General features: G+C 38.8%; 6 protein-coding genes and 2 long non-coding RNA genes across 11 annotated transcripts; 5 read left to right on the forward strand and 3 right to left on the reverse strand.

Annotated features, from left to right (window-relative positions):
* Positions 1 to 19,514: 19,514 nt before the first annotated feature.
* On the forward strand, positions 19,515 to 26,044 carry SAP18 (Sin3A associated protein 18). Its single transcript, XM_014060526.2, has 4 exons — positions 19,515 to 19,710; positions 22,445 to 22,554; positions 24,347 to 24,469; positions 25,499 to 26,044. Exons 1-4 carry the CDS (start codon positions 19,639 to 19,641, stop codon positions 25,653 to 25,655), a joined length of 462 nt encoding a protein of 153 aa, XP_013916001.1. The 5' UTR covers positions 19,515 to 19,638; the 3' UTR covers positions 25,656 to 26,044.
* A 1,384-nt stretch (positions 26,045 to 27,428) lies between these two features.
* Positions 27,429 to 37,867, reverse strand: SKA3 (spindle and kinetochore associated complex subunit 3). The gene is made up of 11 exons (XM_014060529.2): positions 37,730 to 37,867; positions 37,251 to 37,391; positions 36,766 to 36,891; positions 35,304 to 35,368; positions 34,665 to 34,830; positions 33,362 to 33,704; positions 31,759 to 31,823; positions 30,235 to 30,410; positions 29,680 to 29,823; positions 29,464 to 29,585; positions 27,429 to 27,588 (listed from the first exon to the last, which is right to left on the reverse strand). Exons 3-11 carry the CDS (start codon positions 36,863 to 36,865, stop codon positions 27,573 to 27,575), a joined length of 1,197 nt encoding a protein of 398 aa, XP_013916004.2. The 5' UTR covers positions 36,866 to 36,891; positions 37,251 to 37,391; positions 37,730 to 37,867; the 3' UTR covers positions 27,429 to 27,572.
* Positions 37,868 to 37,998: 131 nt separating this feature from the next.
* MRPL57 (mitochondrial ribosomal protein L57) lies at positions 37,999 to 40,661 on the forward strand. 3 transcript variants are annotated; one of them, XM_014060527.2, is made up of 2 exons: positions 37,999 to 38,109; positions 40,244 to 40,661. In XM_014060527.2, the coding sequence occupies exon 2, from the start codon at positions 40,248 to 40,250 to the stop codon at positions 40,560 to 40,562; it is 315 nt and encodes a 104-aa protein (XP_013916002.2). In that variant the 5' UTR covers positions 37,999 to 38,109; positions 40,244 to 40,247; the 3' UTR covers positions 40,563 to 40,661. The 3 variants fall into 3 exon arrangements, with proteins under 3 accessions (XP_013916002.2, XP_087577342.1, XP_087577343.1); XM_087721216.1 differs by lacking the exon at positions 37,999 to 38,109 and adding an exon at positions 38,153 to 38,183; XM_087721217.1 differs by lacking the exon at positions 37,999 to 38,109 and adding an exon at positions 38,237 to 38,295.
* A 1,212-nt stretch (positions 40,662 to 41,873) lies between these two features.
* Positions 41,874 to 99,387, reverse strand: ZDHHC20 (zDHHC palmitoyltransferase 20). Of its 2 annotated transcripts, XM_014060530.2 has the most exons (14): positions 99,176 to 99,387; positions 84,770 to 84,796; positions 72,918 to 73,012; positions 70,396 to 70,516; positions 68,865 to 68,934; positions 65,756 to 65,788; positions 64,354 to 64,474; positions 58,782 to 58,817; positions 55,541 to 55,673; positions 54,266 to 54,392; positions 52,506 to 52,595; positions 50,372 to 50,487; positions 47,246 to 47,323; positions 41,874 to 46,228 (listed from the first exon to the last, which is right to left on the reverse strand). In XM_014060530.2, the coding sequence occupies exons 1-13, from the start codon at positions 99,333 to 99,335 to the stop codon at positions 47,286 to 47,288; spliced, it is 1,167 nt and encodes a 388-aa protein (XP_013916005.1). In that variant the 5' UTR covers positions 99,336 to 99,387; the 3' UTR covers positions 41,874 to 46,228; positions 47,246 to 47,285. The 2 variants fall into 2 exon arrangements, with proteins under 2 accessions (XP_013916005.1, XP_013916006.1); XM_014060531.2 differs by lacking the exon at positions 58,782 to 58,817.
* A 3,813-nt stretch (positions 99,388 to 103,200) lies between these two features.
* LOC148044324 (uncharacterized) lies at positions 103,201 to 119,253 on the forward strand. The gene is made up of 3 exons (XR_015697459.1): positions 103,201 to 103,441; positions 105,684 to 105,732; positions 119,045 to 119,253. It is a non-coding gene; the product is annotated as an uncharacterized LOC148044324 (long non-coding RNA).
* Positions 107,073 to 179,430, reverse strand: MICU2 (mitochondrial calcium uptake 2). Its single transcript, XM_014060532.2, has 12 exons — positions 179,079 to 179,430; positions 150,550 to 150,697; positions 147,733 to 147,764; positions 147,546 to 147,621; positions 143,457 to 143,504; positions 140,670 to 140,752; positions 135,775 to 135,840; positions 129,409 to 129,506; positions 114,015 to 114,186; positions 113,715 to 113,823; positions 111,748 to 111,905; positions 107,073 to 110,139 (listed from the first exon to the last, which is right to left on the reverse strand). Exons 1-12 carry the CDS (start codon positions 179,289 to 179,291, stop codon positions 110,035 to 110,037), a joined length of 1,308 nt encoding a protein of 435 aa, XP_013916007.2. The 5' UTR covers positions 179,292 to 179,430; the 3' UTR covers positions 107,073 to 110,034.
* Positions 146,508 to 171,355, forward strand: LOC148044325 (uncharacterized). The gene is made up of 3 exons (XR_015697458.1): positions 146,508 to 146,761; positions 153,799 to 153,890; positions 170,706 to 171,355. It is a non-coding gene; the product is annotated as an uncharacterized LOC148044325 (long non-coding RNA).
* A 25,676-nt stretch (positions 179,431 to 205,106) lies between the features above and the next one.
* On the forward strand, positions 205,107 to 254,343 carry FGF9 (fibroblast growth factor 9). The gene is made up of 3 exons (XM_014060535.2): positions 205,107 to 206,535; positions 224,020 to 224,123; positions 249,449 to 254,343. Exons 1-3 carry the CDS (start codon positions 206,259 to 206,261, stop codon positions 249,692 to 249,694), a joined length of 627 nt encoding a protein of 208 aa, XP_013916010.1. The 5' UTR covers positions 205,107 to 206,258; the 3' UTR covers positions 249,695 to 254,343.
* Positions 254,344 to 288,358: the final 34,015 nt, after the last annotated feature.

Consider the following 288,358-nt stretch of genomic DNA (forward strand, 5'->3'; position numbering starts at 1 on the left):
CCCAATCGGTTTTGAGCGCATGCACTAAAATAAGGCCCTTCCCCGGAAATAAGCCTTCCCCGAAAGTATTTAAACTGGCAGCTGGTACTAGCCATTTCCTCTGATTGCTTGCCATGCAAACAACACAAGGTGAGGAGGTGAGGCCAGAGGGGGGGGGGAAGTGACGGGGGAACATGCCCTATGCACCCCACACGCCCTTACCTAATGGCTGCTCCTGCAACCTTAGCCACTGCGCCCCTTCTGTCACGCTAATAGCCGCCACAAAATGAGCGGCAGGCCCAGCGACATGCAACACAGCAACAGCCATGACGTGACCACGCTCACCGCCTCCTGCATCTCAAAAATAATAAGACCTCCCCCAAAATAAGGCCAAGCACTTATTTCAGAATTCAAAAGAAAATTTACCATGTTTTCCCAAAAAAAGGATCCTGTCTTATTTTTGGGGAAACCTGATAGACATGAGTCCATTTTTATGGGCATTCAGAGCAATTAAAAGAACACTTCCTTGGATTTAGTTTTTGTTGATCAGGTCTTTTCTCATGAGTCATTGTACTCATGGGCTGTGAAACTGAATCTGGACCACGGAGAATATACTGTGACATAAACAATGGCTTGACATTAACCTAAACTTGATTTGAAAGCAGTGGTGAAATCTAATTTTTTTCCCAACGGGTCTGTGGGTGTGGCTTGGTGGGGAGTAGTGTCATGTGACTGGGTGGGCGTGGACACCTTTTCACTTTTTAAAGCATTTGTTCCCTGCCGGTTTGGGTGAATAGCCAGGAAAAAAAAAAGCAGGGAAAAAAGCTTCCCACAATCGCACAGCTCACAGTTGAGCTGCGCTATCCTTGGAAGCTTTTTTTACTGCCGGTTCGCAGAACCAGTGACAATTGTCCCTACCGGGCCAAACTGGGAGGATTTTACTCCTGTTTATGCAACAAGCAACCCCATTTTTTATCTCTGAGTTGTGGGTAGGATTAGTGAAAAGGTGATTACATAACTTGTCACTAGAGATCCACCCTACTTGAATTCTCAGCATGCCGAATACCCACGCTTGCCAAAAATTTCTAGTCTAGAAGTCAGCATCTTTCCTAAGCCTATTGCTCTCTAAATGTGTCCCAACCCTTACAACTGGGGTTTGTGGGAGATGTAGTCCCACATTTAGACAGCATCAGACTGGGAAGTGTGTATTTCCTGCCACAATAAGGCACACATGGGCGAGATCATGATCATATACTGTAGGATTCTTGCTAAAATACAAGCTGTATCTCTTGATCTTGAGCAAATATCTTTCCTGAAAGTCGATTTCTCATTAATGGTAATGAGAAATCAACTTGCAGAAAAGATACTTGCTGAAGATCAAGCAACACAGGTAGTCCTCGACTTATGATCACACCTGAGCCTTAAAGTGAAACACTCGTTAAGTGAATTTTGCCTCATTTTGCTACTTTTCTCGCCACAGTTGTTAAGTGAATCATGACAGTTGCTAAGTTAGTCACACGCTTGTTAAGTGAATCTGACTTTCACATTGACTTTGCTTGTAGGACGTTCGCAAAAGGTGATCACAAGGCCTTGGGATACTGCAATCATCATAAATTTGAGTCAGTTGCTAAGCAGCTGAATTTTGATCATTTGACCATGGGGATGCTGCACCAGTTTAAGTGTGAAAAACGGTCATAAGTCACTTTTTTTTCCAGTACCATTGCAACTTCGAACGGTTACGAAATGAACTGTTGTTAAGTTGAGATCTACCTATACAGTTTATATTTTAGCAAGAACACCAGTCCTATATGTTCATAATGTCACCTATTTGCGCCTTCTCATACTCTTAGGATCTACAGCCTTCTACCTGAAAATTTATATTGTTGACCTTCAACCACACCCCAAAACATTCCCTGACTATCAAAAGCTTTGCAGCCTAATAATAAGAACGATAATACCGCCTGGGGAATTGAGGCCAACAATGTTAAAGTCAACAAAAGAAGTCAAAGGAACTTTTCTAGGCTGACAAGGAATCCTGGGAATGCTAACCATAAATCAGCCACAGGTATTTCATTATTGTCATCTAATCCCGAGTTCATGGAAAGAATGTGAGATTTCAAAATGACCCCTAAACTAGTTCAGAGATTGGCATCTTGTTTACTACTTGAGGCGACTTCAAAAATGTACTATGAGAAAAGCTTTTTTGAAGAAGAAAGGAGGAGGAGGAGGAGGAGGAGGAGGAGGAGGAGGAGGAGGAGGAGGAGGAGGAGGAGGAGGAGGAGGAGGAGGAGGAGGAGGAGGAAGCCTCATGCTCAGTATGTTGGTATGTAGACCCAGAGATTATGAGATAGAATATGACTAGGAGAATTGCTTCAATAAACTTGTTTGGAGACATAATACATACTATAAACCTTAGCAGAGAGTTAATTTATTTACTCTTTATTTTCTTTAGGATTCACATAGGAAAAAAAACATACTGTTGGTGACTGCAAAGATGGAGCTATGCAGTGATGGGTTTCAATTTTTTTTAGAACCTCTTCTGTAGGTGTGGCCTGCTTTGTGGGAGTGATTTGCCAGCCATGTGACTGGGTGGGCGTGGCCAACTTGTAAAATGTGGTGAAACTCACTTAACAATGCTCTTGCTTAGCAACCAAAATGTTGGCTCAGAAACTCTGGCATTTGAAGGACGCAAATCTTAAAGCTGTCAAGTTACAAGACCCTTGCACTCCTAGGGAAAAAAAACCCAGGGGTGTTCAAACTTGACAGCTTTAAGACTTGTGGACTTCAACTCCCAGAATTCCTCCTCTCACTCTTCATCTTGATGTGAAGACGGGCAGGGGGAGGGAATTGGAACCGGTTCTAAACGGCACTGTCGATTTATGGAACCTCTTCTATAGAAGAGGTTAGAACTGGCAGGAACCCACCCCTGGAGTTATGGCTATAGTTCGATTGTGTGTGAAGCTACTGTGGCTCAGTATATAAATTGTGTATGAGGGAGGGTACCAGCAGTAAATAAATACTGGGTGAACTGGCAGAATACCACCTCTGGTTGTAATGGGAAAATTCTACATGGTCACTAGGACAGTGGTGGGATTCAAAAAATTTTACTATTGGTTCTGAAGGCATGGCTTTGTGGGCGTGGCAAGGGAAGGATACTGCAAAATCCCCTTTCCCTCCCCACCCTTAAAGTTTCTGCTACCGGTTCTCCAGAACCTATCATAACTGGCTGAATACCATCTCTGCACCAGGAGTTGAAAACAATTTGAATGTACAGAATCCTAATCAGAGTTTACTATGAATAGATATGTGCAGCTGAAAAGTACTGAATATTCCCTGTAAAACTCTTACTCATTTACAGAGATTTGGTGGTGTTGTTGTGTTGGAAGAAATGTCCTTCTGGGTTCGGCTCCAAGTAGGGAAAAAGACACTGGAGACATGGAGGCTGCTTGGAAAGATGGTTTAATGGTGGGCAGGACCACATGGCTTGAGTCCTGAACAGAAAAGGTGCTTCAATGTTGGTCTTCTCCAGAGAAGGGAAGGGAGAGAAGCTGAGTCCCTGGTTTTATGCCCTCTCTGGCCTTTGATCTTGAGCTGGTATTCTGATTGGTTGTCAGACTCCCATGGGTCCATGCAGGGGCAACTCTCTAGGCTGCGTTTTGAATCCAGGTTTGGTTGAGTTCTCAGATGCCATGTGGCAAGTTGGGTAAAGGGCCAATATTATCATGCCTTAATCCTATGACTCTGGAGCTGAAGGGGAGAACTCTTTATTATGTAAAGTGGACTAACTCAGGCTTTAATGGCTCATTGACAAAGAGGGATGGACAAGAAGCTGTCTTTTAATACACGTTTCTTCCTTTTCACATCCAGAGAAATATTCTGCCTTTTCAATATTTCCTAGGATATTTCATTTTTTCTGGGAGAGGGCTGGGTGATAACTTCATACCATTGTTTTTAAATGGGGCACACATACAGTAGATACTGTCTTGCGTGTGTTGAAAAGAATTCCCATTGAAAACAAGCAGCACATTAATTAAGACATTTGGTCTTATTTGGTACTCTCATCTCTCTATTCCTTGCTTCCTAGGTTTTTGAAGGGCTTTTTCATTGATTTGCCATCTTCGTGCTGAACTTTCTGCCCACACCAGGTACCATTTTTAGCTTATTTTAAGGGTACTTCCTTTTTAATCTGAAAAGCTCATCAGTCGTCATGGCTTTATTTTCCATTTTTAGCCATTTTCTATTTCCGTTCCTGTGGTGTGTGCTATAATCTGATGTTGAGTGGGCTTTTATGACTCATGAGACTGGGTTAGACCTGGAATATCTGTTTTGCCACTTATCCTGTCCACTAAAGTGGGCAAAATAATAACTGGTTTCCAAAAACAAACACAGAATAAAAAAAATAAAACTTGGTCTACAAACCTGTAGACAATATTAGAAATATAGGAAATGATCTTATGGCTGGACTACCTTTCTGCTAGCCGAATTTTTCTTCCCAACAGGTGCTCTCCAGTTGTGTAATGATTACATCTCCCAGAATTACCCAACCACCATGGTCCACTAAGAATGGCAGGAGTTGGAGTTCCAACATATCTTTAAGGAAACAGATTGGGGAAGGGTGACCTATTGTTTATCTTATTTTGGATGGAGCTTTCTAGGTGTCACAGAAAGATTTTTCCCATCACTGCAACTTCAACATTTAGAAAACATGGCAGATTGTATCTGGAGTCATCTTTATACAAACAATGTGTTTTCTTCACACAATGAATAGCTTTAAAAAAAAATTGAGGACATACAGAAGCCCCAATCTGATTTTTTATGAGATAGAATAAATTCTTCTTGACTCTTTTTACTTTGTCTTATCCTCCAAGATTTCGGTCCACAGTTTGCAAAACAAGGAGATTAAGTTAGCTCTGTAACACTTAGATGACCTTGTAAAGTGGTATGTAGAATATACTTCTGTTGTTGAGAGCATAACATATAGTCTGTTTTAATTAGCATAGACTGAATTCATATATCAATATGGTTTCTCTGGTTTTGGCTTAGTATTTTACATGAACTCAGCCAATAATGCTTATTCAATAAAATGTGGTTACACAAAGCATGGATTAGCGTGAAGTGTAAGCTATGCCATAGAGTACAGTACTCCTATAACCAGTCTCCCCTTACCTAACCTTCTGTCAGTCAAATTTATGATCCATGGTTACCATACTGCTAGTAGTAGAGTATTGGGAAGTTACTAGAACAATGAAAACATGAAATTGGTTATATTGGCGACATAGTATGACAATTTGTCCTCTTCCACTTAATGTTTTGGGCTTTTAACTCCAGAACTTCTCAACCAGCATGGCCAATATGTTCAGAGTTTTGTAAATTGCAATTTTAGGTCTTGTAGAATATATTAGACTGGAGAAGGCTACGTTGTAAGGTGGGATAATTATTGAAAACTATATTTCTTCACCATCTTTTTTTCCCTACTGTATAGTTTCTATGCACAAACTATTATTTTCTGTTAGCGCAGTCCATTTTTCCCACTTCTCCAAATTCATATTTTAAAACAGCCTTCCCTCCTGTGTAGGGAAGTGGAATGCCATACTCACCAACTATTTTTCCTTATCATTTTATTTAGGTTGATCAGAATTGTAAACCAAGAAACCTTGAGCACACTTAATTAGTATTTAGTACTCTAAATTTCAAATTAGGAAATGCTAAAACTTTCAGAATTTCTTCCTCCTTTCAATGCCCTAGATTTTCTTTCTTTTATTCATTCATTTGGCTGTGACTATGTATTTGAGCCTATCTTTTTGTGAATGACCATGGGCGTACAAAATGCCTGAAGCTGAAGGGAAGAGAACAGCAGCTTTCCTTTAGACCTTCTGTTCTGTGCACATCCGAGCAGATAGGTTTTTACATGCGTCACGCAGCGGAAAGCAACCGGCTGTGCTTGCTCTCTAATTAAAACATCTCACTGACTTTTGCTTGTGCAGTGTTAAAAACAAGGAATACATCCCCAAACTCCTCCTTTGAACAGCCTAGAACAGGTCCATTTAGATTTTACAGACAATCTAATGCCCAAATGGGAAACATATATAGTATTTTTCGGAGTATAAGACGCACCAAGGTTTTGAAGAGGCACACTTAAAAAAAAAAGTTTTTACACTCTGCAAACCTCCCAAAAATGGCCCGTTTTTCGTGAAAATGGGCTGGATTTTTTTTTTTTAAAAAAAGGGCATGGATAGCCTTTAGGAGGCTTATACCGTGCTCCTGGGGAGTGGGGGGGGCAAAATTGAGCAACAAATGGCCCGTTTTTCACTCATTTCTGCCCCCAGGAGCACTCTGGAAGCTTCCTAAAGGCTATGCATGGCCATTTTGGTGAAGAGGCGGGGTTTTGGGAGGCAAGAAATGCTGTATTCAGTGTATAAGATGAACCCAGATTTTCAGCCTCTTTTTTGAGGGAAAAGGTGTGTCTTATACTCCAAAAAATACAGTAGTCAATATGTTGTTAATAATAATATCAAAAGACATCGCTTGCTCAGCAGAACTGGAGAAATACATGCTTATCTATCTCAGGCTGTTTGGGAAAAAATATGTAATTGCCATATCATTGCCGTTCCCCAATGCTTTAGAAAAAAGCCTTGAAAAGAAGAGGTTAATTGTCGGGTTTGCACACTACGCTAACCCAAAGTCATAGTTTGTTTGCTTTGTGGCTGTATGGAATTGTATATCTTCATCATTCTGGGTCCAATCTAAACCCCAGTCCTCTGCTTGGTACGTTGGTCTGGCTTTAGTCAGGAATGCAACTGATTTAGCCCTAGCTGTGAGTTAGATGCAGTTTCTGCTCCAAAGGCTTGTAATAGGCATTAGGATAAAGAAAGCAAAAACCAGATAGATACATCAGCAGTGGGATGGATGGGTACCAGTGGTGGAATACGACTGGTATGCCCCGGTACGGGCATACTCGGTGCCTGCTGAGAGCACCAGGTACCCTTCCGGTACGGTGCTCTGGAGGGCCCACCCACTTGCCCACCCTCCTTACCTGTATTTGAGCCGATTCAGGGCTTACGGGCATGTGCACGGAGCGTATGGCGCCTGCGCGATGCTCCGCCGAGCAGCTGGAGCATCACGGAGGTGGTAAGTATTCATGCGTGCACTGCATGCATGCTGCATGCGTGTATGTGGTAGACCCCTGGCCCAATGCACCATACCGGTTGCACCGGGATCCGGAACCCACCACTGATAGATACATATGTTCCATTAAATGGCAGCAGAGAAACAAAGAAACAATTGTTCCCATCCAATGGTTACCTGGATATTTGGAGCATATATTGTAGCCCTAATCTGCATAACAAGGTGTCTTCTCAAATCTTCTCAGATCTCTGAACAAGAAATTGGGAAGAGATACCAAAAGGTTGGCGGCAGAATTGGACAGGAGTAAAAGAAGTTCTGAGCTGCGACTCTATGCTTAGCTATCTGGGTTAAAAGGTCATTTCCTGAATAGATGTTAATTGCACTAGGTGTGTCCTGAAAGCTGCTGAAGCCTTTATTAAAGGTGACTGAGTAATTGCTTTTTGCTGAGAAAGTAGAGGCTGCTTAGAGGAGGAATATAGGATAAGCCACATAATAAAACAGGGATAGCTAACGAATATGGGCATGACGCTCAGAAGATGAATTCAGAAAGCAACTACTTTTCTTTCTGATAGTATGCAGTCAGCTAATCTAAGAAAGGAACAAATATGCACCTGAACAGCAATTAGGAAGAAAAAGAACAAAACTGGGCTTATGGGAGTTTTAACAAGGAATGTAATAGAGAAGCTGGCAAGATTCAAGAAAACTGCCATCTGATAATCCTTTCAGCTCATTCTTGTGTAGACGGAAAGGGTTATAAATTAGCAGGTTCCTAAGTCTATCCACATATTGGGTTCTGAAACTCAAGGAATGAAGAACCTGAGGACTTAGATGATGTTCTCCACCATCCTTCTTGTCCATGGAAGAGCATTGGAAACAGGAAAAATATACTATCATGGAAATAATGTCCACGGAAGATGGTTTCTCAGACCATACGGTATCTAAATGATTAACTATGAGATAGGTTGTTCCTCCAAAGATGAGTAAAGAAGTGTTTGGACAAAGCAATCAAACTTGATCAGGGACACTTTAAATGAAGTCTACAGTGTCTGGAGAAGGAAACCCTGGTGTGAGAACTTCAGACAAATACATTGCAGGTGTAAGGGAGGGATAAGCTTACTTAGACCTCCTAAGCCACTGTGAAAAAAACAGGAAGAATCCTCAAGTTCATTGCCTTCAGGGTCCATAGAGTCCTGCTCAGAGTAAAGGAAATAAGACGAGCTCGAACTCTTAGAAAAGGAAAGTGAATATGATTGAATAGTTATAGCTAAAACATAGTGGGATGACTTTCATTATTACAAAAGAGCTATTGAAGGAAATAACAAAAGGCTGCAAATCAGAGAAGGAACCTTGAGGTGAAAGTGGCCAAGAATGAGAACAAATACTCTATCCAGAGTAGGTCAAGGCAGTGCTGGGAAAGCTAAAAATCACAAGACGCAGGATTAGGCAAAGGCTGCTAAGAGGAATAAAAACTTTTTGGAATCTATTTCAAATAAAAGTGCAAGAGCTCCTCAGTGAAGAGAGCAAAATGCTAACAGGCACTAAAAAAAGGCAGAATGGTTTAATCTGTTTTGGTACTCTCTTCTTTGAAAAGAGATGATTGAGGTTGCAAGGGAGGGAGGGAGGGTCTGCATTTTAAAGGGCTTCAGTCACAGGTCTGTAACCTCTATTTTGACTTTTTTACCCCTTTTCTGTGGACGCCCCTCGAGGATTTGATGTTGATTGAATTTCCTCCTCATCAAAAAAAAACAAGCAAATATAGCAAGAGCTGGAGAGCAACTTCTGAACTGGGTGTGTGTCTGCACGCCTGGTGAGACAGGATGCTGGCTGCATGACCTCCATTCCTGAACAGCTTCATCCTGAAGGATTGTCAGCCTGCCCCTGACAAAGAAGCTTTCGTAACTTCAGATCTTAAGCATTAGCCCTTCACTCATGGAACAGGAGCATTTACTTAAATTATCTTGCTTATTATTGACGTCTGAACAGCATGGTCTCTCTTTGACTGTCAGGCAAGAGAAGGGTGTTTATAATAAATATTTTGCGGACAGTGTTGTGTGCTCAGACTCATTTAATTTATTTAGGGCATTGACATGGCCACCCTCCCAACTTCAGCAAATCATCCTGGGCGACGCACAATACAATATATCCCTGCATTTATTTCATTTGCTGATTGCAGCAGCTCATTGTTATTAGCCAATGTGGTCAACTACAGCCAGAACAATGCTGTCAGCACTGAGCACCATTCATAAAGACTTAAAAGTGATATCTTAGTTCAATTGTGTTGCAGGAAAAAAAAACACTATACTGCATTTATGAGCCAGCATTTTAATCTCACAGTCAATGACAAGTTTATGGAAACTTCACAACGAGGATATACAGTAAATGCAACAGTCTTTTCGGTTTCCAATTCCCAGTGGCAGCTATTGACAGACATGCTACCTCAGTACATACATGTAACATCTAAGTACCATGACTAATTGCTCTTCATTGCCTTCTACTGCCTTAAGTTGTTTATTAATCTTCTAATAAAACTATTCAAAGTACCAGGGCAACTGCTGAAGTAAGTGTGTGTTGTGGTATTTGTGTGTGTAAAAAATGGCAATTACAAGCACACAATCAAATCCTTCACCCCCATGGATGTCCTACAGAATTCTCTACAGTGAGCTAGAGATGAGCCACGGCCTTGTGTGTGTCTGCTTCAATATCTCAATTAGATAATTCTTAGCAGTGAAAGGATTTCCCTGTAAGTTTTCCACACTATGAATAATTCTACTTGTACAACATTACCAAATTCTTCTTACTTAGACATTGCTCTCACCAAAAGCCCCTAAATCATTTATCATCAGTGGGTTTGATGAATGTTAAGAAACGCCATTTGAGTTCTCTTCCAGGGTGTGTTCTCTGCCAAATTGTTCCTCATTTGGGTTGTTGTCTTTCTACTACACGGCAGTTCTCATCTTAGCCATGATGATTTTATGCCCTTACATAGTTCTTCTGTTTAATTTCCTTGTTTTTCTCCTAATCTACTGCATTGATTAGAGTATAGATCTGCAAAAGAGTCTAAAATGTGAAATTGATGGAAGCACAGACCCTGAATTGATTAAAAGGAGTTGCCCATCTGCACTATGCAAAGCTGAATTTTTAAACTACTGTCTTAACCATGAAATCATTTCATAGTTGCTTGAGCAAACTAGAATATGAATATTGTGTTGAAAATTAGGGCAGATAATTTCCATTTTAGACTGCATCCAGCACCCTCTCAGTTAATCCTTATATACAGATCAGAGCAAGCAGACATCAATCAGTTCGGTTAGCAAAAATATAGCTTAATGTTTATGTATTAAATTAACTATTAAATTATCTATTGATGTATCTATTGATGTATCTATTGATCTATCAATGTATCCATCTATGTATGTATGTATGTATGTATGTATCTATCTATCCATCCATCCATCCATCCATCCATCCATCCATCCATCCATCCATCCATCCATCCATCCATCTATGTTTCTATCTATGTATCCATTTATGTATCTACTATCTATGTATCTATGTTTTTATTATGTTTCTATATTTCTATCTATGTTTTTATCTATGTTTCTATCTATGTTTCTATCTATGTATCTATCTATCTATGTATCCATCTATGTACAGTAGTGGCCAAAATTGTGGAAACCTTTTGGGAAAATTATACAGTATTTTTGAGGTTTGATGGCTAATAACACCATTTTTTTAGTAGTACCATAAAATTATATATCAGTGGAAAGATAATTTAATCAAGAATATAATGCAATAACTTTTATGAAGGATTTGCTGTTAGAATAGCAGTTATAAAAAAGGAAAGTGAAACGTAGAAAAAATGAGATATACAAAAATTATCACCATAGAAAAAATGAGATATACAAAAATTATCACCATGTCAGTTAATACTTAGTTGGGTAACCTTTAGCATGAATTATAGCCTTACAACCTCTTCCTATGGAGTGAATCAAGTCTTTTAGTTCTGTAGCTGTTATAATGTGAAACCAAGATGGAATGATTGCTTCTATTAAACTGGGTGTTATTGGTGGCTATATTTGGCTATAGCTTTTCATAGAATAATACAATAATTGAACAAACTTTGTTGCATTACATTCTTGATTAAAATATCTTTGCATTGATATATAATTGTATGGTACTACTAAAAAAAGTGGTGTTATTAGCAGTGGTGGGTTTCTAATTATTTTACTACCGGTTTGCTTGTGCATGTGTGCACATTTGTGCATGTGCACAACACTTCTCCGCATGCACAGAAGCTTCTGTGCATGCGTAGAAGCATCTGGGCGGGTGGGCAGAGCCTCCTGCTGTCACTACTACTGGTTTGCCTGATCCGTGCTGATCCAGAAGCAACTCACCTCTGGTTATTAGCCATCAAACCTCAAAAACCCTGTACACTTTCCCCAAAAAGTTTCCACAATGTTGGCCACTACTGTATCTATCCATCTAGCCATCCATCCATCCACTTTCCAAACATTATTGTAGGTACAATAGTTAGTATGGGCAATATCAAAGGCTTTTATGGAATCAGTTTGGTGCAGTGGCTAAGGCATCTAGCTAGAAACCAGGAAACTGGTTTTTTTAGTCCTGTTTTAGGCATAAAGCCAGCTAGGCTTTGTCACTCTTAGTCCCAGGAAGAAGTAATGAAAATAACTTCTGAAAACCTTGCCAAAAAACTGCAGGGACCTGCCCAGGAGCTTGCCAAGAGTCAAAAATGTACTCAAAGGCAGAACAGAGATGGGATTAGAATACCAGGTTTTGTTCATGAATCAATTTGGCAGATGTGGATGATGTACAGTATCTGACACATCGGCTTATGTAGCCTATTTTATTATGCAAACTCAACCCGTGATCAGTATATTATGCAGTTCCAGAAAACTGAGTTAAATGACTATTATAAAAATAGGAAACAAGTTAAAACTTCTGAATTTAAAGGGATTTGCAGCCAGGAACAGACAAACATTTGGTGCCTGGAAGCATGTTTATCATGTTTTGAAAGTTGGACAATTTCTGATGGAAATTGTCCATTTTCCATTTAAAATTCCATTTTAAACTATGTTAAGTTTATTTTAAGGCATATGCTACAGTATTTTGTTATTACACCTTATAATGGTAGGCAACCATGCTATCAGTTTACAGCATTCTGTCAAAGTAAAAAAAAAAGCCCATTCATACCAAAAGCTTGGGGAATAAATTCCTTATCCCTGTTCTAGGGTAAGGCATATCTAACTTTTAATATTCCAAATCTCTACTCCTATTTTCGATTAAAGATTCAAAAGCCATCAGCACATTCAGCTGCAGAGGCCCATATGATTTAGTATATTTCCCCAATCTAATGATCTCCAAATGTCCTGGACAGGGAGTCCTTGACTTACGACCATTTGTTTAGCAATCATTCAGCATCACAACAGTGCCGAAGAAAATGACTTACGACTGGCCTTAGTACTTAAAACTATTGCAATGTCCCTGTGTTCAGATGATAAAAATGCAGAAGAATGGCAATCCGCCCAGTCAGCTTCTAACAAGGAAGGGTAATGGCTTAATGGATTTGCTAAATGACCACATGATTCACTTAAGAACCACAATAATTCACATAACTACTGTTACAAAAAAGATAGTAAAATAAGACACGACTTGCTTAATGACCACCTCATTTAATGATAGCAGTTCTGGTCCCAGTTGTGTTTGTGAATTGTTTCGCCCCCTGTAAAACCACACAAAATGTAAAAACAATATTTAAAACCATCAGTCAAAATGATGGGACGAGTTAGATGACTAAGTGAATAAAGCTAACCAAAACCAGAGAAAAGTCAAAGCTTCACTGTACTGTTTATCTAAATAAAAAGGTATTGGACTAGCATCATACACGAAGCAGTTCCAGAGAATGTGGCAGCAATCACAAAGACTCACTTCCATGTAAATACTAACTAGGTAGATGGACGAGAACTTGAAAGGAAAATAATCTCTGTCTTTTATAGTTTGGACTGACTACATTAAATTTGTCAGGTAGTCTTCAACTTGCAACTATTCAAACTTAAAATGGCACTGAAAAATGTGACTTATGACCAGTTCTCTCACACTTATGCTCACTGTAAAATTCCCACAGTCTCATGATCAAAATTTGGGCACTTGGCAGCCAGCATATATTTACAATGGTTGAAGGATTCCAGGGTCATGCGATCACCATATGCAACTTTCCCAGCTGGCTGCATGATTCACTTAACAATTGCAGTTATTCCCTCAACAATGGCAAAAAAAAAAGCTTGTAAAATCAGATGTGACTCATTTAACAACCACTTTGCTTAGTCATGGCATTTCTGGTCATAAGTTAATGATTCCCTGTAGTACAAATGCAAGAAACACGTTTTTTACAAATATACGTTGTACTGATTGCTCACTGGAAGTTTAGCTGTTGTTCCCATATTACAAATCTTGCTTGGTGGCCAATGCAGACAGAAGCAAAATATAACTTGTTACCTTACACAACTTCTGCTATGCAAAATTAGCCATAGCCAGACCCAAGTTCATATCTGAACTACAGGGGAAGTTGTGAGCTATTTGGGTAAATTGATATATTATATACGAATTACCTCCTTGATAATCATGTCCTGTTAAAAAAAGGTCCATCTATGTGTCCTTTTTTTGTATCTTTCCTGCCATCTTTGCACTCTGAGCTAAAACATTTGAAAGGAAGTTTATCAAGCCGAACATTCTTGTAAATCTGAACTTGACTGCCAAGAATGCAAATGATTCATTCCCTATGAGGAATTAATTTCCTGTCGACACTACTCCACCCCCTTTAAACATACATTTACTATTCAAAACAAGTGACCCCTCTGTTTCTTTATTCTGAGCATAGGGCATTCTTAACTATGATAAATAAAATTCTCCAAATATTTCTGACAATTTATTCTTAGACTAACTGGAATAAAATAATAACTTATTATGTGTCAGTATTAATGATATACATATATGATAGCAATATGACAGAACAAATTCAGAGGCTCTCAGTTCAAGTATGTTGGTAAGTTTTTAGCTGTCTGCTAAAAAAGAAAGAGAGAAAAGAATTAACCTATATTGTATTGTATTGTATTTTGTTATTTTATTATTTGTATGCCGCTCTTCTCCGGGAAGACTCAGGGCGGCGAACAATTCAAGGGGGAAAAAGGGGAACATAAAAAGACAAAATACAAATAATAAAAGTAAACAACAGTCGCACAACCATACATGTCGAGAAGGGAGGGAACTCATCACCCCCAGGCCTGCCGGCAAAGCCAGGTTTTGACGGCTTTTCGGAAGGCCTGGAGAGAGGTGAGGGTCTGAATCCCTGCGGGGAGTTCATTCCAGAGGGCCGGAGCTGCCACAGAGAAGGCCCTCCCCCGGGTAATAGCCAGGTGGCATTGGCTGGTAGATGGCACCCGGAGGAGGCCAACCCTGTGAGATCTAATGTGTCTGTGGGAGGTAATTGGCAGCAGGCGGTCTCTCAAGTACCCAGATCCAATACCATGACTTGTATATGACAGTCTATTCAAAATCTGCCAAACCCCAGCAACCTTATATTTGAAATGATACTAACTGCCATTCTGTTCCTTGAATGCATTGTACAAAGCTTCGTTTGAATAAATGTCCCATTCGTGTATATTCTGTTTGGTGCACAAAATGAGTTCTCAGTTATGCCAGCCTTGTAAGTCAGTGTTTTTCAAGCTTGGCAAATTGAAGATGTGCCGATCAACTTCTAGCATGCTGGCTGGGGGATTCTGAAAGTTGAAGCCCACACATCTTAACATTGCCAGATTTGAAAAGCACTGCTGTAGACAAAATAGTTGATTGACTCAATTGACCAGTCAATTGATCTTGATCTTGCCTGGCTCTTGGGATCCAATAAGCTTAGAAAGGCTACAGAAAGCTGAATCGGTGGTTCTGCCTATTTACAAAATGCCACAGCATATTCACTACTTTTGCCAATTTGGTGCAAAGGGCTTTATTGCTTTCTAAGATTTAGAATGGGGGTGGGTGTTTTTTTTTTTAAATAAATGGTTAAAACAGTACAATAAAAGCTTTTTAAAAATTTGATTCCGTTTTCAATTTCCTAGATTCTAAGCATGAAAACATACTTGAGTGCCATCTAGCTAATCTTCACAACATTTCAAAAGATCAACAATTGTACAGGTGAAACTCGAAAAATTAGAATATCGTGCAAAAGTTCATTTATTTCAGTGATGCAACTTAAAAGGTGAAACTAATATATGAGATAGACTTATTACATGCAAAGCAAGGTAGTTCAAACTGTGATTTGTCATAATTGTGATGATTATGGCTTACAGTTCATGAAAACCTCAAATCCACAATCTCAGAAAATTAGACTCACATGCAATCAATAAAACAAGGATTGTAGATAGAACAATATCGAACCTCTGACAAGTATAAGCATGCATATGTACTCAGTACTTGGTTTGGGCCCCTTTTGCAGCAATTACTGCCTCAATGCGGCGTGGCATGGAAGCTATCAGCCTGTGACACTGCTGAGGTGTTATGGAAGACAGGATGCTTCAATAGCGACCTTCGGCTCTTCTGCATTGTTCAGTCTCATGTCTCTCATCTTTCTCTTGGCAATGCCCCATAGATTCTCTATGGGGTTCAGGTCAGGCGAGTTTGCTGGCCAATCAAGCACAGTAATCCCACGGTCATTGAACCAGGTTTTGGTGCTTTTGGCAGTGTGGGCAGGTGCCAAGTCCTGCTGGAAAATGAAGTCAGCATCCCCATAAAGCTTGTCTGTGGAAGGAAGCATGAAGTGCTTCAAAATCTCCTGGTAGATGGCTGCGTTGACCCTGAACTTAATGAAGCACAGTGGACCAACACCAGCAGGTGACATGGCTTCCCAAATCAACACAGACTGTGGAAGCTTCACACTGGACTTCAAGCAGCTTGCAGTGTATGCCTCTCCATTCTTCCTCCATACTCTGGGTCCTTGGTTTCCAAATGAGATGCAAAAGTTGTTCTCATCAGAAAAGAGGACTTTGGACCACTGAGCAACAGACCAGGTCTGTTTTCTTTTGCCCAGGCAAGATGCTTCTGACGTTGTTTGTTGTTCAGGAGCGGCTTGACAAGAGGAATACGACATTTGAAGTGAGCCGAGGTGGCGCAGTGGGTAGAGTGCAGTACTGCAGGCCACTTCAGCTGACTGCTAGATCAGCAGTTCAGCGGTTCAAATCTCACCGGCTCAGGGTTGACTCAGCCTTCCATCCTTCCGAGGTGGGTAAAATGAGGACCCAGATTGTTGTTGGGGGCAATATGCTGACTCTGTAAACCGCTTAGAGAGGGCTGAAAGCCCTATGAAGCGGTATATAAAAATCTGCTATCTGCTATTTGAAGCCCATGGCCAGGATCCATCTGTGTGTGGTGGCTCTTGATGTACTGACTCCAGCCTCAGTCCACTCCTTGTGAAAGTCCCCAACACTTTTGAATGGCCTTTTCCTGACAATCCTCTTCAGGCTGCAGTCGTCCCTGCTGCTTGTGCACCTTTTTCTTCCACACTTTTCCCTGCCACATAACTTTCTATTAATGTGCTTTGATACAGCACTTTGGGAACATCCAACTTCTTTTGCAATTACCTTTTGAGGCTTTCCCTCCTTATGGAGGGTGTCAATGATGATTTTCTGCACAACTGTCAGGTCAGCAGTCTTTCCCATGATTGTGATTCCTACTAAACCAGACTGACAGACCATTTAAAAGCCCAGGAACCTTTTGCAGGTGTTGTGGCTTAATTAGCTGATTAGAGTGGGACACTTTGAGCCTAGAATATTGCACCTTTTCACAATATTCTAATTTTCTGAGATTGTGGATTTGGGGTTTTCATGAGCTCTAAGCCATAATAATCAATTATGACAAATCACGGCTTGAACTATCTTGCTTTGGTGGCGTAGTGGTTAGGGTGCAGTACTGCAGGCCACTTCAGCTGTCTGTTATCTGCAGTTCAGTGGTTCTAATCTCACCGGCTCAAGGTTGACTCAGCCTTCCATCCTTCCGAGGTGGGTGAAATGAGGACACGGATTGTTGGGGGCGATATGCTGACTCTGTAAACCGCTTAGAGAGGGCTGAAAGCCCTATGAAGCGGTATATAAGTCCAACTGCTATTGCTATTGCTAATGAGTCTATCTCATATATTAGTTTCACCTTTTAAGTTGTATTACTGAAATAAATGAACTTTTGCATGATATTCTATTTTTTTGAGTTTCACCTGTATTTTAGCAAAATGATCTATGTGGAGAGTTCATTAAGATTATCCTGCATCCACAAGTTGTTTTGTGAAATTTACAAGAGTCCTTGAAAAAACAATATAGTTGGAAAAGAAACTATAGCTCTCCAGATCTATCTATCTATCTGTCTGTCTGTCTGTCTGTCTGTCTATCACATTTTTGAATCGACCATCTCCCTCAAGAGAGAGATTGATTGATATACAATAAAATGTTAACAAATAAAAATAGCATATAAAAATTAATTTAAAAAAGTTAAAAAGAAGAAAAGGATAACTAAACCTTTTTAAAAATTAGTTGAAAAGACAAAGGCTCTCAGGGTGCTAACCAGTCCCACAGCTGCATGCTATTCTGGTCTCACCACACAAGACTGTAGAGTCATATTTTGACTCCTTTTCAGAAGGCCAGAAATGTAGGGCCCTACACTTCTGGGGGGACAATTGTCCAAGGGAGCAATGGCAGACAAGATTATCTTTGTAGACCCCCACCAGTCCGACTTCATCTGATGGAGTCTGCAACATACCTTTCCTTCCTTACCAGGTGGGATTGGCCCAATGTAATGGGATGAATACAGTTCCATAGGTAGCGGAAAGGATTGACAGATCGATAGCCATGCCATGTAGCACTTTATACATCACAACCAACACCTTGAGTTTGACCTGAAAGCAAACTGGTTTGTGGAGCAAAGGTGTTACATATGCCCATTTTTGGGTACCCAGAATTGCTTTGCACAGCTGCCTTTTGTAGCTTGTGAAGCTTCTGATTTCAAGGGTAATCCCATGTAGAGTGCATTGTAATAGTCCAGACGGAGATGAGTAGGGCATGAGTGATGGAACAGGTTATGGGATTGTCACTGCAATAACAGATCTGTTATCACTGGGCCACCATATTCAGAGGTGACTGTTGGTTAGTGTGTAATGACTAATGCTGAGTGTCACACCTATAAAACTGATTATAACAACAAATATATCTGCAGATAAATTACATCAATAATTTGCTGGAAGAAATAACTATATGAATCCATTTAATAAACTTTCCCTTGATTTCTGCTTACTATAATTAAAAAAAACTGTGTACAGATCATCGTACAGTATTTCTCTGTTTGGACTTGGCTATGACGTATGCACATCGCCTGCATTTATAGAAAAAAAAATCAACAGTTAAGAAATTCCAAACAGCATCCTCCAAATGAGTATTATTCAGGCTTCCAAATACATCATGGTTAATACACTATTTTCATAGCACAAATTTAACTAGCATACTTAGCCCTTATATACCAAATTAATCTAAGTTCACACAACGCCTAGCTACCACTTTTTTTCATGCAGAATACTGTATAAACCTGGCCAGAGTTTAAGGCAGGGATCTCCAAACTTGGCAAGTTTAAGACTTGTGGACTTCAATTCCCAGAATTCCTCAACAAGCAAAGCTGGCTGAGGAATTCTGGGAGTTGAAGTCCACAAGTCTTAAACGTGCCAAGATTGGAGACCCCTAGTTTAAGCCATGACCCATGAATCTGCAAACATAGATGGATATTAAGCCTCTTTGTGTGAGAGAAAGGCTACCATAGACAATATTCAAAAGCTGAAAGGCTAAGACCCAAGTTAGACCATCAGGAGTTCCCAATGCCGGAAGGCAAGATAGAGAAGTGAAGCAAAAAAAACCAAATAATGCAATGGCAAACTACTTCTGTATATTGCCGAGAAAACTGCACGACCACCTATTCTCGACTCTAATATCTTTTTTTTTTAATGTGCAGCAGAACTCATTAAACAATTTCAATGCCTATCACCTCCTATTGCAATGTTTCTTAACCTGGGCAACTAAAAGATGTATGGACTTCAACTCCCAGAATTCCCTAGCCGGCATGCAGGGAATCATAGCGCACACAACGTCAAGTGGCGTGTACAGCCTGGAATGGCTGTACAATCCCTTCCCTCATTCCTCGCCTTAACATTCGTCTCTAGCAGCCGACCCCTATTAGCCGTTTAGAAGGACCCGCCTTTCCAGAACGGGCGTACCCAAGTATCGCGAGAGATGTGGGGTTTTTTTCCCCACCCTCCTCGCGCCGGGAAGTCCAGTCAAACCTCCCTACTTTGGTGGGCGCCGCCATCTTGTTTCGGTAGCGCTTGAGAAAGTGTTTCCGGGTGAGATTGTCGGTTGGAAAGCAGCATTTGGTGCTGAAAGCGTCCTCGCGCCTTAATTTCGTCGAGGGAGGGGGGAGTTCGGACGAAGGGCCGTCGCGATGGCGGTGGAGTCTCGCGTTACTCAAGAGGAGATTAAGAAAGAGCCCGAAAAGCCAATCGACCGCGAGAAGGTACAAAGGAGGAGACGTTGAAGGTGGCGGTTGAGAAGCGGGGGCCTCTCGGCTCGCCTTGGTCCTGCTTGTATATACATGATGCAATGCCGGGCTGCACGACGAGCAAACCTCACGTCCCTCATCCTATTTAAAAATCACTTGGAGGTGAAGGATAAGCTGAACGTAGGGAAGGACTCTGCGAAGGGCAACGGGCGCTTTATGGAGTTTCATCTCTCGCGCCACTTTTGATTTATAAATACAAATACAATAGCAGAGTTGGAAGGGACCTTGGAGGTCTTCTAGTCCAACCCTCTGCCTAGGCCGGAAACCTTATACCGTTTCAGACAGATGGCTATCCAATATCTTCTTAAAGTCTTACAGGGTTGGGGCATTCACAACTTCTGGAGGCAAGCAGTTCCACTGATTAATTGTTCTAACTTCATTTATATAAATTTCATTTATTTATCTGATTTGTCAATGGTTTGCAAGATACTAGGTATAAGAATAAAAATGAGTGTGAATGCAATGGGTACGAATAAATGGGGACAGTAGGACAGGGACGGTAGGCAGGATGCTGCGCTTATGCATGCATGCCCCTTACAGATTTCTTAGCAATAGCAATAGCAGTTAGACTTATATACCGCTTCATAGGGCTTTCAGCCCTCTCTAAGCGGTTTACAGAGTCAGCATATCGCCCCCAATAACAGTCTGGGTCCTCATTTCACCCACCTCGGAAGGATGGAAGGCTGAGTCAACCTTGAGCCGGTGAGATTAGAACCACTGAACTGCAGATAACAGTCAGCTGAAGTGGCCTTCAGTACTGCACCCTAACCACTGCGCCACCTCGGCTCTTAGGAATGGGGTTGAGTCAATAGTAGACAGTTTAAGGTTAAAGTTTTGGGGATTTGAAGATGTAACAACAGAGTCAGGTAGTGCATTCCAGGCATTGACCACTCTGTTGCTGAAGTCATATTTTCTGCATGTGAAAGCCTTCGGGGTGTTTTCTACCAGATGCTTTCCTGCCGTTGAGGGTCTACTAAGAACATTTGTGCCCACAAAGCATCAGTTAACTAACACGGCCTGGGTTTTGTATCTTGGAACAGGTTTGAGATGTGGCTGGCTGATTTGTGGCTCTTCGGGTTGTGTGAACATGGCAATTAAATAGCACTAGCGCTTAGACTTATATACCGCTTCACATATAAGTCTAAGTGCTTATATACCACTTATATAAGGGACTCATATACTGCTTCAAAAGGTGGCTAAGACGTTGAGCTTGTCGATCAGAAAGTTCAGCGGTTCATATCCCTAGCACCGTGTAACAGTGTGAGCTCCCGTTATTTGCCCCAGCTTCTGCCAACCTAGCAGTTCAAAAGCACGTAAAAAACGCAAGTAGAAAAATAGGAACTACCTCTGGTGGGAAGGTAACAGCGTCCCCTGTACCTTCAGCATTTTGTCACACCAGCCACATGACCACGGAGACATCTTCAGACAGTGCTGGCTCTTCAGCTTTGAAACGGAGATGAGCACCCGCCCCCTAGAGTGAGGAACGACTAGCACATATGTGCGAAGGGAACCTTTACCTTTACTGCTTCACAGTTCTTTACAGCCTTCTCTAAGCGGTTTACAGAGTCAGCATATTGTCCCCAAAAATCCAGGTCCTCTGGGTCATAAATCAGGAGTTGCCAAGTTTTCAGACCTCAGGGACCACTAAATTCCTAATTTCAATTCCCGCGGATCACTAATATGAATTTTTTAAAAAGATACATAGTATTTAGTACAATATAAAAAATGCAAATAATTTTTCTACGGACCACCTAATTTTTCTCATAGACCACCAGTGGTCCACAGACCGCTGATTGGTGATCGCTGTCCTAAATGATGCTTGCTTACTTATCAACCTAAGTAGTTTCACTCTGCTGCCATGAGTGACCTTGCGGTTTCTAAATACAGGTAGGTCTCGACTTACGACAGTTCCTTTTGGTTACAATGGCACTGAAAAAAGTGAGTTATGACCATTTTTCGTGCTTAGATAACCATTGCAGCATCCCCATAGTCACATGATTTACCTTTGGATGCTTGACAACTGGTTCATATTTATGTCAGTTGCAATACCCTGGGGTCATGTGACCATCTTCTGCGATCTTTTGACAAGCAGTCGATGGGGAAGCCAGATTCACTTAACCGTGTTACTAATTTAACAACTGCTGTAATTCATTTAACAAATGTGGCAAGAAAGGTTGTAAAATGGGACAAAACTCACTCAACAAATTTCTCACTTAGCAACATAAATTCAGTTCACAAGTCATAGGGTGATGACTACCTGTATGTGTTTGTCATACTTTGCCTTAAAAGACTCATTAAAGACAAGCTTTACTTCTAATTAATTTTTGGGAATGGGCAAGAAATTTTATTGGCAAAAATTTAAAAATGGTTTTGCATACCCATTCTTTCATTACTGAATCTAACCTACATACCTGCGCTATCCTGTTGGTTTCCCATTTAAGCATTAATCATATATGATCTTGCTTAATTATATACTTAAATGCCAATGCCTAAATATCATTGGGTCTAGTAAATGGAAATTTTTAAAATCGAGTAAATGTTAGAAAACCAGCTAAAGATTTATTTAGCTTAGCTACTTTTTTGTATTTTTGTAAACCAACCTTAAGAGAGATTCAAGTAACAGTTGATACAAAACAAAATCAATGATACACAGTATAAATACATTTAAGACTGACTGTTTTCTTTGCAGACCTGTCCCCTGTTGTTGAGGGTCTTCACCACAAACAATGGGCGTCATCACCGAATGGATGAGTTTGCACGTGGAAATGTACCTTCCAGTGAACTTCAGATCTACACATGGTGAGTTCTTGCCTTTACAGGTAATCATTTGCCTATATCTCAATATTGCATTATAAAAAACACATGAAAAATGTATTTTATGGTGTGATAGTAGAAAGGGGTTGCTGCTTTTTTGTAATGAACAGAAGTTCTACTTCTGATAGATGAAAGGCAGAAAAATTGGGAATTCTGTTTTATAGTTTTCCTATTAATGGACAGTTTGTAGCAGTGGAAATTGCAGTCTACCAAGTAAAATGAAGAAATGTATTTTGAAAAAATGTGAATGTTACCATGTTCACTAAAGAAAGAAGTCTGCCTAATTTGTTTGTAGAATTGTCTCTTGCTGATTTTTTAAATAAATATAATTGTGGATAGATATGTTGGTTAGGCTTCAAAAGAAAACAATATATATATATATTGTTTATATATATAATGTTTTCGTAGATTTTCACGGGTGTAGGTATGCTGGTCTTGTATTTGGGTCTTTTCCCATGTAAGATTGAGATTGTCTTGGCAATGTTTCGGCAAGGTCTCACTCGCCATCTTCAGGCTGGTGTTTTCGGCTTTGTGTTTGTGTGAGTAAAGCGTGGTCGGAGCTGCCGTCTTTCTATAAATCTTGGTGGGGGTGGGGGGGTGGAGCGCTGGCTTTGTTTCAGTAAGTGGCTTGATTGGCTGTGTGGTTGTATCATGATTGGTAGATTGGTGCTAGCTGTGTGTCCGTTGTTTTGTGTTGTAACGGCCTGGGTGGTGGGTGGGGCTTGTTTGTTGACTAGGGCTGGTTCCCAGATGTCTGGTAGGCGGGAGGTATCATTACGTTTATTCATGGTGTGGGGGTGTTTCTCTATTTAGATAGCTTCCATAATTATTCTCTTGTTGAAGAGTTCAGTTTTGGAGATTAACTTGGTTCCTTCAAAATTAATTTCATATCCTGTAGCTTTAAGGTACTGTAAAAGGGAGGAAGTTTTTTCTTTTTTTCTTACTGCGTTCTTGTGTTCTGCGATGCGTGCATTTATTCTCCTGTTAGTTCAAAATGTTCCATGTCCTGACCAACCACTGCCTAACCAACACACACTTCATCCATAATGGACAAAGATACAAACAGATAGAAGGAGCACCCATGGGATCACCCCTCTCACCCGTCATTGCATACTTATACATGGAACATTTTGAAACTAACGCCTTAGATAAATCTGAACACAAACCCAAACGCCGGCTTAGATATGTTGATGACACTTTCATGATTTGGCCACACGGGAAAGAAAAACTGGACAACTTCCTCACACATCTCAACAGCCTACACCCCAAAATACAATTCACTATGGAAATAGAAGCAAACAACCAACTTCCCTTTCTGGACGTCCTAATCCCAATGGCTCCCTAGGACACATCATCTTCTGGTATTTGAATGGTTACATGCATGGAAAAATTAAGTCATGCAAATATTGATGGAAAGGCAGTGGTTAATATTTGGTACATTTAATGTTTGTCAAAAGAAGCAAAAATAAATGTTTCTGAATATTTGAAGTGACTTAGTTAGGATAGGAGAAACATAAGAAATTGAATATAATGGGAATAGGGTGCTTAAGAAGTGTGTGTAATGAAATAAAGTCAGGATGCTCACATAATTTGGGAAATCAGAGGAAGCCAATTTTTAAAAAGATGTTTACCACCAAAAGAAATATTTGTGAAGTATTTAGTGAGAAATATATTTCTTGATGCAATACTTTTCAGTTCTGTGGATCCTTCTTAGAATTAATACCATAAAGTGAAAATTTACACTTACTAAATTGACCTTGATTTTGTTTTCCTCCAGGATGGATGCAACTTTAAAAGAGCTGACCAGTTTAGTAAAGGAAGTCTATCCAGAAGCAAGGAAGAAGGGGACACATTTCAACTTTGCAATAGTTTATACAGATCTTAAAAGGCCTGGGTACAGGTAATACAACTAATGGTAACAGAGAGTCTACACAATGTTGTTATTTGCAAGGTTTGAAAAGTGTAGCATGCAATAGGGAACAAAAATTAATACGATGATGTAAACTGAACTTAGCGTTTGTAAATTAAAGTCTTCTTACAATAGTTAATTATATATTTTCCCCTATCCTATAAAATATATTTGTAAAGTCAGGCAGGTGCTAAATGAGTATATATCTCTGAACTGTAGCTGCCAATTATTTCAGGAGAAAGCAGCTGATTTCTTTCAGATGGAGAAAGTTATTTGATCCTAGGAAAAATAATTATTCTCTAAAGAAAATTAGAGCTTAAATTTGGTAGCCAGTATTTTAAGTTGCAAATATCAGATGGCTAATTATGTGTAGAATTTTTGTGCACTTAGAGAGCATCTGTTCTTCCAATACAATTGCTTAGTTGTAGGGCAGCTACATTAAATTAAATAATTGTTTATATTATGCTTTTCTCAAGACCACATTCAATCTGTCTTTCTTTCTGAGTTGCATAGTAGACATTTTCTATAAATTTAAAGCATTAACTTTAAGAGATACATTTATTTTCCAGCTTTCCAGTCTTTGCATTTGCAGTGGGCCATAAGCTGAAGGCTGTACTGAAACATTAAAATTGGCTTAACTAATACTAAAAGGTTTAGATGAAGATAATTAACACATGAATCAAAGTCTAGGATTGTGGTTGAAAAGCTGCTGAGATCAATAAGGCACACATCTAAATGGAGGGAAACCGTTAACACTAATTGTTATATATAACATACAGAAAAATAATCTGAACATACACAACGGGATATATGCTTGACTCCAGTTTTCTGGCATATTTTCTTCATCCCCAGGGTCTTGATTTAAAGCTTTGGAGATCTCATATCAATCAGAGCAAATAGTACTAGGGCAGAGAAGGTTGAACATTTCAGCTTGAGCTACATAATTATGTTCACATGTTTTTCCTATTTGGTTTTGAATAACTTGGAGGAAAATAAGGTTCCCTTTGCTTCTTTCTACAGGGTGAAGGAAATTGGCAGTACAATGTCGGGAAGAAAGGGCACAGATGATTCCATGACTTTGCAGTCTCAGAAGTTCCAGATAGGGGATTACCTTGACATAGCAATTACACCACCCAATCGAGCACCACCTCCTTCTGGTCGTATGAGACCTTACTAATACTTTGCCTTACATTAGACTGCCATCTGTAGACCTGTACCAATTTATTTTTGCATTATTGTACTGATTACTTTTTAAATGTAAAGTGAGAATACTAGAACATTTAGTGATCTTAAGAAGGATTGATGTTTGAATTATGTTATTGTACAAGCTATTAGTTCCCCTGTCAGGTTTTTTATAAAGTTGACCCAAGCAACACAGCTGTTTTCTGTATTTTTTAAAAACTTGTTATGAAATAAATATGCCACTAAGTCTAACTTGTTTGTCATTAGAGGAATATGTATTTCATAAAAATAATTTTATTGTAAAATGAACTAGAATATACATGGTGCTTATTTTTGCATCAACAATGCTGTAATAAGTAAATATACATAGAAAAATATGGATTACTCCAAGGGTGTATTCTTTCATTTCAGGTGCCACATTCCAAAAAAGTTATGACATTGCTTTACTTTTCTGTATGTAATTGTTTGCTTTCTCCCACCATGAATGCACTGGGTCCCACCACTGTGCATTATTGTGCCAAAGAAAAAACCTGGTAACTATAGTTAGTTTACCTATAAATAGTGTGACATTCAGTGCCAAATTTTAAATATTGGCAGACTAATTTCAATGTTAACTTTGAAAAACAGGAAGTTCAAGTTAATCTACCTCTTTTCCTCTTTTGAAACAAGGAAGAGAAAGAATTTTCTGTAGCAAGAAAGCACACTTTCTTTTGTCAGCAGTGGAAGCAAGCAATGTAGTTTCCTTAGTAAAAACCATTGCTGCTTATTCTGGAAGAGAAAAGCTACTTCCTATTTAATACGTGAATGAACAGGCAATAGTGAAAATTCTGCCACTCTAAAGGAACAAAGAGATTACATAAAGTAGAAAAGTTGGGAGGACTGGAAGAAAAGAAAACACAGAAAGAGCGAACTAGTGGAAGCACATGCAGTCAGGAGATAGATTAAGACTAAAGGATGGGGGCAGAGAAAAATATAACTACTGGTTTCAAATCAGTGTGGGATTGCCCATCTTCAGCAGTCCAAGGCTGCCTAATTCTTTCCTTTATACTTTCCCCTTGTTCCCCAATTGTTCCTGTGTCAACTTTTTATCTCAGTTTAACACTCCCCCCCTCAAATGTGTGAAAAACTCTATTCTAAATTTCTCCTAGTATGTTATTTTGACTGTAATCCTACTTTACTAATAATTCAAACATATAATCACAAAATAGCTTCACAAAAGTGTTAATTTAATCCCTAATATATTTTCTGGGGTTGATAAATGCTGGTGAAGCTATTTTCTGTTAACTTCTAATCATTTGCTTCTAACAGATGATGAGAAGCAATTAATGTTCACTTACATAACATTTTCCTTAATAAGAATTAAGTGTAGTTCTGTTCTTTATTGGAGCATTAAAGTGCTAATATGTTTTAGTCAGGTATTAACTGGTTCTATATCAAAGCTGCTATAATGTTTGCCTTCTGAGAAAAGGCAGAATTTATTTATTCAGGGCAGATAAAATAATGAACTCAGGAATAAAACACAAATACAGGTAGTTCTCAACTTACAACCATTTGTTTTGTGATAGTTCAAAGTTAACAGCACTGAAAAAGTTACTTATGACTGGTTTTCACATGACTATTGCAGAATTCGTCTGATCATGATTCAAATTCGGGCAAATGGCATATATTTGACAAGTAAAGTCAATGGAAGAAGCCAGATTTGCTTAACAACTGCAGTGATTCAAGATAACATGCTCACACATAATTTAATCAACTGACAGCATATACATGATATTTAGTTCTTTATTTTACTTTGATAATTTTTACAGGAGAGTAAAAATGACTGAATAGTTTAAAATGAAACAGTTATACTTCACAAAGTAAAGAACCCTTAAACAGGGTAGTCGAAAAAAACTCAGATTTAATCTTCATTTCATCCAGAGAATTTTCTGCAAATGTAATAATGAAGTACATTTATATTACAATCTTGTTTTATTATTTCAGCTATCAATATAGTTGTTTCAATACATACAAACATTTATTACACAAGATTCTCAATTAGGAAAATAGCATTTTATTTGTGTTTCCATTTCCAGGGTTAGTTTTAATGGGAAACTGTTATAGTTGTTTCTCACAACTTTTCATTCATTTCTTCCTAAAAAATTGAGAACTAGATTTCAATTTGTTTAAGAGCTGTGGTGGCACAGTGGTTAGAATGCAATATTGTAGGCTAATTGTGCTGTCAGCGTCCACCAGTTAGGCTGTTGCATTCTCACCGGCTCATGGTTGACTCAGCCTTTCATCCTTCCGAGGTCAGTAAAATGAGGACCCAGATTGTTGGGGGCAATATGCTGACTTTGTAAACTACTTAAGAGAGGGCTGAAAAGCACTGTAAAGTGGTATATACTGTATTTTTCGGAGTACAAGAAGCTCCGAAGTATAAGACGCACCTAGCTTGTGGGGAGGAAAACAAGAAAAAAAGGGCCAAAAATGGGGCGCGGATAGGTGGTGATAGGCAACGGCAATCCCTGTAGCCCGAAACATTTGATGGTCGGGAGGCCGAGCAAACCAATAATCAGCTGCTTGTGCTAATCAGGCTGTGCTGAAGCTGAAACTGGCTGTTTGCTGCAAGGAAGCAACTTGCTGGGAGGCAGAGGCCAAAGGGTGAGGCTAACAGTGGGCAGGGCTACATTCGGAGTATAAGATACACTCAAATGTTCACCCTCTTTTAGGTTGAGAAAAAGTGTGTCATACTCTGAAAAATATGGTAAGTCTAAACGCTATTGCTATTCATTCCTCCATCTTACCCACTTTCTGCTTTCTTCAGTGCATGTTGTATATTTATAACTAAAGTCAATCATATCAAAGTCCTTTTATTTTAATCATCTCATCCTAATTTGCCATTATACCTGACTCCCTTACTCTTTACTTAGAGCATGGGTATCAAACTCGCCATGTCACATTGCCGTCACGTGATGTTTCACATTTTCCCCTTTCATGGAGCTGGGTGGCCTCCATGTGACATATACAGCCCATGGGCTGCTATCTTGACATCCCTGATTTAGAGCATACTAATTTATACACAGATTAATATTCAGCTCTTTAAAGGACTCAAGGGTTTAAATTTCATTTGAACTGCCCATTGTATTCCTATCTCCTACCTTTCTCCTTTCATAATCCTACCCACTGGCTAAAGTGGCAGAGCTTTATATCCAAAGCATCTAGGAAGGATGAGTATTTTGATTCCTTCATAGCAGGTCTCTCTCCCCAGGAAATAATTGTATCATTTTTATTTGATTGATAAATAATATTGGGAGAACATAAGCCACAAATTGATTTCCTGACCATAATGACTAATGTCAGGAAAGTGTGAAAATGGCTTGTTTAGAGAAATGATACTAAGTGGATCATTATAGGTAGTTAAAAGACAAAATATTCACTAAGGTAACTCATAAAATACATTATCCTTGGCTGTCATGCAAAAACAAAAACAAAAAACACGGGTTAACTTATTTACAAGAAACAATGTTTCTTAGGATTTTTTGTGAAGCAGGTCAAACTAAATATTGTATATAAGGATATAGAGTACTACTTACACTATCAATGCCCATCTTTTTTCCCCTACTAAGATGGGATAAAATTATTTGGGGAAAGGAAATGGTGGCAGAAAAATATCAGGCTAGCAAAGATTTTGGTTGGCCACTGTTTAAGGCAAAGATAAAATGTCTCAATTGCATGAAAGTGCAAAAAACTCAAGTTTCAAAAACACACAGTTTTTACAGTCACAAAATATAAGGGAAATGTACTTTTTTCTCAAATCTTACCTGTTTTCTTTGTTATCAGTACAAAGAAATTGCTTTTCTTCAAATTGTGAAGCATTTTTTTCTTTAGTTCCTTTCACTGCTGAACTGGGTACTTCTATATTTGGATTGTACCGGGATAAAATCTAAGTTAAACAACAAGAGAGTTTGAAAAAATGAGGTTTCCAATTTTGCTGATAAAATGCTAACTTTAATGCAAATTAATTTTGCACATCAAACCTGCATAAGGTTCTTTGGAATTACAGTTATTTCAGGTGGTGGTAATGGTGAACTGAAGAGGTCCTCATATACTGACGTTGCTGGAAGAGAAGGTTCTTCAGAACATTCCAGATATTTTTCTGAATCCAGGATAGGTTCAACATGCTAGGAAAAAAAATAGTGCTGAAATTTTGAAAGTTATATTTTTCAGAAACAATCAAACAGCTAATTCAAACAACCATTGAGATATTATACTTGAGGCATACAATAGCAATAGCAATAGCAGTGGACTTATATACCGCTTCATAGGCCTTTCAGGCCTCTCTAAGCGGTTTACAGAGAGTCAGCATATTGCCCCCAACAATCTGGGTCCTCATTTTACCCACCTCGGAAGGATGGAAGGCTGAGTCAACCCTGAGCCGGTGAGATTTGAACCGCTGACCTGCTGATCTAGCAGTAGCCTGCAGTGCTGCATTTAACCACTGCGCCACCTTGGCTCTTACTATGGACTCAGTATGAGACAGACATTTTATTAAGAGATTCCTAAAATTTGCCAGTATGGTGCTCAATATTTACCATAGGTTGTATTTGTTTAGATCTTGTATCAAGTGGAGGTATTTCTGTTGTGTGTTTAGGAACATCCAAACGATTACTTTCTTGAGACTCTGATAAAACAGTGGTCTTTCTGTGGGGAATTTTCACTCCAGGTGTGCGGAACTCAGGTATAACAGGTGAAGCGAAAGACTCATTATCTGAAAACATTTGATTGATTTGCATTGAAAACATGTTAGATTATGCAGAAAATGGATCAAAGGATTGGTTAGAGAAATATACCGTATTTTTCGGACTATAAGACGCACCAAGGTTTTGAAGAGGCAAACAAAAAAAAGGTAGGTAAGTAGAGGGATAGAGAGAGAAATAAAGAGAGAAATACAGTAGATAGGTAGGGAGAGAGGGAGAAATACAGTAGGTAGGTAGGTAGGTAGGTAGGTAGGTAGGTAGTGAGAGAGAGAGAGAGAGAGGGAGGGAGGGAGGGAGGGAGAGAGAGAGAGAGAGAGAGAGAGAGAGAGAGAGAGAGAGAGAGAGAGAGAGAGAGAGAGAGAGAGAGAGAAGGTAGGTAGGTAGGTAGGTAGGTAGATGTTTCCAGGTGTATTTATCCATGTTCTGGAGAAGGAAATCACTTACAATCTGCAGCACCTAAGACTTTGTTTCTGCTGGCACAGCACTTGATCAATCTAATTCTCATCAATCACTCTAACTAAAGAGCTTTCCGAAAGGGAAAAAAAGTTTTTGCACTCTGCAAGCCTCCCAAAAACGGCCTGTTTTTCACGAAAACTGGCCTGTTTTTTAAAAAAAGGCATGAATAGTCTTGAGGGGGGGGGGCTTGCAGAGTGCTATTGGGAGGGGGACAAAAACAAGGCAAAAAATGGGCCCGATTTTTGTCAAAAAAATTACATACATAGTCCTATGGAAGCTTATAGAGTGCTGCTGGGGGCAAAAACGGCCCATCGTTTCTCATTTCTGCCCTCCCCAGCCTCCAGGAGCTCTCTGAAAACGTTCATTAGGATATGCACAACCATTTTGGTGAAGAGGCGGGGCTTTGGGAGGCAAAAAAATGCTGCATTTGATGTATGAGATGCACCCAGATTTTCAGCCTCTTTTTTGAGGAAAAAAGGTGCATCTTATACTCCGAAAAATACGGTTCTTGCATGAAAAGGGAAGGCTTATTCAGCAGGATCAGAAGAGAGCAGGGGACAGTTATCTTCAACCATTTTATGCAAATTTGTGATTCCTGATTGTTCCCTTTTCCCTCTTTCACCCAGAATCTATTTGGAGATATCTAGGAGGGGGGAATAACATACTAAATACTAGTGGCCATGCTGCAGGAAGAGATCTTGAGTTTTGAGGGCTTAGCAGAAGCAAGTCCAGAAACTCTGCAGGATTTTCCTTCACAACAGGGTTTTTTTCATCAAATCCCAAATGTTGGATGAAATACATTAAGGCACTGTTTCTCAATCTTGACATCCTCAAGATAATTCCCAAGACTTCACTTAGGAATACAAGATGTCTTGGAAGTTATTTGACATACACAAGACTTACCACATGCTTCACTTGATTGCCTGAGAGCTGACAGATTCTGATTTAATACCATCGCCCCTGCTGATCTGGTCGAGTTATTAGCAAAAGAAAAAAATGTTATTATTTAAATGAAAGTACAACCAATATATATCAAACCTTTCCCAATTGGAAAGGTGCTTTTTTTAAAGAGGAAACTGGTTTTTCTTTTTGCTTCGTTTCTCATCCAAGAAGCTTCTTTTGCTCTGACTAAATGGTAGGGAACGGAAGGATTTATACAAACCCTTCAGGACTAGATTCAACAGTCCTTCTGCATTAAAAAGACAAAGGTCATTCTTTTGAAGACAGCAAAGTCCACATTTGGGACAGAGAGGAACACTGGTTTGAAAGCGGGGTCAAGGAGGCCATCTATGTCAAAACTGAACAGCCCTCTCAACAGAGGGGGAGGGATACGACATGATCTATCTTCTGTCCATAATGCAGTTCCAAGAAAGTTCCACACCCATTTGCACCACTCAGGTGACCTTGATGGCACAGATAAACCTCCAGGCGACCTTAACCCCGCTAAAAAATGCAAATGTCCAGCTGTCTGCATTGAGTATAAATCCTTCTATTCCTCACCATCCAGTCAGAGCTGAAGAAACTTCTTGGATGAGAAGCAAAACGTCTTCAAAGAAAAACCAGAAAGTCCAGTTACCTCTTGGAAAAAAAAAGCATCTTTGGGACAACCATGACCTAGATGACTGAGAATTTCCATAGACACTTTCCCAACTATATACAAAGTTAGCTCAGTTTTCATTTCCAGTGGATCTGTGCTTCTCTAAAAGGCCATGGCTTGCAAGCTAGGGATTTTTTCAGGCTTACAGCTCTTCTATGAACAGCAGGAAAGGAGCTGGAGGCTTTGGCCAAGAGGCCCTTTGCAATATAACGGTCAATTTTAGTACAGAAAGCTTTGCTCACATCACAACAGCTTTGTTGTTACCTCTGGTTTACTGCAACTGATCAACCTAGGGCTGCCATAGAAGACATTTTGGAAGTGGCAAGAGGATTGAGCATATGCAGGGCCCAAATTGTTCTGGTCCACTCATGCAATACTGTTTTGAGAATTGCACCGGCTGCCTGTTAGCTTCCAAGTACATTTCAGTATGCTAGTTGCTACCTTTAAAGACCAATATGGCTTAGCGCTCGTACATATACAAGATTGCCTTCTCTGGATTGAATTTGCCCTTTGTGCGAGATATAGGAAGTTCTGCTTAAAGGGATCCTGTGCTTGCATTTTTCAGGGATGTTCTCCCTCAGAGACCATCCCCTTCCTATTAGTCTTGAAGATCCATGAAAATATGACTCTTCAGAAAAGTATTTGGATATGTTTGAACATTTCACAAGCATGATTTCTGCACTGAGATACATCATGGCCTTCTTGTTTATGCTCCTGTCTCTTTATATTTCAATATTACGTTATTACTTAAAAGCTGCTTGGAATCTTCAGAGATGGGGCAGCAGAAATGATACATGTAAGAAGATAATACAGAAATAATAGTCTTATTACTCCAGTCATAAAAGATACAAGACAACAGAAAACGATAATCATTATATTTTTGTAATGATTTCAAGGTATACCACTTACCTATTTTTTCTTGCTTTATTAAGCAAAAAGATTGTTTGGTCGTCCATTAAATTTGTGGTTTCATCATTTACAGACAGATCACGTTCGTGGATATTGTAATATTCTATTTTGGGTAACAAGTATTCAGATTTATCTGCTTTCACCTCTTCGTTCTGGCTATGTGGAATGTGTACTGTATCTGAAGAACTTGGAAAGGCATATTTTGAAAGCCCAAAATCTGAAAGTTGAGGAGTTTCCAGGACATTTTGAGCTCCAGATAATTTTTGAGGAAAATCAAGAGGTTTGGGCTCTATTTGATCAGATAAAGCTGATCCAGCGTTGATTTCATCCTCAACCTTTATGGCTTTAAAAAGAGAATTGTCTCATTGAATCTGGCGATAAGGCATACCAAAAGTCAAGAAATGCATCACAAATTTGGATACTTTTTTCTGTATAAATATTGCCCTTCTATCACTATCATTGCTTGCTCTGTAACCAAGGTTTGCTAACCCTACAAGAAGATTTCACCAATAAATCAAGCATTTTAACCAGGGCTTTTTGAATAAATAATAGTGATCTGATTTATATATATATAAAAAAATGACTAATTCTGAAGTCAAAGCATATTATGTCTTGGCATTCAGAGTATAGGAGGATCATTTTTTAAATCATCAAAATTTTAAAAACTGACAAAGAACTATGAAATCACTTTTAACAAATACTTATTTTGAATGCAACCTTTTAATCAAGAGGTTCCTTGTTTAATATTATGAGGCATCAGACTGCTTATATCATTATACCAATAGTTTTTATTCCATGATATGTCCTGTACTTAGTTATAAGAGAATAAAAAATTCTGAAGTATTACTGTGATTGCAAATTCTCCATCACATCCCCACCGTATAAACACAATGGGGAGATGGAAAATCTTGCTAATCTGATTTAGTTTAAAGAATTATGTGTTATACCAGAATGCCATGGAAATGGGAATAATAAGAAGCTACAAAAAGATGACCTTTTTTTTTTACAGAACTCAGGCCAGTAAACTTTGCATTTGCAGGAAAGTTGGCAAAGAATTAAAATAAATTGAGCATATAGTTTTTTAGTACATAAGTATATTATAGACATTTTAAAACTTTTGACTTAAGCAGTGCTAAGCCTAGAAGCAATGTCAAGATCAGATATTCAAGGCTATGGAAGAAAAGTGATATTTAGGCTTTGCCAAGATGAAGTGTCTATCCTTTTTAATATTAGTAATGCATACAGAAATAAATTGTAGAGTGTATTAAAACACCAAATATTCTAGATTGAGGGGAAAAATTACCTTCATTCTTGCCAATAAGTGGCTTGTAACCATATTTCTGAAAGAGATCTCGTATTTTTTCAAGATTGGTTGCATTTCTCTTCATCAGAACTTTACTGGCCTTTATGAAGTCGTATGTGGCATCTCTTTCTGAAGAACTTGTATGTAGGATATTATCAGCATCAGCCTATGATTTGTTTTTAATTTGAGTTAGAACTGATGATTATAAAGTAATAAACATCAATAGTCAATGCATATATGTGTGTTACATGTCAGGTTTAGCATAAAAGCTGTTTATTACACAGAAGCAGCAACAAAATTTCTTACGTTTTTCATTTTAATAAAAACAGTTTATTTAAAAAATGTCTAGTTATGACTTCATGCTATCCAAACCTACCTGTGTTTTTAAAGAATAAGGCTATCATCTCCTAATAGAAGAGCTTAGGATTGGTGAGTTCTCTGGAAATATTACACATTTACCATGGAAGGTTTCAGGAGGCATGTTTCTGTCTTGGGGAATATGAAATACTATCTAATACACAGAAGGCAACTTTCACACATATTAATTTTCCACTTTAAACACATTTAATATAAAAGCGAGGAAGTTCTAGAAAAGCAATTTGAAGGTGAAGAGAATGAAGAGAAGCAGGTCATATCTACCTTTAGTGTTCTCGCTTCAGAGTACAGTTCATGTAGATATCTCATTGGAGAATCATCTTCAAATTCTTCAAAACATTTGAAAATAAATAATCACAAGCAAAATATTTAGAAAATGATATACAGCCCTGTACATTAATGTTTGTTATTTAAAAGATGAAATGTTCTAGCCATATCAGAAATTAGCATTGGTTGGGAGTCCTAGCAACATCAGTATAGCTTCAGAACGAATGTAAATTATATATTTACATTGAGAGCTAAATAGCTTGAAATAGATCTATACTAGTCTCCCTTTATTTATTTATCAGCATAAATATAACAAATGTAACAAAAAGGCAACAGTAAAAAATATTGGGTTTCTGTCTGGATGGTCTCTTGTGATGAGCCGAAGACAGAGAGTGGAAGTGTGACCTTCCTCCCATATTTGGGCATACCAGGGGTTGTGACTTTAAATATATACCTCTCACCCTGGCTGGCTGATAAGGAGTCGAGCTCTGTAGCTCAATGGTTAACACATCTGCCTAAGAGGCAATAGAGCACAGGTTCGATTCCCAACAAGGGTGTGGCTAACTAAATAGCTTGAAATAGATCTATACTAGTCTCCCTTTATTTATTTATCAGCATAAATATAACATATATATATATATATATAAATGTGTGTGTGTATATATGTGTGTGTGTGTGTGTGTGTACATATATATATATATATATATATATATGTGTGTGTGTGTGTGTGTGTGTGTAGGTCTCTAGTTGTTCGGGTTTTCTCCCGCGTAGAATTGGAGATGTCTTGGCGACGTTTCGACGAAGTCACATTCGTCATCTTCAGGCTGCTGCTGACTACTTCAGGTTTGGTGTTTCCAGGAGTAGTTTCCAGGAATAACACCAAACCTGAAGTAGTCAGCAGCAGCCTGAAGATGACGAATGTGACTTCGTCGAAACGTCGCCAAGACATCTCCAATTCTACGCAGGAGAAAACCCGAACAACTAGAGACCTACATACTAACACCCGCGAAAACCTCAGAAAACATATATATATATATATATATATATATATATATATATATATATATATATATATATATATATATATATATATATATATATATATATATATATATATATATATATATATATATATATATATATATATATATATATTATGCTGATAAATTTGGGCATACCAGGGGTTGTGACTTTAAATATATATATATATATATATATATATATATATATATATATATATATATATATATATATATATATATATATATATATATATATAATCTTCTGAATTGAACTAAATTGAATGAGAAACACAATAATGTTCTAGTTAATATCTCAAATGCAGAATGACACTGTGTCCAAATTTACATACTGTGTTGTTTAACACGAAATGCAAGTTGTTTGGTTTTGTCTTAGCCTAAGCTTTCTGAAGCAAAGCAATTATTTACTACATTCTCACCTTCATCTTCCAGTAAAATTTGCTTAAATTGCTCAGCCTGCTTCTCCAAAGTGACTGCCAAAGTTCGCAGTTTGTTGAAGAATGTTCCTGTTACATCCATACTGAAGGAAAGCTAACAGGTTGTTTCTAAGAGGAATTTCAGAAAGAATATGAAAGTTTTAAACTTTTCAACATGTTAAACACATTTAAAAGATTTTGAAAAAATACTGTAGCTTAGAAAAAGTTGAAACAGCCTTTCCATACATGCAGATTTATTTAAAAGGGCACAGTTGATACAGTAGCACATATATTTGTTAATTCCAGATGTTCTCCCTCTATGTTGCATTTCTATTGTGGAGATGCTGCTTTCCTCCCAAGCCCTAAACAAATCACCATGTATTCAGAAAAGATTAAAGGGCTCTCCCACAAAGCATCAGTATTAGGTTTGACTGCTGTGATGTGCTCTCCATAGGGCTGCCCTTGAAAAACCTGTCCAAAAACTTTACCTGGTCTAGAATAGATCAGTGCAGGCAGAAAGATTTAGTGTGGCCAGTTGGCTCTGGGTGCAATTCAGGATGAAGGTTATTACAAAGTCTTATCTTGCATCAAGTTAGGATATTTGAGGGATGGCCAATTTTCCAAGGGACCTGAAGGACAGACAAGGAATAATGGATGGAAACTGAACAAGGACAGATTCAACCTAGAAATAAGGAGGAACTTTCGGACAGTCGGTTGAACAATCAACCGATAGAACAGAAGTTGCCTTCGGAAGTTGTGGGAGCCTCATCATTGGAGGTTTTCAAGAAGAGATTGGACTGGCATTTGTCAGAAATGGTGTAGGGTCTCCTGCTTGAGTAGGGGGTTGGACTAGATGACCTATAAGGTCCCTTCCAACTCTCTTAATCTGTTAAAATCAGTTTTCGGGAGCCCGAGCAGCCTCGCCTCCTCCCTCAAGACAGAGGCACTCTAAGCCTTTCCTGAATACCTCCGGCCATTCGCAGGAGCCGCCGAAATGCGGGAGGAACACGACTCCGCAGCTCGCCAAGACCGCAGCCACAACGGGCGCCGCTCTTTCGCCTCAGGACGGCCGCGGCCAACTTCTTTCCTTTCGCGGCCTTTTGAATTCCCCGGGACGGCGGGCGCCGATTGGCCCACTCCGGCTCTGCCCCGCCTCCTTAATGCCACAGCGTGACGTACGCAAGCGTCATTTAGCCAATTCGCATTTGCCTCCCCCCCCCCGGCTTTTGATTCGGCCTTTGATTCAGCACTCTCACGAGAGACGAGACTTGAGGTGCGTTGAGCGCAGCGGCGTTCGGTTTGGCTCGACCCGGATCGCTCGTGGTGAGGATTTAACGACGAGGCCCGGTGAGTTGGGAAAGGCCGGATTAGGGGCCATGAGGCGGCGAGGGAACGTTGCCTCATAAACGAGGGCGACGCTTGTAGGTCATAAGAATCATTGTGGGTGGAGGCCGCAGCCGGCCGTTGCGCTGCGAGAGGAGCGGCTGTTTTCTGCAGAAGCTGCTTCAACACCAGCGCAGTGCAATTGGGGAGGTGACTAGAGCAGTTCTTCTCAACCTTGGCTACTTAAAGATAGGTGGACTTCAACTCCCAGAATTCCCGAGCTGGAATTTGCCAAGGTCGGGGGGAAAAGGAGAAACTGGGGTCTCCAATCTTGGCCACTTTAAGCCTGGAGGACTTCAACTCCCAGAATTCCCCAGCCATTTGCTGGCTGGAGAATTCTGGGAGTTGAAGTGGCCAGGTTTGGAGACCCCTGGGTTAGAGAATAAAAAAGGAAATTGGAAATAAAAGGAGGGGGGGGGGTTAAAAGAAGAACAGAAAATATATCAAGATAGAAATTAGAATAAAATGATAATTGTTAGCATGAGGAGAATATATTTAATGTGACTATGGTATTTTTGTTGGAAAATATGTTGATTTGGGAAAGGAAGAATTGTTCAATGTATTAATAATTCGTGGAAGGATGTTGCACAGAAATATTGGTACTCAGATCACACACTGCTTAAAGAAAGAGGGAGTGTTTGTATTTAAAATTTGGAAAAATAAATAAAAAACTTGAAAATGGAAAAAAATTGAGTACAACATGAATTATATTTATATCCTGGTTTTATGTGAATTTCCCCACTGCAGATTCTGTAACAGAATAACAGAGTTGGAAGGGACCTTGAAGGTCTTCTAGTCCAACCCCTGCTCCAGCAGAAGACCCCATGCCTTATATATCAAGTGGCTGCCAGTCTTTTCTTAAAAACCTCCAGTGATGGAGCACCCAAAACTTCTGAAGGCACACACTGGTTAATTCTTCCCACTGTCAGGAAATTTCTCCCTATTTCTAGGATGATTTTCTTCTTGCTTCATCATTGCTTTTTGTTCTGCCTTCAGGTGCTTTGCAAAATAGATTGACCCTCTCCTTTGTGGCAGCCCCCCAAATATTGGAACACTGCGATCATGTCTCCCCTAGTCCTTCTTTTCTCTAGACTGGCTATACCCCAGTTCTTTGTATGTTTCGCCTCCAGGCCCCTAATCATCTTTGTTGCTCTTCTCTGGACTCTTTCCAAAGTCTCAACTTTTTAATAATGTGACCAAAACTGGATGCAGTATTCTAGGTGTGATCTTATGAAGTTTTTATTAGCCAATACTAATATTTCACATGATCATTGATTCTATCCCTCTGTTAATGCAGCCTAGGATTGTATTCGCTTTTTTAGCTTGGACTCCCAAGATCCCTCTCACAGTTACTGCTATTGAGCCAGGTTTCACCTAATCTGTATAGCAGGGCTGTCAAACCTGTGGCCCACTCACCAGATGTGTCATGCGCTGGCCAGGCTCATGCCTGGTTTAGCGAAGGAAAAAAGTCCCAATGTATCATGTCACACCACTGTGAGTTTGACATCCATGCTGTATACTGTTCCAGTGGTAACTTTTATTGCAATGCAAATTGCAAAATATTATTCCAAATAATTAAAATACCTGTTTCTTTCATAGCAGTACACCAATTGGCATCAGTATGCTAATTTCTTTAAGGTGCCATTCCTGTTTATTTCATGAAAGCACTTGATCTAATTTTTCTTTCAAGGAGCCCTTTAGTTTGGATATTGCTAGAGATATAATGGTTCATTAAAAAAATCTTGAAAAAATGAGCTTTTCCCCCTTGCCTTTTTTACTCTCTTGAAAAAAATGAAAATATTTCATTTGTTTTTATGTTGTTCCAGAATCTGGCAAAAACCTTGATTTTCCAAAAGACCGTTGGAGATTAGCTGTCGAGCCACAAATGCCTATATTATTCTAATACATTATTAAGGATTTGTATTATGATATTCTTAATTTCTATAAATGACCTGGAACATCTCCAAATTGAGGGCACAAATTATTTAAATGAAACATAAAAATTAATTCTGTTCTTTGCTAACGTAAATAATACATTGACTTAGAATGTTTATACACTTAATATTTCAAATAGTTAACATTTCTTATTTCTTTTTAGAGGCATGTTTCTGACTCGAGTACTGTTTGGAAAGAGAATTCCTGGAAAACAATGGATTGGTAAAAACAGACGGCCAAGATTCGTTACTCATTTAATGAAGGCAAATATGATTAAGAGACTTGAAATTGAAGCTGAAAATATATATTGGCTAAGTTGTCCATATATGACAAAAGAGCAGGAGTATCGCCACGATGAAGAAAATGTACTTATGTTAAAGCGGCAAAGAATAGCTGAAGAGAGAGCAAAGTTTCTTGAACACAAGTATGTTGCAGAAAGTCTGAAACACCTTAATGTGACCAAGAGATGGGCAGGTTCCTGATCTGTGTCCTTTGCCTTTCTAATGGGTTTTATGGATTCAGTGGACTTGCTTTTAGTGGCAATGAAAGTCATAAAATAAATATATTCTTGTTTTCAACCAGCTATTGGCTTCATAAATACATAAGGTTTTCTATTAAGTTATGTATGTTTTTTTCCCTTTCAGAGTTTAATGCTATTATTATAAAAAGGATTTGAGGTCTTTGTCCCCTTTTTAATTTCTAAATGCTGGCTTTGCCTCCTTGTATTTCCATTCCACTATCCCCTGGAAAATAAAATCTCCTAAACCACGTATCTACCTATGCATTCAGAGGCAGAAACCACAAAGAACATTCTCATTTTATCCATTTTGCAGTATATGGCAGTGGTTCTCAACCTGTGATTTGCAGTGTTATCACAGGGGGTCCGTGAAGGCTTCAAGAAATGTTATGAGTAGGAAAGAAGATGGGTAGAGAGGGATGGGAGAGAGGGTGGGCGGGAAGGCGAGAAGGAAGGAGGGGAGCGGATTTGGAGAGAGGAGTGGTAGAGGGGGAGGGGAAATAGGGTAGAGGAGGATGATGGAGGGAAGATAGAAAGTTGGAGGGTGGTGGAAGAAAGGTGTATGGAGAATGGAAGAGGTATTTTGGGCTTTCATTTTCTGGGGCATTATTGACAAGAGGAATTGTTACAATTATTGTTTAATACTGTATGGTGTATACATGTGAGTGTATGAAAATGAAAAAAATAAAAACATAGGAAGAAAAAAAAAGAAAATAAAAAGAAGAGCCAAACTGGAAAAAAAAGAAGAGAAAAACGATTAAAAAAAAAAAGAAATGTTATGATTTAAATCTTCAGGGTTTGTGGCCACAAAACATATTTAAAGAGGACGTGGGGTAAAGAAAAGGTTAGGAACCACCGCTATAAAATCAATCTTCCAGATTGGAAATGCATTTTGATTTAGGAGTCACCCGATTGAAAGAGTTATTAATGAATGGCTAAAGCAAGGCTAGATAGTCGCCAGCGGTATAGGCTCAGTAAACCTTTTATTTGGAAGACACTAATTTAGGGTATGTTAAAGCTGCCCTTGAAATGTTAGTAACAGAAAAGACACCAAATAATTTAAGATTTTAATCATCAGTTAATGAGTGTTGTCTTAACTGAATTAAGAAGTGGAAGAGATTTGCTTTTAAAACTCCCCAGGCAGTGCATAAAAATGCCTGAGGCATTTTGTATTTCAATAGAGGCTAAATGCATTTTAATGCCTTTCCTCTTTTTTATGTCCCTACTCATTTATGACAATGCAAAATAAATAACTGAAATCAAAATATAGCAGAAAGCCTGTTCCCAAGTTATTTATTTTCTTATGCATTCATTATGTCATAACACATTAATGTATCATCAATTTGGCAAAGAAGGGCTTAAAGATTATGCTTTTTGAAAACAGTTATAATTAAGACACGATCTGTACTTTGATATACAAAAGTCAAACATGATTGAAAATTAATTACACTGGTGGAAAATATACATGAAGATATTACAAGGTGCAGTTAAAAATAGGAAAATTTCAGGCAAAGTGATCTCTCTTACATAGTTCATTTATAAAAGCCCATTTAAAAACTCTTTATTAAATTATTAGTGGCAATATGCTTTTTCTGTGCATAGGAATACTATCTGCAACATAAAGAACAGATGCATCATTCACATGTATCCTCTTAAGTATCCTCATACCATTTTAGATTTGAATACTTGCAAGCCTACTACTATAACAGAGAGATCTATATTTAAGTAAAATATCTGCATACATCTTTGTCATAACAACAGTGCAATGTGTCTGATGTACCCACTGGTATATAACACAGGTTGTGGCAATTTTGGCCAAACTATGCCATTCTATTAATTTATACTAGGGAAAAACAAGACATAGTGGAAAGTACTTCCGTAATACCCTATAATGTGTAGTCTTGAGCCATATAGTTGTCATGTTCACAAAATAAGTAGAGCTTCCAGGTAAATATATTTAGGATTAAGGTAAAAGACCACAATCCATAAAATGCTTTCTGAAGCTTTCCTAGTGTAATTTTAAGAATCCTGGGAGATACTAGGATTGCAATAGAATATAAGCTGTTTGATAGTTTATCAGTTCTTTGGTACCAGGAAACAAAAACGTTATCTCAAAATATGATCAAACTATGAGCCATTTAATTGCTGTTCACTCTTCCAAAAGATCTTTAGTAATTTATTTTGTAAACATGGAGTCTCATTCTATTAAAATTTTCAAGTATAATCTGGAAAATACACTGGATTTTTAAGACTAACTGAAAACCTGCTTTTATAATACAGGTGTATAAGATACATTTTTGGTAGCTATGTTCTAAATGAAATTGTACACAGTATTGTAAATAGTGTCATTTAATTGCTTGGACCTTGTCACTACATTAATAGAAAATTACAAAAATAACAATTGCTAGACATTTCTCCAACCCAGGATGCCAGAGATCTGTTTAATCAAGTGTTGTTTTAAGCCTTTTCTATTAATTACAATTCCTCGGAATAAGAAATCATAATTACTAGAAAATACTTGCCTTATTTAAAACTGCAGCATAAAATCTAATTTATAATAGCAGCCAGTAAATCAAGTCTTAAGTTTGTAGAACTAAACATAAATAATACCTGGGAAGGGACTTCCTAAGGCAACCAAGAATCTATGCTTACAATATGCAAGCTATAATTCCCCAAAATGAATGTACATAAAATGTTTCTAATTATACCATTACACGTTCATTAGCAAAATGCTTTGATAAAGCACTTAAATAAAATCTACACATTTTCCAATACAATCAGCATGATATATCATACTCTTTGGTATAATTTCTTGAAATTAATAAGATTTCCTATCTGTTAGTTACAGTTCAGTACTATAAACACTTTTCTTTCTGACCCAACACATAGATCAGGGCTGTCAAACTCTTGGCCCGCAGGCTGAATGCATCATGCGCTGGCCACAGCCATGCCCGGTTTAATGAAGGTCGTATCAGGGAAAAAAGTCCCAATAAGTCACATTATGCTGCGGTGATGACATGAGTTTGACACCCCTAATATAGATGGTTTCACTAGTCACTGTTGGAATTTTTTCAATGGCTTTATGATTGCAAAATAATTTAAAATACTAAATATTGCCAGCAGTGTTTTAAATTTACCCTAATTATTACTAGAGATACTGTGTAGATGCCAAACAAATAAGTGCAAAGAGTTATTATTTCTATATATACTTAACTCCGAGAACCCTGTTATCCATTTTACTGATGCATTTGAATTTTTGTCTTTTAAGACAATTTTTGCTATAGTCAAGTTTTTGGTGTAATGGCACATGGGAATGACTTTGGGAGTTGGGAAGAGCCAGAGCCAGGGAAATGGTTGGACAACAGGCAACTTAGCCTAAGGAAAGTATGTGGGTATGGCAATCATCTCTGAAGGAACTTTCCTAGTTTCCTGGACCAAAAAGGCAACAGCAGAGACATATAATTTCAGAGCTGCAAGACAGCCTTACAAGATGGTCCAGAAAGGAAACACACTCAAGATGAGCTAAATATAAACCTCACAAGGATGACATCAGTATTGCAAAACATTTCTCCCTTGTCATCTTTAAGGTCCAAGAAACCATAGAAGGTCCCTTCTGAGACATCCACCTCCAGATGGCTTCCAGGGCCTAAGTTGCTGTTACCCAACTCTTCCCCTGGCTATGGCTCTTCCCTGTCTTCCAAGATCCTTCTCAGATATCATTACAATTAGCTTGCAGTAACTGATCTTTCCTATGTACCAAATAATTTAAGGGATAGTATATTTGCTGTAACTTCTAGTTGTGGATTTGCGGAATTTGTCCTGTGTTCTAGCAGTCTGACTTCCTTTTATCTTATCTAGAGAGCACTAATTCATAGCACTGAACCACATTATCTGACCAAGAGGGTAATGAGACCTTGGGCCTAACTTGCACTGTAAAGATAGGATGCAGCATTGGCTCACAAGAACTGCACTATGTCTTTTATTTCTTCTCATTTTAAAAATTAATTTGGAAAAGCCACATTGATACGTATAATTTGCATTTATTCTACCCCCTGTTGTTTATAATACTCAATATCAGGTTTTTTTTAAAAAAAGAATATCACTTGTACAAGTTTTGTTTTATGGATTGAATTGAGGAATGTAGAACTGTTGAGATACAACCAATTGCAATAGATTTAAAAATATATTTCTAAATCTGCCAACATTGTTAAGAGTCATAATAATGAGAACATTGGTGAATTGTGGGAAAGGAAATGCATGCATACAGTTCTTGTCAGAGTCCAGCATCCAGTGTCTTCCTACCCTCTAACACAGGGCTGTCAAACTCCCGGTCCGTGGGCTGGATGCATCATGTGCTGGCCACGCCCACACCTGGTTTCGCGAGGGGGGAAAAGTCCTGATATGTCACGTGATGCCACTGTGATAACCTGAGTTTGACACCGCTGCTCTAACAGATTAATGTAATCATTTACCGTTGTACTGAAAGTATACACCAGTATTTATTGATAAGGGATAGGATTAGATCCAAGATCCAAGAGAGATAGAAAAGACGGGGAATCTTGAACAATGAAAGCAGATGGCTGTGAACAAGGTCCCCTTTCTCCAGTTCCTTCCCTAGTTCACTCAATGTTCCTAGTACAGAGGGTTATGAAATCCAATCCCTCAATAACACTTTCATGCCAGATTATTTTCTATTTTAAAAAAGCAAGAACAGGAAGAAAAAGAAAGGAATGATTTCTGTTCATGGCTGAATAACCTGCAGACTTCAGAAAGAATATATTTATTGGGGATATCAGGCAAAAATGCTAACAAATAAAACCCGCAATTATTAAACATTCTAAAATGGGAAGGGTGAACATCACTTACCCATGTTTCCTAGAGATTAAAAATAATGTCCAAAATTGCTCAGTAAAATGATTTTCTCAATCAGCGCTTCAAATGGCTAATGAGCTGAGTAAGAAACCTTGCTTCTCTAATACTGTACAGTGTTGTAACAACACTGTATTGCAACAAATCAAGTCTGAAAGAAAAGGACTTTGATTATCAGAGAAAGTTAGAAAGTCATAGTTTTCGACTGGCTGCTTTACAACACCTGTACCATTACTACTGGTTAACTCATGATGGTTATAGGAAGGGGCGGGGGAAGGAAGTACCAAATATCAGTAGTCCACCAGATGATGATTGAGCCACATATAACTGTATTTTGGAATGTTAATGGTGAAATGCTATAGTAAACTATATGATTACCCTTTCCTACCGCACTTTTCTTCCACAGAACTGTTACGAAAGTAATGATACCAGCATGGCATTGCTTCACACATGAAGTTTGCAGAATCAAGTCACTGCCACAGTGCAGTTGGAATGCATAGTTTCTGCACTTTGGAGTCTTGCAGACTCTCGCAGGGCGTTTGAGAATTTGGCCCTTGTAATAGCTTATGTCCATGTTGCAAAAATGCACGTCACGAATCTTAAGGCATCAGACTTTCTGCACCGGAAGTGCTTATAAGCATCCACTGGATACCATCAACAATGTCATTTTCCGTGTCTTGTTAACATGCTGGAACTGTTCCATTGATTTATTGGTGTCTTCCTTAAAAAAATAATATCCAAGCACAAATGTATTGTAGAAATCTATTTGGAAAACAAACTGTAATAAGTATTGCATTGAATAAAGATAAGTAAAGGCAAGTAAAAGACACTAATTCTGCACCGAAAATAGATTTCTCTGCTATGAATTGCTGTATGTAAGAAAAGCTTTCCAGAAAAGATACTAAAACACATATGAAACCTGATTTATGCTTTGCTAAGGCAGCTTTCTCTTGGTAAACTAACTGTTAATTTACAAATTATTCAGTGGTGGGATTCATTTTTTTTTTACTACTAGTTCGGTGAGCGTGGCTTCGTGGTCGTGGTGTGGCATTGTGGTCATGGCAGACGAAGGCTCTTGCAAAATCCCCCTTCCCTCCCCACCCCAGTAACCTGCTTTCCAGCTCCATCCTTCTGTTCAGGGCAACAAAAAAAATGGTCAGCTGGGAGACTGGGAGGCAGTGGGGCCGGAGCCAGCGTATTTGCCTGTTCTCCGAACTACTCAAAATTTCTGCTACCGGTTCTCTAGAACCTGTCAGAACTGGCTGAATACCACCTCAGAAATTATTATTTTTATACAGAAGAGATTTCTACTCTGTCAATGTTTTGCAAACCATCTTCTCTGGAGTTCTTTTATCTGGTTGTTTTGGATTTAGCCTGCAACTTCATGAAATCTATCTACTGTTTTTGGAAAAAATCCAAAATGATGTTTAGTATCAATACTGGAAATCCCTTTTCTGTATTTCAGACAAAATTTGGATTTAAAGCAGCATTTGCCCTTATTTCATACACTTACATTCATTTCTTTTGCAGAACAGAATTAAAAACTGCTAAATTTGGAAGCAGCTCAAATTAAATGAATGCTTAATATGGTAACCTTGTGGAATGAAGTGGTGAAAATAAACTAATATAAAAAAATATGCAAAGTAAGACAGAAAATATTTTATTATTAAGTGCTACTCAAGATCAGCCTATAGTGTGGCCCATGTTTTCTTTCCTGTTTACATAAAAAGATTTTGAAAGCAAAGTCATGTTGACTTTTCTGAATATACATTTTCTTACCATTTTTCCTTCTCTGAAAGAAATGGATACTGAGATAAGATCAGCTCTCCAATGAAACTATAATATGTTTTTTTACACCTGAAAAAGAAGAAGAACCTGGTTTAGATGTTTTACACATCAGAAACAAAGGAGGGCACAATTATTTCTTAGTTTAGAATAGAACGAGTTGGAAGGGACCTTGGAGGTCTTCTAGTCCAGCCTCCTGCTCAATCAGGAGAACCTATAACATTTTAGATAAGTGACTGCCTAGACTCTTGTTAAAAACATCCAGTGATGGAGCGCCCATAATTTCTGGAGGCAAGGTGTTCCACTGGTTAATTGTCCTCACTGTTAGGAAGTTTCTCCTTAATTCCAAGTTGCTTTTCTCTTTGATTAGTTTCCAGCTATTGTTTCTTGTCCTGCCCTCTGGTGCTTTGGAGAATAATTTCACCCCCTCTTCTTTATGGCAGCCTCTCAAAGGCTAAAATACTGCTATCATGTCGCTCCTAATTCTTCCTTTCTTTAGACTTCTTCATGTTTTAGTCTCCAGCCCTTTGATCATCTTAGTTGCTCTTCTCTGAACTTTTTCCAAAGTCTCTACAACCTTTGTATAGTATGATGACCAAAATTGGTTGCAGTATTCCAGGTGTGGTCTTACTAGAGTTTTATAAAGTGGTACTAGTACTTCACACGAACTAGTTGTCTTTTGTTTGCTGATATTCACTGTCTCCTATGCCAGGTGTTTTAATTATTTTAATAGTGACTGTTTATATTTTAAATAATGATTATTTTAATGTATTTATTGTTTTAATTGTAGCATTTTGCTGAGAATCTTTTTATGAAATGGGCGGCCATATAAATTTGATAAATCCTCTCCAGATATTTATTTTCCATAGGAATTGTGAAATCCTTCCCCAAGATGGCTGCTGCCCGATAGGAAGAGTTTTCTCACTTGCCGATGATCTGCTGTTTTTTGTTGCCAAAGTTGGTTCTTTGGCAGTGTTGGTCCCCAGATTTAAATGGAGGCACTTAGGAATGACCCAAGATGACTTTTGGATGGCTATGGACCCACACCTGGAAGTTAGGATCTTGAAAACTGCAGTTTCCTGTGGGGGCAGCCAGAAAGTCATTAGTATTTTATTGAACTTTTCCTATCAACAAACCATTCTGGAAAGCAAGCGTGGGTTTAAACTTCATTTTGCTTTGTTTTTTTTCATCTTTAAAAGGTAATTGATTAGCCGAATGCTGATTTATTTCAAGCCCTCGCTGGATTTTATCTGTTCTTTTTTCCTTTGATCTATTTGGCTGTTTTTATTAACTTCAGCTTTTCCACATGGAAACATGGCCTTACTTTGGATAGTGAAAGTGGTTTTACATTTTTATTGGACACTAGCTGATAACTTGGCATTGCCCGGGTATTTATTTATAGGGGGAAAATGTCCAGACCAAACGTAATTTCTAATGTTGGATTTTCCCCTTTACCAGAGGGAGGCCCCTTATGGAGTACTGTGAAGCATAGCAACTCCACTGCGTTGTACAGTAGAATCCATTTTACAGAAGTACAGTAGAAGCCATTTTAAGGCACAACAGGCTGTATCTTAATAGAACACACAAACTGAGGTGTGTTAGGAGTGTCTTACCCCTACGGTATTTTTTTACAGAGAGTAAACCATCTGTGTACCCAATTTGGTTGAAATTGCTTGAGGCATTCCAGAGTTATGTTGGAACATACACACACACACACACACACAGAGCCATTTTTATATATATAGAAGAAAGATTCACCACAGGGATTTTTAATTTTATCAATTTGCAAAAAGTTTGGAGTTTATTTTTCTTAATCCTTTTTAATTTTGGATCAAAATATCCAGAAAATATTGTTCTTTTGTCTTTTTCCTGTTCTTCTCCAAAGAACTCTTATCTACCACATTGAACAATACTGTATCGGACCACATACAAGGGAAGGAGGGTGATACTTGAGAAAAGACTGCTTGGCAGCATGCAGTTCTTAGCTGAAAACTTTTTTAAAAAGTTTGATGAACTCATAACAACTGTGGAAAACATTCAGAGGCAAGTGACTGTAAATAAATTAAACCCACAAAAGGAATGTGATTTCAAAGCAGTAGATTTGCTGGGAAGAAGTATGAACTCAGACTTAGAAACAACAGAGTTGACTCCATATGCCTCCCTGAAGTTCAAGCCTGCACTTTTATATAACAGTAGAAAATGGTCTGGGTCAGCGGTGGGATTCACTTACCTTCCCTACCAGTTCGTAAATGTGAGCGCATGTGCCCCGTCTGCATATTCACACTGCCTTCTGCGCATGCACAATGCTCAAGCATTATGTCAGGGCAGGTGGGTGGAGCCTCCCACAGCAGCCGCTACCGGTTCACCTGAACTGGAGAGAAGCAGCTGAATGCCACCTCTGGTCTGGATGGATAGTTGTAAAGTGGTCTTTTTAAAGTGGAATGAAGGAAGTTGGGGAATATATCACAGAATATATTCTGCCCTATATCACTAGGGAACAATTTCATCTGAACTTTTTTGGGAGGACAAACTGACCTTGGAGATTGGATGTATTATATTTAATCAGTCAACAATTGATAGGAGATGGTATTAGGAAACAAACATGGATATTTGATCCAGGACCAATCAGGGTTAATATTTGGAATAATTTGGGATAGTTATGAAGCCATAAATTTTCTACGAGTTTATTACCATATCAGTTCATTAAGAAATGGTTTTTGGAATTTTAATCTTGTCTTTTATTATTACTGTTATTCCTATTAAGTATTTTTTTAATTAATACTGCCTACAGATGATAGGTTAACAACTTGTAAATAAAATGAATATTAAATTCTTTGGGCCTATTTCACAAGGGGTGGAAAACAAATAATGTTGTATTAATCAACATTCAACTAAGGAGGACAATATGTGTAAATGTGTTAGTCTTTTTTAATGCACTTTTTTCTTTTTAAAGTCTTGTTTGTTCTCTTTTCTTTTTTTTCTTTTTAATTTTTTGGGGTGTTTGGTATGCTAACTTTTATTGAATAAAATAAAAATAGATTTAGGGGGAAAAATGAATTGTAAAATTCTGCCCTGTAACAAGCTAATAATTAATAATAATTATGTAATAATTATAGATACCTGATTTAACAGTTTCATCTTCTGAACTGACCTCTACCCACTGGTTATCACTGGCGAGCAGTCGATTTTGAGATTCGCTGAGTGGCCTAGTAGGAAATGGCTGACTAGTAGAAGAGCTGAAAAATAAAATTTCTGTTAGAGAGAACAGTTTCTCACAAAGATTCACTCTTGCAATTCTTCATAAAATATGTTTAGAACTACACCTCTGTTGCTTCTAATTATGTACTCCTATAGTCCAACAGATGTAAGCTGCAAGCCTTGAATGATTTTAGATTTTTCTAAATCTAATCTAATGGTCGTTCAGATTTTCAAATCTTAGATTTGTAGCCCTAACTACTGTGTAATATTCATGTTTAGCCTAAAGAAAAACAACTCTAAATTTATAAGAAAGTCCCAAACAAGATTAGATTTTTTTTTAAAAAAATCATAAATATAATACTCAGACACCTTGAACACTGTTGCTTTATTTTTCTAAGCAGAATATTTAAAGTAATCTTGGAAACTGTTCCTCCAACAAATAGCTAAAGTTGTCCAGAGGCTGCCTATCAGGGATATTTTAATTTGGGTATTAATTGGACTCAATGACTTATTTGCTACTTTCAAACTTTGAAAGACACAGCTAGAAACCTTTTGTTTCTAATTTCTCCATTTGTACATCAAAAACAGATGGCAAGAATCCAATCTAGGGCTCAGCAAACTTCACAGAACAGAAATACAAAGTCACGGAAAAGTAGTCCAAAAGTTTTTCTGCACATTTTCAGTTAAAACAATTTAACTGAATAAGAGTTTCCAATACACATCCCCTATTTATTTGATCTGCCAGAATCAGCAAGAAATTAATGTACAATTATAATAAAAATAAAGTTTAAAAAACAAAAACAAAAAGAATGCAAACCAAAGAACCAAATTGATGTATCCCAGATAGTGCTAACCTAGTGTGTAACACAGAAATGTGACTGGCTAGATTAATTCTATTTTCTATTCTAGCTTACCATAATAGGACTTTGCAAGTTTGAAAGTACAACTTTCATTTGCATTTACAACCCAAGAAACAAGGAGTGTCCCTTCTAAGACATTTACCACACCCACATTCCTTTTGTGGACTTAGCTACCTCTTATCTGACCTTTCCTCTTGGTGTGGCTCTTCACTCGGCCTCCCAAAGCCATTAAACCAGGGGTGGGAGTCAGACGGTTCAGACCTGTTTAGGCGAACCGGATGCTAATTTTACATCTGGTTCGCTGAACTGGTAGTTGAAAGGACTGGCTGGCCCCGCCCACCCCACCCCACCCCTCCTAGGAGTCTCAATGCGGCTCATTTTGGATTCCAGGCAAGTTCTAGGCCTATGCAGAGGCTCTGGGAGGGCAAAAACCGAGTCTCCTGGAAGTTCTGGAAGTCTGGAAATAGGCCTGTTTCCAGCCTCCGGAGCCTGGGGGAGGAAGTTTTTGCCTTCCTGGAGGCTCGAGGAAAGCCTCTGGAGTCTGGGGAGGGCAAAAAACAGGTCTCCCTGAAGGCCGGAAATGAGCCCATTTCCAGCCTCTGGAGGGCTTCTGGAGCTTGGGGGAAGCTGTTTATACTCTCCTGGAGGCTTGAGGAAAGCCTCCGGAGCATAGGGAGGGTGAAAATACCCCCTCTGGTGGTGCAGGAGACCAAGTAGGCCATGCCCACCATAGTCACGCCCATGGCCTATCCAGTATTCTTATCAACTCTAGTTTTGTTTCTATGACCAATCTTACCGGTTTGTTATTAAAAAAACCCTGGAAGAGTGGTTTCCTTCCACAGAAACCCACACCAAAATCTTTATTAGCTCTGTGTCTGAAGAGAGTGGGATTCCCACATCAGAATTTTTCTCTCTGCTCTAGAATAAGAAACTTCACAATCAGTCCAATATACCGTTTCAGACACAGGGATGCTGATGGGCAAGCAAATTGAAAGTTCCATGCCAGGCTTCTTCTTCATATGTGTTACATTATCCATTCATTCTCTCATCCATGCTCATTGCAATTAGGCTTAAAACTACCTGGGAAATGAATTCTTGTCTCTGATTATCTGCTGATGAGATGAAAGTGGCCCCCTGTGTGTGAGAATGTGCAGTAGCAGACTTCTGTGTACCTATGTAGAAAGCATTGTATGCACCTTTTAACAGTTTCATGTTGGCTTGAGACAGCGAGCTGCTCGGGATCCATAATCACCAGACGTGTTGGAAAGCTGCAACCATCTCCTAAGCTGCACAGTACAATAAACAAGGCAGAAAAAGTATTTCATTAGTTTGCTGAATACACACAACAGAAACATCTATACAATTTATGCTTTTCAACATCACATTACGTGGAAAAGGGGTACATAGGCCATGAACATAACATATTCAGCACCAAGTATCGTACCTGTGGTAAGAAAGAGCTTATTGTAGCTTCAAGTAGCTTTCAGAGAACATTAACAGTTATTTGACATTAATAATTTGTCTGCAAACGTCAAAAGATGTCATCTAAAAAAATGAAGCGTTCATAAGCTGCTTTTCAGATCAGGAATGTCTGAACAGTATGTCCTTGCAATCTTTATCAGTATATTCCTGGTGCAGTCTATGTAATTCCAGAGTAAACTGTACTCTTGCTTAACTTTTTGGACCAAACAATTCTGAACCATTTACAATTTTTAATAAAGGCCTTTCGATATTGCTAAATAAATCATTCATGGAGGCAATATGGACATTAGGAGTTGAAAATTACTTGATGGCGCATTGTCAATAAAAAAAAATGTAACTGGCTAATTGGACTGCTGACTTCATCAAGTATTATAGGATTATTTGTAATGGCAATTACAAAAAGGCAGTATATTTAATAAACACCTTTTGAATTCACTGGTCCACATGCATTAGCAGCAACTAAAGTGCCTACATTATTGTCGGTTCATTGTATGATTAAAAGATGAGACTAATTCAGCAAAAAAAATGTGTTTAATGCACAACTCAGAATATTTAAGAAGTGGATGTTGACTTCACTAAGCACTAAGTATAATACAGGCAGTCCTCAGGTTATGACTACAATTGGGACAAGAATGTTTGTTGTTTTAGTGATACAGTTGTAAAGTGTGATGCCATATGATCACACTGCCTATCAACAGCAATCTGTGTGGGTTGAAAGAGATGATATATAGGGGACTGTGGGTGGGCGCTTTGAGGTGCAGGGAGGTGTGTGATGATGAGCAAAAGGTACCCCAGAATGTGGTTGTGCAGCTGCAGAGGGGGTGGGGCCCCCCAAAGGCAGGTGCTACTGAATGCAGGAGGGTAGATGAGTCAACATTATAGTGCAGGGCTGTGAAACCCGCAGCCCGCGGGACGGATGTGTCACATGCTGGCCACGCCCACGCCCAGTTTAGCATAAGGGAAAAAAGTCCTGATAAGTCATGTGACACCGCCGTGATGACGCAAGTTTGACACCCCTGCTATAGGGTATATTAGAAGCAGGAGGATCTTCCAACTTCCTGCCTATTTCTCCAGTGACTATTTTTGTGAGAAGCTGACAGTAAATGTAGGAAATTGAAATCACCTGACACATTGTAATCAGAAGCCAGGTATTGAATATCTGGATTGTGATCATGTGACCACAGGGATGCTACTCCGGCTGCATGGTTGCAGTAAATCCCCTTCATTCAGTGCTGTCATAATTTTGAATGGTCACTGAACAAGTGGTCATAATTCAAGGATTACCTGTATGGCTAAGAGTAATCAAAGTACCATTTTGGTTCAATATTAGTGTGTTAATTTAGAATGCTATATCAATTTTTAATTATAGTCACAGACCAGAATATAGTATATAGTCGTATTAGATGAATATCATTTAAAGATTTATATACTTCTGAACTCTATACCCAAAATTTAGAATTTATAATGACAGTACCTTGTAAAAATAGGGAGCAACCAGTATTTCTTTTCATCTCCAAAAACCTCTTTTAGGTTTTTTTGACAGCCAAGAGAGAAGCCATTTTTGTCAGGCCCATTTCGAAACATTGGTGCCCGAAAAGCTTCTATATCACACATAAAGAAAGGAAAACAAATTAATCAATTTAGGACAGTGAGAAAGTCTTCCATGGCGGAATATTAAGAATAACAGAATAAAGCATCTCTTAGATTGAGTCATCTCTCATGAAAATATTGTCACCTGCAAGGCTATAAAACATGTTACAGCTGTTAAACTACATTTGAGAATACAAATCTACAGCATCAGTTTTATTTCGTTTGATCAGACCATTATAAAAATTTAAAAAAAGAGAAAAAAAACCAATACTTTAGAACACTATCATTTGTCTAGCTAAACAGGATTGTGCAATATTTATTTTGGTCAGCAATTAAAAAACACAATTTTCCTTCCAAGCCCTTTGAAATTATTAATATTAATTTCTGGATACAGAATAAGCTACTTTTCTGTAATTTCCATTTTGTGTAAACTAGAAGCATGCAGATATACAGAAATACTTATTCACTCCCCTTTAAACAGGCAATGGGTGTATAGTCCATAACAAAGTGATTGTGGCCTGGCATCAATAGGGAGATTTTTTTTTTCAATCTCCCCAAAAGTTTCTGTAGCCAGAAATAACTCCTGTCATCATCATTGCCATTTCATTTATTCATTTTCTTAGCTATATTAAGTTTAGTTTGATAAGAAAAGAAACAGAAATCTGATCTTTGCTGATACAAGATTGTAAGTCTAAAGACACTTTAGAGGTGTTTACAAAAGGACGCAAGGAGTGAAGCAACCTAGAACTAAGGAAAGATTTCCTGAGATTTAGAACAATTAAACAGTGGAACAACTTGCCTCCAGAAGTTGTAAATGCTCCAACACTGGAAGGTTTTTAAGAAGAGATTGGATAACCATTTGTCTGAAATGGTAAAGGGTTTCCTGCCTAAGCATGGGGTTAGACTAGAAGATCTACAAGGTCTCTTCCAACTCTATTATTCTATTCTGTTCTGTTCTCTTGGGCCTAATTATATGCAAATATGATCAGATATTAAATTTACAGGGTAATCTAGGGTCAGATACAACTTTGAGCAGACACAGTTTACAGAATTATGGTGAGAATGAGTTGGAGAACCTGGAGCTGCTAGGTCAACGGATGGGGTAGGAACTAAAGAATAACAGAAATAATAAGAATAATAATCCCTGTAATTTACTAACCAATTGTTGATCTGTTTTTACCAACTAGCCAGCAGTGGTAACTAAACAATGACAGTATGCTGATGAAGAACATGGCAGCCACAAAGAATAGAAAAAGTACATGGAATTTTGCACGGGTGTCTGGAAGTTCATTCTGAGAAGAAAAAGAAAAGAACTGTATTAATGCATTTTCATCCATTTTTTGTTCAAATGAAATTTTCTTACAACTATTTTATTCCGAATTAAAATAAATAACATGAATTCATGTACAGCAACTAACATTTATATGTGACCTTGACCACACACAGTGTATTTCTTTATGGTCATAATTTCACAACTAACAGACAAAAGTCACTGAACTGGAAAGGTTAACCACAGTCAGTCAAGTCAGGAGGAAAAGAAATATTGTTCAAATTCATCTTGTTAAATTGGACATTAAGGAAAGATAGAAGAGCTGGAATAACTAATGATTTGCAAGGGAATAGTTGTTGCACTGGTTGAAGTAAGAAAGATTTAAGCAATGTTTTCGTTAGAGAAGAAAAGAATAGTAATATAAATGATGCATTAAAAGAATTTAAGGAAACTTCTTGAAAATACAAGATTTTAAGGGAGGAATTCATCAGAAGACTTTTCAGGATTTTCTCCACTAAGGGAAAAAGCAATTCTATCTATAGAAGAGAAGGCTGACTTTCAAATTGTATTTCCACCAATAGATATGGAAACCTCTGTAGTTGATATTTAGCAGGGGCAGTGATCTGAGAAAAAAATAATCTTGGAATCTGCAGAACTCATGGTATTTCCAATCCCAACACACTCCAAACCATGTCTATTTCAGCTGATGTTGATTAATGCCTTCTCTTGAAATCAATTTAAAGATTACTTTGGTGTTAAGAAAATGGCTGTGTATTAGGTGCAGACAAGCAACACTGCAGCCTTCTCCCCATATAATCTTGAGAGAGAATCAGAGAAGGATTAATCCATAGGCTAATTAAATTAACTCAAAGAAGGAAGTACTCCACTTTGTTTTTCTTTTAACTGGAACATATGTGTGTCAGTGGTGGGATTTACTTACCTTCCCTACCGGTTCGCAAATGTGAGTGCATGCTGCGCATGTGCAGTGCTTGCGCATTACGTCAGGGTGGGCGGGCGGAGCCTCCCGCAGCTGCCGCTACTGATTCGTATGAACTGGAGAGAACCGGCTGAATACTACCTCTGATGTGTGTGTGTGAGATAATAGCAATAGCACTTATATTCTGCTTCACAGTGCTTTTACAGCCCTCTGCATGGGGTTTACAGAGTCAGCCTATTGCCCCCAACAATCTGGGTCCTCATTTTACCCACCTCGGAAGGATGGAAGGCTGAGTCAATTTTGAGCCTGGTAAGATTTGAACTGCCAAATTGCAGTCTGCCACTGGTCAGCAGAAGTAGCCTGCAGTATTGCACTCTAACCACTGTACCATGATGTTGATAATTTCGTGACCCGTCAAAAGCGCGGACGGCAAAAGCGCGATCGACAAAATCGCGCCTTTGACGTCATCACAGCGCGACGAAAAAGATCGAAAAATTCAAATAAAAATTAATAAAAATTAAATTAAAGCAAGCCGATTCACATAAAGGTAAGGGTTAGGGTTAGGGTTAGGGTTAGGGTTAGGTTAAGGGTTAGGGTTAGCTTTAGAGCGTTAGCGTTAGGGTTAGGATAAGGGTTAGCGTTACGTTTTTCGTTACTTTAACGGTTAGGTTTAGGGTTAGGTTTAGGGTTAGGTTAAGAGTTAGGGTTAGGGTTAGGTTTAGGGTTAGGTTTGGGGGGGTTAGGGGAAGGTTTTAGCTTTATTTTTACATTTTTTCGATCTTTTTCGTCGCGCTGTGATGACGTCACAGCGCGCTTTTGTCGAGCGCGATTTTGTCCTACGCGCTTTTGTGGTGGAACCGATAATTTTTATTTACTGTCTTACTATTATTTTTTAAAAAAAATATGTTAACCATATATTCTTGGGTGATATGGATAAGACATTTTAAGGGATACACAAATGTTTAAAATCGACAATTGTATATTTCTGACTATCAATGAGGGAATTAAGCCAACTTTTTCCACTTTCAGCCTACACAAGAACAGTTACTAAAAGAAGGAGCCCACAAAGCACTGTCCACAAAGAAAGGGAACAAAAGGCTACTGATTTTTGGAGGGGCTGCTGCCCTTCTTCCCCAAAATAAAGTGACTTCAGAAAGCATAAGTTTATTTCTGTTCAGTGAAGACTCTTTTGGTAGTGAACAAAGAGCTCAAGGAATCTGATATTAATGGTTCAGGAAGGGCATAATCTAGGCTGGACGAACAAGACCAAATTTCTAACAGGTTTTCCTCACCACGTAGGCACTTTAAAGTTCAAGGGAGGAAGACCTTCCTTTTTTCTCTTTGTAATGATTATTTTTCTGTGTGTGCAGGGAGAAATGGGAAGAGAATTAAACTGCAGGTGTGAAGAAAACACCCTGAGATTCTGAAATGGTATGGCTCTGGATCACATCCTCTGAAGACATAGCAGTGGCCTAACCAGAATCATCTCGCTTATTTGCAGAGACTTGTTGCAAAACTTTTGAGGGTTTAAACCAGGACTGTCAAACTGGCGGGCCGTGGGCTGGATGTGCCATGCGCAGACCACGCCTGCCCTGGCTCTGCAAAGGCAAAAAACATTGCGATATGTCACGATACATCCCATGATACGATTGAGCATGACAGCCGTGGTTTAAACTATTTAAACAAGATTATACCTTATACATTTCCAAACAGCTTTGTATTGTAACAGAGTACACAGTAAGCAGGAGAAAGAAAAAGAGAATTCTATATACATATATTTAAATATATATAATATATTTTCCATAAACTGAAGATTCGTGTGTAGAGAAAAAAGTTTAGTGTTTTATTAATATAGCACAATTTTTATGTGCGGAAATGGCTAAATACCTTATTAAACAATTAATAGCTTCATATTAAGAATTCAGAAGCATATTCCTTTTAAACAATGACAATACAGCGGGGAACTGAAATTGCTTCTATTAATAAAATATAGATAACATTAACATCCATTTAATTGTCTGTCAGTATATGTTATGCTTCAGAGCACCAATTTCTCCCTCAGGCATTAAATAAAACGCATATTGCTAATTGTAAAAAACTAGAAATATTGAATAATAATATTGTAACCTACTATGAGAAATAAATGTACAAAATAACATACTAGCAGAGACTACTGCTTAAATTGCATTTTACCTTTGGACAATTCTCAGCAGATTTCCTGCGGCAAAGCTTTGTGCAAATAAAGACAATATTAAAAGGCTATAACCCCTTAAGACTAGTGTTCAGAACAAGTAAAAATGATGTTAGAAATTTGATGGTCTTTGCGTGCACAAGGTGTAAAGCGTGCAGTATTCAATGTCAAGAGGCCAATAGTTTACATTCACTGAATGAATATGTGAAGATGAACTTGTGTTTGCGTAATGAGATAAAAGGAGTCACTGATTTTAATGGTGTACATTCAAGGCACACCATTAAAATTAAGAGATCTATTCATTGCTCTCTCTAATTTTCATTATCGGAAGCCCAACTTGGAACCATCTCTACAATAGAAATCAACTAAGAAACTTACTGGTAATTTCTGTCTGCATTCATCATAATTTGAACTAAAATTTGTTACCCAATTATGAATCAAAGCATTTTGACAGTATGATTTATTATTTGATTTCTCTGACCCCTTAATCCAAATGGTCCCTGTACTTATTCATCTCCTGGAAGAATGTTTAGGAGAAGTTTTAACACAAAAAAAAGACACATGTTCTGTCCAGCTTCTCCACCTGGTAATCTTAGTTGCCAACTCCAGTTGAAAACAGGTTTGCAAATTCCTTCCTGCTTATATGATCAACATGTACAATAAAATACATATACATATGGCAACCTTTTTAAACATGTGCATATTAGCTGGAAATAATATTCCAACAAAAAGCCATGTTAAAAAAGATTAATAATGTGAACAGGCATGAACATGCAGAAGACTAACAGGGTGCATCCATAAACATCAACTAGGAATCATAAGACATGATGAAAACAACTTATTCTCACAATATGGATAGATTCAACCATAGTTTCAACTGCGGAAAATGTGAGAATCCTAGACAATAATGCTAGGGAATGTCTCAAAGCATGACATTCAGACAAATTAACCATAAATAGACATACTATATTGCCAAAAGTATTTGCTCACCCATCCAAATAATCAAAATCAGGTGTTCTTCCATGGCCACAGGTGTATAAAATCAAGTACCTAGGCATGCAAACTGTTTTTACAAACATTTGTGAAAGAATGGGTTGCTTTCAGGAGCTCAGTGAATTCCAAGTGGAACTGTGATAGGATGCCACCTGTGCAACAAATCCAGTCGTGAAATTTCCTTGCTCCTAAATATTCCACAGTCAACTGTCAGCTGTATTATAAGAATGTGGAAGTGTTTGGGAACGACAGCAACTCAGCCACAAAGTGGTAGGCCACGTAAACTGACAGAGTGGGGTCAGCGGATGCTGAGGCGCATAGTGCGAAGAGGTCGCCAACTTTCTGCAGAGTCAATCGCTACAGACCTCCAAACATCATGTGGCCTTCCGATTAGTTCCAGAACAGTGCGCAGAGAGATTCATGGAATGGGTTTCCATGGCCGAGCAGCTGCATCCAAGCCATACATCACTAAGTGCAATGTAAAGTGTTGGATGCAGTGCTGTAAAGCATGCCGCCACTGGACTCTAGAACAGTGGAGACGCGTTCTCTGGAGTGACGAATCATGCTTCTCCATCTGGCAATCTGATAGAAGAGTCTGGGTTTGGCGGGTGCCAGGAGAACGGTACTTGTCTGACTGCATTGTGCCAAGTGTAAAGTTTGGTGGAGGGGGGATTATGGTGTGGGGTTGTTTTTCAGGAGCTGGGCTTGGCCCCTTAGTTCCAGTGAAAGGAACTCTGAATGCTTCAACATACCAAGACATTTTGGACAATTCCATGCTCCCAGCTTTGTGGGAATAGTTTGGAGCTGGCCCCTTCCTCTTCCAACATGACTGTGCACCAGTGCACAAAGCAAGGTCCATAAAGGCATGGATGACAGAATCTGGTGTGGATGAACTTGACTGGCCAGTACAGAATCCTGACCTCAACCCTTTGGGATGAATTAGAACGGAGACTGAGAGCCAGGCCTTCTCATCCAACATCAGTTGTGTGACCTCAAAAATGCACTTCTGGAAGAATGGTCACAAATTCACATAAACACACCCCTAAACCTTGTGGATAGCCTTTCCAGAAGAGTTGAAGCTGTTATAGCTGCAAAGGGTGGACCGACATCATATTGAACCCTATGGATTAGGAATGGGATGTCACGTACAGTAAATTCATATGTGAGTAAAAGCAGGTGAGTGAATACTTTTGGCAATATAGTGTACATAGAGATTACACATCGTTCAGAAAAGTCAATAAACCATTAAGGAAACAACAACAACAAAAACAAGAGTACATTCTCTCCAGCAGCCAATACCCAGAATAAGCAAAGATCAGACAAAAAAAAAAATCAAAACAAAAACAATATCCAAATCAAGGAACCACCCAAGAGAAAACCATATCCCTACCATCACTGATAGAGCAAGCTACTATATATATAAACAGAGAGCAAACCCAACTCCCTGTTAATGATGTTATCTATTCAGGTAACTAAATAACTGCAAGCAAACAACCAAACTCAGAGACTACTAGGACTTCACACATGAATTAATATTTGAGTAAGTTATATTGAAATGCTGAAATGTACTATTTGACAAACAGAGCAAATTAGGAATATTTTTTGGAAGACGAACAAATCATGGAAACAAGTCTCAGACACATACATACATACACACTCATCCTCCTAGGGATTATTCAAAAACTCACTTTAGAAAATGAACTGAGCTCTAAGAGGAAGATGGAGGGTCTCTAAATATGGTAAATTAGCTGATAACCCGGAGTTGTTCAGGTATTTATTTATAGGGGGGAAATATCCGGACCAAATGTAATTTCTAATGTTGGATTTTCTCCCTTACCAGAGGGAGCTGCCTTGTGGAGTACTGTCGTTACCATGGCAACTCCACTGCGCTGTACAGTAGAAGCCATTTGAAGGCACAACAGGCTGTATCGTAACAGAACACACATCCCAAGGGGTGTCTTACCCCCACAGTATTTGTTTCCAGAGAGTCAGTCATTTATGTACCAAGTTTGGTTGAAATTGTTCGAGGCGTTCCATTTTTATATATATAGATAAATTAATTGGATTTGCGTTCTCTCTCTCATTCCCCATCTCAATCTTTTCTCCTTCTGAAGAAAAAAAGAATTCTAATGATATAATTACATTGGAAGGGAACAAAAAAGCAAAAAAGCAGCAAAATTGGGTGAAGATGAGGCAAAGAGATGAACTCTTGTTTAGGTGTCACAAAAGGCTTAAAATTCACAAGGTAACAGACCTTCAGATGGTTCAGGATAATCTTCAAAGGCATAGGTGCTTTGCCACAATCTCTGCAGCCATTTTCACTTCTTGATTATGTCTTTATTTTCAACTGTTTTAATATATTTTTCAATGAATAGCCAGAAACGTCTCCAGGGACATCAGCTAATTAATAAATTGGAAACTTCCTGAGCTTTATTGCTGAGGTTCTGCATACTTGTTGAGGCTAAGCCTGTGCATGATGCTCCAGGTGGCTCAAATGCTGTCTTCTACAGCTTTCCCTTTATGGTTAAGTGTGCAATAGGGGGCGGGGGGGACGGACGGACAGGTGGGGGGGACAGGTACTATCAGAAAAAGTTGTCCCCTAAAACAGATAATACCCATTCCCCTATTTACTGGTAATTAATCTTAAAAAAAAATCATCTCAAGTTAATATAATACAAATTAAATTAAAATAATTGATACTTAATGTGAAATGTTAAGGAAATATGATGACCAATTTTGCTCAAAATTAATGCTACATAAAAAAACCCCTGCAGTCTGTGAATCTAGAAAAGCCACAGATCTAGTGAATCCATAGCTCTATTCCAGATTCTGCTCAAATCATTGGGTCAGTTCACTAATGGAAGCAGGCAGTCCAAGTGCATCAGGATATCTATAGATATTTTTTTATCTACTTTCAACAATAATTCATATTTTAGCCATAGTTTTGGCAAAATTAAATCATTTTGCCATCACCCCCCCCCCAAGGGATTATCTCTCTCTCTCTCTCTCTCTCTCACACACACACACACACACAATATCCTACAGAATAACAAGTATCAAAGCTGACAAAAATATTGACATGGCTTACCTATAAATTTCATAAACAAACAAATAAACAAACAAACAATGCTAAACTATGTTTTCTCACTAAGACACAAAATAATAACATATCATGGTAAACAATATGTCGTTATGAATCACGATGCTGGTTGCATGCAACCCAGTAAAAACAAACCATGAGAAAGAAAGGAAGGAAGGAAGGAAAGAAGGAAAGTGAGAGAAAGAAAGATAGATGAAAGATAGATTCTTGTTCTTAGATATTTAGTAATAACAGAATAAATGCAGTGCCAGTGACAGAATGCTCAAGTGGAAAAGGTAGCCTCCAGGATATTGGCTGGTTGAATCAGTAATCTCAGCTTCAACTAACTTTCCTCTCAATAGGAACATACATATTATGCTTTAATAAGACCAAGTATTGATATGCGAAGATTATTTTAGCACATATCACCTTTTATTTCAGTGGGCCATGCTGCAATATCCAGGAAGGTTTGGTTAACTACAGTTTTCCGTTACATTTCAAAGTTTGGAATGCATCAAGATCTTAAAACAAACTCAAATCAAATTTGAAAATCAAACATTTCAAATTTCATTAAGAATCCTTTTATCTTGCAATTCCTCAGCTGTGACTCAGTACAAAGTCTTCATTACTTAATGTGCATGTACCACAACATGCCAAGAAAAGAAAAGGAACTGCATGAATTGTACCAGGCAAATATCTGTATTTGCCTGAATCATGAAGAGATATCACAGATGTGTACAGGTTAACAATAAATAACCCCTCAAGTTTAGGTTTACCCTGAGTGTGTGTGTGTGTGTGTGTGTGTATGCTTCTCCTGGAAGCACGAAGCCTGAAGATGACGAATGAGACTTCGTCGAAACGTCGCCAAGACACCTCCAATTTTACGTGGGAGAAAACACGAATAACCAAAGACATATATGTATGTATGTATGTATGTATGTATGTATGTATGTATGTATATAAAATGCAAAAATGCATCTACAAATTATTTTTACTATAAACATGTTTCATTTTGTGCTTACTTAATGTATAAATTATTCACATTCAAGTAACGTCTTTCACAGTCTATGAATGATAGCCAATTCTTTTCCAAAACCACAATGTTGCTATTCCAAAGGTTTAAAGCAATATTAAAAATGATCTGACTTATGGAACCAGGTCATGCTATTCAATCAGAATGAAGATTAAAAATCAGGTTTATTTTGAAATTAGAAGAGGGCAATGTTGATATGAATGTCATACAGTACATATAGAATGTGCTTTCTTAAAACATGCATGAAAAGCCGACATAAAAGGTACAATCCACAAGACAGCAAATTCGGCTGCAGCGAAGCAAAAACCATGTATTATATATAAACTTTAATTATTTAGTATTTTACTACTTCACCTCAAACTGATGACAGTTAGGTATAGTATGAAGCATAGTATATTTCATGAAGCATGAAAACACAATGCTTCTGTATTTTTTTTAAGATTAAAACTTTTAATTTTAAAGAACTTACTGTCCAAAACTTTATGAAATACTGAAGAACCGTAGCAGCAACAAACAGACAATACAGGAGGGAATAAAATAAAAAGAGGAGAAAAAACTTGTAGTTGGAAAATCCCACGCAGTTATTCACCCTGAAAAAGGACAAAGAAATAGCCATTTTTTCCCTTCTACAGAAGAGTTAAACAAATTTCTGCAGCCATGTTATAGATGGGTTCAAAAGCAGTTGCTAATGGGATTGCCTGTAACCTCAGAACAAGACTCTAAGTATCACAGTCAGTTGCTTTTTCCTAGAAAGCAAACCTAAAGGCGTTGCTGTTTGTTACCCTTCCAAAATATTTTCTAGTTCTTTGGCTTGTTTTTAACCTTTCGTGGGGGTGGGGTGAGGAAAAGAAGAAGGCATTAGATTCATTTCTGAACAAAGAACTAGGGACACCTATAAACCTATCTGGGATTTAAGACTATTGCTGAAGATGGTAGTAAAGACTGATATTAATGTTTATTTTATTTAAAAAAATCTTAAAATAAAAATCAGATTGGACTCTTAGGCTCTTTGACTCTACTAAAAGCATAAAAGTTTGCATTGCAGCACATTTTATTTATTTATTTTAATATATATAGCTTCCCACCTCATGGTAATGACTCAGGGCAGCTAACCATAAAAAACACAACAGTAACAACAAGGTAACAAAAAATACATAACTGACAGCTGACATAAAACCACAAACCACCATCAGAGTAGCCATGTCACAGGGTCTGACATACAACACTAAAATAAAAGTGTCTTTGTGTATATACAAAATTTACTATAATTCAATATATAAAGTACATTATATACATATAAACATTCTTGAGGGGATACTTGTTTAATGTCCATCACAATAAAGTGGTTAAAGGCCAAAAATGCCCCTGGGACTTGGGGATCCTCATCTTTCTTCTAGTCAGTGTATAACAATTAAAAACAGAACATTAATATGTATTTATCAAATATCGCTAGCAATGTTACCATTTAACCTTGCTCTTAATAAAGCTTCCATTAATTTAATGAGTCACGATTGTCTAAGACCATTTACAGACCATTTACAAACTAGAGATTTAAAGCATCTTCAGAGAATTACTCAACTATTCAGCTGTCTCTGAAGCATTATAAAGCCTCTCTTGTTACTATTATTTTGACAAAGTTGTAGTTGATGATTCTAGAATGTGCTATTTACTGCTGGTGAGAAAATAACCTAAGGTTCTTATTGTAAGAAAATAAAAATAAACCTAACTTAAATTTAGACTCTGTTCGTAGTTCACTCTTTAAATTTCCACCTAATTATTCTTACTCTTTACTTATTTTGTGCATACCCAATAATAAAAGAGCTTACTTATTGGTTTTGGTACAAAAGCAAGAAGGAATAAAAAAAACATACCAAGGACAATGATGATCCATTTTCAGTACACATCTAAAATAAAAGAAGCCATCCGAATCAATGCAAAGGTGATAAATGGATATTATTATGCTTTTTTCAATAAATATATCTAATATCAAACTTTCAAACATTTTTTCCAGCACTGTAACATCTTGGAAACCATTGATCACTCCACCTCTGTACCCAGATTGTTTAAAGCAGTTAAGAAGAAGCAAAATATTACAAGGTAGGTTCATGCAGTTTTCCTATCTAGTTTCATTCACAATAAAATACAATCAAGAAAATCAGAACACAGTTGTAACTTGAGAAAAAAAAAGGAGAGGCATGCTTAGAACCCCCTTTTCACTCAATCCATTTTACAATAGGGAGAAGAAATGAACAGAGGAGTGCATAATGTGTACATATTCTCTTGCATCAGAGGTGGGTTCCTACCAGTTCATACCTATTCGGTAGAACCGGTTTGTCAAATCTACCGAACCAGTTAGAAGAGGTTCTACCAGTGGACCCGGAAAGCAGGCCACACCTACAGAAGAGGTTCCCAAAAATTTTGAAACCCACCACTGTCTTGCATGTAGAAGAACAATAAAGAGACACTTGGCACAAAAGTGGCAAAACTTTGCTATTCTTCCACATAGTTACAATTTTTCTACCACTATCTTTCATTTTCAAGTTCCTGGAAGGATTTTTTTCCACATGCATCAGGTGTTTACTACCTTTAGCATTAATTCAAATTAAAACACTAATTGTCTGGGGAAAATGCTGTTACTACCAAGCATCACACTCAGCTTCTCGAGACTGCATCCTTTCAAAGCAGATTAATGGAGCACAACAGCACTAATGATATACTGAATGCATTCATTTTCAGCTTTGGGCTGTAATACTGACACAGGAATTTCAAAGGTTGTGAGAAGGAGTACTATGGGCTGTACACTGCCAAGAAAGCAGGATAGTGGAGTCAATGCCGTAGAGTCCTATCTTACTTCTGTCACAGATTTGGTTCAGAACCTCTTATAGTTACAAACAAAACTTTCCACTCTTGACACGACCAAATGAACCCATTGTTTTCTGCAAAAGCCCACTCCCCATTAGCTCCTCGTTTGTTTCCTATGGGAGGGGCCAATCACCTCCAAGGTGTGGCTTTACTCTTAAGTCGACCCTGCTTTCTTAATTGTTTTTGTCTTCTGGCAGCTCTGCCCATGCGCAGAGTGCCTCACTGCTGTCTAGCTCCCTCTCTGCCTCTGACGCAGAGCCCTCGTCTGAGCTTTCCTCAGCCCTCAGGACTGGCCCATGTTCCTCCCCAACCTCCTCACTGTCCAGCTCTGCTGCCAGCTCTGCTTTTATATATATATATATAATATATTTAAAGTCACAACCCCTGGTATGCCCAAATATGGGAGGAAGTTCACTGCTTCCATTCTCTGTCCATCGGCTCGTCATAAGAGACCATCCAGACAGAAACCCAATATTTTTACTGTTGCCTTTGTTACAGCACAAATACAACACACACACACACACACACACACACACACACACACACACACACACACAGAAGATATAGGAAAACTGCAATAGCAATTAGACATATACCACTTCACAGTGCTTTTACAGCCCTCTCTAAGCGGTTTACAAAGTCAACATATTGCCTCCAACAATCTGCGTCCTCATTTTACCAGCCTCGGAAGAATGGCAGGTTGAGTCAACCTTGAGCTGGTGGGACTTGAACTGCCAAACTGCTGGCAATCAGTTTATCATAAAATAAAACCACAATAAAATTACAATAATATGGGGCCATAGAATTGCAATGGGCTAGACTTTATAATTCGATATCTAAGGAAACTAAGGAAACTGCTTCTGGTGTATCTGAGATGAAAGCACCATCAGGAAAATTCATGAGTATCTGAGCAATCAATGTTTCTTTGCCATGGCAACCCTGACATATACCAGACTGTGATTTTTATTGCAGTCACAGCATAATATAACCAATGTAAACATAATTTGACTGCAATTCTGGGTAACCATGGCTCCCAATGCTTGCTTGGGAATGATAAGCAAGGCATCTTGGCATGGAAAGCATGATAAACAAATATTCAGATTCTTCAGTGAGTTAATCTGTTCTGCTCACAGAAAGATCCAAATGAATGTCAGTGAGCAGTGCACCAGGATTGCTGTTGCCAAGAAATGCGGTTGTAAAATGCTACATCATGTGTGACTGCATTGCTTAAAGACAGAAACCAAGGAACTCCCAGTTGTCCTCATAACCCCAAAGACCTGTGGGGCATAAAGCAGGAAGCAGGAGGAGTCCCAGGTAGGGAGTAGCAATAGCAATAGCAGTTAGACTTATATACTGCTTCATAGGGCTTTCAGCCCTCTCTAAGCGGTTTACAGAGTCAGCATATTGCCCCCAACAACAATCCGGGTCCTCATTTTACGCACCTCGGAAGGATGGAAGGCTGAGTCAACCCTGAGCCTGTGAGATTAGAACCGCTGAACTGCAGATAACAATAACAGTCAGCTGAAGTGGCCTGCAGTACTGCACCCTAACCACTGCGCCACCTCGGCTCTTCCAGCCGTGTAGGAATGAGCCTTGAGAGGCCTGGTGCAGGCCACACGTAAGTTGGGAGAGGGAGTGTTGCAGAGGCCAGGGAAGGAGGATGTGAGATGCATACAAGTGCAGAGGGGTCAGGGCAGAAGGAAGCAAGATGGTATGCAAGAAGTAGGGGACTTATCAGAGCAACTGTGCAACCTTCCCTGCTGGCAATCCTCATTGATTTTGCTTGGGATAAGCTGGCAGGGAAGGCCTCAAATGGTCACACCATGACTGGGATATTACTACAAAAAGCATCCTTAAAGCATCCTTAAACATAAAGTGCTGGTTATCAATCACTCAGATTGCAATTGCCATGTTTGTGAGGGTGCTACAATGCCGGAGTTTTGAGGATTAATTGTAAATACTACTCATTCAGCATTGTTGCAACTCTGAAGACATGCTGAAGAAGTGGTCAGTAAGCGAGGACTACCTGTATGTGGAAAAGGAACTCTGTGATTTCAGGTCTGAAGATATGTTTGAAAACAAACTCATCAATCCAAACTAGAATCAGTATATACTTACAGGTCACACGCAGAACAATGATGACATCGATCAGGTTTTATTAGCTGGCATCTATCGCAGTATCTAATAGCTAAATGGAAGATTTCAAAGTCAAGATATGAAATGCGAAGCTTTAGAATCAGGACTTTAAAACTTACCTACTTCTCAGAACAGAATCTGGAAGAATTCAAAATGTAAATAGGGCAGTCATATTTCAAAGATAAATGGGTAGGGAGTAATGTGAGAACTCTCCAATAAAATCTATATGGTTCTATTGGCCACCCATCACCAGTACAGAGATGCAAAAATAAAAGGAAAGAAAACTATCTGTATAACTATTTACGGAAAGGTGAAACATGAACACAATCTAAACCAATGGTCCCCAACTTTTTTGGCTCCATGGACTGGCAGTGGCAACGGCAGCAGGGGAGGGAGGGGGGGAAATGGTCTTGTGCATGCAACCAAATCCCGCTCATATGCAAATAAAGCTTTGCATGCTTGTCTGCCGCTTGCCCAGTACTGGACTGTAGCCCAGGAGTGGAGGATTCCTGATCTAAATAATATCTGGAACAGTTCTTAATTTTGATCCCCCCCCTTTTATTGCCATATACCTTCCAGAGTGACAAAGAAATGACTCTGAGAGGGGCACCCGATAGATTTTATAAACAAACAAATACCCGGAACTTTGAGTTAACCACATGGAGTCTCTATGTGCGAATTGAGTGGCCATATAAATTAAACAAACAAACAAATACCATGCAAAACTTTCAAAATGAAAGTATCATTTCTCTCACATCTTAAACAGGGAGATACTACCATCCTTTTTCACAAAGTACCAAAAACATATTTGCAAATAATGGATCCCCGGTACATTGTGAACCTGGATGAATGCTATAAATGCAGCTAGCAGAGGGGTTGTGCAACTCAGCCTGGCTAAGGAACATTTTAGCAACATTCACGTGATACAGATATTATTATTATTATTATACAATTGTATCACAGCGGCCAGTTGTTTCACCGGATTATGATTATGATTATTAATTAGTTTTGTATGCCGCTCACTCTCGGAAGACTCAGGGCAGCTTACAATAAAAAGGGAAGGGGGATATAAAAATAAAAACAACAGTTTAAAATTGCGACAACATTCATAACTTAGAATGGGGCTGTATAATTCAACAGCCCCAGGCCTGCCCGAACAGCCAGGTCTTAGTCGCTTTGCGGAAGGCCGGAAGGGTAGTAAGGGTTCGGATCTCAACGGGGAGATCGTTCCAGAGGGCCGGAGCAGCTACAGAGAAGGCCCTTCCCCGGGGGGGTCGCCAGCCGACATTGACCGGCCGATGGAATCCAGAGGATGCCTAACCTGTGCGATCTAATAGGTCTGTGGGAAGTAATTGGCAGGAGACCGTCTCTCAGGTAGCCAGGTCCGATGCCATGTAGGGCTTTAAGATATCAGGAAGAATGATTGTTTTATTTTGGAAAATCTGTCTGTGGAGGTAGAAATAAAGATAACACATCTGGTGCAAGTCCAGGGAAGGCAACGCCAATGGCTTACCTCTTGAGGTTGTTGTCGTATAGACGGGCAGATCTTTAGCAGCTCTTCTTAGAATTTCCTGCTGAGATTCTGGTCTCTCTTCTTTTTCATATTGTTCCTTATCAGTTTTTGATAAGCCAAACTGCATAAAAGGAGAAAAGCAGGTTTGTTGCCTGCTAATTATATTTAGCATCTGCTAACTTATATTTAGATGATAGGTACAGAATTTTTATACATTATTAATTCCAAGAAATATCAATCCAAAATCAAAGAGCTGGCTAGTTTGTGTCACCAAACAGATAATGTATATTATCCTAACCAAAAATCTATTTTCCTTTTCATCTCTTTAGTACTGTACAAACGTATCACCTACCACTCTACATTATTACTAGGTATATGACATCTGGTAATTATAAATGCATGTTAATTACATTATCTGTACTTCTGGAGGATTCAGCAATCGTGACTGTCACATAAAATGTGCAGTCCTAGACAGATGGAAATTGCACTGTTCAAATTTATATAATGAACATTTGCGCTGGTTGGCTGGAAACAGGATTCCACTCATTAAACCCTCACTTGCCCACAGGGATCAAGAATTGGACGATGAAGGCAATTCAGGAATGATGCAGTAATGAACCCCCTAAATAAAAGCATGAGACTGAAGCCCTGGAAAATCTCAATACTTTGCCAAGCCACACTGACAAGCTGAGCACTGCGCTTATATTTTAAGACAAGATGCCATAATGTGTAAAGCATTTCAATTCAACAGGATGATAACATGGTCTATGCATTCCATAAAAAGTGACTGTACAAAATTGTAGCTCCAATCTAAGTAGATGGCTAGCTTCAAAACAACTTTTGTATGTACCGTATTTTTCGGAGTATAAGATGCACCCTTTTCTCTCTCTCAAAAAAAAGGGTGAAAATCTGGGTGCGTCTTATACATTGAATACAGTATTTTTTGCCTCCCCAAATCCCGTCACTTTGCAAAAATGGACGTGCAGAGGCTTTGGGAGACTTGCAAAGTGCTCCTGAGGGCTAGGTAGGGCAGGGCGTTTTTGCTCGTTTTTGCCTCCCCCCAGCCCCCAGGAGCACTCTACAAGCTTCCCAAAGCTGTGCATGCCCCCCCCCTTTTTTTTTTTGCAAAAAAAATGAGGCATGCAGAGGGTTTGGGAAATCTGCAGAGTGCAAAACTTTTTAAAAAAAATTTACCTCTTCAAAATCATGGTGCGTCTTATAGTCCGAAAAATATGGTACCTTTTAAAACCTTATCACCTCCATGAATATCTCTTTAGTATTACCTATTTGTAAACAGGCTGAAACTGGATTTAGGATTTTCTTAAGTGCTACGGCAGATTCTTAGCTTTTAAAAATATGTAGTCACAAATTAAAAACAGGTGAAGCCTAATGAGATGCTGAATCCAATTCAAGGGCTGGTTTTGATTAATAAAAACTTATCTGCCTGATTCCTTGATATCTATGGCATTGTTGCCTCTGTGAATCTGCCTGCCCAGTGCAATCAATCCCAGAAATGATGGTTTGGACCTCTCCCCACTAAGGTGATAGAAGGGCAGTCTAGCTATTCACAAAAAAATTGTCTATTTTTTAAATTTAAAATACTATCTAATACTTTACCATTGCTTTTCTACTTTCAAAAATGTACTGTGAAAACACACTTCAGGCTAACTTTTGAGAGTAAAAGAAAATAAACATATCCAGGTCTACAATTATAAAAGATCCAGATGATGTTTGACTCTAAATCAGGGTTGTCAAACTCATGTCATCACGGTGTTGTCACGTGACATATCAGGACTCCCCCCCTTTTGCTAAACCAGGCGTGGCCAGTATGTGACACATCTGGCCCATGAGCCAGGAGTTTGACAGCCCTACTCTAAATAGAAGAGCTATTTAGCAAAACAATTCAAACTAGAACTGCTGAATTATAATTGTCTAAGGCTGCATTTTGATTTACCATAGGGCATTGATAAAATAAATTATTTTTAGGAAGGGTCATGTTTAGTTTAAATTAGCAAAAGGAGTTCCTTAATGCATCTCTCTTTCTCTCTATGGATGTAATATGGATTAGAACATTGATAATGACTTCATATTGACATTGTACATTTCTATAGAATTTGGACATTATTTGTGTGTCTTAAAATTAATAGCACTCCTAAATGAGAATGAAATTTGTTTTGAGCATAATTGTTAAAGTGTACAGATTGTGAATTGGTTTATACCTATATTAAGACTATGAAACAGAACACAAAGGCCACCTATCTGAACGTTGTCTTACTAAGCTAGCTCATTCAAAAATAGGAAATTGTTCAAATTAAAGATATCTAAATTAAGATGTGGCATTGCGGTAATTTCAGAAAATAATTGTATGTTTTTCATTCACAACACTGCAATATAATTTATTAAATTGGAACAGAAAAACTAAACAGAAAGAAAACTTAACAAATCTTATTTTAAAGCAAGCATTAGTATAACAAATAATTCAATAGTAAAAACTGCATAATTTTGCCAATGATAACATTTACCTCATTGGAGGGGGAGGCAGGAGATGTAAAAATAGTCTGCCAATAGGACCACGCAAACATAACAAATGACAGATGAAAAATCACAAGGTAGACAACTGCAATAAAAATAAAATACAAATAAAATTTCAGTGAAAACTGTTAAAAAGAGCAAAAACAATAACATGAAAAAGGGGATTAATGCAACATTTCCTTTGATCTATTTGCAAAATAAGTTTGAAGACATAATTGTAGACTATGAGATTGCACAGAACCCTGAGTAATAGTCAACAATAAATCAATAATAATAGGGTCATAAATAAAATAGATCAGTTCCAATGAAATCAAATAACAATTGTAGGTAGCTGGCCAACAAAAATTCGAAGTGGATTCAAAATCTGGCTGGTAAACCAAAGTGTGAAATTATAGATATGGATGTTGTTCTATCCTAAAAACCATTTCAATCACAAAAGGATGCTCCAAGCATATGGATTATTGCAATTTAATTGCTCTTACTTAATATCTGGAAGCAATAACTGGTTCACAATGCAGGGGCAAGTCAAGTTTTGAGCGTCTAGCAATTTCTCCAAATAATCGCACTTTCTAGATCCAATTCAAGATACTGATTATCATCTTTCAAGCTCCACAAGGCACAGACCAAGGTTAGTTGTGGGACTGTGTCTCGCTAATGGCATCTACCTTCCTACCTGTGTTTCCCTGAAAATAAGACCGAGTCTTATTTTCGGGGAAACACAGGTAGGAGCGTAAAGACCATTATCTACCTCCTCCTACCGAGTCTTATTTTCTTTTGGGCCCCAAAATAAGCACTAGGGCTTATTTTTGGGGTGTCTTATTTCCCCTTCCCTATTTATGCGAGGCCCATTTCTTCTGCTTGCTCACAGTGGGACAGGAGGCCCCGCACTGTGCCAGTCCCGCTGCCACAAGGCGGGGGTGGAGCTGCCCCACATGCCATGCAGTGGCTTACCTCAGGGCCCCCATAGACAGGCTATCCACGCCTCGGCACCTGCCTCGCCTCACAGCTCTGGCACCAGCACACTGCCAGGCGTCCTGCTCTGTTGCGGCTGCAAGTGGAAGTGGGCTAGAGGTCACATGGGCTCCTGCTGCACACGTGCTGGTGCTGCCATAAGGCAACTGATGGGGCGTGGATGGCCTGGCTGTCCGGGGCTCTGAGGTAAGCTGGTGTGGGGCGCACCTCCATCTCCCTGCCTCACCTCATGGCTGCAGCACTGTAACCAGACAGAATGGGCGCTGGCTGGCTGTGCAGGCTCACAAGTAAGGCTTATTTTGGGGGTAGGACTTAACATGATAGGGTTTATTATCCGTGGCACGACAAAACCGCGGTCCACTAAAGCGTGCCCGATTAAACCGCGTCGCTGACGTCATCAGCAGCGCGACAACAGCGACCGCGGAGAAAAAAGGGCGCTTTAAAAAGCTCTTTGAAAGCAAGCTGATTCAAGTTAAGGTAAGGGTTAGGTTTAGGTTTAGGTTTAGGTTAAGGGTTAGGTTTAGGTTAAGGGTTAGGGTTAGGTTAAGGGTTAGGTTTAGGGTTAGGTTTAGGGTTAGGTTAAGGGTTAAGTTTAGGGTTAGGTTTAGGGGGGTTAGGTTTAGGGGTTAATTTTAGCGTTAGCCCTCACAGCGTGCTTTTTTCGTGGCACTGTGATGACGTCAGGTACGCGGTTTCGTCGAGCGCGCTTTAGTCGAACGCGGTTTTGTGGTGGAACCTTATTATCAGGATATATCTTATTTTTGAAGAAACAGGGTACTAGGTTAGGTAGGTGAGCATGCTCCAGGGCTCCTTTCTTAAATGCTGCTACCTGATGGCTGCCCCAGCTCTTTGGAGTAGCCACCCTCCTGAGATACAAGAAATCTCTTCTCTTTGAGTCTTTCACCTTGTTTACCCCCCTAACATTGGACTAGAGCCGTGATGGCGAACCTATGGCACACATGCTACAGGTGGCACATGGAGCCATATTTGCCGGCACAACAGCCCTCAGTTCCGGCGCACATGTGCGCCCGGCCAGCTGATTTCCGGCTTTCCGGAGGGCTGGGGAAGTCTGTTTTTGCCCTCCCCAGGTTTCAGGAAAGCCTCTGGAGCCTAGAGGGGGTGAAAAACAGGCCCAATGGGCCAACCAGAAGCTCGTTCTGGCTGTTTTTTGCCCTCCCCAGGCTCCGGGGGCTTTCCTGAAGCCTGGGGAGGGTGAAAACCAGCTCAACGGGCCAATCAGAAGTTCGTTCAAACTTCCAGTTGGCCCGTTGGGCCTGTTTTTCAACTTCCTTGGGCTCTGAAGGCTTTCCTGGGGGAGGTGGTTTTCACCCTCCCCAGGCTTCAGGAAAGCTTCTGGAGCCTGGAGGGTGAAATTTCCCTCTGTTGGAGGGGGGTTCACACATGCATGCGTGGGGTGTGTGTGTCATGCATGCATGCACAGGTGGGTGGGCACACATCCGCAACAGTGCGTGTACACACACAATTTTTTAGAAAAAGGTTAGAAAAAGGTGTGGGTTGAACTGGAAGGCTGCTCAGTCTGGGGCCTGGAGGGAAAGACTACTTCTGATTTTAGCTGTGTTTTTATGGATCTTTGTGAGCTGCCTAGAGTCATTACACAAGATAAGCAGCCAGATACGCCAGCCTGATGGGGTTTGTTGTTTTCTAGCCAATTTATTTTAATCAGCCAATATTAATTCAATTATTTGGAGACCCTGATCTTTCCATGTTTTAAGAATGACTTGTAGGAATAGCATACATAGGAATACATATGCACACACAAAGAAACCTGAGATACATAGATACATGTATGAGGAGTAGAAATTGCCAGAATTGTTTTCAGCTAATGATGGCAACCATAGTAACTAGTAATTGCACTGGAATTTTGTCTTTGCTTTTTATTTTTCTGGGTTTTAAAAATCAGGGCTGTCTTTTTTTTAGATAACCACAGTATTGATAACACAAGCCAGTTTTGCCTGAGATTTCTCAACAGTCCAGAGGTATGTTTTCCTGCATAGAGAATATATGATAGCAATAATATATGCAATTTGAGTTAAGCACTATAAATATTAAAAATTGTATTTATTATTACAAAATATGGAATTGGAAACCATACATTGAAATCCTTGCACTTATGAAATCCTTTTTAAAAATTTATTTTTTTACTTTCAATTAGTTTTTTTCATTTGGTTTTAAGAGTTATTGCGTTTTTGCTTTTTGATTGTGTTATGTGGTTGTTTTTAATATGTGAGCTGCTCAGAGTTGCAAATATGAGATGTGTGGCTATACAAATTGAATACATTTGAATTAATAAAATCCAGCTTCAGCTTCAAAAGGTCATCCTCTATTTCACCTGAATAAGATCAGTCTGCCAAAATAATCTGGTACTCATAATTTATATCTTTCTTAGTTCTTAAATTATGCATATTTATAATAAGCAAATGTATAGTCCATGAGAAACTCTTGTATCTTGATGTATTCATTCTTCTTATTTAACATCTGCATGGAGTCATGTGTTGTAAATATAATACTCAGCTTTATATCTCAGCTATGGCCTAAACAGAAGATGCCGTTGAGAACTTGTCCCTATGTCCTGGAGGCTGTTACAGCCTAGAGACAAAACTGGCTTAAATTCAATCCCAGCAAGACAGAGCAGTTTTGAGTGAGGAAGCTTTCCAGTTATAGAAAAATCCTATCTAAGGGACCCATTTTTAGATATATCAAGGACAATTGCAAATTTCCAACTGTGGCTTTATTGCATGCATGTTAATTGCTGTGTATGTTCCAATGACTATTGGACTGGTTTAATTCCATAAAATCATGAAATCAAAAAGCTGAAGGGACCTAGGTCTTCTCATCCAGGGCTCTCCAACCTTGGCAACTTTAAGACTCCCAGAATTCAGCAAAGCTGGCTGAGAAACTCTGGAGGTTGAAGTCGACAAGTCTTAAAGTTGCCAAGGTTGGTGACCCTTGTTCAGTGGTGGGTTGTAGGCGGTATGCCCAGGTACAGGCGTACGGGAGCATGCCCGGAGCACCGGAAACCATTTCAGTACAGTACTCCGGAGGGCCCTGTCTTTTAAGGCTTCCACGCATGGTATGTACAGTGCCTGCGCAACACTCTGCAGAGCAGCTGGAGCGTTGCAGAGGCTCACGGAGGTGCTAAGATGCATGCGCATGTGTACCGGTTGGAACAGGATCCGGAACCCACCACTGCCCCTGTTCTAGTCCAACCCCCTGCTCAAGGCAGGAGTTCTTATACCATCCCAGACAAATGGTTGTCCAATCTTTAAAAAAAACAAAAACCTTCAGTGATGCAGCATCAACAACTCTGGGAGGCAAACTGTTCCATCGTTCTCCCTTGTCAGGAAATTCTTCCTTATTTTCACGTTGAATCTCCCATTGACATCTTCACCTGTTGCTTCTTATCCTGCCCTCAGGTGCTATTGGAGAATAAATCAATCCTCCCTTCTCTGTAACAGCCCTTCAAGTATTGGAAGACTGTCATCATGTCTCTCCAAGCCTTTTCTTCTTTAGGCTAAATATACTTAGTTCCCTTTGCTGTTCATCTTAGGATTTAGTCTTAAGATCCTTATCGTCTTTTGTTGCCCTTCTCTGCACTCTTTCTAGGGCCTCAACATCTTTTTTGTACTGGATGCAGTATTCCAGATGTGGCCTCACTAGAGCAGCATACAACGGTACTATCACTTCCCGTGATCTTGGTGCTATCCTTCTGTTGATGCAGCCTAGAACTGCATTGGCTTTTTTTGGCAGTTGTAGCACATTGCTTACTCATATTTAACAGTGATCCATAAGGATAACTAGATCTCTCTCTCTCTCTCTGTTACTACTATTGAGCCAGGTACCGCCTACTCTATACCTATGTATTTGTTTATTCCTGTCTAGGTGCAGGACCTTAACTTTTCTCACCACTGAACTGCATCTTGTTGGATAGGGCCCATCCTAAAGTCTGTCACGATCCTTCTGAATCTTTATCTTCCAAAATGTTGGCAATAAAGTAAATAAAGCAATAAAATAAGTAAACCAACCAGTAATATATGTCTTTTAGTAACAAGGGTTTATTAAAGATATTCTTTACCTTAGAGCTCATATGCATTACAGAACCTTGACTCTGAACTAATCATGTCCAGTAATTGAAAAGCAAATGGCTTAGCTAGAGCAGATCACATATGATTTTATAAATAGAGGGTTCATAAGCTTGCTTGCTCATAATACTTGCATATATATGTGTGTGTGTGTGTGTGTGTGTTTATTTGTGCTGATAAATTAAAAAAAACAAACATAACAAAGGCAACAGTAAAAATATTGGGTTTCTGTCGTGATGGACTCTTGTGACGAGCCGATTGACAGAGAATGGAAGCAGTTAGCTTCCTCCCATAATTGGGGCATACCAGGGGTTGTGACTTTAAATATAGGAAAATACAAACAAATTCATTATTCTGAAAAAATATCCATGCTATCAGTGTTTTTGTTCCTTGTCCCAAATGCTTTTATAAGCTAACCATAATTTACATAACATAAGTAATATATCAGTAAACATTACAAAGTTAAAAAAATGTTCTTATAAAAGCAAAAAGATATTATTTATTCCATGGAAGAAACTGTATTTAAGAATTTAAGAATGTCAGAACATAACTGTATAAATAGCTGTGCTGATCAGCCAAGGTCCATCTTAGGCCAGTGTTTTTTCAATGCCAAACAGGTGCTTCTCACAGGTAGGATGGAGGCATGCTTTTGTTCACCTGCAGCTAGTATTAGAAGGCATGCTACTTCCAATCCAGAAGCAACCGTGAGTCGAGAAGGTTTGATAGATGCGTCCTCTTGTCAACTTATCTAAACTAAATCTGAGAAGCTAAAGCAAAATCTTTATGTCAATAGCTTCCAGTTTATTTGCCATGTGCAGATTGCTAGTTTTTATTCTTTTGTACAGCTGCATTTTCTGAATAGGTTTATCAAGTTACACTGAAAAACCTAATGAAATGCCAATGAGTACAATTGGCTTTATCTCTTAAATCCAGAAGTTGCTGTTTCAGTGATGGTTTGTAAACAACTGCAAATAGCCTTCAGGAATTGTGAAAGAAACGAAAAGAAAGAAAAGACCTTTTGTAACTAATTGATGAAGAGAGGGGAACTGTCGCAGAATACTGAATATTTTATGTTTCTGTCACAATCTCATACCAAATGAGTAATTGTTGACCTACTTTCCAAGCTCATAGAGAACAAAAGTTTAAGAAGAAATACCATTAAGCCTCAGTGCCTTTCAGAGGCATTAGGGGGATCTGTCTGCTCCAATGACATTATAGACACTGGATTTATTTTTTTTAGGGCATCCTTGAATACACACAATTTTATAAAACTATAAATATTACTTGAATAGAAACAATTGGCTGAAACAACTGGTTTTGAGGGTACAGATGATATTTTTAACAATATTTTTTTAAAAGCTGTTACCCGCCCAGAGCCATGAATCTGACATGGGCAGCCATATATTGTTTTGAAAAATGAACCAAGAGAATGAATGAATGAAAGAATATATACATGGAATCCGTCACATTTAATCGTTACCTTAAAGTATTTGTGAGAAAGAACAAAGTACTTGAACTGAAATGCAGGAAAATAAAACCAAGCAATTATTGTTAAACTTAACCATTTCAAATACCCGAGTTCACTTGAAATATAATTTAATAGGGTGTGTGCAGGGGTGGATTCAGTCGGTTCGGGCGAACTGGTAGTTATGGCCAGCAGTTGGACCATCCACCGGCCCCAGTGCTATCCTGTCTTATACAATCACCCTGTTTTTGACGCAGTGCGCATGTGTGCAAGGTGCACATGTGTGCAAGGTGCACACACACATTTTCGATTCTGGGCGAACTGGTTGTTAAATTATGTGAAGCCCACCTCTGGTGTGTGGCAGGTTGGAGGAGGCTAATGGAATAGTAATTATAAATTAGCCAGGACCTGCATTGTATAGTCATCTAAAATCCAAAGGACCGGGAGTTCAATTCCTAGTACAGGATTTGAACTGCACAGAGTAACATCTTGCTACCTGCTTCTGAGGTGTTCTAAGAAAGGGTCAAATTGGTTATGCGGTGACTCCTAATGGTCACTGTAACTGAAACTACCAGGTAGGATAAACTGTGTAAAGATAATGAAATTCCCTCCTGGGGAAGAGCTGAAAATTATGTGATGTACATGGAAGCATGACATAACAGCTGTATCTTTCTGCTTTGGGAGCTTAAGGAACGGTGGCCTGATTATACCATTCTAATTCAAGACAGCTTCTAAGTAATTCTCCCAAACCTCCTATTTTGGAATAGGTCAAGATGCTTTTTTAAATGGGCTTTACCAATATGTTAATCCTTTGGGATTCATTTAAGGCATTTATTTAGAGATCTTTTATTGGTATTGCCTTAGCAAAAAAGAGATTTTGAGATTTTAATCTTATACAGTTGGAAAAGATGATTAAAGATTCACATTTGCCTTATGCTAGAAATAAAGCCCCCCCCATTCTATCGTATTTATAGCAGCTAAAATTAAATTGGGGCTACCATTTTCAGAAAAATCTGAATATTTGATGCAATACTGTATTTTAATCAGATTTATGGGGAATCAAGGGAGAAAGCTGGAAAAGTATGTATTGAATCTGAATCAATTATCTGTTTCATTATTTTTACACTTGGATATATATGTATGTATGTATGTATGTATGTATGTATGTATGTATGTATGTATTATATTATATTTGTGCTGATAAATAAATAAATAAATAAAGGGAGACTAGTATAGATCTATTTCAAGCTATTTAGCTCTCATCAGCTAGCCATACCCTTACTGGGAATCGAGCCTGTGCTGTATTGCCTCTAAGGCAGATGTGTTAACCACTGAGCCACAGAGCTCGACTCCTTATCAGCCAGCCAGGGTGAAAGGTATCTATTTAGATTTTACAACCCCCGGTATGCCCAAATATGGGAGGAAGATCACTACTTCCATTCTCTGTCCTTCGGCTCGTCACAAGACACCATCCAGACAGAACCCAATTTTTTTTTTTACTGTTGCCTTTTTGTTACATTTGTTATATTTGTGCTGATAAATAAAGGGAGACTAGTATAGATCTATTTCAAGCTATTTAGCTCTCATCAGCTAACATACCCTTACTGGGAATCGAGCCTGTGCTGTATTGCCTCTAAAGCAGTGTTTTTCAACCTTTTTTGTGCAAAGGCACACTTTTTTCATGAAAAAAATCACGAGGCACACCACCATTAGAAAATGTTAAAAAAATTTAACTCTGTGCCTATATTGACTATATATAAAGTAATTTTCCCACGGCACACCTTATACTATGTCACGGCACACTAGTGTGCCGCGGCACAGTGATTGAAAAACACTGCTCTAAGGCAATGGTTAACACACAGACACACAGACACACACACACACACACATATATTTAGTGTCACAATCCCTATTTATCAGCACAAATACAACATATATATATATAATTGATTTTGTAAGAAGTTATAAGGACAATTCAATCAATGAAATTGAGGAAATCCCTGGATCTGATGGATTTTTAATTGAATGGTTTAGAATTTTTCTAGATGTATCAGAAAACCTATATTGGTAGAGATTCACAATATTCCTTCTACTTTTATAAATTTCATTTTAGGTCTACATTATAGAAATATTTAAAAGCCTGAAAAAGAAATGTATAGGCATCTATCTTAACATGGATGCTAAAATATTAATTATAGCACTAGCTATGAGGCTATAGAAAATGAAATTGTGGATAATTCACCCATGTCAGTTGGTATTTATAAAAAGTAGACACACATTTGATAATACCTATTTGACAACTTATGTTCTGAAAATAAAACATGGAATAACACAATTGAAAGAGACCTTGGAGGTCTTCTAGTCCAATATCCTGCTCAAGCATAAATCCTATCAGACCATAAATTATCATGGCAGATAATTTAGAATAGGATTTTCTAACCGTTTGGGACACTGAAAACACATTTAATACAGTTCAGATAAGATTTGTAATAAGGAGATATGGATTTCTGTAATCTTTTGTTCACTGGATTACAATTTCATATCTCCACCTGTTGCTAGATAGAGATACCAAATTTAATTTTCTTAGCCACCAATTTTGTGGTATCCCAAGGAAGCCCCTAGTGTTCTTTAATCCTTAATTTTTTAAAAAATAAATTTTATTCATAAAGACTTTTTTGAAAAACAGTGCATTGTCAGGGTATACCATTTACAAATAAAAAAGATCAAAAAAGAAGAGTGGTGTTAAACATTGAATACAAGCTAATAACAATAATAAAGATATAGTAACAATAGTAATAATATAACCAAAAAGCTTTTAGCTAAGTTTCTTCTTACATTAATCCTTAATTTGTTGAAACTTTAGACAGTCTCAAGACATCAAGCATGTAAGGCATATGATAGTGCCGGGATGGCAAACCTATGGCACACGTGTCACAGGTGGCACGCGGAGCCATTTGTCAAGGCATGCGAGGCGTTGCCCTGTCAACTGAAGTGACTTCCGAGCAAACTGGAAGTCACTTATGGTTTGATCGCAGAGTCCTTTTTAGTCCTCTGGAGGTTTCAGGGAAGCCTCCTGAAGCCTCCAGAGGGATTAAACCGACCTGCCGAGCAAACCGGAAGTGACTTCCGTTTTGCTCTTGGGTCGTTTTTTGCCCTCCGGTGGCTTCAGGAAAGCCTCCAGAAGCTCCCTGAAGCCTCCGGAGGGCCACGGAGGCGGGGGGGAGGGCAGGGGAGGCTGTTTTCGCCCTCCCCAGGATCCTATAAAGCCTCTGGAGCCTGGGGAGGGCAAAAAAAAGCATGGAAAAATGAGGGGGAGTGCTTCTCATGCGCGCATGCGCACTGGGGGTGTTGCACGTTACATTATGGGTGCGGTACACCCTTGCACGACCCCCCTGCGCTCTCCCCTCTATGGCATGCGAGCCAGAAAAGGTTCTCCATCGCTGTTATAGTGAATCTAAATTACTTTTCCTGACAATGATATAAAGGCCAGAGTAAAATTAGGGTAATTTTGAAATATTATTATTGAAGTTATATAGGAATATATACTGTCAGACTACTAATTGGAAACAATTTAATGTGCTGCAATTTTTATGATATAAGTAGACAAGGAATTAGAATTTTTTTTTCTTTCTGATTTTCTCATGACAAACTATTGGAAAAAAGAGATTCATTTTTCTAACTTTTATTCCAGATTCTGTAATTGCCAATTCAGACTATTTATCATAACAATTGCCTAGTCTATGCCTATCCCTATTAGGAATGATTAAATAAGGATTCCTTTTCTAGATACCCTTTGAGAAATTTACTTCACAAGAAGCCAAGGACTTAATTTCTTTAATAAGAACAAGGTTGCATTGTAGCGCTCAAATCTGTGACCAGAAAAATTTGAAGTATATTTTGGAGGAAGTCTCTTTTCTAGTGCTGAATGATATCAGCAAAGGTTTGATCATTCTTCCTTCCTTGGGTAGTAGAAAACTGATTGGCAGGCTAAGATGGGAACTGACTCATTATTTTGCTGCGACTTGTTATTTTTAAATCTCTCTCTCAAAGTTTAACACCGCTGCTTTCATGCATCTTTTTTTTTTACTTTTTTCTCCCATTACTATCTTTCCAGATCTTATTAGCTAAAGAACATGAGTAGTTGCTTTCATCTTTGATCTTGAGAAGACATTCCTTCTAGAATCCTCCAGCCAACAAGTTCCTGACACTTAATTACAACTGAAGATCGTTTTTTATAAGAACAAATTACTTTATCTTTTAAACAGATGATCTTACAAGATTACACATGTCAAAAGGAAATTTCTAATTTCCTATTCTTCTCTAATTAAGCATCTGTTTCCTTCACCCTGCAGCCTTTCTCTATTTCCTAACATCATCTGTAACCGGCTTTCCCCTACCATTTTCCATAGAAAAAGCAAAGAACAAAGAATCCAGTCCCATTATTTTGCATTTTAAAGGCTGTTAAGAAAGGAGAGGCATTGCTGGGGAAAGCAGAACATTCTGGGGTGGAATTTGGAGGGAAAGAGTAAGAATATCTTTGAAATCTGTAGTTTAATATATATAATTGCTGATTTGAACCTCACAGGTGAAGTTGCAGCAATATTCAGTTTATAGAAAAAGACATGCAACTAATTCAAACATTTGGAAAATTGTAATTTGTGCTGTTAGTTGTTTTTAATTATTTGTATCCCACCTTTATTATTTTGCCACTCAAGGTGGCAAAAATATATAACACACTTTCCAACTCCTGTTTTCCACACAACAACTCTGTGAGACGGGTTAATCTAAGACAGAGTGATTAGCCCAAAGTCACCTAATTTGCTTTCATGGCTAAGGCTGAACTTGAATTCATGGTCTCCTGCTTTCTAATCTGGTGCCTTAACCACTAGACCAAACTATTCTGGTGAATGTAGGTTAGAGGGCACACCAGTATTTATTGGATGGAAAATGGAAAGTACTCCGCATATTTTTTGAGATACTTTCTGGCTAGAATAAATTATTTTTGCTTATTTAGCTCAGCAATTCTTGTGGATCCTTAATTTGATGAACGGTAAGCTTATGCTGCTTCAGAAAACTGAGTAATTTTAGATTTTAGGCAAGAGTCAGCAATATTTTTGTTGCCAAGATCCCATTTTTTCAAAAGCTGAAGGCGTCAATCACATGACAGAAAGGCCTGATGCTGGAATTACATTTTTTTTCCTTTCCAAAACTCAAGCAATTAGTAATTTTGCAAGGTAAACCTCAAATACTCTATAACTTGATATATGCACAGAAATAAAATGTTTTTACAAAGAAAGAATCATACCTTTTTCTCCAATTGAGGTAATTGTAACTGGAGGAAAAACAAAATGAATGAGTGTCAATTTTAGAAATCAATAAATATTGATAAAACACATTAATAAAACACAACGTATTTAAATATATTAAGTTAATAGAAGAGAACGTGCATGTTGTCGTGCTCTACTCCAAAAAAACCCTATTTATTTACATAGGTAATAACAAAACAATTGAAGGGTGGTGCCCATTTTTCCCTGGGGAAATGAAGGAATTATATTGTTTGCCTGCCACTGGCAAACAATTCCTCATTTGTCTGTCCATAGCATGTATGCTTCTGACAAACAAACATGTTGAATCAGTAGTTCCTTCAATTGTATTTATTTCATGCTTCCTTCAAGAGATGAAGATTAGGAAACTGAAATGATGAGAATTATATAATGGCAGCAGACAAAAATTCAGGCGCAAAAATTCAGCCCCCATTTTAAATGATCACATCACAACTACATCAACTGAAATGATAACAAATCTAAGACTTCCCCCACCTCCATCTTTCTTGGTGTGCAATAATCACTTATAATTTCCTCTTTAAAAAGGTTCAATTTTTATTCCACTGATCAGCAAGTGTTCAAGGTGGCATAAACTACATTGCCTGCTCCAATTTTTCCACACAACCACCTTGGGGCTGAGAAAGAATAGTCTAAAGTCACCCACCAAGTTTTCCTGCCTGAGAATGGACTTGAAGCTGCATCTCACTGGTACCCAGCATAGACCTTTAATCCTTGCACCAGACTATGGTTTTCAGATTCAGAATAACCTAATGTTTTAAGTGGATTTGAGATGTCGTGCTGTCTTTCTCTAAAAAAGTTTGAAGAGTTGAATTAAGCACGCAAGGTATATTAGGGCAAAATTATGAAAAAATGACATTCATATCTTTCATTTTTTTTAAATCTGTGGGGAATCCCTCAGTGAATCATTATAAGATATTTTGAAAAATAATTACAACAATGGGTTTGTAATCTGGTATTTACCAGTAATTGTATATATTCCTGTATAAGCCGATAAACCAACTCTCGAAGCAAAATACCCCCCAAAATAAGATGACTCTCACATTTTTCATATGCCTTAATTTTTACAATTGTCCTATCTGTGGGTGGTGTATTTTTCATGGTATTGTGGCTAAAAAATTTGAGCGCTCGTTTAATTATAGGTGGTCTTATCTGCGAGTGTACTGTATGTGGATAATTTTAAAAAGTACTACTCATAATGCTTTTTATTATCAGAATTGGTGGTGCAGTGATTAGAATGCAGTATTGCAGGCTGATCCTGATTGCCTCAAGGTTTATCAGCCTTCCATCTTCTTGAGGTTGGTAAAATGAGGTCTCAGATTGTTGGTGGCAATATGCTGACTCTGTAAACTGCTTAGAAAGTGGTGTAAAGCACTATGAAGCAGTATGTAAGTTTAAGTGCTATTGCTATAATCATTAATTTTCTTTCCTTTAAATTTATCTGAATGGAAATAGGTAGAATGGCACTGAATAGAATCAACTTTACATTTGGGTACATAATGAAAATAACTGAAACATTAATTGATATGTTTAATATTTAGCCTTGAAATTAACACATATATTCAATAAGATGTTTAAATACAGCTAATTCCATTCTTGTATTATTTGCTTGATAGCTTAATCCCATCTATGGCTATTCAAAACTTAATATCTGCAAGCTCAGTGTAGCTTAGCTCCATTGGATATAGGAGCTCTTAAATAACATTTCCTTCTCAGATAATGATACCATCTTAGTTCAGCCTCAAAGAATACAATGGCATTTAAAAAGTACAATAGAAAAGTCTACATTAGAGCCAGTGTACTGTGAATAATAAAATATAATAATAGTAACACAAAATTTAATAAAGATTTTTATCCTGCCTTTATTACTTCATAAGTAACTCATAACAGATCTATAACCTCTTCTTCTCCTATTTTTTGCCACTGCAATAACCTTGTGAGCTGGATTAGACTAAAAGAGAAAGGTCACCCAACTATAACTTTGTGATTTGTGTGTGTTTGGGCCTGAAGCCACTTAAGTTTTTCAATATTTTGTGTCTGTATTATTATTTGTGTTTGTGTATGTGGGGTATTTCCTGGCTATAAGCCACTAAAACTCTGTTAGTTTGCAGCAGGATATCCATTTCACCTCACAAACACATTTTTAAGCCAAAGACAATATTAGCCAGAAGTTGTCATCTACTGGAACAGGGATCCTAAATGCAGTAAGTCACAATTTCACAGTTCCCTGATTTGCCAGTTTGGATAGCAATTGGCAGTATTTGTGGTCACATCTCTTTCCAAAATAACAGACCGTGGAATTTGAAGTAACAGTTCATGTTCATATCAAAGGACGCAAATTATATATTTACATTCAACTGACAGCAAATGACAGATATGAATGGCAGCAACTTGTCCTTAATAAACATTCAGGAAAAACAATTCACCATGGTCTTTCCTTTTAATCCACCATTCTCCAACCGACCCCCATGATTGTGAAGAATCATATCTGGGGTCTTAACTTGCTCTCATCAATAGCAGAGTTACCTTGTGGTAAGATGGATGGCCAATAAATTCCATAAACAGATAAATAAATAAAAAAGGTGACATTTATCTTTGCAGTAGCATCAGATCCGAAAGGTGACTAAGTCATTATAACACAAAATACTATGTACACTATTTGAGAGGCGAAGCAGCCAAGTGACACCGTACAATGAAGAAAATGTCATCCCCATCTGGCATCTACCTGTACAAAGATAGGAATAAATCTCTCCTAGTGACAAAAAAATGCCTCCCCGGATATGATTGAAGTGTTCTTCACCACTAGCTCCAACCCACCTGATCAATAGGGAAGGATGCTGGCAATTGTATTTTAGCTGTTTCTGGAAAACTAAATGTTGATTAACACCTTGTCTAGAGCATTATGTTTGGCTCTTCCCTCTTGAAATGAGGGATAAAAATACAAATTGCTTAATAGATTTCAGTGAGGTTTACAAAGGAGGCTATCTTGAGGATTCTTTTATGATCCTTCAAATCCAACATGGACTGAAGCCAGCAATGCTATTGTGAAAACCTTGGCATCTTTTTTACCCACCCTGAATCATCTCTACTCCATGTGTTGGTATTAATAAGTTCTGACTTATTTTATAATAACAACTTATTTTGGAAATTCAAGCTATTGGCTGGCTCGCTGATTATTTCTAGGAATAATTAAAAGCATTCCAAGTTGGTCAGAAATCTATCATTTTTACATCTCTTTCATTATGATAGTTTTCTCCCCCTTTATAATATACATGTGTCCGTACATGTGTGTGTGTGTACTCAAATATATATGCCATTTATAGAAGGAAAGTATTTCTTTTGTCAGAATCTGACTTTATCTTATCTTACAATTTCAAGTTGAATGAGCTTGTTTGAGCAAACGATTGCTACTTGGAACTTGTTTTCAAATTAAGGTAAAGGTAAATGTTCCCCTCACACATATGTGCTAGTCGTTCTCAACTCTAGGGGGCGGTGCTCATTTCCGTTTCAAAGCTGAAGAGCCAGCACTGTCCAAAGACGTCTCTGTGGACATGTGGCCGGCATGACCTAACACCGTAGGTAACACTGTTACCTTCCCACCAAATGTGGTCCCTATTTTTCTACTTGCATTTTTATATGGTTTTGAACAGCTAGGTTGGCAGAAGCTGGGACAAATAACTGGAGCTCACTCTGTTATGCGGTGCTAGGAATTTGAACCGCTGAACTGTCAACCTTTCTGATCGACACGGTCAGTGCCTTAGCCACTGCATTCCTGATATTTTAAAATTATGTAGGAATAATTTCTAGTATGATGCTGAGACAAGGAGGATCACACAACTTCCCATAACATTCCGCACATGCAATCTGAGCAGCATGCCACACAATACTTTAGGAACATTTGGAGAAACAAGTTTTCTATTTCAAAACACTTTTGGTCAGGATACATAGCAAACTGGACTCTTTAGTTCTAAATATGGATGAAGGCTCAGGGATTCCAAGCAGAAGAGTTTTGAGTAAGATTGTAAGAGTGTTTTATGATAAAGAGAATGACCGTTGGCTTACCTGAATGGTCGTTCTCTGAGCGTTGCGGGAGAGTCATGGGTTAAATTCAGTCTATTTGCCCAAGGACTGAGTTGATTTTCTTAGCCACACCTCCTCTCCTCATTGAGGACCAACTCAAAAATGAAGGTGTTGGTCTGTGATGGACGTGTGCATGGTGTATACTCCGGATTTGTCAACAATGTCTTTGTTCCACGCAGCCTGATACAATCTAGCAGAGAGGGAATAAACCCCAGGGCGGGTTGGACTCTCCTGCAGTGGCCAGAAACGACCGTTCATGTAATCCAATGATTCTCCTGTGCACTGCTCGGAGAATCCAAGCATGGGACATACCCAAGCTATGAGGTCCCAGGGAAGACAGCAGGAATTCAAGGGTAGGGAGAAGGCACTAGGATAGGGGTGTCAAACTGGCGGCCCGCGGGCCAGATGCATCACACACAAGCCACGCCCACCTCAACTCCATAAAGAGAGAAAAACATCACAAAACAGCAATGTGACGCAGTAGGTTTCGCACCAGTGCACTAGGGAGATGGTAAATTGGGAGAACCATATGATATGATAACTGGTAGCACTGGAAAGAAAGAAGAAAGATGGATTAATATGCCCCAATTGTGTCCTATGTAACCTGTGAAATCCTCCCAAAGCTCCTGTAAGTTTCCCAGCTCAGAGCCAAAAACAAATATTCCACGTTTTGCTTTTGCTGAATCACAGCTGATCTGGAATGACTCGCCAAAACTTCCAAAAGAAAAGCAGTCTGTTTGGGATTCAAAACCAAACGAAGGTTCTCTTTTGTGCACATCTCTACCACTATGTTGTATGAAAATACACATCTTACAAATTATTGCTAACGAAAAAAAATGGGAAAATAATTATTTAAAAAAATGCAATTGTGTAAAGCACTACAAAGTGAACTTTACATACTGTAAAGTGAATATTGGGCTTATCCAGATAACCTGTGACCTGCCAGATTATTGTTTCCATAACTAAAGATAGAAATAGAATGATCACAGTTGGACAAAAAAGGGGGTGGCAGTGGGAACAACTTCCAGCTGGCTTCCCTATTGAGGTCCCTTGGAAAAGCTGCCAGGGAGCATTGGAAATTTCCCTTCCCTTTCCCCCTCCTCTAATTCCTGCTAGCTCCCCTATTTACATTGCTTGTGGGAAGCTTGCATGGACAAAGTCAGTGGGAAAGCCAACAGGAAGCTGCAAGGCCAAGGGAAGGTGTGAGGTGCTCAAGAGATGCTGTTAAAAGTCAGGGAGGGAACATGGATGGGTGGGTTGGGTTGGAAAGGGTGCACACGAGGGAGCACGGCAAATGCTACACAGCAAATGCTACACAGGTTGGGGAGGGTGCATGTGGGCAGCATAGGTCAGAAAGAGTGCATGGGGATCTCAGGGATATGTGAGAGGTGTTTTCAATGTAAAGCATTGTACTGAGCATAATCCTCTCTTGGCTGGGAAATACAATGTGGCTTCTAAGCAATCTGCACCTGGTTTTCAAGGTTCCTAATATATTGATCACTAGCTGCCTTCCTCAAGAAACCATTAACTTTCATAAACTGTATTTCGTGTCTGCTAAACATGGAATTTCACCGAGCCTGAACAGGGAAACAATGATCAATGTTTAATCTTCTTACCAGGCAGGCTCAGAACAATTAGGATTGCATGAGCCCAAACTAAAGTCATTAGAAGAACATGAGCCTCTTCAGCTGATAAGGCGCTTTTTTCAAGTGGCTACCATAATATACTGCGCAAGGTACTGAATCATCTCCTCTTGACATAGCCAAATGAACCAGCACAGTATATTTGGAAAGCTGCCATGCCTAGAGTAAGCATTGCTGATTCAAGAATCTATCCACACTGATGCTTCCCCTTTCTCTGGCACTGCAAACATTACTGATTCACTTCCCAGAGAAAACCAACCAGTTAGTTACCTCCAGAGGTGGGTTCCTACCAATTTGGTCCGGTTAGGCCAAACAGGTAGATCGTTTAAATGCAAATGTGCATGTACGCAGATCACACTTTTTTTTTACTACCGAACTGGTAGTAATGGTGGCTGGAACCCAGCCCTACCTCCCTTTCTACTCTTTTGGATGCTCTATAATGGACCTTCTTCTGCACTAACCTTTGCTACCATTTCCTAAGATGTGCAACACCCTCCTTCATTTGCTATCTTGACTTTAATTTTGTCCAGAATAATCAGAACAGGTATGTTCTTTTTCCCATCTTGAAAATGCTCCACTAATAGTGCACTTTTGCAATAATAAATATTTGGGATGGGAGAACGTCTATGGAGAATCTCAATCATCCAGATCATGATTGTCCTAAAGGTGCTTTTCAAAAGACAATTGGACTTTGGGTTTTTTCCTTGAAAATGTTTTGCTTCTCATCCAAGAAGCTTTCTCAGATTCTGAAGAACTGAAGAAGCTTCTTGAATGAGAAGTGAAACATTTTCAAGGGAAAAAACTCCACGATAATACAATTGCCTTTTGAAAAGCTCCTTTAATGCATTTGGGATGGGACTTAATAAAAAGCACAAGGATATTTTACCCTGATCCTAATTAGCTAAGTTAAAGAAGAAGCCTAAATTGGCCTAATTGCTAATTTCTTGTCCTAATTGCTGATCTCTAATCTATGTTATGCTGCCATCAAATGGAGCTATCTATGGTAAAATGCAGCCACCTCCCTCCTGGGAATCCAGCCTACATTCCACCACACTTCCTCTATTTTATTTGCAGGATATGTTAGGGAAAGGGATTGGTCAATTTGTTTGGCTTCTATCAAACATTGCCACCTGGCAGGAAATTACCACTCTCCTTAATATGTGCTGGGAATGGGCAACACGCATATTTTTACAGAGGATTCTTTGGTTGCCCAAAGAAGAATGGCTTTGGGAACAGGGACTGGAAATCTAATGTAGCCAACAGACGCTGGTATTATCCCAACCAACATATGACTGGGGTACTGGCCGAATGGCTCCTGTTGGCTTGAGGTGAATTCACTAACTTTACACCAGAACAGGTAGGAGTTGAGGACAAGGCAATAGAGACAATTTAGTTTGTTTTAGTTTTATTTTATCTAAACATTTTACTGTTAGTATACGGGATGCATTCTGAATCACTTACGGTCTCTCTCTGATTATGGTGGGGATAACTCCAGCAAACAAACAAATAAATAAAATCAGCACAACAGAAAAAAAGGGCTCCAGTGCATGCAAAGTACTATGCTTCTGGCAAACTGGGGAAAGACTAAAAGATTTAAATCTCTCATGGTTGTAGTGGTTCTCACTTAATGATCGCAACTGAATCCAAAATTTTGGTCTCAAGTCACTGTAGTTAAGTGACAGAAACAGAGGTGAGCTTGTTCTGAATGTGGTTGACCGGAGACTTGTAAAAAACAGGAACTAGGAGAAAACAGATTTCACACTACAGGGCCAGAGAATTCAACCCCAAGGTCTAATTAGGCAATCATGTGAGACACTGGAGGTTATTTAATGTGCTGTTTTGCTCAGTTTTATATTTCTCAGCCTATTTGCTCAGATTGATTACAAAATATTAAGCACTAATATTAAAATGAAGATCACATTGCCATGTGATTTGTTGTAATTAAACTCTTTCTAATCTGGGGGTCTCCAACCTTGGCAACTATAGGAATTGTGGACTTCAACCCCCAGAATTCCCAGGTTAGCTGGGAAATTCTGGGAAGTGAAGTCCACAAGTCTTAAAATTGCCAGGTTGGAGACCCCTGTAATCCTTAGTTTGATGTTTGTATTTTTAAAAACTGTCTTTTTTATTACTTAAAAGTTTGGTTTGAAACCTCACCCCAAAAACTGCTGAGATCTAGTAATCTTGGGGGGGGGGGGGGAGAAAACTGGAGCCAATTATACATAATTTTTTTCCTAAGCAAGCAACATTTCCTGCACTGCCCACTTCAAATTCCAGAGAACACATCTCCCTATTCAAGGAAGAGTGTTGGTGTTGTGTGACAATTGTATATAAGAAAGAGGGGACTAAATGAAATTCTTTTGTGTAAGAGACAAATAGCTCACTTGCTTTAAAATTCAGAGACAGGGGATGTGAAAGGGATTTCCTATGAAAGGGATTGGCAGGTTGATGTAGATGTTGGTATAGACAATCCTGTTATGTCCCATATGCTAAAACCATTTCATTGGCAAAATGCTAAGCTATACTTAATCTATTATATACCATTCATGATAGTGTTCAAAATAAAGTACAGCAGTAATCACAAAACGTACTGTAGATCTTTAGTTATCTAGAGAAGAGGTGGAGAACTATGGCCTTTTTATGATGTGGACTTCAATTCCCAGAATTCCTCAGCCAGCATGGTTGGTTCAGGAATTCTGGGAACTGAAGTCCACAAGTCATAAAAGCGTCACAGTTCCCCACCCTTGATCTAGAGCAGGGGTTTGACCCTGGTGTGTGTGTGGCCAGGGGGCACGGCCAACTCAACGTCACTCGTATTGGGGTGCCTGTGATGGATCGAGCACTCTGCCAGCAAAATGGAGCTCTGGAGGGCTGCGCGCCACCCTCTTGAGCTCCGTTTTCACTAGCAGAGGGTCGCAGGACTCCGTCGCAGCTTAAAACAGAGCTCAGGAGGGCTGCGTGTTTTCGCTGGCAGAGGCACCGCTGACCGGTCCTTCGCTGTTTCCAGGGTGGCCCCGCGGGCCTTGAGTTTGATACTCCTGATCCAGAGGAATTCAGTTTAAATAAGACTTTTATTAAATTTCAACAAAATAAGAACCTATCTTGGGTCCCTGTTTTGGAAAGAATTCACATTAATCAATCTTTGTCTTGGATTAACAATCATAACAAAATGTCAAATACATATCATACATTGGAGATCATGGTTCATGTCACATAAAAGGATTTCTGGCTGCCAGGAAATGAAAATAAAAAACCAAAAATAAGTTTCTCTTTTTATTAAAGGTCAGAATTTTTCTTCACAGTAACATTGCTTAATCTCATGCATAAGTTTCAGAAGATGTAAAAATAAGTTTTTATCATTTTAAAGATCTCCAACAGAGCATCTGCATGGGGAAGGAAGAATCATGACTCCTTAATGAGAGGCTTGAAGACACAATGATACTAACGAATCTTATAATAGTGAAAAAGTATTTTTGCACAGCATGTTTACTGTCCCTATCTGTTCGTTCAATTCATTCAATTCGGGTCAATAACATGGATGAGAGGAGACGACAAATACACGTATTTTAATCTCCTGAGATATGACTGCTAGGTAATATAACTGTTTTAATTCTATTAATTTTAAATCAACCATAAATTTCTGCATATAGAAGCTTGTCAACATCTATTCTTGACACGTGATGTGCTTAATGCAAGTTAATTAGCTGAACATGTTTTCATGTTGAGGATTCAGCTTCAAAATAAAGGACTGGACTAAGTAACTTTCACTCTCCTTCCAAAATTAGCTTATCCTAAACTAAAACTATTGTAGAAAACAAGTGTTAATGTACACTGTGTAAAGCTTTTGTACATGTAGTGAAACATTAATTTCCACTCATATAGTTCATTCTACTGTACTTCCTTAATTGCAACAAAATTTAATATTTGCAATATTGGTTACTCACATTTATCCGGGGCTATTCATATCTGTTCTTATATCTCTTTCTGTTGTCTTCCTTAGCACAAAATGTAATCCAGAAAACTCCATGAGGGCAAGGATAAGGATTGTTTTGTTTAAGAAGTTTTCTCTAGTACCATAAGCATACAGTTCCTCCTAATAAGAAGATTCACATCTTATGCAACTAATGTAGTGGATAAATAAAAATAGTATCTACTCTGTACTCCTTATCAAATCCAGGCCAGTTTGAAGTTTTTTCAGTAAAAATCAAGCCAATCAATCTTGACCAACCATATGCTAGTTTCCTGAGGTTAATGGAATATAATTTATACAGGCAAGAATGGAACCACATCTTACCGAAATACCCATTACAAACTAATTGGAATCAGGTATGCAAAATGTTTTGCACAAGTAATATATTACAAGTTGGATTTAATCATATTGATCTCAAACCTAGGATCAGATCCTACTTTAATACTTTGGTTTCTATATGGACTTTAATTTACATTTTCCTATTTTAGATGACATCAGGAAACTGTTTTGAAAAACCATAAAATGTTTGCAGAAACTGAGAAACATGTTAGATCACATATGGTCTGAGACCGTTGTGTCTGAACATGGCTTACATAGCAATTGTTCAGCTTCTCTGCATACAGAATCTATGTATGAAGAAAGAAAGAAAGAAAGAAAGAAAGATGATAGATCTGTGCATTTTTGTTCATTTCTGTGAAGAATCAGATTATTCTTTAAAATGTGCCTAAATCAATACTTCAGAAACTCTAAGAGATTCCTGAAAGTGTTTTAAATATTAGTGCATAATTAGCAGACATCTGCATACTTGTCAAAATCCTTTACTGTATATTCTTCTAGGAGGCTACCTGGTATATGTAAATTACTACAACTGTAAATTAATTCTCATGCAAGGGAAAGTCACTTTCATAAAAGTCCTGGTTACTTCAGGGATACATTCATGCTTTAAATACCAGAGCATATTAGCTCAGTTCAGTTGTTAAAATCACAGAATGTTTAAAGCACAAAGAAGACACTGCAAAAAAGAGCACCAATGCGTCAAGATTGAACATAGGGAGAATCCTCCTCTGCTTCCAGCTTCAACATTTTCATCTGGCTACATACAATATATTGAAAGCTGTATGCACAAGCTCTGTCTGCAATGTATAACTTTGTGGTACCAAAACATTAATTATCTATTTGTAATGTTTTCAGCAAAAGGATATAAATTATAGACATAGAACATATACAGCTTAGATTAAAACAGGGAAGAATATGTCAAAAAGGCATTATTTCTCTATGGTTAGAATAATGTCCCTTTTGGATAACTATATAATTACATTTGAACCATTTTGCAGAGCTCAAGAATTGATGGTAAGAGATGGTACTTAGAAACAAACCATTAATGGTGTTCAAAATGAAATAAGCCTTTAAACAATACTATTTCAAGATTTATACTGAAACAGCAAGAGCTCCAGCATTGCTCAGGAACAGTGAGTTTTAGTATCTACTAGACAACTTGTAACCTGTTGGGTCATTGTTGTAGAGATATCTCTTTACCTAAATCAGTGGTAGTCAACCTGGTCCCTACTGCTCACTAGTGGGCGTTCCAGCTTTCATGGTGGGCGGTAGGGGTTTGCTGTAACTCTGCCTTATAAATTTTATAAAGTAAAGTTACTTCCCTACTTTATAAATCACCATTACTGTGGAACTGGTGGGCGGTTAGAAAATTTTACTACTAACAGAGATACAAAAAGTGGGCGATAGGTATAAAAAGGTTGACTACCCCTGACCTAAATAAACAAATAGAATGACCACAGCGGGCAAAAAAATCAATGGGAGCAGGAGTGGCTTCCAGGAATGACTTCCAGGTTCCAATCTACTCCCTACTGACCTTCCTTCCTTCCTTTCACCCATCCACCCATCCATCCAGTTTAAGCTTTGTACCAGCTTCCTCACCGACTTAATAAAAAATAATACATGCCACATGGATTGAGAAGTGTGCATGAGGGTGTGTGAAAGGTTCAGCCTGGGATGGGAAGAGCACATAAAGTGTGGTGAAGGTCAGGAAGGGTGTGCAAGGATGCATAACAGATATAGCGTGAGTTTTGAAGGCCCATAGGAGTACAACATGGGTCTGGAAGGGTGGACTGGGATGAGTGAAAGGTGCCACACAGATTGAGGAGAAAGTGCAAGGCTGTAGCATGGGTGGAAAAGAGTGCAAGAACTGTGCAAGAGCTGCAATGTGAATCAAGAAGGGCAAGTGGAAATGTGTAAGACATGCAAAAAGGGTGCACAGAAGTGCAGAACGTGTCTGGAAGGGTGCTCTGGTATGAACAAATGAATGGGGAGGCCCAAGTACAGAGGAGCTGGGGCGGTTGCAGGCATGAGGGAGCCCTGTGGCTTCCCCATTGACATCACTCTGAGGAAACTTTGTACAAGTAAAGATTTTGTTCCAAGGGAGGATGGCATGGAACATAGGCAATTGCAATTAAGTTCACGCTTCCAGCAGGATTCACTATTGAAATGTGGGAAGCTGTCAGGAAATGTTTAAAATGTCTATCAAGTAACTGCAGCTGAAGCAGCCACCTCTCCAGACTTCATTCCTAAGGAAATACTGGGTCTCGCGCATTCTGAAACGTAGTCTATTTGAGGTAACCACCATTTGGTAATAAAATGCACCGTCTAATGCACCGTTTTGCCCAATTGAACATTATAATCAGACAGTTTTAGTAAAATATGGAAAGATCAATTTTTTTAAAATCCACCTTTGATTTTCTTAAAACAAGTGCTATAGTCATATGTCACCTTTAGTTAAGAATGGAGTTACATTGTGCTGTTGGTTAGTTATGATTACTTGAAATATGATTAAGGGCTCTGAGACTAGTTACTACTATCCTTTCATCTTTTTGAATTGCTCTGATTAAGTGAATAAAATAGGAAACTACATCTGCAACCCGTATCTACTTTCTTAGAAATAAGATTTATTGAACCCAGTGGGATTTGCATGCTATGCATGCCTTAGTTTTCACTGTTATTATCTTCAGCAGCCACTTTTAATTACTTCATAAAAAGTAGAAATTAGGAATTCCACCTATATTTGCCTTGCCATACAAATCAAACCCACCCTATATTCAATCCAGCATTTTTAATTTTATTTGGAATGGGCCCTAAACCTTTTAACAAATGAAGGATTTAATTAAAAATAACCCTTCTAGATCAACATGATAGGAACCAGTTCTGTGTTACAATTTAATGAGCAATATCCAAAGAAACAGGGAAACATTACTATACAGCAGTGGTTCTCAACCTGTGGGTCAGGACCCCTTTGGGGGTCGAACGATCCTTTCACAGGGGTTGCCTAAGACCATCAGAAAACACATATTTCGATGGGCTTTAGGAACCGAGAGACCAATTTTATGGTTGGGGGTCACCACAACATGAGGAACTGTATTAAAGGGTTGCGGCATTGGGAAGGTTGAGAACCACTGCTATACAGAATACACTAAAGCAGAGTTTCTCAGCCTTGGCTGGGGAATTCTGGGAGTTGTAGTCCATCTGTTTCAAAGTTGCCAAGGTTGAGAAATGCTGCACTAAATTATTTCTCTTCCCAATCACCCTTTGGGACTCATATTTTGTCTAGTTAAAGGTAAGTACATTTTTTCCATTAGTCAAAGCATTTATATTGTCTTCTCTGTGTGGCAGGGTCACAATTTAACAACACAATAAAGTAATCTACTACAGAGTGGACTTTCACAGTATATTCTCATTTCTGAATGTAGACTTAAACTTGCAGTAGGAATTCAAGAAATTAAACATGAAGTACATCTTTTTTTTTTAAATAGTGACTGCTCAAGGATTTTAGCAGAGTCTGAAAATGAACTGCAACACTTGAACAGCACACCCCAATTATCAATCCCAACCTCGGGATGAAAGAAAGGCTCTTAAAAGGATTTAATGCCCATGATTCAGGGAAAACAAACACTTAGCAACGCTACCAGTATTGTTCTTGGTATACACCCCACTAGTAAAGACAGATGTACTTCTAGATAAGGCTACACAAGCCTTTGGTTCTTTCTTTACAAACACCCTGTTTGTACTGAAATCAAAGGGTGACTTTGCCTCATTTCAATTCCTCTCCTTAAACCGCAAGCCTCGATCCACAGGAAGGATTCAAAAGAGCCTCTTGCTCCGGGCTTGACAACACGAGGATGGATTGCTAATTCTCCCAGATTAAGGCAAATGCCCAGGAGTAGTTTTAAACACGAGGTTGCCCGACACCCGCCTCCCCTTCCTTCCATCTTAATCGTGTTCAAATCTCGGAGACCGCCTGTGAACGAAGTCTGCAGTGTTTGGGGCAAGGTTTTTCTTTCTTTTTCTTTTCCAAAAGTGGTTTGCCATTGCCTCCTTCCTGGGGCTGAGAGAAAGTCAGGTGGCAGGCAACAGGTTTCCTCGCCCAAAACCTTTGGAGAATGAATCACCCCCTGGACTTTTGCGCAAGAAGGAGGAAGCCGAAGAAGCCGGAAAGTAATTTTTTTTGGGGGGGAAAGGAGAGAGCACCGCTCCCTTCCCGCGGATCCCGCCTTTGAAAGCAACGCAGCGAAAGCGCGCCCTCCCCGGTTATGGGGCAGTTTCCTCCTCCTCCTCCTCCTCCGGGCAGTCGGAATCTCCCCGGCGGCAGCGAAACCTCGCTTACTCACACACACAGAGCTCCACCACGTAGGCGTAGTAGGACCAGGCCACGACCAGGGCGATGAAGACCACGGGCACCCACGCCAGCACCCTCTGGCAGCATTTGAGGACGTGCGACGGCGCCATCTTCCCCGCCGCTGAGCTGCCGCTGCCGCCCGCAGGAGCCATCGGTGCCGCAGCCGCTCCCGCCGCCGCTTCTCCGCTCGCCGCTGCGGCGATGCCTCCCTCCGGCCCCCGCCCTTGCCTTGCCTTACGCTAAGGGGGCAGGGCCTGGACGCGCCTGCCTTGCGCAGCGACTTCCCGAGGACGGAGGAGGAAGCGCGGCGAACCAGCGGCTAAGGCTGCGGGACTTGGGGCTGGGGGTGTGTGTGTGTGTGTGCGGGGCTTCTAGCCGCCTCGCCCCGCCGGGCTTGACCGGAGCTCCGCTTTTTCCCCCTGCCGCCCGGCCGTTCTTGTCACGTCCAGCCAAATCACCGCAAGCAGCCCTGCCCTCGCGGCTGAAGGAAAGAGGCGGCTCCTCTCTGCGTGGTGCCTGGCCGGTCGCGGCGGGTAGTTCACACGTTCTCGGACGCCATTCCCTTGGGGGATTGGCCGAAGGATGGGATCCCTAAGAGCTGGGATCGCTTTCTTCTTCTTCTCCTCTCTTACTCGACCAGTGGATCAATTCCCGCCCGGGAGAAAACCGCCCTGAGGGATTTGTTAGCGCCTTCCTCGAAAGGGTGTTTGTGTTCCTAGACAGCCGAGCTTGAGTAGTTCGGGGTAAAAGTCACAGGCAGGCAGAGTGGAAGGTCGAACTTGGCTGATCCCTGGAGCTAAACTGACTTTAGGTGACCAAATAGATCACATTCGAATAATGAAGTCTTGTCAATCCCGGGTGGGTACATTGGGAATTGTAGGGCTTTAGGCTAGACTGGGCTGTCAAAGGAAGAACAACAATAATAACAACAACAACAAATCAAAGGCAAGGTGTTCGGGGACGTTGCGAGATGGCCATTTTGCTGTCTACCTTGATTTGTGAACGTGGGAAAAGGGCGAGGTCTCAGCGGGTGGCGACGCCTAGTTGGGCATGGCTTATCTTGACAGTTCAGTAGGATCAGATCTGTTTGGGTGATACTCAAATAGGAGAACCTAGGGTTGCAAGCTCCTTGTAGGAAATGGTGGGGTGTGAGGGAATCTGCTTTTCATCCATGAACCCCACAGAGCCGCATAAATAGTGTTACCTCCCCTCCCAATTTTTTGTGTGAAGTTGCCAAGAAAACTTATTTGGCTACTTCATGAAGTTTCCAGGAGTTAGGTTTAGGGTGGTGCCAGTTTGCCTTTATGAAGGCAGAGTGGGTGTGACAGAAACATGTCAATGAATCATTTTCTCAAACCTGGACTTCTCAAAAGTGCTGGTAGCCAGTCCTACTCTTAGGGTAGAGTGAAACATTTGGAGGACAGTGCTGGTTTGGAAACCAACCTAGTTCTGTGAGTGTTTTGTCTTGTGCTTCTGCAGTCACACTTGGTCAGAAGGTACAGAGGAAGTTATGCCATCCAAACATAACAATAGTCCAGCCATCTCATCCGCTGCCTTTCAACTGGTACATCAGTCAGCTACTGTATGTGAAAGCAAAGGCATTTTGGTTTCGCAACACATGAAACATTTAACTCATCTGTATGAACTACAAAGATGTAATTAAGCTTCATCTTCATAATTAACCCAAGAATAAGATGTAGAAGATCATTCCACATAGACATCTACTGATTAAAGTCTATAACATTTGTGAATGATGGATCATGCAACTCTGTATTATATATAGTGTGTTAGGCCTGATATCAAAATAAATGTTGCTTCTCACTGCAACTGATAACTGCATCCTATAAAATTTAAATACAAAACAACCCATTTTGTAGGGCTTAGAACCTGAGACAAAGTGGTGATCCAAGCAACTATGGCCACTGCTGTTTAAACTACTAAATCAATGACTCACATTACTTAAGCAGGTATCACATTCAAATAATAAAGTTTGTACTGTTTGGTAGTGTGTCAATTCTCCTCCCCACCCCTTTTCTTTCAGTAAAGGCATCAAGATAAATACTTCCAATTTAACCTTTTGAATTACATTAGTAAAAGTCTTATTATTGCTATGGTAAATGTTATATTGGTTGCAAGTAGTTATGCTAATGTTTTAAATTATTTTCATATTTATTTAGAACTGGAAGCCTTGTATAGTTTATTTGGAAGGTAACACAGTATTGTTCATAATCAGAAAACTTAAAAAAACAACTTCATCCCATTATACAGTGTCAAGGATATTCTTGTGCAGTTTTTCAACCTTATTAACTTTTAAGATACGTGGACTTCCACTGCCAGGATTTGTCAAGTCAATTCTGTGCATTCCTCTAATCAAAACTTTTTTTTTACCAGCACTTGGGGTGCACTGAGGCTAACTGCTATAGATCATCATCCCACTCCATCTCTCACTTCTTGTTGTGTTTATTTAGCCAGGCTAAATTTGGTCTATTAAATTCTCAATACATTTGTTCAATTCAAGTAAAGGATGTGAGTATAGTCACTCTTTACTGAGCTTACATCTCACCCATCTTTCCAGAAATATTCATTTATTGTTATTTTCTTTTGGCATACTCACCTGCAATGCTATTATTGAAGAATGAGACAAGCTCCTCTTATAAAATATGATTGAGCAAAATCAGTTGGGTGATGTCTTAGCAGATTGAATTAGTGGGAATTTACAACCTGGTGAAATACCATAGTATTTTTAGGAGCAGTATAAAGAGCTGTTGAAAGAAATGTCCTTCTGGGTTCAGCTCCAAGTGGGGAAGAAGACACTGGAGACATGGAGGCTGCTTGGAAAGATGGTTTATTGTTGGACAGGGCCACATGGCTTGAGCCCTGACCAGAAAAGGTGATCACATGTTTCAATTTAGGTGAAGAAGAAGAGAAGGGCTGAGGAAGGGGCTTGCTAGGCTTTTTATACTCTGTTTAGTCCCACCTCTCTGTTTCCTGTTCCTGTGTAAGAAATGTATTCTGACTGGTTATCAAACTCCCATGGTGCCATGCAGGGGGCTACTCTCTAGGCTGTGAGTTCTCAGATGCCTTGTGGTCAGTTGAGTAATATCCCTTCCCCCTACAGCTGCAGTGAGGAGAAGTCTTTATTATGTAAAGTGGGCTAGCCGGGCCATCTTAATGGCCCATTAGCTGGGGATGGGCAGAAAGCTATAGGCAACTATTCTGTCTTTTAAAACATGTTTCTTTTCATATCCAGAGAAATATTCTGCCTTTTCAATATTTCCTAGGATATTTCATTTTTCTGGGAGAGGGCTGGATGATAACTTCCCACAGAGCGTCTACTTTCTCAGTATGTGGTTACCCTATAATCTTGGTCAACATTTTCATCTTGCAAAGTAGGTATGTACTATGCTTTGTGGCTATACACATTACATATGTTGACATCTTCAACAAGCGGTATCTTTTCCTGGGCTTGTGCAATAGCTTTAGGATCTGGGGAAAATATACATGCTTGAGCCAAGGACCTGCAATATCATTATCCATGTCTCCTTCTGAGCATCTTTTCATCAACCTAAGAAACAGCAACATTCAAGGATCCTAAAATATATTCATATACAAAATCCCATTGTAAGCATGTTATAGGTGTGCTTAAAAGCGCATTGCTTTGGTTAAAGTTGTTATATCATCATAAGAATCCAAAAAGACAAGCCCCAAAGGAGAGAAAATTAAGACCCATTTAACAATCCAAAGGAATTTAGGATTTCAGTTTCTATTGATAAACTATTTATATATAAAACTAATATTATATTATATTGAACTGCATATTTATATGTGCCTTTGATCGGTGCCTAAAGGGTAGAATTATGAAAGTAATTTAGCGGTTATCTCATTATTTTAGAAATTGTCAATTTAATTTTTGCAAATATGAATTAAGGAGGAAGGGAAGATAAAACACAAGGCTCCCCCTTGTGGGAGTTTTTTATTTATTTTCAAATATAGACATATATTTAAGATTTGCTTGCATCAAATGCAAGCAGAGGAAAAGAACACTGTGCATCTGGTCCTTGAAACAGTGTCATTGTTAAAACGTATGTAATACATACTGAGTATGTATTCTCAGTAGTGGCTTTGCCTTTGGATGAGTCTTTCTTTTGATACACAGAATGTCTTTTATTCTCTAGGCATTTAGGATGATGGTTAATATCTGGATCTTCACCCTCAGCCTTTGGGCCAGAATGGTGGCCTCAGCTCCCATTTTCTAGAGGTATAGTATTTCAGCCATGTTTGCCATTGTCTGCCTTTTTATACGTTTTATTATATAAAAATACTATTTATACTTCCTTACACTCGCCAATCCCAGCTGAGTTATCTGGTAATGATATTGTTATTGATATTGTTTGATATTGTTAGGTTAATTTTATCTTCCAAATTGTCTTTTCCATGCAGTCGATGAAAATAAAGATTTTGGTTGCTTTTTCAGTTATAAATCAGTGAAAACAATAGCAGGGCACTTAACTTCTGAAGAAGAAAGTTTTGTGAATCTGTCTGCCAGATAACAAAAGAGCTAGTGAAATATTGACAAGATTCAGTAAAGACATACATCAAAACAATTACAATAAACTATGAAAGAAACGTATCTCAGTATTTTTGAGTTCCCTCATTTCCCCTCTGCCTACTCTACTTTTCAACTTTTGTCTTGCTGTCAGTCAAAATCTAGACCAAAATATCTAGTATAGGGATCTAATGGGTTCCCTCCACCCTCAGCTTTTTACTCGCATTAATGCACAATATAAAAAAGATTTGTGCTTACCATGAGTTATTTATGAAGTCACTGTGTCTCTACAGTTGCATTACGTAGTGCTGAATTCAATGAAATACTATTTAAATGTACCTGGAAGCTTATGAGGGAAGACATATTCTTGGCATCTGTTGTTGATTTTCAAGTATTGACTGTGGAAAAGAATTGTTTTCCCAACTATGCCTAGTATATTAGCTCAGTCTGTTCCTAGAAAATAAAAGCCTGATGTCTTCTGTCCAAGTTTTAATAATATTTTTTCCCAGCTTGATGCCAGATTCAAATAGGTTGAAGTACAAATCCTAGCATGAGTCACACTGACTGAAAATTATGAGGGCTGTAACTGAAGATGCATGCAAATGACCAGCGTCACCAACTCTTCTATGTAGATGTTGCAGATACTTTAACTCAGGAGTGTCAAACTCAAGGCCTGTGGGATGGTTAAAACTGGCAAACGGGGCCGGCCTAGAAATAGCAAAGGACCAGTCCGCAGTGCCTCTGGCAACCAACATGGGGCACGGGGGTCTGCATGCGGCCCCCCATGCCTCATTTTTTGGCCTGGACGACCTGCAGCACAGTCGGCCAAGATGGGGAATGGGGAGCCATGTGTGGTCCCCTGTGCCTCATTTTTTATGATAGGGTGCTGCAGGAGGCATTTGTCCCATCCCCCTGTGCCCCCGGCCGGCCACTGGAGAACTACAGTGCTGATCCAGCCCTTGAAGAAATCCAGTTTGACACCCATACTTTAGATCAGTGTTTCTGAACCTTGGCAACTTGAAGATGTCTGGACTTCAACACCCCAAATGCTGGCTGGGGAATTCTGGGAGTTGAAGTCCAGACATCTTCAAGTAGCCAAGGTTCAGAAACACTGCTTTAGATGCTGCAGCCCGTCAGCATCTAGGCTTCCACATCCAGGCTTCCAGCTGGAATTGATCTAGGTGAGAATGTTTTCCCAGGTCTCAATAGAAGATCTGGACAGAATTCTATGTACTGGTTTGGATTCGTATTCTGAATATTCCATGTTCTCTCTTCTCCATGTTCTATTACTTATATATCTGCCAAGGAAAACACCATGAATAGAAAGTTTATTAGATGGTAGCTAAGTCTAGTGCTTTTGTAGTACTGTACTACATAGAGCATAACAAGTGCTCAAATAATGACCGTAATGGAGCCTGCCTGTCATGGTTGTAAGTTGTGATCGCTGAATTTTTTTAAAATTTCTTCTTTTACACTTCTTTTACAGAGGCTATTAAGCAAACATTATGGTTGTTAAGCGAACCAATGCTGGGCTACAAGTGTGGCTTTGCCAAAAACTGAAAGTGCATCATGAAATGTAGTCATGTGACTGTGGGATGTGGTAAATGATGTTAAATGTGGCCTGGTTTCCAAGCATCTGAAGGTTTGTCACATGACTGTGTGGAGGGGCAATGGTTGGGACTTAGAATCTGGGTCATATGGAGCCCATCAGTATGTCTGCTGTAAATTTGAATAGTCGCTAAGTGACTAGTCATAAGTCAAGGAGAATCTGTAATAATATCTTCGTATTTACATTGAGAAATTAATATTAGGAACAATAACCATAATTGATACTGTTAATCAGAAAACTTGCAATTTCCTGCTTATTCAAACCATAAACCTGTGTGTTAATGTTACACTGCTATTGAAGAATTTCAAGATAAACTAATATTGTAAATATTGTTTGGAATTTCAGATTTAGACATTGCTGAAACTGTAGTAATGCTACTGGTGAGATTGATCATGTAAGTATATATACTGTACCACTGTCTTGCAGAAATGGCTCTACTGTAACATATTACATTTGATCTTACCAAATAAAGGAAGAAGCAATGTTGTAGATCAGTGTTTCCCAACCTTGGCAACTTGAAGATGTCCGGACTTCAACTCCCAGAATTCCCCAGCCAGCATTCGCTGGCTGGGGAATTCTGGGAGTTGAAGTCCAGACATCTTCAAGTTGCCAAGGTTGGGAAACACTGTTGTAGATAATGTGTGTATGTACATGGAGAAATAAGGGGATTTAAAAAAAAACTACCACATGTTTAGGCAGACAATTGCATTCTTCATTCTTATCATTGTGTTTTCTGCATTCAAAGCTATATATAATTTTCTGTTGAAGATATCTCAAAATGTTAATTATGCAAGACAAAACCATGAATGATAATGTAACAAGATTAGTTACATCTATTTATTTAATAGATTTATATGGCAGCCCAACTCACAGTGGTGACTCCCGGAGGTTTCAAAATTCACAGCTTAAAACTGCAGGACCACCATCTTACTGCCTCAACAGATATAATCAGATTAGGCACTTGATTGGTTGTCTATCAGACAGGGCCTACTGACTGAACTATGGCCTTCCAGAAAAGTAACAAGGTGGCAATATATTTCAATTAATTGTAGTTCTCTGTGTATCCAAATGTTTTCATCATTAAACAGCCTGGAAATGTTCTGAATCCTAAAGTTATTTCAAATCCAAAAATCCATTTAAGTTTGTAGCCCTCCAAAATAGAAACATCTATTTTGTTCATCTCTATTAATGCCCAGGTAGTGTCAGGCAACACTAGAAATATTTATAGCATGGCTGCAAATCTTAGTTCTCCAGACAGTTAACTCCTATAATATTCACAAATTAGCTTATTCAAGTTTCTTTTTTGCAGACAAGAATAAAGTAGATTTGCCCATTGCACTATAAAGAAGTAAAAAAAAATCGATATATAGGCCAATACCCCAATCCTATAAATCCTAAGCTTTTTAAATATGATCATTTTTTTAAAAAAAGTTTCTTGGATGCACTTGGTCTATGTGACAGAATGGTTCTCTTGGGCTGCTCTTGCTTTACTAATTTAATTCCTTATAGATAGTACAGCATTCTCCAATATGGCCAATCTATCATCACCATCATTGCAATCATCATTTATCCCCAATGTTACATTTATCTAGTGCTATTATACTGTAGTAAGACATAGAAATGGACTATAGTAAGTCATAGAAATGGACTATACTTATCTAAATGTTAAATGCTAGATTTTGGATCTGCTTTTTCTCTGTGACAATGAGTAGGCAATAACATTTAATAAACAACTGTTCCCCCAAAAATTTTTATGATCAGTTGAATAAATCACAATCAGGTATAAATCGTTTTTTTTAAAAAGAAGTTAAAAAAAACCCTGGAAATGAATCCACATCAATATTTAGAAGTAGCCAAAGCAACAGTCAAATTATACTGACCTCTGAGATTCTAGACAGTGCAAAATGGATACAATTAAATGACAATAGTTTGGAGAATGCATAGCAAAGATGTGTATCTTAAATTACAAATATTGTTGGTATTCTAACAGTATTTCTTGCTGTAGAACAAAATGAGATCATAGCACCAGCTAATGAATAGGGAAAGGATCATTTATCCAAAGTAGCACACAATAATTGTACAATTATGTTTCCTTCAGTTTCAGTATAGTTCATTGGCTTCAAAAGAACAAACATTTTACAGAATCAGCAAAATCTACTGAAGTATTATGATACTATAATTGGTGTCAATATAATATCATGTATTATTTAAAAATAAGTCCCACAAGGTGCAATTCAGCAGTTTTGGCATCATAGACTATCATTATTGTGAATTGTGATGCATCTTAATATATAGAATTCAAGAATGTTCTTTGCATCCATTTCAACTGCCAGTCTACTTTAATATTTTCCATTTCCTCTAGGATGATTTAAGGCATTCACCAGTCAGGAACAATGATTTTAGGATTTAACTTTAATGCATTCAAATTACTGAACTGTTTACTCTTCAAGGTTCCCATAACCAAAATATTTAATTGTTTGAATAAAGGCCATTGTTTGAATGACTTCAGGGGAGTTGCTAAGGTCCAAATACAGAAGAATGATTGGATGTTATAGGACCAATTAACTAGAGATCTAAGTATTTCTGGTGAAGAATGTCTAGGGATATTTTTGCGACAACTATGGACTGAATGATTGAGAATCTCCATAGACATTTAGCCATTGCAATTTTTAGTTATGTTTTTAATCATAGTATTTGTGGGGAGAATCTCATTAGAAGTGATTTGCCTGGAGAAATGTAAAAGTATTAAGGCTACAATATCTGGGCTAGTTATTGCAGTAGCAAAAATATACAGTTATAAATCACTCCTTGCTCATTTAAAACAGATTATTTAAACTCTAAAGGCAGCCATGTTTAAAAACTAAACTTTATTCTGTGATGGTCAGGCAGAAAACATAACTAATGTAGATGCATACTTTTAAAAAATGAATTTTTCATGACCAGCCTCGGGAAAGTTACTGGAGTGAAAAACAGTAACGTCAACATGTATGTTCCTCTCTTTGCTCTGGGAGGCGAAGAGATGAATCTTCTGTCATTTTAACAACATTGCAACTCTCCTATGAAAATGGCTGGCTTCAGTACAAGTGATTGGCCCAAAGTTCCCCAATAAAATTTAAAACTATGAATGAGGGCTTCCTTGGTCCTAGTCCTACCTTAACCAATATGCTATACTGGAAGTATAATATGCTATTAATATTCATTCATAGCTCAAGTCAAGCAATTATTACAGAGAATAATCAGGAATTTAAACAATGAATCTGATAGAACTTAACAGTAAGCATATCAATATACAGTACCTATCTAATGCTAACATTCATTTTCTTTAATGAATTCACTGTGTTTAGCTTCAAATCTTTCTACACTTGTGCAACTTACAATCTTCCAGTTTATGTAAACATTTTGGTATTTCCAGCTTACCGTGAAAGATGCAAACTCCTATGCAAACAGAGTAAAGTACAGAATACATGAAGAACGTAATAAAAAATGGTCTCCAAATGCAAAAATGTTGTCAAATGTCTATAAGGTACTGTGCTCTAAGAATACCTTTTGCTGATTAATTTCTTACCTAGAATATATTGGATATTTAAAGCTGAAAAACATCTAAAAGTCCCATTGCATTGCATTGTATTGCATTTTTCATACTTCCCTTTAATTCTTAAAAATGGGGATGTTCCCATGTGTGCTATGAAACTTGAGTTTAAAAGATATTTCCTGACTTACAACCATTTGTTTAGCAAGTATTCAAACTTACAATGGCACTGGAAAAAGTGACTTATGACCCGTTTTCACACTTACGACCATTGTAGTATCCCCACGATTAAAGTTTGGGCACTTGGCAACTAGCATTTGTAATTTTCCCAGCTGGCTTCTGACAAGCTAAGTCAATGCTGGAAACTGTAAGTCGTAAGTGGAGGACTATCTGTGCTAAATTCCAGATAGGCTGGTAAACAGTCTCCATCTGTGAGAACACGAGTACCATCTAAAATAATCCTAAAGCAAATTCTATTGCTGTAGGGATGTGCAAAGTGTTCTATGCATGGAAGGATTCGTTTCTGGTGATCTGCCACAGGATCAAAACTAGCATATTTAAGAGAGAAGTACTTTGGGGAGAGACAGAGAGAGAGAGCAGGAAAGGGGCAATGAGGTTGCAGGCAAAGGAGGCAAGGAAAGGAAGGTACTAAAAAGTGGGTGGATCAATTGCATATGCTACATTGGAAGCCAAGCATGCTGGAAATGGTAGTGGCAAAGGGGAAGGGAGGAAAGGAAGGGGTTTTTGGTAGTGGTTTGGGCTGGTGGTGATATCATGATTTAAGCCAAGGACATCAGCAGCTAAGGGCAAGGAACAGGAAGGGCTGGGAAGGGCGGAAAAAGGCCATTTCCTAGAGGTGGGGAAGAGGGCCAAGCTAAGAAAGCTCCCCCCAATTTTGTTTCAGTTAAAATGCAGAACAACCAAAAGTGCTTTGGCTGTGTGTGTGTTCACTTCTATCAAATGCAGCATCCCTGAATGATTCCGAAGCACAAAAGGCATTTTCTTTTTCATGCCCACCCCCTATCAAAATCAAATAATGGAAGTGTCTGATATTTAATGGCATTAAATGATTGCACTTCGTCTAGTAGAGCCAATCTGTAAAAAAAATACATGAAAAGCAAAGCAAAACCAGAAAGCCGAGTCATAAACGATCTTACAAAAATACATTTAAAAAGGACTCTTCCCGGTTTGCTTCCAAACTTCTTTTGCTCCCTTAATGGTTTCTCGTTTCACACATTTCCAGTAACCTTGGACTCCTTGTTGCTGAGGCACCTGTTTAAAAATAAAGAAACAGATACCAATCTATATTTAAGGTATAATTTTTTTAAGCCTGACTACATTGGGTGAAGTCAGCTAGCCAGATCCATCTGTCTGTTAACCATTCTGTCAACCATTCTTATTGGTCCAAACACATTTACCTGATTGCAGGACACATTACTTTTGTCCTGGTTAATCATCTATTAATGAACTTATCACAACCACAAGTATTTTTTTCTGGTTGGAAGCTGCCTGGACGAATGAATCCTTCTTTATGATTAGGGGTGATCTATAAATTATGACCAGAGGGAGCAGCATAGTTCTAGAAAGGCATTTCTGCAGTTTAGCTGTGTTTATGATTAGATATGACATGCAAATACAGCAGGGCCAGCCTGACCTCCTTTGTTGGGCAGGCTGGCACTATCCATTACTTGCTTCTTCCATTTAGCCATTTATTTATTTTGTAGTAAGAGCTAAAAGTTGAATTTGCTTATTTTTGTCTTTCTTCCCCATCATCCTAGGCCTAGGGCCAAGATGGGGAACCTATGGCACGTGTGCCAGAGGGGGCATACAGAGTTCTCTCTGTGGGCACATATGCCGTCACCAGCTGCTCTGGTCTTTGCGGGTGCCAGAGCACCTGAAAATGGCCCAAAAATGACCAAAAAGGCCATTTTCGGACTGATTTTCAGCCCCCAAACTGCCTGAGAACGGCCTAAACACAGCCTGGAAATCCGGTACTTTGGGCTATTTTCAGGCTGTTGTTTTTTGGGCCAAAAATGGTCTGAAAACGGCCTCCAAAGCAGCCCAAAAAAACAGGCATGTGTGTGCCGGCCAATTGGACTTCAGGTTTCCAGTGCTCTGACACGCGCAGACACACATGCATGCGTGTTCTGGTTTGGGCACTTGGTGCCAAAAAGGCTCGCCATCACTGGCCTAGGGCATGTATTTGGCATAAGCCATCATTTAAAAAATGCTTTGAATACACAATAATCTACTTTCCTTTTATTATATTACTCATTACCACCATTAGAAGCTTTGGGATTAGTAGCATGAGTAAAGTATCCTTTGACCTAGGGGTGGCTCCCAGTGACCCCAAGGAAATATTTATCATCTACATCAAATATGTATCATCTACATCATCTGCCTGTCTGTCTATCCACCCACCCACCGCAAGTAGCACAAGAGATTGAATTGTGGCATAACCTCAACACAGCATATTGTATGGATATCCAGACTAGCTTATTCAAAGAGAGATGATAGATTCAACTGCATTAAGCAATTTGTATACCGGCAAGCCTCCTATTATAAACTGCTTGTTTTAATAAAATAAATTTTGTTTTATAAATGCATATTTATAAAGCTGTTAATTTTTTTTTAAAAAATTCTACTAGGTCCTATAACAGTGTTTCTCAACCTTGGCAACTTGAAGATGTCCGGACTTCAACTCCCAGAATTCCCCAGCCAGCGACAGGCAGCGAATGCTGGCTGGGGAATTCTGGGAGTTGAAGTCCGGACATCTTCAAGTTGCCAAGGTTGAGAAACACTGTTCTATAAGCTCTCCTTACTTTATTAAAACAGTGAGGCAATTAGACATTTCTACTGAACATTTGAGAGAAGAATTACCCTTAATCCACGATGCATCCTGTTTTTGAGGACTCCAAGGAACTCTGCATGGCTGAGGCAATTATCTCCATCTAAATCAAAGATCTTGAAGATGGTGTCCAAAACGTTATCTGAGAGTTCCTGTCCTGTAGCCACTTTCACAGCTCTCTTGAACTCCGCTAACACAAACAAAGATAGTTTCATGTTTCTATTAAAAATAATAACTAGATTTATAAATCTAAAGAATAAAGGAATCTGAGAACTTTACACTCGTATGATTAATAGTGTGATCAGAAAATGGGTGCACATGGCCATGCTTAAACAGCTATGTAGCACTATATTTATTGAAGAAAAATTACTTCTATTTTCACAGAAGTGGAACAAGTTGCTTTATGGAAAATAGCTAGCTTTTTACCTGAATCTGCTTTTTTGAACACAGAAATTTGCCCAGTAAACAAACAAAAAAAATGAATTATAACATTTTACCTGGAATATTTTTTACTCCTATTACATTTCTGAAGGAATTGTTTTTTCCCCCCACGAGTACATGTATTCTAAAAGATTTATGAAATCAATCTATAATAAAATTTTTATTGAGTTTACTTTTCCTTGCCTTTGTTTTCTAAGGAGCTACACTAACTGCGCTCACTCCTTACAATCATGCTTTATGACAATATATAGAAGGGCGGGAAGGAAGCTAACATTTAACCAAAATGCAATGTAATTAAAAAAAATCAAATCCATATCAAATGGGGGGTTTATGTGTTTTTTAAAAGATATAACAATTCTGTACTAGCAATGGATTAACAACAGATGATGGGGGGGGGGGAGAAGCATTACTAGAAAGCAAACTAAAGATGTTGTTCATTTTTGGATTCTATTGTCTTACAATTTTTTATTTACATAAATGGCAGCAGCAAATTGATCCCATGTTTACTTGTTAAGGGTCCAGCTTTGTAGTAAGGTTTATAAATGCTATTTCACATACTATACTTCATATATGCATTCCACTTTGTCACTTTTTTAAAAAAGAGATTAAAGAAAAGAAGAAATATACTTAGTTTTTGGTAGAGAAAACCCATATACAACTAGGCACACTGTATAAATATTTGTTTTATATAGAAAAAAGTGTGGATTTTTGTAAGAACTCTTAAATATTTTTTTTTAGTTCCTTTTTTTTAGGAAGGGTCAAAAGATTCTAAACAGAATTTTTTGGAAAGCTTTGATTGCAAGATTTGTTTTAAAGGTAATGTTATTTATTCTGCTTTCCAAATCGGATCAACAGTTTGGAAGAGCCTTGTTCATGCTCAAGAGCTATTTTTCACTAATTAATTGAGAAAACATCCATTGGTTCAATTTTCTAAATCAACTCAAACTGCCGAACTGGACTGACAGTTTAAATTGAATGGATGATTTGGATTGAAACTGATCTGCACACCTTGGTTCTACTATTATTCTAGCATAGCAGCAAAGCACACTGTACTGTATTTGTTAAAGAAACTTTTAAATATATTTTACTACAGTTCATCTTTAAAAAAAACATCAAAAGGACGCATCTTCCAATAATTTTTTTAAAAAAACCTCCAAAACTCTTGGTGACCTCATAGACACATCCATATATTTTTCTTGGCAGCAATGCAGAAAAGGCTTTCTTTCACGAGATGTTGTTTAGCTTTTGAGCCCAGAAAAAGCCAAGGTGGTATTGCCACCAATTGAGATTCCGGTTAAAAATCAGGTAGCAATATTGACTGGGAATCATTTATTTTTCCATTTAGAAACAATTTCCACTATTTTCCTCTGTGCGTGCTAAGCGATGGTGATTTGTCATCTCATAGCTGTCGTAATACGTAGTGAGGGGCTGACATATAATGCATTAAGTTCAAAATAATTTTATAAAGCAAAATTGACATAATGGGGACATTTTCAGAATCCACACACATCTTTCCATTTCGATTTCATGAAGAACTATGAAATGGTGCACTTCTTACCCCGTTTAACAGGACGGCTGGCCACAGTAAACATTTTCAGAGCAATTGAGAAATCTTCTAAACGGTTTGTAAATTGACAGAAAGTCTTAAATTCATCCATACTGATACTCTGGAATACCAAAGCAAGTGAGATGTTTAGTCAAGATAGCAACATCCAAGTATATTCATAAGGGATTTGTCAAATCATTATAGAACTACGTATAATCAAACAAAACAACTTGATTATAATTTGTTGTGCTTTAGAAAGCTCCTCAGTTATATGATAGATGCTTAATTTAAGATGAAGAAACTTATACCAACCTCTCCCCCTTGGATTTTCTCTTTCACATTTTGCCAATAAATTTCATTGTTTTCTTCATCAGTGTAATATAGCAACCACTCTACAAAATCTTCCTTTCTCATGAAGGTTAGACCTTTGGAAAACTGATTGAATTCCAATTCTTGTATTTCTGCTTGTAAATCCTGCATAAATCTAAAATAAATAAACAAATAATATGACAGCTTAGTTAAATGCAGAAAAGGGCAACCAAAAATCAGGTGCTTGAGATCTCTATGAGAAAAAGCTAAAATGTCTGGAGGTCTTTACTATGGTAAAAATCAATTAAAGCAGACATGTTTTAAGTACTACCAGTACATATAAAATAATATATACCATATACCCTGTTTCCCCCCAAATAAAATCTCCCCAGATAATAAGCCCAATCGGGCTTTTGAGTGTATGTGCTAAAATAACCCCTCCCCCCAAAATAACCCCTCCCCTAAAATATTTAAACGCATGCGCAGCCATCCCTGCCATTTCCTGGGAATGAAATCTGGGGAGACATGCCCCACGTACACCTACCATCCATGCGGAACGGCCTCACAGAGGCTGCTACTGATTTGATTTTGATTTTATTAAGTTTGTATGCCGCCCTATTCCCGAGAGACTCAGGGTGGCTAATAATAAAAAGGGAGGGGATACAAAAAAATAAAATAAAAAACAGCAATTTAAAATTCTACAACAGCCTAGCTGCAAACCGTAGCTACCGCGCCCCTTCTCTTAGTGCAGCCACAAAAAGAGTGGCAATGCTAGGGCTGGCAAGAGTGTGCCAGAAACGAAGACAGAACTTCTGGCCCTCTCTGGATCAGCTGAGCTGCGGGCCATGGTTAAGGGGCCTCCTGCACCTCAAAAATAGTAAGATCTCCCCGAAAATAAGGCCAAGCGCTTATTCCGTAGGTCAAAAGAAAATAAGACTCTTATTTTCGGGGAAACATGGTATATACTTTACAAAGTAAAGGAGACTTTATCTCACCCTCTTTAATCAGTCTGACTCAGGACCCTCCTATAAAACTGAACAAAAAGAAATTTGGAACTAACCAAATACTTTTGAGAAAAATAAGAGTTGTAGAATGAATTACCATAAGACATAGTGACGACTGCTAATGTGGATGGCTTTAAAAGAGAATTAGATAAAATCAGGGAAGGCAGGCCTATCAAATGCTTGGGAAACAGAGTTATCTCTGGGATGGGAGCAACATGTCAGCTTTAGGGGAAAAACAGTATGAGAAGGTGAAGTCTTCACTTCCTTCTTAAAGGCATCCTCGAAGCATTTTGCTTGCCAAAACTAAATGCTAGATTAAGATTTCCTTGGACAGATCTAGCAGAGTTATCCTTTTGTCAAGACAATTATTTTCATACCGCATTTTTAGCCAAATAATACTTTACTTGTATCAACTGATAGCACTGTGTAAATAAGGAGTATCCTCTTAGGGCTACTGTCGTAGGAGAATGCAACATACAGACTGTTAGCTTCCATCTCCTAAGAGCAACAACTTTCATTAATTCCGTGTTGAACAGTAACAGAAATTATACCAAGAGGGGCAGAGTTATGTAAGCTGTTGACTAACACAAGTTGAGTAAAAGAAATTAGTAGGTTTTAAAAGATTGCAATCTTAAATACACAGCTGGAAGAAATTAATAAATGCCATGCATAACAAAAATAGTGTGCTTGAGCAAGCCTACCACTAGAGTGCCCTCTAAATTCATCTATGTCCATGAGTAACTAGGCTGAAAAAATGTTGATATCTGCAATTTTTTTGAAGTTGCCTGAATGAGACAGCAGACTTAAATATGAAAGTAGATAATGTGCACATATACTTTAATTAAAATTTGTTTAAAAAGAGACAAACTTTTAAGAGATGTAAGTAACAGAAATGAGAAATTGTTTGCTATAAAATAATCTTGTTCAAACAAGCTAATGTTACTCTTATTCAAAATTTTACTAACAAGTGTATTATGAGTATCAATGAAACACAAATCAAAATTTGGATATAGAATGGCCATTTGAAAAAAAAAATCATTTGCATCTATATTCATAAAGACAGAGATCTAGGCATGCATATCAATTTTTATTTCTTTTTGTATCAATTTATGAACTACATAATACACTTACAGAGTGGGAATTAATTTATTTATTCAATTTCCATAGCTACCATTTTAAACAAATAGGAATAGATAGAAGGAATAGATCAGACATCCAGCCCTTGCTTATCAATGGAGACCAAGTGGATAAGTGGCCAGTTTTAGGTTTCTGGGTGTTATCATAAAAGAGGACATGACCTGGGACACTCACATTGCAGCACTGGTCAAAAGAGCCCAGCAGAGATTGTACTACCTGAGACTTCTCAGGAAACAGCAACTGAATGAAAAACTTCTGGTGACCTTCTACCGCTGCACCATAGAGAGTATTTTATCTTACTGCATCTGTGTAAGGTTTGCCAATTGCACAGTTGCAGATAGGGGCTAATGTCATTGCCCAGAGGATCATTGGTGGCCCTCTCCCCTCTTTGGAAGAGCTTTATAGCTCCCTCTGCCTTAAGAAAGTTCAAAACATTCAAAACATTCTGGACACCCTTTTTTTTTGATTACCATTTGGCAGATATACAGGATAATTACCATTACCATTTGGCAGACGGTACAGGATAATAAAAACAAGGACAAATAGGCTGAAAAACAGCTTCTATCCCAGAGCAGTAACTATACTGAATTCTATTGTATAGTGCAATATTAATGCAATATCAGTGAAATACAATAGCAGAGTTGGAAGGGACCTTGGGGGTCTTCTAGTCCAACCCCTTACCTAGGCAGGAAACCCTATACCATTTCAGACAAATGGCTATCCAACATCTTCTTAAAGACTTCCAATGTTGGGGCTTTCACAACTTCTGGAGGCAAGCCGTTCCACTGATTAATTGTTCTAACTGTCAGGAAATTTCTCCTCAGTTCTAAGTTGCTTCTCTCCTTGATTAGTTTCCACTGATTGCTTTTTGTTCTACACTCAGGTGCTTTGGAGAATAGTTTGACTTCCTCTTCTTTGTGGCAGCCTCTGAGATATTGGAACACTGCTATCATGTCTCCCCTAATCCTTCTTTTCATTAAACTAGACATACCCAGTTCCTGCAACCGTTCCTGTTGTTTTAGCCTCCAGTCCCCTAATCATCTTTGTTGTTCTTCTCTGCACTCTTCCTAGAGTCTCCACATTTTTTTTTTACATCGTGGTGACCAAAACTGAATGCAGTATTCCAAGTGTGGCCTTACCAAGGCATTATAAAGTGGTATTAACACGTCATGTGATCTTGATTCTATCCTTCTGTTTATGTAGCCTAAAACTATGTTGGCTTCTTTGGCAGCTGCTGCACACGGCTGGCTCATATTTAAATGGTTGTCCACTAGGATTCCAAGATCCCTCTCACAGTTACTACTATTGAACAAGGTACCATCTATACTGTACCTGTGCATTTTGTTTTTCTTGCCTAAATGTAGAACCTTACTTTTTTCACCATTGAATGTCATCTTAGCTGCACCCAATGGAACTCCAAATGCCCAGTTAAGAATTGAGACAGGCATGCCTCAAATTCAGGTAAGAGCCTGGAAGATGATGATCATTCATTGGCTTAAAATGCATTTCTTTCCAGAGGGACTAGTGTTGATTGACAACTTTTCCTCCCCCTGGAAACAGGCAATTGATCACAAGCTGGGCTCTTATGGGCTTTCACTGGTATTCCCTAGGCTTTGATCAAGCAAAGCAAGTAGTAATCAATAGAACGAAGGATATGGAGTTCCAAGAAGAACTAAATAGGTTGCCTCTCCACAGTAGGGACAGAATCAATCAGGGTGTGTGGGAATTGGCAAGATATCTAAATGACCTGATCTTCTCAAAACAAAGAATAACTTTCTTCAGAGCCAGGTTCAACAGTCTTCCTTCAGCACTCCTTTAGGGCAGGTATAAGAGAACCCCTATAGCAGAACGGGTTTGTATATGTGTTAAAGGAGAAGTGGAAGATAATTCACATGTTCTATTACACTGTGAGCTATACAGAGCTTGTAGGTATGCACATATTCTCCCCTTATTAGAGAGATTGTCAGGGAGAGCAGTCAATTTTTATCTAGGCTTTCTCCTCCAGGACACAAACCCGGCTACCACGTATGCAATGGCAAAGTTCTGTGCTGTTGCAATGCCCACAAGGAAAAATTGGTTACAGAAGTATAGTTGTCATCTTGTACCAATTATTTGGACATATCTCTAACAATTTCTGGACCATTGTATTTACTCCCATACTTAATGACTTTGCACCCAGGTAAACCAGGGAGTGACCTGAACAATTTGAGAACATGTATGTTATTTTCCACTTTTAATGTCAAGACTTTTTACTTATATCTTAATGTCAGTACTTTTTAACATATTGTAAAAAGTAATCTGTATTGCTGGTCTTCGACCATAATAAAGATTTATACTTATACCATTGAATTTCATTTTGTTAGATAGTGCCCAATGCTCAAGTTTGTCAAGTTCCTTCTGTATCTTAAGCCTATCTTCTGGAGTATTGGACATTCCTGCCATTTTGGTGTCATCTGCAAATTTGATGAGTTCCCCATTTATCCCCTCATCCACATCATTGATGAAGATGTTGAAGGGTACTGGGCCTAAAACAGAGCCTTGGGGTACTCCACTGCATATCTCCCTCCATGTAGATGCAGTTCCATTGAGGACTACATGTTGAGTGTGGTTGGTCAGCCAGTTACGAATCCATCTGGTGGTGATGCTGTCTAACCTACATTTTTCTACTTTATCTAGTAGTAGGTTATGGTCTAGTTTATCAAATGCCTTGCTGAAGTCCAAGTAAATTATATCGATGGCATTCCTCTGGTCCACTAATTTTGTCCCTTTGTCGAAGAATGCAATAAGATTAGTCTGGCATGATCTGTTTTTGACAAACCAATGTTGGCTTTTGGCTATTACTTTGTTTACTTCTAAGTGTTCACTAATTTGTTGCTTGATTATCTTTTCCAGAATCTTCCCTGGTATTGAGGTCAGGCTGAGAGGTCTATAGTTTCCTGGATCTATTTTTTTTCCCCTTTTTTGAAGATGGGAACCACATCAGCTCTTTTCCAGTCCTCTGGCAGTTCCCCGGTGCTCCAGGATCTCTGAAAGATCTAGTTCAGTGGTTCTGAGATCTCGTCTGCCAGTTCCTTCAGAATCCTGGGGTGTAATCCATCTATTTTTTTGCTCGTCCCCCCCCCCCCCCGAAGCACTCTGCAAGCTCCCTAAAGGCTATTCATGCCTTTTTTTGGGGGGGGGGAAACGGGCCCGTTTTTGGGAGGTTTGTAGAGTGCAAAAACTTTTCTTAAAATTTTCCTCTTGAAAACCTTGCTGTGTCTTATACTCCAAAAAATACGGTATATGGTAGCCAAGAGAAAATATCATAATAGATATCAGTATAGCCAGGAAACCGAGTCATTCATAAACAAGGAATTGTATGGATATCAGTACAATTGTTTAACTGAAGAACCTTTGATAAAATTGTTTGCCCAGTGGACTGCATTTGCATGTAATGTTCACACGCTACACATGAACTTGACCCTTTTATTAATATTTACTTGAAAAACAGGAGAACATAAGTTCAGAAAAGTATGATTGTTAACGTTTTCAAATTATGTATGATTTCAGGATGCATGTAATAGGGAGTTCAGTGCGGAAACATTAATTGAAAAATATTGCAACACCTGGTAAATGAGGAATGTGTAGATAGGACACCTTCAAGATATTAAACATTCCCATAGAAGAGAATATACAATTGGCTGTTTTGTTTAGTTCGGTTGTCTTTATCTAGTTTTAGGATGAATGGAGAACATATCACAATTTAGCTCAATTCACAAACTTTTAAGTTTAAGTTTTATTTTATTTATATGCTGCCCTATTCCCTAAAAGGGACTCAGGGCGGCGAACAACTTAAACGGGAAGGGGAAACATACAAGTACAAAATAGACATTTAAAATGACCAACAACCACACCTGTCGAGAGGGGAAGGGAGCTCATCAACCCCAGGTCTGCCGACATAGCCAGGTTTTAACGGCTTTTCGGAAAGCAGGGAGAGAGGTGAGGGTCCGAATCTCCGCGGGGAGTTCGTTCCAAAGAGCCGGAGCTGCAACAGAGAAGGCCCTCCCCCGGGTTGTAGCCAGATGGCATTGGCTGGTGGATGGAACCCGGAGGAGGCCAACTCTGTGCGATCTAATGGGTCTTTGGGAGGTAATTGGCAGCAGGCGGTCTCTCAACTACACTGGTTTTAAACACCAGTGTATGCAGCTCAGGATTCAATTGTAGAGTTCTTAGTGTTCTCTTGAATGCTGTTGGGGCATTGGGCACTGGGCAATGCCTGCAAACGACTAAGCTCAAAAAGCACCAAGAATTCCACAATATTAAGCATTACCACTGTAAGATATAAATCCAAAATTATAGGCCTTTCCAAAATACTTTGTGCTGCAACCCAACCAATTCCTACTTGACATCTACCATTTACTTAATCTATAGCATTGTTCTTTTCACTTCTTGTTTATAGAGCTTAGACATTTCAGTTCCTTTTATTTTTCTTATGGCATTTTAGACACATCCTACAGTTGCTAGTAGCCATTCTCCCCCCCCCCCCCCCCCGCTCTTTTTTTTAAAGCCAAATGAAGATTTGACAAATTCCAGATGCTCCCTGGAGAGAACAAAACATTCCTGTTGCTTCTTGCAAGGTAAGCCATCTGTAGCAGTAGTTTGATTAGGTCATTCTAGGTGGACAGTTTCTATTATATCTTTGGCTCTCTTCACACAGAGAACCAAACAAGAGTGACTGCATCTTTTGCTTCCTTTATCCACTAGTCTCCTGAGAAAACTGATTTTCTAGGTTCATTTCAATCAGGTTTCATTAGCAATTTGGGGATAGAAACTAACTTAGGCACCCTGTGGAGTTCTTGATGTGAAAGAAAACAAAGGCAAATGAGGATAAAGGGCTGGAGCATTGCAGAGGCATGACTATGTAACCACGATGATGCCAAAATGGTGGTAATTGAAGCTTCAGCTCAACTCTGCTAAGACGAAGTGATTGTGGATTTTCTGACTTCAGTGACCTGCCATCTTTATCTCTAATTGGGGTAGGGTGCCCCACCAAGTTGGTGCACAACTTGGGGATCCTTCTGTACACATTCAAAAAACAGGAGACAGCTATTAACTAGGAAGGTTTTTTTATATAGGTTCATCTTGTGCACCAATTATACCTGGAACAGAGGACCCAACCTACAGTACTTCATGCTTTAGTTACTTCTTGCATGGATTATGTAACAAGGTCTACATAGGGCTACCCTTGAATAGCATTTGGAAGATGCAGCTGGCCCAAAATGCAGTAGTGCGGACTGCGTTGGGCACTTCATGAAACAGTGTGGACTGTGTTGGGCCGTATGATGCCTCTGCTTCATAAAATGTATTGAGTCTCTGAGAGTACAGTTCAAGTCATTATTACTTATGCAACCTTCATGGCATGGGGGTCAGGATAGTAGGGAGCTGTTGGGCTTGGTAATTTCTAGTTTGTTGGTTTTAATCCTCTGTACGTCAGTCCAGTGTCAGTTTTATGAGATGGGTTGCTTAAATGAAGAATTAAAAGTGCAATGTCATGATGTAAGTTCCATCCTTTTGTATTTCCTGCATGACATCGCACACTAGATAAGAGGAGAGTTTGAATCACAAAGTATGTGTCATCACTTGCCTGTCCAATGCAGATGGGGAAGAGGACTCTGTAAGGGTTCTCTTTGACATTCTTTGTAAACTCACAACCCCACCACACTGTTCAGGGAAGTGAAAAGGAGCATGATTGGGAGGGAAAACAACTCTATTCTGTCATGACCTATCCCTGTGCAAAGGTTGTATAAAAGCCATTGTTAAAATAATAAATTCAGAAGAAATATGGACACTGCATCAAGCTCTGCATGTCACAACAACAAAATATAATGTAAAAGCAAAAATGTAACATATAAAAAAAAGGAGAAAGCTAAATTTCCTACAATTTTGGTTTGAAAATTTCCTAAGACGATGCGTCAAGAAATAAGCAGTAATTGTGTAGTCCCTTAAAGAACCAAAACTGTTTATAGCCGTGATGGCGAACCTATGGCTCGCATGCCAAAGGTGGCACGCAGAGCCCTCTTTGTGGAAACACGCACAATCGGCAGCTGCTCTTCTGGTTTCTGGTCAGCTGATCTTCGCATGCGCTGGAAACCAGAAGACCAGGTGGCTGGTGCGTGCATGCATTCCGGTTTGGGCACTTGGTGCCGAAAAGATTTGCCTTGACTGGTTTATAGCATTTTTCTGCCAATTTCAAGGAGCCCAAGTAAGTAATATGCACATTACAACCTGTGCATGAAACATTTTTTTTTCTTTATCCCTGGACTAAACAAGATTCTGCCATTCCTTTTTTCTATTTATGAAGCTGATTTTGGATCTGCATTGTGAATTACCTTTTATGAACTACCATGCTGAATTCACATGAAACTTTCCTGCTTCTTACCTTTCCTGCTTCTTGCAAATTTCCAGTTTAGCCCTTTTCAATTCCCCTTCCTATTTTGCATATGCTTGAAAAAAAAGCAATGCTAGTTTAAAAGCTTTATTGCCACCATGAAATCCATAACATGCATATGAGGCAAATTGCCTTCCTTAATGGTAGAGAATAAATAAAATGAATCAAGTGCACCACGAAGTAAAAGTCACAACCCATGTAATGATCTGCTATACAGAAGACTTGCTGGGTAGCATGATTTAAAGTCACTTCTGCATCCTAACTTTAAATTATGTGTTGCAAAGAACAACAAATCAACAGGAAAAGTGAAAGACTAAATAATAAAGCCTACATTTCACTTCAGTATTTCTTTTTTAAAAGACAAAATCTCTTAAGCATACATAAGCACCATTAAGCCTTATGAATGAATCTTTCTCCCCCTCCCCCATCCACATCATTTTAAGGAATGTAAATTACATAGTTAACAATATCTAAGCTTCTGTGACAGGTTTTAAAGCAGCCTAATCAAATGTAATCACTCCTGCTTTCTCTGGCTACTCCGCTGATCAATGGAAAGCCTTTTTAACAAGAACTTGGAAAATGATAAAAGCATTTGCCATCATTTTCCCCTCTGCCTTTGACAATGATCTATGTCTGTACAGCTCATCAGTCATCTGTTGTAAAAACACCATGGCACTTTGATCAAAAACCAACAATAGCCTCCCATGTGAGGTAGAAATGTGAAAAAAAACTATGAGATAGAAATCACATTTTTCCTGAACAACAGAACCCCAGAAATGATGTGCTTGAATTACTTACAAATAAAATAATGTGAAAAGTGATATCTCCACAGAGCTTTAAAGAAAAAGACACTGATCCTTTCATTCATCTTTCTGTGCATTAAAACAAACTAGACTGTCATGTCACAATGCAGATGGATTGTGGATATATGTGGGCAGTGATAAGGAGACACATACCAAGTGCATGAAAAAGAAATGCCTCCGTTGAAAAATTACCTATATAGAACCTTATACTTATCCTAACAGCTCTAAGAGCAAAATGTGGGAGTCCAATTTTGATTACAAGCTTCTATCTGTGCGGTAGGGAGAGATCTTTAACCTACATTTGTTAAATGTAGTAGGTACACAGAATATTCAGTGTTATGCCTCATTGGATCAATGCAGGACTTTAAATAATTACCCAAGACGTTCCATTTCACACTATATATGCAAACAATCTTTTACTGGTGCACTCTGGATTTAACACACTTAAAGACCCAAATGTAGCTTGAGAAAAAGAAGCAAAGGAAATAAACACATTTAGAATTCAAGCATAACAAAAAGGTATTTTCTCGCAGAGCTGGAGCATATCCTAAATCCATGGAAGAGCAGGTTTTTGTGGCATTAGGCATGGCCAAAACTAAATTTCTCCTTTTTCCTGTCTTAACGTCATCTCTCCACTATTCTACATTATTTTAAAACCAAAGTTAGGTGCAATGTTTGTATGATTTGCATCAGGGGTGGGTTCCTGCCAGTTCTAACCTCTTCTATAGAAGAAGTTCCACAAATCTACAGTGCCATTTAGAACCGGTTCCAGCTCCCTCCCCCCACCCGTCCCCACATCATCAAGATGAAGAGCGAGAGGAGGAATTCTGGGAGTTGAAGTCCACAAGTCATAAAGCTGTCAAGTTGGAACACCCCTATGGTTTTTTTCTAAAGGGTTAGGGGTTCAAGGGTCTTGTAACTTGACAGCTTTAAGACTTGTGTGCTTCAAATGCCAGAGTTCCTGAGCCAACATTTTGGTTGCTAAGCAAGAGCATTAAGTGAGTTTCACAACATTTTACAAGTTGGCCATGCCCATCCAGTCACATGGCCAGCAAGCCATTCCCACAAAGCAGGCCACACCCACAGAAGAGGTTCTAAAAATTTTTGAAACCCACTACTGATTTGCATGCATATTTTTCTAACGTTATTATTCTGCAATTAAATTCCCATGTAAAATGCATTTTGCTACTTTCGGCAATATACATCTTTTTGGGCCCATTTATCCTAGCTTTGCACTTTGTTCAAAAGTTATAGCACAATATTCAGAAATTTACAAACACCGGAGAATAACTAAATTTTGATTTGGAAAATTTTAATCAGATAAATTTATACTGAAATGAGAACTAAATGAATTTCTCATCCATTTCCAGAATCTCCTATTTAAGTTTTAGCTGAGAGTAAAACATTCTAGATCCGTGATGGCAAACTTATGGCACACGTGCCCGAAATGGCACATGCAGCCATGTCACCTGGCACATGTGGCATCTCCCGTTCCTCTTCTGTGTTTCTGACACACATGCACGCTTGATGATCAGCAGGCCTTTGTGCATGTGGCAATGCCGGAAACTGGAAGAGCTGGTCTTCCATTTTCTGGCGTGAGCATACATGCTGGCCAGCTGATTGTCGGGTGTGCATGCACGCCATTAATCAGAAGACTTTCTGGCCATTGCGCATGCACATGCTGGAAACCAGAAGTTCATTTTCTGGCGCGCACATGCCCACTGGGCAGCTTCTCTTTTGGGTTGCATCTCAGACAAGCGCGTACACACTCCCTTTTCGGCACTCAGTGCCAAAAAGGTTCACCATCACTGTTCTAGATAGTAATATATATTCACTAAGAAAATAATCTGATTATGACCAACTGTATTACAAGTTTTTGAGTGTTCCAAATTCCTAGGCTTGCCATGTCTAAGGAAAAATATAACAAAATAAAGGAATGAGACAGGATGAAAACCACCAGGTTTCTTTTTGTGAGATGAATGGAAGAAGTGCATGTTTAAAAGAGGATGGATCACACTGAGTAAAACTAATACGATCCATTTCTGAATTCAGGATTAACCAGATGAATACTGTGAGTTGTGAATGTGGCTGCTCCTTATAGTAGCACTGATATTCTGTTGATTGTGAAAGAAGTAGTTGTATTATGAATTCCATCAAAATCAGGGGTGTCAAACTGGCGACCCACGGCCCAGATGAATCACATGCAAGCCATGCCTACCCAGCTCCGTGAATGGGAGGTGCTAAGATGCATGCACGCATGGCAAGCGTCCATGTGGACGCCACTGGGCCCAACCCTACCGGTTGGAACGGGATCCGAAACCCACCACTGTTCCAATGGCCCAAAGATAGCATCGGATACACATAAGAGAAATCTTAAAGTGAAAAGGACCAGTACTGAGCCCAATGGATGAAGCCTCTTAATTGTTCTTTGGAAAGATACACCTATCCTTGTATCCTATTCAGTACAATGCTTTGGCCAAACTATTTAAATTGTGAGCATTATCAATATATTTCACGTATAGGTGTAATATGAGCAACAATATGCTTATTAATAAGGCAGTGACTAGACAAAAAGAATCCTCCCTTGCATAGAATAAGGTAAAATTGGGATAAAACTGAACTGGGTTTCACTCAGTTTGACATTGGTCAAAATATGCCCGAACTCATGGATGCTGTTTTTACTGTTATGAGGGAATGTTGGGTGCTTTGGGCCAGTCACTCTTTCTCAGTTCAACCCAGCTCACAGGGTTGCTGTGTGGAAAATAGACAGGCAGAATAAAAATCTAAAGCATTGCACCTGAGAATCAGAATTTTTGTATGATGATAGAAGGTACAGTAGACAGCAATGCTTTGAGACAGTTACAAGTCACTGTATGCTATATTTTCAAAATTTACTGAGAATCATTTTCACTCAGATCCCAAATTAGAAAGAAGGTGCTACTGGAGTCTACAAAAAACCTAAATAACATTTTGTTTCCTCGTATAGTCATACTTTGTGCTTCAGTTATAAAGACTTCAATTCAGTGCTGATTTATTTGCTGAAACAAATAAACACTTCTTGATCTGAAATTTGGATGGCAAAGTATTCTTATTGCCTCAATGTATATCTAGATGACTGCATTTCACCTGTTTCTGCCTAACCTGATACATATATATATATATATATATATATATATATATATATATATGTATGTATGTATGTATGTATGTATGTATGTATGTATGTATGTATGTATATATATATATATATATATATATATATATATATATATATATATATATATATATATATATATATATATATATATATATATATATATATATATATATATATATATAATATTTATGCTGATAAATAAATAAAGGGAGACTAGCAGCTAGCCATACCCAAGTTTGGGAATCGAACCTGTGCTCTATTGCCTCCCAGGCAGGGAGTTAACCATTTGAGCTACAGAGAACGACTCCTTATCAGCCAGCCAGGGTGGGAGGTATATATATATAGACAGATAGATAGATAGATAGATAGATAGATAGATAGATAGATAGATAGATAGATAGATAGATATAGATATAGATATAGATATAGATATAGATATAGATATAGATATAGATAGATAGATAGATAGATAGATAGACAGACAGATAGAGATAGATAGATAGATATAGATATATATCAAGCTGTATTTTTCAGCAGATGGTAACCTTTATGAAAATAATTATGAATATTAGCATGTGACATAATTCTGAGGAAAATGTAATAGAATTCAAGCAGAGCGATCCATTTGCAGAAAATACATTAAAGAAAAAGAACAATATTAGATTTATTTATATTACTAAGTAGGATATTTTCTTCAGCATTTTTCAAGGTAGGAGTCGTATAGCTTCAGGTCTTATATTTCCAAGAATACAAGGCTTTTGTCTGCATTTAAACAGTCTCTCTCTTTTTTTTAAAAAAAAGCACATTATAAGAGTTTATTCCCAATACAAGATCAACTAATGCTCATTTTAATTAAGCGTTGAGGAAGAAATGTTTAGTTTAAAATAAATCATATTACAATCCTGACCTGAAGCACAACATGACATTAAAAAGAATAAAATGCAGAATTGTAACTATCTACATAAAAGACAGATGAAGATAATCAGAATCTCTTTTATTAGTTAAGCATGACTTGTTTTCTGAAATGTCTAAAAGTAAGAACCTATTCTAGGCATTTTCTGGGAATAGAACTATAGAAATTAGTTCTATTAAAGCATTCCAGAGGGAAACACTATCTTGACATAACATCTAATGTAATTCCCAGTGTCCCAAATATGGAAAGTTATTTGGGATCCTTCTAAAGTAAAAGATAGGACAATTATTTTTTAAAAGCCTATAAAAATCAGGATGAGATTCCAAAGTAACATTTTACATCTTGCAGCAAAGAACAGATCAGGATGATACAAGGTAGTCCTTGACTTACGACCACAATTAGAAAGAGAATTTCCATTGCTAAGCAAGGTTAAGAGTTCCATTGTTAAGTGAACCATGCTCAATTTTAGGACCTTTTTTTGCCATGGTTGCTAAGTGATTCACTGTTCTTAAGTGAGTCATGAAGCTGTTAATTACCGTATTTTTCGGAGTATAAGACACACATTTTTCCCTCAAAAAAGAGGGTGAAAATCTGTGTGGGTCTTATACACTGAATACAGACAGCATTTTTTTTGTCTCCTGAAACCCTGCCCCTTCACCAAAATGGCCATGCATAGCTTGTAGAAGGCTTTCAGAGAGCTCATGGGGGCTGGGGAGGGTAGAAATGAGCAAAAAATGGGCTGTTTTTTGCTCAATTTTGCCCCCCAGGCCCCAGGAGCACTCTATAAGCTTCCTAATGCCCTTTTTTTTTGACAAAAACAGGCCTGTTTTTTGCTCATTTTTGCCCCCCCTCGAGCACTTTACAAGCCTCCTAAAAGCTATTCATGCCTTTAAAAAAAACAACAACAACCATGTTTTTGTAAAAAACGGGCCATTTTTGGGAAGTTTGCAGAATGCAAAAACTTTTTTTTTAAAAAATTGCCTCTTCAAAACTTTGGTGTATCTTATACTCCGATGCGTCTTATACTCTAAAAAATATGGTAAGCCAACTTCCTCCATTAGCTTTGCTTGTAGGTTACAAATAGTAATCACATGACCTCAGGATGCCACACTTGTTATAAACACGTGCCAGTTGCCAGGCACCTGAATTCTGATCATGTGGGGATGCTTCGATGGTCATATATGTGAGAACCAGTTCTTAGTTGCTTTTTTCAGTGGCATTGTAACTTCAAATGGTCACTAAGTAATTGGTTGTTAAGTCGAGGAGCACTTGTAAGATAAAGGTAAATGTTCCCCTCACACATATTTTTATTCCCAACTCTAGAGGGCGGTGCTCATCTCCGTTTCAAAGCCAAAGAGCCAATGCTGTCCAAAGATGTCTCTGTGGTCATGTGGCCGGCATGACTAAACACCGAAGGCGCACAGAACGCTGTTACCTTCCCACCAAAGGTGTCCCTATTTTTCTACTTGCATTTTTACATGCTTTTGAACTATTAGGTTGGCAGAAGCTGGGACAAGTAATGAGAGCTCACTCCATTATGCGGCACTAGGGATTTGAACCGCCGAACTGCCGACCTTTTGATCGACAAGCTCAGTGTCTTAGCCCCTGAGCCACCACGTCCTTCAGGAGCAACTGTAGTTGATGTTAATTAAAAGCAACCTTACCATGAACCCAGTTTATCATCTTTTTTTTTTGCCCTGTGTGGCCAACCTGGCTGATTTATGAAAAATCTCAATGCAAACCAGAAAAGTGGACTTAGATGTTCAGGCTTTGAGAGCTTAAATTATTAAACCCTGGTTCCCCTTTGCCTTCAGAAGTATTGGGTTAACTGACAAATTTTAAAAGAGTACTAAACGCATATTCTGTTTTGGCCTCATAAGCCAGTTGATCATAATCCTTATCCAGGTTTAACTGTTCTAAATATGTACGCCCAATTCAAAGATTTTATAACACTACCTTTGGAATTCCGAATACTGAAGTTTATCTTTTCCTCCTTTTCCAAAAAAGTGGACCAGTAACATGGTGTTGATATCAGCACCTTCCATTTCTGATTCCTGCAAGAAATTTGTTAAAAACAAATCAGGAGTTAATATTTGATGGAATACCTCCAGATGTATTTGTACTTTTGTAATCCTGTCATAAATAACTGAAGCAAAAGATGTAATTGTATACCCTGAACAATGCAAACTAAAATCCAGGATGAACTTTAAATGAAGAAAGAGGCCTTCGCAGAAATGAAGGAATTTATCATTAAAATATGGTAACTCTCAATTTGATCAGACTTCAAATAATAACTTTCCCAAAGTCTATCTTGGTGTTACAAATTGCTTTCTCGTTTATAACATAGGGTTTTGCTATATGGACATGTTTGCAGTTCCCACGGACAATTTCAAAGGAAATATCAGAATATTTTAGCCCCATTTCCAATGGGTATATGAAAAAAGATATTATTAGTTTTTAATATTGATCACACAGGTTTCAAGAAGAGTTCTATTAGGAGTTAGTCAAGTTTCATTCCAAAAAAGAAACATTCACATAAGGAAGCACTGTATGACAACTGCAGCTACTTTAAAATATTTTTTCTATTCTTACCGGTGAAGAAAAAAAATTCAAATGAATCATTACAACAAATATTTTGTCAGTTATTAATGCAACTTTTTAAAATGTACTCCAGGATTCTATGATTATTTTTTTTAAAAATGAACTCTTAAAATATTTGTTGTGATACTTGCAAGTGAATATATATAAATAGTGTATAAATATATAATATATAAAAGTATATAAATAGTACTGATTCCAGTAAGTATTTATCTCTGTCTGGAAAAACTAGACTTATTTTAGAAAAATATAAAAGATAGAGTTCTAAATTCATATATCAAAATTTACCTATGCAGTTAGATATGCCAAAATCTGAACCTAAATAGATACATGAATACATCTATTTCTCATTCAAGAGAAATAAATAATTCATATGTAGTTGATGTTCCCCCTTAGTAAAAATGCTTCAGAGAAATCAAGGAATGTATTGCTATATTTCAGTTATTTCATTTTTCCCCAAAAGGTTGAAACTATGCAAAGTGAGGGATTTGCATACTATAGTTTTCTTTCATCACTTAGACTAAGTGGCATTTCTTTGAACACAACAACACACTAAGCATCATGGAATCTACAGGGATTTCAACAGTACTCTCCTTATGACATCTACATGACCTCTGTGTCGTCTTCTGCTGAAAAAGAAAGATGAGACAGAGATCTATTCATGGATTCAAATTCTAGTGGTTATTTGGATTATCTACAAGTTGTATTAGTTCGATGTGTATCATGCTTATTGCACAAGTAACAACACACTTTATGGGAAATGGGATAGCACTCATTTGTTCGATGTTACTTTCCACTAAACTAAGTAAAACGGGCCACGTTTAGGTCACTTAAAATCAGGGGTGGGCTGCTACAGGTTCAACTGGGTTTGGGATAACCCGTAGCTAGCATTATGGCCAGTTCGGAGAACCTCCAAATCCCACCCCTGGTTGCCCTCCACCCCTGCCCCCCCCGGAGTCTCCGTGCAGTCCATTTTGGATATAAGGTAAGTACAGGACCCACACAGAGGCTCCGGGGGGTGGGAAAACGGGCAATTTTCACCCTCCCTGAGGCTCAAGGAAAGCCTCTGGAGCCTGGGGAAGGTGAAAACGCCCCCCTCTTCTGGTGCAGGAGGCCGACTAGGCCAAATCCACCATGGCCACGCACACCCAGCAACCAGGCAGAGAACCCATTGCTGAAATTTTTGAAGTCACCCCTGCTTAAAATAGCTCATTGTGCCGTATTTATCATTGGTTTTAGTAACTAAAAATATACATATTAAGTTCAGTATTAACATGCTACATCTGGCAATGATGCAATTAATAAATTAAATATAATATGCTACAACACATGGGGGGAACCCTGTTGACTAGTAAAAATATTTGTACTTTTGCAAAATGTTAGATCGGGTAAAGGAAAGGCACACTCAGGCTTAGGCAGGAACAGCTCTTTATTAACTCTGAAACAACTATGTATAATCCAGCAAAGGTTCAGTCTGACAGCAGCCCTTTTATAGGGAGCTGTCAGACCCAATCAGATTGAATCTCTGTTCCCGCTGGAACAGAGGACCTTGGTGTAAATCATTGTAACTGATTCTGGTATCTAACACCCCTCCCCTCTTAGATGGGCTCAACTGACTTGTGATGTAGTCACCCAGGTAGGGGGGCTTTCTGGTGGCTTGCTGAGGCCTGCACAGTTCAGTTGGTGGGCATTCTTCAGTCAGGTCGGACTGACCTGTTGACTCTGCGGCTTCACCTGGTGGAAGCTCCTGGATCTTTTCCCAGGCCGCGGCTGGAGCTTCTAGAGCCGGTTCGCTCGGAGCTCGCTGCGGGCCTGCAACACTAATAGATGAGTATCCCTGCACCTTCGGGCTTGAGTTGTCTGTGAAAGGAGTGACTTCGTGCTCCTTTTGGGTAACTTGTGCAGGAGTTACTTCTGGTTGCTTAAGATTGGAGTTGGAGAGGCAGCCACGGAGTTGGTCAATGTGCCTTCTTCAATTCTGACCGTCCCGGAGCTCTACTAGGTAAGAGCAAGGTCCAGTGATGCCTATCATTGTGGCAGGAATCCACAGAGTTCCCCCAGTGTAGTTGTGGGCGTAAACTGAATCCCCTATGCTAAAGTTCCTTATTTTGCTTGTTGAATCGGGGGGCAATGCGGCAGAGTAGTTTGGGTGTAGCCGGTCTAAGTGGGACCTTAGCCGGCGACCCGTTAGAAGCTCGGAGGGGGTTCTTCCAATGGTAGCACTTGGCATGATGTGCTATATGAGGAGGAATTGATCAACCTGGGTTTGTCAATCTCCTGGGCCCATCCTGGATAGGGCCTCTTTTGCAGATCTCACCATTCTTTCCGCCTGACTATTGGAGTCTGGATGGAATGGAGCGACCAGGGCATGTCTGATTCTCTGCGCTGCTAAGTAGGTCTCGAACTGCATGGCCGTAAATTGGGGCCCATTGTCAGAGACCAAGACATCGGGCAGGCCATGAGTGGGGAAAAGTCTCTGTAGTGCCTTGATGACCGCTTCTGCCATGGTAGAGGACATCAGGACTACTTCTAGCCATTTTGAGTAGGCGTCCACAACTACCATAAAAGTCTGGCCGTGAACTGGGCCAGCGAAATCTATGTGCACCCTAGACCATGGTGCTTGAAGTCACTCCCAGTCCTTAACGGGCACCTCTGGGGGATCTGGTCTGGACTCCTGGCACAGTGTGCAGGTAGCCACCCATTCTTCTATCTCCCTTTCCATGTTAGGCCACCACATGTAACTCCTGGCCAAAGACTTCATCTTGACAATGCCGTACATGCAAAGCCTCTAATACTCCAATGTGCAGTTTGGGTGGAACAATGACCCAGTCCCCCCACAGTAAACAACCATTTATTACAGACAGTTTATCACGTTTTCAGTAAAACATTTTAAATTCAGACCCGACAGGCCCCTTGGGCCACCCGCTCCACACCCAGTTCAAAACCTGTTTGAATGTAGAGTCTTTTGCAGAGTGGCGGGCAACGTCACTAGACAAGACAGGACCAGTCTCTAGGCAGTCACTGAGGAGGACTGGCGTCTCAGGGGTAGGGTCTGCAAGCAGTTCAGGCAATGAGCATCGACTCAAGGTGTCGGCATGCCCCAATATAGAGTCAGGTTGATTGATGAGGTGATAACTGTCCCGTATGGCGTTGATTCTGGTCACTTCTAGGCCCAAGGCTTTGAACCAGTTCAGCCCCAGGAAGCTCTGCAGGTCTCCATTGACTATCGTCACTGGTAGCTGACCGCAGAAGGTCTTGAATTTCACTGGAAGGTGCCCTGGCCCACGATGGGGACTCGGTTCCCCTGGTAGTCACGAAGGCAGATGTCAGGAACCCGGAGATGCTGCTTCTTAAGGCTAGGGATAGCCTGCTTGAGTGCTGCCCAAGGTATTATGGTCAAGGATGACCCAGTGTCAATCTCCATTTTGCATGGAGAGTCCTCGAAGAGGACTGTGATTTCAGCTTTTTTGGCCGCTTCGTGCAGACTTGGCCTATGGAGGTGAGGTAGGTGACTCTGGTGTCACCTTCTGTTCGCTGTGGTGGTGGCTGCCATGCCCCTTGGTTGGGCCTCTGCTGGTGGTTAGGTTGGCTTCTAGGCTTCCAGGTTGTAGCGGGGTGATCGCTTCTGCATACATTGGCAATGTGCCTTTTTCGATCGCAGTGTTGGCAGATTGCGTCATGGAAACGGCAATGTATTCTGAGATGGTCTCCTCCACAGCTGACGCAAGGCAGGAAATGTGGTTCGAATTTTCACACCGGCTTGGTGTGGTCATTGCACATGCGGTAGCTGTTAACTTCGCTCTCCAAGCCTTCAGGTTCTGTAGCCTCACGATGCATGCCTACGCTCTTCGCGCTTTTAGGACTGTTTTGGTGCTGCAGGGTTTCCGTCGATTTGACGGCAGACTCAGTGGCCCTGGCTTCGTCTAGGGCAACTTGGAGCGTCAGATTAGATTTTGCTAGTAGTCTCCTCTGCAGGCCAATGTCTCAAAAACCGCATATGATGCAATCAAGTATCAGTTCATCGAGATCTCTAAACTCGCAGTATGCTGCGGCCTTTCTGAGTGCCGCAATGTATTCATTGATGGATTCACCCTCTTTCTGGTTACAAATGTTGAATTCGTTCCTTCAGACATGTTTAGATGGTCTGGGAGCGTAGTGTGTCCTCAGCGTCTGTTGTAGCACCGACCAAGCGACCGATTGGAGTGGTGTTGGCTCAGACAGGTCCTTTGCTGTCTCAAACACCTCTTGTACGCAGTAGCTCAGGAACATGTTCTTTTTCAGGCCTTCAGAAAGGCCCATGAGGTCGTTGGCTTCGAGGAAGCAGTCAAACGTCAGCATGTAGGATTCCCAGTGCTCTGTGACTTGGTTGTACGGAGTCGGTGGGGGGGGGTGCATTGACATCTTGTGTCCCTGAGCATGTTTGAATTTGCCACTCAAAGATGGCTGCTTGATGCCACGCCGAGCTCTGGGCTGGATTTACTTGCCGGATTGCTGTGCTCTTTTTGTTTGCCTAGTTGCCTTCCAATCCCACTTCATCGCCAGTGTTAGATCAGGTAACGGAAAGGCACAGTCAGGCTTAGGCAGCAACAGCTCTTTATTAACTCTGAAACAACTATGTATGATCCAGCGAAGGTTCAGTCTGACAGCAGCCCTTTTATAGGGAGCTGTCAGACCTTTCGACCAATCAGATTGAATCTCTGTTCCCGCCGGTACAGAGGACCCTGGTGTAAACCATTGTAACTGATTCTGGTATCTAACACAAAACATCTGCTACATTGACACAGGCTATCTAGTTATAAAATTTACTGAAAGGCCAGCTGAAATGTTGTCTTTCTCTTTCCCTTTAACTTGATTTCCTAGGATGGTTTTTTGTCGTTGTTGTTACTGCATGTCCTTTTTCTGGAAGCCAATTCTTAAGCAAAGACTGCGTTAGCCTTAATTTTATTTGCTGCTGATCTCAGAAATATTTATCTACTGGCACAAACCGTTGTAGAATGCAACATCTAGCAAATAAGGAAGTCAAGTTAATAATGTAAATAACAGGGATACTAGAAGTGAGAGCTTTGCTTACAGTGTAAATGTGGTCCCCTTTTCATAGCAGGGGAGGCTTGGGTGGTTGAAAATTTGCTGAGATTTAATAGCATCCAATTTGCCCCTTGACTCTCTCACTCCCTATGAAGAACTAGGCAACTTGCAAGTCTCATGCAGATCCCAGAGATGGGGTTTGGAAAGAAATGTCTGGAATTTGCAAATCTGGGAGGAGAAACACATTGAAGCTTGTAAGGTGCTGAACTCCTAGCTTTGCAGTTACAAAACCTGTAACCAGTTTTGATTGCAACAGAAAACCAAGCAGTTTTACCATGTTTTTAAATTAAAGAAAAAGTCAATAATGAAATACATTTTATTAAATGTAAACATAATAAATGTTATCCTAAGGAGATTCCACGGCCCTAGGCATTAATACCTAATAGACATTATCATAACATGTCTTTTTTTGTGGTGATGATCCATAAATCTCTCTTTTATCCTTAGTATATAACCTTCACCATAGCTCTGAGTTTCCTCAGATTAGAAAAGTCTCTTAGGAAAAAACGTCAATCATTACTTTATTTACTATTTATATAGACCAAGTAAATATATAAACATTACAAATATTTCAACAGAGAAAAAGTTATATAGATGCATCAGAAATTTCATGTGAATATTCCTTGGGCTGGTACCTACCTGAGACAGGATGTCATCTCCTGAAGCTGTTTTAAATTCATCTTGCTTTCCAATTATTTTCTGAAGCTAAAACGAAAGAATGTATTTATTATCTTCTATTTTTCTGAGTGTTGGCAGGACATTCCCACAGCATGTACAGAATATTTAATGAGGTTGCAAAGATTGCGGCCTCCTTTATTTATTACAAAAGTCTCTACATAGAAAATCTTTTGTATAAGAACACTCAACAAACATAAAATGTATAAATTATACATGAATTAGAAAGCAAATGTAAGGTGTGATAGGAAGCCCAAGTATAGAAGTTTCTATCACACTGATGGAAGGAGAAGAGGCAGGAAGGAATGTTTTATTTTTTCCATGAATGAATATGGTCACAGGAAGACCTGCTCGCTCATTGAAATTAATTATTTAAACCAGTTTCTTTTACTACCGGTTCTTTGGGTGTGGCTTGGTGGGCATGGTAGGGAAAGGATACTGCAAAAGCTCCATTCCCACCCCACTCTGAGGCCAGCCAGAGGTGGTATCTGCCGTTTCTCCGAACTACTCAAAATTTCCGCTACCGGTTCTCCAGAACCTTTCAGAACCTGCTGAATTTCACCCCTGCTTTAACCCCACAAAATTTAGCTTTACACTCATCATTTCCAAAGATTATAAATTCAACCTTAGTTTGAATAATCTGTTTGTGTTTTCCCTAGCCTTGATTATTTTCCTTAACCCAGAGAACCAATCCATAATCCACACTTTTTATGGAAGATCATGATTCTTTGGAGACGTGGGAGTGTGTGCATTAGGCATATGATGGGATGAACCAGTTGCACAATGACTTTATTTCAAACATATTAAAATACATGGAGAAATATAAGTTTAAGCAGGGCAACATAGCTTCAGAGAAAAGTAAAATCAGATAAATACTTTTATATACCATTGATTTAAGAGGTTTATCTCAAAGTTAAATGAGGGCAAGAATTCTCCAGTTCAATTTTTTTCTTCAGATAGTTTACTAAGTAGTCTTATGAAGCCTAATTTCTCTTTTGCTTATTCTTCCTATCTGAAGTATAGGACAATACTATCAATTTGACTAGGAAAATTAACTGGCAAGCCGCATTCCTGTGCATGCAGGAAATATTATTCTACCCCTGCCATTTCTAGATAAAGATTCTCAGGCAGTAGCAGTGGGAAAGGCCTTCACTAGATACCATGGACATCAACTCTAAATTAGAACCGTCACTACTGAATGAAAATGATCTCACTTAGTAGATTGCAGCTTTTAAAAACTTAGTGAAATAGTGCATTTTAGACATTCTGAATAATCAAAACACTGATATGTGTTTGATATAAAGCTGTGTTTTCTTTGACACAGAATGATTAAATAATCATGACTGTCTATAAAATAAAAACAGGCTTTAGATTCAAACATTTTCTATCAAAAGCTGCATTTGCTTTATAGCGTTGAATTCCAAAGTATCATCCAGCAGACTTCTGACAGGATTTTTTTTTTTTTTGGGGTAAAACATTTCTCATCATGTGAGTGAAAAGAAACCGAGTACAGTGTAGCATTGCTAAGCCCCCCTACCTTTCAAAGATGTTAACACCGGTCCTCAAATGGATAGCAAAAATAAAAGAATATACAATTTATTATTTATGATAATGGCAAGGCTAGAACCAGAAAGTGCAGGATTTAAAGGTGCTTAGAAGTGCTTAGGTTTATCATTGTGAGACAAGGAACATATGACCTTTTTTCTAAATGATAAAAATGATTTCTCCTTACAGGTAGTCCTTGACTTACAACTGTTTATCTAACAACAGTTTGAAATTTCAACCCTCAGAAAGTGTTTTATAGCCTGTGCCTATACGACTGTTGCATAGCCCCTGCGGTCATTTGATTGCAGTTTGGATGCTTGGCAACTGGACTGCATTTACAAATGGCTGCAGTGTCCTGGAAGTCGCATCATTGCAATTTGCAACCTTTTTTTGATTTCCAGTAAAAGATGTCTATTGGGAAAACTGGATTCACTTGACGACTATGTGATTCACTTAATGACCACAGTAAAAATGGTTGTAACCATTTGTCCAGTCACATCAGTGGTGGGTTCCGGATCCCGTTGCAACCAGTATGGTGCAAAGGGGCCCGGTGTCCACCACATGAATGCGTGCACATGCCCAGCACGTACATGCGTCCTTATCTCCTGCGACACTCCGCGATGCCTCTGCGACGCTCCAGCTGCTTGGCGAAGCATTGCGCAGGCGCCATACGTTCCGTGCGTGTGCACAGATGTGCTGAAGAGCTCAAATACACGTAAGGAGGGTGGGTAGGCAGGTGGGTCCTCCAGAGCACCATACCAGAATGGTACCCAGTGCTCCCGGCAGGCACCAGTACGCCCGTACTGGGGCGTACCGCCTGCAACCTGAGTCACATGGTGATTCGAGTTACAATTGCAGCAACTTATGGCTGCAATTCTGGACTCAATTGTGGCCATATGTTGAGGACTACCTGTACTTTATAAACTTTAAAATGTACCTTTGATTCCTCCCATCCAATATTAAAAGAAAGTCTGACAGGTTAGGTTGGAAAAAGCAGTATTTTCCTAAATTTGTTTTTGTTATTCAGCTTTTGAGTTACTTCCAGCTCTGTGTGATCTGATGGATATCATCATATTTCCTGTTAGTAAAGGCTTTTTTTGAATTCTTGTGAGATCATGGTTGTGTTATAGTATCTAGGGCTTTATTCATTTATCACATTTATATCCTGCAGCAATTCAAATCAATTTTCACCAGTTTGCATGACAAATTTAAACACAGATAAATTTAAAACATCCATAGTAAAAATTAAAACCTTGGCTTGTGTCAGCCTCTTTCTGATTGTTTTCAATTTTTCCAAGAGTCAAGGTCTCATTCTTTACATTATATGTCCAAAATGTTTAAGTTTTAGGTTCATTATTAGTTCTTCTGGTGAGATCTGTTTTATTTCATCTAATATTGAAATACTTGTTCTTCTTGCTATGCAAGTTATTCTTTCCACGTCCCACCCCCACCAGCTTTTGTGATGATCCTGCTTTCTTACCCACATGATACAACTGGGAAAACAATGCCCCTGACAATATATAGCTTTGCTGTCAGTGAGAAGTCTCTGCACTTTGTCTAGATCTATCACAGTCCTTCTCCCAAGTCTTTTTATTTCATGGCTACAGTTACCATCGTTCTCAATTTGACTTTCTCAATTAGGAAGATAAAGTCTGTTATTACTTCAGCTTTTTCCCCACTTGTTTACAGTAGGATGGCAATGACGATATCATCTTAGCGTTCATTTCTCAATGCTGAGCAGTAAACTCTTTGCTCACCTTCACCAGGAGATTCCTTACGTCTCATTCATTTCTAATTGTCTGGGGTTGCTGATGTTTCTCCTAGCGATTTTAATTCAAATGTCTATTTTTTTCCAACATTTGTCATGATATACTGACATTTGTCATGATATACTATGCATACAGTGTTAAATAAACAAGATGACATAAAACTCCGATATATCTTTTTTCTAATATGAAACATTTAGTTAACCCATATTCCATTCAAATGGATACTCATCACATAAATTTAATAGGCAAATGATTTTACTTGGCATGCTCATACTTTTAAGGGCTTTCCGTAATTGCCCTTTGGACAGTCCCAACTCTTGCCCCTTTCATTAGCAATAGCTATAGCAATTAGATTTATATACCGCTTCTATCAGGGTTCCAAGTAATACGTTTATTATATACGTAGCTAGCCTGATCGAGGCCACTTTGGAGGCTTCAGTGCTTCACAGGCGTCTCTAAGCAGTTTACAGAGTTAGCATATTGCCCCCCAACAATCTGGGTCCTCATTTTACCCACCTCGGAAGGATGGAAGGCTAAGTCAACCTTGAGCCTTGTGAGATTCGAACTGCCAAATAGCAGGCAGTCGGCAAGCAGCAAAAGTAGCCTGCAGTACTGCACTCTAATCACTATGCCACAGCAGCTCTATCCGTAGGATGTTAGTTATGTCCCTAGTGCCCCAGTCCTACTAGTTCCAGAAGAGAGGGCCTACTTTTTATGTGATCGGTCAAAGAATTCTGACTATCACGATCCCGAAGAAGAGCCTTTTCTGTTGTAGCAACTGCCCTTTGGAATATCTTATCCTCTAAAATAAAATCTGTCCCCACCATCTTATCCTTCTGCAAGAGCCAAAAGACCTGGCTCTGCCAGTTGGCCTGGAGACCAGATGGGGGATTTCCATGATGGAGATGGCTGCTAAATTTATGGCAGACTTCATGGCCCCACACTCTCTGTTCTCCACCATCCATCTCTTTGTTTATCTTACTGATGTATTATTCTCATTCTGTTCCTTTGTCATTGTTCCATTATTTTACTTCTGTTTACACTCCTTTCATTTTTCTTCCTTTTCATTATTGTAAGCCCCATGGTTTAAGAGGCAAATAAATTTAACAAACAAACAAACACATAAATAAATAATGTGATCTTAGGTATGTGATCTTTTGAATCCTGCTTGTACTTTTGGCAGTACTCTTTCCATGTATTGTTGAAGTCTGGACTAGAAAATCCGGAGAATTATCTTACTTGCATATGAGATGAACACAAACTAAAGTAACTGTTTTGCTTCCAAACATAATACTAAAAATTGCACATCAATAATAATAACAAAAATAGAAGGGCATGTTTGACATATATTTATTAACACCTCAGTAAAAATTTGCTCTGGTTTATAGTTTTAAGATAATATTTATGACTTAGACTCGGGAACTTCAAAAGCAGAGGAAGAAATGCTTAGTAGCTGTATGGCTCTGATGCCCTTCAAACGGCTTGGATTCAAATCCCATGACCCCCAGCCGTCAAGGGCAACTGATCAATTGTTTTAAACCATACCTTGAAGAATTCTTTTTTCTCTACTTGTTCATTGCCATCTGCATCCAACATTTTAAAAGCAATATGAAATCCAGTCTGTGGTTCTACAATAAATAATAGATGTGTTAAAAAAAAACAACCCTTTACATACAAGTGATACTGTCTAATACTCTATAAATGGACACATGCCTCCAGATTTATAAGAAAGTTGTGTAGTGTAATAGCTAACTGGGACCTGGAGACTCTTGTTCAAGGCTATCCTAAATGGGTGACTTGGGATCATTCACACACTCTCATACCAACCTACTCTCAAGAGAGTGTTTTTGTGGGAAAAATTGGATGTAAGTTTATGGATGCAATCTCAAGCTCATGTAGTAAAGATGGGATATAAATTTATCACATAAACAGGTCGATGTGAAGGCATTTGTAAAACCATTTCTAGATTTGCTAGCAGAGAATATTGAGTATCTACAAAACCAAGTACTGCAAAATGAAAGTTTTACCCAATTTGATTGCTATTTTTAAGAATACATATTACAAATTCTATACATAATATGGGAATGCCCTAAATTAGAGTTTGTGTTACTAAAAAGAAGCCCCAATAGAGAATCAAATAGAGATTGTTTCAACTGAGCCAATGTGATAGCAAAACCAATTAAAAGGGAAAGAGATCCCAGCTATTTCAGGGATAGCGTTAAGATCCTCTAAGAATACACAAAGGACCTCAGGGAAAATGAAATGTTCATTTAAACTTTTACAAACACACATACACACTTCTAGAATTATACATATTGCAGTGGAGCTACTAAGTTTAAAAAATTTAGTTAAAACTTTCAACTAAAATCCCTGCAATTCTCAGTACATTCATGAATATCAATACATATTTCACAAACAGGGTATCTACAGTCTATTGCTTAGGCCTTAGGACAAGAAGCCGTACTGATTTAAGGATGGCCACTGAATTTTATTAAGTCGACATTTTGAGTCAGTAACACTGCATATGGGGCCCATTAGTTTATTGGAGGATAAAGCAAAACGATAAAGCAGTGAAACAAACCATATGTTGCAACAGGTTGATAAGGAGGCAGCCCCACAGAAGGCATAGGAGCTAAAGCAGCTCGTGCAGCTCACCAGATGACATTCTTATCTGATATGAGGCAGCTTTAATGGTATGTATTTATAAAATATGGGAGGTTCAAAGAAAAGCCCCACACACTTCCATTTAATTATGCAGACAATATTTTTAGGATGAGAGTATCAGATATTCGCATTGGCTGTTAACAGAAATTATATTTGGGTGTTGGTCATAAAAGTAACATTTAATTTTATCAAAATAGTAACAGCCCATATTTTTTTCCTTTAAATCTCCATGGGAGGCAGATGCCAAGACAGACAAACCTGACCAAAAGCTATTCAACCAGAGAGATGAAACCTTGGGACTCTAAATAGGCTTCAGCCTTCATCTTTCCTCAACCGACTTGGAGATTACTGCTAGCAATTCTGAGAATTACTGTTCTGAGCCATTTGGAAGGAAGATGGTGCTTACTCTCTTCCAACTATTCCCATAATCTGGGAAGGTGCTAACAGGTGGAATGGAAAATTGTGCATCTGAACACCGACTTCCCTAAACCCGTTTTCTTGCACTCTCTCCAGGCGTGGGAAGGTCTTTTCAAGAAACAGAAAAGCGGCAGAAAGAGGCCATGCAGATACATACATTTGAAATTTAATCCAACCACCAAGAGCTTGCTTAATACGAAAGTGGAATCAGGACACAAGTATGCATTGTTCCCCAAAGAAGAAATTCACCATCTAGAAGTGATAATTGATTCCATAGATTTTTTGTGTACCCCCACAAGGAAGCAATGTTAAACACTGCTTTTGTAAAAATTATGTTAGTGTAGTAGTACTGCATGTATAGGGATGCAGTAGCTCAGTGGCTAAGATGCTGAGCTTGTCGACCAGAAAGGTCGGCAGTTTGGTGGTTCGAATCCCTAGTGCTGCTTAACGGAGTGAGCTCCCGTTACTTGCCTTAGCTTCTGCCAACCTAGCAGTTCGAAAGTATGTTCAAATGCAAGTAGACAAATAAGGATCACTTTGGTGGGAAGGTAACAGCATTCCGTGCGCCTCTGACATTTAGTCATGCCAGCTACATGACCACGGAGACATCTTTGGACAGTGCTGGTTCTTCGGCTTTGAAACGGAGATGAGCACTGCCCCCAAGAGTTGGGAACGACTAGGACATATGTGCAAGGGAAACCTTTATCTTTACCTTTACTTACTGAATGTATGCTGGGCTTGACTTGGCAATAATTATCCATGCCTAAGCTGCACTTATTGATTGATTGATTGATTGCATTTCTAGACCACCCATCTCCCTCAAGACATCATTGCAACAAGGAGTTACCCTTGAAGTGCACCCAGAAGCTTCTTTTAGTATAAAGTATGACAGAGAGGACAGACCTCAAGAACTTATTATATTTCTATTAAAAGACGTTTTTGGGAGAAATGTAAGATTTGGACTTTTAAAGCACTGAACAACTTGAGGCCTATATATCTGAGGGATCCATTACAATATGAACTTGCCTAGATATTAAAATAAGGAAAGGCAAGCTTAAGATGTCTTTATTTTCAAAGGACCGGTATAAAGAGGTTTTCTATAATTCTCAGTGTGCATGTGATCAATTATTATTCTAAGTTCATATCTTTATCAGCTGAGTTTTGAACTGCATCATACAAATAAAAAGGAGCTAACAATGGTGATTAACATTTATTTAAATTGCAAAGTACAGTCACCATCAAAATACTTACTTGTGAGTATTGTCAGCAAAAAGAGGTACTCTGTGTAGGAAATCAATCCTGAAATACAAGATTGAAAGTTAGTTTGGCCGTCCTCAGAACATTAATGTGCTTTGTTTATAGCACCCCTTGCACATTTCAATAAAGGTTCTTTAGTTTAATGCTCTTTACCTATTAAAAATAAGCAATAACAACTAGTTTTCAGGAAAAATCAGATTTTCCAGCCCCATTCAACTGCTTTAGAATTCCCATCATGCTGATGTCTTATTAAAAGACTTGGTTTATTTGGAATTAATAGAAAGTCTCTTCTAAATCTTTTTGAGTTTTTACAGAAAATATTCAGTGTTTATACAAGGAATGAATAAATTAAGTGTGCTTTGTCATATTTAGTACTTGGGAGGAGACCTTCGCTAATGTTGCTCTGAAGGATCAAAGTATTTCATCCTTTGGCTGTCTTCGAAATGGGAAGACCAGATTTTCTTTAAGTCTCAGGGGGAATAGAGCAACACAAAGCTGGCAAGCTGCTAGATTGCATTGATAGAACTGCTGGGCATGGAGCCAGGAACAGGCTCTAAAAAAAAAAAAATTAAAACCTGAACACATCCTTTCTGCAAGGTGAAAGTGTCTCCTCTTTCCCCTTTTGAAGGAAAATTCCAACATTTGCCTTTGAAAGGCCTACCAAAGAGCCTGAACAAACACAAGATGCAATTGTCAAAATACCAACATGCCAGCTAAAGATAGAGAAGTCTATAAAGTGTATGCGTTAAAGAAAAGAATTTGAAGCATCCCCCCCGTAAGAGCACTTTTAGAATTTTTTAAAAAGATCTTTTATAAATAACACACACACACACACACACACACACACGCACGCACACACGCACGCTACGTTTAACGTGCAAAAAACCTCAACACCTCATCCTCTATATTGGAAGAAAAATGTTTGAATTCTACCACCTACTGGCAAGTTATTTCTGTGATTTACATTTCACTAACTGATAGACTAGGGACGCAGTGGCTCAGTGGCTAAGACGCTGAGCTTGTCGATCAGAAAGGTCGGCAGTACGGCGGTTTGAATCCCTAGCGCCACATAATGGAATGAGCTTGTCCCAGCTTCTGCCAACCAAGCAGTTAGAAAGAATGTAAAAATGCAAGTAGAAAAATAGGAACCACCTTTGGTAGGAAGGTAACAGCATTCTGTGCGCCTTAACTGTTAATCTTAACTTTGCCTAATTGATAGACAATAAGAAAATATTAAGAGTTTTACTTAACAACATACTGTTAGTTAAATTGCTTTCTAGGGCTACACAGTAGTTTTTTTTTTTTTTTAATTCTCTTTCAGAAAAGTGCTTCAGAGCTAGGAGGAATGTATATTACCAGTTGGAATTCATTAAAGCAGCTATATCTATATCCAACATTATTAGCTACCATAGGGTTTCTGCTGCAGCCATAGAAGAGATGCAGCCATAGAAGAGATCAGCTACAAATAACTGATAGTGGTTGCATTTGCATTTGTGCTTTCACTAATTTCCCCCCATCTTACTCAGCTGTCAATGATTTCCCCCCTGCATCAGTTTATAGTTTTGTAATAAAATATATACTAGCACTGAGAAGGTGTTCTTTCTAAACCTTTCCCTATAGCACTGATACCATTTCATGATCTGCAACTTTATAGATGAGATTGATTTCGTGGGACTACAGGCAACTTTGAAACATCAGAGAAATGCCTCACAGTGAACAAAATTTAAAGCACCTCACCTAGTTTATTAAAGTCTATCTGTATTGCTAGTGTTCCTAGTTCAATTTGGATTTTCATCAAATATTATATCCTAACCATTATTTAATTGGCTCATCCAGTTACAATTTACATTCAGTCCTATTTCAGAGAAATGGAAATGAAGGGCAATGGGATTTTGACCATTGCTGAGATAGCCTAGCACTCCCAGGACTATGCTGCAAATAGATTTAACAAAAAGTACGATTGTAGTAAAATAATGTAGAAGCATAGGATGATTTTATCTGGTTTGATTAGTGGCTACTGGCAACTATCATCTTACACAAAACAGGCAATATGCAATTAGCTTATGAGGCTCTATTAGAGAGTCTGAATTTAACAAAATATAGGTAAAGTTGCCACCAACTAAAAAAGTATAAAAATGCTATTTTCTGAATCTAATTAAGAGTCCTAATTAGCTACAACATATTTTACTTTTTCCCCCCTGGCTGTTAGCCTCAGTTCCTGCCAACCTAGCAGATCGAAAGCATACAAATGCAAGTAGATAAATAGGTACCACTTTGACGGGAAAATAACAGCGCTCTGTGATGTCATGATGGCCACATGACCTTGAAAATGTTTTTGGACAGTTCTGCCTCAATGGCCTTAAAACGAAGATGAGCAAACCCCCTCCCCTCATATTCAGCAATGACAAGGAGAGTAAAATGGACTCCTTTACCTTTAAAAAAAAGTTAAAATGTAAATAAAATACAAGGGATCTTAACACAGTCATAAAAAAAATGAAAGTAGAATAAGAAAATGGGAAGCTAAAATATTTCATCAGGAGGCACAACTCCCTATAACTGTAAATTTGAGAAGTTCATCAAGGGAAAAAGCAATAAAAGCTGAATTTAAAACCTGTTCTTATAGTTGCTCACAAACAAGGATTTTTCTCTTTAAATGAAAATAAAAATTGTTTTGTGGTAGGTCAAAATAAAAATTATTTTATGGTAGTCAAAATAAAAATTATTCAAAAAATGACAGAAATCTCTAAAAATGTGAAAAACATTTGAAAAATATTTTTCAAATTTGAGGAGCCTTGATAATGAGGAGCCCTTAAGAAGGTTGCAGCATATATGAAATTCTCCCTGAAATGTTATTTATTGTTTTATGGTTATTTCAAATTTGTTTTTAATTGTTTTATGGTATTCCGCCCAGAGTCAAATTAGTGAGATGGTGGCTATATAAATTTAACAAATACATGTTAATATTCAAAAATTCTTTTCTGTGCTATCACTTCCATTAAACATTGGGGACACAACTTATGATACAGACAATGGACATGGTGTCAAAATTTAAATACCACATAACATTGCCATGTTTTGGATAAGAAATGGACTCAAGATATTTTCTTCTGCTTCCTACTCAAACAAGGAAGAGAACTTAATGAACTTAATTTGTTCATTTGGCCTTTGATCACATGCCATCAAGTCGGTGTCTACTCTTAGCAACCACATAAGATTTTCCTCAAAGAATCTAGTGAAGTGTGGCTATGACAACGGCCCTGAGGAAGAGGAAGAAGAGCTGAAGCCAAAGCAACAGTCAGGTAAGAGAAATCTCAGCCGCAAACAGGAATGGAATTTAAGAAAATGTCTGCGATAGTATTCATATCTTTGGTGTTCAAGTTTGGTTAATTTTAAAGAGCTTACAATACTGATTTAGGAAGCTTAAATAATCCCAATATTTTATAGTGTACTGTCAAACTAAGTTGCAGAATTGTTATTATCTAACATGCCAGTTGCCTCACATTCTCTTGCCTCAGTTCACTCTGAGGAGACAGACGTTCCACTCTTTCACTCAGGAGCGGTCTGGGGCTCCTTACAGTACTAAATGTCGGTACTTCACCATAATGTCTACGCCTTCCACCTATGGAACTGCTTCTGGACTCAAGGTGGCAGGAGCGACATTCCCTTATGTGTTTCAATCACTGATCACCATTGAGCTAATGGATTGAACTGGAGTGAACTAGATTTCTCTTGCATTGCCCAATCACATAGTTTCGTTGTGAAGCACGAGTATCCAACTAGTTACCTATATACTAGTTTCCATGAACCAAAGGCAAGCTATAGACTCAGACTCTCTTCCCCTCCCTCCCTCCCTCCCTCCCTCCCTCCCTCCCTCCCTCCCTCCCTCCCTCTCTCTCTCATACACACACACACAGACACACACACCTTTTCAGATCTTTGTTTCTGGAGCTAAAATGAGTTTGAAATGGCTCCAACAAAATATTGAATTTAGCAGCCTAGGCATCAAGCAAAATTTTCCAAATATAATGAAATCTCAGGAAAGAAGATTTTAATATTAATTACATCAATATCCTAAACTGTTACCTCTGTCTCCAAGATCTCTGAAAAAACTCGGTCCTGGTTTAGCCTTCGTAATGTTTGCTAGGGTAGAATCTACTTCCTTTGAACAAACCAAATAAATGGTAAGTTAGTTGTGAAAGCAAAATCCATTAAAGCAAGTAACAGAAAGAACAAAAGTTCTTTTGACAAACAGCATCAACTCTTTGCCTACCTTTTTTGTCAGTTTCTTGGCCAAAGTTTTACCTGTCCAAAAAAGAAAGAACACACCAGTCAATCATCTGTAAGTCAAAGCTTTGTTGAGTTCTGCAGAGTTTCTACATACTGTGTTTTTAAAAGAGAACTTGCAAGTGACATGAAGAGAACACTACCAAGAGCTTAGAAATATTTAAATGTTTATAATAATTAGGAAAAAAAAACTACTGTTCTAGGATGACAGGAATAATCTGTTCAAACATTGCTACAATGCATAACAAATAGAATATAATAAAGTTTTAGATCTTTAACTTTAAAAAAACTAATATACTTTCTATTCATTACATTTATACATGGGCATAAAACTGAAATCACAAAAAACAGTTGTAATACAGCCTCCTTTCAGACTTTTAGATATTCCAATTATAATCCCTAAAATTGCAGTTAATATAGCCGACATGCATCTTCCAGACCAAATGGGCTACAACAATTTTAAAACTTATTACTATAAAAGACCACCATTGGAAACATTTAGGACATTAGACCAAGTATGTGACAGGTGGCTATTATAGCTTTTCTTTTTCTTTCTAGTTCTTACCTATCTCCTATGTGAATGTAGTGGAAATGAAAGTGGTTTGAGTTTTGTTAGTGACTTTCTACTTGAACAGCTGATGAGTTCTCCCTGTTACTCTTGGACCATATGAGAAGCCAAAATAGAATTTCAGTTTTATCCACATCCAAGAACCCCAAATACAGTCACTTGGAGCTGGGATGGGGCAACAGCTGGCATGCCTGCAGAGAGGACCCACCCCGGCCTCGCCCACCCAGTTGGCTGTGTCAACTGGGCCACACCCACTCTGGCCTCTCAAGGGCAAACAAAATCCTACTATGGCCCACGATGGGATTGAGTTTGACACCCCAACTTAGATACTTCAAACTGCCAATGGAAATTGGTTCAGAAGATAGGGTGCTTTTTAGCATCTTTCCTCATTTCTAAACATCCATTTGCATAGCTTTTAAACAACAGCAGAAATATGAAGCACCAATCAGAAAAAAGCACATTATCTATAACTTTGCATGTATGAGAAACTGCTACAAGAATCAATGATTACATCAATGTTCTCTGTCATAAAAACAATTTTTGAATAGTTAGTTTTAGAGCTGGATATCAAATGAATGTCACACATGTCTTTGAAATCTAAATTTTATAAAGTCAGAGCTTTGTAATGTACATTTTACTTAGCTATTAGTTATATGTTAATACTAACCTTCAGGCTAAACCTTATGTTAGTATCTCAAGGGCAATGAATTCAGCCCATGTTTCCCTGCATACAATGCACTTACCCTATGCCTCTTTAGGAAGGACAGACATATAACCTTTTGTTATTCAAAAGTCACTACTTTATCATTTGTGATAATGTTGTAACGCAAAGGAAAAGTGCAGCATTAATAATGATCCTTGGGTAGAATTTTCCACAATTTGGAGTTGTCCTTTCCAATTGTTTAAGCAGAGCAAACGATCAGTCTTAGCTTTGCTTCCTGTTTTGCTGGTAAGTTCCTGCTGTCACCATTTATCTTTCAAGGGGCAACTCATTTGACATCCAATATCTCTTAATGTTTTTCTGGCCATTAAAAAGTCAAAAAACTGAAATGGCTGTAATTGGACCATCTCCTGACTGTAATGTAAAGGCATGGTGACAAGGGGATTCAGCATTTTCTCACCCTTTTGCAGATAAATAAAACTCAGAGGTCACAAAATCAAATGATGTTTTTTGAAAAAGGATAAAACATTAAAAAAAATAAAGCATTAAAATGAGGACATTTATTATGAAAGGAAATAATTACAAATTTTACATGAAAAAGGAAAATCTAAAAGAAAACCCAGTGCTCCAGGCAGGCCACAAGATGGCACTGGTCTCCAAAAAAATAATAATCTGCAAAATATAAGAATATTCTAAGAAAAAAAAGTATCTTCATGCAGTTATCCTTAAATATGCTGAAATCAAACATCCAATTCTGTAACTTATATTCCAGAAAGCTAAGAAAATTTAGATTTAATGGAACAGAAAAACAAAAATAAATCCCTAGGTAGGTATTTTACCCTTTTCCATAAATTTGGTTCCTGCAATGTACTCTACATGGGGCTGTCCTTCCAAGTCAGAAGTAGGGAGGACACTCTTAGTCTGTTCCCTTAAACATTTATCATCTAACAGGAACTAGGAAGCGTGCCTTTTCCATATAAGCTCCTGCCCTAGGGAACATCTTCCCCTCTGAGGTTCGGCAGGCCTCTACCCTCCTACACATCCATAAAGCCTTGGACTTGAATTCCCCAGCGAGCATGACTGACTGGGGAATTCTGGGACTTGAAGTCCACCCATCTAAAAATTGTCAAGTCTGAGAAAGACACCGTTTATTGTAAGCCGCCCGGAGTCCTTCGGGAGTGGGCGGCATACAAGACCAATAAAATACAAATACAAATACCATTAGAGGGTATCAGGCAAAGCGAAAGCTTTTCTACAGACTTCTTTGTTTTAAAAAGACCAAATTTCCTCTATATCTAGCAGGACAAAGAGCTGAGATACCTGTGTATAGGACCAAAACCAAATTCAGTTGTGGGAGTATAAACGAAGAGTCTTTAGTCTGCTGGTTGCATTCAGAATAAACTGCATCATCTAATTCAGTTTGTCTCATTTTGAAGTGATACACAAATAAGAAGAAATTCTCCTTCTTAATTTCTCTTGACTAGTATCAGAGAGGATACTTCAGTTTGGCAAATGGACAAATCGGCATTCATTCAACAGCATTGTTTAAACCGAAAAGAAAAAACAGCACTTACGCTCTGATTTGTCAAACATAACTGAGAACAGGAAGTCTCTTGGAGTCATGTAATATTCTCCTCCATATTCCAAAGAAGCAAATTTCATAAAACGTTGCTTTCGAATGGAAAGCTTTTCTGCCATCTCTTCATCCACCGCCTCTTCCTTCTAAAAGACAGGCAAGGAGATAGCACATACAGGTGAATTTATTCATGACTAGAATCACCAGCTATGACTCAGCAACAGAATAAGACCTGAAACTATATCATTGCTGCATGCTGCAAAACAAATATTTATTTTAGACGAAGGCAATTGTCAAAAGGACCGTTGGCGTTTATGCACACATCTGTTTGTGGGTTTGTAGGCATTAAAAAAAAATTACTCCTGAATCTTACCCAAACTCATGGATAAGATGAAAGCAATGAGGTGTGATTAAATTCTAAATGTAATTTCACTTCATTAGATGATGGCCAACGCTGTGTCATTAGGCAGAAAAGATAAAAAGACAATATAAATAATCAAAAGACTAGAACATCTTCGAGTAAGACAAGATGCCCGAGATGCTTTAATTGAGAAAAATTGTGTAAGTGATCAAGGGAACAGGGAGAGAAGAAGACATCCGTCACAAAAATGGCAGTGGATTGTTGAACAAATGTTGGTGCACAAATAAATGTTGCCTCTTGGGGTGAACAAATGAATGCTATTACATGAATGAAATGATGGGGCTTGGGGGGGGGGCTTTTTGCCCTACAAGACAAGGTGCAGGGTGGGCATAGATAGGAGAGGTGATAGGCAGTTTGGGGGGGGGGGTTGGCTTGAGGCTGTGAGGGACAAAGTCCAGAATGGCCTGCATTGGATACTCGCTTACTGAGCCACAATTCTTGATTAACAACTGCAATGCGGACTGACAGGATTGCGGCAGAGGTGGTATTCAGCAGGTTCTGACCAGTTCTGGAGAACCAGTAGCAGAAATTTTGAGTAGTTCGGAGTACTGGTAAATACCACCTCTGACTGGCCCCATCTATTCTCTGCCTCCCGAGGCCCAGCTGATTGTGAGGAAATGGGGATTTTGCAGTAACCTTTCCTTGGAGTGGGGTGGGAATGGAGATTTTACAGTATTCTTCCCCTGCCACGCCCACCAAGCCATGCCCACAGAACAGGTAGTAAAAAAATTTGAATCCCACCACTGGATTGCTGTCTCTAAGTGAAGCAGTCACAAGACCCCTCATTACACGACTGCATGACTTGGCAGCTAAAATTCCTGTCCCAACTGTGGTCATAAATTGAGGATTACCTTGTATTCTTAGGAATTATTTTGGAAATAGTAAACTGGAATCCACTTTCCTATATTTTCAGTTGCTTTTGTTATGCCCTAAATTTTGGAATGACAGAGAAATAGGTCTTAACTATACATGGAGAAACTACTCCATGTATATTAAGAATGTTGTATTTTTCCTCATAGCCTTCTCTTCTCAAGGCTAAAATATCCATTCCCTTAGTTTGTCACTCCAGGAGTGAAGTTTTAATCTTCTGTTAACCTTCATTGCCCTTTTCTGAATTCATTCCAATTTGTCTGAATGGTTTTGAAATTCCACTGAAAAATAGTAACAATATTTAAGGTGGAGGTCTAACCAATGTGAAATAAAGTGGACCTATTCTTTTCAGTCATTTGAAAACATAATGCTATTGACGCACTTATCTTTTTGGAATCACGTCACATTGCTGACTCATATTTGGCTTCTTAACAAATATAATTTAAGGAACCCTTTCACGAGCAGTATTGTGAAGCAGGCTGGTTCATCTGAATTCACACTTTGTTCATTACATATTATTTTCTATGTATTCTGCATCTCTTTAATCCTTCAATTCTTTCCTTCTTTATTATCATTTATTTGCCTTGCTTGAAAGTTAGAAGTCTGCAAAAGGACATTTTACTGGTAAAGATAGACATAAAGGTAGCCAGAATAGGAACACTGCTTGTTGTCCATAAAGGAAAAATTGCAAAAGACTACAGGAAGTATTATGACATAAGTATCAAGAAAGCTAGATTGAACATTACTGTTGCCTATGAAAATCAAGTTTCTGTTATGTCAAGTTCCTGTTGACTTCATAATGATCTCCTCCTTCCCTATTTTATTTATTTTATTACTAGCTGATAACCTGGCATGCCCAGGTATTTATTTATCCTAATCCTGTATTAGACAGGAAAAGCCCTGATTTCGGTGACAATTAAATTAGTTGCAAATGTTTTTCTGTGCCCCCCAGAAGCGTCAAGAAAAGTGACACCACCTTAATTTCTAATGTTGGATTTTCCCCCTTACCAGAAGGAGCTCCCTTGTGGAATACTGTGAAGTCATTATCATGGCAACTCTACTGTGCTGTACAGTAGAAGCCATTTTATGGCAGTACGGTGGAAGTCATTGTAAGGCACAACAGGCTGTGTCTTAACAGAACACATACCCTGAGGGGTCTTACCCCCACAGTATTTGTTTCCAGAGAGTAAGTCATCTGTGTACCAAGTTTGGTTGAAATTGCTTGAGGCGTTCCAGAGTTATGCTGGAACGAACACAAACACACACACACACACACACACACACACACACACACAATATTTTATTACATTTATTTCCTTCCTTGGTTTCCCTTTCTCTAAAGATATAAAGACCCAGCATTATACATGAATTCATAAATACACTGCCAATTTGTACATTCAAATCCTTACTCCATCCTCTTATAACTGATCCATACCTCAGTTCTAATTAACCTTTACACCATAGAGGAAGAACTGAGTCTGAAGTCTCTCAAGCCCAGGCTGAGGGCTTGGTACACTCTGAAGATCTTTTAAAATGCAATCAAAAATAAGGAGAGTGTCCAGTGAAGAGCAATGCAATACTGCTCTTCTGAGTTTAGTGTGCACATACAATTTCTATTTATTCTGATGAAAAATGAGTTTTACAAAACCAGTGCTCTGGTGAACTACAGTATCTCAACAAAACAAACATACTTTTGGGCTTGCTCTCTGACATAAAATTTTATTTCTGTCTATCCATCCATCATCCATCCTCCCATCTCTGATCAATAGAGCAAACAGCACCAAGCAGAGACAAATTGTAGAAGCCAAAGCAAAATGCCTTTTCATCCTGCCTTTACTCTTGCTCCGGGTGAATGTTTTGTATGCCTTTACAGATTCCTTAAAACTCTTTTAGCTTTAATTTCACGGACGTGTTAAACAGAACAGTGTACTCAGCTCTATTCTCTTTATGACTCAGGGGTTTTCTCTCCCTACATCGTTGACAATGATGACTGAAGCAACGAAAGTGCTGGCACTCTCAAGGGATGCCCTTCAACCAGCAACCTAAAAGTGAGTCACGACCGCAACTGAGTTTTTGTACTTGCTACAGAGGGAAGAGCTGGTGGTGGGGTGTGTGTGAGTGTGAAATCATAAGGAATCTGGTAGCATTTTTTCTAACCAATGTTCTTGAAAGCCCTAAGTTGCTGAGGTTGAGTAGCTTATCCCTTTCAATGAAAGTGCTAGAAACGGTGCTACTGGATTCCTTTTGAGTTTTGTTCTGCAATTCTTCCCTTTGGTGGGGAAGTTGAATAAAGCCAGCTGAGCTATAAGACCACTCCAATATATGATAACTTTTTCAAAGATTTCCTGCTTATCTTAAGAACATTTTCAAATTTTACATTATTCTAAGAGCAAACAGGTAATACTAGTAGTTCAACCACAAGTTCCTTTACTTTAGTCTAACTAAATTCAATAGAACTTATCTCCAGTTAAGTATATATACAATTATGATCTAAGTAGGCAAACCTGGTACTTTAAAGATATGTTATATTACAATTTCAAAATTTCCCAGCCAACTATTGATCATGACAGCAAAATAAAAAATAAAAATACAGTCCAAAGACTGGCGAAAGTTGATCTGATATTAATCACCAGAAATATAAGCAATTTATGTTGAAAAATGAGTCAGAAGGATGGCTTTCAACTAGACTGAAGAATATCAGATCTTTTGACTATTGGTATATATACATTTGTACAACTACCCAAGAAAAGTTACTGGCTTGCTATAAATAATATTAGTTGTCATAGCTGTCATAACCTTCCTTACTTTTAAAATGGTTTTGCCAGAAATTGACATTTACTTTCAGTTTCTGGTAAATACGGGACATAACAACCAAGGGTTTGCTTAATGATTGACACAAAATAATAATAATAAAATATAACTCTTAATCAACACTGATGGAATTGGCCTTAAAGAAAGGGGGAGGGGGGAGGGAAGGAGCACAGGACCAGGCAACCTCTCTTGGAAGCTAATCCAGAACAATACCATGAATAATGGCATCAAAAGCTGCCAAGAGGTCAACTAAAACAAGAATAGATGCACTACCTCATCTTATTCCCACCAGAAGTAATCCCAAAATGTGAAGAATGCCATATCTGGCCTAGAACTGAAAGGGTCTACTTTCATCCAAGTATTAAGTGTTAAGAATAGAATAGATCGACTAGAACTCAAATGCTGAGATTTCACAAGTGATAGAACCAAGAGAAAAACCGCAATGGCAAATACAGCAAAATTTATGTTACATTGTTTTGCCTGCGGTCTGAATGTGTGAGAAAGAAAACACATTTTTAGGCATAATTGAATTGTAAAATGTATTCAGTTAATGTTTAGTTCAGATGGTAGGAATTCAGGAATTCTAATATATCATATATGCCATAGTAGCAAGACATCAACTGAAGTAACAAAGAAAAATATTTCAGCATTAATTATGAATATAAATGTTCCTGTGATTTTACATTAGACCCCTTCTCATGGTAACTGGAAACATTAATGTTAGATCTCTAATACTTAGTGGTGAATTAGACTTGAATGACTTCAAAGAACCCTGCAATGACGCAAATCATTTCTCCTTTCATTGGAATACCAAGTAATCAGCTGCTAGGAAGCAATTTGTATCTGAACATTATTTACACAGACACAATCTGTAACTTGCAGGGAGATAGGCTTCAACACAGCAGTATTTTCCGCAAGCTAATTTTTAATTTGAGCAAGAAATCATCTTAAATTATTTGGAAAGAAGAAAGTCATTGATTTTTCTCTTTCTTTTACTCTACACAATAAAACTAGTCTGAGGCAGTTGTAACCATACATGTACAAAGTACTTACCACCAACCCCTGTAAAGCTTAATTCATTTATCTCAGGAATGAATAATGGGTCTTAAATTACAGGCAGTTAATTCTAACCCCAAAACAGATGAGAATAAAGGGTACTACGCATTTCTTCAAATCTTGATATCATAAATAATGTATTACCTTTCCTTCATTATTTACTTTCAATCTTTTTGAATATTATCTGGCATGTGAAAAATATACAGTTGTATGCAGTTTATAGTGTTTACTGAAAGGTCATTTTTAAAACTTGGTTCCTTTCAAAATGAATTGTTGGTTCCAGTTTTTTTTCCAGTACAGCACAATTAAATGACCTTTCTTGCTCTTTCTCACACATTTACACAAATTCCTTTCTTACAGTCTCTTATTTCCTCTCCTTATAGTTATAATTTAATTCCAGCTTCTATTTTACTTAAGATACCCATTTATCATTGGTCAGCAGTGACTGGTTCAAAAGACCTGTCCATTTTGGCTCCTGCTCAAAGTACATGACTCATCAGATACCTGTATTAGGGGATATATATTTCTTAACATTCTGGTCAAATCTCAGTGTCCATTTCTATACAAATTATTCCATTGAGGGATTTAATCTACTGGGAATGACCATTTTTCAGGAGCCACCACCACCTGGGTCTTGGGATTGCTCTGCATAGCACAAACAACAGAGAAGTTCTTCTTAAAGGCCTGAAAACTGTTCTTTAAGAATAGAATAGAATGTTAACATAAAGAATTTGTCTTTGGTGCATATGTTCTCAGACAAGATATTCGTCAAGAATCATTAGGTACAACACTTAATGATAGTAATAGGGTACAAATAAGCAACGAGGAAACAATATTAATACAAATCGTAAGGATACAAGCAACAAAGTTACAGTCCTGCAGTCGTAAGTGGGAGGAGATGGGTGATAGGAACGTTGAGAAGACTAATAGTAACAGCAATGCAGCCTTAGTGAATAGTGTGACAGTGGTGAGGGAATTATTTGTTTAGCAGTGATGGTGTTCAGGAAAAAACTGTTCTTGTGTCTAGTTGTCTTGGTGTGTAGTGCTCTATAATGTAGGCGTTGAAACAATTTATGTCTAGGATACGAGGGGTCTGTAAATATTTTCACGGCCCTCTTTTCGACTCTTGCAGTGTACAGGTCTTCAATGGAAGGCAGGTTGGCAGTAATTGTTTTTTTTTGGCAGTTCTGATTATCCTCTAAAGTCTGTGTCTGTCTTGTTGGGTTGTAGAACCAAACCAGACAGTTATAGAGGTGCAGACGAAAGACTGAGATTAAGTGCCTCCTTGTCCCAACTTTCTACTTCTTTGGCTTTCCATGAAAGTTTTTGGTGAGTAGGACTATTCTTTGCTGCACATCTTCCAGCTACAATGCATATTCTTGAACCCTCTTACTCGCCTCTACTTCAAGAGTCTTATCTCAGGCTTTCCTATAAGTAATAACAAGTCTTCAGCAGCCATTTTTACCCAGACTTCATTTTGGTTTACCAGCAATGAGACCAGAGGTGGTATTCAGCAGGTTCTGACCAGTTCTGGAGAACTGGTAGCGGAAATTTTGAGTAGTTCGGAAAACCGGTAAATATCACCTCTGACTGCCCCCCCCCATCTTTTCTCTGCCTCCTGAGTCCCAGCTGATCGGGAGGAAATGGGGATTTGGCAGTATCCTTCCCCTGGAGCGGGGACGAAATGGAAATTTTACAGTATCCTTCCCCTGGAGTAGGGAGGAAATGGAAATTTTACAGTATCCTTCCCCTGGAGTAGGGAGGAAATGGACATTTTACAGTATCCTTCCCCTGCCACACCCACCAGGCCATGCCACACCGACCAAGCCACGCCCACAGAACCGGTAGTAAAAATTTTTGAATCCCATCACTGTAGGAGACCCTTCTTCTCCTTCTTCCGAGAAATGTTTAAGTCTCCAGCTCTCTCCCGCTTCTAACCAATTCAGTAGCAATTTGTTAAGGATAATATATTGTTTCTTCTACCCTCATGGTCTGCTATCTGCTAAAACAAATAACCCATCCTGGTTGGGTGAATGCATGACACAATAGCCGGTAATTCTGGATGACAGCATGCCTTGCAACTTCAGTTACACCAGAATGGAATTTATTTTCTGCACCCATTTCAATCAGGATTTCATCTGGTATATGGTATCGAGACTGTTTTGGCTGTTTTGCCACATGGCTTTTGCTAGAAGCTAGTTGGGGAGTGTGGGTTGGGAATGTGATTCTGCTAGTTTTCCTCAAGTTCTCAGCAGCTTTCACTTGATGGTTATTATGGTATTTCTGGCTGTACTAGGCCTTGGGGATAATGTTTTCTCCAGTGGTTTATGTTATTTTCTGTTGGAATGTGTCCAGAGTGTGCCAAAGGATCACTGCTTGATACCTAGGTCTCTCCAGGGTTCTATCTTGTCTCCTATGTTTTTCATCATGAAAAAAAAATCCTTGGAGGGTATAATTTAGAGCTTTGAAGAGGACTCCCATCAGTTTGCTGACAGCACTAAGCTTTACTGCAGTTTGCTTTCTAATTCCAAGGAAAAGAATCAGCGCCCTTGAATGCTGCTCATTGATACAAGAGACGGAGATCACATAATACCTGCACTGAAAGATTGGGGGCTCATTAATAGTTGCTTTCTAGGCACAATTTAAAATTTGGACATTTGAAACCCTTAACAGCTTTGGAATCTGACTATCTTCTCGGCTCTTCCTCCTGCTATGAATTTAACCAGTTACTTAATACAGCAGGAAGACCTTTTTCTCCTGCCTTCATAAACCGAACATGGAATAACGAGCTTAATTTTACAGAAAGGTATCTGGAATGTTAGGATACACTTCTTAACAGTAAAAACAGATCATCAATGGATACTAAGGGTAATTGCTGAATTGGATAGGCCTCCAATGTGGATACTTTAATGTAGATACTTGCATTGAGCAGGCACTTGGGCTCGAGCAACTAAAGGATCTTTTGTGACCTTATGATTCTATATACTAGCCAAGTTGTATGTCTACTGCTGAACAATCTTCAACAAGAAAAATGTGGAGACTTTAATTAAACAAAAGTATAATTAGAAATAGCTTCCATACAAACAGTCAGTTCAACCTATTATGATTTGTGTTTGGGACTGACAAATAGATAAATACAATTTTATTTCTGACTCTTAACAGATAATGATCTATCAGTAACTGCTCCTTTTGACTTTTGAAACTCACACTCTGACATTAGTGATAGTATCTTGCCTTCTGCTGGTCTGTTGCTATTGCCTTCAATTTCCCCAAGTATCAGAGTCTCCTCCAAGGATTGTTATTTATGCTTTGTGTCCAGAATATTTAACCTGCAGCTGAGTTATTATTTCTCACAGTGAGCAGTAAAGTTTTATTTCATCTAGTTTGGAATGATTTGTTCCATTTCCTGTCCAAAGCACTCTTAACAATTGTCTTCAGCATCCCAGTACAAAGGCATTAATTGTTCTATGTTCATCCTTTCCAGTGGTCCAGCTTTCATAATCATACATTGCTACAGACCAGGCTATGGCAATACAGGATTAGTAGTATGAGATTTCTCCACTTTAATACAGGCAGTCTTTGAGTTACAACTGTAATGTGGCCTGCTCTTTATGGTCATAATATCTGAGGTTGTAAAGCAGGTTGGCCATGTGATTTTACATCCTTTTAACCCTTTTTTGCAGCAGTTGTCAGCGAACCAAGGGTTCGCTATGGACTTCGTTTTGTTGCTAGCCAGAAGTAAATGCTAGTTTTCTGTAAAATTGTCACAAAATGCAGTCCTGTGACTTTACATACAGCCCGGTTGCCGAGTGCCTGAAAAGTGGTCATGTGACCACAGGGCCCTCCCTGACCATCGGAACTTCGAATCCAAGTCACAAGTACTCTCCTTAATAACTAAAGGACAAGGACATGCATTTTTTCTAAACATGTTGTAGTCTTTCTCCCAAGAAGCAGGTGCATCCTTTCTTCATGCTTACCATAACCATCTTTATGAATTTTTCAGCCAAAAAAATAACATAATCTACTTTTATTATCTGTTCATTGTTTTTGCACTTAACTTTCACCTTCAACAACCAACTTATTAAGTCTTCCACACTTCCAAACCCTAAATCATCAGCATATCATACATCGCTAAAATTTCTTCCAGCAATTTTAATTTAATTTCTTTTAGCTTGCCATTTCTAATTATATGTTTTGCATATATGTACATTAGATAGTGCAGACTAAGCTAAGCAATGGGCACAATTATGTACATGGGACCATTTGGCTGGGCTGGTAGCAAAAACAAAAGGTTGTTAAGCAAGCTTGAATTAAAATTGACCTAGTTAAATAAAATGACATCTTGTTTGAAACCTGGTTTAAAAAATTGCTTGATATAAAATTCTAGCCTGCCTGAGCACTTAAATTCTCCTTCAATTCTTTTTCAAACTTTTCAATTGCAATAATAATTTCAAACCTCTGCATGAATGGCCATTTTACTGGAATAGACTAGTGACGTAGTGATCGCCTTTATATTGTTTTTAAGTGTATAGTTATTTCTAAAACCTGATCAGACATCATTTATACACCTCGCATACAAGAAAGGTCACAAACTATTTAACTACATTGTTCAATTGTTCTGTTGTCTGGAAATAACACCTTCAGAGTACCTCTGTGGTTAAGACTTGTGCCAGAAATCTAAAATGTGGTTTCCCTACATTTCCCTCCCTCTCCCAAACTTTTGTTACTCCCTTTCCCTATTAAATATTTGTACCACTTAAGCTTTTGCTTAGATTTTCCCACTTTTAAAGTTATGTCTCTTTTGAAAAGAGGGGGAAGGCTTTTGAAAGGAGGAGGAATAATAATATTATTAATAATATTATTATTTGTTGTCAAATAATAATAATAAAAAAAACCTTGAACATGTTTAAGTAGATGTGTCAGTACTGTAATTCTATTATACAAGCAAAGAGAATGCAAGACAGCCTCTCATTCATATAGGACAAATAGCTGTGCCAAAAGCACAAATTACACCTAATTATAGGGTATAACTCTGTCATCTCTCTTTTTATAACCTAGTCGTTTACACACTTTGATTTTTTTTTAACTTCCATTTGAGTTTATTAACATCAAAGCTTTGTCATCACTTATCTGTTTCCACCAAGTTTTTACTTGGGGCAATAAAGAATAAAAACTTCTTTACATTCCAGCTTTTTGGATGCAAGAATGGTTTAGTCTGCATTGTTCTTATGTTTCATACAAAGGTTTTAATAAGCATGTTGTTAAATTTATTGCCCTTGGCGGAGAAGTCTTAAAATACACTATAATTTAACCTACTGTAGTATTAAATACATCAGTAGAGTGCTCTGAAATTATATTCATATTAATATTATTCCAATAAACAGGTCTAGGTAACTTCTGAAGTTTTGAATAAGAATATATCAGATGGTTTTAGATTTTTAAAATCGATATTATATGCCAAGACGTTATTCATATTTTCATCACATTTTATTTTACAATTAATCAGGTATGATGACTATAATAGGTTAGTAGGGGGCAGGAGTATTAGGTATTAGGGTATGTATGTTAGGTATGTTTGCTGCTCTGATAAGATATAATTTTATTATCTCTACTTGCATGTATACATACATACAACCTCTTTCGTATAGCTGAGATGTATTATACATTTATTTTTTATTTCCTTATTTCTTCAAACTGCAGGTCTCAAATTTGAACTCCAGTTTTGATTCCAGCTTCCATCACACGCAACACAATATAATATATTAAAATATATTCCCTGCATAAGTGAAACAGAGACAATGCGTACCATCTTTATCTCATCTTTTGGTTTTTTCTATTTTTTTCCAAATTTTTATTTTTTATATTCTTTATACATATCAATTCGTGAATGGTGTGGTAACTGAATAACATACATTTCAGTACACATAAACATAGTTATTATTCCTAAATATTACATTTCATTTCCATTGTTTCATATTATTTATACATGTCTTTTATTATCACCCTTCCTATCTGAACCATCTTTCTGTCCTTTTGTACATTTTAACATATTAATATGATTATTATTTCCCCCCACTAGTTTCTATCCCTATTTTAACTCCCCCCCGTTCATATCACTATAATATTCAAAGATGTATTTTCCACCTATTTTGTTGTTCATATTTCTTTAGTTAAATCAAAGTTCCATCCTTCATTCTTCCATTTTCCAATATCTCCTTATATAGTTTTAGTATCAATCATGATCATTTATACATTTAGGGTATTTCTATTCATGTTCTTTCCAGTTCTTCAATCCATATAATTCTACTATTAATACACATGTTTAGATTAATATATATTTATATATATTTCCCTAATCACCCATTAAGTTCTAACCTTCCACTATTATTCATATTTTTATACATATTTAGTAGTGCAGTCATTCAAAGTCCATTTTTCCCATTCTTCATATCCATTTATATTACAATATTATCCTGATATCTACCACACTGCTAAAATAATAATCCAACCCGCATAATTCTGATATTAATGCACATTATTGAAATATATTCATAACAATATTTTTACTCAATTTTCCCTTATCCTTCATCTCTTACCTACTTCTGAACCTTTAATCTTATTTTCTATTTAGTTTTCCTCCCATATTTGTTCCTTAGTCTTTTATTCCCTCTATTTGACTATCTAACTTTTCCTCCCAACCCTACCCTTTCCCACTGTCTAATTCCAGAACTATCCATTCCACCTCCTATCTTTTTTCCCCAGCTATCTCCCTGTTTCTCCCATTCCCTTTTTAAATCCTTTACATTATTTCCCTCCTTTTTTAGTTCCTTTATCACTATTTATTTTGGCAACATCTCCTCCTTGTTATCTTCTTCTTGCTGGTTTCTCTCCACTTTCCCCTCTGTTTCTTTTGGTAGCTCCATTCTTTTTTCCTTGTCCTGATCATTGTCTGTTATTCTTTGCATTCAATTTCCCAACTTTTGGTCTATATGATCAAATATTTTCTCAATGCTTTGAAAAAGCTCCATTCTGTTTAAGTTCTCCTCACTTCTGTCTTAGGTTGCATCTGTGTTTAGTCAATCTCTTTTTTAGTCCACTGTCCAGAGTTCATTAATTCAAAAAACCAAACTTCCAAGTCACAATTTTAAATGTCTCATCAATAGTCAGTCCAAACAATTTGAATTCACCAGGAGGTTATCCACGCCTCTTCAAATTACCTTATATATTCAATAATATTCAATGATTTTCAGGGGCTCTTAACTGAAGTCCTTAGTTAATAATCAGATCTCTAGTGGTCTTAGAGTAGGTCTGTATTTAACAGATATTTCCAGGGTTTTTTTTTGAATAGTTATTTCCCAGTTTGCATATTTCCCTTTCCTCAGCAGATGGCGCTCTCCCTTCTGTCTGCTTCACTCTCTCCTAGCCTGAGGAATATCAAACCAGCTCTGCAATGCATTGTCCAGAATATTGCATGGAGCCAATTTTCATTCAACAATATAATTTTCTCCAATTTTACTTCAGTACTAAATAATCACTTTACTTCACTCTCTGCAATAGTGTTAAGAATTCCGGTTTCAATTATTTTTTCCATTATTCAAATTATTCTTAAATTATAAATCCAATAATTGAGCAATGTTTGTAAAGAGAAATTTGGGACTTTAATTCCAGCATTTTAAAATGCTCTCAATACCATGTCTTTTAGCTTTGAGGAATCAAGTTTCTATTTAGTATTTAAGAAGATTTTTTTTTTCCTCCTTCAATTCTCCGGTATTTTCCTGTGTGCCCATTCGCAGCTTCAACAAATAGCTTCCCCTTTGGATTTCTGGGGTTAACTTCCAATAAAAAGTATTTTCTCATCCAGCTCACACTCCATTCACTTTCTCCTCACCAGCACAATCTGGGCTGTCCCCAAGATGGCTGCCACTACTTCTCCTCTTCAGATGAGGGGGTTTTCCCAGTCAGGGAGGAGAGATGCAGCTCTCCTTGACCTACCAGGCGGTCCCACCTTACTTCATCCCTTCAGTGGGGCTATGGTCCAAAATTGGACTCTCTGACAGGGAGAGGTTGGAGCTGACTGCAGAGCTTGCAGACCAGGCTTCCGAGGGGGGCAGAAGTATAACCAGAAGTGCCTCCTTTGTTTTTTCTGAAGTTGGTTCTTACAGTAGTAGCTTCTTGTTCACAGTAAACAAGAACATGATTCCTCTGAAGAATAATCAAGTGTTCTGGCACACCCATTAAATGCTACCTTTTGGCATAATCTACAAAAAGCTCTAAATGTACTCAATAAAACAAACCTTTTTAAATTCTCTTGCTCTTTCCATTATTCTTCTTATATTAATTATCTGATTTCATGTCACTCTGCCTTTTCTGAAACCTGCCTGTTCATCTGGCATCGCTCTCTCCAGATGTAGCACTGTGTTAAGATCTTACAGCAAAATTTTGTTTCCCTAAAGAATCAGTGCAATGGTTTATAATTTGCAATGTCTAATACCTCTTTCTTCAGGAGAGTACCATTATATACCATGCCCATAGTGTTCGCAAGTGCATGCGCACCAGAAACTGGAAGACCAGGTGGCTGATGTGCATGCACGTGCTGGAAACCAGAAGAGCAGCTGCCCAGTGTGCACATGCACGCCGGGCGGCTGTTCTTCCAATTTCCTGCACACCCACACGCTCCCATTTCAGCACTCAGTGGCCGAAAAGGTTTGCCAACACTATTCTAAGGGATGGCATTATTGGGAATTTATAATTGAGCTAATTTGATAGAATTGTTAAAAGTATTACTAGAAACTGTGTGTTTTAGCCAGCTGGTGACTTTGGCCAATCACTCTCTCCTAGTCTGAGGAATACCAAACCAGCTCTGCAATGCATTGTCCAGAAAATTGCATGGAGCCAAGTTTCATTCAACAATATAATTTTCTCCAATTTTACTTCAGTACTGAATAATCACTTTACTTCTTGGACAAATGTATGGGTAGCAGCTAAGAAATATTAGCGATATTTATATTTACCTGTTTTTAAAGGTTATTTCAGCCCTGGTCTTCAGCCCTTTTCCAGTGTTAGCTAAATAGGATATAATACTTTTTAGGGCTGTTGCCACAATTAGAAAAATATATATCAAGTCCTTCATGCTGTGAGCTTAACAAGTTTTACATTTATTTCTATTTTGATTTTCTTTTAAAATTTGTTCATGGTGCTTTGTATTCTAACTTTAGTCTTGAGAAACCAAAAGGAATTTAGGATTTATCTAAACTAAATGAACTAATTTAGGATAAACTAGGGAAGAAACATTTGCAAGATTATGCTAACTATTTTGCTTTAAATAATTAAACAAAACTTTCCATGAAGTTTTTCACTGCCTGAAGGAGGAACAAAATAATATTAAGTTAAAATACAGTCAGATCTCTACTATTTGGCAATTTTACTGCATTTATTAGTAATATGCAACACCATCATAAACCTAAAGCTTGAGCTAAAAATAGCTCTTGCAAGTGGAATGCCAATATCCTTATTACAGCACAACAGGATACCTGGTCTACCTCTTCAACTATACAGGAGGTTTCTAGTAAATAGCTGTCAACAAGCCTGTGCATGACTGAAATCAAATTACTAATACTATGGGAATAGGCTTTTGAACTTTGTGCCAACAAAGTATCACGTATCTAATCTAAGGAGGAATTGCAGACCAAAAGACTGCTATTATTTTATTAGCCATACCACCTTCATTTTGATCTGCTCTACTTCGCTCGTTTAAATCTACTTGTCAGTGGGATGGCAGAGAAAGTACAATACATTTTATGTTCCAGAGCAGCTGTAATTCTGTTTTGAAACCTCTGGGTCGACGGCGTCCCCTCCCCACCGCCCATGTATTAAGAATTTCCAACAATTTTTACAGCATTTGATCTAGAATTAATGACATAAAAAGAGATTATAATGTATCTAAGGAATAATTTCTATATGGTTAACTAAATATAGTAATCAACTCAGACATAATGTCATGCTTACTAGTCAAATAATATGTTAACCTTGATTTCAAAGTATGAATCCAAGTCATTTAGGCAAACATTGTAATTTTCTCTTTTAAATAAATTCAATACAATTGTGTTTTAGGTAGTAAAAGGTTAAACTTCTCAAAAATCTATATAATAATGTAAAACAACTTTTTTCACACAGGTCTGAGGACATTTTTCATAATAGATATTGTGTGTAATCTCTTGCATTTCTATCTGATCAACCAAGGAAACAACAAAAAAGGAAACACACAACTTCCTGAGCTTTCCTTTATAAAGATAGAATGCAAGATCAGAATGCAGGCTCACATAACACACTGAAAATTAACTTACGAGATGTGCCACAATCTTGTGTCATTCACAGAGTGAAAGGGAGTTAAGATGATTTGACACAACCCTTTGGCCAAATAAAGAAGCACACAGGAAAATGTTACTCTGCTTCCTGTTTACAATGCAGCTTCTGCCAACCTAGCAGTTCGAAAGCATGTAAAAATGCAAGTAGAAAAATAGGAACCACCTTTGATGGGGAGGTAACAGCATTCTGTGCGCCTTCGGTGTTTAGTCATGCCGGCCACATGACCATGGAGACGTCTTCGGACAGCGCTGGCTCTTTGGCTTTGAAACGGAAATGAGCACTGCCCCCTAGAGTCGGGAACGACTAGCACATATGTGCAAGGGGAACCTTTACCTTACCTCTTTATCACACTCCTCACCTATTCTCTTATACTTTGCATAATAATGCATATTTAAAAAGTTGAAAAGAAAACCTAGGATTAACATTCTCTTCCAAAAATAACTTTACTCATTAGTTTCTGCTGTATCATCATTTAGTCATTTTCTGGTATTCAGATCTTTTGCTACAATTACGAAGCTAAAGATCAGATAGGCAGGATATATGTATGTATGTATATGAATAAGAATGAGTATGTGCCAGTGGTGGGTTTCCATTTTTTTTTACTACTGATTCGCTTGACGCTTCTGCGCATCTGCAGACACATCTGGGCAGGTGGGCGGAGCCTCCCGCCACCACCACTAGCAGTTTGCCTGATCCGGGCCGAACCGGGAGCAACCCACCTCTGGTATGTTCATGTATATGTGTATGTATGTATGTATGTATGTATGTATGTATGTATGTATGTATGTATGTATATGTGTTATGATTATACATACAGGTCAACTTACCACAACTGAGCCCAAAATTTCTGTTGCTTAAGTGGGACAGTTAATTGAATTTTATCCTATTTTATGTCCTTTCTTACCAGAGTTGTTAAGTCAGTAACACAATTGTTAAGTGAATCTGCTTCCCTATTGACTTTGCTTATCAGAAGGTAACAAAAGGTAATCCCATGACCTGGAGACATGGCAACCATCATGAATATGAATCAGTTGCCAAGCATCTGAATTTTGATCACGTGACCATAGGGATGTTGCAAAATAGGTTGTAAGTGTTAAAAACAGTTGTAAATCACTGTTTTTAGTGCCATTGCAACTTTAAAAGATCACTAAATAAACAGGTATCAAATATCAGAATCAAGTATCTGCTATTCTTAAAAGTATTTGTTTGCTATGTTTTACTAGGTATAAATATTAAAATTATACAGGTAAAGGGTCTGTAATGTGAATTTTTACCTGCAACCAGAATTCCTTCTCTTTTTTTAATGATGATACTGTCAATAAGGAAAGCCTTTAAAAAGCCTTAAGATATTCACTGTTAAGAATGGATAATTATAACAGTTTATTTCCTTCCTGAATAAGGAGTAAAACAAGCTACCTATTGTATAACAAAGGTATTGTACAGTTGTGTTGGGAATATCATTCCTTTAATTTAGAAGATTAGTCAGTCTCCTTCAATTAATACGTAGATGGGACTTAATGGAATGTAGAAATGTGTCCGCATCAAATTACACAACTGAATCAACTCATATTTTTCTTCCATTTCCATATCCTGAAGTTCTGACTACAACTTCTGTCGTGTTTCACTATCATGCAGAAGTATGAATTTAATTCTCCATAAAATTGTTGAGTAACATATTTAAAGCAAGTTTTGTTAGCTTCTCTAACAATACAATTTGTATACAAATATTTTTTTAAAATTATTTGTCCGTCAATTTAGGGAAAGTTCAAGTTTTATTTTTGACGCGCAAAATACCTAACTCTTTATCATTATATGTCTCTTCCTGAATTTATCTCCATAATTTATATTTGTATAAGGTAAAGGTAAAGGTTCTCCTCACACGTGTGTGTACTAGTCGTTCCCGACTTTACGGGGCGGTGCTCATCTCTGTTTCAAAGCCAAAGAGCCAGCGCTATCGAAAGATGTCTCCATGGTTATGTGGCTGGCAGGACTAAATATCAAAGGTGCATGGAGTGCTGTTACCTTCTCACCAAAGGTGGTTCCTATTTTTTTCTACTTGCATTTTTACATGCTTTCGAACTGCTAGGTTGGCAGAAGCTGGGGCAAGTAACGGGAGCTCACTTCGTTACGCGGCACTAGGGATATGAACCGCTGAACTGCCGACCTTTCTGATTGACAAGTTCAGCGTCTTGGCCACTGAGCCACCACGTCCCTTTATAAGATCCCCTCAAAAAAAAACCTTCAAATGCCAAGGATAGGATTATTGATAGTGGAAAAAAGATTGATATTTATTATTAAGATCCTTGATGTTAGTTAAAACCCAGGATAATCAAGTCCAAGGACTACAGCAATGACAGAGAAACTGATGACTAATGACAGTACAATCATTTGGCTTGTACTATACTTTTATCTTAATGAAAGCATCTTCTCGGTAATCTCCATTTAGAAACCATGTACACTGATCAAACTACAGTTATTAAAAAACAAAGCCTTGAATATTAGAGAACATTAGAAAGACATCAAGAATTCTAAAATTATAAAACATCAGCTACCTCAACCGTACTTTCTTTGGCCATCCAGTACCTCTCAAAAAAGGCCATCTCTATGACCATCCGACCTGACTTAATAAATTGCATCTATCATATTTAGTTCAAGAGGAAGCAAAGTTAAGGACCTAAAGTCTGCTAATTTTTCTACAAATAGATTTTATTTTTTCACATCATACAGAATCAATCAGATCTGACTTGGGGAAAGCAATAATTTTAATATCTTCACCACACACAGAGGTACTTAAAATTCCCAACAGATTTTTAAAAAAAACTATGTAACACTTCACTGCACACCTTCCACTAGCCTTAATGAAACATTAACACAAACTATGGATGTGTGAGTATATTTTCAAAGCCAATGCTCAAGATATAAATACCTTACATTTACAGGCTGTAAGTGATACTGTGTTGTGAAACAAATGCACACCCTTAATAAAAATCCATTTCTAAATTTAAACATAACATTATGGCCTTACAGATTCCATACGGACTATATTATTGACTGTTTTAGTCACTCAGCATAACAATGTCTGCATTTCAGTAATGCAAACTATGACGCTCATGATATATTTAATGCTTCAGTTATTTAAACTTCAGAGATATCTGAAACTTGAACTAATTTAACGCAACGTGATATAAAACCCATGCAATGTTGGAAGTTTAAATAGTTTAATTATAGTTAGTACAGGCAATTACAGTGACTTTTAAGACCAAACTAGACAAAATTGCAAAATAATGTTTCTATACCACTATATTCTTTGCCCTGAAATTCAGCATTGCTGTGGATTAAAAAAAAGGCAAATAAAATACCAACCCTTAAAGATTTTGTATTATCTTTTTCAATAGCAGCTGAAAAGGTATGCCTTTTCTGAAAAATGCTATATATTTCTTCCACAATTATTTTGTGGGAGAAGATTCTTACAGTGGTCACTATAAACAAACCCCTCTTTCTTGCCTCAAATCCAGGTCTTTGGTCCAACAGAAAATGGAAGGTCTTCCTTTGCTCTGATGGGGAAAAAAAGCTCTCTGGATGTTTGTGTGTGTGTGGCAGGAAAGAGCTGTGTTAGCACATTTTCATAGAAGTAAGCATTCTACAGAATGACAAGGCATAGGTGAGTTGGCATGCAGGAGAGCAGCATGACACTGAAGAGTTAGGAACAGTGAGGTGATGGTGCCAGTTAGGATATCACATTGGTAATGGTTAAAACAGAGGACTCATCTGTCCAGCAGGAGCAGCACAGCCAAGCCTCAATACTCTGTTTCCCTGAACCCCCCCCCCCCCAAAATGAGCCATCCCCAAAAATATTGCAGCACAGCAGCAGCCCTGAGGTGATCATGCTCACCGCCTCTTGCACCTAAAAATAATACCTCCTAAAAAATAAGACCAAGTGCTTATTTGGGGGGGGGGATAAGACCCTGTTTTATTTTCGGGAAAACTTTTTTCAGCAGTTCATTTAGTGACCATTCAAAGTTACAATGGCATTGAAAAAAGTGACTTTATGGCCATTTTTCACATTTATGACTGTTGTAACATCCCCGTGGTCATGAGATTTCCATTTGGATGCTTGACAACTGACTCACTCTTATGATGGTTGCAGTGTTCCGGAGTCATGGGATCTAGCAATAGCAATAGCAATTAGACTTATATATCGCTTCATAGGGCTTTCCGCCCTCTCTAAGCGGTTTACAGAGTCAGCATATTGCCCCCAACAACAATCCGGGTTCTCATTTTACCCACCTCAGAAGGATGGAAGGCTGAGTCAACCCTGAGCCGGTGAGATTTGAACAGCCGAACTGCAGAACTGCAGTCAGCTGAAGTAGCCTGCAGTGCTGCATTTAACCACTGTGCCACCTCGGATCTCCTTTTGCAACCTTCTGACAAACAGGTCAGATTCACTTAACAATCGTGTTACTAATTTAATAACTGCAGTGAGATTCACTTAACAAATGTGGTGAAAAAAGTCGTAAAATGGGACAAAACTCACTTAACAAATGTCTCACTTAACAACATACATTTTGGGTTCAATTGTGTTTGTACAATGAGAACTACCTGTAGCCAATGACCTTTTTCTCCATTTCCAGGAATTTTAGCCAGGATCACCAATGATGGTTCATGCCAGAAGCAACGGAGACTAGCTGTAATTCTCAAAACAACAATCTCAGCTTAACGTAAAGATCGCTAGGACTGAGACAAAAGAAGAACAAACCTTAGTTTCCTCCCTATTCTACAAGCAGGGAAAATGTCCAGACTTACAAATTGTCAGCAGGTAGAACTATCGAAGATGGGCTGCAGGAGAAAAAGGAGGAACACAAAAGGCTAGAAAAATTAAAATCCATTTATAAAGAATATAACAATCACATCTGCACAAGCATAAGAATAAATAATGTGAAATAAGATATAGAAATAAGACAGGAATAAGACATAGATAACAGTATGTAGACATTACTGATTTTATTTGGATCTCTTGAAAAATATTTTGTTTTTGTTTACACATATCAAAACTCAATACTAAAACCAGAATGAAATATTAATTTGCAGAATGTTTTGTTGCTTTTAAAAGAGGGTGAAGGCAAAGCTACACTGGGGTCCCTAAGAAATATAGAGAACATTGGCCATGCAAAAATAAAATAAAAATAAAATAAAACCGTAACTTTGTAATTGAGTGTATTTTATAAATATTGATTACTATCATTTTACAAGCTAACTTAGAATTTGTACTCATGTATTTTCCGCAGCATCATCCAGGAAATTTGTTGCATAAACTCACAAATTTGACATGTCAGGCTGGGGATTAAAAATGGAACTCTGAACATCTCCCACACGAGTTCATGCAAGTACACTAGATGGGAAAAGCTGCTGGCAAAGCATCAAACATGTTTTACAACACTACTCTTTATATCTTATAAATATGAGCCTTGTGTTTGAAACAGAGCCTGGATAGTGCTCTTTCAGCCATAATATAAGTATAATGTTTAGGTCTGGAGGACTAAAGATTCCTTATCTCTGATTTCGTTCCTATGAAATGTATTCCAGCATGAAATAGTTTTATATTAGCTTGGCAGTTATCTGCTACTAGCTGAATATCTGTGCTGCTCTGCGAAACTATGTGATTGGGCTTGATAAATCGACAGTTACGGCTTGAAAATTAATGAGTAGTTACCATCTGCCTCTCCTCTCCTCCTCTCTCCCTCAGGCTTTCCCCAAAGAATCCTCCCCTATCCCTTCTCTCCCTCAACCTTGCCTCACAGAAACCTGTCCTCTCCTCTCCCCTTCTCTTCCACAGGCTGGTCCCTTTGATCCTCTCCTATCCCCTTTTCTCCCTCAGGCTTGCCCCACAGAAGCCCCACCTATCCTCTCCCCTTCTCTCCCTCAGGCTTACCCCACAGACTCCTCCCCTATCCTATCCTCTTCTCTCCCTCAGCCTTGCCCCACTGATCCTCTCCTCTTCCTCAGGCTTGCCCCACAGAAGCCCCACCTATCCTCTCCCCTTCTCCCCATCAGGCTTACCCCACAGACTCCTCCCCTATCCTATCCTCTTCTCTCCCTCACCCTTGCCCCATTGATCCTCTCCTCTCCTCTTCCTCAGGCTTGCACCACAGAAGCCCCACCTATCCTCTCCCCTTCTCTCCCTCAGCCTTGCCCCACAGAATCCTCTCCTATCTTATCACCTCTCCCTCAGGCTCCTCTCCAACCTCCCAGCTGGCAGGCTGGATGAGTCACGCGCTGGCCACGCCCATGTGCATGTTTTCAGGTTGGGAGGGGGAGTAGAATGTCTAACTCCTTAGCATCGGAGCATGTTAATAATAATATAAGAAATACTAATGGTCTGATGGTCATTTTGAAAAACCTTTTCTAAGTGAGCCCCTAGAAGCCAAGAGGAACATACATGCCACATTTCAAGTTTGTAGGCTTTACAGTTCTGGAAATATTGTGATCGGAGTGAGTGGTTTTTGCTTATATATATATATTCGCTGATAACGGATAAGAGCCCGTGGCCTAATGGCTAAGATTTCTGCCTAGTATGTAATATAGCCCAGGTTCAAATCCCAGTAAGGGTATGGCTAGCTGATGAGAGCTAAATAGCACAAATAAACACACACACACACACACACAAACACACACACACACATATATATATATGTTATATTTGTGCTGATAAATAAATAAAGGGAGACTAATATAGATCTATTTCAAGCTATTTAGCTCTCATCAGCTAGCCATACCCTTGCTGGGAATCGAACCTGTGCTCTATTGCCTCTTAGGCAGATGTGTTAACCATTGAGCTACAGAGCTCGACTCCATATATATTTTTATATATATGGGAGGAAGCAGTTAGCTATATATATATATAGGAGGAAGCAGTTAGCTTCCTCCCATAATTGGGTCTTACCAGGGGTTGTGACACTAAATATATACCTTCTTCCCTGGCTTCAGCTGATAAGGAGGAGACCTGTGGCATAATGGCTAAGACGTTTGCCTAAGATGCAATACAGCACAGGTTCAAATCCCAGTAAGGGTATGGCTAGCTGATGAGAGCTAAATAGCTTGAAATAGATATATACTAGTCTCCCTTTATTTATCAGCACAAATAAAACACAAATATAACAAAGGCAACAGTAAAAATATTGGGTTTCTGTCATGATGGACTCTTGTGACGAGCCAATTGACAGATAATGGAAGCAGTTAGCTTCCTCCCATAATTGGGGCTTACCAGGGGTTGTGACACTAAATATATACCTTCTTCCCTTGCTTCAGCTGATAAGGAGGAGACCTGTAGCATAGTGGCTAAGACGTTTGCCTAAGATGCAATACAGCACAGGTTCGAATCCCAGTAAGGGTATGGCTAGCTGATGAGAGCTAAATAGCTTGAAATAGATCTATACTAGTCTCCCTTTATTTATTTATCAGCACAAATAAAACACACACACACACACACACACACACACACACACATATATATATAGTCCCCTTTATTTCTGGATTGTAAGAGAGCTATCCATATTACTGGCAAGTAATAAAAAAGGGGGGGAGGATAAAAGAGAAATACATTTTATGGAATCTTTATAAAGAAACATCTAGTGCACTTGTTATGCCCGTTTCTAAATTGGGAGGCCTTTGTCATGATCACTTGTGCCTTAGTCATCTCTCATCTCTCATCTCATCATACTGCAACATAGCCTACAAGGGGTTACACTTGTAGTCCATTTGAAAGCTTCAGCACATATAGAATGCATGGCTTAAGTCAGTAAGTACATATCTCATTTTACATACATGGCATATTGGTTAGAGTGCAGTACTGCAGGCTCCTTCTGCTGACTGTCTACAATTTGGAAGATCGAATCTCATCAAACTTAGCCTTCCATCCTTCCGAGGTGGGTAAAATGAGGACCTAGATTGTTGGAGGTGATATGTTGACTCTATAAATCGCTTAGAGAAACCTGTAAAAGCACTATATATATATATATATATATATATATATATATATATATATATATATATATATATATATATATATATATATATATATATATATATATATATATATATATATATATATATATATATATATATATCCTTGCTCTGGTGATTGAGGTAGCTAATAAATTGATTAAACAAGCAATATTACAAAATTGGTAATAATTTCTAAAATGTATTTAATGTAAAAAAATGGAATATTTTTAAAACATGTGAAAGAGCATGTATATATGTAAGGTCTTGTTTTTTAAAACTTATGAGCTTTGATCTTTTAATATCCAGAGAAGAAAACTGGAAAACTGAGTTTAGAAGGTGGAGTTGATACACACTTTAAAGCAGAGGTGGGTTCCTACCAGTTCGCACCTATTCAGTAGAACCGGTTTGTCAAATTACTGAACCGGTTAAAAGAGGTTCCACCAGTAGACCCGGAAAGCAGGCCACATCTATAGAAGAGGTTCCAAAATTTTTTGAAACCCACCACTGCCTTACAGAAAGGCTGTTAAAAAGCAAAAATAAATCAACAGTAGTGAAGAACAGGTTGAGCTCAATACTTAGGTTCAAATAATTACACCATAAAGACGAAGCATTCAAAACTGAGTTTAGTTAATGAGAGAAGTACACTACGGTGTGGCATGTTAATTCAGAGGATTGCACGCCATCTGAAAATAAACATTAAGTCAAAGCCCACAACAGATGTTTCACAGAAGTGTCCCATCTCAAATTTTTCTGCAGTACATTACTGTGACTCCGATATTGGAAATACAGTGCTAAAGATAAAGTATCACTATGTTTGGTATTAGCAATACTAGAAAATGACTGCACTTATTGCTACACAGTATCCATAAAGAAGAATAACATTTATTTTGAGCATCCCAAAAGGCTGGTGTACTACCTTCACCCAAAACTCTAAAAAAGGGAAAGATCTAAAGGACATTAAAGAAAAGGAAAGTAAATGAAATTTTCAAAATTGAATAATTCAGGGCATAACTGTACACTTTAATAAGTTTGATTTAATTATGGTGATATGGAAACATTAGTATATTTAAAGTGTTCAATATTTCTAATTAACTGATAACCTGGAGTCCAGACCAAATGTAATTTCTAATGTTGGATTTTTCCCTTTACCAGAGAAAGCCCCCCTGTGGAGTACTGTGAAGCCGTTACCATGGCAACTCCACTACACTGTATAGTAGAATCCATTTTCCGGCAGTTCAGTGGAAGTCATTTAAAGGCACAACAGGCTGCATCTTAACAGAACATACACCCCGAGGTGTGTTAGGGGTGTGTTACTACCACAGTATTTGTTTCCAGAGAAACATCTGTGTACCAAGTTTGGTTGAAATTGCTCGAGGCTTTCCAAAGTTATGCTGGAACATACACACACATAGCCACAGACTATATAGCAGACAGACAGACAGTTAGTTAGTAGTTATCTCAAACATCCTTTCAGGAACTTTAAAAAAAACAATTCCTTAAACAGTCTAGAGCAGTATTTCTCAGCTTTGGCCACTGTAAGATGGCTGGACTTCAATCTCAGAATTCCCCAGCCAGATCTGGAAGTTGAAGTCAACCCATCTTAAAGTGGCCAAGGATGAGAAACACTCCTCTCGAAGTATGAAGAATCATAAGCAGCAGTTTCCCATCATTCCAGCTTTATTTCTTATGCAACCAGACTCCATTATTAGAGAGTGTTTTAATGTGCTTCGTGAGATCCTAACCCTAAGATACTCTTAGTTGGTGAGAGAAAGTTTTCTACTTTATTTTTCAAAGAAATATTAAGGAAGCCTTCAAAAGTAACTTCAAAAGTTTTCATCTTTTTAATCAAAGGAGGCAAAATTATTTTTTGAAGTCAAAAATATGTTTCCAAAACATTATACGTCATCCTGTGCTAGAAACATTTAAATTATTCCTGCATAAGCACATTTCAGCAATCAATTTTACAGCCACCAATGCAATAAAACTGCTTTAACATGATGTAAATCAAATATCATAATTGACAAAGTATTTACTTTTATAATAATCCAATTAAAGTATAAAATCTACTTTTTTTCTGTAATATTCTTTTGTAATGTACCTGTACTAAAATTAACCCTAATGAAATATCTTGCTTACAAATACTTTGCTTAAACTACACAGTTTTAACAGAACAGTCAGGGTGAATTTGGTCAAATCTTTTCTGAGAAGTCACTAAACATAACAAATACAAATTAATCATTCTTCTTAAAAATTTGTGCAAGAAATTCAAAGTAAAACAAGAAGCAATGGTATATATACAGGTGGCCCTTGAGTTATGCTAGCAGTTGGGATTGGAACTTCTATTGGATGTGTCCATAAAGCATGATGTCATGTGACCACATCACTTAGAGTAGGTAACCCTGAAAGACCTAATTAATGTCATAATTGCAGGACTATGTGGGTTGTTAAGCAGGAAAAGGTGGAAGGCCAAACAAGAGCCATGGGCATGGCAATGGCAGGTGCTACAAGGAATGAGAATGGATGGGTGCCATAGGGTGCCACTGGCAGGAGATATGGAGAGCATGTGGGTCAACAGGAACTGTGAGCAGCAAGGGAGTGCTGTGTGCGGGTATGAATATAAATGAGGACTATTTATATTCTCCAGACATACAATCATTCTGTGTGGAGTCTATTACAATTCGTTTTTCATTTATGTTGAGGCCTAATTTTTATAATGTATCATTGTTCCTCCTTCAACGCATTCTGACTTAAACGATCACATTCTGCATAACAAACCTTCTGTCTCTTAGAAAAAATATCGGCAGAGCCCAGTGTAACCTTTTTACATATCAGAAAAGTTGACAAAGTGGGGCTTTCAAAAATTCAGTGGGACCTGCTGATATGTTAGTACCTAGATAGGAGACCCCTAGGAAATTCTAGGATTAAAGTCAAGACTGGGAGCTAAAAATATCCTGGAAGATAACAATAGCAAATGACTTCTGTATGGTTGTCAAAAGAGCAGGTGAATGCACAAAGCTCCATTTGTGCATGTCTGGATTAGGCTGCACACATGAAACCATCCCCTCCTCCTGCCACTGTCGGTCTACAGATCCTGAAAGGTTAGGGACTGCTGTCATACAGGATCCAAGGAAAAGGTCTTCAAACCACATGAAGACATGTAATAGCAAAAAAGGACAAAAAACATTTTCCTAAAATTAAATCACAAGCAGCTTTAGATAAATGGGAACCTGAGAACATTTCACTTTCTTTATGAGAAATTTACATACTGTATACAAGTCAGGAAGCCACAGCACAGATAGAATACAGTGAAGGAGACTGGCTCCCAAGTTCACAAAAGAGTGTAGCAAGAACGTATATGTTCTCCTTATTTATACACTCTATATGCTGAATATATATTAAGGGAAGCCGGTCAGGAAGGAGATGAATGTGGTTTTAAAACTGCAAGAAGAAACAACAATAATCTGTACTATGCTGATGACACGGTAGCTGAAAAATGGAAAGGATCTGCAAGGATTTCCATGAAAACCTAGAACTAAAACTAAATATACAGTTCAAACTAATGACAACAGACACAATAACCAGGCTTATAATTGAAAATGAAGATACCAAAGGTGTGGATACCTTCTGCCTTTTAGGATCAACAGCAAATGAACAAGTAGTGAAGAAATATGTACTTGGCTGAGCAGCCACAAAGACTTTGGAAGATATTCAAATGCTATGAGGTTTCTATACCTATGAAGATCAGAATTGTGCAAACCATGGTATTTTCCTATGATACTCTATTGAAAGTTGGACTTCAGAGAAGGAGGCTAGGAAAAGTATTGCTGCTTCTGTATTGGAGAAGAATATATTATGGACAGCCAAGAAAACAAACCAATAATTATTGAACAAATCAACCCAGAGTTCTCCCTTGAGGCACAAATGACCAGGCTCAAATTTTCCTACTTTATGGAACATTATGGAAAGACCCAGCTCTCTGGAAAAGGCTCTAATGATGGGAAAGTGGAGGCAGAGTGAGTAGCAAAATAGATGGACTCAATTAAAGCAGTGATGGGTGTACCATTAGAAGACCCGAAAGATCCATTTAAGGACACATTGTCATTAAAGAAGATCCATGTGATCTCTAAGAGTCGAAAAAGACTTCAGCACCTGAGGGAAGGACAAGAAGCAATGAGTGGAAACTAATCAAAGAGAGAAGCAACCTAGAACTAAGGAGAAATTTCCTGACAGAACAATTAATCTGTGAAAATATTTACAGACCCCTCGCATCCTGGACATAAATTGTTCCAACTCCTCAAAATGACGCTATAGAGCACTGCACACCAAAACAACTAGACACAAGGAGTTTTTTCCCAAATGCCATCACTCTGCTAAGTAAATTATTCCGTCAACACTGTCAAACCATTCACTAAGGCTGCATTACTATTACTATTAGTCTTCTCATTGTTCCTATCACCCATCTATTCCCACTTATGACTGCAGGATTGTAACTTGGTTTATATTGATATTGTTTCCTGATTGCTTATTTGTATATGACTATCATTAAGTGTTATACCTTGATTCTTGATGAATGTATTTTGTCTTTTTATGTACAGTGAGAGCATCTGCACCAAAGACAAATTCCTTGTGTGTCCAATCACACTTGGCCAATAAAGAATTCTATTCTATTCCATTCCTATTCCATTCTATTTGGTGTTGGGTTTCCTGCCTGAGCAGGGGATTGGACTAGAAGACCTCCAAGGTCCCTTCCAACTGTTATTCTATTTGTGATTTTCCAACCTAGCGCCCTTGCTCCATGTGCTACTACTCCAACTCCCAGCATCCGCACCCCCCACTATTGCAACCATGTTGGCCTCGGATGATGGGAGCTGTAGTCCTTCACATCTAGAGACAGCAGGCCAAGAGAGAACTTGAATAAGGGATCTCCAGCCTAAAATCCCCCCCAATCGTTCTTCCCGCACACACTAATAATAATGTAATTTAATAGCTGTTTCCCCACTCACCTGTGCCAGAACCAGGAAGAAGCTGCCAGTCCCCTCCCGCCTGTTCCATCCTCGGCAGGAGGCCACCAAGGCACCCCCTCCGAGCAGGGAGGCGGTTGTGAGCCACGGAGCTGTCCAGCCTTTGCGTTCCCGGAAGCTGCCAAGCATGAGCGCCCCGCGCCTCCCGCAACTGCGGACCAGAGCAGCCCAAACAGCACCCCAGGCCGCTGCCATTTTCTCAGAAGTAGAAAGATCGTTGGCATCAATCCATAAACGTTGATTAGTTAGAGCTGCCCACAGTTCACAGCTTCCAGGTTCGCTTTGGATATTCTGTTTTCTTATTCCATCAAGGGCTGTGCTGCCCCAGCAGTATATAGCTAGTGTAGGAACTAAGAACTGTCTCCTTTAAGAAACTACTTCCTGGGAAATGTAGGCAGAGATTGCCTTATGGGAAATGTAGTTCCATGACATGTGATCACATCTGTGTTTCTGATTGGCCACTGGGGCATTCTGCCTTTGTGAACCAGAGTAGTAGTGTTTGTGTCTCCGCTCAGCATGGGAACGAAACCATCATCTGTTTACACCACGTGATGGGACAGATTATGGAAAGTCTGAAGTATCTTAACCCTAAACTGTAAGTTTTTCTATTAAGAATGCCTGATGATAAACTTGATCTGAATGAGATTCCTAAGCGTGGAGTTAACTGCATGCCTGAGCAAGCCTACAGCACTGGAGGCAGAACAGTAAAAATATGATGTTATTTTGAGCTCCCTTCGAGTAAAAAGGACGTTGAAGTTGAATCCCATCTGTTTGCATTTTAACTGAGAACAGCTGCCGGGTTTCCTCCACCCCCTCTTGGAGCAGAGAGAAACATCCTGTTTCAGTGAGAAAAGCTGATTATCTCTCATGAGATAAAGGACTTTGTTGTGATTAAGAAAATGTGCTAAAAGGGGGCCAAAAGCAGCCTCTACAACCTAGCTGGCTCGAGCTGCTCTGAAAAGCCTGTTTTTGTTTGTGGAATAATGTTTACAGGCTAGACTCTTTGTTTCTCCTCTGATATACTGAAAAGCAGATCCTGCAGAGTTAGAAAAGCATGTTTCCTCTCGCTCCCTGTTTGAAAGCAAGGTCGACTTTTGTTTCCATTTAACTGAGCTCCAGGGGAGGGGACCCAGGAATCGCATGATAAAGCAACCTCCCCCCCCCCCTTTCCCAACCTATCCAGTCTGGTCTGCTGTTGTAAAGGCCAAACTCATGTGGCTTGGAAGCAAGCAGCACTCTAGCCAAGAAAGAAAAAACCGTTTCAGTAAATCAAAAGTCAATTCCAAGCCTTACTGCTTAAGTAGTTGTAAAAGCCTCATGGATAGGTCTCCATGGAAACAGAATTTGAGTAAGACAGAAGTCAGCTAGCCCAAATAGTTAACTGAGAATCCTGAGTCTTTTGAACTTAATTGATAGGTTGTCCTGGCAATGAGGGGCAATAAAGAGGCTCCAACCATCCCAGCATCAGCTAACTTTGTGTGTGTGCGTAGAGCCACCTGGCAGTCAAATGGCCATAAGGCAGATGCGGTCCAGCTGAAGGCCCTGCAAGTTATGATCTTGCTGTTTTGTGACTATTGTTTATGAAATATTGGAAAAAGACTCAACCAAGCTAGCAAGGTCCAAGATGGGTTCCGAGTCCAGGTAAAAACCCTTAGGAATTCCAAAACTGGTGAGTTAGCTTACAGCCCTCAAGGAAAAATGGCATTACCAGTTACTCCAAACATTAGTCACAAACAGCGCCCGCTGCTGGCTCCTCTACAAACTGTAATCCAGCATTTCAAGCCAACACATGGAACACACCCTGGTGGCCAAAAGTTGAACTGCGCCTGCATCTACACAGTCTTGCAACACACCCTAGTGGCCGACAAGTGGATTGCACCTGCACCTCCAAAGCCTTGCAACGCACTCTAGTGGCCGACAGGTGGACTGTGCCTGCATCTACAAAGCCTTACAATGCACCCTAATGGCCGACAAGTGGACTGTGCCTACATCTACAAAGTCTTGCAATGCACCCTAGTGGCCAAAAAGTGAATTGAACTCAGAAATTTATAATACATTCAAGAAACTTCCTGAGCTAATCCTAGTTATAGAATCTTCTCTACCCATGGCAGAAGGGTCATACATGCCAAATCCCATGCCTGAACCTGACACAGAGCCAGAATTGGTTGTCCAAAGTTTAGAATCGAACTCTCAGATAAGGCAGAGGCACCTAGGAAGACCTACGACTTTAGGCAGCGTAGAAAACCTACTGATACCAAGAAGCATAACCTGAGGGAGGAACGGGACAAGCAATATTGACGCTATAAAATATCCTGGGAAGAGTTGATGAATCTCTGCAACATACCCCTAGATAATATCTCCCCAAGCACATCCACTCAATGATAGATAAAATGGATGAACTTTTCTTACAATGGAAGGGTTGTGAAAACCGTCTCGTCAACATTTAGTCACTGCTAGGAGACCCAGAGATCGTAGAGGAAGATGGGCGAATAGCATAGCCATTTCTTCCACAGCACTACAAGCTGTTTCCATGCTGTCTTACAGGTCGAGGATGGACAGCCGAATTCGAAGTGTCTCACCGTTCACGTGCACCATCTCGGCATTTGCATGCGGCTTCCTCTCATGCTTTGAAAAAGCATTCTCATCTAATCCCAAGGATATTCCGGGGGAGAAGGCCACATCTGAGGTATCCCATTGTTCGCATGCGCCATCTCAGCGGTCACACGAAACTTCCTCCCACATCTCCAAAAATGCTTAATCCCTCTACCCGATATCGAGTGGGCACCAGTGTCTCACAGCAATCTTCCAGGTACAGCCAGATGTCATGGGCATTTAGAGCTTTCACCCTGTGGGGAGTGGTCAAAGGCCCAATGTGCTCCCCATTCACCTACAAGACAGGACTCGGTTGGGTCATCTTTAGTACAGTGTGTGTGTCGATCGGCTGCAGGCCCCAACCCAAGTGAATGTCTTCACGACTTCCACTCTCAGTAATGGGAGAACATCTCACTTGAAACCATGCCAAGAACACTTCACAACTTCATCAATCAAACCAGTTTTAGGAGCAACAGTGTTCCAGACCAGCAAAGAAGACAATGACTTGGCCTTGTCGATAGAGGACAAGAATTTCTGAGGCTCATGGACAAGGAATTCCAACAGGATGCTACCAAAAGTTGGGTGGCTCCACTACCATTTTGCATACCAAGGCAGCAGCTTCCAAACAATCATGAGCAAGCTCTCTCGCCTCTTGGCCACCACCAGCAGGGAACCTCGTTCCCAAGGACATGTATAAACAACAATGGAGACAAGTTCAACTGCTTGCCAACACATTCTGGTAGTGCTGGAAGCAGGAATACTTGCCCTCCCTGCAAGATCACCACAAATGGCCTTGAAGAAAGAGACCTTTTCTTGCTAAAAGACAAGGACACACCTTGGAACTTGTGGCCGATAGGACTTGTGCGCCGAGTCCTACCCAGTAATGATGGATTAGTTCGCCAGGTGGAAGTTCAAGTTGCAAAGCCATCGGAGTCAGGTCATGACCAGCAGACTTTCACCAAGAAACTCTGCACCAGACCAATCACCGACCTGGTACTGTTGCTAAGGAAGACTGAACTAGAAGATTGAACCTCAAGCTTTGCATGCGTTGTGTTTACATCATTGTTTACATTGTTTGATGATATGCCTTTGTGTAACTCAGTTAATTAGTTAAGTTTGTATGTTTGATGTTATGCCTCTGTTTATCTTAGTTAATTAGATAGTCAAGTTTGCATTGTTTTATGCCATGCCTTTGTTTGCCTTTAGTTAAAACTTAGATGATAGTGGAATGTATAATTCCAGGCAGGGAGTGTGCTGCCCCAGCAGTATATAGCTAGTGTAGAAATTAAGAACTGTCTCCTTTAAGAAACTACATCCTGGGAAATGTAGGCAGAGATTGCCTTATGGGAAATGTAGTTCTATGACATGTGGTGACATCTGTGTTTCTGATTGGCCACTGGGGCATTCTGCCTGCATGCAGAGAGTATAGCTGGGCATTTTAAATGGCTTCATGAACCAGAGTAGTAAAGTTTATGTCTCCGCTCAGCATGGGAGTGAAACCATCATCTTTTTACACCACGTGATGGTACAGATTATGGAAAGTCAGAAGTATCTTAACACTGAATTGTAAGTTTTTCTATTAAGAATGCCTGATAATAAACTTGATCTGAATGAGATTCCTAAGCATGGAGTTAACTGCATGTTAACTCCATAAGCAAGCCTACAATGCTTGAGGGAGAAGAAGGGCTATCCTAGAGTAGTTGTCGGAAAAATGGAGGCACACAATAAAGGCAGGTTCTTCCTTTCTGGCATAGCTCTTCATTACTGGTGAGAATGGTTTACAAAAAACTCATCTTTCAATATTTTCATGGTCAGCATGTTTTGCAAGATGCATTGAATACTTTGGGTGTAATTTGAGTGAGGGGTTTGCACGGGAAAGAGGTTTGAAGGAGTTGCTTAAACAGACTTTTGCTGGAACCTTAATAAAAACAAGAATGCAAATGCCCAGCTCAAACATTAGCAACAGGTGATCTTACAAGGAGATCTTCTCTCGCTGGTGGAAAAAATGGAACAAGTCTGACCAATAGTAGTGGAGTAAGTTTTTAAAAAAGCATGTATTCATTATTGTTATGGTTGGTTGCATAGCCAGATGTTTTGACTATCTTTGGCATTTTCCCCTTACCTTATTGAGTCCATCCCAAGGACCTGGAGTAAATTAAAGATATCACTGCATGATGCAATTATTATTTTGGAGCAGAAACACCTCTCTCGATGGGCTATTGCCATGTACATAATAGTATTAATCTATGTAGACTAGAGGGAGGTTGTCTCTGTGGAGGTCATTAAAAGGGACTTGGAAATGAAGTTTGTGGAGAACAAAGGGTTACCTCTAATTTTTCTAGCTCTTTCTAAAATAAAATCAAAACAAAAGACACGTTCTCTTGCTGAGCGCATGCGCTATTTTAAAAGCTCTTGCAAGTGATTGTAAGGCTGAGTGAGATCCTTAATGAGGCCAAGTAAACAGCTGCTGTTCTTCAACATTAAACTTAGGGTTTTTTCATTTTTAACGGTAATTTTTTTGTGTTAGTGCATGGTTCAATATACTGAATAAATCTAGGAAATAGGTTTCCCCACCCCCTTAATAGCCATTGTGCATTAGCTATACATGGAGATAGCAAATGGCATTGTCTTCACTGATGTGAATGCCAATTTTGAAGTACTGTGAAAATTAAAAAATCATACCGAGGGTTTCCGTCTGCTGTATGGAATTGTTTGGTCCGTCTCCTTGAGTTGCAGAAAGTTTGATCCTTGATTTCCTTCCAAGATGATACGCTACAACACCTAACAATATTATTTACTGAAAAGCATTGGAATTAAAAAGGAATAATTGCAGTTAAGCTTGTCTTACTCGTGGACTGGGATGAGTTAATAGAATAAAATAGAATTCGTTATTGGCTAAGTGTGATTGAACACACAGGAAATTTGTCTTTGGTGCATATCTTCTCACATAAAAAGACAAGATTCATTCGTCAAGAATCATAAGGTACAAGACTTAATGATAGTCATAGGGTACAAATAAACAATCAGGAAAGTAATATGATGGGGACTTGGCAGAGAAAAAGTTGGTGCCAGGCAAATGTGTGCCATTGTTAACTATAAGTGGGGACATGGCCGCTCTTAAATTATTGATCTCCAGGGTGTCAGGTTTGAATAGCTGGTCAAAATAGCATCTTGCCCAGTTAATCGTATTTTAGGGGGATAATTTCAATTTTTAGGGATTCACACAGCCTCCCAAATAAATCATAAATTAACCACATGAATAGCATTTAAACAACACATTTAGGCTAAAATGTGGTTGGCTAGCTTGTAGACTTTAACTTCAGTTAGGCTGGGAGTCCCCTCTCTAAATCAGTTTACTCCTACCTTTCTCCTGAGAAGGGGAAGCACTGAGAAGAGAAGGAGCTCAAAAACTACCTGCCTTTTTGCCAAGAAATTTTAACTTCCTTTTTCCACAGAGGAAAAATTCCCATTAATCCTCTGCTATCAACTCACTGGGCCAATCTTATCATTTGATAGAATAAGATCAGAAGTAGATCCTGCTGAATGAGACTAGTAGCTGCTCCAAAGGTCCTCTAACGTGGCAACTTGAAGATGTGCAGTAGTGGCAGGTTGCAGACGATACGCCCCGGTACAGGCATACCAGAGCACTGGGTAACGTTCTGATACGGTGCTCCGGAGGGCCCACCTGCCCACCCGCAGCCCTTACCTATATTTGAGTGCTTCCACGCACGGAAAATACGGCACCTGTGCGACGCTCTGCCAAGCAGCTGGAGCATTGCGGAGGTGTTGCGGAGCATCACAGGAAGTAAGGACGCATGCGTGTGCTGCGTGTGTGTGCAAGCGGGCTGCGCACGTTCATGTGGTGGACGCCGGGCCCCATTGCACTGTACCAGTTGCAACAGGATCCAGAAGTCACTACTGATGTGCAGACTTCAAGTTCCAAAATTCCCCAACCAGCATGGCTGGCTGGGGGATTCTGGGAGTTGCGAGTCCACACATGGACTTCAAGTTGCCAAGGTTTAGAAACACTGCTCTAAATAATCCTGCTTGTCTGATCTATTGAGGACAGAATTATATGTACCTTAAAATAGCCTAGATCTTCTAAACAAATCTGCTGCCTCAGTTCTAGTGAGAATTTCTTCCCCAGTATTAAGAAAAGATTCACCTGCCAATCTAGTTTGGAAGTGGTGCCTTCTTATACTTTGTCTCCCTCTCAAGCAAACTAAATAAATGTAGGTTTTCCAGCATGTTTGCCAAGGTAATATATATGTAGATTCAGCTTCTTTCAAGTTTCTTAACTTCAATATAGCTAAAATATTAATTTGGTTCACAGATCATACTTAGCTTGCTAAATTGTTATGTCCATATCCTGACATGTTTTACAGTTATGGCTATGGCTAAACTAAATTATGTCTGAATCCAAAAATCAGATATTCTCTGTCAAGCTAGCAGAAATCTAATAAAGAACCCTCCAATAATGTGGCTCAAATTGAATACCACTCTCTTGCTGCTGTGAAGTTATTTCCATCTATGGAAAGCTTTTTTTTGGTGGAATATGGAATTTGAAAAATATCCCTCTGTTTTAATTATTTTTTTTCTTTTTGGCAGCCCTTTGGTCCATGAGTTGTTACTCTCTTGCTTGTTTTCAATTTGCTAACCAATTAGTCAATTAAATTCTTTTAAAGATTTGATTTTTATAATTTTAGTCAACCGCCTTTAATTTCATGCTATGGGTTTATAACTGATTTCATTATTAATTGTCAACAACCTAATCAAGTGAGGAGATATTACAATAATCTGTTGCAAAAAGAAAAACCAAAAATTTACTCTGGAGTTTATAGAATATTTTCTGCAGTTGTCTGTTTCCTTATATTTGCTGATTAGTACATTTTCAAATAGAAAAAGAAAGCTTGGATTATACATGCATAATATGATTTGTTTGGTTTTGGTTGAAGACGTGGAAATTTAGAATTAAGATTTATAAAACATAGTTTACAACTGAGCATATTGTGCAAACCTAGTGACTGAACCAAAGTTAGCCTAATGGCCCTTACCATAAGTAAAGCTAGCTATTATACATTAACATGAATAACATTGATGGATTGGAAAAGTTATCACTGTTCTATGCCTAAATTGGTTAATTTTTATTTATGAACCCATGAAGGGGCCCATTGGTCAGGCTTGTGGCCCATCTAATCTAGTAGTGGTATTTCATCAGATACTTTCTGCAGGTTTACAAATATAGAATGGGGGTGGGTGATAATTCTATTTAATTGTGGTCTCTAGCAACTGGTACTTAAATTCCCTAGCACTTGGATTCCTCCAGCAAGATTGAAGTTAGCCCTATGCGGTAGTCTAGACAAGAGCCACAATCAGGATATTGTAAGATTACACTAACAGAATCTTGCAAGGCTTAAATTATTTCTTCCCTCTTCTCCTTTTATTCTCAAGAAAACTAGGAAAGATCCCTTCTGAAATGTTTCCCATAACTTCCCTCCTTGTGTGGGCTGAGATATCTTTTACATTCCAGTTGACCAGTCTGCGGCTCTCACTCCAGTCTCCCAATTATTACATTTCTCCATTTTGGGGTGACCAATTCTTGGTTAGTTCTGCAAAGAATCTTGGTGTGGCAAAAGACAGTTACAGTAATCAGACTAATCTTCAGACTTTCTTCCTTCTTGGTGAAACCCTTGGGATATTCGTGAATCTCAGTAGCGTCTCTTGCATACTAATTTGTACAAAATAATTTGATGTTTTAGACCAATGATGGCTAACCTTTTTGTAAAGGCATGCCAAAGTTGTGTGCATGTGTGCTATCGCACGCATGCAAGCCCAGACCCACAATGAAATGTTCCCACACCTGTGCATGTGTACCCCATGCATGCTCCTCACATACCCACGTATACACACACACCCATGCATGCGCACACATGGCCTCCACTTGGGGTGGGGATTTTTACCCTCCCCAGGCTTTAGAGGCTTTCCTGAAGCCTGTGGAGGGCAAAAACAGCCTCCCACGGAGGCCCTCCGGAAGGCGGAAATGGATTATTTCTGAACTTCCGGCTGTCCTGTTGGGCCCGTTTTTCGCCCTCCTCATGCAGGCATTTTGAATGAAAAGCGGGCCCAACACACCAACCAGAAGTTCGGAAACGATCCATTGTTTTCACCCTCCCCAGGCTTCAGGAAAGCCTCTGGAGCCTTGGGAGCTCGAAAACAGGCCCAATGGGCCGACCGGGAAGTTTGGGAATGAACTTCCGGTTGGCCTGTTTTCTGCCCTCTCCAGGTTCCGGAGGCTTTCCTGAAGCCTCGGGAGGGTGAAAATGGCCTCTCCCAGCCCTTTGGAAGGCCAAAAATCAGCTGGCTGGGACACGCATGTGCATTGGAACTAAGATGTAACGTGCCGGCAAATATGGCTCCATTACGGTTTTAGACTCTTATGTATTTGAATATCATTATCGTTGTGGCTCATTATGGTCACTGCTAAGTTGTTCATCGTCTGCATAGCAGGCTACCTTGCCTCTGAAGATACCAGCTGCAATTGCCAGTGAACTGTCAGGAAATCCATTGTCTAGACCACAATAATTAAATCCTGAAATAGAACACTGTCCAATGTCCAATCATCTTTTTCAAAAAAATAAATAAATTGCTGCCCATCATTATATTAAAGGGCAGCAAATTTAATAGTTGCATTGAATGAAGATGATCTTCCTTTTTACCAGTCTTAACTCTCTTCGTATAGTATTTAGTTTTAATTGACAAGCTATAGGTTGAACTTTGTTGAGAGAAAGAAAAATACAATTTATAATTGCACTTCCATACTAGTGGCTACATTATTCATTTTTCAGGAGTGATGACCATGGCTTCACGTAGTATTCAAAGTCTATAAGCAAACCTTATGTTACGATATTTTATTCAATGACCGTTCAGAGTTAAGATGGAACCGAATGAAGAGACTTTGACTGGTCTTGGAGTTCTGGGCATTGCAGTATCCCCTTGGTCATGTGCTAAAAATCCAGACATTTGAAGTCACAGCAAGCTGTGGTTATATGATTGTGATGTCTGATGTTTCCTGATGGCTTCCCACAAGGGAAGTCAATGGGGAAGCCAGTAGGAAATCAGAAGTCATTCCCACTCCAATGCTTTTTTACCCACCTTTGGCACCGGTCGCAACATGTCTTTGCATTCTATATATTGCCAGTAGCATCCCCCCTGTGCCATTTGCACATTTGCCCTTGCCCTGCACCTGCCCATGGCATCCACCCATCCCCCTTTGCTATCCACATACTCTTCCACACTCTGTAGTGCTTTCCAGTGGTACCACCCCACTCCTGCAGCACCTGCTGCAGGAATACCTGCGCATGGCACCTTCTGCCCCTTCCACAGTAGCTCCATGTGCTCTGGAATGCCTGCTTGTGGCATTCCCCACCTGCTCATAGCTCTCAACTGCAGCTTTGACCTGCCAACCTGCTTGCTTGGGAATCCCATCTCTTCCCCCTTAACAACATGCATGATCCTAAAGTTAGGGTGGCAATTGGGGCTATGGGATACAGTTGCTAGGCTGATTTTTCACCATGATTTCAACTTTTCTTTCCTGATTACTTACTCATTGATAGTTCAGATCTGGGTATATGCAGAATTTGGCTTTCTTTCTTTCTTTCTTTCTTTCTTTCTTTCTTTCTTTCTTTCTTTCTTTCTTTCTCTTTCTTTTCTTCCTTCCTTCTTCCCCTTTTCTTCAGCTGCTCAGTTTTCATTATGTCTGCATACTAGGACTTGCTTTCCTAATGGTAAGTGACATGATAGTGAGATAATGCTTTCCATAGCCTAAATGACATCTCCATAACATTATCATTACATCAAAAATTTTATTCACATATTTTAAAAGTTTCAGAGTTCATTGCCTCAGCGGTATTTATATTGTAGCAGCACTCACATTGGGAAACATCCAACCTGGCAGGGAGGAAGGATGAAGCACTGAGCTCTCTAGAGTCACTGCACAACCATAAAGGGGCCAGAAGGGTCCCTCCCTGAATTCCTTGGAGCTTATCTAATTGTTCCCAAGGGAGAGCTGCCAGACAGGAGATTCCTGTATTATAGGCAGAATATAATAAAGTAATTAGCTCAAACTCCACATGTGTGGGTCTGGTTACTTGGGCCTGACCACTCACTAACCACAGGTTGAAAAAGGATCACCCTTCAATTCTGATACTTTCCCATTAGCATTTTCCCTCATGTTACAATGATTGAATTACTTTTAAACAGTTTGGGCAGCGATATAGCTATTAAAATACAAATATTGGAAAGGTTGCACATTTCTACATACGTCGTATTTGCCAGTGAATCACCTCTGCAAATTATGCTATTATAAATCACTACTGAAGATGATGAACCAATCTATTTTTTTCTTTTATGCCCTGTTTATTAAATTTGTAATGGCTATTTAAGCTAGATATTGATTTAATAAGGCTTCAGTAGCAGTCAATAATAAATTCATTAGTGTTATTAATAAATACTATAGAGGGCAGTCACAAATAAATACTGTATCCTTAGTATTCATATTTATTTTCTTAAACACTCTATTTCACCTCATTGCTTACCTCCAAAAGATAGTAAGATGGAATTTGTCTAGTTCTTATAGTGGTTGAATGTTCATAGTACTTAAGGCTGTAATGTGGTTTGTTTTGATTTGGCTTAGTATCATGTAAACCCAGCCATTGTGGCCTGTAAATCATATATTATGGCTTGATGTGATCTGTGAATCTAGCCACTGAGTAATTGAAAGAGTAACCTCTTGTCTTTTAAATAATGGAAAGTTCAACTAAGGTTTTTTTTTCCTGGATAAAAATATTTTGTTGTTGAGGGTGTATGAGGATTAAATGAAAAAATGATGTTTTCAAATAATCACTGAACAACCCTCCAAACCTTGACGCCATGATTAAGCAGAATGCAGAACACAAGAAGGAAATGTTGAGTATTATGGATAATTTGTGAGCTGGACCTCACAAGCCACCCAAGAAGCAGTTATAAAATTGGACCTCATTGTCTTACCTCCCTGCCGTATACTCCAGCCTTGGTACATTGTGACATCCCTTTCTCAAGGCTGAAAGAATACGCATGAAGGCAAATATACATGTCCCAGGATAATGTTGCAAGTTCCAATCTGGGTTGGCCACCGGAATGAGAGATTTTGTTTTCTGAGCTTTTGGACTTGTGCTGGAGCCCATCCTCAGGGAACTTCTCTCTAGGGATAATTAGAGAGGCTAGAGAGAAGCTCCGTGAAGATGGGCTCCAGTACGAGGCCGAAAGCTTGGAAGACAAAACCCCTAATCCCGGTGACCGACCCAGAATATAATATATTATATATTATTATAGAGCAGAGGTGTCAAACTTGATTTCATTGAGGGCCACATCAAGGTTGTGTTTACCTTGGGGTAGTGGTGGAGTGGGCGTGGCCGGCTTGATGTCACTCGTTGGGGGCACCTGTGGTGGCCCGAGTGCTCTGCCAGAGAAAACAGGCTCTTGAGCTCCATTTTTGACTGCAATGGCCTCCTGGAACCCTCTGCAAGCAAAAATGGAGCTTGAGAGGACTGCATTTTCGCTGGCAGAGGCACTGCAGGCCAGTACTTCACTGTTTTCAGGGTGACCCTGAAGGCCACATCTAAGCACCTTGTGGGCCATATCCGCCCCCCCGGGCCTTGAGTTTGACACCCCTGTTATAGAGTATTCCTGAAATAATACTCTATTTATTCAGTTGAAAGGACTCTTATGAGTGAAGTTCTTTCATGAAAGCTTTAGAAGCTTGTCTATTGTTGGCAGAAGTAGGTAACAACTGATAGTGATTACGTGGATAACAAAGGAGAGGTAACAAAAGACCCCATTGTAACAATTATTTTCCTGTTTCATGTATTAAAATATTCCATATCCAGTAATGGAGCTGGATGCATTGTTTTTCATTCATTCCTCACGTGTCCTGTTTATATTCACATTTTAGAATTTGATTTTTTAAGAGCGCAGGAAATTCTTACGTTTGACTACAATATCTAGCCCAATATATCTACTAGTAGTAAGAAAGGAAATGATAAAGCATACCTCTGTAAATGTAGCTTGCACAATCTGCCAGCCCTGTCAGTCCATTCCCAGGATGAAGAACAGCCCTTCATTCCAGATTGTCAATACACATCCCCACCAAGGAAGAATGTGCTCTATACATCATGTACTGAACCAGCATTTTCTGGCTTTAGAAAAAATAATAATTGGTTGGTTAGAAGTTGTTGGACGTAGAATTAACAAAAAAAATGGGGACTAAGGTTTGTTGCTTCAGCATCTGAGTAAGTTTGAAATTCCCAAGCATTAACAAATACATTAAACAATCTATGAGGAATGGTGCATTAGGTTTTTAATGTCAAATGCTGGGGAAATTCAGGCAGTTCAAATGAGCATAAAGATTTATTGCAAGCTTAAGCTCACTACAAGAATCTGACCAACTAATGGTCAAGGGAAATGAGTGGGAGATAAGAAAGACATTCAAGCTGGGCTGGACTTAGATCTCTTCTGGGTGCATAGTAACTTGTGGCTTATACACATTTGACCCTTCCCTTGGGCTCAGCCTGATCATTTCTTACCTCAATATTTTTTGTGTGTGTGTGTATTGTGCTAAAATCTCACTCACTATCTCTCTGTATAAATTATAAAACTGAGGAGTATGAACATCAGTTCATCTTTCTGGTTGGGCATGAATATATTTATTTGTAATGTTTTGTGTCTGTGTGATTTGCAAGAATATCTTAAACCCCTTTTACATAAATTCGTTTGAGATCTTGGCAGAAAGCATTCATTTGTAGCAAACCAGCACCATCTTGTGGTCTGCCTAAAATTTTATATTTTCTGCTGGATTTATCTTTAAGCAAGTTCTAATTGATCTGCTCAGCTCTTTAATTTAACTTTTGCAACAATGGATGATTGTATCTTAAAAAGGATTGTTATGTTTTTCTTTTTATTTGTTCAATAAAATCTTGTTAAAAATTAATTTCATTTTGTTTATCTCCCGTGAGATTGATCTAGCTCCAAATGAAGGACTGAATCCTCCATCCACATGCCTCTATGCCACATAGCCAAAGAGTGGCACTACAGAAATTATTTCATTTTTTGCATGTTTATCTTTTAATCAGAAGTAAGGTAGCAGAGGTTATGAGAACCTATTTTCCTCACACCACAAAGTCAGGAGGTGAGTTATCCCCTGCAAGATAGGTTGTGACATCCACGACCTCAAAGTAGGAGATGAAGATCCAGAGAACTTCTGGGAGAATAGGTTTTTGATTGTCCTTTACTTGACAGCCCATATAAGGTACTTTATATGTCAGAATTCTATAAATACAGAAGATCAGTGCAGCAAAGCTTCATGAGACTAGTACCTTCTCCCCAACCTTCATTACAGCTCATCTGCTTTACTTAATATAGCAGGTATGCTCAGAACAAAATGGCTTTATAGGGAAGATATAAGATCGGAGATAGCATTTGCAGTCTATCTTATTTGCAGTCCATCATGGCCAATTTACAGGTTTGACAGATTTGTAAAAATGAGAAACAAGAGTAATCAAAATTGAGAGATTTGCCCATCTTTAAATAGAAAATACAAGAAATGTAATTGAATGTGTTCTACATATGTTTTAGTGTCTTCACAATATAAGGTCTATAATTATCACTAGTTAAGGCAAGATGTGTGCTACCAATTAACGTTTATGACTGATCATAGAAGAGAAATGTGTAGGAGCAACTTCAGGCATTTTTGGCATGTTTAACAAATGCTTTCTTCTGTCTTATCTTTCTTAGCATATACAGTACAGATATAAATTACATGAAATCACATTGGCACTTAGAGAAAGGTACTGAGGTCAGGCTGATTGATAATGGGATTTCTACCCCTGTACTTAAGATATGATACTTGTAATCATATAATCACTTCATTCCAAAAGACCAAAATAATTTTACATTTTTCCCTGAGAATGGGTGAAATGTTGCATAGGTTATGCCAATTTCTAGATATAATAAAACGCTATGATTCATGGTATAGTGAGGCAGAAAATGCAGCTCTAAATCAAGGATAAAGCTAACAATGACGACTTTGACTTGTTATATTTTGATAATGAACCAAATGCATACCTTTTAAATGTAAAATAGGAGTTTTATGCACATATAGAAAATTATACAGAAGCGCCTTGGATTTAGATAAGCAAATCACTTCTTTATTCATTAAGAAGCCATGTATTTTCCCACACTTCCATGCAGAAAGGATGTTGCTCTTTTAAGAGTCATTTTAATAAGTCATCTTTCTAAAGCGGCTGTATTTTTCAAGCCCTTGCTTTCATAAGTAGTGGAAGGTACTGCTTTAGCATAAGTCAGACTTATTCCAAACCATCATGATACAGACCTATCCCTATAATATGTATATTTACTTTCAAAAATGAATATGTATAATTATAAAATCTAATACACACACACACACACACACACACACACACACACACACACACACACAGATATACCCCAAAAATGATGTTTTCTATTGTACAAAGTTAGCACCCACTCCTCTCCTAGAAGAATGAAATATTTTGAGAAATTTTAAAAAGGCAGAATATTATATTTCCCTAAAGGAGAAACATGCTCTTGAAAGCAGCCCCCACCTTTCTTCATAGCCCCAGTAGGACTGGGTCAGCCTATCTACATTACAAGATACTTTCAGCTCCAGGGTGATGGGATTAAGACATGGCCTTTCAGGACACAATGGGACCATTTAGCAGAAGACACAGAGCTCACTGCATTCCACAATCTCCTAAGAACATTGCATCACTTAGCAAACTTCAACCAAACCTGGGAGCTCAGACAAATGTGACCCCATAGGAATCTGACAACAACCATTAAAATAAATGTTCTTGCACAGAAACCGGAAGTTCAAGTTCAAAGCCCAAGAGGTCTAAAAAAACACCTCTCTCAACTCCATATGGTCAGCTACCCAGAACCATGTGCTTGGTGGTTCTGCTTCACCATTAAACTATCTTTCCAATCAGCCTCCGTGTTTCCAGGGGCTTTCTTCTGGCTTAGAACTGAACCAGATGGATATTTCTTCCAACACTATGCTGGGACATTATTATATATATATATATTGTTACAGCAAAGAAATCTAGTTTTCCTCTTCTTATTTGATTCACTTTTGTGCTACTTCCTTCCTTACAGAATAACACAGATATATTTTTTTAACTCAAGAAATAGGTGAAACTCTTTGGATCAAGTTGCAAAGTGAAATACAAGTTTACTCAGCAATATGTCCTACAACGTTCAATGAGGCATTCCCTAATACAAGAGTGCACATTTTTGTGGGCTGATGTGCACAAGTGGAACTTTGAAGAACATAAATGGCATAACAACACTTCTGTAGGTTGATTAGGATAGTGAGGCATCTGGAGGGACAATTGATGTTTCGTATGAAAGATGATTAAGAAGAGCAATCTTGAAATATCTGATAGAACGCTCATGCAGATGTTTCCTGCTGCTCCAAGAGTGGAATTGAAATCAACTGGTAGCAACGCAGGCCAAAAATCAAGATTTCCTTAAATATTGCAAGAATCAAATTGAAGGCACTGCTTAAAAAATGAAGCAGACCTGCCTATGGAAAATCTATCTCCTGCCAACTTAAAGAGTTTAAAAGTACATTAAAGGGGAACTCCCTTTAATGCACATTCCTTACTTAACACTGCTAATTCCTCTTTCCCAATGTGAAATTACTTTGCAAAGAGCAAAGGAAGAATTTCCATAATCCCGTCTTCAATCTCATGTACCTTGGCTTGCTTCGGAGAGCATTAGTTACTGATACGTTGCTGTGCCCTGTGCATTTGGAGAAGACATTTTTAAAAGTCCTATTTTAAGACCTCTGCACTAAATAGAGTGTGTGTACCGGTTTGGATCTTACTGTGTGTTCTGGAAGAATATGAAGAATTTTGATATCCCTGTCAAGGAATGAGGCCCAAGTGTCTTTATATAGAAAGATTATGTTTACACGATAGCTATTATTGTCAGGCCAACCCTAGCTATTTTGGCATTGCTGGTAAAATTAGTTTTGCTGTCTTTCCTCCCAGAGGCAAAACAGTGTAGCATATGTCTTCAAATTTTCAGCTGAAAAAAAAAAAATCAACCACCTGGATAATATTATTTTTTATTACTGTGTAGTTGAGATTTGCGCGTTGGAAAGAAAATAGGGGAATACCAGCCAAGGTTAACTACTTTAATTTCAGAGAAAGGAGAAAAGTAACAGACTTTGATATGCCTTGACTTTGACTGAATTTTACCAGAGAGAATAAACTAATTGTCTGGATCCACTGAGGTTTTTATATGGGATATATGATATGGAATTGCTTTAGTTCAGCGATGTCCAAACTTGGGAACTTTTAAGACTTGTGGACTTCAACTCCCAGAATTGGATGCTGGCTGGGGAATTCTGGGAGTTGAAGTCCACAAGTCTTAAAAGTTCCCAAATTTGAACACCCCTGCTTTTGTTGCTTTGTTGAGCTGTTTTGCTATCACCAAAACTAATGGGGAGAGTGGAATCCTGTAGGTTTTTGAGGCTTTAAATCCATCAGCAGTGGAAATCTCCTGGGCTACCTGTGTGGAGTGGCCCTTGATCCTTATCAGGATGCACTCAGAAAGTAGTAGTTGGATATCTAGGTTGTTGATATATGGAGATTTATACCAGTTTTTCACACTTATAACCATTATTACAGCATCCCTATGGTCGTGTGACCAAAATCTGTATACTTGGCACCTCATTCATATTTATGATGATTGGAATATCCCAGGGTTATATGGTTTGTGACCTTTGGACAAGCAAAGCCAATGGCGAAGCCAGATTTACTTAGTACCATGAGGGCAAACCTATGGCATGCAAGCCCGAAGTGGCACGCAGAGCCAAGTCACCTGGCATGCATGGCATCGCTCATTCCTCTTCCAGGTTTCTGGTCTTCTTTTCCGGTATGTGTGCCGGCCAGCTGACCATCACGTGTGCATGTGTGTCAGTAACCAGAAAACTAGCTGGGCATTGCGCATGCACTGGAAACCAGAAGTTTGTTTTTTGGCACGCGCATGCCCCCTGGGTAGCTCCTCTTAGAGGTTGCATCACAGATCAGCGCGTTTGCTCCCTTTTCGGCACTCGGTGCCAAAAAGGTTCACCATCACTGACTTAGTATGTTGTTTTTTGTTTTAACAGTAATCAATTACACACACATATTATGAAATTTTATCTACACATACACACTTATATAACTATTGTATTGTGGTGTTTTTTTTTAAAAAAAAACTACTGCATTTTGTATAAACGAATTCCATATTTCACTAAGAACTTTTAACCGAATTCCGGGACTACTCCCTCCCACGAGGCCTCTGGTTACCCGAAACAAAGTTGCTATCCGTGAGTGCAATAAAGGTGGAGAAATATTGACATTTTGTTAATATTTGCGGCTGATTCGGTTTGCTCCTTCTCACCTGAGCCTAGAGGTGCTCTAAGCAAGTCCTTTCTTACTTCATCTCCCTTAAAGGTAAAGGTTCCCATCGCATATATATGCTAGTCGCTCCCAACTCTAGGGGGCGGTGCTCATCTCCATTTCAAAACCGAAGAGCTAGTGCTGTCCAAAGACGTCTCCGTGGTCATGTCGCCAGCATGACTAAACACTGAAGGCGCACGGAACACAGTTACCATCCCACCAAAGGTGGTCCCTATTTTTTCTACTTGCATTTTTACATGCTTTCGAACTGCTAGGTTAGCAGAAGCTGGGACAAATAACAGCTCACTCTGTTATGCAGAACTAGGGATTCGAACCGCCAAACTGCCAACTTTTCTGATTGACAAGCTCAGCATCTTAGCCTCTGACCAACCCCGTCCCGATTATCCTTTCCCTTAACCTCTCTGTAAACCAGGTGGAGTTACAGGATCCGTGGCAGCAGAGATCCATTGAGTTTAATCAGATCACTAGCCCTAGCTGGCCCTTTTATAGCTGCAAGGACATTGCTTGAACCATTCAGCGGACCTTTTGTATGTGGTACAAGTGTATAGCATAAACAGTGAATACAGATGGAAGTCAATCTCCAGAATAAGGAGACGTGGTTCTGCCAGAGGGCCTGGGGAATCCAGAGTGGGATTAAACGGAGCCTATTAAATGGCTGGTATCAATGTATGTTGTTGCCAGGGTGGGGGGATTATTTTATTATTTTTATTTTATATCATGCTTTTACGTCCTTATAAGCCACCTTGAGTCACCACGTGAGAGTAAGTGGCAAATTTCTAAATAAATACATTTGGATGTTCCTACCGTTTCCCTGAAAATAAGACCAATCTGGCTTTTGAGCATATACGCTAAAACAAGTCCTCCCCAAAAATATTGCAATATAACAGCAGCCATGAGGCGACCACGCTTGTTGCCTCCTGCACCTGAAAAATAATAAGACCTCCCCAAAAATAAGGCCAAGCACTTATTTTGGGGATCAAAAGAAAATAAGACCCTGTCTTTTTTCGTGGAAACATAGTGTTCATGAAAGAATGATAGTGATCTAACAAATGTTAAAAGCAGCTTTGCAGGCCAAACTTACTAAAGTATGCGATTAATATTTCAGATAAGGTGCATTTCTCCGTGTGTCAGGGGCAGGATTAAATTAGCTACAAACCAGCAAACCATCTCAGTTGAATGTGAACAAGGGATTGAGTTAGTGTTCAGCATCTTGCACAAATCCAAAAGTAAAAACATAAAAGATTTCAGATTTCATTAACTTATTAAATTTGTATGCTGCTCAACACCCAACACCTCTGATGATTGCAACCATGAATTTTTCTTGGCAGAATTATAGAAGTATCTTGCCGTTGCCTTCTTCGAAATGTTTTTTTAAGCTCCATGGCTTAGATGATAGGCAGGCCTACAATTTCCAGGCAGTTCTTTATCCCAACATATCAACTTTTTGATTCATTATGTGGCTCTATTTGTTGTTCACTCTTAGTGACCACATAGATAGATCGATCTTCTCCAAGCCCATCTGTTCCTAAAAATATCTTTCAGATCTTCCAAGGGTGCATTTACCACTGTAATTGAGTTTATTCACCTTGCTGTTGCCGTGTCCCTTTATTGTTTTCCTTCTACTTTCTCAGCATTAGCTCCTTCTCTAGAGAGCTGGGTTTGTATGATGTGTCTGAAGTAAATAATTTGAACTTGATCATTTGTTTTTCAAGTGAGAACTCTGGGTGGATTTGTTCAATGATCCATTTGCTTGTTTTCTTGAGTGTCCATAATATTCTCAGGAATCTTGTCCAACAGCAAAGTTAAAAAAAAAAATGAATGCTGTTCCTATCTTGCTTTTTCAAAATTCAACTTTCACTTTCCTAGAGGTGTCTGTGGGATGGGGAGCAGGTGGGCGAGGGAGAAATGCAGTATATTCCATTGTCATATGGCAAGCTTTGTCCACTGTGCATTGTGATGTTCGCTGCATGTACAAAATAGGTTCAGATTGAATCGGACCTAGCTTGATATAGTGTTTAAGGTGCTGGAGATCATAGTTCTAATGTTCCCTTAGATATGAAAGCTGATTGAGACATTTGGGCAAATTCCCAACCCATCTTATATGGTTATTATGGGGAAAATAGGAGATAGGAGCCTTAGGTGTGCTACCTTGAGCTACACAAAATAAATGCAGGGTATTCTAACCAACATTCAAGTTGTGGGATGAGCAAGGACACATCAATCGGAAAGAGACTTCTATAAAGCTGTGTACAAATTTAGTAGGTTCCAAAATTAATGCCAGGAAAATTGTAAGATTGTTAGACGATTCCTTTCTTTCTGTTAATTAATGCCCATAAAGTAGTTGAACAATGCATTTTTCTGTTTTTCTCCTTTGCTCTGAAATACCTCATTAAAAGAAACATACCTGGCGCCAAACCTGTATTAGAATAGTACTTATGATGTAATTAAGTAGCCTTCTTCTGGAATAACTTATACAAATCAAGGGATAATCTGGAAAATGACAGTTTTAATATTTACTAGACAGCCTGTATCCTGTTGGGTCATCATTTTAGAGATATTTTCTTATCTAAACAAAGAAACAGATTGACCAAGGGCAGGCAAAAAGAGTGACAGGAGCAGGAACAATTTCCAACTTCCTTCGGCTTCCCCATTGCGTTTCCTTGTAAGATCATGGCAGGGAGCATTGGAAATTTCCTTTCCTTTCCCTTTCCTGACAACAAAGTTTTAGTTTTATATAGATTTATTAAATCTTTCCCCAAGCAGCCTTTTATTTTTATAAATCTTTAAAAAGTATGCAATTAACATAATCAAAACAATTTATACAACGATCAACAGTAAAATAGTAAAGCAAAATTATTAACTGCAAGAGCCCTGTAACAATTTAGATAAGGGAATGATTTATAATCCATTACTACCCTTAGACAAAAATAATTCCTATGGGTTTCAGTAGGATTTAATTTCAGAAAAGTAAATACTAGTAGTAGGATATGGATGTTGAGCAGAGAATGGATCATTCCAGATAACTCCAGAATATTCTCTTTCTTTCCAGGTGGAATTCTCTGGACCATGCCATTCAAAGGGGTCAGATTCCAGAAGTAAATACTCTGAAAGGGATGCCATATGACAGGTTGTGAGCATAACATTCTTAATGAAGCAAGCCTGTGATGCTCAGACCACCCTTCATAATAACTTGAGCTACTACTGTTTTGACGAGTTTGCTTCTAGAAATTGCCAAAATGCCCCCTCTCCCTCTAGAATAGTGTGGTCTGGAGTGAAGCAGAGTTTTTTCTGGACCAATGAATTTTGCACATTCCAAGTAGAAACTGTAATTGTAGCATTAACTTGTCAAACAAATCAGGATATTCTATAATGTATTGTTGTTTTTAATTATGTCTATCGGTTTTTAAACATCTCCTTAGTCTGATACATTAAACGATTTAGGTATCTTCAGTGCGATTAAAAAAGAAGAAGGAAAGTCAATACAAAGTGCCTTGCTTAACATAGTTCTTGGAATCAGGATGGCAAAACAAGCTCATCTTATGGAACAAAGCAGAAAAGAGATTTTGATTAATTCTTACAGAATTACCTGATGCTCTGCCTTTGTTCAGGTGAAGGCAACCATAGAAATAACCGCAGGAAGCATTGCCAGTTCAACCCACTGCCTACAGGCAGGAAAATGAAGCAGTATCTTGACAGATGCCTATGTAGTCATTTCTTTCAAATTTCCGGTTAGGATATTTCATTTGAAAGAGCATGTTTTTTTTTTCATAGTTAAAGCAGAACAGAGAGATACTGAAGCATGGGATTACAAAGAAGAAATAATCATTTTTCTGGATTTCTTTGAAAATGAAATAGACCATAATGGAACTTAAGACTTGTCGTTCCAAAGCATTCTATTAAAAATATGAATAAAGATACTGAATACAGAATTTCACGAAGAATTTGACGGAACTTCTACCTAAAAGTCAGACAGTCACCTTAAAAAATTCATTGGGGTGTATGTGTGTGTGTGTGATCTCCAAAGCTCATTTTTCTTCTGGGCTGACATATTGTGTGGCTTCTACTGAGAACCTACTATCAGGACATTTTCACAAATGATGCTCAAAATCAGAATACAAAAATAATTTTAAGAAGCCCATGTGAAACTCAATGTTAGCTAAATTATACAAACAAAACACCTCTGAAGTCATTTAAAGCCAACTCATTTAAATGGCAAAGAAGTAGATTTTTAGTTGGATATCAGGAAAAATATCCCAATGATAACAGCTGTTCAACAATGGAATGAGCTTTTTTAGGAGGTGTTGAATTCGCCTTTAATAGAAGTTTTTTTTAAATGAGAGACTGGGTGGGGGACGTTGTAGCTGTGGATTTCTGCATTGGTTAGGGAGTTGAAACAGGTCATCTCCAAGATGCCTTTTGACTATTAACTTCTGATTCTATCACAGAACGGAATAGAATAGAATTCTTTATTGGTCAAGTGTGATTGGACATACAAGGAATTTATCTTTGGTGCATAAGCTCTCAGTGTACATAAAGAAAAATTAAACAGAATACATTCATCAAGGATCATAAGATACAACACTTAGTGATAGCCATAGGTTACTAATAAGCAATCAGATTATACTAGGAAATAAAAGAAGCAATATAAATTTTAAAGAGTCATAAGTGGAAAGAGATAGGTACTAGGAAAGACATAGGTACGAGGAAGGAAGAGAAGAATAATAGTAATACAGTCTTAGTAGATAATTTGAGAGTGTTGTTGGGATTAGTTGTTTAGGAGAGTGATGGCATTCAGAAAAAAACTGTCCTTGTGTCTAGTTGTTCTGATAAGCAGAGCCCTGTAGCGTCGTTTTGAGTGTATCATTTGAGTTTCACTCCTGTGACTAAATGAATTCTTATAGACAAAAACAGGATAGTTAACAGTATTTGCCAATGGCTTCTTCCAGAACTTTTTAAGAAATCAAGGTTTAGGAGTCTAGTTAGGACTAGAAGTTAAGAGTAGGAGTCTAGTCAAAGTCTTAGAACTTTCCAATGGTTTCCTATTCCTGCTTCCTTGCTTAGCTTTTTGAGATCAGCATAATCTTGCTGCATCTTGCAGTCCTCCAAAAACATGTTGCGAGCTATTTTAGCTGAATTTCTGTTTTACAATAACATCACGGATGGGTTTTGAACCTCATTCTAAGTCATCATATGGTTGGCTTTGCATATTGTGTGGTTACAACCATCGTGCTGTGTAGATTGTGCCTTAAAAGTTGGTTATGAATACAATCCATTGAAATTCAAACATACCCTAGTTTAGCATCTCTTGTTGCATCTTAAGATCTACTACTTTTAAAAACTTAGATGGAGAAGACATATTGTATCAGGCTGCTAAATGTAATCCCAGTTTAAGAGGATGTACACTTATATACAAAGTTGTGCAGGGCAATGGCAATTTTATTAGGTATTTGTGGGGAACTGAAATACTAAATATACAGGCAATGGATCTCACATTTCATATGTTTCAAGTTAGTTTCAAAAGGCAACTTAAAAAATGTCTGACATCCATCTTGCCATCAAATTAAAGGTGGCATTCTGCTAATGCTTGAAGGTGGCTCAGTGGCTAAGATGCTGAGCTTGTCAATCAGAAAGGTCAGCAGTTTGGCAGTTCAAATCCCTAGCGTGGCATAACGGAGTGAGCTCCCATTACTTATCCTAGCTTTTGCCCACCTAGCAGTTGGAAAGCATGTAAAAATGCAAGTAGAAAAAATAGGAACCACCTTTGGTGGGAAGGTAACAGACTTCCGTGCGCTTTTGGCGTTTAGTCATGCTGGCCACATGACCACGGAGATGTCTTCGGACAGCACTGGCTCTTCAGCTTTGAAACTGAGATGAGCACCACCCCCTAGAGTCAGGAAGGACTAGCACATATGTGTGAGGGGAACCTTTACCTTTACCTTCTGCTAAGGCTTAGAGGAGAACTCCATGCTGGCTGCAAACTAGAATCCTAGCAAAGCCTGATTCCTACTTTACATTGTTGAAAACTGTACCCTGAAATGAAAAACCCATCCTGTGGCTGAACTTTTGATGTTCTTTGATAGGGGCACTTACCACATGATGGAAGATGCTTCTTCACAACCGAAGCCGAAACCACCACGGTTTCAGATTCCACAAGGAAAACGGCATAACAGCCTCCGGGGCAGGGGAAGAACTCCTGGCGGTGTTTCCTAATCACTTTGCACCCTGGCTATATACCATCCAGACAGAACCCAATATTTTTTTATTGTTGCCTTTTTTTTTGTTATATATATACACACACATATACATACATATATACACACACACACACACACACATATACACACATACATATACATACATATACATACATACATACACACACACACACACACACACATATATATATACACACAAAGGCAACAGTAAAAATATTGGGTTTCTGTCGTGATGGACTCTTGTGACGAGCCAATAGACAGATGATGGAAGCAGTTAGCTTCCTCCCATAATTGGGGCTTATCAGGGGTTGTAAAAAAATCTATATATACACACACACACACAAAACCGCGAGCACGTGGCGACTGAACAAGGCCACCTCACCTCGTGCCGGTGCGACTGGGCAACGAGGCTTTCCTGCTTTCCTCTTTCTTCAGCAGCCTGCTGTGCTGCTGCAGAAGCTAAGGGCGCCCCGCGTGAATTCTGGAGTTGCTGGAGTGGGGGATGGTTGAAGTTGCTAGGAAAAATGACCCGAAAAGTTAGGCAGAAGAACTGCAAAGACTCTCAAAAGGAGGACAACCCACCTCAGGTGCCCTCAAAAAAAGACGCTCCCTCCACATTCAGGGGGAGATTCTGAGGAGGAAGCGTCCAGAAGTTTTGCAGCATGATCACTTCAGACCCCTCCTAGCCCCCCCCCCCGTCTTCTGGTGGTTGGACTTCCGTGTAGCAAAAAAGAAGAAGAAGAAGCGTCTGAGTCTCGTTAGGTCTCTCTCTTTCCTTTTTTTTTGAGCCCCAAAGGTCTGTTCCGCGCACGGATTCTGGAGGCGCATGGAAGTTGCTTTCCAGCAGTGGTGTATGAACCATTAAGCAGACTAAGCACGTGCTTAGTGCACCAGGCCCAAGGGGGCACCACAAAGTTGAGATTTTTACAGTTTCTACAAAGGAGGGGGGGGCATCAAGATTGGTCAGTGCTTAAGGCACCAGCGAGCCTTAAATCCGCCACTGCTTCCCAGGGAAGTTGTGAACGCGGACTTGCCGCTTGAAGAAGGGGAGGGGGGGGGAAAGCGCGCGCGTTTGTAGAGCGCGCGCGTTTCTCCCACCATCAAACTTCGTCCCAAGTAAACGCGTTTTAAAGCTCAACGCTGCCAGCTTTTGGTTTAAAAAAAGAAAAAAACCTCTTAGCCTCCTGGGAAAACTGGAGCCCGGCTGAATGCAGAACCTCAAGCTTTGATTTTTGGGGAGGGGATGGGGGAGGGTTCTCCCTTTTACATACTCGGCGAATTCCGTGACCAAACGCGGAAGCTATCTAGCTAAATAAATAAATATAAATAAATAAATAAATAAATAAATAAATAAATAAATAAATAAATAAATAAATCCCAGCCAGATTTACTTTGATCTAAGGCCGCGCTGCTCTTCCTCCCTCCCTCCCGTTCTTCCTCTTCTCCCCCCCTCCCTATTGTGGGAGCTCCTGACTCAATTGCGGCTTCAAAGTTTCTGGTCCGCATCGTTTTCTGCCCTACTGCATACCCACGGACCTAGGAGTGTCGCAGACCAGTAAAAAAAAAAGCGTGTGTGTGTGCCGGTCCTGGTGAGAGAGAGAGAGGGAGCGCGGCGATTCAATTGCCTGGAGCAGGCTGGGTGTGGGGTTAGCTGTCTATTGCAGCAGGTAATGTTGAGCGCTAGGACCTGGGAGAGCCCCTCAGCCGCCCGCAAGCTGGACTACCTTAAACCCAGCCCAATGCCTCTTCCTGCGCCACTTTTCCCTGCGTGCTTGGATGGGAGAGCCGCAGCAGCTCGGGGCTGGAGTACAACATCGCCCGGCCAGCTCTGCCGAAGCTACACCTGTTCCGAGGCAACTCGAAGAAAAGATCCCCGCACTTGGACGGAGCTGCCTTCCCTCTTGCCTGGGTGGTTCGAGGCTGGAACGTCGGCCGGGCTGAACCGAGGAGCATCCGCGTAGAGAGAGAGAGAGATTCTGGATAATAGATCTGGACGCCCAAAAAGTTTTTAAAATATTATTATTTTTAAGAAATCCCCTTATCCTTTCGGGGGGAGGATTTACCTCGGCCAGCCAATGTGAATGTCCCTCCCTTATTCTTCTCCCCCCTTCCTTTCCCCTCCTTTTTAGGATTCATGCTGATAGATGCAGTCTGGTATAGACTAAAAAGAGCGCATGTCTTTGGGGAAGCAGATCCCATAAAAAAAGGGGGCCTGGCGTCCGCCGGGCATCTGAGATGCCATATATCGATAATGTATTTGCCCACTGCCCTCTGTAACGCCTAAGGCGCCGAAGTTGCTATGGTCATTCCGCTCCTAAGCCCAATGGAGAAACTACGGATTTTGATTCTTTTCACGGCTGAATGGGCAGAAGACCTCACCGCCTGCTAAGAGCCCCGGGAACATAGACCTCGTCCGCTGCTTCTAGACCCACAACCCGAGGGGGGCTGAGAGAGCTATGTCCCGGTGCGGAGCGAGCGCGCTGCTTTTTTCAGACTGAGTGGGCGATTTGACCTTGAACCCAAAACAGCGGGCTACTTTATTCCGGTGTCCTATTTTTTTTTTTTCATTTTAGTCTGGAATCCGTGCGATTACTGATGGATTAAAACAGAAATCTCTTTCCCCCTCCCCACCTTCCCTCAACGTAACTGCAAGTGGAAGGGGGAAGAACGGAGTGGAGACACATTTAAAAAAAAATTGAAGAAAAAAAATCTTAGGTTGGGCACTAGCAATTACAATTTGCTGCCAACCCCCCCCCCCAAAAAAACCTCGTTTACCTTTCCCCCACCTCCTCCAACCCTCTCCGCTCCTGATGGCTCCTTTAGGTGAAGTTGGGAACTATCTCGGGGTCCAAGACGCCGGCCCCTTTGGGAACGTGCCCGTCTTGCCGGCGGACAGCCCGGTTTTGTTAAGCGACCACCTAGGGCAGTCCGAAGCAGGTGGACTCCCCCGGGGGCCTGCGGTAACGGACTTGGATCACTTAAGAGGCATCCTGAGGCGGAGGCAGCTCTATTGCAGGACTGGATTTCACTTAGAGATTTTCCCCAATGGTACGATCCAAGGAACCAGGCAAGACCACAGCAGATTTGGTAGGTATGGGCGGTTAACCCCCTGGTGGCCGTGGGAGGGCTATGCCAGAAGTCCTTGCCTGCGCAAGGTGGGCGGCTGGGAGGAGGGTGGCGGAGAGGAAAAGGAGTGGATGCTGCTGGTGGATGGCATTGTGGTGAGAATTTGCAGATCCCTGCGAGTGTCCAAGTGGAGGGGGGGGGATAAAAAAAGCAGTATAGCGTGGTAAAAGCGATTGATGCGGGCCGCTCTTTCGCTTAGGAGTAAATGCAAGTGTTAATAACGAGAGGGAAGGGTCCCTTCTCCGCAGAGGTGTAGCCCGGCTTTTCAGTGAATCAGTTTCCAATCCTGGCAGGAATTCTCTGGCTCTTCAGCCCAGGCGTCTCTATTAACTCTTAAGTAAGCAGACGTGCCGAGAAAATTGGGCTTTTTCACTTTCACCATTCTGTAAAGTGTTTACACGATCTTCCCTCCCTATCCGCTTTTCCTATCAGCTCCTATCCACCTGCTTAAACTGCAGCAGAACGTCTGGAAGAGCCGTTTTCGGCCGTCTTTCGTCCCTACACTAGCTCTTCGTTGCTGAAGGGACCCCCCCCTTTTTTTTGAGAGAGAGAGAGAGAGAGAGAAGGGTTGTCCGCACACAGCCAGCCCCTCTCTCTGTCGGTACCGGCATAATAAAACAAGACGTTTTGGTCCCGAAATAATTCTAGCACGAAAGGAAAGGAAGCCTTCGCCTATCTTCGCGTTTCTGTTGCATGGGGTAGATGTCCGCATGCTTAGATATATTCCAGCGTCAAATGAAAGACCCGCGCTGGTTAGCAGCTGCACACAGACTTCGCTTAAAGTTTGGGTTTTTTTTAAAGCCCTCTCTCAGGAAATTTTCTGTGACTCAGCATAGACAGCCGGCGAATTCAGCCTTCCCCAACTAGCCGCACTGGAATCGCAAATGCCTTTGTGTGTGTCTCCACCCCCCCCCCCCAAATAGCGTGATTTGGGAATGATGGGAGTTATAGTTCCTATCTCTTGTGCCAGGGAGGACGCTGTGCCACGCATTCAAAAGGCACCGTCCGCGCGTTTTGATTGATATCGCAGGGTTTAAGTGGCGGCTCATGATTTTAATTGTACAGGCTGAACTTTGGAGACTGGAGAGAATGAAGCAATCCCACTTCGGAGAGCCGAGTGCTGTTGGGAAGGACTTGACTGGAAATCCACCTGACTGCACTTGGCCCAGATCATAAAAAGATAAAAAAGTTCAGTGGTGGTTTCCCTTCCCGCGGTCCTGATATATATATATATCTCCATTTCGTATCTTTTATTGCTTTCGAGAGCCATTGGGAAATGCCGCAGTTGTGTAACGAAAGGGTGTCCTTCGAAGGGGGAAAACGTGAACTAGGTCTTGTTAAGCCACCCCACCTCCTTTTTATTCTTGCCTGAATTGGGTTTCCTTAGCTCTTGAGGACATACACCCGCTTTTCGCCCCCCCTCCCTCTACCCCAACGCGGTTTACGAAGAGAATCAGACTTGCGGAGCTCCCAGGAACCCCTTTCCCTTAATAAAACGCCGGGGCGTGCGTGCGACATTGAAAGGCATCTTAAGAGGCGGTAGCAATTCCTGGAGGGGAGAAAGTTGGGCGATGTAGCAGGAATTGGGTTTGGAGCCCGCTCCGTCCTCCCTCCGCACGCCCCTTTTGCTCCGGAATGGCTTTTTTTTTTCTGCGTGGCCCTTATCATGCAGCGGTGGAGATCTGGTGCAGGGTGTGAGCGTGGTTGTATGTATATAATGTATGAGATGCATATAGAATGCATGCATGCGCGCGCTCAAAGACCGGACTGGAGGCTTTACGGTACAATTTTCGTGTGCGAAGGTCGGAAGCGGTAGCATGTTAAAAGGCTGCAATCGGGTCTTCTGACGCTCAGCACCAGTCCGCGGGCTCAGCCGGTAGCAGGTGTACGGTGGCCGAGCTGAAGCTGCTGCTTCCTCGCGCATTTGCGCGGCGGCAACAGCAGCAGCAGCTCGAAGACAATGCCGCGGGGTCCTAAACTCCGCCAGTTCCCCTATCACCACCACCCCTTTCCGCTTGAGGTGGCCCTGAATTAAATAGCCCCCTTTACAGAAGGACAGATCTTTAAAAAAGGAAAAAGAAAAGAAAGAAATCCCAAGGGGCACTGGCTATGCCAGCGGTTCAGAGCAATGCATCATTTGCAGTTAAATTCAAGATCCTTTAATTTAAATGGCTATCCACCTTACCTGCTACAACTAGGGGCTCTTAAAAGTGGAGAAGACCTTTATTGATTTTGAAGGGTGGCAGTCTAAGAAAAGTGAGAGTTAAGTAGCAGTTGTAGGATGTAGTAGTAGTAAGAGGATGGGAAGCATCCAGAAAATCCCAGGAGAGCAGATCAACTGGCTAAGAAAACAGTGGGCTTTTGCACTGTTATCAGGGAAACACTATGGGCTGTCCAGGTAGAGTGGGAATTTGACTCAAGGAAAATTTAATTAGGGGACCATTTATTACACAGAATGGGGAAATTATGCCAGCTAATATTCTGTTTTATAAATCAGAAATACTGGGGTTTGCTTTTGTTTTTCTTCTTTTAATGTAACAAAAATCCAGCTGTTTTCACTTGAAAAGAATAACTTTGCAGTGGTGCACAAGAAAAATCTGGAAGATTATGTAAAGTTATAGGGCTGGATGTGGCGATGTCCTCTTTTCTAGCAGGATGTTTGCAGAGTTGTCAAAAAAAGTCAAGGAGCATCTACCACCATGTGATCCAACCCCTTCCTTCTCTTTTAAATGTTTATCACAAAGCACCCTGAAAAAAGGTGGTGCTTAGATTGCAGCATATAGCTATGAACACCACCTTGAATTTTTTAACACCTCCCCCCCCCTCTAATACCAGTAGAAAACATCCTTGTTTTCTACCGGTATTAGAATTCAGATTCAGTAACTTTGCACTGGGTAATTGTGGCTGCAAAAGTCCAAAATGTATAGAAAATGGCAGTGTGGTCAATGTCTATTAGTAATAAGTAATAAATATGGGGTTTTGCTTCATCACAGCAAATATACAGAGAAAATTATAAGGTTGCAAACCCCATGACCACCCATTTAGGACAGATTCCACTGAATTCAGTAGCTATTTACATATAACTTGTTGCTCCATCATTAACTGAATAAATCCAACTTCCTGAGTTGATATAGGCCATATTTTCAGCATGCATACTGTGTGAAGCAAACCCACAGGTGCTATTTCTGAAACTCTGCAGCCTGGAAGCTGACTTACAGTATGTCCAGCTGTTGTAAAGGAATCCTGATTGTAGATGAACTAGATTAATAAAGCTATAAACATGAAAGAAAAACTGCCTGCACAATTCAGATTCCTGGAATGGCACCTGCAGAGCACAGGTGACTCCAACAAAAGAATAAAAACCACCTGTGGAATACATTATATCTTTTAGAGGGGGGGAAACCTAGGACTGAGCCTCCCTGAATATCCCTGGCAAGATACCAAGTTTTATATATCTCGACTTCTTTTATACCTAGTTTGGTTTCTAGATTGTACAGAGACCAGGGCAGTCATGCAGTTATATAAAAGCTGTAGAATATGCTTTTTAAAAAAGCTTGCCTTTTTATTAAGATTGAAGCAGGAATTCATTACCATAAAAATGGAGGGTGTAATCCCATCCCTAATTTATACTTGGATCCATTCTTCGCCTCAAATAAGATATAGCTGACAGGAGATTTCTATTCAATCCAGAAGAAGACTATTCTAGTATGTTTGGGAACTGCAGTTAGTAGCACAACTAAGATATTGATAATAGCTTCTGAAAAACACTTCCCCAGTGCCTTCCAGATATGCCAATTCCAAATTTCCAGCATATTTAGAAAACATTGGGTCTGGACAGGCTGTTCTGCAGTCTTATCTCTGAATGATTGTATATAGTTTTCAGATTATTTACCTGTTCATTTAGACTACCACCAGATTGGTACTGAAAAAAATCAGGCTATTAGTGGCTACTAGCCAACAAATAAAGATTTTTGCATTTGATATAAAGTCCATTGTAGCATCATGCCAAAGAATCTAACATATAGATTCATTGTGGTGTTTACACTCTCCTCACATTAGTAAATGTGTTCAGCGATGTAAAAAAAAAAAACACCTTATGTGCCAGTTTTATCTTGCTGTAAAATTTACACCTTTCCTGCAACATGTTTTAGTCTTTTGGAGTTGAAAACTCTGTAATGCGATTCTGGGTGACCAAGGCCGGTTTTTTTCCCCCCAACCTGTCACTATACAAAGTATCGCAGTCTCTCAAAATTTGGCCACCATGATCTCTAGAAGTGTGGTGGAAAGGGATGCCTATTGCGTTGGCCCTACTCTCCACTACTACACGCATCCCTCGTGGTTTTCTCTTTAATCTAATCTAATAAATTGAAAACTGCCCCTCCCCTTCCCGCAGTTAACTGCTGGCAAAAGCAGGAGAAAGAAAATGGACTAAACCGCAAAGTAACCATCCACGGTTTTAGTTGTCCAATAAATTGAGGCCGAGTAATTAAAAGGCCGCGGAACCGAGACAGAACGCGCGCGCGCCATTGGGAGCCGCGCGCTCTATCCAGGGAGCTCTTGTCTACGCAATAGCGGGCAGAAGGGAGAACCCGGCAGCTGCGTGACAGGACCGGGTTCGCGCCTCCCGGATAAGGTTGGCAAGGGCCAATTCTGACGTAGGGAAAAACCTTGGTGCAAGGTTGATGCCCAAGCGCCGTCCCGAGTAGGAGCGGGGGGGCCGCACATCTCCGTGAAGTGCGAACGTCCGCACGGCGAGGTCCTTCAACCGCCTGGCAAATCTGCAGTGCACCCACGAAAACTAGGGAGCTGGGCCACAGGGGTCCGGGGAAGGCCGACAGGGGTGTGGGGTGTGGCAAGGAAAGGAAAGCTCTAACTCTTGGACGACCCCCAACTGGCGTCTGGAATTGTGCAGCGCAGAGATGGGGGAGCCTTGTTCTCACGGCTCCAAACGGCTTTCAGGGTCAACCGCAACCCCCCCCCCTCTTTTTTTTTTTGCAATCCGTCCCGCGGGGGCGTAAAAGCCCAACTACTGCAGGTGTTTGCTTCCCTCCACCCACCCACCCAGAGCGTGTTAGGGAATCCAGTTGCAGAGAAATGGAGAAGAGGACCCGCAGTAACACTTTTGGGGACAGTGTGGGGAGGGAGGGAGCCCCTTTCCCTTTCTGCCCAGGCTTGCCGCTGCTCTCCCCGGTTTGAGGCCTTTGAAGAGCAAGGGGGTGCCGGAGGACTGGAGAGAGAGGGACGCGCGAGCCTCTTCCCTCGGAGGACTGACCTCGCCTCACGGCCCGCTTTTATTTCCTTCGCTGCCTGCGGCTGCTAAACAGAGCTTGCTGCTTCGGGAGCTATTTTTGTCTTTTCTGGCCCTTTCTTTTCCTTCCACCGTGCAGCCGCAGAGCCAAAACTAAAATTCAGCCGCCAGGCTTGTTTTAGTGTGTGCTCCCTTGTAAACGGAGGGTTAGGTGTGTGTATCTGCCTTCCTTGTTTATTCCCTGCCCCTAATAGGCTTGTACAAAAGATGGTTTGAAGTATCCAGGGCTTTGCCCCTTCAGAAGGAGATTGCCTTGTTTTCTGCTGTTCAGAAAGCAGGATTAGAAAATGTAATGATGGCAAAAATGTTCAGGACTTTTGTGGGGTAAAGCTGTGTAGGCAAAAGTTGTTTGACATTGGAACATCTGGTTGGGAAGCTGCCCTTTACACAATTGGAAAAATTTCAATGGAGACTGTGATGCTCATTTACCAGGGAAGAGAGTACTGAATAGCCTGGGCAGATTATGCATTGAACAAGGGTTACTTGGTGTAAGTGTATCCAACATTATGGTTCTGTAGTTGGCTTTTGTACAGCATGCTAAGGTAGAGTTGGACAGCATGTGGTTTTGTGTGGAAGCCGGGGGATTCTCTTAACATGTTAGGTGAGCCAGAACATAATACAGTTATCATTTGAGCAAAGAATCTTTCTTATGAGCTCTGGAGAAGGGTTTAATGGTGAAAAAGATAGAAGAAAAGAATAGGACCATCAGCAGTAAGGTCAATAGACTTAATTATTGGGGTGATGAGCTCAATGTTGGAAAAGCTGAAGGAGCAGGTCAGGGAGAGATCATCATGAAGAAAATATATCTGTAGTCACTAAGTAACGTCTTGATGGTCTGTAATCGGTCAAATCTAATGTGACCTTAGGAAATGTGTTTAATTCAAATTTACATTTTAGTACATTGTGTAAATCCAAGCTGTGGGGCAAGCTAAGCAATACAGAATGCTTGGGACCATCTATTCATTTATTAAGACAATTTCCCAGTTAAGTCCCAACTTCCATAGTTTAATGGAAGCCCAGATGATCCATTAAACTATGCTTCATATCTGAAGTGTTTAATCAAACATGTAAAGAATATCTGACTGACTCTCCAAACAGGAATTTAGCAGCTGAGGATGCAATTTATTGAAAAGAACAGAAACAATAGAAAGGGAGGAGAAGTTATGTTAGAAGTATCTATACCTTCAAGAATCTTGAGGGGGGAAAAAGAAGCCTTCAAAATGGAATAGAACTGTAGGAGGTGATGTGACTGTATCCTTGCAAGGATTTGGGGCGTGGCTTATCATTTACTTCTTCAAAGATATTTTTTCAACATGGTCTAATTAATATCCCTGGAATTTTCAGTTGGTTCCTCACTCAGGCAAACCTTAAAACTTCCTGAATAAGTAGACTGTTGGAATGCCTTAGACATAATTTATCTTGGTTATAACAAAATATTTGACTATATCTTCTGACATTCTAATTAGCAGTCTTTTGAAAAGTTGGTTGGAGTACTTTGGCATTTAATTAGGTATGACCATTAAATAGCCAACTGTTAGATTGTTCCATCTCCACCCTACTGCCCCATCCCAGGACTGTTTCATTTCTAGATTTGACAGTGTGTTAGATTATGCAGGACCTATTGGAAAAGTTTGACTTCTGACAGAATTTGGGAATAATACCTATGAATGTGGCCTTATTAAGTGGTATAGATTTTTTGCCCATGAACTGTCAGGTGGATTGATTGGATAGGCATGTTAGCTGTCAAGATTGGTGTCTCCTGAGAAGAAATGCTGATCAGTGGCATAACTCAGTTTTGTCAGAGTTGTGTTTTTCTGGCAGTACAGAATGTAAGTTAGTAGAGACTGACATAACATCTGCTGATAAACTTGAAATATTAAATAAAAGCTGGCTGAATGGAATGAAACTTAGCAGAGAGAAATGCAAAATGATCTTAAGAAAAATAAATGAAATCTGCATGTATAAGATAGGGGTGTTCTGGCTTGGTAATGATTCTGGTGAAATAGGAATAATAGCTTATTGAGAACTAAATGTAAGTTGATGTGATGTGACTGCCAAAAAGACAAATACAGTTTTAGGTGCAGAACTATGGCTTCTAAATTACACAAAATAACGTTCCAGTTTATTCTGCATTCTGCTTACCCTATTATAAAAGTGGTTTAGACAACAGGGAGAATTAGGAGTCTAGGAATTAAGTTCTCTGAAGACAGGTGGAAGGAACAGGGTATGTTTAGTCCTGAGAAGAGGCTATAGTAAGAGCAAATGGGAGCAGCTGGTAAATATTGTATTTTTCGGAGTACAAGACGCACCTTTTTCCCTCAAGAGGGTGAAAATCTGGGGGCGTCTTCTACACTGAATACAACATTTTTGGCCTCCCGAAAACTCACCATCTTTGCAAAAATGGCCTATAGGAGGCTATAGGAGGCATAGCCTATAGGAGGCTTCCAAAGTGCTCCTGAGGGCTGGGGAGTGCAAAAATGAGTGAAAAATGGGCCATTTTTTGCTCATTTGTCCCCCCCAGCCCCCATGAGTACTCTATAAGCCTCCTACAGGCTATGCATGCCCATTTTTTGGACAAAAAACAGGTCATTTTTGGGAGGTCTGCAGAGTGCAAATACTTATTTTTAAATTTGCCTCTTCAAAATCTTGGTGTGTCTTATACTCTGGTGCGTCTTATACTCCGAAAAATATGGTAGTTGAAAAGATATTGCCTAGAAGAAGTTTCCCATGTCTTAGGACAGGACATGGAATAATGCATTTGAGAAGAGCAGGTTCCAGCTGAATATCAGAAGTTATTTTCCTTGTAATGAGCAATTCAAAGGGGATATACATGTGCACACCTTCGAATTAGCGTTGACTCCAGGCAAATGCAGTCCCTGCAGTTTTCTTTCCAGGTTTTTTCAAAAGTGCTTTGCCATTGCCTCCTTTCAGGGCTTAGAGCAGGGGTGTCAAAATCATGCTTCCACGTGACATATCGGGACTCCCCCCCCTTCGCTAAACTGCCTGTGGGCGTGGCCAGCACGTGGGCCCAGGAGTTTGACAGCCCTGGTTTAAAGTTCATGGCTCATGGTCATCCAGTTGATTTCATGCCTAATGTGGGACTAGAACTCAATTTCCCAGTTTCTAGCCTTAACCTCTGAACCAAACTAACTCTCAGATCAAAAGTAAAATCAAGTAACTAGAGAAGTAGTGAGCTCCCATTTACTGAATATATCCAGGTGAAGGTTGAGCAATCATCTATCAAGAGTGCTTTAATTTAGATTCTTGATCTGAGCAAGTCATTGGAATCAGAGCTTCAAATAACTTGTTTCATTCTGACGTCTTTTCTGTACTTGAGTGGTAGGCTGTCAATAGTCGTTTTGGCATTTTTGGATCTCTCAAATAGCTGGCATAGGGGATAGTTTATCTGTTACCCAAAATGACTACCATAATGTCCTGGCTACTGACAACTGTTCTACTTACCTAAAGGAAGCTCTTGCAATTGCTTTGTCTTGCCTATTTAAGTCCCTCAAATACTTTCTACTATTTAAGTTAACCTTTGTTTTTTTCCCCCTGGGCAAGTGTGCATAGATACAAACTAAGCTGTGAGTTATGGCAAACTACCATTTTTAATTTTCCAAGTACAGGTAGTCCTGGATTTAACAACCATTCATTTACTGGCTGTTCAAAATTATAACAGCACTGAAACGAGTGACTTATGACCAGTTTTCATACTTATGACCATTGTGGCATCCCCATGATCAAAATTCAGGCACTTGGCAACTGGCATATAGTTATGACAGTTGCACTGTCCTGGGATCATGTGATCACAATTTGTAATCTTCCAAGCCATCTTCTGACAAGCAAAGTCATCCAGGGAAGCCAGGTTCACTTAACAACTGCACAATTCACTTAACAACTAGTGATGAAAACTCAAGTGTTTTGGTTAGCAACAGAAATGTTGGGCTCAGTTGTGGTCATTAAGTTGAGGACTACCTGTACATCTTGCAAAGACCGCAAGAAAGTGACATAAGATTTTATCTCACATCACTGTATTTGGCATCCGTGAAATTTATCAACAGACTATGTCAAACTGAAGAAATAGGGTATTCCCTTTGTATTACAAATTCTTTCCTAACTGCTCACGATAAATGTATAAAACAGTAAGCACTACTACATATGTTGCCCTGCATTTGTAGAAGGAAAAAATGAGATGGAAATTAAATCACATGTCTTGATTCTTAGAGGTTCCTGCAAAATATAAGCCTTCCTGTCACATACACACCTGCCTGTTTTAATGATGGGCAGTTAAAAAAAACGAAACATTTGGCAGGTGTGTGGATTTTCCCTTTTCTGTAGAGTTATAGATTCCTTAAATAAAAGATGCCTGTTAACTCTTATTATTTATGCTCTTCTGGAAGCAGAGCCAACACTTTGAAATGGGAAGGCATTTGGCAAATATATTTCCCATTACCTTCAGGGAGTTTTCTTTACATTCTTCTCCAGGCAAAAACAATTTCTGAATGGAAGATAATTAATCCTAAATAGATGGAAGGACAGGAAATTAAAAAACAAAGCAAAAACATACATGTTTCTTTCATCCTTCTGCAGTCTGTGACCTTCCATGCATAGCTTGTGACTCCAGCTCACATTGGTGATGATGCAGCAGTCAGATCTGTGCAAAGACCAGGAAAAGCTGCAGCTGTAACACAGTTCAGATTTTCAGAAAGACTGCAGATGAAATGCAGCAACTGCATATTCTACAATTCAACTAGAATGCCAGCTGTTTTAGAGAATCTGATGAGACAATTGCAATGGGCAGGATATTTTCAGTTCAACAGATAGAAGATGATAACTGTATCATTAAGATGACCCTCAAACCTACACAATCCTAGTGCTCTGATATATTAATTCCCTTGAAACTGGACGTTTTCATTAGTTCTGTGGGTGCATCCAGCTGATGCAAGTATTGCTTTTGAACAAGTGAGGCAAAATGAATGGATCAAAGGGAGGCTAATTATAAATCTTAAGTTAAAAATACCTTCAGATACTGTTATAAACAATGTAGTGTTGGTTATATCCTCCCCTTTTCAGGATATTGTTTCCCATCATGTGTACACAATTTGTCTTGATTTCTTTTTTTTTGTGGAGTTGGGGAGAGGGATTTAATTTCTACCTTCTCTAATACCTGCAGCAACTAAAATAGGGGTTTGCTATCAAATTGTGCTTTTGAAATTCCTTGTTGGTCAGTTGCAGGGAATGCAGATCAGATTAGAATGATTTGGTGAGTTCCCTACTTTTTCAGGCTGCAGCAGTTCACACTGCTTTGGAGGTTAGTGCAAGTTGAAAACAGTTTGGTATGAAAGTATCACCTCTTTTAGGGGTTCAGCTATGTAGCAAACCATAATGGGGTTTGTTTGGTTATTGGCTTAGCATGGTATGTGCTTGTCAGGTTTTTTTAAATTAGATTTCTTTGCTGCCCATTTTGCCTTGTGTTGGTTTTTAAAGAATGATTTATGACTTGGTATTTTACAGATCCCCCCCCATTAAGTTGATAAGAGTATCCAGCATATGTCTTCCAAGCCAACATTTGTAAAAACTCTGATGTTCATAATTTAGTGGTTTAAGCATTGTCAGGCTCTGTTACAGAAAGTACAATGTCACAGTTTTTGCCCTGGATATCTGTCATTGCCATGTCCTACTTCTTGATGTACTGAATGTTACCTCATTATATTTCTCTGTCTGAAATTTCTTCTTGGTACTTAAAATTCTCCTTGGAATTTTCAGCCATTTTTTCAAGAGTGCAGTGAAATAGTTTTACATGCTAAGAAACATGCATGTGAAATTTAGCCCATTTCTGAGACTAATACTTTTGGCCTTGAATTCTGTTTTACTTTGTCTTGAGGGTTTTTTTTCTTTTTGAATAAGTCATGCTTAGTTTAATACTACTAAGTTGAACAATAGCCCTATAATTTCTACCTTGTCTCCATTTTCTTTAACCTAAATCTTAAACTGTGATTAATTATAATTATGGGTAGGGAAGATAGGTTCCACATTCAGTATGAAATCGACTTGTTTGAAATTAATCATAGTTGGTTAACTGTAGTGTGCCATGATCCATTGAAAACTCTTAATCTAAAACAAATTTTTAAAAATCTTTTGCCATAAATGTTGCTGATCCCATTGCTAATCCTTATTCTCTCAATAAAGATGCTCAAGGAATGGTAGTTTGTTTTCAATGTGGAAAAAGTAAGAAAAGCAAATGATAAATCCCCTGGCATGTTTTTCAACCCATCAAACATCACTTACTGGTTCACTGGCAAAACCGTGACAGACAAATGCGCGCCGACAAAACCGCTAATTGATTTTTGACAAAAGCGTGCTGACAAATGCGCGCTGACAAAATTTCGTCATCAACAAACTACATAGTGGGACGCGTATACATACATTATAACCCTAACCCTAATCCTAAATTTTTTTAGATTTTATTGTGCTTGTCATCGCGCTTTTGTCATCGCGCTTTTGTTGTCGCAAATTTGTTGCGATTTTGACATCGCGTTTTAATCGGCACTATTTTGTCAGCGCGCATATGTCTATCGCGCAATTGTCGGGTCACGCACTTACCTACTAGTAGGAAAACCAACCACTAATTAACTTCATTAATGTCTCTTGTGGGAATGGGTGAGTATTAAATTATTTGAACCAGCTGGATTAACTCAAATTGCTCATTTAATATGTCATAGGTATAGAGGTGCCTCTCATCTGTTATCTCTTAGGCATGCTAATTCTGAATGTGGGTCTAAGCATCTTCTGGAAAAATGTTAAACCCATTTCTCAAAACAGCTCAACTGACAAGATTGCAGTCATGGAGGAGAGCAACAGGGTGAAGTAGGAAAGGAGTTTTCCTGAAGGTTCTGCTCAGTTATAGACTAGGGGTGTCAGACCCGTGTCATGGTGGCATCATATGACATATCGGGACTTAAGCTAAACTGGGCAGGGGCTAGACATGATGCATCCAGCCTGCAGGCCGTGATACCCCTGGTATAGATTTTCCTCTTTGCTAGTGTCCTGGAAGTAAAACTTTTTCTGAAGATGCTCTAGCACTCTTTCAAAAGAATGCTATGGACCCATGTTAGAAGAACTTTGCTCACATGCTAATGTGATACTTTGGCTCATTGTGAAACAGGAGGGAGCAGCCAGCAGTATAAGAGTTTCATCCTTAGCTAGTTCTAATGTGGAATAACCGAAATGTCACAAAGTGTAGCTGCTTCTCATCCACCCTCTCAAAACCACAGATGATATGGCCATTGTCAGCAGAAACATCAGAAAACCTATAATATCTCTCTTGAGGATAGAACCAGAACTTTATAGATAGCAATAACACTTAGACTTATATACCACTTTACAGTGATTTACAGCCCTCTCTAAGCGGCTTACAGAGTCAGCATATTGCCCCCAACAATCTGAGTCCTCATTTTATCCACCTCGGAAGGATGGAAGTGAGTCAACTTTGAATAGCAGAGCTCATTTATTTCCTGTTTGAATTAACTTGTGCAGCATTGAACTCACATGTTCTCCAAAACACCCCCCCCCAAAAAAAACCCGTTAAACCCATGTAATAAGGAAACTTATTACATTATGATTTGGCAAATACTTTGGTAGGTGCTGGTTAAGCATTAGGTGGCAGATGTCTTCTGAAAACAACTGTGCTATGCAGCCAAAAACAAAATGGCCTTGGAAGCCAGTGTCCAGTGATTGGAGAGAAGAGTCATACCCAAAACAGCCTAAAGCAACCAGTGAGACTGGGAAATCCCAACCTCTTCACCATATAGGTTGATTTAAGAGTTCTAGATTGTATTCATTGTGCAGTAAGAACACAGAAAACACAATTTCAGACCTGGGATAGGTAAAGATGGTTTTAAGTAGCTTCAGTTATGAGCTGGGATGAGATGATGGTCTGGGATGGCTGAAGATGACCTTAAGGTATAGGTAGACACATATAAGGAGAGGCATTCTTTCAGATTCTTTGACATCAAGCTGTGAAGTCATCACTTCTATTGATAGGTACTACCTTGCCAACAGATGGTAAAGATCATAGGTATTTAATATAAACAAAGCAGTACTTTTATGGATGCAATTGTAATTTTAAAACTATAGTGGTTTAGTGAATTGCATATAAATAGTAGTTATAGGTTTATTATTCTGTTAATAACATGTTAATTCCATCAGTGCTAGAGGGAATTCTGAGATACCTAGGATTGTGTGCTGGTATCAGGATATCAAAGTATTTACTGCATTACTTAGTAATGGAAAAGTTCCAGTTCCAATTGAGGTCATAAATCAAGTACTACCTATAAGGCGGCACAGCAGGATTTGAGGGAGATTTAAATACTAAGGGTGATGTCATCTTTAATCCAGTATTAGAAGAACTGCTTGGAGGAGCATCCTTCTATGGGGCTTAACAATAAAGTAAGTTACAGTGGGATAGATTGCATTGCAAAGTGTTTAGTTCTGCTGTTGTGGAGAGTAGAACAGATACACAACAGTTTTATTTCAAGGAAGCCTTAATTCAGACCTCAGTTGCAGATTTTGGATTGAAGAAAAGCTTGGATTAAATTTTGCTTCCAATTCTGGGTAGAGCTACGTAGACTTCGTGATTTTAAAGATCTACCAGTTATGCTTATAAATGGCCCAGCATATCATATGAACCCAGCTATTCTGGTCATAATAAATGATGATTAAACAGATCACAGTTTAGCATGTTTTGTAAATACTTTTTGCTGATGAAAAATAGGTTTGGTTACCTTTTAAAAGTCTCAAGGAGAATTGCAGTAAGCTGCATACATTCAACAGCAGAATGAAAACAGTTGAATGCAGCTTTGAAAGAACGTTGCATTATATCCAACAGGAAGTGGCCATTTGCAGCTGGCATGATGATTCATAAATAAGTATCTTTACATTCTGATACACAGACTGTATGTATTACAGATCAGTAATTCAGGGCTATTCTTCATAGCCAAATTAAAATGCTATCTAGCACTTTAGTGCTATACTCATGCCAACAGAAACTTATACAGTATAACATTCGCTATCCCATTGGTGGTCCCTAGCCAGGGTGGATAAAAACCAATGACTTTAAAAAAACAGTTTTTTAAAAAATTTAAATCGGATTTTTTTTATTTTTATCAAATTTATTTTAATAAAATGCTTTGGGAATAAAAATTTATCTAAAGATAGTTTCCTTTTAAAGATACATTAATAATTTAGTTTATTCAGCATGAAATGGACCTTAGTTATGTAGCATGAGGCTGTATATTCTGCAATATTGCAATAGTTGGTGACTCAACAGCGCGTCAGAGGAGGAGTTGCTGCAGGATGGTTGCTCTTTAAAAATTATGATTTAAATTGAGTTCATTTAAATGAAGCTTTTTTACTAGTGATTTAAATCAACTTGATTTAAATCAAATCCACCCTGTCTCTAGCTTAGCAAACAATGCTATCTATATACCATAATTCTCTATAAAGAGCCGCAGTGGTGCAGTGGTTAGAGTGCAATCGTTCTGACATCTGGCTGCCTGCAATTTAGCAGATTGAATCTCACCAGGCTCAAGGTTGATTAAACCTTCCATCCTTCTGAGGTGGGTAAAACGAGGACCCAGATCGTTGTGGGCAATAGGCTGACTCTGTAAACTGCTTAGAGAGGCCGGTAAAAGCACTGTGAAGCGGTATATAAGGCTAAGTGCTTTTGCTATACAAGACATGGTGTGGTTGAGGACGAGAATTCTCTTGGTTTCATTTTCCTTCTATTCCACCCAATATCACCAATTGGTGATATTCTGTAATTCTATTAGGATAGGTTGGGCAAGAGGTAAATTTTGACAGACGGCTAAACTAGCAAGCTTAATCATTGTTCAAACTCATTCTGTAAATTGTTTTAATGAGTATATTCAAAGGGAATAGTGTTTTCCTGGAATAGTTCAAAAATAGCCCAATCAACAACCTGAGTTCTATTTTGAAGCATCAGAAAGAGAGCTGGGGTTCTCTGTCCTGATTCCCTTCTTAGCTCTCCCTGCCATCTTTGATGGTCGGCTGCTGTTCAGAACAATCCATGCAAAATTATGCAAAAAGCACAATTGGTCTCATAGATTTTGTCATTAAAGTCAAGACCTAGCATTAGAACTTCACTTGGACATTCAGAACAAGCTTACTGCATTTTTATCTGGCCAATTTCCCTATCCTTGCTTTTTTTCATATTTTTTTTCATAATTTTGCATGGATTGTTCTATTGATTATTTTAGTTTGTTTATTATTTGATAAAACTGTTATTCTAGTAATTTTTAATGCCTGGATTCCAGTAGGCTACTATTATCCTAGTTGTAAATTGGATGCCTTTGTAGTAATGAATAATATATATAGCAAAGCTCAATAATAGTTCCATAGAACTTTATATGACAAGTTACAGAACTTTTACCTGCCAATTTTTTCCCTTGTTGCTGGATTGATGATGCTGAGATAGGTTATTGAATCCCGCAATAACTTTTTATGAAAGATGTGCAGGTATTATTATTTTACAAAATTTAATGTGTGCTTTTCTAATAGTCATGTTTTCCTTATACATTAGTAGAGATTATGACTTTATTCCCATCCATTAAAATTCTCTCTCCTTTCTCTTTCCACTCAACCCTTGCCTATTCTCATGTACATTTTAAGACTGTACCTTTGCTTTAACCATTTTTTTGAAGTTTTCAACATTTCAGTCATATTAAAAATTGATGCTCAGGAAATGTTTTGCTTAGACATTTTGGGTTAAATTCTGCAATGTGTTTAGCCGGATTCTGAATAATCTTTCATAGCTGTCACATAAATATTGTCGTGCTTTTGCTCTTTAAAGTAGCCCTCAAGTGTTCTTTCCAACCAATCTGTAGGTTCTGGCATGGGAACAGTCAGCTGAGTCATTGCATCTGCTGAGGCACTTCATTAGAAGGACTTATAAAAATATCTTTGAACAAGTTACTTTTTTTGAAGGCCTCATCTTTTGGTTTGACGTTCATTTGAAGCCTGAGTTGCATAATAAGGACAAGTCAGGTAGCCTCCTTTCTGACTAACGGATTTTATTAACGGACCTAAGCTCACTTTCATCAGATGGATAGGGTGGCTAGATTGAAGAAGAATTTAAATTGGGATAAAGTGGGGGAGGGGAGGGGAAGATGGGTTGGCTATACAGATGCGGGTAACATATCAGATTACAAATACCTGATCAATTAACAGTTGTAGGTGTTAAAACCCCTTGTCTTTATTCTTGTATACTGATTTGTTCTTCTTCCGCAATAATTTGAGGAAAAGCTCAACACTGTGTGGTTTAGGTTTATTGGATTTATATGCCGCCCTTCTCCCAAGGACTCAGGGTGGCGTACAACATAAAATAAAACTCATATTACAAAAATTAAAAGGGACATTAAATAAAGTATCCAAAAAAAACCCAGTTGATATTTACAATGAACCGTTAAAAATTAAATTAAAATTAACAACCAAATTAATCCTATATTTTATTCTATTCAGGCCAGGCCGGCTTGCTGGAAAAGCCAACTTTTTAGGGTGCGTCGGAAGGACCGGAGGTCGGGGATTATGCGAAGCTCTGAGGGCAGCTCATTCCAGAGGGAAGGCGCTCCCACAGAGAAGGGTCTCCCCTTGGGGGTCACTAGCCGAGACTGTCTGGCCGACGGCACCCTGAGGAGGCTAACTCTGTGGGATCGCGCTGGACGGTGGGATGCTACTGTTGGCAATAGGTGGTCTCGCAGGTATCCTGGGCGCAGGTATCCTGTTTGCCTTATGCTTTAGAACAGGGGTGTCAAACTCACATTGTCATGGCAGCGTCACATGACGTATCAGGACTTTCCCCCCCTTCACTCAACTGGACATGGGCATGGCCAGCGCGTGAAGCATCCAACCTGTAGCCCAGGAGTTTGACAGCCCTGCATTAGAACTACCTGAAGCTCTAATAACTGCTAAACTCTAATAAATGTGTTGACATTATTCTTTTTGGCAGAAAAACAGCTACAATTTTAACAATACGTCTGAGTCAATTAAAAGTCAAGACAAGTCTATTAAAACAGGAGAATGAAAGCTATGTTAATACGCTTGCTTTATATATTTTGCAGGTATCCTGGAATTTATCAGTATAGCAGTCGGCTTGGTCAGCATTCGAGGTGTAGACAGTGGACTTTATTTGGGAATGAATGAAAAAGGAGAATTATATGGCTCGGTAAGTATTTTACAGTTTAAAATATGTCTTTATCTAGTAAATTTTGATTATTTTTGTGTCTAATGGGATTCTTTTAAAATATATTACTCAACCATATCATCAGCAATTATTTAACATCATTAAGAAGATACCCAAATCTATCAATGCTTATTTTTCCAATTTTATTTAAATTAATTTTGGTGAATCTTTGATTTCATTTAAAGAAAGGTGCACATTTTTGTATGTATTTCTTCTGTGCTTAGAATTTAATTTTTGAGCACTATTAACCTGCTTTATGTGTAGGTAATCTACAGTTAAGTGCACAATCTAAGACTGGAAATTTAACAATTCAGGTACTACCTAAGATGATGGTGATGATGATGTAAAACTAGGCATTGGGGTGGGAGAACTGAATTATATAACTGCACCTTTAAAGGAATAATTGAATTTTGGTTTAAATCTTTGTTGAGGCATAAAATGTATTAGTTAACTTTGGTTCTTTCTATTACTAAATATTTCTGTTGTGATAATTCTGTATGGATAAAATTTAGGCTGCTTTGAACTCTGGAGGAAATGGGGTATATAAATGTAATAGATACATTAATAAATAAGATCTTACTAGTAACTATTGCTATTAGTAAATGAAAAATAAGATGATCAGATTGTATTTGCACTTTCAAGAGCTGCTGTTTGTGTTATTTCATCTACAGTGGTATTGGTATATCACTTGGATAGCATCACAGAGCAGCTATCTTTCTTAGATGTAGATAAAATAAATCAAAATTAATTCCTGGTGATTATCTGAAAACATTCCTGTAATTTTCAAAAATAAGGCTATGTATTCCATTTTCTTCTGAGCTGTTTTTCCAATTTCCCAACATTGTCTATAATCCTGAGATTTGCTAATGATTGATACATCAGGAAAACCTGACCTTGCTTGCTTTTCCAAGAACAGCCAAGGAATACAATAGATGTATAATTCTTGTGCTGTTGGCAAGGTTTTCATATGGCATATAAATAAACAGTGGTAGGATTTGATATAGCAGAATATTTAGAAATTCTAAGTCATTCCAGTCCATATGGAACCATTATAGGTTGAATGGCATCTGACAGCTATACTGGAGCATGTTGCATTTGGTGGACACAGTAGATCAGGGGTGTCAAACTTGATTTCATTGAGGGCGACATCAGGGTTGTGTTTGACCTCGGGGGAGGGGGGGAACGTGGCCAGGGTGAGCGTGACCAGCTTGACATCACTTGTATCAGAGTTGCCTGTGGTGGCCCAAGTGCTCTGCCAGCAGAAATGGGCTCCTGACCTACGTTTTTGGCGGCAACGGCCTCCTGCAATGCTCTGCTAGCGAAAACGGAGCTTGGGAGGGCCACCTGCAGTCGTCCTGAGTGCTGCTTTCGCTCACAGAGGCACCATAGGCTGGTCCCTCAATGTTTCCAGGTCTAGATCTATGCACCCCATGGGCAGGGGTTTGACACCCTTGCAGTAGATGGAAACTCCATCTCCAGAATCCCCTTAGGAGCATAACCTTAACTTCAAAAGCCTTACATAAGCAGTTGCTTAATAATTTTGTTATCTGCCCTCCTTTCAAGTTTCCTAACCAGGGAAAGCAAGTGATGTCGCTGGCATACAGCCATAATAAATGATCCTTGGGGGAATGCTCTTTTATTCAGAAAAACGGGTCCCAGTATCTTGTATCTTTTTCTTCCTCAGCTTTAGAAAGTTAGTAAATATTTATAGTTGAAGATGAACTGTCAGTGCATATTACATATCAGAAAGGCACAACGGGAAGGGGGGGAAAAGCAGAATGCTGAAGCAAATTACTTACTACTGGTGTGGGTACCCCCTTCTCCTCCCCTCTCTCACTCACATAAACATGACGAGTGCAAGCTATTAGCCCCAGAATGTAGCTATGTGCCATGATATTTCTTAAGATCTATGGGCTTGTAAAAGAACTTTTTCCCCATCCTACCAAAGCAATTAAGCAGTTAGAGAGTTATGAAATGTATGCAGCAGACCGTGTAAAAAGAGCAGGACATAAAGTGCAATTTCCCACAATGGGCAAAATCATAAATTGATCATGCTCTTAGAACAATGCTTCTCAAATAGGGAAACACAATTATAGAACACTAGTATAGGTGGCAGGGAACCAAATGTAAGTTGGGAGAAATTGATGCGGCATGGAAGGGACATTGGAAAAGTAGCTGGCTGAATTGTAAGTCTTCCATAGACAAACTGTGTAATAGCATAGATTGTGTTCCAGTTACGCAAGGAGACCAGTATGAAAGATATATTGTTTCAGCTCCACATTTGTGTTCTCATGTCTAGTTGAAACCAAAAATTGGGCTAAAAGACTTGAGGTCTGATTCAGGTTTTTTCCCCCCATGATAACTGAAACCCATATCGGAGGAAATCTGAGGTCTAGTCCCCTTACCATTTTAAATGATTATGGCAACAGGCATATGACACTTTCTTTTCTACTAGTAAAAATAAAACTGTTAGCAATCTTATGGACTAGTGAAAGTACTTATTTGTTTTCGTCCAAATAGAAGGAGATTTTAAAAATGGTCCCCGGTACTTAAGGGCCTTGATTTGTTCTATGTAGATCTCATTTTCAAATACCGTATTTTTCAGAGTATAAGACACACCTTTTCCCTCAAAAAAGAGGGTGAAAATCTGGGTGCATCTTATAGACTGAATACAGCATTTTTGGCCTCCCAAAACCCCACCCCCTTCACAAAAATGGAAGTGCAGAGGGTTTGGGAGGCCTGCAAAGTGCTCCTGAGGGTTGGGGAGGGCAAAAAATGGGCCGTTTGTGCTCGTCTCCCCCCCAGTCCTCTGGCGCACTCTATAAGCCTCCTAAAGGCTATGCGTGCTCTTTTTTTGGCAAAAAACGGACCCACAAAAAATGAGGCGTGCAGAGGGTTTGGTAGATCTGCAGAGTGCAAAAACTTTAGAAAAAAATTACCTCTTCAAAATCTTGGTGCGTCTTATACTCCGGTAAATCTTATACTCCAAAAAATATGGTAGTAATTGTGCCTATCCTACTTTTGAATAATGATCACTGATTTTTGTCTTGGAATGCTGATTATTAAGTTGTAATGTCTACATTATGGGTCCCAGGGCATAGATTCTCTGCCTTAATCTGACTTGTGTTGTGGATAAGATGTTGTGTCATTAGTATAAAGAAGGACTGCCAGTTTAGTGTGATGTAGTTCATTGTTAAAGTTTGGCTCGTGGAGTTAAAATGGAAAATGTGGGACTAGAATGCACGTTTGCCTCATTCCTTTTTGAATAGGAATTAGTACAAGTGGGCAGTCAGAGGAAAAACTGCTTTGTGCTGGTATGAAGTTATGTAATTGTGTTATCAAAAGTAGTACTGTAGTATTCAGTCAATTGAGGAGAACTAAATCAATTGAAGACCACTCTCAGTCTCTCTACAGGTAGTCTGCGACTTACAACAGTTCATTTAGTGACCGTTCAAAGTTACAATGGCACTGGAAAAAGTGACTTATGACAGTTTTTCAGAATTACGCCCTGTACAGCATCCCCATGATCATGTGATCAAAATTCGGATACTTGGCAACTGGTTCATATTTATGATGGTTGCAGTGTCATATGATTCCCTTCTGTGACATTGTGACAAGCAACGTCAATGGGGAAGCCAGATTCACTTAACAACTAAGTTGACATATCAACTGCAGTGACTCACTTAACAACCATGGCAAGAAAGGTTGTGAAATGGAGCTAAACTGACTTAACAAATGTCTCTTTTAACCACAGATATTTTGGGCCCAATTGTGGTCCTAAGTGGAGGATTAGCTGTATCTCTCCCTCAGTTTAATTTGGCCTTTCCTAACCTAGACTCATTCAAATGAGTAGAATTCAATTCTCAAAACATTTACAGGTATAAATAAAAGGCAATAAATTTGTAAGAGCCAAGTTCTACATTTCTTCATATAATGGTATACCCCCATTAAGTTCTGTATTTGCAAATTTTATCAATACATCTGAATTTCTGGAACCTTTCAGAATGTGAAACAATCAAAAGAGAACTCTGCAGTTGTTCTGGCTTTTAAATAATGGTGTAATTTGAATGAGGGGAATAAAATGTAAGTAAATGGAAGAATTAATTTATTTATTTTATAAATAAAATGTAAGTAAATAGGACGTGGTGGCTCAGAGGCTAAGATGCTGAGCTTGTTGATCAGAACGGTTGGCAGTTCGGCAGTTCGAATCCCTAGCGCTGCTCCCATTATTTGTCCAAGCTTCTGCCAATCTAGCAGTTTGAAAGCACATAAAAATGCAAGTAGAAAAATAGGGACATCCTTGGTGGGAAGATAACAGCATTCCATGTACCTTTGGCATTTAATCATGCCCGCCACATGACCACGGAGACATCTTCGGACAGCGCTGGCTCTTCAGCTTTGAAACGGAGATGAGTACCACCCCCTAGAGTCGGGAACGACTAGCATATATATATAGGGGAACCTTTACTTCACCTTAAATAGAAGAAATGTTAAATAGGGCCAGATCTCCATTCCTCTTTTTGTAGAACCATATATCCCTTCCAAATATTTGATGATTTAAGGGAGAATTTTAAGAATTTGCAGGGGGAAAAAAAGCTTACACTTAAAGATAGATATATTTAGCTTTCTTTTTAAAAAGGAAAAAAAAGATCTATGGAAAAATTACCAAACTGAGGTTCTATTACAGCATTATTTATTTATTAAATTTATTTGCCGCCCATCTCCTTTTGAAACAACTGTGGGTGACTTGCAGCCGAGTTCCAAGAGTCCTTCTAAGACAAAACAACGACACTGAGAAATGCAACTGTACTTTATGTTATATATTCATGGTTTCATATTAGAAATTGGCTTACAATATAACCTATAAAAATGTGTAAATTAGCCATATCATTTGCTAATTGTGTAACAAGATTGAAAACAACTATTGGGTGTCTGAAGTATTTTAGTTCTGAAATCAAGTTTGCGTAGAAACAAGCTAGTACTCAAATTAAAAAAGAGAATGTTACTTATTAGCTACTGCAGTGTAAAACAAATCTTTGAATGTATCAAAACCAAGTGCTTGAAACTGGTTTATTTTACTAATGAAATTGGTTTGGTAAGTAACCGGTTTTGAATCTGAGTGGGTATCTTTCCTTCCTCGGTTAATTTTGCAATAGGTACCTATGGACATTTTAATGCCATGTTGAAATAGATAAACTTTTTGTTGTTGTTGAATCTGAAATGTACACAAAGCTTAATGAAATACTTGGCAATGGTATGTTTGGGCCATATGCTGTGGAAATTCCCATTTCCACTGTGGGGCTTGCATAGGAAAAATGCTTGGGGCATTGTCCCCCAAGAATTGACTTGAAATGCTGTCAACAGAAGATGGACTTTATTGCTAAACTGCAATGTGATGAAAAGTGGCTGTAGTGTAATTCCATTAGTTTCAATGAAATGTATCATCTAATATTCATGATCCTTTAGGGTCTTGTTGACACTGGCATAATTAATACCTACATTTTAACAGCTGCCTATAGTGGCACAGATAGTCTATTTATGGTCTGGAGTCGCTGTATATTTTCCTATACTCCTGGGTTCTTGAAGCATATGCCAACAAATAGTGCTCAAGATAATTGCTTATTTCAAGTACCATACTGGTACAGGGTTAAAAAGCTGGGGGCTGTATATACCAAAGCTGTAGAAGTGTGGCTGGATGCTGACACTGCAGTACTGACACTTGCCAAATGACACATGTATCCATTAGCAAATACAGCCTGTGCTGAAATAGTTTAATTGTTATAAATTCCCTCTTCCAGGGTGACAGCCATGCTAGACGTTTAAAGACCTACAGACACTCAGAGAATGTGGTTACTAAAGTCATGTAAAATGTAGGGAGCCATGGAGATGACCTTGGGGAAAAAGATTCAGAAACCACTGCAAAAAGAAAATGTGCAGAAGCTTGCCCTGAGCTTTGAGAAAAGAGAAAGTATTAGGAAAAGACTGGCTGCTCCCTGATTCCGAGGGGTATAAGAGGGAGCGATGGAACAATATAATCAGTCTTGTAAGAGTCTGTTGCTATAGCCCTTTTCAGTAAAGTAGAATTTTATGATTCATGATTCAGATTTATGAATTACAGGTTTTTGATATTTTGGGCAAATATGTTGGATGACATAGTGATTTTTTTTTGGGGGGGGGGAAGACCCTTCCTGACACACAACCCATGCTAGAAGGATTTTTAAAAGACTCCACAAAAACAAGCTTTTTGCTACATTGGAGAAATGTGTGTTTGATCTACAACGTATGGATGGTTTCAGTTACAGGATTTCTGCTGAATACATACAAATGGGTCCTTTAGAACCCCTCCTTTGTACATACTTTCACAGCAATTGCACCTCAATTGCCATACTTTCACAGCAATTGCACCTCAAAATGTGAAGGATCCATACCTTTTATGGTTTTTCTAAAAGTTCATAAATTTGCAGACTGCATCTACTAAAGACAGGACATACATCCATATGGTCTACTCAGAAGCAAACAGCATTTCAGAAATAGAAAGATCTTTTCTCATTACAGCTCCTACTCAGATGTCCAAACATCACTTTCCAATTCATGATGTGAGCTAATGCTTTAGAAATGGTGGCTGAAGTAGTTCTTCAGGCACAGAATGAGGGCAGGATGGATCTCTTGTCATATGCATTTTATTTTAAATTGCTTCTATTAGCTGAATACAATAATATGAAGGCAGTATTCCAGTGGTGGATTAAGACTCACTGGTGCCCTAAGCACTAACAAATCTTGATGCCCCTCCTTTGTACATAACTGTACAAAATCTTCATTGGGTTTTTTTCCTTTCTCAATTTTGTGGTGCCCGCTTTGGGCCAGGTTCCTTAACCATGTGCTTAAGTCTGCTTAATGGCTAATACAGCATTGCAGCATTCCAGCAATGGAGACACTTCCTAGAAGGGCAAATCACCTAATACAAGTATGCACAGACCATGTGAATTTGGGAGTTCTGCAAAAAGTAGAACTTAGCCACTGAGTGGTTGCTCAGTGGCTAAGACGCTGAGCTTGTGGATCAGAAAGGTCGGCAGTTTGTTAGTTTGAATCCCTAACACCGTGTAATGGAGTGAGCTCTGGTTACTTGTCCCAGCTTCTGCCAACCTAGCAGTTCGAAAGCATGAAAAATGTAAGTAGAAAAATAGGAACCACCTTTGGTGGGAAGGTAACAGCATTCCGTGCTCCTTCAGCGTTTAATCATGCTGGCCACATGACCACGGAGACATCTTTGGACAACGCTGGCTCTTCGGCTTTGAAACCAAGATGAGCACTGCCCCATAGAGTTGGGAATGACTACCACATATGTGTGAGGGGAACCTTTACCATTTACCTATAGAACTTGGAAGATCAGGTGGGCACAGTTTTTCTCCCAGTTCAATTCCTGTATCTTATTTTCCCTGACTCACAGAACAGGCTATTAAATGCCTTTTCACATAAACCAGGATATGATAATCTCCCTCTGCTGTAGCTTTGCCATTGCCCAGCAGTTAGACCTTCCTGAAAGATTGGGGCAGAGAGGCAGAATGTTGATCTCCCAGATCAAATGAAAGTGCAGCAACAACAGGATGCTTACTCCAAGTGGATGGATAATATCCAGGGACCCTGCAAGATGGTTTTTCACCTTACATATCTGAAAGGGTGGTATTTCACAATAACCATTTATATATTCCACCTTTTTTAAGGAGAGAAAGATTTGTAACACAATCATGGTAGTAGAACTGCTGGACATTGGGATGTGTTTAAAACTGCATTGAGTGCTCAGATAGTTCTCATGGTCAAGTGTGAGAGTGATGACAGATATTACATTTCATCTTGTCATGTTTGATGCTGAGCAAAGTCTATTCATGGAAAACCCATTGACTTGCTTCTCGCTCTGGGTTCCTGTTTATGACCTGAGATTACACTTAGTGGGTTTTACTGCCTGCCCCGCTCCACACTTCTTGCAAAATTATACTGGCATTCTTGGGGTTGTAGATTTGTTTACAAAAATGGCTCATTTCATTTCTTGCAAGGTGTCCCATCAGCTTAGAAAAAAGCCCAATTTTGGGGGAACATGTACAGAAACCAGTCAATCGTGATCTCAAATTGTGGATCTCAATTTACCTCAAACATTTAAAAGGCCCTCTTCCAGTTATTAGACATTAAATCCATTTGTCATAATCTTTTTGACATTAAACCTTTAATGGTCAAACCGAACATTAGAAGCAGATTGAGGAACAATATGGTGCTAAGTCTCTTGTTTAATAGACAATTGGACCACACTGCGGAATTTGTTTATAACAACTTAATACCTTATTGTTTGCACTTCTGTATTTTAGTACCATATAGTTTACACATGCAACTTATAGATTGTACTTCTATATTTTATTGTCCAGAACCCCAACATCTGCATTTCTTCACATTTCATGCATTCTGCATCAGAGCTTTTTTTAAAGTAAAGGCTGGTTTTGGCAAAGATTTTACCCAACCAAACTACAGACATGCACAGGCAAGAAGGTACCAAAAATGTAGAGGGGATTTGACCTGGCTTTCAACTAAGTTTTTGTCTTAAGTATGACCCTCAAAAATTGTATTGGTCCTTTCCTAATAGTTCATAGTTTATCTGCAGTTGCCTGAATCGATGAAAGTTCAGCCCATATTCCATTGTACACAGCTTAATCTGTAAGAAAACTTTCCCATTTTGATGGGTACAAAAGAGGTATATGAAGTGGAAACTATTCTGTGTTCCAGTTGCAAGGTAAATAATTGGAATATCTGTTTCACTGGAGAGCCATCCAGAATTGGAGAGATCATAGAAGAACATGACAGATATTCATGCCTATGCTTATAGACCAATTTCATCTACAATTCCCAGGAAACCTTCATCCCTATGAAGACAAAAGACGTACAAAGAAAAGGGGGTCAAACTATTTTCCAAAACACCAAAAAGCAAGATAAGAAACAATGGTTGGTAACTAACTAAGGAGAGAAGCAACCTAGAACTAAAGAGAAATTTCCTAATGACGAGAACAATTAACCAAGAAGTTAGGCTCTTCTTCAGTGAGTCTTTCCTTCTCATTAGTGGCCAAAGAACTAGAGTTTCATCATCAGAACCTGGCCTTCTAAAGAGCAGTCAGGGTTGATCTCTTTTAGGACTGATCGGTTTGATTGCCTTGCAGTCCAAGAAGTTGTGGGTGATCCATCACTGAAGGCTTTCAAAAACAAATTGGACAACCATTTTTCTGAAATGATATAGGGTCTCCTGCTTGAGCAGGGGGTTAGACTAGAAGATCTCTGAGGTCCCTTCCAACTAAATCCCCATGATTTGCCAATGCTACAAAATGACTGTGAGTCTCAGGATGAAGCAGGCTCTTGTTTGTCAGCAAGATATACTCCCTAAAGCAGATGGGTATGTAGCTGAGGGGAGGAAATGTTTTCTAACAGAGGGAGGTGCCCAGTTCTTCCACTTCTGCATTGCAGAACTATTCTAGTAATCTTGGGGAGCTGCTGAGTGAGGAGTGTGTGTGTATATGTGTGTGTGTGTGTATATGTGTGTGTGCATTTGTTCTGGAGTTTTTAGAAAAAATACTAGGAAGAGACTTGGACTACCTCCTCTTTGACTCATTGGTTATAAAAGGGAAGGAAGGAAAAACTGGGACTTGCAAGAACTTCATATTTTGTAGTATTGAAGTCTCTTTCAAGACACCGTATCTTGATATTCTTGACACTTTTATCACAAATATCTCAGAAACCACCAACACCAACTGCAACCACATAGAATCAGCCTACCACACAAGCCAACTAAAGCCTTTCGAAACATCCTAAAGGAACCAAAAGACACAGCCAGCCCTAGAAATAGGAGTAATCCACAACATAAAATGTAATGTCTTCAACAATCACTCTGTAGGACAAACAGGCAGAAGACTAGCAGAACTCATCCACGAATACCAACTATTTAATTTCACAACATATAGACAGACTTAATCATAGTTTCAATTGGGAAATTGTGACCATCCTAGACCAAGCCAAGTCCAAAAAAGCCAGGGAATTTCTAGAAGCCTGGTACTCTTGACAAATTAGCCACCAATAAACACCTAGTCATTAGCGACATTTATAGACTATGCAAAAGAGACAACCAAGCAGCCAAAATGGGAACAAAAAGACCCAAGGACCTCTTCACCAACAATCAGCAACTAGATCAGCATAGATTAACTCCAAAATTAGCATCAGACCAACTTTATTATTCAGTGTTCTGTTATTAGGGAAAACAATACCCCAATCAAGAAATTACCAAAGAATCTAACAGTAAACAGCTCAACCAAAGAATCTCTTAAGAACCCCCACCAACACTGAAAGGACAAGCCATTAGAATACCTTATATAAACTGACAGCAATCCACATTCCTTATTAGCACTTATGATGTTACCTAGTTTGGGTAATTAAATGTCTGCAAGAAAACAAACAAGCTCAGATAGCACTAAGGACCCCTGGAGTCTTTTATGCCCCAAAGGCCAGATATAAAAAGATATCTAAGCATCTCAATTTTGCCCTTGTTGATATTGACAATATTAAAGTCAAAAACACCCTGGACTTTTTTTAAAGCCCATCATGCACTGAGTCTGTATTCTTGTGAATGAGCAGGCAGGAATGCTCCGATCATTCCATGTAAAGGATTATCCAACCTTTGCTTGAAAGCCTCCACGAAAGGAGCATCTATTACCCCAGGAGGCAGGCTTTTCTTCCACTGCTTAACATGTAGAACACTGGAGAAGAAATTCAATTATTTATAAGTAAGAATAATTTCGCCATCCACTGTTCTCCATTTTAATATAACATTCTTTTTGAATCCTCTTTTGCTACGTAGAGTAATATTGTATGTGATAATATGCAGTGTATATATGAACTACACAAAATGCAGGTGACTGCTGAATCCTGACCTTGAATTGCATGAAAACTAATATCTAGTATTCATAAAACTTATGAGAGGAATATTTTATTTCAAAATCTCCAGCCAGTATAGCCAGGTATAGAGTTAAAAATGAAAAATAAATGATCTTGAAAATACCTCTTGCCTAACTTCTTATATTTTCAAGCAAGAATACTATATTCCTATATTTTAGTTGTACTATAATGCTCAGACAGATTTAAAAGTGATGTACCATTCAAAGCAATTAAGGCCAAGGCTGGTGGACACACAATACAGCTGAGCTGCATTTTGTGTATCTTCAGCAGTGTTGTATTTTTAATAGGCAAGACATACAACAGGACCTCAGATGACTGCAGATTATTGGCACGTTTATAAAAGAGGAAAAATACTGGCCTCAAACCAGAATATTATGCAGGATGACAATGTTCAGTGGTATAAAGCTGGCTAAACCTCAACCTCTGAAATTATAGCTAAGGGCGGTTTTGATGCAACAAATAATTGCAATTCAAAAATAGAAATGAAAATATATGACCTGTTATATTAGAGAAGGAGAGTGGACTCCTACATGGGTTCCTATAATAAAACATTTTAGCTTAATTTGGCATACATTAATGGTATAAATTCTATCATGGGTGTCTAATAAGATATTTGCAACATTTTTATTGTGCTGTAATACAGTTGCAAATCTAGTTACAGCAAATCTAGACAGCATTCTGAAAAAGCAGAGACATCACCCTGCCAACAAAAGTATGTATAGTCAAGGCTATGGTTTTCCCAGTTGCAATGTATGGCTGTGAAAGTTGGACCATAAGAAAGGTTGAGCGCCTTAGAATTGAGGGCTTTCAATTATGGTGCTGGGGAAGACTCCTGCGAGTCCCTTGGACTGCAAGGCAATCAAACTGATCAGTCCTAAAAGAGATCAACCCTGACTGCTCTTTAGAAGGCCAGAGCCTGATGATGAAACTCTAATTCTTTGGCCACTAATGAGAAGGACTCACTGGAGAAGAGCCTAACGCTGGGAAAGACTGAAGGCAAAAGAAGAAGGGGACGACAGAATGAGGTGGCTGGATGGAGTCACCAAAGCAGTAGACGTGAGCTTAAATGGACTCCAGAGGATGGTAGAGGACAGGAACATTGTCCATTGGGTCACGATGGGTTGGACATGACTTCGCAACTAACAACAATAACAACAATACAGTTGCTGAGAAACTGATCTGTGCAAAGGCCATCTCCTGTTCAGATCACTCTTTTGCCACTAACTTAAGGATTCCTTAGATGAATTGCCCTTCACATATCCACCAAGCATGGTAGGGATTGGAATAACACGTGCTATCCACATCATTGGTAACTCCACTCATATATAATTTATGGGACAAAGACTCTAAAAATAAATCTGCTTGACTTAGTTTTGTTTACAAGTTACAAACCTGACCATTCTCAAATACCAACATTATGACAGTCAGAGAGAACCTTGATGGTGGAGGGTATAAACAGAACCAGAACTTAACTTTCTCAACAAGGATTTGACAGAAATTAGAATAGCATTAGATTTATTTTTATTGGATTGACTTTCCCCAACTTTCTCATATTTTTCTTGCATTTCATATGATTATTAAATAAGATTTTCTATTTGATTCAGTAAATAATGGATGAAGTGCTTGCTTTGGACTTTGAGAAAATCCTGAAGGCTGTTTAATGAGGAATTACAGGGTGGGATCAGGTGTGTGTGTGTGTGTGTGTGTGTGGCCACTGATCTCAACAAAAAAATGACACTTTCTCCTATCTGCCATTTTAGCTTTGAGAAATAGTGCAGTAATTGCAATATATGTTGCCATTCAAATTTTTGCTAAAAATTTCTGGGCTCAGGAAAGTGTAATGTAATTTCTAGCAAGATGGCCTATTCTCTGATATCTTCACTCACCAGTTCAGTTGAAAATTGAATGCATACAAATTATTAAATAATTGACATAAAATGCATCCAAGTTGAAATTAACTGCAAAGCATTGGTGAAATTAACAGCAAAGCATTGGTGTCTTTAAATTTAGTTATTCCTGAACTGAGAAATAAAGCAGCTAATTGTTCCCAGCCTGGTTTTTAATTCTATGGATATTGGCTTTTTCATGTTGTTGCATGAATAGAGATGATTGTTAAACTAAAACTCGCAGAAAGCAACTCCAGCTCATTATAATTATGGGTTAAAAATAGCATTTTCCTCCCTGGTGTTAGAAATGCTGGGAATTCTGTATCAGTCATAGCCATTGTAGTCCCTGCATACCTGAAGATTGGATGATGAGGGGATTTTGCTTTAAAATTATTTTACAAGGTAAATAAGGCAGAAAAGTATGATGAGCCATGCTCATCAGTTGGTGGCTACTTTTCCTGCCTATCGCTAATGGATGATGCATTAAACATAGTAAGCAACTTACCAGTCACTGCCCTAAAACCACCCTGACTTAAATTGTGTGTCAGTATCAACATTAAATGGCCTGATTATTGATAATGTAGGCTAGGGGTCCTCAAACGTTTTAAACAGGGGGCCAATTCATGGTCCCTTAGACTCTTGGTGGACCGGACAAGCTGGGTGGGTGTTGCTAAGTGGTCATGTGAATGGGTGGTTGTGGCCTATTTAGCAGTCCAAACAATACACACAAATTAAACTTTAATTTGTTATGCTCCTGGGGGTGGAAAGCAAGCTAGTGAAGCAGGGTGGCTGCTTTGGGGTATGTATGAGGGACTTCTGTTTGTGTTTATGTGTGTTTCTCTCTCTCTCTCTCTCTCTCTCTCCCCTCTCTCTGGAGGCTGGGGAGGCAAAAATGTGCTTTTGGCTCCCAGAGGCCTCCATGTTTCGGCCTCCAGAAGGCGGGTTGGTGGCGGCGGATAGCGGGCGTGATGTTGGCGGGGTAGCCTTGTGGTCCCGTCCTGGCCGGATTAATGACTTTGGTGGGCCATACCTGGCCCATGGGTCGTAGTTTGGGGACTCCTGATGTAGGCTGCGAGGCAATCCCTTTTCTTATACAGATGTACTTTCCTGCTGAATCAAGGATGGGAGGAAAACAAATGAACAAGACTATAAGGATATGTTCTCTATGAACTCCAGACTCAAAAATGTAGAGATATGATGATGTCTAAACCATTTTAATATAAGAATAAAGCTGCAAATAATGAAGACAATTCAGATCAATCTTGGGTGAGTTTTAAACTGACTTGACAGGAAGTGGAAAACTGAAAGCCTGGGGGGTCTGCAAGAGTTCTTGGTATATTGTCTGTTTAAATATGGGAGATGCATGGAAGAAAAACTAGAACTTTACACATGGATCTTTTACTTGCTTTTTCTTTGCACCAAGGTCTTAAAAGTCTTTAAGAGAATCTGTACCCCAGAAGGAGGTGCTATGGGTCAAAACCAACGCAGCATCATTAGATAGTAAAGAGTACCTTATTTGAAGAAGTAGCTATTTTAAATATAGCTGTGGGAAATCTCAACTGTAAAAACAGTTCGAATATCTTTCCCAGAATCTTATTTTTGCTTCCAGGCAATGCATCAACAGTCATTCTTAAATTGGAGATGACTTTCTGTTTGATGATATCTAAAATTAGGTTTACAGTCTTGATTTACTGGCCAAGATTAAAATTGGTAGAGGATATGAAGCTACCAACGTTGCTAGCCTGTGTTATCTATCTGCATTTCTGCTTAGCTCCTGTGCATAAATTACTAAATAGTTATGGATTTTTTCTTGGGGTAAGTCGATTCTGAAAATTAATTGTTGACAGTTACTAGATTAACCAGCATTAAATTTCAAGAAGCCTTAAACAAGTCACAAATCTTAAAAGACTTTTCCGTACTGCCATGCATTTGAAGAAAGAAACGTTTTGTCTCAGGCCAACGATTGTAATGCTCTCTGCACGAAACTGATTTGAAAAGATAATTTGTAATGAGATGCAGATGAAAAGATAGCATCACATGTAATTTTAAGGACTATATTATCTCTTCCTGTGATGATATTCTTCAAGCTACGATGGTCTGTCTAATGATGGTTTGGAATTATGTTGGCTTCCAGCCAACTCAGACCAAGAAGGAGCTGAAATAAGATAGAGGTTGAAGAGGTGGTAAGACAGTAATGTAAGGTGTGTGAAGTGCCTCAGGCAAGTAGGCCTGGTGCTGTATCCATATGAGTTTTCTTCACTCGGCTGAAAATCCTGCTTGGATTTCAGCATGGAGGTTTTCAGCTCCTGAATGTAGCCTCCTAAATTCTTCCCCAGCCCCTATGAGGATCCCACTTTCCTTACCTAGGACTCTGCTTAGATCACTTTAATGATCACCACCAGGAGTACTGAGAAGAGACGTCACGTGGCCACCTCACTTAACGATTGCTTCAATCAGCAGCTGAGATCCAGTCCCAATTGTGAGCTACCTGTATTGGCTTCACTGCCTGCCTTATTAAGCCTTACCAGATAGACCAGACAGAGAATATGTCTGGAGGCTAAAACATATGAAGAACGTTTGCAGGAACTGGGCATGTCTAGTTTAATGAAAAGAAGGACTAGGAGTGACATGATAGCAGTGTTCCAATATCTCAGGGGCTGCCACAAAGAAGAGGGAGCCAAGCTATTCTCTAAAGCACCTGAAGGCAGGAGAAGAAGCAATGGGTGGAAACTAATCAAGGAGAGAAGCACTTAGAGCTAAGGAGAAATTTCCTGAAATTTCCTTAGGGCTATTGCAGGGCCTCATGGTCATGTGATTAGAGTTCGTGACTTTTTTGCTGACTTCCCACAAGCAAAGTTAGTGAAGAAGCTGGCAGAAAGGTGGATGTTGCAAGTTCTTGCTTAAACAACATAGAGTCCTTGCTTAATGATTACTGGAACTGTGGATCCTAAAAAGCATGATCATACAGGTTTTTTTTTTACTAATAATCATATTGTTTAAGATTGGAGCTTTCGATCCCAATTAATATTGTTATTACATATATGCATATTTTTATGAGCATTTTCTCACTACATGAAGCTTTTCATTTGAAAATTGCAGTAACATTTTGGAGAATTGTAAACATCTAATTGTTATTCAATTCCTATAATGGTTGAAAATTTAAATAGTTTAAAAACTTTAAAGTTTTATATAGTTTTATATAATTTTCTTGATAAGATTTCATAAGTAGTTTGTCACTATCTTCCTAAGGTTAAGAGAGAGTGCGTGGCTCAAAGTCACTCAACTGGCTTTGTGCCTAAGGTGGGCCTAGGAGTCACTCTCCCAATTTCTAGCCTGATGCCTTTAAGCACTATTTTCGAGTTATACTCTTATTAAAATGTAATGCAGCTTAATTTACCTTCCATATCTGTCTTAGTTATTTTTCACTTAAGAGTTAATTAAGCAAAAAACAATTCTTTTAAAATAAATTTATCTTAATAGATATTTAAGAACACAAGGAAAAGAAACAAAACAAAATAAAGAAATAGAAAAGAGATTTATAAGCAGGGACTTGTAGGAATAAATAAAAATGTTAATGTTAGATTAGCGCTACATATTTATAGTAAGGAAAAGGTTCCCCTCGCACATATGTGCTAGTCGTTCCCAATTCTAAGGGCGGCGCTCATCTCCGTTTCCAAGTCAAAGAGCCAGCGCTGTCCGAAGACGTCTCCGTGGTCATATGGCCAGCATGACTAAATGCCGAAGACACACAGAATGCTCTTACCTTCCCACCAAGGTGGTCCCTATTTTTCTACTTACATTTTTACATGCTTTTGAAATGCTAGTTTGGCAGAAGCTGGGACAAGTAACGGGAGCTCACTCCATTACGCAGAACTAAGGATTCGAACTGCTGAATTGCCAACCTTTCTGATCGACAAGCTCAGCGTCTTAGCCCCTGAGCCCCTGCATCTAGTATAGTACTGTATATACTCAAGTATAAGCCTAGTTTTTCAGCCCACTTTTTGAGCTGAAAAAAGCCACCTCGGCTTATACTCGAGTCAGTGAAAAATTTGCCCGAAATGGAGGAGAAAAAGGGGCGGGGCCATGCCGCTGGGTGACGCTCGTGAATGGCCCAGTGCCCCTGAGTTTCCCCTCCCTCTGTGTCAGTTTGCCGCGCAGCGTGCACCGCACCATCCCCCCTCCTCACGTTCTAATGTAATGCAGGGCTGTCTTACGATTCCCCTTCCTCCCCCTCCTGCCGCTCTGCAACGATGTCCCACCTCCTCCTTGTTATGGCAAGCAGCCACATAGCGATGTCCCACCTCCTCTGGTACAGTGATCCAATGATAGGAATCACTGTGCCGTGTGTCATAGGAGGCGGGACATCATCATCACAGCGGGACATCAGCATCATGAGGTGAGTGAAGTATTTCATTGAATACACCGGTATTGTGTGATAATAATTTGTTATGCAGAGCAAATTTTTACAATGGCTACTGTATATTTAATGGGCACAGGCAGGCTGTATATGTTATTCAATGGGCAATGGCATTATTGGTATCTATTTTTATTTTTGAAATTTATCGGTAGCTGCTGCATTTCCCACCCTAGGCTTATACTCGAGTCAATAACTTTTCCAGTTTTTTGTGGTAAAATTAGGTGCCTCGGCTTATATTCGGGTCGGCCTATACTCGAGTATATACGGTATCTTGTCAATTTAGAACAGGGGTAGTCAACCATTTTTTACCTACTGCCAACTTTTGTATCTCTGTTAGTAGTAAAATTTTCTAACTGCCCACCGGTTTCATATTAATGGTGATTTATGACATAGGGAAGGAACTTTACTTTATAAAATTTATAAAGCAGAGTTATAGCAAACCCCTACCGCCCACTATGAAAGCTGGAACGCCCAATAGTGGGACCAGGTTGACTACCACTGATTTAGAACTTCACACTATTAAAATTAAGTTAATATACAGTGATTAAAAATAATAGCATTTTAGTATGAATTATATAGCAACATGAGAAATTGCAAACATTTCTCTTCAATAGGAAATTCTATCCTTATTTAGTAAATCTAGCAATATAATGCTATACAAATCTTCTCTACATTGTATAGCTGGGTAGGTCTTATCCTTCTCAGTAGCTGAGACAGAGTTGATGGGAAGAAGATAAAATGCCTTCCCTGGTTAATACCAGAGTTAGAAGATAGCCCTCTCTTCTTTACTTACAATCTTTCATGGCCATGCTATATCTCAGAGAAGTTTAAGTCTCTGTATTATTCAAGTTTTACTGTGTTTTTGAAATTGTTCAACTTCAGTGTAACTTGGCCTTGACATGAATAGTCCAACAAGTGGGAAAGACTAGATAGATATATTACAAATAAATACATTGAAATATTAAAATAGTTGTTAGATTATGAAATTATTCTAAAGTTCTATAACTGCAACCTGTAAAATCTGCAGTTCTGTGGTGTCTATAGTAGCTAGTTTCTCTTTACACACCTTTTTCAAAAGATTTGCTGAATCATTCTGCGTGATTCAGTAAATATGTGACCTTAAAAGTAGGTTATTTTAATATTCTAGTGACTACACTTAGATATGACAGGACGCTGACAGAGTTATTTGCAGATGACACAGAGCTGGAAGAGAGAGTTAATACTTTTGAGGGGGGGGGAAATCTAAAGGCCTAGATAACCTTCATTCATCCACTGATATGAACAGGATGGAATTTAACAATAGAAATGTAAAGTTTTGCATCAGGCAGAAAAACGCAAGGGACACGTCTAAGATGGGGGAGATCTGCCTTGGTGATGCAGGTAGTCCTGACCTTACAGCCACAATTGGGGTCATAATTTCTGTCATAAGTCATTGTGGTGGTAAAGTGAGTCAAACCTGATTTTACAACAATTTTCATGGTGGTCATTAAGTGAATCACAAGCTTGTTAAGCAAATCCAGCTTCCCTAATGAATTTTTTTGTCAGGTTTTTTTTTTGGGGGGGGGAACTACTGGCAAATTATGGTCATATGACCTCTGACAGGTTGTAACCGTGAGCTGATTGCCAAGCATCTGAGTTGTGATCATGTGACTCCTGGCTTCATATCTGCTTCCACTAAGCATGTCTTCCTAATGGCATGATTCTTAATATGGAGTGAGGTGAGTTCACTTCTCTAATTAGTCATCAGACTTACCAGGGCTCTCTCTAAAGAAAAGAAAAGAGGAGAGAAATTGATCATAAGTGATCCATGTTCCTGATTCTTTCGTTTTGTTTCGTTTATTGGTTTTGTATGCCGCCCACTCCCGAAGGACTCTGGGCGGCTCACAATGAAACGGGGAAGGGGATAAATAAGACAATACAAGAAATATTAAAATACACAACAGTCGCAAATGAAACGGGGCTGGATACTTCAACAGCCCCCAGCCTGCCGGAACAGCCAGTACTTGGTAGCTTTACGGAAGGCTGGGAGGGTAGTAAGGGTCCGGATCTCCACAGGGAGCTCGTTCCAGAGGGCCAGAGCAGCAACAGAAAAGGCCCTCCCCCGGGGGGTCGCCAGCCAACATTGGCTGGCAGATGGAACCCGGAGAAGGCTGAGCCTGTGTGATTGAATCGGTCTTTGGGAGGTAATTGGCAGGAGGCAGTCTCTCAGGTACCCAGGTCCGAGGCCATGCAGGGCTTTATAAGTAATAACTAGCACTTTGAAGCGAGTCCGGAGAACAATGGGCAGCCAGTGCAGCTCGTGGAGGATAGGTGTAACGTGGGTGTACCTAGGTGCACCCACAATCGCTCGCGCGGCTGCATTCTGGACTAGCTGAAGTCTTCGAACACTTTTCAAGGGCAGCCCCATGCAGAATTGATATGTAGAATTGTAGCACTCTGATTGCAGAGTGCTACCAATAAATACCCAGGGAATCCAGCTTGTATCTACTGGCTGGCAGCAACTGAAGTAGCCAAGAAAAGGGCATGGAGAAGATTCACTAGAGCAGACTTTGGAATCAGACAATTGTGATTGGCCCACCTATAATAACAAAGAGTGCAAAATGGTTATGCCAGATTTCAGCAGGTGGAAGGGGATTTTTGAGGTTCCCACAAATGTGCTCTTACGGAGGAAGGGGAGGATATATAGGAGGATCAGAAAAGTCAAATTAGCATCCATAGCTGCACAGTTGAAGCCATCAATTCACCATTCCTGCAGATATCCCTTTGTTCAGATGCAAATGGACCTTGGCCTGGCTGGTTCCACCACAAAACCGCGGAGGACAAAATCGCGGTCGACGAAAGCGCGCATTTGACGTCATCACAGCGCGACGAAAATATCACGCTGTGATCGAAAAATGTAAAAATAAAGCGAAAACCTTACCCTAACCCCCCCAAACCTAACCCTAACCCTTAACCTAACCCTAAATCTAACCCTAAACCTAACAGTTAACGTAACGCTAAACCTAACGCTAACCCTTAACCTAATGCTAAACGTAACCCTAACGCTCTAAACCTAACCCTAACCCTTAACCTAACCCTAACCCTAACCCTAAACCTAACCCTTACCTTTATGTGAATCAGCTTGCTTTAATTTTATTTTTATTTCAATTTTTAATTTTTTTCGTCGCGCTGTGATGACGTCAAATGCGCGCTTTCGTTGATCGCGCTTTTGTGGACCGCGGTTTTGACGGGTCACGGGCCTGGCTTCTAGGACAGAAGTGTCAAACTCGATTTCATTGAGGGCCACATCGGGGTTGTGTTTGAGCTCGGGGGGGGGGGCAGGGGGAGCATGGCCGGGGTGGACGTGGCCAGCTCAACATCATTGTGCCCATTGAGAACTGCCAAAATGTTAAAAAGATGGAAAGCAAAACATGGAATTCAAAGCTATTTTTTTCTTAAGCTTTAATTTTGTAAACCATTATTATGGTTATGTTGTTAGTTGCGAAGTTGTGTCTGACCCATTGTGACCCCATGGACAACGTTCCTCCAGGCCTTCCTGTCCTCTACCATCTCTGGAGTTCATTTAAGCTCACACCAACTTCTTCAGTGAATCCATCCAGCCACTTCATTCTCTGTCATCCCCTTCTTCTTTTGCCCTCCATCTTTCTCAGCATTAGGCTCTTCTCCAGTGAATCCTTCCTTCTCATCAGGCGGCCAAAGTATTGGAGTTCATCTTCAAGATCTGGCCTTCTAAAGAGCAGTCAGGGTTGATCTCTTAAGTCTGATCGTTTTGGTCACTTTGCAGTCCAAGGGACTCGCAAGAGTCTTCTCCAGCACCATAGTTCAAAGCCCTCAATTCTTTGACGCTCAGCCTTTCTTATGGTCCAGCTTTAGCAGCCATACATTTTAAATGGAAAAACCATAGCCTTTACTGTACACACTTTTGTTGGTTATATCCCATATTTATTATGATATGGCTAAAATAACCTAGGCATGTTCAACCTGTGGACCATATGCAACTGGAGAGCTGGTAATGTGGTTTCATATTAAAAATAAAAAATAAAGGAAGTTTGTTATCTATATACAGTAACTACTATATATTTTATATGCAGTCCAAGACAATTCTTGTTACCTCAGTGTGGCCCAGGCAAGTCAAAAGATTGGATAATCATGAACTAACCTATTCATGTGATGCTATGTCTTATCATAGACCATCCTGTTATAATTCTTTGTAGGACTAATCACAATTCTATTTTGAAAATGGAAGCCTGCTGCTATCCTGTGGTGGTGTTTACAATTAATTTAAGTTTTCCGGAAGAACAAATAAATTATCTTACAGATGCAACTTATTTTCAAATCATGGCATCACATAAGTATGGAAAAATGAATAACTCAAGAATAGACTGAGAGGCATTTAATATCATGCCTCTTTTTTAATATCAGAAAGCATTCTGCAGTGTAACTCTATATGATCTAATTTGCCTGAAGAAAATAAGAATTAAAAAAACAGTAAGTTTCTTGCCAGTTTCTCATTTGACTTCTATACAGCATCTGGATTTACAATTGAAAGAACTCAAAGTAATTTTAAAAATTGTTCAAAGAAATGTTAAGACAACAAGTGCTGTATTTAAAGACTATTCAGCAAATAAAAAGAAGAGATTGATTACAAAGCTGCTTGCATTCTTCTTCTTAGATAAGCTGTGGGAGGCTATTAGAACACATTCAACTCTTACCTATTGTAGAATTCAGTAAAATTGATGTTACACAATGAGGTTGAAACATCAGAGTTGGTTCTTTTTCTCTATTAAAATTTTTGCATAGAAGTAAACTAATGGGTAAAGTGCTTATCTATCTAAGGCTTTGTAAGGATCTTTCCCCTCCATACTGATTAATATGCATGTTTGTTTATAGCAGTGTTTTTCAACCACTGTGCCGCGGCACACTAGTGTGCCGTGACATAGTGTAAGGTGTGCCGTGGGAAAATTACTTTACATATAGTCAATATAGGCACAGTTAGATTTTTTTAACATTTTCTAATGGTGGTGTGCCTCGTGATTTTTTTCATGAAAAAAGTGTGCCTTTGCACAAAAAAGGTTGAAAAACACTGGTTTATAGCATATGATATTAAGGCTGTTTTGAGAAATCCATGGTGAAGGTTACAATGGTTAGGTGATTATATGAACAACTACTTTGATAATTAAAATTGCAGGAACAGTGGAAAATTATTTACAGTACTTGTAAATTTAACATAAAGGTAAAACATCCTAAGCTCAAACTCAGCTAATGGTGATTACAAAGATATCACAATGAAGGGGTGTTGGTTTGTTTTTTTACAATGTGGAAGAGCTTTTACCATGCCCTTTGTCGGTTTTTTAAAAAAAATTTCCAGTTGAGCCTATAGCTCTGTGATTTCCTTGTGGTTTTCAATCCAAGTAATAACCAGGACTACCTGTCCTTAGTTTCTTTCAAGATCAGCCAAGCTTGCTAGGAAAGTGGGGAAAAGTGAAGAAAAGACATGGGGTAGAAAATCATCCCTAATAAACCCTACTTTAAACTTAAGAGCACGATAAAAATCAGAGTGTGAAAAGTTTTGTGTACACCCTAAAGTCATGTCTGGAACTGAGAACATTGTGTCTTTCATTGGGTCTTTGAAAGTCATTTCCCACCACTGAAAGGGCAGTTTAAGACCATAATAAGAATAATTATTATTCTTATTATGGGCAAATACTGTGCAATAAAACTCCCTTCAATGAGTAACCTTCAGGAAATTCATATGCAGGATGTGAGAAGAATTATATCTTCTACTTGGTTGTAGTACTGAAATCTCTAGTCCTCTTGATACATAATCTCTATGTGTGGTGGGTATGATGTAGTCCTTCTCAATAAATATATTCAGCTTGTAAACTATCACTGCCTAACAGCTCTTGAATTCATTATGTGAAATGTAAGTGGATGTTTCCCTTTCAGATAAGCCCATATGTTCACCATCTGCAATGCAATATAAACATTTTTATTCATCATTTTATGTATAAAATTTCTACATTTTCCTTTATTCAAAATTTCAAAGCAAAGGTTTCTTGAGCCGCTTGAATGAGTTATACATAGATACTGAAATAACTACAGCTATCGGAGATTACCTTGAAAGCTATACAGTTGCTATAAATGAAACTGACCTGAAAAGAAAATATCTGGATTATAATTGTGTTGTAGAAATATATTGGAAACCACGATATTTAGTATAGATATAGTATAGTAATGCTGTAAATAAATAAGAAAGAGATGCTTACTCCAGGGAAACAATCATATCTGCTTCAGCATTGTTAATTTTTTAAAATTAAAAATAGTAGATCAAATCCTGTGATATTGGGCAACTGAGTTTTATTTTAAAAAGTTTTTCTTTGCATGCAGCCAATGTAGTGTTAGAGAATGTGTCATCTGGCAAACCATTATCTCTGGAGCATATTATTAGCATTTGAGCTAAAGAGTAACTTTAATTTTCTTTTCTTCTTTTCACTTCATTAACCTTTCTTCCCATTACATTCTTAATTCCTTTATAGTAAAGGTTTCTTTTAGTTGCTATATGTTGTTCTTAAGAGCTAAAACTTAATGAAAGTAAAAGTGTCTTATTCTTTCATTGTCATTCAATGGATTTTTAAAATGTCTATTTTAAGCCAACTTTAGGGAGTAAGAATCTTTATTTATTTATTTAGTTTTTCAAACATGTACGAGATAACATGTATAAGTATAAACATGGACATGAACACAGGAAATGGGTACGAATAAATGGGGGCAGTAGGACAAGGAGGGTAGGCACGCTGGTGCACATATGCATGTCCTCTTACAGACCTCTTAGGAATGGGGTGAGGTCCATGGAAGACAGTTTAAGGTTAAAGTTATGGGGGTTTGAGGATGTAACAACGGAGTCAGGTAGAGCATTCCAGGCATTGACCATTCTGTTGCTGAAGTCGTATTTTCTGCAATCGAGTTTGGAGCAGTTTACCTTGAGTTTGTATCTATTGTTTGCCCGAGTATTATTGCGGCTGAAGCTGAATCTTGAAGGTATTTACCCCTTCTTAAAGAGTATATCTCAATAAATGTGTTGGTTTAAGTGCCCTACAATTTGCTATTTTACAAACTACTAGATTATATGCTATGTGTAAACAGAGAAACCCACCCTGTTACAATATTACATCATAATATTATGCTACTACTTCATTCCGAAGGGTGTGGTGACTCAGCAGTTAAGGATACTGAGTTGTCAGCTTGAAAGCTAATAGCCTGGGTTCAAGACCAAAGTGCTGTGCAATGGGTGAACTCCTGTTACTTGCCCCAGCTCCTGCCTACCTAGCGGTTCAAAAGCATGCAAATGCGAGTAGATAAATAGATACCATATTGGTGGAAAAGTAACAGTGTTGCATACTTCTCAGTGTATAGCCATGTTGGCCACATGACCCTGGAAATACCTTCGGACAACACTGGCACAAATACATTCTAAGCATTTTTAAAATATATGTCTTTATAATTGTAGCATCAAATGGCACAATCCTATTTTTTTAAAGCAAAAGATGGTTTGATTTTTAAATGTTTAGGATTTAGAAATTAATGAAGATCCAGTTAATTATCCTAATATTTTAGTCTTCTTACTAAGATGGCTTTTAGATGTGATTTTCCCTGGGAGATTGCTGAATGAGAAATGTTGTAATCCAATAGATTTGAAAGGCAGTAGGCTGAGAAAGAGTATAGTAATAATGTAGAGCTATGAACTGGTCAACGATTCAGATGCTTAAGAAAGAAATGAATTAGAAACCAATAGGAGGAATAAGATATTTAATAATAAGATATTTAGTTACTCTCAGCCTAACTGAACTTCACAAGGTTGTTGTTATGGGGAAAATAGGAAGAGAAAGAAGTATTGAGTGTGTTCATCACTTTGAGTTAAAAATAATAAAAGGGAAAATAAAAATATTATTCACCTTTGTTCCAAATGCAACACCCTTGTGGGAAAATAATCCATTCATGACTTTTTCTCTCTCTTATATTTACAGGATAAATTAACCCAGGAGTGTTTTTTCAGAGAGCAGTTTGAAGAGAATTGGTATAACACATACTCATCAAACCTATATAAGCATGTGGACACTGGAAGACGATATTATGTCGCATTAAATAGAGATGGAACTCCCAGAGAAGGGACCAGGACTAAACGGCATCAGAAATTCACGCATTTTTTACCTAGGCCAGTGGACCCTGAGAAAGTCCCTGAACTATATAAGGATATTTTAAGCCAAAGTTGACAAAGACATTTCCTTCACTTGAGCCCTTATAAACCAACAACCACTATAAAGGTTTCATGCGGTGGGTTCTTAATTGATTAGCTGTGTCATCACATCAGCTCCACTGTTGCCAAACTATGTCGCATGCATAATATATGATGGAGGCTTGGATGAAACTTGCTGATGGTGTTCTGCACTTAAAAGGTTTGTCTTCTGGAAGAGAGCCTATGCCCATCGCTTGATTTATTGAGTGAGAAAGAAAGAAAGAGTGAGAATGTTTGAGAGTGAAAGCAGAAGCTGAAGAACGAAGGAAGGTGGGAAAGGCCTGATGCATGCTGGGAAATAGACACGCTTTTAATTTTTTTGGTCTGTTGTATACTTCATCCTAGATCAGCATAGCTGCCATACTTTGACTCATGAAGAATTTTGGCTGGTGGCCTGCTCAAGTGTACGCTGCATTTTTTTTTTAAATCAAAGGCATGGAGGGTATGGTCTGTCTAAAATCCACACAGGAAAAAAGAGACTTATTTTCAGTTTGACTGCTCAGTTGAGAGTCACCCCCTAATGAATTTCAAGACCTCTTAGTAATACAGGATTTTTTTTTAAAAAAAGTTAAATTTATTTATAGAAATCCAAAGGCAACATTTTATTTATTTTATATATTTATTTATTATATAGAGTTTATTTTTAATGACATCTGTACAGGCCAGATAGGTAGATTGGAAGCTATAGTATAGGCTCTGGAAAACATTTCAACAGCAAACAGCTACGACCGTGTGATTACATTCATACAAGTCAAACATAAAGATGCATGGAGGCAAAGAGGAATCTAGGGATCCTAATGTACTAAAGGCAACAATATTTTTTGTGCCCATATTATTGTAAAATTATGCACACCACTCATGACTCTTGAGTGCTTACTCTTCTGACTGCTTGTTTCATAGCTTAAAATCTCCCCCTTTCCTCTCCCTCTCTTACTGAGGATTAAAGATAAAACTGGGTCTTCAAAACTTTAATTCTGTGTCTGTAGTATTTCCTCTTTGATAAGTAACTTATCAAACTTAAATCTACAAACTTCCCAATTGTGGAATATAAAACACAAGAAAAGAAGGGTTGCTATATGATATATTCTACTTGTTAAACCTACTGCAGATAATACCAAAGCTACATCATAAATATGTATGGTTTTTTTTTTTAAAAAAAAGCTTAAGCAGAATATCAGAAACATTCTAATGTCTATTAGGATATTTTTGTACCAATTAAGGTTCTCTCACACAAGTAGTAACAAAGGCCAGAGACACGGCTCTCACTCTTGTAAACTTGTTTAATTGTGCACTTGATTATCTACTCTGAAATTACACAAGTTCCATGGGGGTTATTATCTTTCATGGGAAAAATGCTTTCATTGTGGTCTATCATAATACGTATAGGACTCTTGCAGATGACAAGAGTACATTTCTATTGAGAATTACAATGTGGGTGAAAGTACTATACTTAAATTATGTTTCAAATGTTCTTAAAGCATATTGTGCTGGCTGCACTGCATAATGTGTATCAGTGAGGATTGTGTAACATAATGAGTGCAAGCATACCTTTTGTTAGTAGCTATAATTTGGGCTTACCCATAGAGGAGAGGCTTTGTCATAAAGCCCTAAGATCAACAGAGGCCGCAGAAACCTTGACAATGACTGCAGTTCATGCACTTACATGTACATACCATTTCAATAAAAGTTGGCAGAGGAAATGTAGAGAGTTTAGACTACAGTAATACAGTCAGCTCAACATGACTCTGGTTATAGCCTGGATTCAATGTAAAATGGAGTGCTCTTTTGTTCTCTGTAGCAGGATTTGCACATAACACCATCCCATGCAATAAAGATTAGTAAATAACACACAGAATGTGTAATATGCAGAAAGGCCCCAAGAAGTAAAAAAAAATGTCTTATTTGGGGACAGCAAACCTCAGTCTAAAATTAATATTGTTGCTGAGTTACAAGAAGACCTGGCCTGTGTTCATTATACTTTGTCATATACCAGAATCCTACTTTTTTTTTGAGTCTTTTTTTTTTGCAATCAAACCAGGAGTTGGGAAACAAATCATTATTATATACTTTTCAGCTGCATAACTGATTGATATTTAATGAAACGTCAAAAATTATGGAGTAGAATTGGATGCAAAAGTAGTATACATAAGAAATGTGTGCTTTGCATTATAGCCAAGCCTAAAGGAATTGTAAGAGAATATTAGCATATGCATTGATTGTGCTGCAATGCAAAAACAATTTCCTAGAAAGTAAAGAGTTGTTCATTGTGAACTCAAAATTCATCTCAACCAGGACAATCCTTCTACTGGAAGCTGCTAGGAGCCCTTGTAGTGCAGTGGTTTGAATGCAATATTGCAGGCTAATTCTGACCACAGTCTAGAGTTCAATCTTGCTGGGGCTCAAGGTTGACTCAGCCTTCCATCCTTCCGAGGTTGGTAAAACGAGGACCCAGATTGTTGGATGCAATATGCTGAGATTGTAAACTGCTCAGAGAGTGCTGTAAAGCACTGTGAAGCAGTATATAAGTCTAAGTGCTATTTCTATTGCTATTGAAGCAATCTCAGAACCATATATTTATACCTTGACTTTCCACAAGAAGGTCTTCTCAAACAACAAGCAGTTTCAGGTCTGAAGTAGCAATCAATTGGGAATTGGGAATCCTGATGTATGTGCTTACGAATATACTGAAAAAATGGTTAATATATTCAAAGTGAATTAAATATACTTTTAATTGGTTATATGGTTGCCCTTTGGGAAAAAAAGATGACAAGAAAATGCAGTGAATTCATACAATCAGTTTTAGGTCAGAACAATTTCTTATCTCCTACTTGTTCTGCTGATGCATTAAACCATCTCTACCCTTGGAGTCAGTGAGTTAAACATCTTCCTGCCATTTCTAAAATAATCAATGGCACAAGGCTGAAGTTATGAAGACACAGACATTACATACTATGGGAGATGGAAAACAAATATGGGACTATTATTTTAGGAATAAGCTTGTGACAAATGTATCCGTAGTGTTAGCTAATCTACAACACCTAGTCTTGGGTAATTTCTAGCTGTGATAAGATGCAGCTATTCATGTAGTTTGTTGGAGAGCTGTCCCATATAATTATCAGCTTGTGAACGCCATAAGCAGCACCCACAAGGGCGAAGGTCATCAAATAATCAAGATGAGGTCATGACAGCACAGTAGAAACTCTGCTCCTTCATGTATATCTGAATTTGCACGTGTCTCTTGTAATGCCTTGATGCCATCTTGCCTTTTTTGAAACTGCCTCCACCCTTTCCCAAGACATTGCTGAATGTCATAATATGTACATTAGTCATTGTGCTGGTTTAGCACAAAAATGTTCATTGTATTAGGATCAATGAGAGCTCTCCATGACATCAACATGAAAAAGATATCAATCTATTTTCAGTTCATATTATAACCAAATGTAAGACTTTCTGAATTCAGTCTGAATTGCTAAGAAAATTAGACTAGGATCAATCCTTTCAAACTGACACCAAGATTGACTCCAAGAAACACCAAACATAATTACAGAACAATTAAACCTATAAACAATATAGCTCGAGTGGTATCTTGAATATGGAACCCTTTGAAATCTAGCAAGACTTATTCTTTAATAAGTACGACCAGGATTGAACAATTAATTTTGTTCAGAGCCAATGATTTAAGAGGTTTATTCTATTTTGTAATAACTTTTTTATCACCCCTTGTCAGTTATCTTTTTAAATCCTTGCTTCACATTGAAATAATGAATCAGTTGCATCTTTATAAAGTAGGCACATGCAATGCAGTATTAAGTAACAAGATTAAAGCTCACTCACAGCGCATGAGCAAATCCATCTACAGCTTTATAAAATTGGCTGCCAGAGACTGCAGACATAGGTGGCAAATCAAGCACCTGATAAGCCTTAATGCTGGTCTGTATTCAACTTGATGGTTCACAAGTTGTACAGACCTCTTGTTTTAATGGTCAGACCACTTTCACTGGAAAAATGATAAAAGTTTTTAAGATGACTTTAAATATAAATTACTTTTCAACGGTATCCTTAAAATTTGGACGATAAATTGATCATCTTACAAGGAAGTGGGATAAAGGACAGCATGTTCAACATCTAGTAGCAGAAAGATGTACACATGTATATCTATATGGATAAAAGTATGTATATGTATATCTATCTATATGTATGATAGATATAGGTATGTGTGTATGTATGTATGTCTACCTACCTGTGTAGTTGCATAAAGATGGATTCAAGGAGCAATAAGCATCCAGATTTGCACTATGTCCACAAAAATATTAAGGACACCCATAAGCAAAGGTCAGCTTTGCCACAACTGACCAGAATAAATAAGTCCATATTTTTAGCCTTAATGTGGAATTTGCTGGGGGGGAGGGGTTGATCACAGACAGATCATTAATATTACTTAATGTGTTTTAATTTATTTTTTTGTATTTTTTAAAGAAAGGACTAAAAATAAGCAAGAAAAAAATGTTATGACTTTGTGGCAGTTGATACAATAAACTATAACCAATATATTCAAATAACCCATAGTGTTGTGTTGGATATTTGAATATTTAGAGATACGGAATTATCATAGATACTTTCTTGGACATGGATATTTCGACTCATAGAAGCAGACTTCAGAGCTTTGTGTACCATATGGAAAACAAATAAAACCAATGGCTAACAATTTCTACTCAACAAAACACTGTTTTTCATGTATCACTCTTATCCATTCATTCCTCTGAGCAGAATACAATAATTCCAAAATAGGGCTTAAGATAAATTTTATTTTTCTCCCCATAAGGCATCAGCAATTAAATACTATATCAAGGGTTACACCCTTTACTGACCCTTGATGTATAGGTATTTGTTTTTATATTAATTGTGTGGCCTTACAGATGATGCCTTATTCCAAAGAGGGCTTGAGGAGGCTACATATAGCACTTCTGCATTTGAAAAGGGCAAAGAAAGTGAAACCCTATTAGAGAGGGTTCTCCAATATGGCAGAAAAATAAATAAAAATGGTGTGATTTTTTTGGGGGGGTCTAAAGTTAGTGTTGGCTCCTTTTTACTGCCCATCAAACTCCAAAAACAAAGAGATGATGAGGTTTTTCTAAGCAGTTTCTTTTATGGTTCTTTGCCTATAGACTATTTCCGCCATTAAACACATACACTGATTTTAACTCTTCATCTTTTGCTCCTCTGGAATCCTTTCGCCCCGGAAGTCTGGACTACATTCCATCACAACTGCTCAGAGTAGGCCCCAGCAATTTTTTTGGGCTAAATTTCAGAAGTAGTTTGCCATAGTCTCCTTCCTAGGGCTGGAAGTTCATCCTACTGTCTTTCTGTCTAAGTCAGGAATAGAATTCACCGTCTCCTGTCCCAAAGGTGCTTTTTCAAAAGGCAACTGGATTTTCTTTGTTTTTCCTTGAAGACCTTTCACTTCTCATCCAATAAATTTCTTTTCTGACTAAATGGTGGAGAATGGAAGGATTTATATTCCTTGCAGTTGGGCTTTTGAAAAAGCACTGTTGCGACAACCATGATTCGAGTGACTGAGAATCTCCTTAGACATCAGTCTCCTTGTTTCTAGCCAGGGATATATTGTGTATAAAGAGGAAACTTTAGTCACACCACCACAGTCAGTATCTTGATGATTTTACTATAACCACCTGATTTTAGAGAGACATTTGTAATATGAAGAAACCTTTATTGTTGATATTTAGTTCTATATACAAGTAAACACATAACACGGGGCCTTTTAAATAATTCACACAGACAAAAATGTTAAATCCATTAATGTTACCTGATTACATGAACCTATGAAGACAAAAAGGATTTGCACTTTATTTAAAAGATTTATTGTTGGGATTTACAGTTGGCCATCAGTACTCTCAGAATTGCCTGTCAATGGGTCATGTGAAACCCCTTCAATTTTGTGAGGCAATTTTGTGTTCTTCAGATATACTTTGGAATCCATGGAGCTACTGACGATGCCTAACTTTGGTTTCTATATGTTATTTATCAGATGTTAAAGGACTAATCTATTCTCATGGAAATCAGTGAGATTCTCCCATTTCCCATTAACAAATCAGCCTTATGGCAAAAATATTTGGACCATTTCTGCAGAACACAGACAAAGCTAACTGACATAGTAAATTCTTCAACCTGCCATTTAAGCAAAGAATCTATATGATATTTTTAGAACAGATGAATTCGCTTCTTACTTCATCCCCCTTTTTTTGGTATTTTTGTTTTAAGGATGCATATTCCTGTTCTCATTTCAACTGCTAGATTGAGATCTGCTTTTGTATTCAACACAACCTTTATCTAAAGGGTAAAATTGTGTCCTGCATCCAAAGCTCTCTTTTTGATAAGATAGACAGATTTTACATTCACATTTACTTTACCACCATTATAATTATGGATAATAGCACTTAACCCAGTGTTCTAGAGATTCACCTTTTCAGTTGTTTAGGACCAAAATCTCCTTGATTTATCTCCCTACTTTCAAGATAAATTCTTGCATATAGAACACCAATGAATCTCACTTTACAAGATAGAAAGGTTTGACTTTAATTCACTCATGAAAGCTAACAAAAGTTTTTTGAACAATATTCTGTAACAACATTTTATTCAGAGCTGCCTTTGTTTTGGATTTCACAAAAACCCATTTTTAAATAGTCATTGACTGTAGTAAATTTCTCCTCCCCCTTCTGTCCCATTCATACAAAAGCACCCAATTTGCAGTTATAAAATTATTAAGGGACAGTAGCATAATAATATTAAACATAGTGAGAATTCCATAAAAATCATCCGATTGCAATTTAAGGCAATTCAGAACTACAAGAACTACAGCATTGGAGCATTGTTATATTATTATATCATAGTACATCTCTTAAACATGAGAAAAAGTCAGCTGCATTGCTTTTTCTAGGTAGGTGAAACTGTAGATGTCATTATTGATCTTCGTCAACATAGTACTTAAACCAGTAAATTCTGTTTAAGTCTAATAGCATGGCAGAGACAGAAACCTAAGTCCTGCTGTTTCTAGCAGGTTAGGTAGATCCCAGTAAGTCCCTAATTATCTAAAAAATTACTCAGGACTGGCCCTGTTTAAGTTTCTAGTCTCCTTTTCAGAGGCTGTTAAACTAATTTATATCTATTTAAGTTAGCTACCAGAAGTAAAGAAGACAAGTTGTTTTCCAATAAGATTTTCCCCTGATCTACTTAGTAGTTTTTTCAAGGAATTAATTTGTAGAGCCCCTTAGAGTCCCCCCCCTCTCTTTATGCCCCAAGGAGGCTTATTTTTCTTCTTGTACTCCTGAACTTAATCATTGTTTCAAGTTTGGAGTGTTGCAATATAGCATCCAGAGTTGACAGTGGTGCCAAATTCAAGGAAGTCCATGTAAATACCACCATCTTGATTCCAGAAAACAGTAAACATGACTTTTCCTGCCAAAGTATAGTTTTGAATCCTCCCCCAGTTAAAACTTGGTGATGACATCCCATAGACTTACATACATTTTTGGGCATAAAGCTGAACCAATGTTTCACTGCCTTTACAATGGTATGAAGAAATTCCTCAGCTTCTTATAGCATGATAACAATTCCTGTCATATTTTCATACTTAAAGCTGTCATCTACGCCATCAGCATGTAAGAAGCCCATCTTGTACAATTCTCCTGATATTGAAAAAAAAATGGTAATGTGATCCATACATTCTAGAAAATGTGAGACTTGAAATAATTCCCCTTTGAGTAATTCTGCAATTGTCCTTAATCAGATCAACTTTTCTCACGTAAAAATCACTACTGGTAGTTGCTGTCACAGGCCATCCACTTCATTCTTGATCGCATGAATCAGCTCTTCCTAGTTCCTGATTTTTATTTTTTATTTTGCCCCAGTCATGTCAACAGTCATTACCATAAATAATCTGCATTTCGCAATGAATTAAAATTCTGGAGATGTCTTCAGCAGTCAAAAATCATAAAGCATTGCACTGATAAGTTCTCTCTGCAGGCTTTCATTTCACAAATAATAAAACTTATTCTCAGAGCAACTTGTCAACAACTGAAAAAATAAAAACCCAGATACTAAATAATATGCCAGACCTTTTAGCACATCAGTAATGCATATCAGAGTATCGTGACTTATAACACAGGAGGCATTATGTTTCATTTAACCCTTGGCTGCATGGATAAATGGATGAGATATACCGTAGATAGACAGATTTCACAGAATTTTCTGAACATACACGGAGGAAAGGAATGGCCACATCTAAAGCCATACATTTATATTCTGTAATGTAATAATAATACCATAAAGTGCCATATTATATGCAATATACTGTATTATACTCCTATATACATGTATGAATAACAGTAATTGTGCATAGCTATGTTCACATAGTTGGATATCCAAGAAGAAGAAGATTTTTCATGTATAAAGTCTGTATGTTCATAGGGAACAGAGTGAAGTCTTTATGTGAGATGTAGTGCAGCGGTTAGAATGCAGCATTGCAGACTAACTCTGCCCATAGCCAGGAGTTTCATGCTGACCAGCACAAGGTTGATTCAGCCTTCTGTCCTTCTGAGGTCATTAAAATGAGGACCCAGATTATTGGGGACAATATACTGACATTTTTAAAATGCTCAGAGAGTGTATAAAGCATTACGGATCAGTATATTAAGTCTAAGTGCTATTACTACTGTTATGTGCCACTGGTGTAATCTCACATTTTTCACATTAAAAAAACACTGAACAGTGTACCTATAGTTTGACCAAACAACGGCTGAGAATTTTCAGAACTGCAGATTTAATGTACTGTACCTGTATTGATGAAATCAGTTCTACAATTTATCCAACATAAACAAACAGAAAGCATCCTTTTATGGACGGAGAAGAAAGCTTGCCATGCCTCAATACTTTGTCAAGAATATCAGTTGTTACAGTTAAACCCAGAAGCATAAATAGTATACAATTTCAATTATTGTTTTATGTACCTTTGATACGCAAGAAATTAATCAAACTAGAGGCATGATTGGCCTGTTGTGGGCTCCCATGGCAGGACAGAACCAGTAGGCTGACAATTCAGGGTCAAAACTAACAAGGCACTTATAGTAAAATTAATAGGGAAAAGTACTGCTCCTTATCAATTGCAAGTCCAGTAGTTTGGCAGGAAATCATCAACAAAGTTACGGCAAAGGTCAAATAAATAATAGTGAAAGACACTTCAAAAGGCAGAATGTTGAAATCAACCTGCCACAAACAGTAGAAATTGTTTCAACATTTAAGAGTTCTAAACAAAGAGTTTTATACTGGAAGCTCTTAGCCTCTACCCAAAGATACTGATCAACAGTGATTACAGAAAATAGGCTACTCAAATTACTCCAGGAAGGCCATTATTTGAGTCAACCTGGCACTTTGCTTTTTTGCCCTTTAATTCTTGGCACGTTTAATTCCTGGCCCATTAAATGTCCACGCTCTTGTGGACATGAAGGCTATATGTCAGCATTAGTCACTGTGACCACATTAAATGGGTCTTCTTGCTATTATTTCAGCTAACCCTTAGCTTCTTTCTTTTCCTTAGCAAGGATGATGTGGGGCTATAGAGATGACAGTATAGAATTAATGGAGATCTGATTCTCTGTATTATAAATATGTAAATGTATGCATTAAAAAAGCTGATTCACAAGTCATTTTGGCAGATCTTGAATTTTATCTAACGTGCTAATGGCTTTTTTATGCACATTCTTTTTTAAAAAAAAAATCAGTGCTGCAATGAGTCAGCAAAAGTGCAAGAAAATCTTGCAGTAACATCTGTCAGTTTGCAGTGGAGAGGATTTCACATTTTTATGCTAACAACTGTGCCTGTCTGCTGACTCCAAAACAGATTCAGTGAAGCATAATGTTGTACACAGAGTTGAAAATAAAAAAGAGCCATTTTCAGATCTACTTCAAAACATTCTCTCTCTTTTTAATGTAGACTGAGTTACTCTAAGTAAATTGCTAAGCTGGAAGCATTATTATGTCATAATATATTTGGTTTATTTCTGATGTTGTTGAATTTGACCTAATAGTAGGAACCACTGTTATTTTTGAAGAGCAAAATAATTGTTAGTTGCTAGTACAAAATGAGGGATTGGTGGATGTGCACATGTTTTCTTGCAATGGAGACATCCTGGGTCCAGATAAGTGGACCGTTTCCAGTGCATTTTTTTAATGCTGATAGAAGGCCCTTGGGAGGGGCAGGGAAGCACTGGGCTTTGAATACATAAGACAAACATTATTTGACTTTACATCCTAAGTGATGCAAATAAAACCCTGGATATTGCACAACTTTTACTTTGTTATTCTCCTTGGTTCAGACCTTCTCCTATCTCCTATTTTGGACAGCTCTGTGGATATTTTTTCTATTTTACTGGATATGCAATTTAGGTAACTGCAGAAGTATCTACTAGAGTTAATGTGGGGTAAGCCAGATTGTAATTAGAGCTCACAGGCAGATTCAAAGACCAAAATCACTAAGTAATAGAAAACTTGCCTGTCGCCCATCCTAATTATTGCAACTAGTTGCTTAAGTAACTCCATACATTTATTTAGCACTAGCTGATAACCCGGCATCGCCTGGGTATTTATTTATCCTAATCCATACATTTGCCCTAAAAAATAATCCCGGAACAAACGTAATTTCTAATATTGGATTTCTCCCCTTACCAGAAGGAGCCCCCCTGTGGAGTACTGTGAAACCATTACCATGGCAATTCCACTGCGCTGTACAGTAGAAGCACTTTTATGGCAGTATGGTAGAAGCCATTTTAAGGCACAACAGGCTGTATCTTAATAGACCACCCACCTCGAGAGGTGTTAGGGGTGTCTTACTCCCATAGTATTTGTTTCCAGAGAGTTAGTCATCTGTGTACCAAATTTGGTTGAAATTGCTCAAGGTGTTCCAGAGTTATGCTGGAACACACACACACACACACACACACACACACACACACACACACACACACACACAGAGCCATTTTTTAATATATAGAAGATTGAGAATGGTATTTTAGATTGGTTCAGAAGGATTGTGCACTGTCACATCTGTCTACTGGGCAAAAAGGAGCATGACTTCTGCTTGTTCCACCCCAATACACAAAAACTGACCTGACAATACAAAAGCAATCTTGTCCTAGACTTATCTGCTACACCATCAATTCATTGCATAAGAAAGGCAAATTAAGACATGTCACGCTCATCTCAAGATCAAGAATACAAAATGGAAGGTTTGCAGTGACAGGTTGGAGATGACCGTAAGCACAGATCCAATTGCAAAAACAAAAAACAAAAAACGAGGCAAAATTGAAAATCTTGACAAAAAGAAGCCTTGTTCATAATTGCCTGCATTACCATTAATGTTTTGCACAGAAAAAAGCAAATTGATAATGTGAGTTAATGTGAAAATCTTCAGTTAAAAGAAATGTTTTAGTTAAATGGTATCTTTTAAGGGAAACTAAAACTGATGCAGTTATATATTTTTTTTACTTTTAAAAAAGACATGCTTTAATAAACTCCATACCATGATAAACAAAATTCTATGGAGTAGCAGCTAGTGGGAAAGTGAGTTCAAGATAGATGAAAATACCTTTAAAAAATTGAGACATTAAAAGCACAATGACAAACCATTCCAGTGAGAGAAAAACGATGGATGGAAGAAGCATCAGCCATTGTGACTCCACAAAAAGCTTAATCAAGATCCGAAAAATGGATACATATAAGAGATGAAAAGTTAGGTGGAGTGAATGGATGGGATGCTCTGTAAAGCAAGAAAAAGCAACTCTCCGCATGAGCTGAAGTTGGCAAATATGATATGAAAAAGCCTTGTTTAGATGTGCTTAAAATGCAAGGAAAAGTATATCAATTATGGAAGAGTTACAACTCATTTGCATATCCTTTGCCCTAATGCAAATATAGGCACACCATATAATTCCTTTGTTGGGGAAATGAACACATATTGTCCTTGACCTGCTCAAGCAAAGGGAATTTCTGTCATCTATTCTTGGTCTACTTCAAAGGTGGTACTTTTCAGCTTCTGCCAGGCCAAGGAAATCCTTCTGCAGCAAATGATTCTAAAATGACCTATTCTTCTGCTTGGTACCAATAGCAATAGCAATAGCAATAGCAGTTAGACTTATATACCGCTTCATAGGGCTTTCAGCCCTCTCTAAGCGGTTTACAGAGTCAGCATATTGCTAAGCGGTTTACAGAGTCAGCATATTGCCCCCTAACAATTCGGGTCCTCATTTTACCCACCTCGGAAGGATGGAAGGCTGAGTCAACCAAAGATGGCATCTCACATTCCACCGTCTTCTTTAAGTGGGCAGAATCCCTGTTCAGCTTCGTAGCCAAAGGGAAGCCAACATATTTTTGTGCTAACTTTAGTGCTGCTGTACAAAACGTTTGAACTGAATGTCATGTGATTTGCTCTTTTTATTTTAAAGGAGAAAAATAACAACTGATGGCTACACCAAAGCCAAATAGAATCTAAAAGTGAATTGGAGCTCCTATTCATGAACTTATAGTAACTACCGAACCTTAGAGTAACTAAATACACAATTGTTCTAAATATCATGAGACTGCACCCAAGATTGATCTTAACAACATCTACTGTTAATAAATGGTTTTTAAAAACATAATGGCTATGTGATGATATCTTGATAAACTCAAACTCTTGATAAATCAAGAGGCCAGAACTCTGAGACTGAGGTACTATCACCAAAAAGATCATAACATCCATTATGTTCATTCTCTTTAAGCATGATGGCTGTGATAATTACACACAAAGGGTAAAGTCTGCATGTTATAGAAACTAGTTTCTATTGGCAGCTAGGCAAGTTATTGTGGTTAACTGAAAATCTCAACCCATTGTTTTTTTATTTCAAAGTAAGGGAGAAATATTACTTTCAGGACAGAGCTAATTGTTGCAATCACTGCAAGTTACAATTCAATTGCAGTGCTGCTGATAATGAAGAGCTTTCCTATGGAAAATAGGTCATCTAGATATACTTATAACTAGATTTAAGTGGCAGTGTTTTGTCCTTCAAAAGTAAGTTACTTATCCTAGATAGCAATAGCAGTTAGACTTATATACCGCTTCATAGGGCTTTCAGCCCTCTCTAAGCGGTTTACAGAGTCATCATATTGCCCCCAACAACAATCCGGGTCCTCATTTTACCCACCTCGGAAGGATGGAAGACTGAGTCAACCCTGAGCCGGTGAGATTTGAACAGCCGAACTGCAGAACTGCAGTCAGCTGAAGTAGCCTGCAGTGCTGCATTTAACCACTGCGCCACCTCGCCACCACAGATGTTGTGAAGTTATGTTTGGCTCCTGGTGACTGCATAGCTAAATGCTTAATATTTTGACATGTGTTTAGTCTTAGGTTGAAGTTCTTTCAGGGCAGCCCACTTCTGGGGATATTGTATATCTTCTTCATTGCCTATTTCTATTTCTTTATATCACTATATCTCTACATTGATTGACAGGCACTTCTTGAAGTCAATGACAGCCAAATTATCAACTATTTTGAAATACACTATTCAAAAATGTTTATTTTTCTCCCACTTATTCTTTCTCAGCGTCCAGTGTTCCAATACTATTGATAGGACCACTGCTATGTATTATTTGCTGGCTTATGAATCAGTAAAGTTTGCAGCTGAACAACTTTAGACAGTCATAGATGAAAACTCATGAGGCAGGGAGGTGTTGCTCGCCTAGAAAGGGAAAAAAACCCTCTACCCCTATCCAAAGTCATCCCCATTAGGAAAAATTCAGACAAGTCAGGGATAAATCCACAAAGTGCTAAATCAAATAGTTACTTCCTTTGCCCCCTGGGATTTTTTTTTCAAGTGCACAAACCTGTTTTCTCTCTTTTTCTCTTTTTTTAAAAAAAATAAAGTGTCAGAAATGTGATTGGGTAAACATGCAAGGGCTTGAACACAAAGCAAGTAGATCACTTGAGCAAAGGTGGAGAGAGAGAGAGAGAGAGAGAGAGAGAGAGAGGGAGGGAGGGAGGGAGGGAGGGAGGGAGAGAGGAATAGCCCAGGAGCTTCTATGTATACAAATCAGGAGGATGGGAACCTCCCACAGAAAAGGAAGAAGATCATAGCAATTTATTTGGAGATACGCTTGTATCAAAGTTAGAAGTCAAGGACTGGTATTATTAGGGAGCATTTCCCTTGTATTTCCACTCTCCTTTTTCTAGGTCATTGGCCTAAAGGAAAAAAGCATGAATGAATAAATGGAGCAAGAAGAAACAGCTGCTGCTTTTTTTTCTTCTGATCACTTTTGGAAGCATTGTAAATTGAACTTGGGGGCAAAGAAAATGGGCACTGAAGTTGGGGAACATTTGGGGTATCTGTCAAGAGACTCAAATGCTGTTACTTTCATAATGGTAAGCTGCAAGGTTAGAAACAAATCAGGTGCCTTATAAAAAGTGTGAGTGCATGAAAATGAAAATAAAAAATTTGTGAGATAAGAAAAAAAAAGTGTCGAATTCCAATTCATAAATGAAAAAGAACAGTGGTGGGTTCCTACCAGTTCGGATGGGTTCGGTTGAACCGGTAGTGGTTTGGCGGCCTGGGTTGCTGGAACTGGCAGCAATCCAAGTCTGCCACGTCCCCAAACCGGTTCCCCGGGTGCCGCCATCTTGTTTTTAAGTTCTGCACATGCGCAGAATGGTTTTAATTGCACTGCGCATGCACGCGCAAAGCACGCACACGAGCAAACTGGCAGTAGTGCCTGCCGGAAACCATCCCTAAAACAGAATCAGAATAACATTGTCTAATAATTATTTTGAACCAGAATGACCAGGGATATAATTGCAAGAGAATGTACAAAAATAAGCATTTATTATATGGTAGTTGAGGAAGTAAGATTGTTTCACCAAAAATAACCTTCAGATAAAACCATGAGTATGCTCAAGAGAAGAACACTATAAAGAGAACTGCTGTAAATAATCACTTTTTAAAATTTTTAAATCACTTTTCTAAAAGGCATTGCTGTGGAAAGAACAAGCATCCTTAGGCATCACGTTGTTTCTTTGCAATAAAGTCATGGATTGAATCTTGATGGGTCAAAATTAATGTGTTGAAATTGATGTGTCAATGTATAATATATTAAAAGACCAAGAATAGCTTCTTGGTGCAGCTAGGCATTGTAAAAATAAAGATTTCAAAATGTGGTGAAGGAGAAGGAGGAGTTTCCCCTCACAGCTTGTATGCCTTATGGTTGGCTGAAGGGATTAGGAGAAAATGAGAGAACTGTCAATCTGTCAAGTAATTTCCAACTGATGTCAAGAAGAGATTGCTGAACTGAATGTCATATCCTTTCTTTAATGAAAGCAGCCGTTTTTTGATAGCAGGAGCAAAAAAAAAGGCATAGCCCTTTTGAAATATAGCCAACTCTACAGTTGTAGCCCAATGTACTTCTAAAATGCCATATCTAATTGGTGATGCACTAATCACTGGTTACCAATTTGTGTATCCAGGCTGTGTCTAATTTAATTAATTTGTGGCAGAAGACATTACAACTTCATCCTGCAATTTCTCTTGAGTTTCAGAAGCTCACAACAATGGGTTTTCCTTGAAAAAAATATGTTACCTTCTAGTAAGAACTGTGTGATGTAGTGGTTGTCTTGGTGAAGAAAGAGCCTGACTTTATTTCACCCTCAACCAGAGTGGGTTCCTACCAGTTTGCACCTATTTGGTACAGGGGTGGGTTTCTCGCCCCGTTCCAACCGGTACTAGCGCCTGTGCGATGCTCCAGCTGCTCCTGGAGGATCGCGCAGGCGCTGTATGCGTCCTGCGCATGCGTGGAAGTGCAGAATTCGGCAAAACCGGGTAAGGAGCGGGTGCGGGCGCGCGTGGGCGCGGGGGGGGGGCTTCGCCGTTCCCGGAAGTTACTTACTTCTGGGTTCGGCGACCAACCGGATTGCAGGGACCGCCGCGAACCGGTTGAAACCCACCCCTGATTTGGTAGAACCGGTTCGTCAAATCTACCGAACCGGTTAGAAGAGGTTCCACCAGTGGACCCGGAAAGCAGGCCACACCTACAGAAGAGGTTCCAAAATTTTTTGAAACCCACCACTGGTCCTTGGATATGATTATTCTACACTATCATGGTTATATTTATAAAACTCAGTGCCTCTGTGAAAGGTAAAGATGACTACTGCGTTTGTGGTGCAATCAGAACATTGCGTGTGTTGAAGTTGTTTTAACGCAAACCAAAGATGCCTTTTAGAAAACAAGTTTACATCATATTCTTCTGCATGCCAGTGCTGTGTGTGAGGTAATTTAAGGTGGTTCTGACAAGTGTCATCGGCATCTTCATATCCGGTCACATGGGCGGCAAGCCACTCCCACAAAGGAGGCCACACCCACAGAGTGGGTTCGAATAATTTTTGAAACCCACCACTGCCCTCAACCAGGCCAGCTTATTGGGTGACCACTTTCTTTCAGCCCACATTATCTCACGTATTTCTTATTGCAGGAAAAATTAGGAGGCGAGAACAAGAGGTATACTTCCTTCAGTGTGGGACATAAGCCAATTACACATTGTCAATGTTAATGTGGCCTCTCCTCATACAATAACGATGAGACCAGAGATTATGAACTTAATTGTCGCCCCCTGGAAATGAGTTTATCTTCTATTCTGTCCTAAAAGATTTTGCACAACCTGTCCTACTGTCCCCATTTATTTGTATTCATTTCTTTTATTCAAATCCATGTTTATATTTATACCTGCTATCTTGTACATGTTTGACAAACTAATAAATACAAATACAATACCTTTGTAACAGATGAGATGTAGAAGAAGTTCAGATGACTTGGTTTATTCCTGTTCTTTGCATGGCACTTAGTGACAATGCAATGCAAAAATATCATTATTCAAACCAAGCAGGTTGAGACCAGTAGCTTCTGTTTCGGCTGATGCACAGAATAAAGTTCAGCTGCTACTGCAATTAACAAGGGAGGCCTATTTAAAAAAAACCCACATGCAAGTGCTCTGAAAAGAAGAGCAATGTGACCAGAGAGGTGCTCTTTTCGACCCTTAAAAACAACTGCCTTCAAGATTTAAAGCAGAATTACAGAATTTCTAAAAGACTAATCTCTGGCCTTAGCTCTCATTGGTGAGTTAAACTTAACTTTAGTGAAAGGATTAGGTGATAGAGATATGTAAGAGAAGTCTGTTTATGAAGAAAATGGATTGGGTTTAAGACAAAAATATATGGTTTTCATTTTGGACTTGCCCACATTTGCTTTGTCCTATCCCCATGCAGTTCCCAAGATGTACAAGTTGCCTTTCATTTTCCTGTTGTCAGGTGTGAAGTCATTACTGACTCATTGCGACCCCATGGACAACATTCATCCAGGCCCTCCTGTCCTCTACCATCCTCTGGAGTTCATTTAAGCTCACACCTACTGCTCTGTTGTCCCGTTCTTCTTTTGCTCTCAATCTTTCCCAGCATTAGGCTCTTCTCCAGTGAGTCTGTAGCAGAAAATGAGACAAGACCAGCTCTTTGTCAGAGGGAGAGGTTTATTTGCGTAAAGTTTCAGTAGCGATTGGTCAAGCAAAATCTGAACCCCGAAGGGCAGTTGTTTACAGTCTTTTATACTCTTAGACAACTTATTGATCATCCCAAAGTACCTGGCCTTCCTGTGTCACGTAGACCTCATACACAATCTCCCAAAACAGAAACATGACATTCATTACTCATTTACCTCCCCACAGGGGGTATTGGTACCAATATCCTGTTCATTTGTTTTAGTTAGGTGAAGCAAACAGAACAACTAATCTTAAGGGTAATTATTCCTTTTTCCCATTCCACATGGTCAAGAAACTTTAATACCCAAATAATCTGTCTAGTTATCAAATTCTCTTTTAAGTCCTTCTTTCATTTTCCTACTCCACCCCAATTTTGGCACTGTTGGAAGAAATGTCCATTTAAGGCAGTGGTGAGTTCCAGATCCCGGTGCAACTAGTGCGGTGCAACGGGGCTTTGTATCCAGCACATGAGCATGCGCATGTGTACTTACCACCCGCGACACTCTGTGATGCCTCCGCGATGCTCCAGCTGCTCGGTGGAACATCGTGTGGTGCTATATGCTCCATGCTTGGAAGCCCCGAACAGCTCAAATACAGGTAAGGAGTGTAGGCGGGCAGGTGGGCCATGGGGAGCACCATACCGGAACGGTACCTGGTGCTCCCAGCAGGCACTAGTATCACCTTTGTTGGATCTTGGGTGAGGACATGTGCTTATGAATAGACCTAGCTATCTCTTTATCTCTTAAGTGCTGACATCTGCTTTGGGCTATTGAGGAGGGTGGGAGCTATTAAGAATGAGTCTGCTTCCTGCCCAAAAAAGACATGTTTCTCCATTTCTCAATTAGGGAAATATACTTTTCTGCCTTTTTAATAATTCCTAGAATATTTTGGAGAGGAGTGGGTGCTAACTTCCTACAGCACCTATGAGTTAAATGGATATAACATTACAATATAACTGAAATTCATCCTAGTCTGCCATACTTCAAAAACAATCCCAGAAACCACCAACTATCACTGTAGCACATAAACGCACTAAACCCCTTCAAAACAGCTTAAGTAAATGACCCAGCAGCCCCATCTGCATCCTACAGTCTAAGGATTGTAACAGCCACTGTATATAGACAAACAGGTAGACGATTAGCAGAGTGCATTCATGAACACCAGTTAGCAGTCAGAAGGCATGGTGAAAACTCCTTAATTTCACAACACACAGGCAGACTTTAGCTTAGTTTCAATTGGGAAACTGTGAGCATCCTAGACCAAATTAAATCTAAAAAAACACTAGAGAATTTCTGGAAACCTAACATTCAGACAAATCAGCCATAAACAGGCACAAAGTGATGAACAATATCATTACATACTATTCAAAAGAGGTAATCAAAAAGGGAACAAAAAGACCAAAACATTTATTCACCAGCAATCAACACCTAGGTGAGCAGAGATTAACAGCAAGATTAGCATTAGACCAAGAAAACAATACTCCAATAAAGGAATTACCTATTTCGACAAACAAGCTTGCAGTAAGCAACAGCCCAAAGAACCACCAACACCATGCTCACCAATACTGACAGGGCAAGCCACCAGTATATAAAACGAGAGCAAACATCACTCTATGAGACCACTGATGAAGTTACTTAGTTTGGTAATAAAATGTCTACAAGAAAACAACCAACCTTGGATGATATTGAAAATAGATAAGGGAATGCCAATATGTGGTTTTGTTTTAAATTTTGGAATGTTTGTTATAAAGGGATGTTCAAACAACTATAGTCATATGAAGGATATGATAAGGATATGGCTAGCTGATGAGAGCTAAATAGCTTGAAATAGATCTATACTACTCTCCCTTTATTTATTTATCAGCACAAATAAAACACACACACACACACACACACACACACACACACACACACACACACACACACACACACACACATATAAGATTTTTACAACCCCTGGTAAGCCCCAATTATGGGAGGAAGCTAACTGCTTCCATCATCTGTCCTTCGGCTCGTCACAAGAGTCCATCACGACAGAAACCCAATATTTTTACTGTTGCCTTTGTTATATTTGTGTTTTTTTATTTGTGCTGATAAATAAATAAAGGGAGACTAGTATAGATCTATTTCAAGCTATTTAGCTCTAGCTTTAGATCTATTTCAAGCTATTTAGAAATAGATCTATACTAGTCTCCCTTTATTTATTTATCAGCACAAATAAAAAAACATTATATATATATTTATATATATATATATATATATATATATATATATATATATATATATATATATATATATATATATATATATATATATATATATATATATATATATATATATATATATATATATAAATTATATATATATATAAAAGTCACAACCCCTGGTATGCCCAAATATGGGAGGGTCACACTTCCACTCTCTGTCTTCGGCTCGTCACAAGAGACCATCCAGACAGAAACCCAATATTTTTTTACTGTTGCCTTTTTGTTACATTTGTTATATTTATGCTGATAAATAAATAAAGGGAGACTAGTATAGATCTATTTCAAGCTATTTAGCTCTCATCAGCTAGCCATACCCTATGTTGGGAATCGAACCTGTGCTCTATTGCCTCTCAGGCAAATGTGTTAACCATTGAGCTACAAGGCTCGACTCCTTATCAGGGTAATTACTGACTTTATAACATGCTTTCCTATCAAAATTACATGGTTTGCCACTCCCTGTTTTATCATCACAATCTTATAACAACTTCATATAGTAATATAGATTAAGAGTTGACGTTTATTTAATCAAATAGCAATAGCACTTAGACTTATATACCACTTCACAGTGCTTTACAGCCCTTTCTAAGCAGTTTACAGAGTCAGTCTATTTCCCCCAACAATCTGGGTCCTCATTTCACCCATCTCGGAAGGATGGAAGGCTGAGTCAACCTTGAGCAGATGAGATTCAAACTGCCAAATTTCTGGCAGCCAGCAGTCAGCAGAAATAGCCTGCAGTACTGCATTCTAACCACTGTGCCACCAAGGCTCTTGAACAGCATCTCATCAAATTACTTTAACATGTGTAGTTATGAATGCACACATAGCAATAATGATACTGATTGGCCAAAGTCCACCTGCAAGCCTTACAGCTAATTGCAATTCTGAATTTGAATTTTGCTGATTGAGGAGCCAAGGTGGCGCAGTGGTTAAATGCAGCACTGCAGGCTACTGCTAGATCAGCAGGTCAGCGGTTCAAATCTCACCGGCTCAGGGTTGACTCAGCCTTCCATCCTTCCGAGGTGGGTAAAATGAGGACCCAGATTGTTGGGGGCAATATGCTGACTCTCTGTAAACCGCTTAGAGAGGCCTGAAAGGCCTATGAAGCGGTATATAAGTCTACTGCTATTGCTATATAAACCAACATTCTACTACCCTTTACTACTACATTTAAGTGAGTAGTTATCTTTTTGTTCGCACGTGCATACATGTGTTTTGTTTTTAGTTATCTCTTCCAAAGCTGATTGAGATTGCGATAGAGCAACTGTAAAGCATTAGTCTGGATTTAATATGAAATATTACTGTGAGGGAGCCAGTTTGTGTCCCTTGCCATATAAATATGTGACCTCACCTGCAGCTACATTTTAAGAAGCACTGCTGTAGACTTGACAACCATAGATACGAATCTCTTACTACAGGAGAGTTCATTTGGATTAACTTTCATCTGGAAGATTCAGCAGCGGTCTGCCATCTATTATATATCCAAGTGGGAAGGCAACCACATCGGTGCAAAATTTGGAATGACATGTGTTATGAAGTTCTCAGAGTAAAGTCAAGCCTAGGATAGGAAGCAACTAAATTCATTTAATAAGGACCACATGACATGCATAACATATCCAGTTCCACAACATATGAAAGACTCTCAACACAGAGTTTTCCTGTTTTTAATTAAGATGTAAACTTTGACATCAAAGAGATGCAAAATCCCCAATTTGCTCAAACATAACTTTTATACCACTTAAAGGAATTTTACAAGTTGGAATAAATACTCTGGCTTCATGCATATTGGATTAATTGTGCAGTTTTAGGAATTTAGCTGGAGTCAGCCAATGGTAATTCCACCTCATGGCATTCCTCATTAGATATAGTTTAACATTTTTTAAAAAGCAACTCTGGTGTTTAGAAATAAAATATCAATGAAGCACTATACATGGCAAGCGATCGCTTTATATGAATTTAAATTAATAGTGGACTGGGTGCAGAACTAATTTTTATTTGAATGAGAAATCAAAAACATTTATCATAGCTATAGATAATAAGCGGGCACAGAAAATTTACCTTGCCTCAAAATATCTTGAGAAGTCCAACCTCCTGCTATTTTTTGTGACAATAGTCAAATAAGTGTCATTTAATTTACAGTAACTCATAACTAATCCAAGACTTTTTCTTCACATGTATTTAATGGACAACATCTGTTTTCTTCTGTTCTCTTTCCTCTTATTTATTCATTAAATATGTATGCTGCCCAACTCCCAATGATTCTTTTTAAAAACAAAATCAAAACTTGGATGTGTTTTTGGGCATTAGGATCAGGAAGATAAATGGGACCCTGTAAGGGGTTAATTTATTGTTAATTGGGTTTTGTCCTTAGTTGCCAATATATGTTTTTTTAATATTCTCATTTATCTTGTATTGGGTTTCACGTGGTGGTAAGTGACCAGAATCACTATGTGAGATGGGGAGCCATGTAGATTAAATCAACCAATGAAATAATAAATTAACATTTTTCATCTTAAGGAAATAGAGCTGGTGGCAGCTGCAAGGTATGTAAAATATGTTGTTCTTTGCCATCATTACATTGGAAGCAGAATCAGATGACTAGTAATGGGTGGGATCAGAATAGAGCTCACTGGCCATTTTAGGATATGTGATATGGTCTAACATCTTCCCTTTCAATCTCTGGACAGTCACGTTCTCTCTCACATTGTAGACATCTCCCTGAAAGACTGGGCTATCATAATTGTTATGGCTTCATTTCTGGTTACTGGTTTAGTGCAAGACAGAAATAGTAAAATAGTGGGGCGATCTCCATGGCATCTAAGAAAGGAGGGAGGAATTTGACATTTCTTGCCCATGTAAAGAAAAGAAAGGAAGCACAGATATGTAAAAGTGGTTTGTGTTCCATTGCTTTCATGACTCTGATCTTTTTTTTAAAAAAACACATCATTTTATTCTGGTTCCATCAAAATGGGATGGAAATACAAAATATGTTCGAAAATACAACACTGCCTTCTATCCACCCAAAAGCCAATAGAGATTGTGTGTGATTAAAAAGCAGATAATGTACATATTTATGTATGGGAATAGAAGGGGCTAGAAAGGAGTATTGTGGAAAAAAAACCTATCTGACTGTGGATTTCTGAGGAAAAGATTTAATTAATTAATTAAATTTATTTGCTGCCCAAATTGCCACAATGCACTATTGCATAGCAAAGCATATTCAGCTATTATTTAAAACAGAATTATATGCAAATAAAGGGACAATGATCCAGTTATCAAAGATGATTCTGAGCACTTGTCTTCTGTCCATCAGATTAGTAATAACATAAAAATCTCTTAATTCTTGAAAATGCTACAAATTTATCTTTTGTAGTGATTTACAATCTGTAAGTACCGGTAGTTAGGAACTGAATTGAAAATTTAAACAAGAATTTCTTCCCTATATATTGCATGTCACACAACAAGGCAAACTCACCTACTTAGATTCAAACTCAGTTTTTAAGAGGGAAATATCTGAAAGAAGATAATATCAAGAAGCCATTTTAATATTTATAACTATTTTGATGTTAAGAATTGAACTGGGCAAATCTTGAGTGAAGAACACCACAGAGCTTAAAAACTGGTTTCTGAAGTTACTGTAATTATGGGAATTATCAAAAACAGTAAAAGTGACTTTCCCATAGCTATTTGATATTTAAAATGATAGCAGCAGATGTGTATTGCTAAATGGAATGATGTGAACTGAGGAACTGAAGGGTACGTTTGGTTTTACTGAAATGTTTTAAGTAATCACTTCAAAGCCTGTCAAATTCCTCTGTACATCTGTGTATCTTTCCTGGGAGATAAAGCAACTACACATTAGGTACACCTGGTTCGCAAAGACCTGTATGTAGGTATTTGTTGGCATAATAGATGTAATTACAGTGTGAGTAGACAGACACTTAATGTAAGCATTACTGAAAAAATTAATGCTTAGGTAATTGGCTCTTTTCCACTATTATATGCCAGAGTCAAAAAAAAGAAGCAACGAGAAAGGCAAAATATTAGTACAGTGCCTTTGGCAATCTAATTTTAATTCAATTTTTTTAAAAAAATGTTATTGTTAATTCTAATTGGGTTTGTTTGGGATATTCTATTAAAATTTTTTAAACTTTTGTATTATGTGTTTCTTTTAATGTTGTACACCACCCTGAGTCCTTGGGAGAAGGGCGGCATATAAATCTAATAAACCTAAACCATAAACCTAATATTGAATTGTGAAATTTCCAGAAACACTATATACATAACTACTTTATCTATATATATTTTTTAAATTGTTCAGTTGAAAAGAATTAGCATATGTGTTAGCATACAGTTAGCATACAGTTCAGTTTCTGAATCTGAAGACTCAGGTTGATCCCTAACACCTGTTTGGTAAGGGTGAATCGCACCATAAATGTAAAGACGAGAAACACAAGGCCTTTGTCTCTTACCAATAGCAATAGCAATAGCAATAGCAATAGCAGTTAGACTTATATACCGCTTCATAGGGCTTTCAGCCCTCTCTAAGCGGTTTACAGAGTCAGCATATTGCCCCCACAGTCTGGGTCCTCATTTCACCCACCTTGGAAGGATGGAAGGCTGAGTCAACCTTGAGCCAGTGAGATTAGAACCGCTGAACTGCAGATAACAGTCAGCTGAAGTGGCCTGCAGTACTGCACCCTAACCACTGCGCCACCTCAGCTCTTTTCATTGGATGCCATACTCTGTTATAGTGCATTACTTTTCAGAAGTGTTCATGAACCATATCAGGGGTGGGTTGCAGGCGGTACGCCCTGGTATGGGCATACCGGTGCCTGCCTGGAGCACTGGGTACCGTTCCAATCTGGTGCTCCAGAGGGCCCACCTGCCCGCCCATTGTCCTTACCTGTCTTTTAATGTTGTACGCCGCCCTGAGTCCTTGGGAGAAGGGCGGCATATAAATCTAATAAACCTAAACCATAAACCTAATATTGAATTGTGAAATTTCCAGAAACACTATATACATAACTACTTTATCTATATAATTTTTTTAAATTGTTCAGTTGAAAAGAATTAGCATATGTGCTGAAGAAAATTGCCTGATTAGTAGATAAAAATATTGACACATAGAGGTTCTTCAAGAGAATATAGGCTGCTGAAGGCAAGGTGAATAACATAGGTTGGTTTGGTACATGGTTTGGCTTGTTGGTTCACGTAGCTCAGAGGTGTCAAACTCGCGGCCCACAGCCTGGACACACCACGTGCTGGCCCCACCCCCACCCAGTTTAGTGAAGGGGAAAAAAGTCCCAATACATCACGTGACACCTCCGTGACACTGCGAGTTTGACACCCCTGCTGTAGCTGGTCTGAAAATATATGAAGCATGTAGTCATACATGGAAAAAATACATCCACATGCCTTACTTATAGATTTCCAATAGGCATCCAGTAAGCGATTGTGGATACAAAATGCTAGGCTGATCTGATCCAACATGGTTCATTATATGCCCTTAAAATAATGAAACATGACTTCTATAAACTTTAGTATCAGCCATCCATGAAGTGTGACTATCTACAAAATATTTTTTTGGTGGAAAACATGGCTTTGTCTTTGGGACCTGTGAGAAGGTGCCCCTGAACTTCACAAAGCCCAGCACCAGATGTATAAGGAACAGTACTTTCTTGTCATGCGTCCTGACAAAACAGCCTCAAAGGTTACTCCTTGGCCATGTTGCTTCCACAGGTTCAATATAATACTCCTTCCCACAGTTAAGGGTGATCTGCCATCTTGAGGAATTATGCAGTCATGGCTGCTGCTATAATTTTAGCAGCTTTGTAATTACCTCCCTGAAGATAAAGTCAACAGTAAGATAATGTCTATTAAGGGCAGATCTATGGAGTCAAAAGTGTCAGATGGCTCTAGAATGGAGAGAAAAATAGGAAATGGTTGGTGATGTAGTAGGTTAACTTATTGTTTACCCAGTTACCCCAAACTGGGTGCACTCCAAATGCAGCAATTTTAACCTTAAATATCACCATTCTTGCTGTTGCTGAAGTTCTGGGAGTTGAAGTTCATACATGAATGCCAATTATACATGCAGAATCAGCTTCTGTTACAACTCAAGGTATTTATTACAATCCTAAATTCTTAACTCTAGTACCAGAAACATATTGCGGTACAAATTTTTTAGGGAATGAAAACACAAAAGCTTATTTTTCAGATAATCCAGGGAGATGGAACACTAGTTCAAAAATAATCCATAAGTAGTCAGGATTCAATCCAAAAGTCCTCCAGGGAATCCCAAGCAGATGGATGGTTGGAATAACAGAATAACAGAGTTGGAAGGGGGTTAGCAGGCAGTAGGACATTGATAGCCATAAAAAGCCAGTCATTGTGCAGGTTTCTAACTATAACTCTTTCTGCTAATTTAACTGCTTGCTAAATCACATTTCTTTCTTTTGAATAGATGGTTTGACTTTATTTGCTCTGCGATTCTTAATTTGAGTAGCTCAGTTTTCTGCATTATAAAATTTAGCTCATAGCTGTGGTTGTTCAGCTGTGAAGAACCATAGCTGAATGTTCTTCAGATCATTCTCCTGGCAAAGACTGAAGTGAGATTTTATTGGTCAAGTTCCTCAGTTCAGTTTCTGAATCTGAAGACTCAGGTTGATCCCTAACACCTGTTTGGTAAGGGTGAATCGCACCATAAATGTAAAGACGAGAAACATAAGGCCTTTGTCTCTTACCATTGGATGCCATACTCTGTTATAGTACATTACTTTTCAGAAGTGTTCATGAACCATATCAGGGGTGGGTTGCAGGCGGTATGCCCTGGTACGGGCATACTGATGCCTGCAGAAGCACCGGGTACCATGCTCCAGAGGGCCCACCTGCCTGCCCATTGTCCTTACCTGTCTTTAAACTCTTCAGCGCTTCCGCGCACGGCATGTACAGCGCCTGTGCAATGCTCTGCCGAGCAGCTGGAACATCATGGGGGCTTGCGGAGGCGTTGCTGGAGAGTAGGACACATTTGCGCACTACGCGCATTCATGTGGAGGATGCCAGGGCCCAGGAATCCACCACTGAACCATATATACATAAGATTAGGATTAGGATTTATTTCATTTATATGCCGCCCTTTTCCCCGAAGGGGACTCAGGGCGGCTCACAACTCAATCAGGGAAAGGAGGTACAAACAGGGGATAAAAAGACAAACAAACAATACACAATTTAAAAACACACAACAATCATACCATTCGAGAAGGGGGGGCAGAAGCTCTTTAGTGAGTATTATAAAAAAGTAAAATCATACACTGTAGAAAAACATTTTAGCATATCACCTTCTCAGCCACAGTCTGTTAAAGTAATCGTAGCACTTTGAAAAAAAGATTAAAAGATCGAGGCAGGAAAAACTGGCACGGGCTAAGGAAGGAATAGATAAGGTGTGATGGAAATAAAAAAAGCAACAACCATCCTTAAAGTGAATATACTTTTAATCATTTTTATTGCATTAACTCCAAATGCAAACTCTTAGCAATCTAGTTGGGGTTTATTACTCTGGGGACATGGATAGCTGATTATTTCTTTGAGTTTGACCTAGTATTTTATATTAAATTTAAGGTGATTATGTAAGTGCTTGCCTGTTAATGCTGAGGCAAAAATTAAAATGTTTTGTCTAGCATATTGCCCAGAATTCTTTAAAAAAATCACATTAGGAATTGTTCTCTATAAGAGTACATGTAGGGAGTGTCAATAGTAAATAACTGCAAATGGTATCTTGGAGATATTTTTTTGTTTTAGTTTTGTTTTATTGCTGCAGTATGATGGAGAGTTTGTTCTATCATCTATTGGAACATGCAGAGTGTACGTGTGTGTCCATAATTAGCAAGTTATCAATGGCAGAAACTTTGAATTTGCAAATAACTCACATGGTTAAGAACTACTTCATAAGCCCAAAATGTGCAGGCAAATAGGCACATCTTAGGGAAATATTCATTTGTGTTTGGTTAAATCAATACTTCAGGAAGGTGTTAATTAGAAAAAGTAGAATGGATTATTTGTTTCAATACTGTTTTCAGAAGATTAGGAAAATATAAAATACATATATAATCCCATTTTTAATTCCTATTTCATGCAATATACAATATTGGGAAAAAGCTGGTTTTAAAAACTCCAGTGGTTATGGAGTCTCAGACACTACTTCTCCATTACTGTGAAAAAGTTGTAAGCATGGAAAACAAGGAAGAAGATTGTACTTGTGAATACATGATCCAGCTTTACATCCCAGCTTTTTTTGGGCGGGATCCAACAAGTAAGTCCAATTAAACAAAAACTGAAGGAGGTTTTGAACTGGAACAAAAGTGGTAGTTCTGATGCGCTATTAAAAAAGATGCATTTCCCTAGAATAGTCCCCAACAAAAATTGTGTAAGGTAATATGCAATTATATACAAGAATTTAGGATTGTATCTATTGGTCCCTTTGGATGACTAGCAAGTGGATTCTGTTGGAAATCAATAAAACATGTTTACACTTAATGTACTGTATTATGGTTGGGTTATTGCTGGAGTAAAACTGGAAAGCTTAATGAAGTTTCAGAACATTTTAAGTGCTCCGGATTCATTATCATACATTTGTAGCCTTCTGACATGAGACCAAGAAGTCACCCGTCATTACAATATAACTTATTGCTTCCATGATTTGCAGGAAGTGATAAAACATTTTAAGGCCAAATATATACATGATTTCAGCATACAATAACCTGTTAGGTTGCAGATACTGGGGTAGTCTTGCAACAAATGCATTAAAAATATTGCTTTTCCATATCAAATTGACATTATTTAGTACTTTGGCAGGCTTTTAAAAAAAATGCTTAGATGCTCTTCATCACAGATTATGATGTTCTTTTCATATAAGGTATTAAAGATTTACTTATTTTTGCATACATATTCCAGATGTAGTAAAAGTGTCCAGATCCTTAGAAGAGAATGTGAAAAATAATTTCAAAGTTTTGGAACCATTACATTTTGCCAGAAGTGAAGAGCAGTTGTGGCATCTGGAACCTATTCTGAGCCCCTTGCCTCTTAGCCTATCTTTCACTCAGAATTGTTAATCTATTCTACTCCCATAAATTACCCATGCATACATTGCATCTTACGTATTTTCTCTTGGCAACCTAAGGGGCAGTGAAGGCTGAACAAAGCAAAATTCAACCAGTCATTCTTAGAAAGACTAGGATAGGTCATGACTTTGTGACTGCCTACTTCTAACATTTCAAAACAATGCTCGGTGGTAATGGTACCAACTTTTTTCATGTGTTACAGTTCTCCAGATATTGAAAATAGATCAAAGTTTATATTATATTATATATCTATTTCTTTTAGAATAGGTAGTGGGTAGTAATAAGTTTATTTTTCCAACCGTTTTGTCCTGAAAAGAAGTTCTAGCTTACTTCTAGTTTGAGTCCATCCTTCATCTCTAGGGTTAAAGATAGCTTTCTTTTATGTATAAGTCCTGGTCAATAAGCTAAACAGAAAAATATAAATAAGTATTTCAAAAAATTGAATTTATGATAAAGTTCCTCTTCAGTCAAGTTTGGCGTCCAGTTGCCAGAATATACCAGTACATTAGAAGACAATATTTAGGTCATAGTTGAACTGCGGAATGCTTGGTGTCCTCTGAGCATGGTTGTTTGCTTGAAGATGTTTCATTATCCAACTAGGTAACATCAACAGTGCAGAAGCTACCTAATGAAATGTCTGCACGCAAACAAGTTTAGTGAGCACCAAGCTCTTTACTGTATATTTGACCATGTTAATTTTTTGGCAACCATATATAAGTGGTTTGTCTGTTGCTGCCTAGACTCACTCTGTGAGGGAGATGGGTAATTTCTAAATGCAGGGAATAAAAAAAATAGCTTCTGGGATTCCCCCCCTCCCAACTTCTAAACTACCATACTGGGATTCCCTTCTTTCCTCCAAATACTAAACAGACTGGAGCTTTTTAAGATCAGCCAAGATTGGTGCTGCTATCTAGTATGACAAAAATGTTAACTAGATGTTTAAATGTTCCTATGCCCAAGGTTGCGCATGATGATTATTGTAGATTGATCAAAAGGTTTCATCCAATTCAAAGTTATTATTATTGAAAATATGCCACTGTGATCAAAATCTAAATTGACAGCTCATTGTCTTAACCTTACTGAATTCCCTTCTCTTCCCTGTTGAGCAGTTCCATATCTTAAATTCAGATCTTTAGAATGCATTGAAAAATTAAAAACCTTAGTCCATAGATTATTATAGTGTTAAGAAGTTAGACTAGCAGGAATTGTGGAGCCTGGGAGAAGTTAAATGAATTTATTTAAAACATAGCTATAACTGTTAATATATAAGACCATCTTATAATCAAATTTGAGTGGATGATTTAAAATGAATTTAAAATAATAAATAATCAAGAAACTGTCAGTGAAGAAACTACATTTCCACCAAAACTGTCATATATCTCTATTTCTATCTGTACAATCTCTGTCTCTGTCTCTCTGTCTCTCTGTCTCTCCTTCAAAACCCAGAGATTCAGGCAATCTTATTTATTTTAGGCTCCATATCCTGTCAAAGGTGTATAAATTCTTTAAGAGACAACCTGTCATGAAGGAGCACTGTGGTGATTCCCATAGGCTTCTCTGCCTGATAATTGAATTATTTGTCAGATGAATTGCTCAGCATGTATTCTCAGGTTCTTGGTTTTTGATGTTCAGGCTACAGTAACTTCACTGAGTCTTGATCTTGACATCTGGAACTTGGTTGTCCTCTTCATCTATTTGTGCCATAAACTACCCTGTTTCCCCCCAAAATAAGACCTTCCTGGATAATAAGCCCAATCGGGCTTTTGAGCGCATGGGCTAAAATAAACTCTCCCCTGAAAATAAGCCCTCCCTGAAAAAATTGCAACATAGAAGCAGCCATGAGGTGATCACGCTCCCCACCTCCTGCACACCAAAAATAATAAGAACTCCCCAAAAATAAGGCCAAGCCCTTATTTCAGGGGTCAAAAGAAAATAACACCTTGTCTTATTTTGGGGAAACACCTTTTTGTACTAATTAACTCATTGCTGTTTATGTTGAAGCCATGACACCAATCTTTTATGAATTCCTTCATTCCTTTTAACACTATTGCCCAACATGACGTTAAGACATTAAACCAAACCTAACCTTCAAGATTTCAATGCAAAATCTACCTCTGCTAAAACATTAGTGAAGGCTCACCCTAATTCATCTAATGCAAATCTAACATGTGCTCCTAAATAGATGCAATAAATATGAAAAATGGCCCACTTTCAATGTGTGCTTCTGTATTACTTCAGTGGGAATAGAAATATGATTTATTATGTTACTATAGGTTATATCAATATAAAATTATTAAAACAGTTAACATAAAACAAATGTAGAAAATAATTTATATTACAGAAAGAAACCAATATTAAATTTGTATGATGCCAGAAACCAAGCCATTTAATGTGGAAACTCTTCAAAGACTGGGGGCAAATAGTGAACTTTCAATTTATTTTAAAATACGGGGAATTTATAAAATACAAAGAAAAGCAGTTAGAGGAAAAAGAGAAAGGGATAGAAAAAAACAACCCCCCATTTCTCTAACCCTTCCCCCCTTTTTTGTATTTTATACTTTTTTGGGAATTTTAATAAAATTTGAAGAAAAAACCCTCAGGGTATTTATTAATAAAGACAAGTTAGGGACATATCTTCCTTTTACAGAAACTGAGGTGAGGAATTCTAACATGGTTGGGAAAATGGGCCCCCAAATAATGAACGATCACTTGATGATAGCAAAATATATTGGACATTGTAGTTTGGAAACTTTGACATCAGTGTTTCTCACTGTTAACAACTTTAACATATGTGTGGACTCCCAGCATTCTCCAGCCACCAAGTTGGCTGGGAAAGCCCCAGCAACTTGATGTCTCTCATCTTAAAGTTTCCCAAGTTTGAGAAACACTGTTTTAGAGGATTACCCTATTCCTGAGGTACAGATTGTTTTCTTATGCGGAACAATGTCTCCCAGCTTATTCCATATAAATTCTGGGGACTCACAACATCATCATTCAGTCTTGTTCCAAATGTAGCTGTTGCAGAGAAATATGGAGGCTGAGCTAGTTGTTAAAATATTTGTAAAAAGGTGGCATTTTTGTCACTCCTGTTTCACTGGCATCTTCCTCTGCTTTCAGCACCTCCTCTCTTTCTCCCCCAGTATTGCTAAAAGTAAAAAAAAATCTAACTGTGAGGTCATTAAGTGTAAAAAACAATTTGATGGCACATAATCAATCAATTGCTAAAAATAATCCTCTCACATGCTTATCCTGTAGGAATATGGTGGCATTGGCAGTGATCCTTGAATAACTTGGTAATACATGCTACGCCTAGAACCGTGATGGCGAACCTATTTCATGCATGCCACAAGTGGCACATGTAGCCATATTTGCTGGAATGGCAGCCCTCAGCCCTGGCATGCATGCGCACACCTGCCAGCTGATTTTCAGCCTTTCAGAGGGCTGGGGGAGTCTGTTTTCACCCTCCTCATGCTTCAGGAAAGCCTCCGGAGACAGGGGAAGGTGAAAAACAGGCCCAATGGGCCAACCGGAAGTTTGTTCCTGTTCCAGTTGGGCAGGTTGGGCCATTTTTCGCCCTCCCTAGGCTTCAGGAAAGCCTCCGGAGCCTTGGTGAGCTGGGGAAGGTGAAAACCAGGCCTACCAATAAGGTGACCAATCGTCCTTCTTTAGGGAGGACAGTCCTTCTTTTGTAAGTTCTGTCCTCCCTCAAAAAGTGTCCTCCTACATGTCCTCCTTTTCAATATTTGAAGACTAATCTGTTGCACGTTATGTGACGTATTTGTATTTGACATGATGATTTGTCAAGGCTCGGTATAGTGCGGTATAAGACGCGATTATGAGACGCATGCGCTCTGCACGGGAGACCTTGAGAGAGAGCGCTGCATGCAAATGGCTTTGTTTACTTCTTACCGAAACACGACATAGCACATACGCACGCAGTAGACTCACAGCATGTCAGCAATTGAATGACTCACGGTAATTATTTCTTTCTCAGTGAATATTCAATTATACAGAGGTAAGTACAATTCACATTTTATTAATTCATTATCTATTTAATAATTTCCAAATATGTATAATTTTATTTACAAGTTTATGCAACCCTATTGTCAACAGAAGTGTAAAATAATTTAAATTTAAATTTTAGTGAAGTTTATTCACTTATGTTATTAAAGTTTCAGTTGTAATAATTAATTTTATTCATAATGTGCTTGCATTGTTCGTGTAGCTTTATATTTTATTTTTAATTTTTTATCTAAAGAAATGCCAGACATTAAAATAGATGACAATTGGCTCTTTGAAAAAATTAGAAGACTGAATGTATATTTAAATTCTGAAAAATTAATACAATGGGAAAATAAACACGTTGAAATTGATAAAAAATGGGTGGATATTTTCAGCCATTTCAAAAATGAACATATTCCATGTGAAAATTTATTTATACTTGTTCAATTTACATTGTGCTGCCCTGGAACTAATGCAGCAGTTGAAAGAGTTTTTTCAATTGCCAATGATTTTTGGACAAGTGAGAAATCGAGATTGAATGTTGATACTCTAGCTGCAGCACTTGCCGTAAAATTCAATATGAAGGATATTTCTTGTTCAGATATTTCCAATATATTGTTGGAAGATGATACATTGACAAAAAATATTAATTCAATGGAAAAGTACTCATTTGAATAATAATTAACAGGCATGTAAGCATAATTACAATATAAAATGTTACAAATGTTTTTATTATGCATATATCATATTATAGAGTATTATTGTTGCAATGAATAAAATATTTCTTATATTTACGATGTTTTCCCCCCAATTTATTTGTCCTCCTTTTCATTGTAAAAAAGTTGGTCACCTTACTAACAGGTCAACCAGAAGTTTGGGAATGAGCGGAGGTGGTGGTGGTGGTGGTGGTGTCGCGCTCACATGCGAAGGTGGGTGGGCATGTGTGTGTACACGATAGTGCGCGTAAAATTTTGGCACACCTTTAGAAAAAGGATAGCCATCACTAGCCTAGGACAGTGCTTGGCCTCCATCAGTCCTCAGCTCCCTGCCAAATTCTGAATGTCTGTTGCCCATCTGGAATGTGGGTTCTTTGAGAAGAGTGACTATCAGCTCTCAGGAGAATGCTTTAAAGAGGAAAGGAAACCATGACACACTCTTGTTCAGATCTACAAAAGAAGAAAAAAAGCTTGTTTAATGGGTTCTTGGTGCGATTACTTACACATAACTTTACTCTCCACTGCTCTCTAAACATAGATAATCACCATGGCAACTCCTGTATTTAAAGTCGCTTTCATTTGGGCTCACACCTTTCTTAAAGAAGTCCAAAGCCCAGCAGTGTGAGCTTACTCTTGTAAATCATATTTGAGTGGGCTTTTTTATTATTTATTGTTAGATCACTGTCAGAATTTAACAGAGAACGGAAAAAAGGGGGATTCTTTTTTTCCTGCTCCTCAGAAAAATATTTTTAGATGTTTAGGCATATTTATTTGACACGTTTTAAAACAAAAAAAACAACAACATTGGATGTAATTTCTAACTTGGGTACAAAATAACTGCTGTTTCCCTAATGCATGCTACAAATTCCTCAGAGAGAGAGGAAAAATATTAAGAGCAGCCTGGTTTACTTACACTACACAATTAGGTGGGTCATAGAGGAAGGGCTTTGTTGTGTATTATAAAACCCAATTGATTGCCACTGAATTAACTCTGAAGGGTTCCCCCCCAGAAGTGGTATTCAGCAGGTTCTGACCAGTTCTGGAGAACAGGTAGCAAAAATTTTGAGTAGTTCGGAGAATCAGTAAATACCACCCCTCCCCATCTATTCTCTGCCTCCTGAGTACCAGCTGATCGGAAAGAAATTGGAATTTTGCAGTAACCTTCCCCTGGAGTGGGGAGGGAATGGAGATTTTACAGTATCCTTCCCCTGCCATGCCCTCCAAGCCACACCATGACCACCAAGCTATGCCCACAGAACCAGTAGTAAAAAATTCAAATCCCACCACTGGCTCCCCGCTGGGGATGGGACTAAACCAACCCCTCCTGGTCCATTTATTTCCCCCCCTCTATTCAAACTACATACTAGATTATGCTGAAATTCTTACTGGATTCGTTCGAGGTACAGCATAAAGCAGAATGCCTCCAGACCACCCATTTTGAGTGTGGCCATTTTGACCCAAACTATAGAGTGAATAAAAGGGTGTAGAAATAATAACAGCAATGTTATATTTATGTTATACAGATAAATTATAACAAAATATAGTTAAAAGAGTTTTTAAAATGTGTGTAAAAAGCTACCATTGGCTGAGAAAATAAAATTATTGTTGCTATTAGTGCTATTGTGTGGTGATTCTCTTTCTCCTCTCCTTTGATTCTTATGACACATAAACCCCAATCCTGACTATTTATTTATTTAATAAATTGATATGGCTTCCCATCTCTGAGAAAGAACTCTGAGAGGTGAACAAAGATAACAAATAAATGAAAGTTCATTGTCCAACATGGTTATTCTGGGTTTGTATGAATTATTCTGCCTTAAGGTTGATTCTTGATAGCTCTGAAACTGAGAATGAGGGGGCACTGAGAGATTTGATGTCACTTTAGATAACTCCCCCCCATAAGCATCTTAAAGATGCATCATACACTGTTCTGTGTAGACCACCAACTTTTAGAAGACTCTTGAAAATATCACGGATATCCAATAAAATAAACAAATGGATCATTGACTAAATTCTCCCTCGACTATAAATGACTAGGCTCCTTCCATTAAAACAGAGAAGAATTAAAGTTTCTTACTCAGATATGGTACCGAAATTAAACCTGTTTAATATTACCCAATTATAATCAAGATTGTGGGAGAAGCAGAATTTCTCTGTCAAGAATCTTGCCCTCTATATATGTGATTTGCACAGTTTGAATCCCAGGTTTTTATACCCCACTTTTCCAAATCAATGGCTGTGTGGTTACCTTGCCCAGGCCAGGCCTTGAAGGTTTCTGCCTATATTTGATTTAATTGAATTCCTGGAGTGAGCTGAATTAGTCTGCAGAGTGGTTAGAATGCAGTATTGCAGACTAATTCACTACTCACTGTCATGAGTTCGATTCTGACTGGCTCAAAGTCGACTCAACCTTCCATCATTCCAAGGTTGGTAAAATGAGGACCCAGATTGTTGGGGGCAACATGTTGACTCTGTAAACCACTTAGAGAGGGCTGTAAAATACTATGAAGCGTATATAAGTCTAAATACTATTGCTATTGCTTGATTATGTGCCAATTGTGCCATCAAGTCAATGCTAACTCTTAACAATCCCAGATAGATGATCTATATCATAACCTGTCCCTAAGTCAGTCTTTCAGGTTTCGTGCACTCGTCGCCACTGGAACTGAATCCATCAATTTGTGATGGATGGAAAAGATAATCCTCATTCCTTTCCTTCTACCTTTCCTAACTTTAGAGCTCCTCCAGTAAGTTAGATCTTTACCTAATGATCACATGATATTTCTTTTTAACAATTAATCAGTGGAACAACGTGCCTCCATAAGTTGTGAATTCTCCAACTCTGACAGTTTTGAAGAAGATGTTGGATAACCATTTGTCTGAAGTGGTGTAGGGTTTCCTGCCTAAGCAGAGGATTGGACTAGAAGACTTCCAAAGTCCCTTCCAATTCTGTTCTTCTCTTCTCTTCTCTTCTCTTCTCTTCTCTTCTCTTCTCTTCTCTTCTCTTCTCTTCTCTTCTCTTCTCCTCGCTTCTACTCTACTCTACTCTACTCTACTCTACTCTACTCTACTCTACTCTACTCTACTCTACTCTACTCTACTCTACTCTACTCTACACTCTACTCTACTCTACTCTACTCTACTCTACTCTACTCTACTCTACTCTACTCTACTCTATTCCATTCTCCCATGATAGGCTCCATATCCCAACATTTTTCTCATCAGGAAAGGTAGCAAAACTCAGAACTTTTTTTTACTTTCCTCATTAGGAAATCAATTTATTGTAGTTATGTAGGTCTGTGGTTGGGTAGGTATGTAAATACAGGACAGGTAGTTCTTGACTTATGATCAGTCATTTAGAGACTGAAGCAGTGGTGGGTTGCTAAAGGTTTGGACTATTTCGGCCGAACAGGTATTGGTTTGGCGGCATGGGTCACTGGAACCAGCAACGACCCAGGCCTGCCATGCCCCTGAACTGGTTCTCCGGGCAGTGGCTATGGCACCATCATTTTATTTTTTGCTTTTGCACATGCACAGAGCAATTTTTATTGCACTGAACATGCGCGCGCAGCGCCTATCAAGCACGTGTGTGTGCCGCCATGAGCAAACCGGCAGTAGCAACTGCAGGAACCCACCTCTGGTTTGAAGTTATGATGGACCTGTAGCAGAATACTTACAACCTGGTTTCAAAGTTCTCATGTCCCCCCTCCCTGGTCACATGACCATATTTCAGGCTCTCAGCAGCTAGCCAACGTTTATGGCCATTGCAGCATCCTGCAGTCCCATGACTGCATTTTACAACAGTGAGAGACCAGCATTTTTGGCAATACTGGCCCATAGCAAACCATTGGTTTTCTTAATGACCATGATTTTCACTTAACAACCAGCACAAATAAGTTGTTTTCTGGCCATCACAAGTTGCAATCGTTATGGGCAGGCTCTATTAAAGACTACCTGTAGTATTTAGGAGACCTAATCCACCTGATCAAAAAGGGTATCACTAACTTGCCCTATTATGACATTCAAAACTAGGGCATATAGAGTGAACAAGTGTTGCAGATTGCCTAATTTTTTTACAAGAATATGCTTCTATTATGTTATTTATATTGTAAGATGTACTGGATCTGATTCTTGAGGAATTTGCTGAAAATGATATTAGAAATAATTGCATTCCTTCTAATGATAGTAACTTGTGTTAGCTTCAAATGTAGTTTCCCATTTTTTTTTGTGTCAAACTACTATGCATGCAGATGTTTGTGGATGTTACAACAAAATTCATCACTGTAATTTAAATGCAGGATGCAGGAACTAAAGAAAAAATATTTCCCTCACCCCACCTCTTTGTTCTAAACAGAGAATAGTTGGTTAGATATGTCAGAAAATGAAAAGGAAAAATAAGGCAGACAAAAGAAATGGATTTGTGTCTTGGATAAAAAATGCTTATGTTTTCCTTCAGATTAGAGATTTTAATCTCTTTGTTTACAGTTCAGAAATCTTTCTCCAATTTATTCTTGCAGCTTCAGTGATATATTATCAAAGATCTGAGAACTTTTAAGGCAAGATGGCAGGGCAGAATTACTCAAGAATAAATATATCCCCTCTTATTAAGTTGAAATCTATGATCTATGAGGGAGATCCACGTGTTTCATATATTCTGATTTGGTAATTAATACAGCACTTCCAAATTAATATAAGCAATATATTTTATTGAATTAAGATAGATTCTTTCAGAGCATATACAGACATTCCTTTCTTTGTCTCCAAAAATCCACACTGGCTGAGTTTATCACATAAAACTGGTTTGTTTAAATATAGCTTGTTGAACAAGCCATAGTGGCCCCATTCACATTTCAAACTAAGCTATAAACTATGGCTTACAAACCACACTCCCACTGTGCATTCATGCATCTTGCTAAGATAAAATT

Source organism: Thamnophis sirtalis, unplaced genomic scaffold, assembly GCF_051295495.1.
Source record: "Thamnophis sirtalis isolate CommonGarterSnake01/CBP01778 unplaced genomic scaffold, rThaSir2_p1.2 scaffold_8, whole genome shotgun sequence".
NCBI lineage: Eukaryota > Metazoa > Chordata > Lepidosauria > Squamata > Natricidae > Thamnophis > Thamnophis sirtalis.

Coding starts and splice junctions, on each gene's coding strand:
- SAP18 (XM_014060526.2), top strand. CDS start 19,639: ATGGCGGTGGAGTCTCGCGTTACTCAAGAGGAGATTAAGAAAGAGCCC. Junction 19,711..22,444: donor AGCCAATCGACCGCGAGAAG/GTACAAAGGAGG, acceptor TTTTCTTTGCAG/ACCTGTCCCCTGTTGTTGAG. Junction 22,555..24,346: donor GAACTTCAGATCTACACATG/GTGAGTTCTTGC, acceptor GTTTTCCTCCAG/GATGGATGCAACTTTAAAAG.
- SKA3 (XM_014060529.2), bottom strand. CDS start 36,865: ATGGATGTAACAGGAACATTCTTCAACAAACTGCGAACTTTGGCAGTC. Junction 31,824..33,361: donor AATAAAGCAAGAAAAAATAG/GTAAGTGGTATA, acceptor TAACTCGACCAG/ATCAGCAGGGGCGATGGTAT. Junction 29,586..29,679: donor TTCCAAAGAACCTTATGCAG/GTTTGATGTGCA, acceptor TGTTTAACTTAG/ATTTTATCCCGGTACAATCC.
- MRPL57 (XM_014060527.2), top strand. CDS start 40,248: ATGTTTCTGACTCGAGTACTGTTTGGAAAGAGAATTCCTGGAAAACAA.
- ZDHHC20 (XM_014060530.2), bottom strand. CDS start 99,335: ATGGCTCCTGCGGGCGGCAGCGGCAGCTCAGCGGCGGGGAAGATGGCG. Junction 52,596..54,265: donor TTGCTCCCTATTTTTACAAG/GTACTGTCATTA, acceptor TGTACTGTGCAG/CTTAGGAGATGGTTGCAGCT. Junction 50,488..52,505: donor CAACATGAAACTGTTAAAAG/GTGCATACAATG, acceptor TTTATTTTTCAG/CTCTTCTACTAGTCAGCCAT.
- MICU2 (XM_014060532.2), bottom strand. CDS start 179,291: ATGGCAGCGGCCTGGGGTGCTGTTTGGGCTGCTCTGGTCCGCAGTTGC. Junction 147,622..147,732: donor CCAAGAAACTGACAAAAAAG/GTAGGCAAAGAG, acceptor GTTTGTTCAAAG/GAAGTAGATTCTACCCTAGC. Junction 140,753..143,456: donor TTTGCTGACAATACTCACAA/GTAAGTATTTTG, acceptor TATTTATTGTAG/AACCACAGACTGGATTTCAT.
- FGF9 (XM_014060535.2), top strand. CDS start 206,259: ATGGCTCCTTTAGGTGAAGTTGGGAACTATCTCGGGGTCCAAGACGCC. Junction 206,536..224,019: donor GCAAGACCACAGCAGATTTG/GTAGGTATGGGC, acceptor TATATTTTGCAG/GTATCCTGGAATTTATCAGT. Junction 224,124..249,448: donor AAGGAGAATTATATGGCTCG/GTAAGTATTTTA, acceptor TTATATTTACAG/GATAAATTAACCCAGGAGTG.